Consider the following 283216-nt stretch of genomic DNA (forward strand, 5'->3'; position numbering starts at 1 on the left):
CCCTTAAAAAAACTCTAGAGATGGATTCCATCAAAGTTCTTTAGAAATCTGAGTAGCTCTTGTCAACTTCTGTACCGCTGTTATCAGCTCTGCACAAAACTCACCCAGAGAAGCCAGCCTTGCCCTTCGTTCTGTCACCTGCCCTGTGCCCTGTGTTCCTTGGGTAAGGACACCCAGCCTGAGCACATCCTCTCAGGAAGTTTCATTGCTTTTCAGTAAGTGTGAACATTGGTGGTCTTCAACCCCGTGTCTCAGGACAGCAAAAACAAATGAATGAGATTGACAGAAGTAAGAGGATTTATGGATCTATTATTAATATATATATATATACACTACTGGTCAAATAATCAGAAAATCAGGAAAGTAGCAAGTGCACAGGCTTATTTTGGTCTTAGCCCCGAAAGACTCTTTTCTATAGGGGAGGCTGCCATATTAACAAGCATGTGATATCTTGTGATCCAATTTGCTGAGAGTTTGACCAAGAAGAAATCACTACGTCCATGTGGTATTTCTTCATAGTGTGAGTGTTTTGCCTGCAAATAGCTCAGTAGGTCTTGGCTGAGCCGCAGTTTTACATGAAATATTTAACAGCTCTTTCAGTAAAGCTCAGCTCCCCTTACTAGTACTATTAACATTACAAAGGGCAGCGATGCTGCTCACTGCTCTGGAGTGATGGATGAAAGGAAAGGTTTCGCTTTTAACACTGGATACAGTTTGCAAGGATCACTAACCCTGAACTGAATGTCATTTCTTACTTACTAAGGTCAGTGGCAGTTTGAATTAGTGGGAAGGTTTTAATCAAACGAGAACTGGCTAAAACCTCTTTTGCTTAAGAGGCTCCTTTTCCTTGCTGCTTGTTCTACGCTGCCCAGAGGCAACAGCAATCAGCATCAATCCCCCCCCCCCCCTTTTTTTTTTTTTAATTGATTTTAAATTTCCACGTTCATTTCTGGAAGAACCCTTTCTAGAAACGCATTGCTCACTGTGTGCATTTCCCCTGCGGTGGGTTGCAAATCTGTTCCTACTGCATCAGCGGAAAGCAGCAGTTCAGAACAAGAAACTTTAAAGATGAGCTGGCTGCAAGAGAAGGTGGGAATGTGTGTGCTTTACAGCTGTGCCTGGGCAGTGGTGAGTCCAGGATCCAGAGTGCCATGCCATCAGTTCAGGAATATTTCCAGGCGTGATAGTTGTGCTCCTTCTCCATTGGGACTGCAGTGCAATCTTCAATTAGAAGACATGTGATCTGACAGCCTGCAGCGGAACCATCCGTTTTCACAGGAGAAGCTTTTCTAGGATACCAAAGCTTTCACATCCTCCTCATTTCTAAAAGCTGTCTTCTAAACCAACCAACCAACCAACAAAGTATAGGATGGCAGTAACATCACAGCCTCTGCGAGGTAAAAGGGCATGCAAGAAAATATTTTGGGCAGTGTTTCCACATGCCTGCTTCATTCTGTCTCTCGTGATCTATGCTTTTCTTGGGGCTCTCATGTTTTCCCACATTGAAGGTAACCGAAAGGTCAATTTAAGTGAAGAATACAGACATTTCCTGCAGAATCTGTGGTACATCTCCCGAAATTTATCAGGTATGTACCAGAATAGCAAAAATGAATTAATTGTACGTGGGGTTACTCATTCCTCTGCTTTTTGAAGACATTATTCAAAACAATAATAGCTGAGCCTGCAAATGGGATTCTCTCTGTGCTTAGCTAATGACTGCTATTGCTTGCTGATCTTCCTTAACTCTGGCTCTTACTGTAGGCTGCCTCAGTCCTTGTGCTCCTACTTGTAAGTAGTTAAGACTTTTCAGTGTTCTCCCTTTTTGCCCTAGTTCCCTGAGCTCCAGAGGCAAGTAAGATCTCCTTCTGCCTGATGGGGACTGGATTCCCTGTCTCAGAATGTCTCTCCCCACTCTCTTGTCCCAGACCTGAGCATCCCTTGATGGGATGCTGGGATGCAGCACTGCTCCCCAGACCCACTTGTGCTGAGGGAAGGGTAGAAGGGAGGAGAAGAGCTAGAAATATTTCTGGATCAGTGATGGGATTATACACGTTTGGGCTTTGGCTCAGTGCATCTCCTGTTGTTACTGTAACAGATAACATGACAGAAAATGAGGAGATATTTAAGGAAAAAATTCATGAACTACTCCACACAGCTGAACGAGACTGGTTCGTCAATCCGAAAGATATATGGACTTTCTTTGGGTCTCTCTTTTTCTGCTGCACAGTATTCACCACTGTGGGTAAGTCTGGAGGTAAAGTAACTGCCCAGAATCAAATGCCTCACTGCTCTCTCTGAAGTATTTCTTCCACAGGGAATTAAAGGGGAAAAAAAAAGACCTCCAAATCCCCTTTAATTTTCCCCGAGCGTTGATGTGGGACTGGAAGGGGTGCTGCAAGCACAGGTTGCAGAGATGTCACTGAGTTACAATGACAAGTCAGAATTTAGGCAAAAGCGATGCTCCATGCTAACTGCAGCACTGCATGCATGCTGTAAGCTGTGCTCATGGATGATGCATGCACAAAACTATTATAGTACAGTGACAGAAAGCTCAGTCTTTCAGTTAAGCCTTATTTCTTCTACTCCCATGTGTTATGCTGGGTAATGTTTCCATACTGAAAGAGGTACTTCATTATGTGGATATTGTTTTTAAATTGCTTCCCAGTATTTATGTCCAAAATTGCTTTGTAAACCTACAGCTCTGTAATTGAATGTGCTGTCGTTTTTGCTCAGCTTCTCTGGGCTAACAGCAGGCGGTGGTGTTTAAATCATGTCTCTAAACCTTCCCTTCTGAATTCACATTTCAAAGCAGAACTCAAATGAAACTGAAACAGCTGCTCTGGTTGGGCTGTTCCTGCATTGCTAAATACACCCCTCAGGATCGTCCCCAAAGTTACTTCTATCCTCTTGCTAATGCTTCTCAGCTGCTGGCAAGTACAGACAATATCTAAATACCCTGCCAGGATTAAGGCAGGGTGAGAAGCGGTCCTGTAGTGTTGTATCAAATTGCAGAGACACTTCTCTACTACGCTGGGATATACTCAAGATCCCAGCACAAGTATTACAAATCTTCACGCAGAAGAAAAACTGATTATCCTACAGGAGTGACATGAGAGTTCCTGTGTTTCCAAGAGCATGTAGGGCCTGCTGTCTCAGTGAACCTTGATCTCTGACAGCTGTGGTGGCTGTCTTCAGACTCAGCTGGCTCCTGCAGAGTGCACTTCTCTCAGTGCTACACACTGAAGGGCTTCTGTCTTGGATAGATAGCGCCACATTTCTCATTCCACAGGCACAGTTGAGTGGCTTGATAGCTCAGAAACATGCTGGAGATACAGACTTGAATCCTCCCCCCTGTGAATATTAGAATAAACACAACAGCAAGGAACACTTGGAAGAGTACCCTTTATCAGAGAGCTTTGACTTCAGCTAACAAGTGGAAGGTCATGTTGTTGAAAACATCTTCCTTAGGAATACTTACCCATCTTCTTCGGCATGGGATTGTAGAAATGTTCTCATATAGTCTGACCAGCAACCCATATATTTGCAAACAACAGCATTTTGGGGCTTTATTGCATCAGGCTTTAATACAACATCCCCAGGTTTTGATCAACAGTAGAAGTCTCAGTACAGGTATTCAGCAAACAAATCATGGTATTCATTCTCTCCCTTTTTCCTTTCCTCCCCTTTCCCCCCCGCTTTTTTTTCTTTTCAAGGTTATGGCAATACCTATCCTGTGACAAGGGCTGGAAAATACCTCTGCATGTTATATGCTTTATTTGGCATTCCTCTGATGTTCTTGGTCCTGACAGATATGGGAGACATCCTTGCAACTGTTTTGTCCAAGTCTTACAATGAATTCAGAAAGCTACAGTCAAAAATTCTAACCTCTAAATTCTGTTCTGCATTCACGTGTATCAGAGAAGATGGGTCTAAAGTGGATGTGAACGAACCCTTGAGTATTGTGGAAATGCTGAGAAGTCAATCAGCTGTTAGAAAGAAGCCAGCCCCATATCGCAACGCCCAAATTTTTGAGATGCTAATTGCCAGAGAAAATAAATACAAAAATCTATCAAGAAGTAAAAGCATAGAGAGATGGAGCTCATGTCCTGAACTAGACAGGGGAAAGACAATGACCAGAGTAATCGAGAATTTTGACAAAATAGGCAAAGAGTTAGAAAAACTGGATGTGCCCATCGTGTTAATGGTGCTGGTTATCTTTGTGTACATCTCCTGCGCAGCCGCTATTCTTCCAAACTGGGAAACCAGGCTGGATTTTCAGGAAGCCTTTTATTTCTGCTTTATCACCCTGACCACGATTGGATTTGGAGATACGCAACTGGAACACCCCAAGTTTTTCCTGTTTTTTTCCCTCTATATTATTATTGGCATGGAAATTGTCTTCATTGCTTTTAAGCTGGGCCAGGACCGCTTAATTGGCTTGTATAAAAAGGTGATTTCGTTCTGTGGGGAAAAAAAGGTGCCATCAAAGAAGATATATCCAAAGTAAGAGTAGTCATTTCTCCCTCACTTTTATGTTTTGCCCTCTGCAAGGAGATGAAACTGTTCCCATTCAGTCCCACTCCCTGCCCTGGGCTTGCAAGAGGCATGTTTTCTATTTTCCTGTGAGAACCTGCTGCAAACTGGTTGCATTACACAGGAGACACCTGGTGTAGGCACTGCCAGGGCGCAGTTTCCAACAAAGCTCCTATCTCCTAACTAACAAATGAAGACAATGCATGGCAAAAGGCAGAAAGCTCTCCCTGCCAGCACTTCCCAGCTTCTTTTGCAAAGGTCTGACTTTCAACATGCTCCTTATCCTCTCTGGGATATTTTTTAATGCTTACCAAGCAGGCCCCAGATCACTGCCTTGTCCTGGCACCTGCCTGCAGCCAGGGACAGTGGGGTCATGGCTCTTGGTGATGAACTGTGAGCTCATGCTGCTGTAACACGGTTCTTCATCAGGAAGAGTTGGGTAGAAGCATGAACCCAGCTGCTCTTTTGTCAAAACTGTGCATAGCATTAACATCGAGTTTACCTGCCATCCAGAGGAATTTTAAAATTAAGAAAACTAAATGTTCACCTCTTTCTTTGTTCCTGGTCCATAAATTAGTCAAAATGCTGCTCATCTGTGCAGGGCTGAAATCATTCCTTCCCCATCATCACTTACCATATCTGTGCTCAGCCTGGAGTCAAGATTCATGATGCTCAGCTATAACAGAGTTTGTGACAAGTTCTGCTCTTGAGAAGCCATCTGGGCAAGACATACAGCAGAGCTCTAGGTGGGATGAAGCTCCATCTTTGCTGTTAAAGAAACACGACAGCCTGGGTACACTGCTCCCAGAAGTTCACTCCTCTGGTTCAGGTTTTATTCTGCACAGAGTGCTTGCCTTCTCTGGGTTCTTTTATCCATACATAGGAAGAAAAGTCTACACATTGCTCTGTGGTTTTGTGAATCCTGTACTGAAGCACAGTATTGTGGGAATAATGTTGTTTTATCAAGATTGTCTTATATTATTTTTAATGTCAATCAAACTATCAATAATTTTTTTCAGTCAAAAAGTACACATGCTCTATAAAATGAATCACCGTCTTTAACTGCCTGTTAGCATGTAAATGTTATGCATGCACACTGGATGTGGATGGCATAATTAGGTACTAAAGCGTGCTTGATTTTAACAGGGTGAGCATTATTTTCCATAACAGGTTTGCTTTTTGAAGATGAGATGTTCAGAGAAGGTAAATGACAAACTCTGCTACAGTCGCTGTGAATAATAACTTACATACAGTCCTTGTTAGTAATACTTTGCTGTGATTAAACACTGATGATATGCTTACATGTAATGGGTGATGGTATAAAGAAACATGCTTTATAAGGACAACAATAAAGAGTCTAGCAGTTAGAAGAAGCTCTGGTTAACTGTTTCATGTTTGCTGTGACTTTGGTGGCACACACACAAAGTCCTTCCATTCAAACTACTCTCATGTCATCTCTTTTCATGTCTTTGGATTAAAATCAGTGTAGGACTTTGGACCTGCACCAAATTTCTCAGAAATCAATGAAAAGATTCATGTGATTTAACGGGCTTTGGATCAGAGGATAGCACCCCCTGATGCCCAGGGACTTTCCTTCTGATATTCCAAACACTGCCAGCAACAGCAAGAGCTGGTCTTTGTGTCAGGGGACTGGTTTCTTCCACATCAGTGAGATTTCTTGCATACAAAACAATTCATTCATAACCTGCTCTCTACAGATTTCTCATTGGTGTGCTACCTTCATACCTACGCATTTACTTTAAAGGAAGTTTGTTCGGACTTGCAAAAAGGCTCGTACACAATACCATTCTACTTATGGCCAAGGGGTGGCAGTAAACAGCTTTACTTCACACAAAGCGTGTCGGATGTTGGGGATAAGAGAATATTTTACAGAAGTAGAAAGAACAAATCACATCAGTGTGGCCCTCTACAAGCATTCTCACGGTGCAGTTTGCTCTGGAATACAACGTGCAGTTCTGGTACTTCACCTCCCAAAGGATATAGGAAAAGCAGAAAAAGTTTAGAAGCCAGGGGAAAGGATGGACAAAGCTGTGGAACATCTCCCACATGAGAGACACAGAGTAGCCCTCTAGTCTGGAAAGAGGTGAGAGAACATAGATGAGGTGTGCAATGTTGCACGGGCACGGAGGAAGGAAATAGGCAGACAGAATATTGGGCTTCTTGTGCTTTTTCTCACCTGGTTTCATAGCCTGGAATGCACTGAAATCAATCGTATAGTTCACAAAATAATCAGTAGATCTGATTTCTGAAGAGATACTCAGTTTTACATTTGTGTGCAAGGTAGACAAATCAGTTCCCAAGATTTTCTGAAAAAGCACTCTGTCTCTGCAGAGCATGTCACAAGAAAAACATAATTTAGGCAAAACAAGACCACCAACTTGCAGCAAAAGTAACATGGTCACCTGTATTGCGTCCAGGACATAAAGAAGGATGGATAGCTGGGCACACACCCAAAAGTAAGGGATTAAAAGGTTTTTTGTCCTCTTACAGGTGCACAGAAGTGTTGCTCCCACACAAATAGGAATATCTGGTCCTAATTTTCTTTGTGTCAGAGTTGGAGCACAGTTTCCCAGAAGACAGAGGAGAATGCAGCAGCTCTGTGCTGACGTTGATAGCAGCAGTTCAGTCTGCTTAGCAGGCTTTGAATGTAGCTCAGTAAATAAAGCATCAGAGTTAACAAAAATGAAACAAAAGTAGTGAGCAGCAGATCATTTAGTGAGCCTCAGGCATGAATGTTTATGAATTGATTGCTCTTGTCATAGTCTAAATCCTGACAGAATTCACCATCTCTTCCCTGAGACATTTTTTATTTGACCAAATTGACATGGAAATAAGCTTTGTTTGCATCAAAGCAATACAAAATACTGCTTTTCATAATAACTTTTTCCATCATGTGCTTCATGAGATGGTGGATTAACAGCAAAGGACTTCATGGAAGAACTTTTCTATCAAGACAGACGTGACTGATGGGAAAAGAGTTGCTTGATGTGTAACCCACAAAGGATATGAGTTATTACAGACCCAGCTGGAGAGCTTCACAGATCAAATGCACTTGGAGCTGAAGGATGCTGGATCAATCACTCCTGATTGGGCCAAGATGGCAGCTGTCACGAGCACTTAGGACAGGAAAGGAGGGTATTCCTGGTGTGGGAACTGCACAGGGAGGGATGGAGGAATGAGGGGAAGAAGCATAAGATAATATTTGGGCAGAAGGTTAGAGGGAGGAACTGACTGCAAAGATAGAAAGAACCACTTTTTGTACAGACTGGGTGAAGAGTGGCTTGAGAGATACTGAAAATATGGGGAGGGCTGGTGCCTCTGGCATGGGAAAGTTTGTGCAGCCAGAACATGGTCAGAGAGCCTTTAGGAGATCAGCAAGGGGGTCAGGGTGCTGGGCTGCAATACAACCTCATCACCTACAGACATGGGAAGGGCAGACAAAGCCTCTTGGGACAGGAAAAAGTGGCAGGAGGAAGATGTAAGGGCTGCATTGAAAAGACATTAGCAAAGCCACACAAAATATTCTTTTTTTTTTTTTTTTTTTTCTCCCCTGCTTCTTCATTTAAAGAACAGCAACCCATGCAGAAGCATCTCTCACACAAACAATACACTAAGGACTCAGGAAATTCTTTATGGGATGTAGGACTTGTCATCTGCGTGCCAGTAGTTCAGATGTAGTCCAGATTTTAGTGGGCTAAATGTTAATAACATCTGATAGCACTTTGATGGCCTATATGCCTTTTCAACTCATTCCAGGTGGAGATGCACCCACATCACAAAAACACTCCCGTATAATGAACACTAATAGCATGTGTGATGGCAGCCTCAGCAGAGGCAAAGGCTGAGACTGCAGCTGAGAGGAGTCCCTGCAGCCCTCTTTGCTTCCAGGTTCCCAGCATACCTTACGATCCTAATTTACAGACCCCAGGGTGCTTCAAAGGTAGTGTGTGTGGCTGTTGCATGCAATGTGAATGTGTGGCAAATACAGAACGATGGCTCTCACTCCTTTCTGGCTTGGACAAATTGAACAATTACAAAATATATAGATTTATAAAAAGCACCTCCCCAGGCTGTACTCAGCTGTTCTGACAGGATATATTTTTGAATTCTAAGAGTAACTTAAAACATTTAGTTAGGTTGCCCTTTCCTTGCTTCTTTACCTGCCCTCTACATGTATGCTAGGAAAAATATTCCTTGAGCCATCCAAATTGGTACTACATGACATGCAGAGCAAAGGAGATTTGTTCAAGTACATCAGCACATATGGTGACAGAAATACTAGGAATTTGCTCCATCACTCATAGCTGGTAATAGCTGCTGGAAGACAACAGCTCTCTCATGCATCAGGCCAATATTTTTGGGATAGGGGCCCAAGGTCTAAATGCAAAGCTTCATGGCCAGCGAGGTCCATGAGTGCATGGTGTGCACGTGCCAATAGCTGGCTGTCCACACATGGTACTCATTAGAGAGTTTTAGGAAATGCCTGGACAAACGTTAGTTGGCATGTACACTCAGCTTTGCATGTGAACCTCAGCTTTTTTTTTTGTGGCTGTATTTTTTTTATGCTTTTAGTTGAAAACCTAGTCTGTCAGAAGACAAAAATCTTGTTCTTTTGAGTTTTGTTCAACCTTCTTTCAAGCTGATGAAGCTCCCAGTGCCTGGGTGCAGCCCTTCTGTAACTGAACTTGTGCATAAAGCTTCACGTCTGTGAGTTTTCAGGATGTATCAAGTCTAAAGGAAATGTTGGCATTGGACTAGATGACCTTCGTGGCCTTTTCCAACATTAATGATTCCAGAAATCTATGATTCTTTGAAGGGAAATGGGCAAGAAGGGAAGAAGAAATTAAGCAAGAAGGAAAGAGTGGAGAGATTTGACAGTGAGAAATGAATTGCTGCGTTAAGCATCTACTGATGAGAAATCAGGGTAACGATGTTGTCTAACAACACTGACTCATTGCATTATCTGCTTCCACAAGGTCGTGTGGGAACGGGAAAACAAAGAGAGAAGTTACCACAAATCAGCTTATAAAATTGCCATTGCACTTGATGCTCTGCTGAAAGAGAGTTATTTGATCCACTGTGTGATGGACCACCATCATGCTCTCTGATCAGTGCCTGGGAGGGGAAATGCACTCATTTGCTGAAAAGTTTGAGGAACAGTGCAAGATTTCAGGAGCTCTGGGTATAGAGCAACCACACGCCACAATTTTCCTACTTCACACTTCTCTTGTGGCAAGAATTTTCTCATGGCAGGTTGCTACTGCTAAATGAATGCAGGAATTTGGGGCATTCAGTACATTATCAAGTGTAAGCCCTCTGCTCACCAGCTTGATGCTACTCTTGTTTCTAGGCTGTCTCTCTCATTTGACAGCCTGAAATCACAGCACAGCACAGGCTTCTCTGATACTTCACAGAAAGCTTCCCAAGTAGACACACCAGGAAAAAGCACAGATTCATTCTGCTTCCTGGGCAAGAGAGCTGCCTGACGCCTGGATGAGGACTACTGCTGACATTTCACTAAAGCTTGAAAAGAATAGATCTTCTTCTGGTAAAATATTCTAGCATTTCAACAAAACATTTTCAAAGCAAATCTGAACGGGTAGGATGAATTTTGGTTCAATTTCTCGATGCTGATGGACAAAAGAGGACTTTAAAAAAAAAAAAAGGCTTTAGCCATTTTATCTATAACATCTCACTGAGATGAGTCATTTGTCTGAGTAAGAACAGGAGGACCTAAAAAATGAAGGTCTCTGTGATCCCCCTGCGCTGTGGCAGGAGCTCCAGCTTCTCCCACAGAGATGACGACATGCTGTGGTACTCTGCCAACAGAGCAGGACCGGCTTTCTCCAGCTTCTATAACATTTTGTTCCATCTTTCCCAGGAGAAGTTGGTATGCTCTACTTCCATCAAAGCAAAGCATGACACTCTTGCTAAAAGATGTTTCCCAAAGATTATAAATAGTCTTAAGAAAGCTTTGTAGTTCCTGGAAGAATTTAAAATGCAAATGAAGGCTCATGAACTTTCCTCAGAGTTTAAGAGCAGGATATGCTGTGCTGCACTAAGAAGTTTGATTTACTGTCTGGGTCTGTAAATGAGCGTGTGCTTGCACTAACATTTGACCGCCAACAGCACTGCTTTGCAATCTGCTGTGCAACAGAGGTTGTTGCTGTGCCAAAGGGTTTTTACAGCAATTTGCTTGGCCAATGAAACAAATAAACTTTGTGCTTAAAAAGATTAAGAATTGGTATGTAGGCATGTTTTTACTTTATAGAAAAGCCACTTCTAAATGCTACCTAAGCAGCAGAGGGCTGAGTTCTGATCTTCTGGAAATCCACTGCAAAGCTCACAGTGCCTTCAGTGAAAGATCTGGAAACAAGGAACAAATAGAGTATGTGCTGCCATTAATCCCATTTGATCCCAGCTCTGCAAGAGCTGCTTCATGCCTGAACTGCCATCTCATGGGAAGTGTTTCCTATACATCAGCTGGCAGAACTCCTGGGAGTCCTTGCTTGCTCTTCTTGCTCATCAAGGGATGGTACTTTTCTTCACTATTACCACAGTCAGGACAGGATCAAGGACTACTAAGACAGGCAAGCCTCTTGAACGAAACCCAAGTTTTTCTTGGTCAAAATTAGAAAAACATTAAGATGTGTTTTGTGACTCCATCAAGCACTGTTGTGGTTAGTAATTATTTTTTTCCATAACCATATTTTGTCATTGTTTTTTTGGCAGAGCTCCCATCTCAGTTCCGTCAGTGTCTCAGCCTGCCCACAGAGCTTTGGGTAAAACCTGAGACTTGTGACTGTGTCTCTGGAACATTGTCATGGGGTAGATGTTCTCTTTGTCCCTGAAAAAGCATGGGGATCCCCTCCATTGGCCTCATCTTCCACAGACAGAGAATAGGGTAACTGAAGCACAAATATTAACAATTCTTTCAACACAGCAGTTAAGGAAGTCATTTAACTCAATCCACAGACAATTTAAAATTAGATTTTAGGGATGATGTTCAAATAAACGCTTTGTCCAACCCTTGAATGTAATCCTAGCACTGTAAAATACCTAATTCTAACAGTATTGACTGAAACATAAAACCAAATTAGAAACCACACTCAGTCTTCCTACAACTTGGAAAAAGGTGTTATGTAAAAAAAACCTCCATATTCCTTTAAAAATCTTCAGTCTCCCACTTCAGATAGGACTTGAAGTGGCTGACTTCAGTAAAAGCTTCTTTGATCCAAAAATGTCACTTACTTTTTGGTCTTAACAGCATCATCAAGGAGCTGCACCACCTCTCAGAATAGCTTGATTGCTAATAAGGTGGACAAAAAGTGTAGGATCTGCTTCTGATTTCACTTTCAGCAGTTTAAATCAGAAGCAGCTCTTTCAAAGTCAGCAGAATCATTAAGTTACAAACCCAGCATGAGATTAGAGTCAGACTCCTTGAATTCTGTTAATAATTATTATTGCTGGTGTTTATTATTTTTATTGTGGCAGTTCCTTGGAGCATCTTAGATAAGGACCTCAAGTAACCATCCATTATCCAAGGTTTCCAGCCACAAGCCTGCTGCAGCATGCATCTCTCATTGTAACAAAAGCAGACCTTATCACTTCCTGCCTGTGCTGGCTAAGCAAGAAAGAAAAAACCCTTATGGCTAGTTTACAAATATGTGTCACTGGGTTATTGAGTAGATCTGTGGAGCAGCTGCGGTGTATTTTAAAGAGAAAGAAACTCAGTGAAATAGGACCCCCGAATGCAGAAGTCTCATGCAATGCAATTTCATGCAAGTACAGCATGTGCACTGCTGGCTGTCCTGTGCTAGCTGGGTGACATCATCCCACCAGCTGCAGTCCAGCACCCAACCTGAACCACTGATCAGTGTTTGACTGATGTGTTAGTATCTGTAAATACCTATTGTCAGCTCTGTGCAAGCCCATTAGGTCACTCATCTGAATATGGGGAAAGCATCACTGTCAGCCTTCAACTGCTAGTTTGGCATTCAGCAATGATCCAGATAGCTCTCATTCAAGTACTTGCAGCTGGCTGGAAAGCTAGGAGAGCAGGGTAATCAAGTAGATCAAGAGTTGGACAAGCACAGAGCAAATAAAATGTATTTTCTCTCCAGCATGGAGAAAGAGAAACATGATACACTTGCAAAATCGCAAATCATCAAGGACCAGAAAGCATTTATGTAGAAAAAGAGCATTTGTAGAAGTGGTCATTGTCACATTATACATTATCAAGTTCAAGAGACTTATAGCATTAGAATCTGCATCCTGAGTCCATGAGCATGGCCTGTACACAGCTGGGGGCTGCCCTGCAAACCAAGCTAGGACAGGTGTAGAGAGGAGCAACCAGACTTGAATGCTGGTCCTGTAGCAAGAGGAGATAGAGGCAGACTGAGAGATCTCCAGGGGAAAAAAACAGCTCAATTCAGAACCTTCCTATTTTGCTCTGATACATTTTTCAAATTGGGCAGGAACGGGTATAATTGGGAGATATCTTCATAAGTCTGTTATTTAAGATATCTTTCAGTTATTTGTCTGCATGCTGTCCTCATGGATGCTTGAACTCCCATCTTTTCCACAGGAAGGAAACCATGGAGTGGAAGCATGAGATAATCTTGCACAGGGCTTGGACATAAACGCAGTCCATTTCCCAAGGCAGCTGACAAGCATGCACATGAAAGAACTCCACATGAATATCTGCTTCTGAGGCTGATGCCTTCAATTACAGAAAGGATCGCTGCCTTGCAGGAATCACTTCCAGGCCTTGTCCAGGTACAACCATGAAATGCTTTGTGCTGATCTAACTGAGCAACTGTTGTCTGTGCCAAGCTCAGAGCAAGCTTCAAAGGACAGCATAAACCAAACTGATCTTTGCTTCAGTTCCTTGAGAGGCCTTCTGCATGGCTGTGATACAACACAAACAACCTTCTGCCTAAAGGTTGTCCTTTAAAGAAATTCAGCCCTATTACCATGTTGTGTGCTTAGCTTGTAAAATAAATGGTGTCAAGTATTGGAAACTAACCAACCTGAGTCCTCACTGACCAACACTGAGCCATTTCTCCTGCACCAGCTTTTTTTTTTTTGGTGCTGGTACCAGAAGCCAAGAATGGAGGCCAAGCAGTGGGGGGTCTTGGCACACTGAATAACTCAATACTTCCTGAACACTTCACACCCTCTAATGGGTTTCAGACTGATCCCCATGTAAGAGAGCAGTGTTGCTCACATGGCACATGTGAGCTCCCAGACATGGGATGACCAACATCACAAAGCTCTTGTTGTCTCCAAATGAAAAATATAGACCTTAAATGTGACTCTATTCCTGAATAATGCACCTCTTGCCATTTTAGAACCAAAGTCTTAGGAAATGCCTCACTGCATTTCAAAGACAATACTGTCATTCACACCAAGGAAGTATTGACTCCGTACAGCCCATGGCATCAGGGCCTTTAATTGCCCTCTTCTCTGTAATTGTGTGTGCAAAATGGAGATTCCCAGCTGCTGACACTCCTTCCAGCTTCCCTAGCACCCACTGCCACATCAATGTAGAAATTCAGTGACTGACAGCAGGACTAGATGGCCTTACAGATCTTTCTTAACCATAATGAGTCTATGATTCTAAACACCCAGCAATAATAGTCTATGAGACAGAACTAATGCTCTGTATATTATGGTGAGTCAAGACACATGGTGGCTGCCAGCAATGGGTTCTCAACCTTTCAGAGATATGTCACCTTAAAGACTGTACTTCTGCTTAGCAAGCATATGTAATACAAAGTGGGAAAGAGAAGTTTAAGATTAGTGTGCATACATACATATAACATATACATGTGCTGCGTGCATTTCCTATCTTCACTTGCACTTACCTGTAGCTGCAGCTTATTTGTAACCCAGCAGGGCGTTGTGCCGTGCGGTGATGTCTGTGTGAGCAGAGCCACTAGATGGTGCTCGCAGACCTGGCTCCTTTATAGAGCTGTTACAGGAAACCCAAAGCAGGGTTTCCATCGACACCCACAGTGACAGCCGTTTTACATCGCCTCTGGATCCGGCCCGTTGTTTGTCTGCTTTGAGAACAGCGGAGAGAAATTCGTGCAAAGACAGAAGCATCATTCTCTGCTCAGGCATAAGGGCATTCATAAGGGAGTGAAGACCTGAAGGGGAAGCAAGTGAGAGATGGTTAGAAGCATGAAAAAAACTTTTAAAGTTTGCATAGAAGAGTTTATCTTTTCTTTTTGTTCATGAAGGGATTTCAATGACAGTTTACTGTGATGCTTTACATTTACATACATAGAGCATTCCTATTCAATAAAATCTCATTTTACCATTTCTTTTAGAAATATCTATGTTGCATCAACACATCTCTGATTTCCCTAACTACCTTTTCAAAGGCCATAAGATCAGGTAAACCAAGACACAGAAGATGAGTACAGAAGTGCTGCAGCCAGGCTCACCTGATCTCACACAAGGAAGCAGCCCTGCTGCTCCCACTGGGGTCTGAGGAGCCCAGCCTGTTACAAGGAAGGGACTCTGCCTAATGGCAAGAGAACATAACTTAGAATTGTTCTCTTTCTGCTCTAGTTTTGGGTTTTGCTTCCCTTTGGTTGAACGACCTGAAGCAAGTTACAACTCTCCTTGGCTTCATTTGCCTTCATCCATTGAAGTGTTTTAATACCTTTGAGGACTGTGGCAAAGCCTAATACTCCATTCAGTGCAAGACAGAAGATTTAATTAGGACTGAGGGAGGGACTAGCTTTTAATAGTAATTTATTCTTAGAACAGAACTCGTTAGGTCTTTCTAGTATTGGAATATTAGCATTGTAACACAGCAGCAGAGACAGCAAAGCAGCAAGTTGCAACAAGCAAGCAGGCAGGCACAGAAACAAAAGAAACATCTTACCTTCAGAAGGCCTCAGGCATATAGCCACCTCCAGAGATAGAGCCTTACCCTCAATGCCAACCCTTAAATGAGGTCTGGGAAGGGGTGGATCCTGGCTCTATCCCTTCCAGTCACTCAGCTTCATTGCATTCACCTGAGCTTCCCTGGGTTGGCTCTGCCTACCCACCAGGTGCTCAATCAGTTTCAAGCTGTGACTCAACGCTACATTTTATTATTTCCACTATATTATTTCCACTATGCCCATACGACATCTCAGAAAAACTTATTTTGAAGCTTTTCTGTCCCAAAGTACAAAAACAAACAAAAAATAACCCCAAAACCCTGGACAAATCAAAAAGTTGTTAAAAAAGCAAACCAAAACACTGCTTATCACACTAAATTAAAAGAATGGTCAAACCATAGCATACCACAGTTTGTGCTAGTGCTGGAAAAGAGCAGCACGCTTTAAGTCCCACTGGTAGGTGTATTCCATGTGCTGGTGATGGAAGATAGGCAGCCACTTCAGCAATTCAGTGGTGTTGTCATATCAGGGTTAGAAACTGAGTAAGAAGGAAGACACAAACCATGTAGTGCTTGATTTTCTCTGAACAGCAGAGTTACCAACAGGAAGAACCTGCAGGAGATCGCTCTGCTTTGCTTTCTGGAAATATCTGAGGAACAAAGTAGCAGCCAGAGCAAGTTCAACACAGCTGAACCGTACTCCAAATGCAGAGGGTTCCTCTGCAGGCAGATGAGTTCCATGACCCATTTCTCCCCATCCCAGCACAAGATGCTGGGGGCAGGGTGCTGGTACAAGGATGCTTCTAACCATCACGTAGCAGTCTGTGGTGAGGTCTGCTATCTCCATCCAGATTTTACACGGAGTTTACACCTAGATTTGATCCTTGAGATAGCCACCTCATTACACACAACATCTTTTGTCTCTCTTGGAGACCACAGCCTTTGCTGGAAGCCTCCACACACCACTTTTCTGTAAGGGTTATCTCTGAGGAAAGCTCAGCCATTTCCCTCCTACTGCAAGCAGTGATTTTGCTGTTCTGCAGCCGGTCAATATTTGAATTGGCAAGAAGGTGGATGTTTCAAAGGACAGATAATCTTTTGTTTGTTCTCTTCTAACCTCGCTCAGACTCAGCCCAGACTTCTGCTTAAATGTCGCCAGTTTCTCTTATTACTCCTATTTTTAGTGGAATTTAAACTGCATTGGTAGAGGCTGTGGGGCCTGGATCTTTCCAGCTTGTGGCAGCATGGCTGATTGTAACTGCAAGAGGCAGCTGGGATGCAAATAGATGAAATGTCAGCTCCTGCACTGCAGCCCCATCGCTGACCAGCAATAACCTTACCCCCTCTAAATGGTGCTTGGCCGCTGAACTTTCCCTGCCCTGAATGCAGAAAGAGACACATGGGGAAATACAACAGCTGCTGGCAATAGCAAAGGGTATATTGTGGGTGACTCCATGGAAATTAGGGAGGGGGGAAGAAAACATTAACCAGCAGCGACAGTCTCCTGAGCATCATTCCCAGAGCACAGCATGCAACCTTTCTGTGAGGAGTGGGAGGAAAGGGGCACGGATCGATGCTGATGGCCTCTCAGCATCTCAGTGCCACACATCTGAAGGGGTTTCTCTGTTTGCTTGCCGAAGGGGGACAAGGCAGGTGCAGAGGCAGAGCAAACACCACGGTCGTGCTGCCTCAGCTGCAGCAGGGTGAGCTGGGCTGGGCTGTGCATGCTGGCAGCCCCCAGCCAAAGGGACTAGGATTGCAGGTGACTGCGTGTATAGAGAAAATGAGCACATCCAAATGTTGTATGTGTTGGCTGCCAATCAGTATCGCTTCTTGCATTAGAAACAAATGACTGGAAATCACTACTAAAATGCTGCAGAATTATGACAGATGAGGCAAGCGATGACTTCTTTGAAATATTCCTTGAATTTTTGTCAATTCGTTTATTTTGGACAAACTCAAAGTTTCATAAATTTTAGAAAGAGGAATTTTCATTCGCTAATGATGCTATTTGAATACCTACCATCAACTACCTACTATCAAAGAGCTGTGCTTTAAACAGTGTCATATCTCCATGTGCAATCCCTGGCAGGGCTCACATGACGCAGAAAGGAAACGTTTAAAAGATTATTCTTTCTGTTTATTGATCTCCTTTACGTGCTTCAGACCTGGTTCTCCTTCTGCATCTATGAGTTCTGTATACAGACCTGGCAAACAGAAACAGAAGCATGTTATCTGTGTAATTAAATAGAATTAAATCACACAGAGGGGAGGGAGTTTGCAGTGTCGTCAGCCATTGACGCCGAATGATTTATTGTTTCATAAACAAATTCAAATTAATTATGGTATGGGATACATACACAGCAGGTGTGTTCTTCTTGCACAATATCCACCAGCAACTGCAGAACGTTGCTTTTGCTTCCATAAACACTTTGAGTACAGCACTGCTAAATGTCTAATAGAGGTGCTGTTTGGACTCAGCAAATCAGAGGCGCTCTATAGTGAGCCAAACAGCTCAGCTCAGTGCTGTGCAATAGAGAGGTGCTGCTAAAGGTGATGATAAACCCCAAGGGATGTGTTGATATCAATATGGAGGTAGTTTGTAGAAACTCCAGTCAAGGACCAAAAGGTTTTATGCCATGCACTGTACAAATAAATAATATAAAGGTAATGCCTGCTCCAAGTAATGAATGGTCTACATCAAACACAAGAGAGGCAGGGAGAAATGCGTGAAGGGGCACAAGGGAAAAACAACACCACTGAATGATCAAGAGGCAGCAGTTGCCACATGCCAACTTTCCAACTCTTCACCCTCCTGGACTGAGGAGGGACAGATATTTTTCCTTAAGGATCTTTTGGAGAATGCATTTGGCATCAAGAATAACATGAGCGAAAGCACAAGATATTTATTAAAAACAGAACAAAGTCTGAGCTTTGTTCACAGAATGGTAGCATTGCAGACAGGCTCTGAACTTTTTTGCAGCAGTGGGGTTTGCTTTGGTATTCATGTACACAGTCACAGCACTTTCCAGCAGGTGCAGCAGATGCAATTAGTTGTTACAGATATTCATCCTGCCTTTAACTTTGAAGATGTTTGGGGTTATCTGAAATACAAAGAAGTGGCATGATGCTTTGACTTAACTATGCTTACAAATTAATCCTTTTATCCTTGATTTTCCCTTTATTCCTTTGCTGCATCTCTTTTATTTATTCTTGTGAAGGGAGTCTATGGAGACAGAGGCAATGGACACAGTCTATTGACAGTTCCTTTCATGTAGATGCAGACTCTAGCAGAGCAAAATTATGGGTCTTTTTTTTTTTGCAAAATACATTGAGTGGAATTTGAAGTACCTCATAATTTTGGCAGATAGAAAGCACACGGGCATCAGAACATATAACCTTTAACTAAAGGTGAAACTACAGATGTATTCAAACTACATCTGGATTCAGAATGAGACTGCAAACAGTCCAGAATTCAGTTTATTATAACAAGGTTATTTACAAATACCTTGATGCGAGTTTCAAATTTCCAGAACTCCTGAAACTTACAGGAGCTCCATTCTCAGACCTGTGCCCTGGGTCTCCTCCCTGTGAAAGCATGTGTGATTGGCTCCAATAGCCTATCTTTTCAAAATCAATATTTAATTTCAGAAGTTTATCAGTTAAAGACATAAAAGGTTGAACAGTTAAGCCCTGTTAATATTTTTGTAGCATTGGCACTTGGTGTTTTGTATCAGAAGCATCTTTTACAGTGACTGTTCACAGCATACTATTTCAAGCATCCTTCATTTCCCCTAAAATGATTTTTAATGAGACTAACAGGAACAGTTATTGGGAAAAACATCATTACACAGAAACCAATTAGCACCTTCACCAGTTCTTCACCTACCTAACAGTAGGCAATCTAAATGGTTAGCCATAATCACAGCTACAGACACAATTTGCAGCTTTCAGGGAATGGGTTTAACCTGGATACCTCACATTGAAAAAGGCACAGAAAGAGAAGGAAGGCAGGAATCATTTTTTCTCCAAGCCAGAGACTTAAATAATGAGCTGGAATGATAGAGAAGATATTCATCTTCAGTACAAGTCAGTGTGCAGCTCTGTCCACAAAATGGATGAAATGGGATTCATGCTTTAAATCTGCATACAGCTCTTGGGAGAAGCATCTGTAGCGCCTGGATTTTATCCCACTAAATGCAGTTATTTCTGAAAATGTAAAGTCCATTTTCTCTTATTGTAAGAATTTTCTTTGATGGAAAGCAAAAACATGCAGCCTGTTATCCAGCAAGTGCTTATCCATAAGCCTATTCTCATCCATAACATTGATCTTATGATAGGACCTCCAAGAAGATGAAAATTAAGCAAGTACATGCAGGCTATAATGCTCAGGGAAGGACCTGCAGGTTGAAGGGAAGAGGTTATAGGAGAAGTGCTCTCTCTTAATTTAACTGAATGAAGCAAACAAACCTTTGCAAAATGAAAATAGGAAATCAGATAATGAATAACTATAAAGGCTCATTAGAACTTAGACGTGCTCCCCTCAAATATAATTATGGTTAATATGATTTCATCAAATGTCACTGAAGAGCTGGAAACTCATAATGATGAAACACTTTTCTCCCCTGCTGCCCTTCAGTGAGAACGTCTATTCAGGCTTTATAAATATTGACAATGACTGACTCTTCCTGCAGGGAAAACGTGGCTTGCAGATGTGGATTCCCAGTCTAATGTCCACATTGGCCTGCTGCACCTGGCCACAGGATCCTCAAGGCAAATAGGGGCCACTTGGCCCCACCTCCAGTGGGTACTTCAATGGATGGGACCTCCTGTGATGTCACTGACATATCCATGACAAAGTGCTGAAGAAATGGTACACTTGATCAGGATGCTAAACATTTGCCAAATGAGAGTAACTGCCTAAATTCCCTCCCCAGAAATGTTAAACTTGTCAGTGATTAACTGACCTGTGTTATAGCCAACCTACAGTTGCTGTGAGCTGGCATGGAAGGCTGAGGAACTGTGGTGATTTATGTCCACTGAAGAGCTGTCCCCAAGTATTTCATATGTGCTTGACTTTGTTCACACAGAAAAACTGGAGAGGGAATTATATTCAAAATTTCATTGGGGTAAGAGCTTTATAAAGCCAGCCAGTACTGTATGACAAAGAAGTCATTCCATGTTGAAGAACCCCGATTTTATACAGCTTCTCCCTTTCCTTTTCAGAAAGGTGGAAATAATGTACAATAAATGTTTAATACCTGAGGAGTTGTGCCCTCGCTGCCTACGTGGGAGCACTCTGCTGTCACAGGATTCTCTGCACAGGGAGGGATGAGCTGCAGGGCTTTAAATGCAGCGTTCAACAAATCACGGTTTTCTGTTTCAAGGCTTCTGTTGTTTTCTCCATCACGTTGTATTCTGCCATGTTAAAGAAAAAAATCTCTAGTAGCTGAACTAAGCCCTCCTAAAGCTATCAGGGACAGCTCTGGGCTCAGTGGAGTTTTACAGTTCTTGGCTTCTCAGTTCACATAAATGAAAACTTTTGAGTTTCAGTCCTGGTGCAGCACCTGAGGCCTTTCAAGGATGCCCCTGCTTGGATGAAAAGCTACAAGTGCCAGTCACAGATATCTCTGGCACTTGCAGGAAAGCAACCACAAACTCCCCAGAGAGGAAACCTGGCTCTACCCTTTGCCCAGAAAGGGGCCTTGCTCCATTCTTCCTTCACTTGTGATAAAACTCATAGCATTTATTTGCTGGTGCCACCTGCTTCACACCAACACAGCCCCATTTCCTACGTGCCAGACACAACCACTCACAACTTCTTGCCATTATAGCAGTTAATTACTTGTTTGTTAACCATCTGACGTTATACCAAGCTCAATCCTCTGTTATGTTAGTATTAATATTTAAATACAGTGGCAAAAAGAAAGGCATATAAGGAAGTACAAGTGCAAAAACATCCTGATGCCTTTTCCCCTCTTTTGGATTACAGAGCACAGAGCAGTGAAAGTGTTCCTTATACCATCTTCTCCAGGGAGGTGTTGGTCTACAGGATGGCCATGGAGATCTTCTGGTCCTTGTACCTAGCTCATATCTGTCAGGACTCCTGTGGCCCTGAGAATCACATAGCACAGAATTACTTGAGTTGGAAAGGACATTTAAAGGCCATCTGGTCCAACTCCCCTACACTGAACAAGGACACCCACAGCTCAATCAGGTACTCAGAGTCCCATCCAGCCTGACTCTGAATGTCTCCAAAGATGGAGGCATCCACCACCTTTTAGGGCAATCTGTGTCAGTGCTTTAGTTTCTTATAGTAAAAAACTTTTTTGTTATATCCAATCTCAGTCTTCTATTTTAGTTTGAAAGCATCTAAACAAAGTTATCATTTACAGCAGATCTAAAACCCTTAGAAAGATTTTGTCCCTAGAAAATGAATGCTATTAATATTTTATGTGTAACAAGCTCATCAGTTGTTAGAGCTTTCTTCATTTATATTTGCTTCCTCTTTTACCAAATGCACTTAACATCTTGTCATCAAGTTCCCATGGAGAATAGCAATAAAGGCAGAGATTGATCAAATATACTGTGACACAAATGTGCTGTTGTAATGCATGCATTATAGGAGACTTTTTGTCTGATTGTTAAACAGAGTTGAAACTAAAACTACAGAACATACTATATACAGATGTAATGTACCCACACATACCTATATATATTTCCGTATTAATGGAACATTCCACATTGTACATGCATTATATAGTGATGAATTTCTAATAATCCACTCCAGCAACTAGAAAGTTGCCTGAGGCCCACTCACCAGTACAGTCACATAATTAGCTTCCTTATGACTCTTCTATTGCCAGGAATCAACAGGACCCTTAGAAGTCATGGTGGTGAAACCAATTTAATTCCCACCATGCCAAGAGAAGAAAACTCAGCCTTTGCTTGCTTCTGTCTGCTGCCGGGCCCCTGCTCACCGTGCACAAATTCACATCCCATTAAGCCTGCACAAGACTTAAAAGAGCTCCAAACGACAGAAAAATAAGAAGTAGCACAGCCAATTTTGATGATTCTGAACATGGGACCAGTACCTTTCATTTTCAGTTATGTCAGCACAGGCCAGAGATCTTGCATGTGAACAAAGCCCACTATTCTAATGGAAATACATTCACAAGAACCACCTTTCTTTTCAATTGTACAGATCTATAAATCAAGATAAAATAAGGAGCAAAGAAGCTCTTATGCTAACAGGAATGCAATTCCAAATTCAAACACAAGGAATCAGTTTTGGGCACTGACCAGAAAAGAATCATTTGCTCAGTGTTTTTTGGGTCATTCATCAGATAGTGCAGCACAGTGCAGCATGATCTAAGTTTGACAGTGATGTTCTCTTGGAGCACAGAGTTAGTTGGCCTCTCTGAAATTCCTGCCCAATCCCTTATGGATTTCTATGTGAAAAAGATCAGAAAGATGGTACAGGAATTCCTGTTAACTCTATTTCTCTCATTGATTATTTTCCAGTGTATGATTAGTGTCAGTGTAGAATAAGAGCTGCAGCCTTGAATAGTACTCATAGGCTGTTACATCTTTAAATACATGCACTATGCTGATCATTGATTGACCTGCTTTGACCTGCTGTAGGGATCCTGCTTTGGCAGGGGGGTTGGACTCGATGATCTCTGGAGGTCCCTTCCAGCCCCTACAATTCTGTGATTCTGTGATTGATACTGTTGCTGTTATTAAGAAAAGCAGTAAAGAGTTTGTCCTGATTTGTTTTGCTACTGCTAACATAAAGAAAAAGATGAGAAAGAACATCAGTGCCAGGTTTGTGCTGCAAGCTCTACTGAGAGTATGAACACTAGCGGTGGGTAATACTGTGGATTCTGATGGATCTTCAGGGAAACCAACAGCTCCACTTACACAGACAGTAATGGTCATATACCAGAGTCCTATTTTTCCACAGTTTCCTTCAATTGCCACTGCCTTCTTTCCCCTTTTCACCTCTGCTCATTTCCCCTGCACCAAAGGCTGTCTGTGGTAACCGCTGTGGGGAGATGCTCTGCAACCTGTGAGCTCCATCTCAGGCTCAAGCGTACGCCCACATTATAAACACAGCCTCTCACAATGATTTTCCTAACAGGCTGACAATGTTTCCACTTTGACCAAGCACAGCCAGCCAGGAGCAGCAAAAACTGCAGGATGTGAAATCTTTCTGTATCAATCTCTCTGTAAGTAGTAAGGATATCATGGAGCTGAGCTCTCCTCCAAATCTCTGAACTGCTCCCCAGGATTACTCCAGCTACCTCTGCTCAAACCGGCCCCTGCTGGATTATTTCTAAGCATTAAAGAGATTTTCTTCAAACAAACACATTTAGGATTTTCTAATAGCAATTTAAACCTAATCTGAGAATGTCTGGAAGTGGAAAATGACTTCTACATGCTGAGGGTAGTGTTCCATTACCAGTAATTTATTGTCTTTAAGAGCATCCCTGGAACATTTATTGACACAACAAAACACAGACATTTCTGGTTTATTGTAAAATCTCATTGCACTCGGCCATTTGTGACTAAGCACAGCAGTGCAGTTTATACTCCTGGGCAGGGCTTCCTATTTTGCTAAGTGTGCTTAGACTTATATGAAGATTTTATATTTCAAGAGTAAAAACAAATCTCTTGTTGAAAACGAACATAAAAATGTAAACGCTATTGGTGGAACAAAATTGAGTGAGATTTTTAAGAAAGAAAGAATTTAACTGAAGAGATTTACTACAGCATTTCCATTAGTATATGCAGGTATTTAAGAAATAACTACATGTTGATCAAGTAAAGTATTTCAGTTATTATACATACCAAGTCATCTAAGAGTCATTAAGAATTACAATTCAACAGGCTCATCTAAGACATAAACTTAGTTTATTTCCTTCACTCCAAAACAGAAATCCTGGAAAAAAAGTAGTTGTTATTAGGATTCAAAAGAGAAAGCAATTTTTTAAATACTTCAGTATTTATTATAATTCATAGCATGTGTTGAGATCCAGTCCTGCAAACTCATGTCTGGAAGTCAAAGAGATTGTTTGTGTAAGGGCTATCAAAACATCAGAGGAAATTTTCCCTGAGTTTCGTCCACTAGTAGCAATGAGGGAGTAAGTGCATGTATGGCTGTAAGCTATTTCAGGTGCCCTACAGCAGCCAGCTTTTTGTTCCAGGCATCCAAGGAGCTCCTGAGAAAGTCATACGCAGCTGGGAGTTACTGCTTGTGCGCCCTGCGTTTCACTGCTGCAGTCAAAGTGATCAGTGCTGTTTCTTAGATGCCAGGAGCTGCTTTAGCCTGGGGAGTTTGGGTTCTGCTGGGAGAATGGTTTTTCTGCCCAGTTATCTGTTCCTGCCCACTGAAAAAAAATTGCAGTTTGCTTTTCAGCTGCTGCTCAGCTCTCTGCATCTATTAATCCTGATTTTCTTTGGTCCGTGAAGCCAGCAGAAGATTTCACTCTCTTTTAGTTTTCTACTTAGTTTTTCATATATTAGCACAGTGCTTTTGGAATCACAGAATCACAGAACAGCAACAACACATAAGATGTAAAAGAGATGATAATCTCTTAGTAGCACCTGCAAAATACAGCTCTGAATCCTCACAATTATGATCCTTTAGCATGTAGATTTTGCATTACAAATAAAGCCCTAGGTACAATACTCAGAACAAGCTCAGAACCAAATTTTTGCAAGAATTCAGAGATGTCCAGTGGTAGCTTTTAACTTCTGATATAGGATTCTTCAGAGAAAGTTTATTTCTTGGCACCCCTATCTGACCAGTCACTCCTCCAGTCCCACTGTAGAATCATAGAATCATTTAGGTTGGAAAAAGGCCCTTAGATCAAACCCACTATCAAGATAACACTACCAAGTCCACCACTAGACCATGTTCCCACCAAGAACTGCACCATCTTTCAAAAGGAAAGTCTTCTGAAAGCTCCTGCTGTCAGAGTTGCAGCTCCTGTTCTTTTTCTATTGCTCATTAGAAATCTTTCCTTGTTTGGTTTATGGCCAATTAGTTTAAACACAAGACTACAAGCTGGTTCAGTGACATCCTTCACGGAAGAATTTCAGTTATGATGTGTCACCTCAAAAGGCTGTGCAAAGCTACTGTGGACTAGGTGTGCAGTGTTGCACAGCCTATACAGAGTGACAGCTACGCAGTGGTTTGTGGCTTGCCCAAAGTTGTGTGCAGGGAGCAAAGGGCTGTGGAAAGGGCCTTTTCCACATCTCACCTCTCAATCAGGTTGTTTAATGTGAGACCTCATCCTTCAGCAAAACCACAGTGGCTCCCTCCAGACCAGGCAGTTAACATTTTTTACCGACTGCAGTTATAGGTAACACGTTACATGCAGGCCTGAAGAGATTTTATTTATGCTGGTAATATAAATAAGGCCACACAAAAGCTTTTCACCTCCCAGCTAATCTAGTATCTTTGTTCCTGCATTACGGTTTGTTTTCTCTCGAGCTGAGAATGTTTCTTTGTGCTCTTATCCCATAAATATTTCATTAGAACCCATGAGGTTGTTGCATCAGCAGAGTGCATTCAGCCCAGGTGTTGTTAAAATTATAATCTGTGGGAAGCAATCACAGTACTTGTCATCTTGCAGATCATGCCTGCTCTGGGCAGTTTGCTTGTTTTTCATTAAGAATTTTCCACAGGGTTTTATCCAAGGTAATATATTTAGATGTAGGCCTGGCAGTTGGTTCAATGCCACCAGCACCCACTCACTGCATTGGAACAGGGAAGCCAGGACAAGCAGCTAGATGGATGTTTTTCTGAGCTAGGACCCATGGTACAGCTCAAATACAGCAATGCACTGTGCTTTATAATGCGTGTCCGACAACTGGACTGAGATGCCACCAAGAGAAAGAAGTTGTCCTTCACAGGTTTCATGAGTTTTTCTCTCTTTCCGTTTGTTTGCATGTATTTGCTTGAGCGAAATAGAGATTTTTTACATCCATGCAAAGTCTGGAGTCATTTCCTTACTCAGTTTCAAAATGTGTGCAGAGTGAGAAGAGCCTTCCCTGGCCATCAGGTACTTCCTTTTATTGTAGGCAAACACTTCATGTAACTCCCTTCTATAATTCCTGACTTATATCTTGAACATATGAGGATACCTGGGCTGAGTTCAAGCACTCAGGGCTATTCTCTACGACTGCATTCAAGACCTAGCAAAAATATTTCCCTGTCTAGCAGTCCTGCCTTATGTTTCCACCTCTTCTGCATTTTCACTTCTCTGGAAATTGTGCTTCAATGCTTCTCTGGCTTTGAGACTGCTGCTGTCTCTTAGCAGTTACATTTTCTTTTTCCTGCCAGCACCAGTGGTGGTGGCAATGATATCATCCTTCAGAGCTGGCCCATTTCATGTTCAATTTTGCACAGGAAATTCATAAGCTAGACCCTAATGTTCATTGACTCAGCCTTGGCCACTTTTGCAAAACGAAAGAGTGTTAGCAGAGGAAGTATGATACGTCAGCAGAAGGAAGAAAGTAGAATTCACTTTTTGATGCAGAGCTCAGTTATGCTGTTGGAGAGGCCTTAAAAATCATGTGAAAGCTGGATAATCTTTTAACCAGTAGATAAATGTTAAAGGTGAAGAGTTATTTAGATCAAATTGACCTTAAAGCTTCCTGCACACTCAAGTCACGGCACAAGCTAAACATGCAGGCAAGTGTTTGCTCTGAAACCAAGCTACCAAAGCAAGACCTATTGCCTCCTTCCCCACAACTCTTCCTTGCCCTTGTATGCCCCGATGCACACCTGTGGTGCAGTTATCTAAGTAGCTGATGCTTAAACATGCACATACACACATGCAAGTGCATGCACACTAGCACAAACTGATGCCTATATACACACACATTATTGCTAACCAGATCTCTTAATACATGGCATTCATAGCCCGTGCTAGAGGGACTGTTTTTCACAAAGCCACCTAACAAGCGGCAGTTTCAAAAGATGTGCAAATGTTAGCAATAAACACAATTTACATGAAATAACTGAATTCCTATAACCTCCAGGGATGGGAAAGATTTTTTGTCAGATGCCTTTTAGTTTCAGACAGATTTCAGAAGAAAATAATTAGGTTTGTAAAGCCGAGGCCAGCATGCCTTCCATTGATCAGGGAGCTGGCAGGGGGCTGCCCTGGGGGCTATGCAGACACAATATCAGCTTGGAAGGAACAGGGAAAACAAGGTGCTACTTAGCATCATTATTTTCCAGCTTTTATTGAACTTGTCAGATGCTCTTTTCTTGTCAGACCAATAAAATATGTCAGAGTGAGATGCTACCATCCCCAACCCGTGGCCAGCAATGTCGGTGTGATCAGACACAGTTAAAACACTAAAAATAGTTTCCATTGCAGCTTTGCAGCATGACAGCTCTCCTGAAAAGGATCACATTAAGCCCTCAGCGTAACACAGCCCTTGCTAGTGCTTCTTTAAGGCCAGATTTTCCAGGAACTCTGCAAGGAGACCTGGGGCATGCCAGGACGTGGCACCAGAGGCTGCTCCTGCAAGGCAGTGGCCATGGGGACAGGAGCAGTTGGCACAGTGAGGCCTGGTGAAGCCAAGCAATGCTGGCCTTCATTCCGCCATGACTTGGGCTGCTGTTCCAAACACGGAGCCAAACATTCTGGTTCAAAATACTATAATTTTGAAAGAGTGATGTTGTGCCATAGATTACAATTTCCTCATTCTGAAACTCACTAAAAGTTTCTACAAATGGAGTGCACCTCTTGCCATCATTCCCATGTGCGTGGGGAGGTGGCAGCCCCACTTTCATGTCATGCAGTTGATGTCACTGCTTCTACGTGAAGGGAAGTAAATGATGTGTTGCTTCTTTCTGGAGCAGGTACCCCAAACTGCACAGTATTTCTTCTTCCCCTGCATCTTATCTGTCTACCCTGAGCCATTCTGACTTTTTGGGTGAGCCCATTACAGTCTTAAATCTGGGTTGTTCAGATAAATCCAGGCAGGCTGTGGCTTAGCAATATGAATTAATAAATGTGACCTTTGTAAAAGCAAAATTTCTACTTTCTTTTTCTCTCTCTCCTCCAAACACTACATGCCACTTCATTTATGCCAATGAGCATAAATGTTTATTGATACACACACACACATTCACACTCACACTTCCATGTAGGCTGCATGGAGGCAGACTAAAATACAATGTATATCTCCGATGCCTGGAGAAAATGAGGCACATTATTCAGTGGATCTAACTACCAAACAGCTTTACTACATAGTAATTAGTAGTATGACTCTTGGGCACACAGAAAAAAATCATAAAAGTGTTACAAAGGTTGAAAAAGCTGACTAAGTACATTACTTGTTATTAGTAAAACATAAGCTGCCAGGTATGCCTTCCAACTTAAATAGTAAGAATTATTTATAGCTGGAATTTCCCCCCTAGCAATAACTGTAAATGATTAATTCACACAGAAAGCTGAGATAATTATGAATTATTGCAAATTAAGCTGCAAGTTGTAGGAATGAATGTAAATCTTAAAAAAAGAGACAGCTTTAAAAGGCATTATTTTTCCCAAAGGAGCCAGCAAGGCAGTGCATTTCTCAGCCTGGCTGGTGAGTACTGTCACCTTATATTTTTACTTGTTTTTACTTTTTTTTAACAGTGGACATTGAAGAAAACTGCAGGCAAGCCAGCAAAGTGGCCCTTTTTGCTGGAACTCCTAGCAATGTTGTGCCACGATGGCATCCAGCTGTTCACACATGGCATCTTGCTGCAGAGAACCTTTCTAGCTGGGGTCAGAATTAGGCCTGCTAAATTGTAGTGTTCTTCAACCTCACATCCAGACTGGTGGTCATTTAAGGTATCACTGCCTGTGTGGTTCTGGCTCTTCTATCTGTCTGTGTATCTCATTTGCCTGTGCAGCATGGAGGTGATTCAGAAGAGTTTTCCAGTCAGTTGGCCAAAGTGTAATTGTCAGGACCACGATAAAGTATTGTTTTTGGTCACCAACTCTGTGTTACTTGGTGCCTTTAGCCTATTCCCTAACAAGTTTGGGGTGCCTCGCTCAGAGGGAAGCATAACTATGAGCTCATGCTGGCCACCAACCTGTTCAGAAAGATCTCAGAAGGAGCCTTTCCACTCATGGCTGCAAGGAATTGCAGGAGCACAACCCCCATGGGGCTGTAATTTTGAGGTCATGGTTTGGAACTGCCTGCTGGAACCAATGCTTGAGGCAAGTAAGACCCTCATGTCAAGGCAGTAGCTTGGCATGCTCATTCCTTTCTGTGAATATTTTTGTCTGGATGAAGGAGGCAGTGGCAAAAAGATGTGAGACATTTTGGAATTGAAATCCCTTCAAACAGTGGTGAAAATCACATCCTTTAAAATCTGCGATTCCCATGATCATAAATGAAATTTGGGCTGCTAAGTTTTCAAAATTTGGATTCCTAAATATCTATCTATGATTTTGGGAGTTATTTCTGAGCTTAATAAGCACACGTATACTTCCAGGAATAGGCAAGGCAAAGAAAAGGCAGATACTCTACAAGAAAAAAAAAAAAGGAGTTGAATGCCTATTTTCAAAGCATGAAATTTTGCTCAACTGTTCTGTTGAAACCTCAATTAACAGCTGGAAAAAAAAAAAAAAAGAAGTGGTTTTCTTTCTCTCTTTTTGACAAATCTCATTTAACAATTATATGATAGACAAAAGTTCCACAGGGAAACCTAGTCATAAACAGGTTCCCAAATGTAATGGCCAATTTGGCTGTGCTCCTGCTCCTTTCCTGCTCGTTCTTTGGTAGATGCAAAGATCCCTGGCTAAAGCTGAATTAATAATGGTGAAGAAATGTTTATTGACAGAATACTCTTCACATCTGCACAGCAGCAAACCTTGGGTCTTCCTGACCCGCTCCTTTTCTAGAAGTAATCAAGATTTAATTGGCTAGATTAATAAAGCAATAATGTCTGTGCACCAGTGGGCATCTTCACATGCAAATAGATGTACTCATATGCTCTCTGCTTCTCCACGCTAATAGTGCAGGCTTGCTTTTGCACACATGTTTTGGAATTAGCTGTCTAGAAATCAATTGGCTGAGGGTAAGAGGAGCTAGGATGAGAGCAGAGGGAAGAGGTTTGAAGTGGAGCAAAGCAGAGTGGCCAGATGCTGCCAGCTGAATATCAGCATGATGGAGACAGAAAGAGAGAATTACCGTTATATAGGCAACACTGCTCAGTATAAATGTATGTCGTTAATTAATAAATTAATTCTAAAACTGTGTGTTTACTGTATGAAACGAGCACTGCTGTAGAAGCAGCAGCATATGTCTGAGCATCACTTCGCAGGACATCTCTGATACTTATGAAGACCTGACACAATTCAAAGGCACACCATTTAACTTCTTGACTTGTATATGAATGTATAGAAATATATGCAGGCCACATAATGAAACTGAATATTTGCATAGCATTGTTGTTATCAGCTTAGTGCCTATGGTTGGCTCTGGGGCTGCATTAAGAAGCTTCTTTCAGTTTCAATGGTTTTACCAAAAGTGAAGCATGGGGAAGGTAGGGCAAAGAGCAGCTCATACAAGCAAGGCTGGTTCAAAGAACACAACGTACTGTGGCATGAATGACAACCTGAAATAAGGACGTGATTCTATGTCCAAACAGGTCTCTTCATGGAATGGTTTGGGTTGGAAGAGACCTTTAAGACCATCTAGTTCCAACCCCCTGCTATAGGCAGGGACACCTCCCTCTAGACCAGGCTGCTCACAGCCCCATCCAGCCTGGCCTTGAGTGCTTCCAGCGAGGGGGAACCTCTCTAGGCAAACTGTTCCAGCATCTCACCACACTCACAGTAAAGAACTTTTTCCTAATATCCAGTCTAAATGTACCCTCTTCCAGTTTAAAGTCATTTCCCCTCATCCTGTTGCTACTTGCCCTTCAGGTACTGGAAGGACACTATAAAATCCCCCCAGAGCCTTCTATTCTCCAGGCTGAAGAGCTCCATATCTCCCAGCCTGTCCTCGTAGGGGAGGTGCTTCTTTATCAGCTCAATTGCTGATCTGTTGTACAGCCAGTTTGTTTTCTAATAGAGATTATAAAGAAATGAGCAATAACTACAAATAGCACCGCAGGTTGGGCGTGAAACCCATGCGCTCCAGCTGGGAGAATGACTGAAACACCAAAAGCTTCAAATCCCCTACGTGGGTGCCAGCAGCACCATCCCGACCTGGACACCCTTTTAGGTTCAGCCTGGAACGCTGCCTTTGCTCCCTACGTACCTGTTGGGGCTCACCTTCCAAGGCACTCAGAGCTTGCGCTGAGGCCGGGGAGGGGCCGGCAGTTCGTCCTCCTCCTCCTTCTCCTTCCCCCTCCTCCTCCTCCTCTGCCCCGACAGCATCCTCCTCCTCCTCCTCCTCCTCCTCCTCCTGCCGCTCTCCGCTCCCGGCAGCGTTCGGGACTCTCGGGGCGGGCAGTGGCTCTGCCCGCAGCCCCCCGCACCCGCCGTGCCCCGCAGCATGGCGTGGGGCGAGCTCAGCCTGCGCTGGCTGCGGGAGGGCCGGCAGTCCAGAAAGCTCATCCTCCTCATCGTCTTCATCGCCCTGCTGCTGGACAACATGCTGCTCACCGTGGTCGGTAGGTGGACGGTGGCGGTGCGGGGTTTGTTTGTTTGCTTTTTTTTTTCTTTTCCTTTTCTCCTCTCTCTGGTGCCAGAAATAATCTCCGGTGACAGATGTGCTCCCCGAGTGATGATTTAACGCTCTCGATCCACACAGTGATTTTTAAAATACACGGCCGGTGTTCCAGGTGCTGCAAACACTGCCATACACTTTATTTCTCTGTTAGTTGCAGGGTGAGGAGTTGCATACAAAGATCTTTTTATATATATTCTTTTTTTTTTTTTCTTTTTTTTTTTTTCCCTACCAAAATCCACTACTTCTTCATAGAATGATGGCCGTATTTTTAGCTCAGCATCTTTTTTTTTCCTCCTGTGGTCATGCAACTGAAACAACAGGCGAGATAACACTGGGCTTACTGCTTCCTTGTGATAGCTCTCCTTTCCCCAGCACTGCTCATGAAATGATAGGTTAACACGAAAGCTATCGGAGTGGGTTCTACAAAAAGCACTTCTAGGAGATGTCGGAACGAAACAATCCGAGTTCTGATGAAAGCTGAAGATGCAACTGTTACTGGCTTCGAGTAACACAGCGCCCAGATTCAGGAACCTGCTCAGATAAAGTGCTTGAACACTTTCCATTGGTAGCTGTATAAGCTCTCAGATTCACAGGTCTGTATTTATGTAGACTTTCAAAAGGGTTGGGAGAAGCTCCCGGGGTTGTGGCTTGCAGCACAGCGGGCTGCAGGCAGTGCCCAGCCCACCCCCAGCTGCAGTGCCACTCCTGCACCCTGCTCCTCGGTGTGAGGCTGATGCCACCATGCAGACTTTAACCAAAACTTCACATCTGCTTTTAGCAAGTCCGTTCTGGATGTTCTTTCTGCATGAACATTCTTTGTTATGAAGTTTTTAGGCATTTCATTATGCATTCATTAATATATGTGTGCAAGAAGCCCCTACAGTTATTTCAGTGAATGCAATTCGAACACAGCTACGATCCTAAAGCACATCAAGCAGGTCCCTTCTGGGTGATCTTTTCAATGTTATGTTTAACGTGAAACGTGTAAGCATCAATGCTTTGGTACTGACTGCTTAACGCAAAAGTGTTATGATGATGGTTTCCCTTCTTGTGACCATTACTTACAATTTTTGAGGCTTATTTTACTCAGGCATTTAATTATTTTTTAGTATTTTGATTTAACAATAGTTGCAATGCTTTTCTCATCTTTTGTGCTTCCACAGTAATAAAGGGATTTAAACACTCATGCAACAAGGAGTCTGTTCAGAGACGGGTTTTGGTACTTCTCATATTTTTCTTTCTGAAAGATGTCTGTCTAGAATAATTCATAATTACAAAACCTGGCAAAAAATAAACACTAATGTGAAAGAGCTTTATGCTTTACATTGCAATTAGGAGTGTAATTTCTCCCATGAGCAATGCTCTGTTTTAGTTCAGTTTCACCCTTTTGAAATCCTTACTGCTGTTTCCTGTAGGAAAGCTTTGTGTTTCCTAATCAAGAAGAAAATTTGGTGATTCCATTTTACGCATAACCTGATAGTAAGATGCCAATATATTCTATTTGTTTTTCCAGTGCCAATAATTCCCAGTTACCTTTACAGCATCAAACATGAGAAAAATGCAACAGAAATCCAGACTCCTAAGCCTAACGTCATTGCAACGACAGCGGACAGTTTTCAGAGCATCTTCTCCTACTATGACCACTCGATGGTGCTTACTGGAAATGAGTCTGATAAGGCAGCACCCGGAGAGCTGCAGCACACTCAGACAGCACCGATGATGGTAAATGCGACCGCTGCGCCTCCGGACTGCCCGAAGGAAGATAAGGACCTGCTGAATGAGAACGTTCAAGTCGGGTTATTGTTTGCTTCCAAAGCCACAGTGCAGCTGATCACCAACCCCTTCATAGGGCCGCTGACAAACAGGTGAGGCAAACAGTGCTCATGTGATTCAGCATCCATCACTGTTTAAGGTCTGGGCGAGGGTTTCAAAGTAGTTTTAAGTCGGTTGTGGCCCTGACTTACTGCTCTTCTCACTTTATCTAGAGGAATATTTTAGCTAAATGCATCCGATAATTGCACCTCCTAACAGCCTGCATCATTTCAAAAATAAATCGGGAAGCACATGGGCCCTTTGACAGTGTTATGCACTTTTCTTTTTCTCCAGCTCCTGAGTCCTCAGGTTTTTATAGAAACTTTTGCAGAAGAGGTGTTGAAATTTCTTCAGTGCAGTTACACAGGGCCACAAGATCCTACAGCTCCTAGTTGGAAGAATTCAGCCCTATGTACAGATGATACTTCTATTACTCCTATACATAGCAGTTGGGATATTGGAACCACGGGCAGGGTTCAGGTCCACCCCTGCCTCCCACAGACCCACTGTACTGTGGGTGTTGTGGTTCCAATTCACCTGAGCTAAAAAGCAAAGCAAAGCAGTGCAAAAGTGCAAAGCAGTGGAGCCATCATCCCTGCAGGTTTCCAAGTACAGGGCAAATGTGGCTCTGAGGGATATTAGTGAGCATGGAGGTTATGGGTTGGTGGTTGGACTCAATGATCTTAGTGGTCTTTTCCAACATTAATGATTCTATGAAGCTCTCATTGACCTCCATGTCTGCCAAGCCCCGCCAAGGCCATGCTCCTCTCTGAGCTCAGTGGATCAGGATGACACCAGTGCAGGATCCAGTCCAACCTTCAGACTGTCATCTCTGAATCCCTGCATATAGATGGTAGCTTGAACAAAATGTTTGGACAGTGTGTTACTGTCCATACTGTTTAGACAGTATGTTGGGCTAGTTCAGCCTGGAGAAAAGAAGGCTGCAGGGTGACCTCATTGCAGCCTTTCAGTACCTAAAGGGAGCCTACAAACAGCAGGGGAATCAACTCCTTGAAAGGATAGATAACTGCAGGACAAGGGGAAATGGTTTTAAGTTGAGAGAGGGAAGATTTAGGTTGGATGTCAGGGGGAAGTTCTTTCCTCTGAGAGTGGTGAGGTGCTGGAACAGCTGCCCAGAGAGGCTGTGGATGCCCCGTCCCTGGAGGTGTTCAAGGCCAGGTTGGATGGGGCCCTGGGCAGCCTGGTCTGGTATTAAATGGAAAGGTTGGAGGCCTGCATGTGGCAGGGGGGTTGGAGATTCATGATCCTTGAGGTCCCTTCCAACCTGGGCCGTTCTGTGGTTCTGTGAAATGAAATTAAAAAAAAATATATATTTTTTTCTAAATCTAAAACAATAATTATACAGTAAGTTACAGAATATCTATCTGAGCAGGATCAGTGTTGTAAGCACCAATATCAGTGGCTTTAAAATAACCCACAACAACAGAAAATAATCCAAGCATTGAATACATCTACATGGAGATTAAAAAGTATTTGTAATATCATTTAAATGTCTTATGTTAATAATTTATTTTATTTTATTGTTAGCATTCTGTATGATTGATTTCCGTGAAGAAGCTACAGTTCTTCTAGACAGAGATGTTAATCTCTGTAGGGAATAAGCTCCAAATTATGTTTAGTTAGGTCACTAATTTTCCCATTTCTCTTCTTTAAGCTATTCCCATAATGAAGATATTTTCCTATCAGAAAACAATACGCAGGAGAAAATGTTCCACTTCCTCAATTGAAAACACTTTTAAGTTGTTGTAGTTTTACACTTATCATTGGTGACCATAACCAAACCAACATTCTTTAAGGTGAAATATTTCAGGTTTTTGAAATCAAACTCCTTTTTTGGATTTGGCATGTTACATATATTGTGTGATGGCTGAACTGAGTATTTAATGCCATCTTGAGAGAAACATCCAACTGAGTGATGAGCAGAGGTTTGACTCAGAATGTTCGGAATTCCACAGCTGTATTAAATCTGTGGGACAGATATAGACACAAAAGTTTTATATTAGATAGATACCTTCATTTCTATTTGTTTTCTCCAAACCTCCTTCTATATTCCCTCCAAAACAATTTGCCATTACAATATAACTTCTATGCAAACACAGCTGCAATGTAAGGAGCAGATCTAGATTTCCTATATTGCTTTGTGAGGACATGACAGCTCTTCCACAATCAAAGCAGTATGAAATCAAATCATATTTTCATAATAGTTCTATAGGTATCTAGGTTTTACCAAGTGCCTGCGTTATGGCCCTATTTGTATTTATTTTCTCTGGATTTTGCTGTTTGTACCGTATTGTCTACAAACTGCCAAACTTGGGAAAATGAAGGAACACACCCCACATGGCTGGTGGCTCTTTCATTAGTGCAGTCACATCATGCTGTAGATAGGATCTCTGCAAAAGGGAACAACCACCCTGATGCCCCTGTGCTGGGGCCAGAGGCTGGAATCTCCCACAGATCTTAGAGCTGGCAGTGAGGTAGATGTTCTTGGGTGTCCTCCTTCATCCAACATGTTCACATGTTGACACTGGTGGCACCACTGTCAGTGCTGCCCTGGTGAAAGCACTGATGCTGGCAGCCCTACAGCCAGGATGTAACCATCCCGTAGGTTTGTGCATGGGGATGAAAATTCCCTCCCAGTGGCAGGATCTGCAGGCTCAGTGCCCAGAAAGTGGGAAAAGGAGAAGTAAGGAGAGCACTCAGCCACACGTGGCAGTGTCCTCATGGCAAACTGCCCCTAAATTAGATTTAAGGATTATTGGTTTTCTTTCGTGTGTAGTTCGGGTCTTGGTAGCAGCGTCTGCCTTTATTCTGAGAAACATTTAGTGAAAAATATCAGTTTATGTATTTATCAATTAAGTGTTGGAGCCATTGGCAAAAAAAACCAAAAACAAAAACAACAAAACATTTCCTAAGAACAGTGTTTTTGTTCGTTTGAAAGGAAGTCTGAAAACTACTATCAATGCAACAGAAGATATGAGTTATCAATATAAAGACTCTACCACTGATAAGCTGTTAAATGATCACTGTTATGGCAAAATTTAAGCAAACTAGAACAGCTTAAGGAGGATGGGTTTCTTTGTTTAAAAACTACTGTGCACAGCCTGTTAAGGTGTAAGCTTCAATTAAGAACTAAACCATACTCATAGCTTTTATTTTTCATTTAAATATAATTCTTTAGGAATGGTTGAGAGTTTTAAACAAGCATAGAATTATTGGCTTTAAATATGTACTGGCTTTGAGTGCTTGAGTTTGTATAAGGATGCAACAGGGTGTTCCATCGTTTTGTAAAACAACTAGAACTCAAGATTTTAGACAGTAACTTTGGAAATTAATTTAAGTCTAGAAGCAAGCTAAAAACGTTTCTTATTTAAAGCTGATCTCTTTTGAAGGAACATGAGACACATCACACACCTGTCTTCATGAACTGGTTTGCAACTCAAGATGCACCACCGGCTTCCCTTCGCTCACAGCCCTGGTGGAAGTCCTAGCAAACAGAACACCAGAGCAATGGCTTTGCCACAGCATATGAACAACACACCTCCCATAGCAGCACTGAGATTTTTTTTTGCTCAGGTGCACGTTTGGCTTTTGCTTGTAGTGTAACAGATGAGAAACCATACAGACAGCACAGCACTTGCTACAGAGCACTCTGTGCGCAGGACATGCAGTCAAGGGGAGTTTGAAGGCTTTTCCTAATCCTTCCAAAGAAGAAATTGGGCACCAGCTTCTTATGTCTGATTCACTCCATTATTTTTTCCAAAGCACTGCTCCTTGCTGTGAATTAGTCTGAGAGCCCAGTTGTGCTGGCACCACCACTCACTAGTGTCAATGAGAGCGAGCATCAGCTGCCATGCAGCTCTCTCCCCTCATCTTCCAGCCTGAAAAAATACATAGTTTGAACTTTATGCTTATCCATACATGGCTTCAAATTTCATCAACAAATGAACAGGTGTTTGCATGATAGTTTTTACAGCCAGCCTGACTATAGATGTGAGCTTTGCATGTATGAGAGCATGGTGTGAACCACGAGATATTTATGATGCATAAAAAGAGAGAGGCAGAGAAACAAAAAAACATTTAGAACTCCTTATTTACAGCTCAGTTCCTATGTAAGCTTTCCTTTGGGTTTTCAGTAGGTGACTGAAATGCCTGAGCACCCATCCCAGCCGGCCAGAGCCCCGCTGCCTGCCCAACTTAGAGCATTGGGATGGAGATCTTGAGGAAAATACTGTTCTTACTACAGATCCTCCCCAGCCTGCACAGGGGTGAAGTCAATGGCCAGAATGCTGGCCCTTGGTACCCATATCACTAAGCAGTCACAATATTAAAGTCAGTAGACTTGCAGTCCTTAATGGATAGGCAATTAGGCTCTAATGTTCCACAGCTGCTAACCTGGTCAGTGTAACCTTTATTTGCCTGCAGTACAAAAACTGTCAAGTGGTTTTCTCATTGTGGTGTAACCTTGTTAATGAACATAATCCACTTCCAAACAATTCTGCTGTCTGGGGCCAAGGTGGCACCAAGGCGAGTAGTTTAGGTACTCTTTGTCACCAGCAGCCTTTCCTCTCCCTGCTGTAATTGGTGGCTCTGTTTTTTCAGGAGTCAGAGACGCCTATGGGGAGAGCAACTGCAGGTGGCCTCCCTGAAATGTGCTCAACCTGGGGCTAATGCAGATTCTCATGCAGTGTTTTGTTAGGAGCACCTATGAAAATGGACTTATTAAGGCATGACAGCAAGGAAAAAGGAGACAAGGCAAATCTTGTTGGAGTGGAGCCGTGCCATGGCAAAAGCAGAATGGGCCAGGGGACACAATCCTTAAAACACCTGGCTGATGGGGTAATGCCAGTCTGTTCTCTCTGTTGGACAGACCAGGGACTGCAGCTGAGATTTGTGGTCACACACTAATTAACACTATGCTATGTTAGGAGGAGGCAGGACTCGCTAAGATTATGCAGGAAAGGCAATCTGCATATCTCTCTGTCAGCTGCAAGTGGGTAAGAACCTGAACAAGAATAAGAATGACTTCTGGAGGCTCAACAACCTTGAGCAGCGCAGCACATCACCTCCAGACTGGGGGGGAAAGGGGGAGTTCTAGACAGTTCTGACCTTTTCAGAGGATTATGATTTTTTGCTTGATTCAGCACATTCTGCTGACATTTATACCTTCACAGCTTGTATGGTGGGCCACAGGTAATACAGATTTTGGCTAAAAGAACTAGCTATGCCCACACAGTCTGGTTCTGAGATGATTCTCCGCCCGAAAGGAAAGTTATGTGTTAGACCTAAACACGTGCAATAAAGCATCACGGTCTGCTGGGTTGCAAGAGCAAGTTCTGCTCTAGTTCTGTCTCCATGATCCTCTGCTGTGTATTGCTTCACACCTAGTGACTACATCCAAGATAAAGGAGGAATAAAATCCACAGCTGCAAAAACTAAGATCAAAGTTCCAACAGGCTTTTACTAAGCATTCAAAGTGACATCCAAAATGCTTGTTTTCTTACAACTATCAATAGGTAAGACTCTTTCCAAATGTAGGAAGCCAATTGAAAGAGGTGGAATTTGTTTCAACTGGATGGAGACTGGTCCTTCAGTTAAGGTTACAAGACTATGATAGCCCTTCCATTTATTTAGCTCATTAATGCTTATGGAAGATCTCATGGCTAATGTCTCTTAATCTGCTGATAGAAAATGGATATGGCAATCACTTCAGATGGCGTTTGTCTTCAAGCAAATAACTGATTTCAATTTCATGTAATTGTAGGAGTTCTGAATTGCAGTCTCACACTCCTTGTGGCAAGTCAAATTGTTTGATTTCTTTACAGTACTCAGACTTCTTGTCCACAGTGTCCAACCTACAAACCTCTGAGTTGGCTTTGACACACAAAACACCCCTCTGTGATGGAAGAAGGAATAGGGACATTCAATTTTTGCATTCATCATACCCAGAGAAAGATGCTATCATTCACCAACAGCAGTAACTGTACCTGCAGGATTTTTTATTCTATATTTATATCAGTGCTTTCTTTAAGTTAAAGATTAAAAAATCAAAGTAACTGTGGGGAAACTCTCTTTGTCCTGTTCTGTGTCAGCCCATACAGCCCTTACTTGTATAACAGTTATATCAACAAACTAACAGAAGCTCAGAATGATTATGCTCCTATTGCAGAGCTATTATTATCACTAGAAATGAAGAGGGCTGCTGTAGGCTCTTCCATAATTTCCATAACATAACCAGTACTGCCCATGTAAAGTCCAGTATCATCACGTTACTGGAAAGCTACATTCCAATGAGAGAAGGACTTCTTTCAGGGATTTCAGATAAAAATCCTGCTTTAGCAAATGAGAAAGCATTTGTAACGTGGAGCAATTTGATCATATGGTCCACCGTAAATAGTTCAAAAGCTGCAGAGAAACCACAAGTTGGGTTTTTGCATCCTTCACGTGTGTACGATTGCCTGAATTGCCAACGTCCTCATCTGGGAAAATCTAACTGCAACTATTAGTGAGACAGTTCCAAAGATGTGAACTTTTTTTTTTTTTTTTCTCTAGAATAGGCTACCAGATTCCCTTGTTTGCTGGCTTCTGCATCATGTTTGTGTCAACAATCAGTAAGTATCCACTTCCTATTTGGTGTAGTTCAGGTGTAACTTTTAAACAAGTGATCTACAACAGCTATCCCTAGGAATTCCTGTTGTTGATGTAGAGGAACTGGGTCTAAGAAAAAGTGTAAGAGTGGCTGCTATAGAGATTTGACAAGCATGCTTTTATGGACCTCTCAAAGGAATTCACTGCCTTCCATGCCCCTTCAGCTGGTCCTTTTCTTGGCTCAACCTACCTCTCAGCTTCCCATGGTCTGAGCAGTGCTCACACACTCTTAAACTGATAGAGTTTTCAGTCATGAGGGCTATTTTTCAGGATCCCTGACAACTATGAATCACAGGGCCTTATCAGAAAGAGAATGTGAGGCCCAAGAATAGAATATAAAAGTCAACAGTATCATAGCATTGCTTGGCATCACCATAGGATGTGCAAACAGGAGCATAGCTTACAAGTCAGCTGAGATAACGTGTCCACTGCAAATGGCACTGATAAGGCCTCAGCTGCTGGTTTACGTTCACTTTTGGGGTGGTATTTCAAGATGTGATCCAGAGGGAAAGAGTACAAAGGATCCTTGGAAGCCTGTGAGGAATTATTAAAAACTGAGCTTGTTTCAGAAGACAGATTGAAGATGTATCAGAGTGCATCGCAAAGAAAGGGATGGGAATTAAGTTTCCCACATCCACAACATGTTAAAAAAAAAAAAAAAAAAAAAGAAACAATATAAAGGAAAAAATTCATTAAATATTAGGACAGTATTTCTGACAGCAAGGAGAGCAAAGTGATGGAAAAAGATTACCTGATGGTAGATTCTGACAGCTCTGGATTTTTGGATCATCAGACAGATTCTGGTTGGGGATAAGAGTAGTAATTCCAATTTCTGGCCAGATGCATTGCACAGCACCAAGTGTGGAACACCACTGCAAAAATCTCACAGTTTGTCTGCTCATTGGAAGAAACACTGCTTTAAGCCTGGGGGGCTTCTCTTAGCTCTTGCTTTCCCTAAGTGCACAGAGGTTTAGGTTGGGCAGGCTTAAATAAAGGCTGGAAAGAAAGGTCTTATTACCTCTGTGTGCAGCTGAATCAGAGCAGGGTGCAATCAGATCCCCAGTAATTAGTTAAAACGACTTGGGTGCTCGTATTCTGTGTTACCAGAAGGCTCAGACACCTGAGAACAATTCAACACTGACACCTCCAAATGCAATAAGAGATAATAATGTAATTAGCATTGAAAGTGACACAAGGCACAGTAAACACCTGACTAAATGGCACGAAGTTTTCTATTACGGTTTAAAGAAATCTAACTTTTTAACCTAGTTAGAGTTAACCTAATTTTCAAAATTTGCCTCTGTCTTTTCTGTAGTGTTTGCCTTCTCAGGAAGCTACACATTGCTGTTCATTGCAAGGTCCCTTCAAGGGGTGGGTTCTTCTTGTTCTTCAGTGGCAGGTAAGAGAGCGTACAGGGGAATAAAATAGAGCTCACAGATCCCAGAGGTTTCAGTAGAAGTCATTTCTTAATTGTGGTGCATTTTATTTCTTTTTCTGTGGTTTCAATAATCACACAGACTTACTCAAATTATATCTATTTCACTTCAAAAGACATTCTGCCCCTTTCCTACGCAGTAGCTCAAAACCCAATGTCTTCTCAGACTCGTTGGTGTTTGGGCTGCAGTAAGGCAGAGTGCTAGGTGAGGTATGCTCTCTGGGGTTTCTGCATGTGTGCCTTCAATATTTTAAATTCATTTTCAGCCCTTTCAAAGGTCACCAGGAACTTATGTTGCTACGGATCACCGTGGGGATTGTTCCTCTGCCTGCATCTGAAATTCCTGTTACAAAGCGTTGTTGCCAATGTCTTCTAATTCAGCCCACAGGTCGCCTGTGCTAGATGTCCAATGTCAGATCTATTTACTTTTTTAAAATGAAGAGGTGAAATGGAGGATGGGTTTTCATTCCAAACTATTCAATCATTTCTAGAATGAAATCTAAAGGAAATTTTTTTTGTTTTGTTCATGAATACAAATTTAGCTTGAGAAGGGAGGTAAACAGAGCTTCCTCAGGAAGAATTCCCCTGAAAACTCCTCTTGAAAGCTTGTTTAACTTTCAAGGCCATACCACGTTGTGAGTTGGTTTCTCCTCTCTGGTTTTAAATCCAAAGGGACGCAGAGGTTCCTCACTGGTTTTTTCTAATCCTTTGTTCATTCCCTGTGCTATTCGCTGGGCTGCAGCACTGTGTGCAGTATCCACCCTGTATCTCTGCAGATTTATTCCTATCGAAGCATAAACCTTCATCAGCTTTGTATTGCATCCTACTCTTTTCCAGAATAGTTCTCTGAATCTGCACAAATTTGTTGTCAATTCTGATAGCACTCTCTAACTTGCTTCCCAGCATCTCATGTGAGCAATTTAAGTCAGCCACAGGTTCCAGTAAGCACATTCATTCAGGACCTCTGCTCATGGTGCACACGATGGCTGGTATTTACTCAGTGATCACTCATGCAATGCTCTGTTACCTCTTTCTGGCTCACTGTGTAGCTGTGGACCTTATTTGCTTAGTCAATTAGAGTCTTGATTTGAAAAGTAATAAAAGAAGTAATTAAAAAAAAGTAATAATTTCTATAAGAACCCTCCTTTAGCATTCACCTCTGAGTGACATTCACACTCTGAGCTTCACAAAAACAAATGAATTAGGCTTCACGTTTCCTTCTGTGAAACGAAGGCTCATCATTAGATGAGCAGAAGAGAGGACAGTGAAGATAAAGGTCAAAAGCACCCTTTAATTTTGGATGCTCTTGAAACACTCATGATCCTTTATGCTGAGAGCACAGCTTGCAATGACCTGGGTACAGCTGTCAGTGGGCACCAGACCTCATGCCAGGTACCAGATTTGTGTGCTGATAAAAAACTGAACACTTGTAGCAGCTTGGTTGTGTCTGGTTGAAAAGCATCATCTAAACGCTCTGGAGCAAAGGGAAGGACGAAGAATCCAGCAAATCAGGGCATCACTAATTTATTTGATTGATACGGTGTAATAGAACATGATATGGGGAGCATCTACGTATGCCAAACTCTCTTCTGCTTCAAGGCAAACTCCATGAGGAGGGGACATAGACACTCATATAAGTGTGTGTGTACATGGATATATATATGTATGTATATTTGTGTATAGAGTTACCTAATGTTTCCTTTGACTAATGTTCAGTAGGGCTAGAAAATGATGACAATAAATTGTAAGACACAGCCGCCTAATTTACACTTTGTTTTGTTTATGATTTAGGGATGGGTATGCTTGCCAGTGTATACACAGACGATGAAGAGAGAGGCAACGCGATGGGAATTGCACTGGGAGGCCTTGCTATGGGAGTATTAGGTCAGTGTCAGGCTCTGCCACCAAGGGAAGCCATAGAGTTCCCACCTGTGATCTACTGAAACATGGGAAGGTCTCATCAAGTGCCATGTTATCATGCCATCTCCAGATTAGATTCACGATTCATGGCAAGAACTGTTTCTTACACAGAAGCGTATCTTAGGCAGATAAAAGTCAGACAGTAATTTCCGTGATGCTGAAGTTTTGTTTAAATGGAAGAATATTTTGGGGTGTGAAGAATACGGTTTCCATAATCACATAATGAGATCTGTGGGTTTTTCAAATGGAGCCTTTTGGCCCCGGCGTGCCAGCAGCCCAAATGCTTGCAGATGACACTTGTTCAGGATCAGAAACGTGGCCTCACCCCAGACTCCTTCCTTCCCCCCGCAGTGGGCCCACCCTTTGGGAGCATCATGTATGAGTTTGTGGGGAAGAGCTCTCCGTTCCTCGTGCTGGCAGCTCTGGCTCTGTTTGATGGAGGTCAGTACCCACAGAGTCCATACGACCCCGTATGTCTGTAGCACACTGCATTAGCTGCTAACCCTCCTCTTCGAGCAGTGTTACAGTATTGGTTTCTTTCCACAGCTGTTCAATTATTTGTTCTGCAGCCGTCCAGAGCACAGGCAGAAGTAAGTATTGTAGTAAAATGCTGTTAGCCACAGCTGACATTTTGTCTTTCCTAATGCCAAGTTTTCATTTGTTTCACAGAGTCAGAAGGGGACACCATTACTGACACTTATGAAGGACCCGTATATCATCATTGCAGCAGGTACCAGGTCTCTTTATTTATACATACATGTATTTAAACCAACTGCAGGCATTATTCCCGGAATGCTGGAAAGCCTCAAGCTAGCTTGGTTTAGCAGCAATGTCATTTCCTGTTTCTTTTTATGTGAAGCTCAAAGAACAAAATTTTTTGTTTTTAAACTATTATTTTTTAAAAAGAATATTACATTGAGAAATGACACAATTTACTGCATCTCTAATGGACTATTGGTCAACCACAAGTGAAAGATGGCTTTATCTTAGGGCTGCTGCAAAAGGGCCAACAGTTAAAGTGTTTTTCATGCTCTCAATTCAGGGACACTAACTTTGTGGTATAAATTCAGATCTAATCTCCTGGGTGTGTGTCACACACTCGATCCATAATGGTTTGCATTTCTGAAGCACAAGTGCTTCCTGACTGATTCATGTATCTGAAGCACTCCATTCACTTTAGCTGAGCCATGTTGAGCCCAAGCAAGCCTGTCTGGGGAAGCTTCAGTCAGGGTGCATGGTCTCTATTGGATTTACCCTCAGTTTGCAGACTGCCAGCTCAGGCTCCCACCTTTCTCTTGAAGCATGTGCTAAAGACCAAAGTACCTTTGTCACCACACACATAACTCCCTTGACAAGCTCTGGTGATGTTTCCTGTCCTAATGAGAAATAGCTGTATTACGTGCATGTGTACTTCTAATTACTTTGTGAAGTTTGCTGAGAGTGGGATAGGACCTTTTGTACTTATCTGCCTCTGTCGAAATGGTGTAGGCTCCTCTGGATGCAATTTGTTTGGCTTGAAATGTTTTTCCAGCATTGAGCTTGAGCTTGGCTGGGTTTGGCCAAATCAGGGCAGCCCCTGGGTGCTTGGCTGGGGTTCCTTGCAGACATGGAGCCTTGCAACAGAGTGGAAAGGTTCCCATTGTATGCAACCCTTTGTCTGCAGGGTAAAGGTGAGCCAAGCAGCTACTGCCTGCCCCAGGAAGGGAGTGAGAGACAGGCCTGCATGTTCAATGCAGCAATCACAGATACACAGCCTAATGTGGTCTGACAGGTTCGAGCAAAGAATGACATCCGTGCTCATTTTGTTTTGAACTGCGCAATGAGGAGCCTGTTCCGAGAGGAATAGTACTTCTCTGACCTCAAGACAACTTAAACTTCTTTTATTTTTGCTTCAAAAAGCGACATTTGTAGGAGTCTTTGGGATTATAAATGTTAGAAAGAAAAATGGGAACACGCATCTGAGGCTGTCAGTTCTAGCAGTGACTTTTAAACTCCTCTGAAAAGTCATTTTGTGAAGGATGAGCAGTGGGGACATGTCCCACGTACATGAGTTAGGTTCTTCTGAGGAAGAATGAAAGGAAACCCAAAGCACTACAGCTGCAGAGCTGAAAGAAAATTGTTACTTGGGCAGAGGAGCCGCAGGCTGGATTCAGTCAGCACTTCTGTCCTTTGCACCTGAGTGACCAAATGTCCTGAGATTCAAAAAGATCTGAAAGTACTTGAAATTCACATGGCTAGGCAAGCTGAGCCTAGCCGTGCCCAGGCATTGTGGCTGCTGGCAGTGGGGTCTGTACACAAAGCACCCCTTTGTAGGGGACAGGTATTTCTCTGGCTGCTCGATGGTATTTTTAGGACCAAGACCTCCATATCTCCTCTTCCTCATCCTGTGATGGAGGTACAGGTCATGGACCGTATCTCTTACACAACAGCGCTCCAATTCCGCCTCAGGAGACTGGAGATGAAGACCAGAAGATGGGAATTTTAGTTCATCATTTGCAGAACATTCAGACCTCATGAACTTTCTAAATGTCACCAGGCTCGCTGCAGACTTTGCTGCTCTCCCTTCACAGTATGAATATAGCTTAACCTTTATTGTAGAATTTCTGGGAGAACTGAAATATATAACAAGGTAGTGTGCAGTGATTTTACGTTCTGTTCTTTTTAACATTGATCAACATTTGGTGCATGACAAACAGGACTGCAAGAAGCACAGTGTTTGTTTTTTTGTTAAGAGCTCTTGTTCTCTGCACAGCTTTTTATTCAGAATCAAAATAACTAATTTTTCACCTTTGTTTTTTCTCCTCTCCTTTTCCTAAAGGATCGATCTGCTTTGCAAACATGGCTATTGCAATGCTTGAACCAGCACTACCCATCTGGATGATGGAGACCATGTGTTCCAAAAAGTGGCAACTCGGTAAAGTACAGCATGTCATTTTTGTGCAGTTATTTATCTGATGGAAGTCTCCATGCTGATTCAGTCATGCTGCTGCTCTTATATGCAGTGGTGCTGCTACTGTGAGCAGCAGAGCAGCCCCACAGGGCCATGCTGGAGATTTATTGCTAGAGTACGGTGCTACTGATGCAACAGAAGTGAGACTCACAAATCTCTTATTTGAACTGAGATTCCTAGAGGAAAAATATCCAATTTAAGAATAATTTTCACCCCTTAGTGAGATAAGTAATTGAGTCCCTTATGCTTTGTCTGATTTGTCAGCATTAATTGAAGTTTTTAAGCCTCTTAAACTATATCTCAAACTGCATGGGTTTAAGCAAATGATGATCTTAGGCAGTTTTGAGATCCAGTGGTTTGAAGCATGATTTCAAGAAGGTGCAAAGGTCCTGATTTCAGTCAATTAATGTTACTGTGCATAAATCGAACTCAGAAAATCGCAGCTATGCTTCAGTGTACCACAGCTTACCACTGCATGTGTACATCCCAACCTGCAGCATTTTCCCCCAGTTTTCAAGTTCTGCTCTTATATGACCAGGCTGCACCTGTACAAAAGGCTGCACCAGGCTGCAGCAAAGCAGATGCAGTTGCACAGGTGAAAAGGTTTCCTCAGCATCACCATTGTTAACCCATAAGGATTTCAATCGCAGGATATTGCTGTGCTAAAAATTACCTCCTGATTTTTCTTATGAATATCAGAGAGATAGGAAGGAAGATGGATAGGCAGGAAATGAGAAAGCCTGTGTTGCCTTGGTGAGGGACAAGGAGTACACGCGCTCAGAAGAAATTGTTTGACTGCGTACCACAATGTCATGGCTTTGTAAATCAGAACTACCTTCCAAGGCTTCCTCCCCATTGCCCAGTGTCTGGGCTCTGCCCACAGCCTCATGGAGAGTGAGGAAGAGGAGGAAGCCTCGAGCACTGGAACCAGCCTTTAAACCAGCGGTGTTTCCATAGGGCTGTTAGTTATTTGTATTAAAAACCTACTAAATCTTAAAAAAAAAAAAAAAATCTTGTTTTTAATGCTTTATCTTTAGGTGCTCAGTTTGAGCTGATGCCTGACCAGGGGCCCAATGGCAGCCTGTACTTCAGGGCACTGAGGTGCTTGCAGGGAGCAAGGCCTGACCTCCATCCTTACACCCGGCCGTAAACCCAGAAATATCCATCGGGGAAAATGAGCTTCCTTGAACTATCTACAGTTACAAACACTTTTTTTGCAGGTGTCACGCTGCTCCTGCATTTCATAGATGATGTCCTGAGATTGCTGCAGCAAACCGGATATTTGATTCTGTGGGCTGCACACAAAGACTTTGTCAGATGTGTTTGCTTCGGAACTGCGCTGTCTGGCATTTATTAATTTCTCCTAACACCTCGCTGGAATCATTGCTGATAAAGCATCTCATTCATATTTTTCAGGCGTTGCATTTCTTCCAGCCAGTATCTCTTATCTTATCGGGACTAATCTTTTTGGGATACTTGCGCACAAAATGGGAAGGTATGCTTACCTTAAAAAATATTAATAATCTTCCAATGTGTTCGTGCTCCGTTTCAAATGTTTGCAGGGCAGTTTGTTGATGTTGGAAGTTATTAGAAGTTGTACTACAGTAGCAAAACCATTTTTGGAACACATTCCACCTTCAGTTGTGTAGGTTTGCACATCAGATGTGGCTCTCAACCAGCCCAAATCATCTCGAGTGCCTTATAACCACTGATCTCTGAGCGATGTTTCTTCCTTTTCAGGTGGCTCTGTGCTTTACTAGGAATGCTCATTGTGGGAATAAGCATCTTGTGTGTAAGTAGACCATTTGAACAATCCAAATCTCCCTGTGTTCATCTTGGAAATTGTGCTTTACTGTGACATTTCACTGAAGTTTCTGCCTTCCAGATACTTCACTGAATAAGTGAATGTTAGTTATAACTGAATGTTAGTGCAGCTAACAGGTTGCAGATCTGAGTGCTTTCAAATCTTACTGTTTCAGTTACATTGAAGGATGACTTTTAAAGGAGGAAAGATCTTTTTTTTTTTTGAATGCCACTCAACATTTTACTCCTGTTTGTAATGGCGAGTGTCAGTGGTGTAATGGCTCTTATCTGAAGTCCCACACAAGCCCCAAATTCCAGCTTGCACATCTGTGCAAAGTATGTGCAAACTGCTCTGAGAATTTCTCTTAGAAAAACAAAACAAATTTCATTAGCACATGCAGCATGACCTGATCAGCTGTCTGAAACATCATTTACAGGTACCATTTGCTAAGAACATCTATGGGCTCATAGCACCCAATTTCGGAGTTGGATTTGCCATTGGTGAGAAAAAATTACACTACCTTGTTCAGTCTGTGGTTTATGTACAAATCAGGATAGTTTTCCTGATCTCTGTTCCTCTCCCTCGCAACCAGGAATGGTGGACTCCTCCATGATGCCCATCATGGGTTACCTTGTGGATCTGCGCCATGTGTCGGTCTATGGCAGTGTCTACGCCATAGCTGATGTTGCCTTTTGCATGGGCTTTGCAATAGGTAAGTCTTGCATTTTCCTGCTTATAATGTTCTTCACCACAAAGAGAAACACGCTGAGATGTCGGATGTGAAGGCTCCTTGGAGCACCTCTCATTTCATTGGTTCAAGTGGGGAATGCAACTGTACATTTTTTTTTCAATCGCTTTGAAAAGTAGAGGATTTTTGCATGTAAAATTACTATTTGAAGTGAATGCTGCAAGTTTTATGGTATTCAGAAAAAGGGTTTAATTTTAAAAGGTCCCTCTGCTGGTGGTGCCATCGCAAAGGCAATTGGATTTCCATGGCTCATGACGATTATAGGGATTGTGGATATTCTCTTTGCTCCTCTGTGCTTTTTCCTTCGAAGTCCACCTGCCAAAGAAGAGAAAATGGTAAGCATAACACCTTTTTTTAATGGTTTTTTTTTTTTTTTCCAGTGAAATGAATTAAAACTTATTTCTATATCTTTGCTTGTAACTCCCCAGAACAGGACCAGCACAGTCTATCTCATCCTCATGCATCATTTCTGAAACAACCCTGCTACGTTATAGCTCTAAGATGCACAAAGAAACGCTTAGTTACGTGCTCCCTGCAGTAGATTTGTTGTTCCTATTACATTAGGATGCACATATTTGCACTGCAGAATCCCAGAGATTCCAGCTAATAATGCATTTATTACTTGTTATTTCTACCTGATAAAACAGCATTATTTGTAAAAATTGAGATAGTTCACTTTGCAGTTGGTTTGTACCTACAGCCCCCTCCAAGGCTGAAATCTGTTCTAAAGCATTCATGCTTCACGTCTCTTCTTGAGCTCCATACTTCTTGTCCTTTTGTTCTCACCAACTGCAGCTGCTTCTGGATGAAAAGCAAGCACATGAGCAGGAGGCTCAAGGGAGACAGGTGGGCTCATTCACCCAGCTTGTGGTGGTCCAATATGAGTGCTAAGTTACTGCAATGGGAAAGCAGCTAGATGTATTTAACACAGGAGCTGAAATACTGGCTCCGCTAAGAACTGTGCTGGTGCTGTCAAGATCCCTCCTCATACATCTAAAGACACATAAACTGAATTACTGTAATAAAAATCAATTTAGTTTCTGCTGTTGTGGAAGAGAGTGAATCACAGCCACGACTGAGCGCTACGCAGGAGCACTAACATTCACCTCTTTTCTTTCAGGCTATACTCATGGATCACAACTGCCCTGTTAAAACAAAAATGTATACTCAGAACAACATCCAGTCCTATCCCATAGGTGATGAAGAAGAGTATGAAAGTGATGAGTAACGTTAAAAGCCATATAATACATTTTGGTGTACAAAATGCAGTGTGAAACATCTCATCCAGAAGTATGTTTTAGTTGTACTGTAGAGTTAATAGTGGAATGGTCAGAAACCAAAGGTATATTATTCATCTCCCATGGATATAAAGTCAACTGCTAACTGCCTTATAAAGAGGGAAAAAAAAAAAAGCTTTTATAGAGAATTTGTATAGTGTTTTCCTCTGTGTATTTAATTTCATTGAATATTACACAGTATATTTTTGATTAAATGTGTAGTATAAATCTGTATAAACATGTGAATTGACACTGCTTCACAAAGCCATCACGTTACTTCATGTTCTGTTTAGACTCGTAAGAGTGAACTCAGCTCTTGCCAATAACTTCTCTAACTTACTCAGCAGATTCTGGAGCTAAGAGTTTAGACGTGGCAAGGAGTTGTGTTTGTTGAAGGTGCAACTTCTTCCCTGCTTTCCAAAGTGAGCTCCACCTGCCTGCCTGTGGAACACTGGGAGAAAGAAAATATGTCAAATGTATCAGGGTATCTCTATGTAGTCAGTACAATGTAATGAAGTTTTAACCAGCTAAGCAGCTGTGCACAACGCAGCCCCCAAACACACACACAGCACTGGGTAAACAAGCATGTCTGAATGTATGCAGTTCCTTTCCCTTAAGAAGGAATAAGAACTGCATGGAGGTCCTGTTTTACATTCCATCTTTTGGATTTTATTTTTCACATCTCAACTGCAGTCTAGCTTTACTGTGAGTGGCTAAGGAAAGCTGCAGGATCTCAGTATTTAGTCTCAGCACGTACTGGGTGTAAGCTGGCAACTTGAGCAGTTCAAACAAAAATATTTTATGTAAATATGTATGCAAATACATATATTTAACTTTCAGAAAGGAAGTAAAACCATTAACTTTGCTGAAGATAACAAAGATTTAGGTATACAGTCTAATAGAGGAACAGCATTGGGGTAGATGGTCTCTGTCTGTGAAGAGAAAAAATTCAGCTTTGAAAGAAAGCATTTAACGTAACACACAACGTCCTTATCGACTGTGGTGTCTTTTTATTTGTATAATTAAAATATGGATGTGCCTTCTTTTCCTGTACTTGCAGATGTTTTATGTACTGCAGCATAGATACCATGTTTACATATAGTTTTGTAAAGTACATATATATATAAATGGTCAGAAAACATGAAAAATAGTGGAACAATTTTCAACTCATGCTTTGTCAATTATTATGGAGTCAGACCACGTTAAAATAAAGATATCTAAAATAAGTTCATGCTCTTTTGTAATAAAGGACCAAATTACTCCCTTACCCTTCAGCAGTCGCCCCATGCATTGTGATCTCTTGTAAAGTACAAAAACAACAACAATGAATGAATTTAAGCACTGGGAAAGCACTTCTCATTTCTAGCCCATTTATGACTCCAGGGCATAAATACACAGCTTGTTTAAACAATATCTTCTACAACCAACCACCCCATCACCTGACTGCTGATCTGAGGCTTGACTCCTGCGAAATGGGTAAGGACCAAACGTGCATTGCCAGGATGTGCCCTCATACACCGTGCCACAAGAGTGTTGAAGGAAGAGAGAATGAATATTCTGAGAGAACAGCGGGAGAGGCTGAACAGTGTGAAAGGATAAGCAATACGTGCTGTCGTTGATTTGAAAATCCACTTACCAGTTTTATAGGGGTGCATTTTCTATTGCGTTCTTGTGAATACGTAACAGATGGAGAATCTTCCTTCAAAGCTGAGAGGTCCTGGAGACAGACAGCAACAGAGTACAGAGCGTGGTTCTGCAGCACACTGAGTATTTCACTGCCGCCAAGAGACAACTGTGCCTATTGATGGCTAATTTACATTTGGTTCACGTTTTCGTTTCACAGGGCATTTGGATGATCACAGTTTTGCCCTGGGAAGCGTGCTCTGCATTTGTCACCAAACAGCAGGCAGCTCACGGTCATCCTGCATGTTGGATTTTCTGGGGATTGGAGGAGTAAGTGGATGTTATCAGCCAGTAACCAAGTACTCTCTCCTTGCTGAGAGCTGCTTCAGTCACAGAAACACAGAGAAGACGACATTCTGTGCTGCAAAAATTTGGGCTTCTCCCACATTTAGTATATTTTTTCCTCCCCTGAGGTTGTAAACTTCCATGACTGATTTCAAATATGGGGAATTAGAATGAAAACCAGAACGATTAGACAGAAATGTGTAAGTAAGCAGTAAGGACTTCTTTAGTTATACACTGCGTTTTGTAAAGGACAGGACAAAACAGAATTTTTCTTAGTCCTTCCCCCCTCCCAATCCAACTCCATTGGAAGCAACTATCAGCGATAACTGACTAGCAAAAACAAAAGCAAATTAACACCACACTCTGCATTTTACAATATCTTGTAGCTACACAACGGAATCACCATTTTGAACCTGCCTACTGTTAAACTGCACTGAAGAAAAATAAATGCATATCCAAATACAAAGAATGCATAAAAGCCCGATTCAGCACTCAGTAATTTTATTTAATGCAAAATGTGTTTCTCCCAAAGGTACTTTCAAGTAGTGAAGAAGATGAACTACTGCAACTACAAACATTAAAAAAAATACTAAGACAATGCAAAGAAGAAGATAATTTAGCAAAACTATTTTATTAAAGCTTGTTCTCATGATAAAATAATAGCCAACAAAATCATATTAGGCAGTTTCTGCAAATGTGTGTAGCTGCCACCTATGGGATATCATTAACTCAAGATATTCTTGTTTTCTGTGGTATTCTTTATTTTCAGCTATTTACAATCAAGCACAAAGCAAGGATTACATCAGGAATGTAGTATTACGCTTTTTCCCCCTCAAGATTTAGCATTTATTTTAATTAATGCCAGATAGGAATTTATGTTTTCCTCCTTATCACTAAAATACAACTATTTTGCCCTTTTCCCATTCAGTATGTTTAAAAATATTGCACTACGTTTAATTTCTCTGTTACAATCATCATCAGCGACAACTATACAAGGAAAACCATATCCAGCTTTTCTTACCCACTGTATTTCACAGCTGAACGTGAAACCTCGAATGCATTTTTGAAATCAGTATTTGCATTGTTTTCGCAGCTCCTTCATGTGTACCAGGGTTTAAGTGAAGCACTTGGATATATTTGAAAACCTCTATAGTAGTCCATACGAGCAAACACTGATGGAGATTTAATACAGATCACCACCAATGGTAAGCCTCTGAGAAAATGGAGTGGGAAAGTCTTAGTACGCATCTCAAGCAAGTATAGGTTAAACAACTTTTAGTCAATAAAGGAAGCTAATTTTGTGCGATTATCTGCTGAAGCTTAATTTCTGAAGTGTAACACATGCCTACTGTAGCATGGATAGTGTTTTCCATACATCAACTAAATAATTACCAACCGCCCAGAACTCACAAAGAAAGTGCAAGTAGTTGCATGAGTGGAAGTTAACTGTTTTGTTTAGGAGTACAAGTATGCTTTTCCATCTCAAAAATCACTGCTTCTTCATTTTGCCCATCACAAAATAAAACTGAGAAGAAAATTGATTGGAGAGCTACATTGTACACTGCCTGGAAATTTAAGTTATTTCTTTTACCACCTTAGAATCAACTCCACTCCCACAAAGGCATTTTCTACTACAGTGATAATGACACTGGTACCTAACGCAGTACCTAAAATAAAGATGATATTTTATATGGCATTTCTATACACAGAAGATGAAGCTGAAGTCATGTTTACAGGAAATAAATAAGAACAATGGCCTCAGCCAGGTGATGCTAAGATCCACAATTCACACATAGCACAAGAACAGATAGTTCTTTTCAAAAGCTGCTGGCCAGAATTCTTCTTCTCTACTGGACTCACTTATTTTGCCTTAACTAAAACATGGTATATACACTGTATGACGTTGTCCTGAAAAAGGTGATCCTTCTGCTCAGACTGCCTCTTTTGTCTGAGAAGCTGAATGCAATTTACCACTATACGACTGCTCAAAAACATTGAAAGACAAGGTTCAGGTATTTTGTCATCACTGCTTATTCTGTACCTTCGGCTTTCTGAAACTATAAATATTAAAATAGCAACATATTAAAACTTTTGAAATTAAAACTGTCATTACACTTTTATAGACTGCAATGAAACCTCCAGCTCTTGCAAAACACAATTTTCTTTTATCAGCTTTTCAGATATACACCAACACTTGAAGACAACTTTGTTTCAGAAGGAGCCAGAATCTTCATCTCAAAAATAGTCCCAGTTTGATTATTGGGAGATAGTGGTACATCCTTTTAATATTATGAAATCAGGATATGATGTCCTGAAATTGCAGGGAGGCATTTTCTTGCATAGCATTGCTATGAATGATATTAAGAACTATGACAAGTTCTTGTATTGAACGAAAGTATGGAAAACAAGTGATCTAATACTCAATCACTCTAACAAGTATTAATAACAGACCAAAAAAAAGATGCTTTGTTTGTTTTCATGATATGTTTGGCAAGAAATACACAATTGCCTAGCAGACAAAGTAACTGCAATCAAAATTTTAAAGCCTGGTCCCTCAGTGATTTCTGCGTAGTCATCCGCTTAGGCATGCAACAAGCTTTTCTTTTAATCATAAAACAGAAAAATGGAAACTAAATATTTCAAAAAAATCCTGATAGTTTCTTGTTGAAATCATTATATCAAAAAAAAAAAAAAAAAAAAAAAAAAAAAAAGGGTGGGGGGAAGGGGGTCCAGGAGTGGTGGGGGGCACCACACATTAATATGAAATGGTAAGGTTACAAAATTAGAAAAAATGAAAATAAGTTATTAAAAATAAATTTCCAATATAAACCCCAAAATGCAGTTTTAACCAGCTGGTTTAATAGAACGATGGTGCTGCAGCTGGAGAAGAACCATTATCAGCTGTACTCTTACATAGGCAAATAACTGTGGAGAAGCAGGTGTGTTCTACCAGCGTTTTCATTCGTTCTGTATGTTTGTAATTAAGTGCAAAGCATTTGTTTAAGTCAGGTCCTTCAAAGGCTAAACGTGAATATCAGTCTACTGACTGAGGTGGATCAACTGATTCATCTGATATGACGTTGAATGTCGGAGCCTCTGTCAGACCAATATCTTCATTATCCACTTCTTCTGCTATACTGGCTTCCTCTGAATCTTTAGTCACTCTTTTAGACTGCCGGTCTGAGGACATGCTCTCCAAGGACTCTATATCCTCAATGCCTGCTCTGTAGTGGATCATCAGCAGTGTAAGGGCTTGCAGTCTTTCACCTGATTTAGCCAGCGCAGCAGAAATTAATGCTTTTTTCCTTGCCTCGGTTGCCTCTTTTTCTTCTTTAACAAGTGAATTGTTATTTTCCAGCTCCTGGTCTATTTCGTTCTGCAACTTATCCAACATAAACTCTAATTTCTGAAAACGTTCCTCTGTGGGTAGACTTCTGTAGAGATCACGCCCAATTTCCTTAACTGCAATGAAGACACTGTCATCTAGACCACCCTCCTTTCTGACCAGTTTTATCCCACTACCCGATGCACGTTTTGAAGGACTACTCGGACCACTAATTTCAGTATCACTACTTTCATTATCAGAAGTGTTTGGCGTGTGCTTTGGTGAAGGCTCTACAATCTCTGTTCCCTGCTCAGAAAGGCGAGCTTTGGGGACTTGACGGAGGTTTAACAAACGAGTACTTGTATTGATGATATGCCTGGTCAAACCTGCAGTCCTGTTAACAGATTTAGACTCTGAATCGACACGAATGGATGCAGCTTGGGAAGTTTCCTGTCCTTCTGCTCTACAACCTCCTGCAGTTCGATCATGTCGCTTTTCAGCTCCTACACAGAAGGGCGTTTCAGCTAGACATTTTTCTTGACATTTTTTATGGCAAACATAAGCACAGAGCATACACTGTGAAGCTGCTTTAGTCCATACCTTTTTTTTGCAGTAATCACACCAAGTTGGATTCTGAAACTGAGTATCTTGAAAGTTATGCTTGTTCTCAGTAAGAACAATTTGTCCCATGTAAGGATCCTCTTTCTGAAGTACATTAACTTCTTCTTCCAGATGGCATTCCTTTTCTTTCTCCAACAGAAAATTTGAATCATCTGCTTCACCTTCTTTAAAATATTTAAAGTGTAAAGCTATATCACCATAACAGAACTTTTCATTAAATCCCTTATGGGTTGTCAAATTCCTCAACGCCGTTCTAGTGACTGCTGCTTTAGGTGTAGGAGCACTCAATTTAAATGTTCTAACATATTCCATCGATGATGTAGCTATACAGTCTAAAGCAATTTCTTCAAGTTTTATGCTTGCATATCCTAGGCAGATAAAACCACCTGCTTTGAAAGGGTCTCTGCACCACAGTGCAACGTTAAGGTACTTATGAGATCCTTCTACTTCAAACAGACAGGAGGATGTTCTTGTCTTTGGCCACCGACCTTGTCGGACTCGATATGGAATTTCTGGTGATTCCCAAGTTCGATGATCATCTCCACCATCTTTGTGACCACGTGCATTTTCTGAAATTCCATCTTTTAATGCATCTTGTTTTGGTATTGCTGCTACTTTCGATAATGTTGGGTCTTCTGTTTGATCATTATTCTTTACTACTTTCTCTGTACATTTATCTCCATTACCTGAAGACGGAGGTGGCCTCTCTGTTTTTTCAGAAGATACACCTCCGGCTTCCAACTGATTTTGAGTTTCATTAGTAGGCAAAGTAGGCCTGATTTGTGGTCTAGGTGGAACAGGAGGCTTAGCACCAGAACCTTGTGACTGCTTACCTGATACCAGTGATGCATCTGAACTCTCAGAGGCTTTGGGTGTTGCCAGTTTGGCTCCATCTTTCTGTTGCATTTTAGATGTTGTCTGATAATTTCCTAAATGCAGTTTTCGATTCAGAATTGGAGATATGGTTCCAAGTGGTTTAGCAGCAAGTATTACTACTGAACGTTTGGGACTTGGAGTTGTTGGCATATCTTCTTTTTGATCAGGTGATTCACATGCTAAGTCCTCGAATTCTGAATCAAAATCTCTGCTGTCAACATCAGCTGATACATTAACTTGGTCATCTTCTTGCTGTGTCAAGAAAGCAGCATCTTCCAATTGTCCAAATCCATCCTGTAGTGCTGAACCATGTTGATTATATCCAACAGGCCTTTCATAAAAAACTAAGACTTTGTCCCCAGCCTGTCTAATAAGCTTCAACACTTGGACAGTTGATGTGATTTTAACACCTATAAAAAAGATAAAAATGTTAAATTTGATGATAAGATAATAAAGGGGAAAAAAAAACAAAAGTATCTACACACATTTTTAGAGCTTTAACAGTGAGCAATAGAATAATCACTAAGAGGAAGTCAAGCAATTATGACAAAAGAGCTAAACTGAAATGTAACAGCTGGATCCCTTTAATTTTATCCATACAAATATATCATTTCAGGAGTTGGAAATTATACTAACATGCACAGTTCAGTTTTGTGTTATTGTTTTGTTTGGTTTTTTTTAAACACTTTTTGGGTAGTTAAAATATATTTACATTGAAATGTTTATTTACCTTTATGTTGGCTTCTACCCAGCAAATAGTAAATAAATATGCAAGGGAAATGAACGAGTGAATAACCTTAAGTGGCAATAAATATATAAGTGTTTGTATTTATTATGTGATTAGGCACGTGTAATTGTTGAGAACAGCAGTCTAATTGAACTCTAAATGGAAATGCCCTTCCTGCTTGCAAGACAACGCTTATTTTGAAAGCTGACATATTACTCACTGCCAATGGCTAGGAGTCTGTCACCCCTCTGTAGATCAGCAGCTGCTGCAGGTGAGTTTGGTGTAACTGTTTCAATAACAACATGCCCTGCATCATCTTCCTTGGACTGCACAAGGCGGAGCGTGAGGCCAACGCTTTGCAGATTCCCTTTCACTAGCTCTGCCTAGAGAGAAGAAAATTAAAAGTTAAGAGTATGGTGATTGAACAGACTGTAAGGACTCATAGTTACTAATGAGCTTGCTGCACTGAAATTATACAGCTGATGTTATGATAGGAATCACTTTGTATACACTATGTTTATGCTATAAAACCCATTACTCTCGGTATCTCTCCAGCAGTCTGCAAGAAGTATCTGGAGTGAGAAAGATTTATGGTCCAGGTCTGTTACTAAAACTTATATAAAACAAGCCTAAGACAAAATAAAACACTTATTAGTCTAAGAAGTTTTGTGAAAGACCAACAACAATTTCCTCATGTTTATCTTCCTTGACATGGTAAACACAAGATAAATTTCAATTGCAATCTCAAATAATTCTAAAAATAACGTCTGAGGCACAAGCTCTGTAGTAGAGTTCCACCTTGACCATTCACACACAGACTTCCAAGTTAAGAGATCCTTATTGAAAAATACATCAAGGTTGTGACTAATTGTTTACGTGCATCCATAGCTGAGATTTTTGTCAATCTTGTTCTTAAAACAGACAGCTCTTAAAGAATTAAGTACTTTTTTTTTTCCCCCCTAAAGGCTATATCTTTCAGACAGCTGCCTACTATCAGTCTGCTGAAGTATATTCTGTTTATTTGAAAAGAACTTGCAGACTGCGACTCAGCTCCACGGAGATAAATTTGTTTTTTATTTTTACTATTGTTAATATTATTATTCCCAAGCTCAGAGACAGATCTGTTTGTAGAAGGTTTCTTACATAGACTTTCTATTTGGTTTCAATTTACTGAGTGTAGGTAGACTTCTCCACCCTTCCGCATTTACTTGTTACAAGCATAGACACTTGAATAGCAATGTCTGGAAGTCGATCCTCCTCTTCTGAGGATGTGTCCACTTGCTTAGCTTTGTACAGTGGCATTTCACAGATGAAATGAATTACCTACATTTGGTACATGACTCTCCTTAGCTGTACAGCTCTCACTCCTTGGCTATAATCCTGAAAAACACCTTTTGTTGTTTACTTCTTTACAAAGGTAAAATTGCTACCCGATTAACAGTAGGCACAAAATCAACACTGAGTTTAAAGCAAACCTGCATTAACTTTAAGTTCTGTCACTTAATTTCTGCATTTCCCACTTGCACAAGAGATGCTCTCTCAAACTTCATTAACCTACTGAGAGTGCCAGTAACTACGCATGAATAACAAGATCCAGTATAAGCTTAATTGCATTTCCAAGACTCAAGGTTCTTCTATAACACAAAAAGTCCCTTACAGAAGCAAATGGTATTTTTTGGCTTTTTTTTTTTTTCCAGGTCATTCCCATTTATGTCATCCCAACTGATATGCAATTTACTAACTCAAACTCTGCTACAAAGCATAGAAGAGTTAAGAATTACAAACATTTGTGGAAGAGAAACTTTTAAAATTAAAAAATGCTAGTTTTCAGTTACAATTAATGCAAGCACTAGTTTAGTATTTTGACTGTCAAGAACACAAATTACACAAATTTGCCCCAGTAGCAAACACCTGCAACAAAAATCCCTTCACCAGTCAATCTCTCTATGCAATATACCTCTGCATGTTACCACCAGATGAGGAGGCAATCACTTCTGGGATTTGCCACAGACTCTGAAGTACTTAACTCTTACTTTTACTTTGAAAGTCCTACTTTAAGTTTAGATTGGACAAGAACTTCCAGATCTTCATGTTTGAATAGATAATGAAGCTATGATCATGAAGATAAGAAAAGGAACTTCCATCTCAGTAAGAACATAGACCAAAAAGCAAACCTACGCACATTTTTTTGCTCTACTTTTCATTAGCTCAGGAATTACAGAGCCATTACTGAGAGAATTTCAAGAAATAAATTGATCTCTAAACAGACTGGTGGAGAAAAAAAAAAAAAAAACAGGAGAATTCTGCTCTTAACATTAAATTATTCATGTAATGCAGTTAAGCTCCTTTATGGATATATCTTCTGGTGTATCTTGATATATTGGATATATTTTGATGATATATAGTGTCTTCCTAAGTCTTACAAAGGCTTGGATTTTCACTTCCAGAACTGGAGTTAGTAAATAAGACATGACAATTTTAAGTCATAAGAATCCCAATTAATGTTCTGTCACTACAAAAACACTGCTCTAAGCTTGCTTGACAGCCATCATATTTCTGTAGGAGCTACCTCATTAAAAATCTACCTTCCTTTACATTTCCTCATCCTTCCAAAGAGCAGCACAGAGAAGCAATGGCCTTTCAAAAGGCTCATTCTTCAGAAAGTAGTAAGCTCTCTTCAATAAAGAACATCATAAGGTTAAAAAAGAAAAAAAAAAGTGTTGCAACACCCAGCACTTGAAAAAGGCAGTGAGGACCTTTAATCACTGCTGGTACGTGCAAATCATGGCAGATTGCATGACCAACAGAATTTGGGAGAAAAGAGCATTCTTAGATGGCAAAAGGGAAAAAAAGTTACCAAAACCTCCTTCTTATAGTGTTATCAATATAGATCCTTATCCTGTTAAGCTCCCTTTGAATTCAAGGACCTCTTTCAGCAGCTCTCAACAGTGGTCTGACATAGCAATGCAAATACTCTGCTTTAAGAGAGGACAAATCTCAGAGGTGATTTCCAGCATTTCATTCTTTCCTCTTCCCGCAGGGCCAGACCACATAAAAGCAACTAAGGACAGCTGGGACCCAAAGACACTTAGGTATCTCAGCACATTTGGCTTCCATGCAGGGACACTGACTGCTTGTTAGAACGTGCACGAATCACTTGTGGTGAGGAGATGTGCAATAACTGAACGGTATCCGAGGGGAAAGCTGCTTTTGGAAGGAGAAGGCCTTTGAACATAGCAAGCAAAGTTCATCCTGTTCATCCCAATGTTTTATTAACTTTGGCACAGTCACAGAGTCACAGAGTAAACCAGTTTAATGTATCAATCCAAACCAGATGAACAGTTTTCTTGATTTTTTTTTTTTTCCCTTCTGAGAATTCCCAGTTTCACCAAATGCCAACACCCCTCACACCTCCAGCTAGCTGCAAGCTTTTCGGAACACGAGAAAAGAAAACCAGCAGCATCTTTGTGCACCCAACATGGCCGTGTTACACCTCAAATAAAACACGAGAAGCATGAAAAATGCAAGATCTACAGGAAACTGGAACATCAGAAGCTATAAGTCAGGTAAATGACAGAGCAGGTATTAGAGAATTGCAGATAATCAAAGGACAATTATTACAAAGGAAACTTGCTCCAAGGGAGAAAAATTAACAGCAGTGTTTCAGAGAAACAAGTTTTAAACAATTAGCTGCATCATATGGAATGAGATTTACTTTAATAGATGCTAGTTCCTGCAAACTTTCCATTGCAGTTGCTTCAACAAGGTGCAAGATCAAATAGATAAAATGACATGCTTGTTAGTGAAAGACAGACAATTTATATTGGAAGTGTTAGAACTGAATTATGTCATACAATTTGGGTATGTATTTTTAATTAAAAGTAAGCATTCCCCAGGCCCTTTACAGTAGCATTAGATGCTGTGGAACATGAATGGAACACAGTTCAGAGCTGAAGAGTAAGTAATTTCCTCAGTGTTTTACTATTCAAGTACAAAAAATGAGAAGACGACAAGATTACCACTCACTTTAAAATTAATAAAACTGTTTGATGCACAGCTGTGGATGCCTGACTTTTAGAGAACAAAATATATAAGCACTGATTTCATGCTAAAGGCTTCAGTTCATTTACAGGCATAAGTGCATACAAAGAGCCAGTGTGGGGCATAACTCCCCCAATACTTTGTTCTGTAGTGGAAGTACAGTCTGGAAATGTGCAGAGAATTTTGTTGCGTCTCCTAGCTTCACCCTACCCTAGTCTCCTCATTTTGAAAGCCTAAAAGATGTTTGTGAAAATCATCTTTAAACACATTGATATTGAACTTCACAGCAAGGGAATAAGAATACAGAAATTTATAGCTGAATGTCTGGATGACTGTTCAAATAGGATGCAGATTTAATCTCCAAATGCCTCCTAAAAACGCTGGTTTGACAGTGTTTGCAAATGCAAAGGGATGATGAACACGCCTCTCATGGGCATCTGCCTGCATACTACAGATACAAGTGTGATGCCATCTCATCTACTGTTTGCTTATAAAACTTTACCTATGTACTTTTTAGATACAGGGGTAAGAATATCATCAACAATACATCATAGTGATGAGACCACAGTAAGTTAGCATTAGATAAAACACTTTCATTTTGAGTTTCTAAGATGACATAATGTACGTCAAAAAATACGGACAATAAATTTTGAACACCAAGAAGTGCTTCCTCACACTGTACAAGAAATCTTATCTTACTGATTTACATCAACTAGAGATTAATACTTCTACAAATATTTTTTGCTCATTGTCATGCTGCATGATGTCATTGACACATCACTTTCTATGCTGTATTGCAGATAAAAGCTTAACTTTTTCCAACTCATAAGAGTTACTATAAAGGATCTTGCGTATTCTTGCAAGGATGCTCTGATGTGTTCAGGGGAAAAAGTAGAGTTAAAATGTCTACAATGTGCCTATGAAGTATTACAGAGATCCCTTCACATTGTGAGGCAAGGAAGGAATATTTCATGTCAGAACAATAACATTAAAGAACAAAACTGGGAAGCAGTTGCTTCTATTCAGGAGACTCATATTTATACTATTAAAAACAGTTTCTGGTATATAATCTGTCAAAAATTGTTGCTTTTTCAACCCTATAATGACAGATTTCAGTAATATGACCTACATGGGGAATTGATTGCTAGCTTAATTATATGGGTTAGATCAGACAGTGAAAGGAAGCAGGGATCACCAAACTCAGAAACATTCCTCACAAACACCAGAAGTGTTCTGAAGAAAAAAAAAAAAAAAAAAAAAGAAAAAAAAAAAAGCAATGTTCTGAATGTTCAGAGAAGATTTCAATCTAAGCACGAACTGTCTGATGTGGATATTGACCAAGGAATCCATGATGACAGACTCTAATTTCCCAGGCATAGAGACAACTCTCAGCAACAGAAGAGAAGAAAGTTTGCTGAGCATCTGAGAGTTAGCCTTGTTTTATGAATGCTTAAATAGCTCAGTAATCAATACAGTATGTATTGATCATCAAGAATTACAACCTAGGTTCACTGCTATCACGTCTTACGTACCTATAAATGTATTAATATACACAGCTGCATGGAAATTAAAAAAAAGATTTCTTTAGAAACTTAGGCTGGAACTGCCAAGTGGTCCTCTGGGTAGTAATCCATTCTAACATACAGCAAAACAAATACAAAATGCAGTACAACTGAGCAACACACAGGAGCTGCACAGCCATTTCAAACTGTTCACCTGCTTGTCTGCTTTTCTAAGCTGTGACCAGTTCCAGCAGTCAGCTCGTCCTATGCACGACCTGCACTCCACTTCTTCATTTCTTCTCCCCTCCTCTCAGAGCAGTTTATATATTTGAAGGCAAACAGCTTTGCCTTCAAAAGAATCAGTGCCTCTGCTGGTATCTGGAAATGCCCAGGGAACAAAAAGTTCTTCCCATCTCCTGTGACTATGCCATAGAATGAATACACTGGTCGTAACTGTGCTAGCCTGTACTCTGATACTGATGCAGCTGCACAGGAGGAATTAGCCCACTCTAGAGACTGTATTTCGATTTAGTACAGAGTAACTTGTCACTGGTCTGAATTATTCAGGTATATCGATATCACAGTCCTGTACTGTGCATGGTCAGCAGCATGGTCCTTCTTTCAATTGCTTTGACAGTGTGAATCTAAGATTTTACTGTTTTCCTCTTTCTCTTCTTGACCATTTCCAATATCCTTAAGTATAACACAGAACTTTATCCACGCTGCTAAGAATAATATCAGCCATAGAAAACAGGTATCAGTTGCCTGTCAGAATTAATAACTAATTGATTAATGGACATTTCTGACTGAACAAACCTCAGGAAATACAAAGAGGTCGGAAGTAATGACGGAAAATTCTGCAAAGTGAAAATGTTCAGGCAAACTGAAAGCACTGCCTGAAAAATAAGAGTTTCAGATCAAGTCATTTATATTGGAAGCAATTTTCATGGGACAATTGCCTATGAACAGATGCGATTTTTAAATAAAGTATGTGCCACAGTAAAAACAAAACAAAACAAAACAAAAACATTATCAGTAAAGGAATCTGCACAGCAAATGTGTCACAAAGAGAGATGGGGATTACCAGCAGTGGAATCACTGCACAACAGTAGCCAATTTTGTTTTCTGTGGAGCATTGGAAACAACTGAAAGAGTTCTCATGGTGATAGAGACAGTGAAAAAGAGCCTTTGCTGGTAATTCTTCTGGCTCTGTGAATCACAGTCCATGCACATGGATAGATACACAATTACATCAAACTAAGGCTGCAATGCAGTCCGCATTTTTCTTTAGGGAAGAAGATACATTTATTCATTTATTTATTTATTTTTACTAGTCCTGTGATGTAGAAAGCCAGTGGGCATCACTATTTTTTGTTCTGCATCACCTCTTTTAAATTGTGACTGTTATGCATGTGTCTAACTCCACCATCACACGCTATTTGTCTGGAATCACAGTGACAATTCACAACAGTAACGTTAAACAGCTGCATGCCTACCCAATGAGCACCAAAAACATTTGTCACCAGCAAGGAACAGAACAAGCTAGGTACTGCACAAAGCAAAAAGCTACATGCTATTTTCCACCAGCTCTCCATCCATTTCACCATGCATTGCAAGCACTCTTTTCCTGAAACAACACTAACCTGCATTTGCTGATGGCACAAGGAAGCAGGCTACATGACATGCAAACTGTGAGCTGTTCAGCAATTATGTATTGCTGAGGCGTTCTCACTAAACAGTAATTACACGAGCTGAATGGAAGAGTTAAAGACAAACAAGGAGTTGGAAAACATGCATTTAACTTGGAAGTGTCAGAGGCAGGTACAATGCTGACCTTCAGTTTTATGCGCAGAGCTTTTTTGGAGAGCAATTTTGTACAAACACTGACGTAGCTCTTCTCTAAGTGCTCTGACATCCTTTCGCTCGTTATTAAACCCAACTGGGGTGTCTTCCTTTGGCCCACAAAAAAAATAGATAAGATTGATTTCTGCAAATCTTGCACCACCATCCATGCCTTTGATAGAAAAAAGGCTTCCTCTGGTGTTACTTCAGGATGACTCAGTTACATGAGTATTCTGTAAAAGTTTTGGGCAGGCTAACAACAAACACTGAAATAAGCTTACTGAAAGTGCTTGTTAAAGAACAAGATGATTACTAGCACTGCATGCAAGACAGAATCAATAGAGTTTGCCTTCCTTATGGCTTCCTTTGTGTAAATTGATTTAAATTGTTGCACTGCAAATTACAGATATGTGAGATTAATGAGAACATAGCAGTGTTTGGTGCTTTGAGTACATGTACAGAAGGGAAAGGTCCGGGGTTTTGTTCATCACTCCAGAGGTGGAAGAGAAAAACAAAAGAACACATTCAAGTAAATATATCAGAAGGAAGTCCCTAGAGCAGCTAGTAATTACTTTTGCTTATATTAGAGCTAACTAGTCCTTATCAAACAATTCAATTAATCTTCATGTAATAAAGACAAATTATTAGAACATGGGGTAGAATTTTTCATAATGGAATCAATAGGCACCATGCAGAGCTTTCTGCCTCACACAAAGACACTGCTTGCCTGTTGCAGCTAGCAGCATCAATCTGATTACTGATGTGGATACTGCCATCAAAATTAAAAATATGAAAAAGTTATTACCCACTGTCTGTACAGTCATCACAGATGGCAGTTTCCATGGAAATTAATTCTACAACACTGCTTTCTAACACGTACAAATCTTAACTCTTAGTTCTCACTGAAAGGCCCAAAAGTTACATTTTAAAAGGCTTAAAAATTACATTTCTGAAGGAAAAACATAGAGAATGAATGAGCACATTATTTATAGGTTTATTTTACTCTGGAGCAGAGAGTTTTCTTTTCAATAACAGTAATTTCAGAAAGTCACATCTGGAGTACAGCTCACTTTCATAAGACAGCAGAAGCTTCATAAATACTTCTCACCTGGGAGTCTTCACCAAAACCCACAGGTTCATGGCAGGAGCAGAATTGCTGACAAAACTGCTCTGAGGAAGAGCTGGGTGATGCAGGGCAGCAGCAGCTTGCTCAGCTAGCCCAGGGACAGGCCAGGGCTCTGCCATCCCTGCCACCAGGCTCCAGCACTGCGTGCCTTCAGCTGTAAAGGCGTTCTGACACCAGGCTTCATGGCAAAAGGGAGGAAGTCAAGTCAAGCAGTATTATTTGACTTACTAAAAGTCTGATATTTAAACAGTTACTGACCCAAGAGAGTAAAAAGATGTAAAAACTCAGTCTTACCAGCAGACTTGCATTTTCTGGTAACACAAGTTACACCCTTATAGCAGTAACATAGCCTAAGCAACAGTGACCTGACACGCATCTGCAATCAACGCACTTGGACAATTTAAAGTAATAGATGACTTGAGGTAATCACAGCTGGTGATTTCTACACCCTGTACTCACATCACCTACTTGACAACTGCTACACTTCCCATCAGTATTAACAAATGCCTAAATGGCCATTACAGCGAAATGCAAACCAACACCCCATATGACCTGATCATTTTTCAGGCTCCCACATTCTCGCAGAAGTGGCTGAAGCCAAAGGAACTAAAGGAGACACAATAACGTGATTTATCATTATAACAACTCTTCAGAGGTTAAACAGAGGGTCCACCTGGATCAAAACTGAGTTCTGGTTACACATGTTGTCCCCAGCCCACTGTTACCTGGTAAAACCAGATCAACTTACCGCAGAAATTCTACAGTGCCAACCCTGGAAAAGCTGGAAACCCTGGAAAAATCTGTATCCAGCCTGTGCTGAAGAATTACTGCAAGAAGAACAAGCTTTTGTACATCATAATCTTCCTCTAAGTAGAACAGAATCCAAATCACACTTAATGCAAACTTAATTAAGTTCCAGACAAAACACTGCAGTATAAACATAACTAAATAAACAGTAAAGATTTCCAGGACCATACATCTATTTCTGGTTATTTTGTTGAACACATCATGTCAAATCAATTTGTTTATGGTTATAGGGCACAAGTTGCTGGCAGGCAGCAAAATAGGAGCTCAGTGTCACATCTAATTAGTGGCACCAAGACAACAGCACACCTACATGCCACATTTTCATACTGTTACCATTCATCACTTAGGAAAATTGCCACAGCTATAAACTGAAAAGGTCTTCACACCAAGTCAAATACAGACAATTCTCTGTGAAAAAGAAATCAATACTTAGCTATATTTGTTTTGCACTTGAAACATTTCCAGAATTTTCCTCCTCCCAAACACACAAAAATCACTTCCCAGTCTATCAAAAGAATGATTCAGAAACTGAACACGAGCTGCATGCAGAATCAACACGCTAGCAAACTACGGAGCTGAACTTCTACGAGCGCTTCGAAGATCCAAAGGTCTGAAAGTTTTCATGTTATATTTTTCTCTCCATGGAAACAATGGGATCATACACTTGGAAGGATTTGTTCCCTATAGATAGATAGCACATTGGCAAGAAAATAGAACTAGGATAACTATTTCAGACAATTACAAGCCCAATTACAATGGATGTCCACTGAAACAATCCCAAACAAAAAGAAATACTAATTAAAAGAAATAATAATTAAAGCACTTTGTCACAATTCTTGCAGAATTCTCTACCTGAACTTACCCAGCCTCTGAAGGTAGCAAAGCATGAAGGTGGCATCACAACAAATACAGAAAGACAAACAAAAAAAAGCCACACACATTTGAGATACCGTAGTGCCACTGAAGCATGCAAAAGTGCCAAATAGCCTGGTTTAAAAACTTTTCATTTTACTTTAGTACTCACCACTTCCCATCCTTTGGTTTTATGCACTCTTATTTTTAAATTAACAACAGATCTTACTGATAGCTAGTGAAATATATAAGAAAAATACCCAGCAGATTTCATAACACATGATCATCCTATTTCAATTTCCCATCCTATTTCAATTTCCCATTCTATTTCAATTTCCCCTTCTCTCCTGTGACACCAGAAAGAAGGCTTGTTTGGGATTGCCATGAATTAGCTCAACAGAAGAATTTACAACTCATTCCCCGTTCAATTTAAAAAATGAACAAAGATTTATCCAATACTACAGGGTGCTTGAGAAAGACACGTGTCTTCAAAAATGTATATTTAACAAGGGGCAGAGAAGACTGTAAAACACACATGCATTACAAGATATACTTAGGGACAGCTTTTTTCTTACATATTAAGGTGGTAATTGTTTATTTACTTGGATAGAATCTGCATGAAAACACAATTTTTAAAATTTTTTTTAGTTATGTATCAATATTTCAGATTTATTCACTTCAGTGAGCTTTATCAAATGAATAAGGCACTGAAATCACATCGAAGAAATTGATGAAAGCATCCTGTACAAAAAATAATTTGTGTATTCAGTATGAGTCTATCGTGCTATACTTCCATGACCATCACTGAAGGTCTGCTGGCTGACAAAGACAAGCTAGCAGTGCTGCCTGCACGTGGAACAGAGCGAACGCGGGGCCCTCGGCAGCCAAAGGCTGCAACCCTACCAAATGCTGCACTGTGATTTAAGAGCTCTCTGAAAACTCCCCCGAGAAAGATTCACTTTCATAACCAGTGCACCCAGTACTAAAGATTCCAAGTCTGTTTCTTATTTAAATTGGTACTGGAAAAGTACTATTTTAAAAGTTAGTTGTCAATAAAGTGGAGTGTGCACTGAAAACAGAGCTAGCAAAGTACGTAAAAGTTTAGTTTAAGCACAAGTTAAAAATACATACATATACATATATATTTAATAATGAAGCCATAAACAAGTGCATTTTCTGACCATAAGAACAAGCTAAGTTAAAAATCTTGATAATAAAAATAGGATCTGAATACCTACAGATTACAGAAATTAGAGCCTCATAGAAGAACAAACGCGCAGTGTGATGAAGGATGAAATTGCTTATGGTAATAAAGTCAATAAAGTAAAAGAGGTGAAATATAGTAAAAGCATTAGGATGCAAAACTACAAACTTACTAAGTTGCTCTCAATTCTTAATAGTCACTTCACTCTTTGGTGTATTTGGTGAGAGCAAGAGATGCGTTAACTCAAGAAAACGTTCAATCTCTACAACATTCTTGAAAGCTGAAGTACAGTGTAGTCAGGAAATTATTTTTAGTCATACACTGGGGGTGGGGAAGGGTAAAACCACCACATCTACAGAGTGGAGGAAAAGAAAAACAGAGAGAGAAAATAATTAGCCTGTACTAGAGAACTGCTGCCTGCATGTCCACATGTGAGGTACCGTGGCAAATTCCCATAGCTTCACTGCTGCAGACCTCTGGTTATTAAAACTATTTACACAAACTACTTGAAAAGCCACACTTGCATTTTTAAATAGCTATTTGTGCACAATGTTATACTTCAGTAATGACTGTCATGCAAATATTACTATCTAGTCTGACAGAGAAAGGTATAAAGAACTCTCTTTTTTTTGTGAGACATACAATTTGGGAAGATAAAATTGGCAGTATGGTGCTTTTTTTCTTCTTTAATTTTAAACTTAGAAGTCTGCTAGCCTTCAGTGTCAGAAAATCCTAATGAATAAACATGTGTTTCCATCACGCACAGCTTGCCCTTCTTCCTGAACTCTAGAAGTTTGAAAAAAGCCTTTCACTTTACATACTTGAATACCATTGGAAGAGGAGTCCCAGAAGATAATTTATACTGATTTATACTGAAAGAATTCTACACTGCTAAGTCACAAAATACCAACATGGACTTAATTTCAGTACTTTCAGGAGAAGCTTTTTTTTTTTTTTTTTCCATTTTGAAAGAAGAGCATACTTCTGAGTTGAACTGGAATCAGTATTTTGTGTATGTTGGGTTGGTGGTTTGGCAATATCAACAGATCTCTTTGGTCCACTTCATTATTTTTTGAACTCACAAAAGAGAGCGTATTTGGTCTTATTCCAGTGCATCTACAGGTTTGCAGTCCCAGCTGGCCAAACAAAATCCAAAATGAAACTAATCTTTGTAAAAAGCAAATTGTGTGATCCTAGTTGGAAACACGTTCTTTACTTTATGGTAAGTGTGGTTTACTTTCATTCCATTTATTAGACCTAAGAGAATACTGTTTTAGTGACCTTTTACAAATTTGTTTCCTCCTAGCAGCTTTATGTTCAGGAATTAATTACAAGCCCTGGTTATCTCAATCACATGTAGCCAAGATTGTGGTTCCAAATACACTTCTACAGATCAGTTGGCAAGGATCTCACCATCTTCGCTCACAACAGCAGCAATATTCATTCCTTGTTATCACAAACATATTTTCAGAAAATGTTATTTGTGATTCTTCTTCAACAGCTAAAACTTCAAAACTATTGTGGAAGTAGAAACATTTATCAAAGCAGGCAAAAGTAAAATTGTTAAAAAATATTCTTTGTTCAGATATTGTCTGCAAGGAATGAAAATCCATCATAGATGTTCCCATGCTTTGTCCAAACATCCCCTGTAGCCAGACTGCGGAAATGAAATAAACAAGAACATCATACATTTATTATTTCCTCTGCTTTGCTAAGAGTATTTAGGCTAGAACTGCCTCCTGCCTGGACTATCTGTAATACAAGGAAATATTACCCTGAGTCTGTCAGTACAGAAATACTCCTAGACTGGTCTCAAGTAAAAAGAGTGGTTTAGTCTAAAGTAGTCTAAATGAATTCAGTAGCCCTGCTGTGATCTGGAAGGATCAGATTAGCTCTCAAGGTCTCTTCCACTCCACATTACCCTGGCTCTAGTCTAATAACCAGACACACTGTTCAGCTAGAGTTCAGTCTTGTTTGGAACTATATATTTATATATTAATAGATTATTAATATTAATATATTAAACAGCAGAAATACTGACTACAGCAGAAAAATTGGCTCAATTTCAGGTAGTTATATATATAATTGCTATAGTCAGTATATCTGCTGTTTAATGTTCTTGATAGTATAATTACAAGTATCTTCGAGTTTCTACTACCTATAGATAATATGTACATTAACTAGGTACATTAAAAGATTCCACACTAGCCAAATATTTACAGCTGCTGTATTCCCATGACCTTACTACTGCAATGACTGTGGTGGTGATTTTATCCTTGTTAAATGTCCTTTGGTCTGTTCATGCAGCTATTTATCATCACACCTGGTCTCCTGCACCACATTAATGGGTATTATTTGCTCTCCCTTAATACTGCACCCGCTTTCTTTTAATAATTAACAGATATTACATCCCTAAGTACTGCTCAGAGAACTCCCCAGTGCCTTGAGTATTTTCCTTACTGGAAAATTTCAAAGAAACTCTAAGGGTTTTCCTGAGCCATTTATTTTTGCTGACTGACAAGACTGCTCAGCCAACAGAGGTCTTACAACTGCCCTCTAAAGCTCCCCCCCTCCCCCCCAAGTTGAACATACAATGTAGTAGTATATTACTCCCAACACATTCTACCCTATTACTCTAGCACAGAATTTTCCTCGGGTCAAAACTGTCTGAACTCTTGCTTTTTCACACCCTACATTAAAGTCACTCTTAAAACAAACTGCCAGCAATCAACAAAAACTCTTAACTCTCCCTTACTCTTCTGTATTTTTAAGCAGAACAGCAAAGCTAAGGAAACTCAAGCACTGGGCTTCACCCCGTCATAGTAATGCAACAGGTCGAAGACCTCCAAAGCAAACATAACTGCTCTGTTTCAGACATCACATGAAACAAGGTCACCTAGATAGAACACATTCACCTGCATGTCATCACTACCTGCTCCTTTTCCATTTTGTGGGATTTGAGTTATAAGTTTAAGATCTATTCCCCCTTGCCCACAGTCCTTTTTTCCCACCCCTCAACTACTTACCGTACACAGCTGGAGCTCTTCAAGTTTTTTCTCCCACGCTGATTTGCAAACTGCTTTCTTTCTACAATCTTTACTGTAAAGAACTTTAGCTTCAACCTCACTGCATGATCTAAATCCACGGACAAGCAACTTAAGTTACTGCCTCCCAACAGGACCAAGTTTTACCCATGCCTCCAATGCACTTCCATTATTTACTATGCTATTCACAAAAAAGAAGGGAAAAAAAATGGATAACCTTTAACAAGTAAACCTCAGCAAGATGACAACAATATGAATCTATGGTTTTTCAGCTCATTCAAGAGACAAAAGAGATAGCAGCAGCAAACTGCCAGCATGGAATTTGCAATTTAAGAGTTATTTAAAGCACATGTCTGCATTTGCTTTTTATCTCAGATCAGGTGTGTGCTTAGAGGCTGAGCTTCCCATGGCCTCTGCTCCCCGAACTGTGATTTGCATCACAGAGGGCTCCTCCAACCCAACCTGCACTGCAGCCAAACTTAAACTCCACCACGCTCTGCTGCTTGTGGTCAGCTTCATTTATGGTCTATAAACAGGTCTCAAATTCAAACTTCTGAGTAAAAGAACGTTATACACCATCTGTTAACATCCCCTGTCACAGGGTTCATCTCGTATCCCCTAACAACAGGTTACATAGCTCAAATTAATGTTGACTCCACATTTTCACAGAAGCACCAAGTGACTGAACATTAATTTATAATTTTACTATGTTACTTCTTATGCAGGTAACTTATTCTATTATTGAACTCTTACTGCATATGTGCATTTTTGTTTCTACTTATCCACAAATTTCCATCAGCTTTGAGACCAACGGAAATCATCAGTTTTAAGGGGAGGCTGAGAAGATTACAATGCTTGGCTGTATTAGGAAGTTGTGAACACTGTATTCCTAAGCTTACTTAGGATGTAATTCATAGTTATGTAAGTATTTTGAGTTTACAAGCTGCTGTACATCCTGTTCTTGCTTTACTCCCACAGATGTATGATTTAACTACCTGAGAACCTAGAACCAAATTTCTGCAATTGCTCTGCTAACCATACATCATTTTTGCATTTCTTGACTCTCTCCTACAAGATTAGAGCTGTAAGTTCAAATGAGTTCCAGATAAGTTCCAGGCCAATGTCTCATGAGTCAAGTTATTGTAACAAACTACATTTTTAAACATTGGGTCAATTTGCTATCCAAAAAAATCATCATGTAAATTTAACTGCAGAACAACTGATACTTTTGATTTTATATATACATAAATGCACATATATGCATGCACACACATACACACTCCAACATTAAAAGTATGTGTGTACATAAAATATGCATATATATATAATTATATTCGGATAAAAAAAATAACTAAAAACAATTAAAAATTCAAGCTTTCTGGATGTCCAGCCTCAGATTTCTAGAGGCTTTTTTGGGGGTTGTTTTCTTCCTTCAGCTAAAGAAAATATATAGTTTCAATTAACATCAAATGGATCTGAGAGCGTGCAGATGTTATATTTGTTAAAAGCTAAGCAGCTAAAAATGGAAACAGATGACGTGAGTAAAGGTCTGAAGATACTGACTTTTGCTTAAGATATCTGTAAAGACATCATAGTTCAAAGAGTCTATTTATCTTACCTAAAATTTAATGGAGCCAGCCTTTTAATAGCCTGCATTAAGAGAAATGCTCCATTTTTCAAAACGATGACTCACTTCTGATTACTTCCGATGCATAGGTGTCCTTTGCAGAGTATCAGGCTGCTCTCCCTAACCTTTGTACACTGGAATGACCTTTTAGTCGTTTTATTTGCGTGAGGGGAAGCAGCAATTGCATTTTTGATCCTCCAGGCTTTTGTAGGGCAACTGCTATGCTGCCCACCCATATTACTTTCTCATTTCTGTCTGCCATAGTTATAGAGCCCGTGTTATATACCACATCTGCATTACAAAATGCCTGCTCAGGCTTTTTTTCCACCATTACCAAAAGTATTTTAAAAATAGTAATCCCTAAGTAAAAGGGAGAACAACCACTTGTGTACTATTAATCAGAGCACGCACTTTTGCCCTCAAAACCAGATTTCTCCCCTGTTATTCTTAGGGTAATATGGTTAGGTTGCAGTTGGACTTGATGATCTTTAAGGTCTTTTCCAACCTGAGCAATTCTAAGAATCATAGAATCAATGACAGAAAACAACCACAGTATTGTAACTAATGAGAACAATAACAGTAACGTGTACTCCAAACACCATCCTCATTCAATGTGTGACCTCCAGATGCTGAGCAACACCCTGAAAGACTGTAAAAGACTTAACACCAAGAGACAAGCATCCGATTTCTGCTTTGGCTTGTGATTAGAGGGAAAAAAGAACAACAAAAAAAAGAATAGTTAATTTGAGACAATGTTCAGAGAAATAATTACAGCATTCCAGAAAGGTGAGACACAACCCATGTAACAACACAGCACCTCGAGTCCAAGAATTTGAACTACTTAACTCATTTGACTTCATAAAGATAGCAACATGACATAAGACTGTACTCAGAATAAGGAATTCCTCCCACAAAATTAAAGGCTTTCTTTGCAGTCATTCAGTAGTTCATAGCCCTGTATTTTGACACTTCAACCACAATTTCAGACCACTACACATCAACTGTCTGTGGGGTATGAACATTCATTTTCCTTCTGTGGAAGGACATCAAGTACCTATATTAAAGAATAGCAGGTTCTTCAGTGAAATCTTTAATTCTGAAATTATTGTACTATATATAATTAATTAAATGCCAATTAATTAAATAAGGATATTTTCCAAAACCTTCATTCAAGTTTCTTCCTGGCATTTAGCCTGATTATACTCATTTAATCGAATGTAATTTTTGTATTTACACCAAACTACAACAGCAGTGAGAATCAGACCTAAGTACTGAGATTTTCTCTACTAACGAGTACTTTAAGGACATGTTAACGTGGTCTACATATAAAACAGTCAAGAAGATTTGAGTACCATCTCTCAAACTGATTAGAACAGAAGGGTAGCTGCTGAAATCCAGGACAGGAACACAGATGTACAGGGCCATTACTAGGTAAGAAATCTGAATTACAGAGAACCAGAGAAGAAGTTGATGCTCATCACTACTGAAAATCATTACAAACAGCTGTGCTTATGCACATCACCCTTCTAAGTGTACAACGCTTAGGCCAAAGTAGATGAGCAAAAGAAGTACAGCCTCAATCACATACCCACCAACCAGACTCTAGCCTATGTCTAACACTTCAATTGCTGCTGATGGATAGTCAGATCCCTACTGTAAGTTAGAGACTCTCCAAATTAAAGACTCAGTTCTATGAATCATTTCCATGAAACAATTGCTTCAGAGAACAACTTCATACAAATTGTCACATTTTAAACTGATAAAGTTTCAATATTATGTCTCTCAGCTTATGTCTTGGATATGAAACACTTGGTCACTCTGTCAGCTGGTAAAAGAAACTCCATATAATAATTCCATTTAAAGTCAATAAAGTCTTTCATTTCCCCCCCCATGTGTTTCAGAGCCAAATAACTGAGTCTGAATATACCAAAGTGAGAAAGAACACTCTGGGATGAATGTGATGCCAGTAAAAGGTCTGACTTTCAAAACAACAAAAGATTTTTGAAAATGGACGTCAGACTTCTAGAGTTTGGAAGCCACCTATCTAACATGATAGTCACCACACCACGAAGCCAAACACCTACTTTTGGGCATTATGACCCTCAGGAAGAGGAACTTGCATGGATGATTCACTCGTAAAAGAGCATTTCAAAGGCAGGAAAGCCCTAAGCCTTCCACCCCCAACCTTCCCCCTCTACTGCAGCCACATGCAGCAACCACCAGCACAGCTGCTGGCTCCCTGGCTGCACAACTTCACAACAGGACATAACAACATATTTTAGAAAGTCATTCCCAAAATGTACTAAATTGCCCAGAAACCATTTTGTTTACTCTGGTCAATGAAACACTGTTATCTCTCTTACAATAGGCCACACTGTTTACACAAACAAAGTTAGCTCTCATGCATCAGCCAGCCATCTATTTATTTAGCAAGATTGGCTATCATTGTAAATCAACTTCTTTGCAAACAAGAAACGCAGCTGCTGCAAAACCTACTTAGAACTCTTTCCCACATCCAATGTTTTGAGCAGGTGAGAAGAATAAAGAAGTAAATCAGCACAGGGCATCAGTGATGCACTACAGCATGGTGCCTGGCTTGTATTTTGCAAGCATTCTTAATGAAAAGAGATCATGCTGTACTTCCTTCGTAATTGTTTATTTTAAATGTGAAGTTGCATAATAAGACAAGCTTACAGTTTCTACTCTAACTAGGAACTATCTAAAGGATATAGAATATATGAAAGTAAAAATGAAAGAATACGTACCAGAGATTGGTAATTGCGTGAGTAACCTCTAAGGAGAAAGTGAAAATGAACATTAAATGCTAAAATGAATAATGCTTATCAGGTCAGTAATAAGTGTTGAAAGAACAGAAGAACTAATCCCTGATGAAACTCAAAAGTTTTATGTACATTCTGTAACAGTGTGGAAGGAGGCAGCACTTCATTTTACTTTGTAATCCTTTTTCCTAATATTTTAAATGTGAAAGCCAGAAGGTCAGACTCATAGCAGGCTATCAGAACCCACCGCAGAACAACAAGTGCTCTGAGGAAAGCTCACAATTTCAAGCCCAGCTGTGGGGACAAAGAATGTGCATATATGCTGTTATAGACCTGGATGCAGTTGATGCTTTTTACACTGCCTCCTGCAGTAAGCTGTGGAGCACTCTGCTTTTCAATCAGGATATGCATGCCCAAGAACATGGTGTGTATCTCCTGAATTATTTTTATTTTCATACAAGCAGGCAGTATTAGGTCACACTGTGACTGTGGCAGTAGCACTTTGTTCTGGACCACCTGAATACACATGAACCAAAAAAGTAATTTTGTTTGCTTTTGTTTGAATCATAGAATCGCTCAGGTTGGAAAAGACTTTGAAGATCATCAAGTTCAATCATGACCTAACCATACTACTCTACCTCTAACAACCCTCCACTAAATCACATCCCTGAGCACCACATCCAAACGGTTTTTAAACACATCCAGGGACGGTGACTCAACCACCTCCCTGGGCAGCCTATTGCAGAGCTTAACAACCCTTTCTGTAAAGAAGTGTTTCCTGATATCCAACCTAAACTTACCCTGGCACAATTTAAGGCCATTTCCCCTCATCCTGTCACCTGTCACCAGTGAGATGAGACCAACCCCGCTCTCACTGTAAGCACCTCTCAGGTACTGGAAGAGAGCAATAAGGTCTCCCTTCAGGCTCCTTTTCCCCAGACTAAACAGCCCCAGTTTTTCAGTCTCTCCTCAGAGGGCATATTCTCCAAGCCCTTCACAAGCCTTGTTGCTCCAGCACCTCAATGTCCCTTCTGTACTGAGGTGCCCAAAACTGAACACAGTACTCGAGGTGGGGCCTTGCCAGTGCTGAGTACAGGGGCAGGATGACTTCCCTAGTCCTGTTCACCACACCATTCCTGATCCAAGCCAGGATGTCGCTGGCCTTCTTGGCCACCTGGGCACACTGCTGGCTCATATTCAGCCGACTGTCCATCAGTACACTAAGGCCCCTTTCCATCAGGCTGCTTTCCAGCCAGTCTGCCCCAAGCCTGTAGGGCTGTCTGAGATTGTTGTGACCAAAATGCAGACCCGACACTTGGCCCTCACTACAGAAGGTCTCATTAAATCACAGAGAAGCAGAAATGCTGTGAGGCCTCCAGTCCAAAAAGCTTAAATGTTTCAGGTGAACCAGAAAAAAATCCTGATGGCCTTCAAGTTTATTTGAAAGACGGATTACAGAACGTTATGTAAGGCACAAATCTCAGAACTATTCCCCACTGAATTTACTAATATTATCAAATTTTACAAGATCATGAATTTTCATAAAAAGTGACATTTTGAAAAAGCTTCCCTTGCTTTAATCCTCCTTCTTTCTTTTGGTAGGATTAAATGCTGAAATGGCAGACTGTTAAACAAGCAGACCGAAATGCCAACTGTGAGGCATTTAATTCTGTGTATTTACAAATTAACGTTTCACAGTTGCTTCAAAATTTGACATTATTGTTGAGTATCCTCAGGCAACTCATTTCAGAAGGTGCTGAATTTGATTTACATTATTACTTGTTTTACATTTATGTGTCACTACTGGAATACCTTTAGTTTCCCATAAGCCTTGATAAAGCAAGTTTAGTTTTATGAAAGACCGAGAAATATCCATTTTGTTTTTATTAAAATGTACCAATCAGCCCACCTAAAGCAATTTCACAAGTTACCACTGTATTCACGTGTAGAAGCCCATAGCTGCCAGAATCACCTCCCACAAACAGCAAAGACTGTGGTCTCTGTGTGTATGTAGACACACACAAACTCAGAATGTACTGAGCAGATGGCACTGCCCTTACCCTCCGTTACTTCGGTGCTGACCTCTGAAAGTACACAGAAAAAAGTGGGATTTGAAAAAATGTTATTAAAAAAAAAAAAAGCAGGTAAAACCCCAATCAAAGTACCCTCCTACCCACACTTGCTGCCTTTCAGATGACAGAAGTGTGGACGTTCCTGCAGTGCAACCTGAAGCAGCCTAATACTTTGAAATCAGAATTTAAGACGTGTTCCCTCGTAGCTGTCTTAAATTATCCAGCTTCCTTATTTCACAATCAACAGCAATTATTGTATGCTTCTGAATTTCTATTACAAAAACAAAGCAAAAAAACCCACAACCCAACAACCCATAGAACAGATACATTTCGTCTTGCAGTTCAGACCCTTCCCTCTATTACTCTACACTGTCACAAACAATAAAAACCTTCCCCCCCCAGTCTGTAAGTGCTGGCTAGTAGTTAGATACACACATAAGTACAGTTTTAGCTGTGGAACACCTGTCTAGTAATCCAGTGCTGCTAATGCTGTCTAATGACTATATCCTATCCATAAATAATTTTCCCACAGCAATGCAGTGATTAATGTTAATTCCAGCAGCAACAGTACTAATTAAGGTATTTAGGAATATTTACATGTCACATGGGAATGTGCCAAATCATTTCTCTGAAGTTTTATTGGTATTTCAGACTGATTTGGTAAATAGCTCAGAAGCAAGAAACATCTTTGAATTACAACAGATACTTCTGTAATCATCCAGATACCTTCACTAACACAGCACTTTTTTTTCAGAAGCAATTTTGACATCTGCTAATATTCCATAAATAATGGATCAGACTAAAGTCTCACCAACTTTATTATGAAGCATTAAACCTGTCTAATCTTTTATCACTACTACTAATATAACAAAAGGAATGGAAATGCCAATAAGTGCAGAAAGTTAAGAGAATTTTCCTCAGGAACTTTGTAGAATGCTACCTGCCTCATTGGATATATTCTCATGCCTATATGATACTACAAGAAAACAAACATTTAAACCAGAATCTACTGAACTATTTTTCACTTCAACTTAATCTATCATTTCTTCTCCGTAATTTCTGATATTCATTTTAACAACTTCATCTCAATTAATTATTGCAGACATGGTCATTTAAAAGGATTTAATGTAAGAGAGACTTCACACAGTTGCAATTTCTCAGAAAAGTCAGTTCCAAACCTAAGCATGTTTGCAACAGTTCTAATTCTATTGAAGGAATTGGCAATTCTCTTGCTATCCAGGAAGGTCTCCTAATATTTTTTAACTTAACTTGCATATTTGAACTGATTTTCTAAGGAAAAGAGACCCCCATGATTGTATTAAACATGATAAATAGAAGTTGCATAGCAAACTGGCTTTGTCCAGTGCTAGCTTTTAGTTTCAGTATTCAACCATAATCAAGATCTTTAGAACCAGGATCCTAAAGTTAGTTTACCTCTTCAGTGGCATAAAATTCCAGGTGATTGAGCACAGTGAGTTCCCCACACTGACAGTGCAGCTACAGATCCAGCAGCTCACCAAGGAGCCACTGCTTTCAGCAGGCAGTGATGAGACAGCAGAGGACACAGCTACTCAAACTTCCTTACATCTCAAGTCATAGTTCTTCAGGATGGAAAACTCAGAAACCTGCCATTTCATTTCAGGTGCTCAAACAGAACGTGAGCCCAAGTACTTTTCTGCAGTTTTAAACGTGTCTTTCTACCTACCACCAGTTTAGTTCTACTGCCATCTGCTGTCACAAACACACCAATGCCACATTGCCTGCTAACAAGAGGGCAAAAACACGTTTTGAAATTGCTCTGGCACAGATGCTAACATGCAGCAAATGAGCTCAGGGAGCTAACACAGCTAATTCACAGCCAAACAGCCCTCACAGTGCCAGGAGCTAGTATAAATGGAGATAACTCTAGGAACTACCACTGTTCTCTGTGATGTTTGGCTGCCAAACCAGGCTCTTAAATCTTCAAAACTTAAAACCTCAGCAGTTTCTCTGCCCGCGTGCCAATTACTGGCTTCCTCCCTGCTTGTGCCTTCCCTGCCCACCTCCTGCATGCTGTGATCAGAAAGGTGCTTGTGACAAATGCTCAAGGTGGCTAAAGGAGCTAGAGTGAACCTCTGGGCAACCACTACTATTTTTCAGTTGACTGAAAATATAGCAGCTAAGGCAATGGGAAGCAACTGTCTTTCTGATGCTCAGTCACATACACTTTTAGGGATAACAGTATAAGTAAGCTGAGAACAAGTTTCACAGCTGTTGTCACAGAGTTTTAAAAGCAACACAAAATGGAATTTGATCACAGAGATTGAAGAGATATTCCAGATTCTGGCTGCTCCAGCAAGAAAACAGTCTGAACTTCAGAACTGCAGTCAAATATAATGCACAGAGCTTAAGAGAGCTGAACTCGGACAGTAGAAGGCAAAATGCATAACACTCATTTTCATTCCAGTGATTTCTTTTTATGAAGCCAGTTGTTAAGATGAAGTCTTTGTAAAGCTTCTGTTGTTTTCAGTAGGCACAATACTTACTCTGCTCAGTCTAAGTTCAATTTGATAACTACCACAATATCACTGATGTGAAATGTTCAGGCTCTCATATATTGCACCTCTTGTTTTGAAGAAGAGAGGCAACGTTATTCCTCCCACATATGCAAAAGAAATGTATTTTGTGGGTTGTGTGCTGCTAAATTCATGTTATCGAGCATGATAGTAAAAGATTAACTCACAATACCACTAATACTACTATGTTCTATATTTGCACAGTTTTAAAAGTATTTTTCTTTAGCACACATGGTAGGGTTCATATACTCTAGAAAAAGTTAGAAATACATAGCAATTCGCTCCACATTTTGTCAAAATGTAGGCAAAAGCAGGAAATTGGTGATGAATTACCCTTTGAGCACGTCTTCAGTATTCATGTCAGAAAGGAACACACTACTGCTCAGTGAAAGACAGGTGAACCTCTAAACATCGCCTCACCCAAAGGCAACAGGTCTACAAATGCACATTTTAAACTGTTTGCTCTAATGCAGATAACAGTTGAAAACGTGCCTGAAACCTGATTTGTATAAATTAATTATCAAGCACAATTGTGATAACTGAGCATGATGCTATCCATACACGTCAAATTGACAGTCAAAAAACTATGGATTAAAAAGAAAACGTTATGTTTTCAGTGTTTTCTTCCTGCCAAATCACCCATTTGACTGCCCAGAAGGCACACTGCCTAAACAACGTAAGACCATAAGACACACTGCAACATACAAAGATTATATCCATTTTACCGTTTTAATAGAACTCCTTGATTTTTCTTCCCAAACACTACTGCTCAGCTCCATTGTGCAATGAACATTTGTTTCCTTTTCATAGGATCCAAATATAAATAACCTGAAACAGAAAAGCCTGTAGTAAGAATTGTAACACTATTACATAGCTCAGATATCATGCTAAAGTCACTGTTCTTCCCTTATCCATCCCCTGTGCACTGTTTTCAGCGTGCACAAACACAAGCCCACAGAAGCAATTCACAAAAGGCAAGGCACTGCCACCCTCTAGTGGAAGAATTCTATATGTGCCATAAATCATTTCAAAATTCTAGCTAGGACTTCTGTTTGTTTTATTAAACGTTCAGTTGGAAGACGAGTACTTTCCTAGACAGTAACAACTTATAAATAAAGATAGCAACTTGAGTCCTAAACTTACAGCATACAACAGCTTTTCTTGGTTTGGAAGAGCATTACTGTAGTATTAAAGTCGCTGCTTATTTGTGCCTATTTTGCTGAATTAGGATCCTCTCCTATCTGCAATTCTTTTGATACACTCATAACAAGCAGAAGAGGTTCTTTATGCATCATATGCTATTCCAAAGGGCTACCAAGCCTTTCAGTTGGATACCAGTACTACAAAATGGGGAAAGAAACAAACAATGGCTTTTAGGATTCGTAAGTGCACTTAACTTATACACAGTTTTATCACACAGTAGCTGGAATTGGATAAATATTTTGGAATAAAAACCTCAAACAAATTATATTCTTTCAAGAGAGCTGTTTTTCTGTATAGTTTGACAGTTTCTAAGCATTCAGGCAAAGTATCTTATTTGTGATTGAGATATTTTTATCTGTTTCATACAACTCTTTAGATGATGGAGATGAAAACTGTTAGAAAACCACACCAGTTCTCTGTTTGTGCTCTTAAATAATGTTTCCAGGTTAAGTAGTCATGATCAAAAAGTGCATAGACTTCCAGATGTGGAAATGTGTTAATATTTTTATATTAAATAATTGAAATAAATAATTGAAATAAATAATTGAAATAATTGAAAATAATATAATTGAAAGCAAACGTAACCAACAACTAGAATTGGTGAAATTAAACTAGTCCCAAGGTAAAGCATCTCTCTGTCTACAGTAGCTCTCTAACCTGTGTTGCCGCAAAGGGAATTAAGTATTCTTTTTGTACGTCTCTCTACAAAGTATTTGTTTAACTGCTTGCATGTGAATAAGTGAATGTGTGGGCAAAATAGTTGAGGATCCTAGGTGTTGCTCAACTTTCACACTTGCACTGGGCTTGTACCCACACACTTGGTGTACAAAGCATCAGGTGTTTGTGGCTCAGTGTAAGTGTGAGCTCAGTGTGGCTCAGTCCCTGCATCCTTAATGCCAACCTCGGATGTGAAGTTGCACACTTGCCCATTCTTTATTGAAACACCGCAGATGAAAAGAGCAGATGTCAGCCTTATTTCTGGATTGGCCCTCAGCACTTGTTTATCTAAACACCACTGGATCAATTACAGTAAAAAGAAATTTTTTCTCAGACCAAACTGATTAGGTATTATGTCTCAACAGGACTAAGTTTGTTCAAGGTTACTTAAACTGACCAAATCCCATCTTTTTTGCTTATTTTTAAGCCATCCCCTGCAACCCTCTGTGCCTGCTCTGCTCTGTTTTTAGCAGCTGCTTTTAAGTAACGCACTTTTTCTTCTGTGCCTACACCACAGCGAGTCTCTCATTGCTACCAGCCACTCAAGTTTTTCCACAGTTGGTCACTGGCTGCATGCATTTCATCTTCTGGTCTCCAAACTTCAGAGGAGACAGGCAGAGGACAGAGGTGACATTAGGCTGCCAACACCCCACTTGAAGAAACGTGTCACATGCAAGCAAAAATACTTCATTTCTAATGAGCAGTACTGTCCACGGATGGACGTGGAGTTTGGAATCCAATTTCCATATTCAGGAAGACAAAGGGGAAATTTTAATTTCTGTGACAGTAAGGAAATTTTTGTTTGAATAACATCTCTACTAGCATGCAAACAGAGGTACTGTGTTCTTTAATGCAACGACAGAAAAAGATAAACGCTGTGCCACAGCACACCCAAAACTACAGCATATTGAACTGAGATCTATACCTCACAGACTAAGATTTGTAAATCTGTCTGAAAGGGCTTAAGAAAGATATTCTGATACAAATTTTGTAGCTTTCTTTATTTATAATGAATCAATAAGGAAATGTGATTAAATTGCCACTTAATATAAATGTTAATTTTAATAGCTCACATTATGGCATAGTTTTGTTAGAGTTGATGGATTTTTAGACTTCCTCCACAGATTATCTTAAAAAAAAAAAAAAAAAAAAAAAAAAAACTTATATGGGACATGTTGCTTTGTCCTTCCCTTTCCCTAAAATACTGTAATCGTTGGTCTGATTTGTTTCCTCTTTCATAGAATGACCTTTACTGTCAGAATGTAAAAGGTTTTTACCTGCTGATAATGTCTTTGCAATGAATGAGTTCTGAGAGTTAATGGGAATGAATGTACTGCAACCATGAAAACACGTTTTCAGCAGATTGGGCAAAGACTGTATTTTTTATTTATGCCAATGGAGGCCATTCTTCCCTTAATTTTGCATTAAGATGCAGAAAAAAAAAAACCATTAAAATGACAACTGCACTTTTCTAATTTCAAGTATTTGGTTCTGTGAAGAAAAAATAAAATTAAGCAAGCCATGTCTAATACAGGAAGTGTGCAAATTGTGCCATCGCAATAGTGTCACCACTGTTGTTCAAGATTTAACTGCTAAACATGAGAACAGAAACTGACCGCTGCTCCTCCATGCAATGATTGACATAAAGCTCCTGTCATTCATCTCTGTCACAGTTACAATATGGAGAAAGAATGTAAAAGCCTTCTGAGGCATTGAGCAAAAGAATGGAAAAAATAATACAGAAGTTACAGAGATCTTCTACTGGAAGTGAGAAGACTGTCAAGACCAAAAACTGTCAGGTAACAGTTGGTTAAACTGTTCCAAACAGAACAGTTTCGAAGTTCTCATTAGCAAACAATGACTGGGCTTCTATGAGCTCATTCATATAGAATCTATAGTATAGGCTCCTTGGGGCACTCTGCCTGTGATAGAAGGTGCTCTTGAAGATTCAGTGACCTCAAAGCACCTTTACCTGAAGAACTGAGGTCAGGGAAAAGCAAACACCGGTCAGTAGCAAGACACAATGCTCACTTTAAGTCTCTCATGGCAAAAATCCCCAAAAATGTGCAAAGGTCCCAATGGCAGATGGGGGAATAAACCCTCTGTGTGCTTGCATACAGTGCTGCTTGGCAAAAGAACTCTTCCCAACAGTCCAAGACAACTTTCACACACAGTGATTATGAAAAAGGGAAATTCTGACTGTTACTTCTATGCGCATTTTGTATTTCTTCCTTCCAAAATCTTTCACATGCCTTTCAGCTCACAAATATCTTCAGCTACAAAGTAAGGAAAAGATATGCTTCCAGAGGCATTCTACAGACCACAGCTGTAGAAGTTTAATTGCAAAAAAGGATGGGCACTTGGAAGATCTGAGGAATTACTGCAGGACCAAAAGACAGACATCTAGATTGAGATGTGTCTGCTCAAGCGTGCGTCTAGAAATTCCAAGCAGCATAAAAGAGTCAGATTAAATCAGACCTGAAGCTTAAAAGGCCTGACAAGCCAGCAACTGCATCCTCTCTCTGCCATCTGATAAGCATCTGTGACAGCTGAAAATACTGAAAGGTCAGATGATGATGTCAAACTGAGCAATCTGGCTTCTAGAAGGTAACGGAAAGAAAGAAAACATTGCTGATATGCTGGCAATGTTACACAGCATTTCATATTCAGGAAAGACAAAGTACTTAACAGTGACTTTCCAAAGTCAAAACAACTGCACAGAGCTCAAAAGTAGTTATTTTGGGTCCTATTAGAATAAAAACGAGCACACTACTGGACTGAAATTAGAGACTGTCTGTGAAGAGATTGAGTTTCCTTACTCGGTGTGGGTGAAGAGGAGGTTCTTAACAGCCAAGGAATGTATCAAATCATTTGGAATTACTGGCTTGCTCATAGAGAACATATCACAAAGCTTGGAATTCAGGTAAGCAGAAATTCTTTCCAAAAAAAGTGTTAAAGATTCACTGCTGTGCCCCACACAGTCCTTCAAAGTATAACACTTTCTAGAAATAAGCTTGTTTTGAATGGTAAGTAGCACTGATAAAAGACATTATTACAGCAAATACAGTTCCAACATAGTTACACAAGGCTACAGGAAAAAAAGGCATGCTAAATGGAACTCACATAGTAATATAACTAATGAAGAGTTAAAAATAACATCAGCATAAACCAGTGTTTAGTTCATAAGGAGCAGAATGGCACAAGGATAGATCAAAGCCTAAGCACTACTAAGATAAGATCTAACACAAACCAGGAACTAAGAGGTCTGACAAAAACAAACAAAACAAGAAGCCTGCACACTTGGTCCAGTTTTAAAGAGAACAGTTTTCTCTTTAGTAAAGAAAGAAAATAGATTTTGTTCGTTTCCATTATTTTGTTCAAGACAAAGGCAGTAAGTTATGCGTCATGAAAGTTATTTGGATCAAAGTAAAACCAAATGAAACAATTATTCCCATGTACTTAGAGCATAATACAATAGGATAATTACAACATTTATACTGTCCAGAAAGAGATTCATAATTCGGTGTGCCAAACTAGAAGAAAACAGGAGCCTCTAACTAGACTAAATTCATAAGAAACAGAAATCCATTTGTATGCACACAATGTAGAAGCGCCTCAAACGTGCAGCAACTTCCATTTATTCATTTTTTTATTTTCAAAATATATTTCTAAACTGGAGTTCAATCATTACACCAAAGATGCCACTTCTTGAATCACACAGCTATAATTCCTATGATTCAGAAGCATACATATTTGCTTAATAAAGATAAGCAAAAGCCCACAATAGATACCTTGTACATTCAATTAATGTGACTTTTAGTCGACCTTCTGTCAGTGGCAAATCCTGTATGCAGAGGTCTCGATCTTCATACTCATCAGGTGACGACACTTGAAATGGGAAGAAAGGCTTGTACCTGAAAAATGCAGAAGAGAATTCAAATTACATAAACCAGATCAACACACATCTTATGAAGCGGTAACAGGATCGAAGAGAATCTCTAATACTCCACAAGAGAAAAACTGCTGTTCCTGCATATTTATTGCTCAAAAGAAATAAAAAATTAATAAAAAGTTCTGAATGCACAAAACCAGGGAACATGTAAACAACCTTCACTGCAACGTGTAATCTGAGTTACATTTACTAGCACTGACAATTCTGAGAACAAGGCAAATCCCACAGAAAACGGTCAGGACTGCAAGTGTTACCATACAAGAGCGCTTTTTGCACAAAATGCCTTAGCAGGTCTTTATTTTAAGTTCATCAATAGCAAAAACCATCACTGCTTTCAAATGTGGAAAAAATACTGAGATACTAAGCCCTCAATGGTTTCAGTATTGATGTGATAAGTGAAGAATCCTAAAGCAGCAGCACAGTTTAGTTACGCAGATCAGCGCTTCTTTTATTCTGTGAAAAGCATGTAACTTCTTTTCTTCCCATCTCCTGGAACTACAAGGAAAACACAGGAAACGTCTGTTTTCTTTTTTCCTTGAGCCTTATTTCCCTCATCACTGCACGGCGACTCTCACGAAAAGCAGTACATGTTCAAAACGCTCAGGGTTTTACAAGCTCACCACACAGCTTGCCCTATCTGAGCAGCGTATGCCGATTTCTGAGCACAGCCTTCCCCTCTCACTTGACCCTGCTCCAGCGTGGGACACGGTCAGCATCCAAGGGCAGGCAGCAAGGGCCTGTCCTTGGAAACATAAAATATTATGGAATCTGCAGCAGTATTTACATGAAGCATTTGAGAAAGCACTTCTAGGGAATTTCTTCTTTCCATTTTGATTTAGTGCTATTTCCTACCACTTTCCAGTGCTTGGTTTTCCATTCTATCACTGACACAGCCTTCCAGTATTTCTGCACAGCTGACTTGCAAATAGCAGTGTAGGAACATCGCTGCCTGCAGGATGTATCTGCCATTTCATAAGAAAGAAGTCTTTCACAAACACTGTTTGCTTAACCATCAGAAGCATCTGCTTGTCACATTCAGAGATCACAATATGTTCAGGAAACAGTCACACGGATCTGAAGTGGAGTCTCAGAAATTCAAATAAATCATGAAGTGCCCTTTGACTGTCGACACTCTTCAGGAGGGAGCCCAGCACTGGTTCAAGACACTTCAGTTCTGTACCAGCACCAGCCTCGGAGAGAGCTTGAGAGAGACATTTCTTTTGTTCTCCTCGTGAATAAGTCCATCCTAACGCTGCCGTTTGTTTTTATAAATCCAATTCAATTTCTAGCTTTAATTTCATTCCAAGTTTCTCTCTCATTAGCTTCTCCAAAAAGAAGGCAGCTTTGAAGTTGGACAATTCAAAACACTCTGATTTTAAAACTTTACACAATTATTTTGTGTGAAAAAATATGAAGCACTAAGATCACAGTGGCCATAGTTTAGATTTGAGTACCATAACCTACCAGCCCCAAATACTCCGTATGTGTGTTCGATTTGGTTTGATATGCTACTTATAACCTTACCTTGAAGTTCTAGAATTATTAAACAAATAGTAATAACTACAAAAAAGGGAAAAATACCACCGCCATTCCCACCCTACAAACTGGGAGAAGCATTGCTGCTGTGCCACCTCAGACACAAGTTGAACCCCAGCACAACCCTGCCAAGGAACTCTTGCTCCTGGTACGAGCAGCAGCATCCTCTCCCTTTTAAGAATGATTTTTCCCCTTGGAAACAGATCCTGGTCAGATTTTTTTCAGAAAAGAAGGATCTGTTGGACAACTGTGCTGCAAAAATAATGCCATGTTCTGAGTGAGTCATTACTTGTACATTTCCGATTTTTCAGCACAATAAGAACTTAATTTCCACAAGCACAGGCAAGAGTGCAAGGAATAAAAAAACAACAACAAAATCCACCTTCTCCATTAGTCCAGCAGCTATCTATGAACTGCTCCAAGAGGTCTTCCAAAAATAGCCTAATAGCTTTCCTTGGGAACTCCAGACCAGTGACCAGCACCAGGTCCTCAGCAAGCTGCAGGGGGGAGGGAGGAAAAACAGAGGGTCCAGTATATTCCAATCACTTTCCTTATCTTCTGGTATCGATAAGACCTTCCCCTTACACATATCAGACTGCGGGATACTGAAGGGGGAAAAAAAAGTCTGTAACTAAATAAATTTAGTCACAATATTGAGAAAATAGCAAGAATGCCATAAGCAAAATAATCCAATCAAACATTCGGTCAAGATGTAGTCTCTAAAGTAGTAGCTTCAGAACACAGTGTTAAATACAACATACACTGTTGTATAATCTTTTGCAACAACACAGGATGAGGAAATAATTCCCAGAACAAGTCTTTCTTTCACTAGAAGAAGATAATATTAACTAAAATTTTGATTTCTGTTTTATATATATACACACATATTTTAAATTAATGCACTAGTGAATTAAAAAGAGCACAAAATCTGAAATGTCAATGCAGTTACCTATAGTGACATGCAAAACACTTAGGAGTGTATGTTAGACTTTGGGTGTGTAGCACATAAATAAATTTCCTATAATATTGACAGAAAAAGCCCTCAATAAAATTTCTAAGTTACAGCAAGAGTTTACGTTCACATTCTTACCAATAAAATTCATTTGCAAAATCCTCAGCAAGAAACCCTAAATACATCACTTATATCCACTGGCATGTGGGCAGCATGCGACCCACACTTGTGCCCTAACAGCTATCCCACGATCTCCCAGCTTTTCCCCCATGGTAGGGAAAGCCTAAAAGTCGTGCTACCTTCTAAGGCACCATCGCCTGCAGCCACAGCACTGCTGCTCCCAGGGTCAGAGCAGCACAGAACAGGCAGCATCTCACTTCCCTGCCTAGAACAACCCCGTTGCCTGACAAAATAAATGTAAAGTTTTATGAAACAAGCATTTCCAACAGGGACAACAAAGCACACTTCTAGTATGAAAGTAAAGCTATTTTTCTGTATATTGAAGTATCAAAGCTTTTAGCTCTTAATGACAGTAACAATTCAGGGAAGCTGTTTTGGTGAGCTGCGCTCCGGAATTCAAAGCTTTTGCTCTGGAAATCCTGAATGAGAAAAAAGCATGGTGTCTACTTGGCTGTTTATCTTTAAATACTAATCCAGGATTCTCAGCTTTAATGCAAATTTGTTGGTTATGGGTTCAACTGCGGGCCTCACTCTGGAGAATGAGCCCATAGGAAATGGGTCTGCGATGGGTCCTTTGATTGCTGCAGGCTAGGGAAAAGGTTACAAGCTATGGCAACAGGCTTGGGGAATGTAGGGCTCTGCTGGCAGTGCAGCACCGAAGAAAAGTTATTGAAAGCTGCTTGCAAGAACTACAGGATGCTTCTAAACTGAGTTGCTAGCTGGATCTCCTGGGCAAACTTTCACTGCATCTACACTATACCCATTCCAAGTAGGGTCTAATGCTGCCTCTTCTTATCCAGCAAAGTCAAGAATTCACACTCACGTCCTGAATCCTTGTCCTGCAAAGCAGGATTACACCACCTTGATCCATATATCCAAAAGCTTCCTTTACAAACCCAGACCTGTACACAATACCAAACAAGTATCAGAAACAAGGTAAGTTTGGCAGGGGAAGATCCCCCTGTCTTTAAGCGGCAGCTATTAAGTCTTTGTGAACTCTGCATCTTTTCCACAGAGAGGAAGAAGAAACCAAAAACCACCACACTGTAGCTATACTAAAAGCCAAACACCTTAAGGGTACACTCCAGAATCCTGCTTGGATATGGCACATCATTTAACAATTTTTAAAAATGCCTCATATCAGATACTTCTATTGTTTTTAGTTTAACAAAATATCTCCACAAATGGATCGTCTCGTCTTGGCCAGAAGCCTAAAATTCAAATTGCACAGTATTAAGGAAATGTTAAAGAGCAGCACTGTGACTTTGTGAGAAGAGAAACATCACTGACCTGTTTAGTGAAGTTTTAGCAAATGAAAATAAGTATTTAAAAGTTGGTGAGCAGCAGAAGGGTTTCGAAAATATTGCAAGGCACAACCAAAAAAAAAAAAGGTAATTTCACATAAGGAATTAGGTCAGATGATTACACTGAAAGATAATTAAGATAAGGTTACTCAATTAATAGGCAGGATTAAAGATACACTTAAAATAGCATCATATGAGCCCTTCCATGCACAAAGCACAGCAAAAACATTTCCAGACCCTGCCTGCAGCCAACGTGTCTCCTGCACACTAAGAACTCCTCCACTTGATTCATGTTGCATTTCTGAGCCACTTCAGGGGCTCCTTTGCTCTCATCACCACCTGAGATCAAAACTGCATCTGAAAGAAACAAATCAAACTTGCTCCCTTCATCTGAACGGGTCCAGCCCCTGAATGGCTTCTTTCTGCCTTCTAGTTGCCAGTTCTGGGGAGCAGGAAAACTCACCTACATGGTAGGAACGAGACTAATCTGCTGCTTTACTTTGTAAATGCCTTATCCACATTCCCACCAATTTGTGTTCACTACTGTATGTTTTGTGCTCCTTAAGCCAGCGGTTAATGGAGGAGAGGACAAGAGGTTTTTACACTTTGATTTAGTTTGCAAAACTGATTGGATAGATTGAGCCGCTTCCCCAGAACTTACTTAAATATGGTATTTTTAGTCACGTGATGAAATCTATTAGGAACTGAGGAAAAAAACCCAAATGTAAAACAAATAACTAAATATAAGGCTACCCAGCCAAAGATAACCCAGGGCTTATGTGATTCTGTTCATTGCGTCTGTCAAGAACATCCCGAATCCCTGCATAAAAGTCCTTGTTAAGGCTCAGCAGAGACGAGCAAACATTCAGAAACTCTCAGCAGCCCATTTCCTACCTCAGGACGCAGATTTACAGCTTCGTTTCTGAAGGCAGGAGGAGGTGAGCACTTTGCCGAGAACAGAGCTTTGGTCCACAAGTGAGAAGATGTTTCTAGAACAAGTTCTGGGAAATGTTTAAACCATTCTCTGGTTTTACAAAGGATATTTAACATGTAAGCGAGCGGTCTCAAACCTCACGGGTCTCTGTTCAAGCCCACATTAATCACTTGTATTTTATGAATCCCAGCGCAGCTTCACTGCCATAAAATACGACTCAGCATCGCTAAGTTTGTGAATTTTTTAAATCGAGTTACAGATTTATGTCACAAGACATTATGTGAACGCTTAAATCTTAACCAACAAGGCAAAAAGAAAGACACTAAATCACAAAAGCCTCCGCTGGTTAAACGTGTGAGCTTCTTTACCGTAACTTCATTTTGTGCACATTCCAAGCCTTCATCGTTTTTTTTTTTTGCCACGAGATACGAAAACGATTCAAAAATCTGAAGTGGAACCATGGTTGGGAAAACAACAATTTAGTCTCCTTAATTCTACACCACTTAAAGGTTTTCATATCCAAAATATTGTGGAAAGAATATTTGCTCTTTTAATTTTTATTTTTATTTTATAATTTTGGGGATATACAAAAGGCTTATTAAGCTACAGAATGAAACACAAAGTGACTTTTAGAGGCAGGCTTTTTTTTTTTTTAATCTGATTCACAGAATTAGAAATTTCAGAGTTTATAAAATGTATGCATTTAAAAATAGACCGACACCAAATAACATTTAATCGCTGCCACTGGGGAAAAGCCCACTATTCTTACACTGTGTGCAACTCTGGCTGAAATTTATCACCAGAAAAGCTTTAAAATATTACAATCTACTCCTAAAAAGGCACGACCACATCAATGAGATTTTAAAAGCCCTTAGCAGCTTACATTTAGGCTTGCTAGCATTAAACTGCAAACTGCGTATATCATTCTTCACACTGAAGAGATTAAGCATGGAACTTGTCTTATTTGAAAACAATAATTAATAGGTGGAGGGTTTTTTCTTTTTCTTTTTGCAAAGTAGCAATTTAGGTTTTGCGAATGCAATTCTCCACCTTCCACTGAATTCATGAGGAACGAAGCCCCACAGCTGCCATGATTCCAATTCTGAGGGCTTCAGCAACCCTAAATACGCCTTTACTCAAACAGAAATCCATTCATTTGAGCTCTACCCACGCTTAAAAAACACTCAGCCCAAGAAAGTCACTACAATAAGGGTAGGTTTCTTTTCTTGGGAGTTTTAAGGAAAACTGCAAATGCCTCCTAGCACTCCACCCGCTGTGTCACAGGATATTCTGCCATAGACGTGGGAGGCTCATACGTGGAAGCTCCCAATGTAACTACAGTCACTTTCTAAGTCAAGACCTCAAAAATCAGAAGAAATCTATTTTTTTGGAAGAGTTCAGGTTGGAAGGATTTTTTCCTTCAGATACATTTCACACATTTCGACCAGTCTTCTTCCTTACAGTGGTATCAGCATCCCCAAAGTGCCTCAAATCAGACATTTAAAAGGAATACTTAAAACTGTAAGACACACTCTACAATGGCTGATTGAAAATATATATATATATATATCCACACACACATATATATAAATACAAATATATATTCAAGCAGCTCTCTTCAGAAGAAAAAACAAAAGGTAGATTTCTTTTCCAGCTTATATGACAGAAGTCATCGTAGATATGGCAAAGAAAGCCTTGCTGTTGCTCTCTGTATCGAAAAAGCCACAGGCAAAGATAAATTTCAAATCAGCCTTATCAAAATTTACATTCCTAGCCCATAAATTTGATCACGTACAGATTTCTTCACATCTCAAAAATATTTTCCCAAACTCCAAGTTCTGTAAATGTAGCCAACAACTGTTTCATTTCCCTGAGTTTTCATGTTCCTGCGGAGATTTTTTTTTTATGGCTTCGTTACATTTTGTTTCAAATTACACTTAATTAAGCCATCTGTTGGTTCAAACTATGAGAAAGAACATAATTGTCACTGTGAGACAGGACACAGACAGCCACCTAACCAGGAAGGCTGAGCGGTGGCTCTGCAATATGTGGGACACAGAAGGTGCCCAACATGCTCATCTCCACCAGAGGTGGAGAGATGCAGGTGTGCTTCAGCAGCCATTCCAACAAGCAGCTTTTAGGCATTTAAGAACAGCAACAACAACAGCAGGAAGCAATCAAATGAAAACAAAGCAAAGACACTCCAGAACTCTGCACTTTCAATCAGATAGAGACTGGTTCCACTAAGCATTGCTAGCAAAACGCCAGCATTTTCCCACTTCAAGAACATACTCTCCCAGGTCTCAAGCCTCTCTACAAACACCATTTCTGTGCAGCTCTGGTCAGAAGGAAACGATGTTGGTGTTCAAATAGAAATCCTAACTCAGAGCATGACTTGCCCACTGAAATGGAGAGTTCTGGTCCTCTGCCCTAAACACCAGCCCACGTGAAAACTACTGACACCCTCTCAGGCAGCTCTTGGAGAGGCCAGAAAATCATCTTTCACTCTGAAGGCGGCCTCCAAGAGCCAAAAACCAAAAGTGGAAAAACTCTTTGTGTTTATTTTGAATTCTAGATATCATAGCTTGCAAGGTTTAACTCTGCTCTCCATTTAGCTTTAAAAAATATATGAAGTATCAAAGTTTCTCCTCAATTTACATTGATCTAGTCACTTCTGACAGCACTGACGATGGTCCCATTTACACCCTGCATGTCTTCTGAAGTGTTGAAGCTAGCCTAGCTCCAACCAACAGTACACTTTTGCTAAGCTGAGATGACTGAGGTGCACCTTAAAAAATCTATTGCAAACAGCAGCAACCAAGGACCCATTTCAGCCACAGCCCTGGACAGTGGCAGTGGGGAGGGCACACCGTCAAGCATATTTGCCAGCTAGGGACAGTTCTGCTTGGGGAGATGTGTGACTGAGAGCAGATTAGAAATGAGCCCTTGCTGTAAGCAAAGCAGCCCAAATAATACAGCTGTCTCATCTGGATGTGCCCCGCAGCACTGCTGCTGATGACCATGTGCAGAAAAGGGGTGCAAGAATGAATTATCAGTAGGGATTCCTGCACCTTACAAACCCTGCACCACTCATGGCACATTAGCTGTGACTTGTGATTACCTCTGGAAGAAGCAGCTGCTCCAATTACCATAACCTTCTCCCAGCACGTCCATAATGAATGTGGGTATTTTCTCTAATTTGCTCTTCTTTCAAAAGAACAGAAAAATCTCAGTTTTTGTGCTATTGTTTTAAAACAATACTACTGACAAACACTGCTGTTCCCACCCCACCTCCCCTTGTAACCCACTGGGCTCTTTGCTTGGCAACCTCAGAAGTTTTGTTTTGTTTATTCTGCCATATTGCCTGAAGTACACAGAATTATTCAGGAAAACAAAACAACAACAAAACCCAACAAGCTGTTGTGAAATTTCCAGAACCAGACTGCATCATTTCCCCTGTTCAATTGCTTTGGAAGTGTTCACCACACCAGATCATTCACAGCAGTGATTCAAACAATTCCATGAAGGCTTCTATCATGTCACTGCAAGACTATGATCTTCAACATCCACTCATCCTATTTTAGCTAAGGCAAGCAGGAATGATGCTTTAGCTCATTTACTACACAACTGCAATTCATGTAAAAGCCTACTTTAGCGTTTATATTTAAAGCACAGTGTAAAAGTCTATCTGGCAGGGTAGGTTTCAAAGTTTGCAGAATCATTTATTTGTTACACCAACATCTTTGTTCCATGTGCCAAAGTATAATCTTGTACTTAGTGCCATTATAAAAGCAGACCATAATACCTGTACCCATTTCCTTCTGAACGGGCATTTTAGAGAACTATGTTGATGTTTAAAACTGATGTAGGAAAATTCACTGAGGCTTAGCATTAAGATGAGGTGAAGGAAAAGATACAAATACAGTACTGTGTTTCCCATTAGACATCCACCAATTATTTCTCACTTTCTGCCCAATATTTTAAAGTGTTTTTTAAATTTCATCTCAAATTGCCTTGGCAAGTTTTATACTTCAACAAACACAAAATTTCTTCTAAGAAAAACCTTTTCTGATTGTCCAAATATGACTTTATGCTAGTCATATCTGGCAGTTAACTACAGTCCCTGAGCACGCGTAACAGTTCGATTAACTCTATCATCTGCTGATCTCTGCAATATCCTCTTTTTTTGCAGACAGATTTTTACAATATCAGATAAGCCTTTGGAAACATGAAAACAATACTGGAGTTCTAGCACAGCAATGATTTCCATTAGACAAATAAGCTTTAATGGAGAGGGCTGAGTGCACTGCTCCTCACAGACCATCCTGCTGAACAACAGCGTAGCTACAAGCTGAACAGTGCAATCAATAAATTATAGAGGTAAGCTGTTCCCACGTAGTTCTAAGGCTAAAATAAATTACAGCAGCTGCACAATAAAGAAAAAAAGTAGCCAAGAAAAAAAGCAGCCCTCTGGAGTCCAACTCAGAGTTGAAAAGCCTCTCTCTCATCTCACACAGAGCATTTTGGAGTATGGTCTGTATTTTAGCCTAGATTTATTCGGCTATTGAAATTACTGCCATCTTTATACAGTAAAGTTAAATAACGACAAGAAACATTTCCAAAACTTGTATGGATCTTCCTTGTGTCTCTGAACTGAGATGCACACCATGCCAGCAGCAAGTTTTTAACTAGAAGCTCAGTGACTATAGCAGAAACATCCCCATTGAAGAATGCCCCAGTTGCACACTCAGTATGTCACCGTCACCCTGAGGAATGCTTGTACAAAATAATGACCCCAAGCCTCTGCCATGCAAACTGGCAGCCACACTCATTTCCAAAATGCAAACTTACCCACTGTTACAAACAAAGTAGTGATATTCATGCGGCAACAGTGCATGTTTGAGATCACCATGCAAATGGTTTTGTATTACAGCCATTGATGTATTTTAGAGATCAGGATGGCACAGCTTATCCATTAAATTAACAAATCACATACATATGTAACATTGTCCCCTTCATACACATTTTAGCAATAAAGCTTATTAATCCCAGTAGCAGTTCTAAATATAAAGTTTCCTACAATATCAAGAATAGTCAAATGTGGAAAGAGTTTTAAATCAAACAAGCATGAACATGAACTGTAAACACAGGAGCACACTGGGTGACTTGAGGCAATCTGTGCAGGAATGTAGAACAAGCAGTTTCCTTTTGAAACCCCATAGCATGAAAGGACTAGCAGCTCCAGCAGCAGCCGGAGCCCAGCCTTCCCACCGGCTGGAGCAGCACAGTTACATTGCTGCCACTGCAGCCTGTTGAACTTCCCCAGGCTCTTACCTATCTACGGAAATCTAAGAGCACAGAAACTGAAGGCAATTCAGTACAACCCAGCCCCAGTGCTTGACCATCCCTCCCTGCCTGGCTCACATCCCAACTCAGAGGTGGGTTAAATGCTTATAGTTCGGTACTGCAACTCCTGTGTGACTGATATTTGCTTTGAAATAAATTACCTTTACAGTGGTACTTTCAATCTTTGTATTTCATCTTTCATTAAGAAAAAATGTAAAATATTATGACAGTCAAATAAAGTAATTTTAACCAACAGCTGAATACAAAAGAAATGTGCTCCTTCTCGCTGGGCAGCAACATCAGCTTGATCCTCAGGACACGACCTCTGAGGGAGACCCAGTGCCCAAGTGAAGGCACAAAAGCTCAGTACTGTACACAGCTCCCTTCTGTACCTGCAGCACTTTGAAGAAGAAAACAGCACAGTTAAGGTTCCAGGCCTCAGGTTTGTTTACTATGTGTCAGCTTAACAGCAGATCTACTTCTCTATGTTCTGTACAAATAAATAATTACTTGTCCATGCACTACAAAGATAATCTTCCAAGCATGAAACTGCTGTCTACAGACAGATCTACTGATCCCAATTATCACCAATCTGTCAGCAGCAGCACAAGTCTCTGTGCTGGCGTCATTTAGAACATCACCTCTCTGGAACAATCTGAAAACCCACATCACCACAATGCTTTTCTATCATTTGGTTTTGCAGTTTAAAAAAAGGGCTCTTTTTTTATTTTTCTGCTTAGAGTGGGCAGGGGCACCGTGATATATTAACAGTACAATAATTCTTCTAACAGAATGAAAACATCATTCAAATAGGTGCAACCCTACATATCTAATTGGTGGAAGAGGTTCATAGCACACCTACAGCACAAATCCACTCTGGAAAAGAACCTCCACACGCTCTAACTTTGCAGAAGCTATAAAGTAGGTATTTCTACTACAGCTAATTTCTTAAACCAGAAATGCTCACTATGCATATTTCTGGGTAGAATAACTTCATCTTATGGATAATATAGGTATATTTAATTTTATACTTCTTCCAATACCTCTGCTGCCAAATTATGAAGTCATCTCTATTGTAAGAAACATTCCATAATCAATAGCTACTTGCATTACTTCTCAGCTTCAGTTTTGCCAAAAATAAGAAACTGCTGTGTAACCCTCAACTTGCATTCTGTAATAGTAAATTAAAATAAGTTTGTCTAATGGTTCTTGCCACTGATATTCAATAGAGCTCCAGCTTATGAACAATGCAGAAAACTATTTAGCGTAACTAATTATACTGCAAATGACCAGCCGAAAGGATCATTCACATTGGAAAAGACTTCAGGTGGTCACTTAATTAATATCAAACATAAAAATGTTGAAGTAATCCTTTGTGAGATTACTTCTGAAGAAAGAGCAACTCCACTCTGACAGCATGCATTAAATTAAAGCTAAATGCACTCTCTCAAACAACCTTATATCCACACAGAAATGTTAGAGTTCCTTTTTTACTATACAGAATAGAGATACAAAGTGTTCTTAAAATACACAGAACTCCCCCACTGCTCTGACAATACCTAAGCTGCTTAGGATCTAAATGGATGAACTTGAAAGACCTTAAACTCAGGGGAAAACAGCGGCTGCCAGAATTTTGACATCACTGATGGGGAAATACTTTGAAATTCACTTTTGGAGGGAAATTGCAAGTACTTCCTCCTTTCCCTTTATAGATACTAAACTCTTCCTGTGTATTACAGAAATGTGTATTTCAGTTGTCTAGAGCCAAAAACAAATAAACAAAAAGCCCCAAAAAAACCACACACACAAAAAATAACCAAAATGAAGAAAGAACCAGAGCTCCTGGCACAAGAAAATCAGAACCTGTACAAATCAACAGTACTATAGCTGACTCAAGAACAGGCTTCTGAATACAGTGTAATTAGTGAAACTACACACCTGGCATGAAATATCAACGTTGCCACGAATAAGCAGGTTAATGAGCAAGGGTAAGCTCATTAGAGAACTAAGAAGTGAACCTGTAACACCTCCAGAAGCACAATCAAGAAGGCAGACACTTGAAACAGTCCTTGCTATCTGCCTCTAAACACTAAGTGTGCTATGGCAATGCTAGTGACCACAGCCCAGCATTAACCACTTTAGCCTACTATTAAATGGACACAATATAGAAGTCAAAACCAGCATAAAAAAAAATGTCTGTGGTACTACTTCTGCAGAACTGTTTGAGGGCATACTATGAGAAATGACAGCTTGGGTTCAGTCTGCTCAATAAACTCTGTATGCTGGTAACTGGCATCTATCAGCATCTGTAGCAAAAGAAGCCGACATAAAAAACCCAGCGATGGGTCAAAGTGTGCTGGTGGGTACGACTCACTGGATCCAGAGAGTGCCAGTAGCAGAGATCCTGGGATGGCAGAACCCAGCTGGTGGTAAGTGGCAGATCTGCGATTATCTCCTTTCTCAAGAGTGAACCAAAGCTCACATGTATTGGAAGAAAAGGAAGAACACTTCTGTACAAGATGCTTCTCTAACAGATCACGGGTTTCAGAAAAGCAAGCTGCTCATATTTCTATAGCAAAGCGACAAAAACATTGAAGTTAGCTATAGAACAGTAATAATTCTTGCTATTTCCAAGTGAATTGCACAGACCCTTCACCAACAATGACTGAAAAAATAAAACCCACCCTACTATTCACTGAATTTTATTGGCAGCCTCGCTTCTAGGAATGCAACCAGCCCCTACCATATGAGATAGCTGCTCTGCACTGAATGGCAATAGCTTCAAAATGAGCGTTTGCCAGATATAAATACGTTTCTTCAAGAGCCAAAGCAAAGAGATTACACACTATTAGAATAAAACACAAATCACTACTTATTTGTTTAGACAAACTGCATCCCTCCTTCTTCAATTAGTAGACAATTGCTTTGATAGAGAAACTTGTACATGCTACGCTAAGTGAGTTCTGAGACACAGTGTTCTACATTGCCTCCCCCCAGAGATCCCCAGTGCATCAGGAGTGCACGAGGTCTCACTCCCATTCACACTGCAGCTGTGTGCAATGCACTCCTGGCAGTGGATGATATGGAGGAAGATGGTATTGGTAATCACTGCTTTGTTGCCTAAATATTGGTACATATCTGGGAAGGCAACAAAAGGAGACATCCGCTATGTATGCGAAGACAAAATACACATATGCTTTTTCTAGATAATATTCTACAATTAAATAACACAAGAAGGGGGATCTGTCTTACTGTAACTTATTTACAGAGCGTTAAAAAAATCAACTACTGGCAGAAGTTCTCAAGTCATTCATCAGCAACAACTCTCTAAAAGTTGCCTAATAAAGAAGGCAGCAAAAATGGCATCTTTTTAATTTTAACACCACTTATCATCTTAAAGTTAAAACTCCTTTGTGGACTCAATCTGGAGTCTATCAGGATAACAAACCCTTTTAACCAGCTGGAAAGAGAACTCCCTACACTCTAATTGCTTTTGTTTACAGGGTTGTAATTAGTGCTATTCAAAGATTTATTTACAGTTATTTGAGCAAGAGCTTTGAACTACACACAGAAGCAAGCACCAGGTTCTAAACAAGAAGCATATAGACCATACGAAAAGAATGGAGAGAGGACAAGCACATTCCCAGTATATGAGAAATTGTTAAGTTTTAAGTAAGGTAGCAGGTTATAAAGCAGTTGTGAAACTGTCCTGACTTCTTTGCACTCTTTGGTAAGGAATATTTCTAAGAATACATTAGCCATGTAAATACATCTATTAAAAATACCAAGTTCTGCATCTTTTTAATAGGGAACTAGATTTTCCAAATCAGTTCTCTATATCACATAAGCCTGAATGCTTTAATTCTCAACTATACCATCACATAAGAGTGCACTGTCACTACTTATCTGTTAGTTTCTTCTGCTGTCTAGGGACCTAGCTAAACTAACTGATACAATATGCTCCACAAAATGCTGGGTGCATGTGGACAGCCGGAAGGTTCACGGATAATGAGCCTAAAGGTCCCCATGAAGGAATGGCTCTGCAGTCCCACTAGCAAATGTCAAAGGCAGAGTTCTAAACAGTCAGAATGCCAATGACCCAGTCTTCCTTACTTAAGGTAATTTCATTAACAGGCATTAAGCTCAGTCTCCTGCCTTCCCCCCTGTTGCAAAACAGTGGGTCAGAATTTCATACTCAGAACATGAAATAAAATGTAAAGGACCAAAGCACCAAACATGGGATGGGCACCACTGAACATCTGCCACCCTGTAAAACAAGCCAACTATCCAGGGTGAGAATCAGCTGTGACAGTGCTTTCCCTTCAAGCACTCTCAAATTCCCAACTCCTGACAAGTTAAAGAGAATGTTCTAAAATAAGTTAACTCTTCTTAGTTTTATAACCATTTATGTGTCTTGTGTTGTTCTTAGTGTCAGTTAGCTCCTGTCTTCATACACTCTTCTCATTTCTGGCCCAAACACTGAGCTCTGCTTCTTCCCTTTCTCCCCTCCAGTCTCTTTAACATGCCAGTGGCTCCCATATGCCAAATGCTGCAGAACATTTGAGAAATATATTGACAATCCCCTACATCCAGACAAAAACAAAGCCCTGCTGTCCAGATGAATCTCCCAAAGGAAAAGCAAAGAAGCCTTTCTTCTGCTGCTAAGGGGAAGAGCACATCATCATTGCTTCCACAAATAGGCTAGAAATTTGTCTGGAGAGCATAAAGATTATTTCCTCTACTTGCTCCTTCTAGGTATGCTGAGAACGCTCACTGTCACTGAGGCTGTGCTCTCCCAGCCTCTCCTTTGGGCTCTTTTCAACATTTAGCAGCTTTAGTCTCTTTCCAAAATGGTAAAAGGATGGAAGCAACCTTGCTCGACAGTTTCACTGCTGCCCAGGGCCTTCCAGACAGCAATTCAGTACCCTGAAATCTCAAAGGAGCACAGCATTACTTTAAGAAACTACTTACTGCCCTTTAGAGACTTTCAAATTTTGGATATTTCACACATCCACCTTGGTGAGAACCCTTCTAAATTAGCTTGTAGAAGAACCAGCTGAAAAGGCTTTAAAAATTATGACACTGCTAATTACACTTCAAACAGACATTTTCAGTTACTCATGCCAGAGGAATCTCAGAGAAAAGGCTTATTGGAGAGGAATGTAGTAAACAAAAATCCTTCCTGAATACCTAACAAGAACGACAAATAGTGAACCAGAGAGAAAGGAAACATCATATCCTACCAGTGTTAAGATACTTGAGATAAGGGGAACATTGTATACCTTGACAGAGGCAAGGCAGTATCGATTTTTCAAATCAGAACTCAAGGTGGAATCAAAATGATGCCACCTGCCACTTGTACTACAGAAACATCCCTGAACTTTGCATTTTATGTGCTGCAGCATCTGCCTTCACAGAGAGAAAATGTTTCAGCCTCAAAAGAAAAGAAAAACAACAAACAAAAAAACCCAAGAAGTTCCCTGAAGCTTCACCACAACAGTCGCAACACATCCCCTACCCCTATCAACTTGTACATTTCACCAAAGTTATGAGGAAATAAAGTGAACCAGAAGGAGGAGGACACTGCTTATCATGTGATTCCAGAAATATTCCCTAGAGAGTGGGCTTATTCCTGTCTCACATTAAGCAACAAAACCCTCGTCTCTCTGGACGAGCATCAGCCACAGCTCTGGCCAAGGAGGCTTAGCAGCAGAAGGCGGCCACCCCCAAGCCATATGCTGTCCCACAGAGCCAACCTTCAGCCCTTCCCAAAGGTGATCACAGTCCTGTTGTCAGACACCTGACAGGATCCAAGAATTCCCAGCACCTGTTTCTAGCACTTAGTCCTATGTATTTTGAGGCTTGTCACAGTCTCACAGTGCGATGGCTTTTTCCACCTGTTGCAATTGTAAATCCAAGCTTAACTTTATAGAAAGCTTTATCAATAAGTGATGCACAAGCGCCCCAAATGCAGAAATACTGACAGAAGTCTCTCTTTACCTACTAAGAACATAACACCAACTCCAACACGCCCCTTCCCAAGTAATATTCTGGGCACAGGCCACCTCTTACCTGATTTTGTAATTGGGTAGGGTGTGCTTGCGCTTGATAACCTTCTTGAACTGATTGACAATGATGGAAGTGAGCTGAGGCATGGGCCTCCCTTCAAACTGGGACTTGACTTCGAAGACAATCAGGGGGTCATCCATGAAGGAGAAGTACCAGTGCGTGAAGGGCAGGCGGGTGAAGACCAGCTTCAGCTTGCCCATCACCCGGGACAGCTTGACAAAGAGGTAGGCCGACTTGCCAAAGACCAGGTCCGCGTCGATGGCCAGATGGAAGCCGCCGTTGTACTCCAGGTCCACCTCAAAGCCCAGCTCCTCGGGACAGCCCTCCTCGCTGCTCACCACGGGCCGGATGAGCCGGACGGCCTTGAAGACGGGCAGGACGTTGCCCAGATACACGTCCCGAAGGCTCAACCCCTCCAACACCTTCCCCGTCATCTTGGTCTGCAGCAGCTCCTCGAACTCCACTTTGATCTTTTTGGTCACCCAGTTCCTCACTAAGGCCGTGTCCCGGAGCTCCCTGAAGAGGAAGAGGAAGATGGCGTTGAGGAAATGGCACGTCTCCTCGCTGGACGTAGGCTCCGGGCCGGGCTCGGGCTGCTGGGCCGGCTTGGTGCCGGGCTCCGGGCCCGCCGAAGGAGCTGAGGCGGCGGGGGCCGAGGCCGGGGCCGGCTCCGGGGCCGCCTGTCCGCCCGCGGGCTCGGTGCCACGCAGATAGTCCTTCAGGCTGCGGCCGGCCGCGACTCGGGCGTAGACGAGGCCGTCGTCGGCTCCGGTCCCCCCGGGGGGCTGCGGGGCTTTCCTATAGAGGAGCAGCAGCTGCAGCAGCAGCGTGAGGAGACAGCCGGCCAGCGCCGAGAGCAGGATGGCGTACACTGGCAGCATCCTCACCCCCCGGCGCGCCTCCCTCCCCTCACGGCCCCGCGCTTAACGGCCCGAGGCTGCCGGCTGCCGGGCCCCCGCTCCTCGCGTGCCGCCGCCTCATCCGGGTCCACCCCGCGGCGGCCCGGCGGCAGCGGCGGCGGCGGCGGCAGGGGCGTAGGGGGCGGGGCCGGCCCGCCCTCCGCGCGATGCTATTGGCGGAGAAGGGAAGGTCCCGTAGGGAGCGTCACGGTGCCGGGCGGTATGGCGTCACTGTACGGCGTGCGCATGCGCGGGAGTGGGAGGAACGGGAATGGCAACGGGGCGCTGGGAATGGATGCGGGGCGGGCGGCTGTCGGGGGATGGGACGGGGCTGTCGGCCAGGGGCGGTGTTCGGAGACGAGCAGCTGGCTGGTGGGTTCTGAGTGAAATCCCACTGGAGAGAGCTCGAGGTGCACGGAGGTGCCGGGATTCCTTAGAAGCCCCTTTGCTGATGAGAGAAGTTGGGGGCGAATCTCGAAACGCGAAGTGTTCTCAAGCTCTGTCGGTGGTGATGAGACATGAACCTGTTTCTGTGCTCCTTAGCTCACACATTTTTACCAACAGAGCCAGTTGAAATCGCAGACAGGAGAAGAAAATGTGAAATTTAAGTGCTGGGAGGATAAAGCCTCCCTCCCCCCTTCTTGCATAATGTCTATGGGGTGGGAGGATTGAAAAGCTCTTAATGATGCAGAGCTGTGGTTTGAAACTAGAGATTCAGTGTATGAATTTTTTATAGGTCTTGTGACTGGAAGTTGAAATGCCTGGGTGTTTAACAGAGCATTTCTATAGAAATACCAGAGAGGTCATTAGTACAGAATTGGCTCTGCTCTGTTACAGGCCTTTACCATGGCTAATACAGGCATATGCAGTAAGAAAGTTTTTGAATTTGCAACTAAATGGCTTTTCAGGAAAGGAATAATATATTCAGAGAGGCAATAGCAGCTTTAGTTTGGGGTCAGGAGGAACATCAGGTTAAAAAAAAAACAACCTTTTTCAGGTGTTTCATTTGAGCTTTTTCCTCTGTTAAACAAGCAGAAGAGAAAAATTGGCACATTTTATGCACCTGATGGCAGCTTAAAATCTGAAGCACTGAGCTCAGTAATCACTTTTATCCTTTCCCAGGAACGTTTTTATCAAGAGCTGTGTAATCTTGGAGGCACGTTATGAAGCAAGAATTGGATGGGTTTCAGCATTTTCAATGACAAGGACAGAATATCAGAATTAGCAGCAAACATTATTAACACGAGTGCAAAAAGGGCATGCAAAAATGTTGTATAACATTAGGTTGGATTGAAATGATTCGAGAGAGAAAACAAAATCATGTCATGTGACGGGGAAAAAGGGTTCATCTCCGTACCATCTGGAAAGGGTCTCAAGGCATTTATGGCTTTGGCTTCAGTTTAGAAATTACTGTTTGCATTTTCTGGAGGCCTGGATAAATAGAAAGGTGCATGCAGTCATTCAGTCTCCACTCTGGTTACACAGCTGTATGGAATATACTCACCTGCTTGTTCTTTGCACAGCTGTAAATTATTAAATAGGATGCTGCACATGCATAAGTTAGACCTGATGTGCATGGTTGTTTGTTTTTATTTTTTTTAATGTGAGAATTATTTGTTAAAGGGAATATTTCACCTATATGTAGGCAAGAAAAACACTCAGAAAATCCTGGGCATATTCTTTTAATTGGTAAATCAGATTGTAGGGCAATAAACATGTGAGTGTAGAGCTTTAAATTTTCAACATTTTGCAAGAGATTACAGCAGAAATAGTGGACGAGGATTGCAAAATACATAAAAGTTGGTTTTGTAGTAGAGAACAAGAAGCATAACTTCACAGTGAATTTCTCACTGCTAGGCAAAGACTGGTGACATCCTAGAAACATTTGTGTTTTTTTCTTCTCATTCATAACTGATACAAAAATTTTTGAGTAAAGAGTTCGGAAAGATTTGTTATTTAACCCTAAACAGTGTTACCAGTTGAAAAGGCACACTTTTAATTTGACATCATGACACCAAAAGAGAAATGCCCTTGTCACAAGCTTAGAAAAGCAATTACAGGTGGTGATTTTTCAAAAACAGTGATGTGGTCTAAATAACAAATTCATTTTCACAGCAGGAAATGCTGGGTTATTTTATAATGAGTGGTTTTAGTAATTTTCTTCGTCAATATGTTGTAATTGTTGCCTGTTTTTGTAATATCTGTTGGCAAAATTTCATTCTTTCCTGGGCCTCCTATTGTTTTTGTATTTCTTGTCTTAGAGACCAAAATTAGATGATTATTCTCACAGTATTGCATGAAACAGGATTTAGAAAGTGATTAGGTAAATTCATGAGGAGAAAAAAAAATCCACTGCAGTCTGTTAACTACAAAGATAGCTGGAAGTTGCACTGATGACAGACTGCTGTGGTACATCCTTTCCTTTCAACCATCCTCAGGCTTCTACCATTGAGAGAGCACTAAAGCTGATCTGGTCCAGTTCTGAAGATCTGTAAAAAGGAAAAAAGAAAAGAAATGCAGTGATTAGGACTGCCTGCAGTTCTGGCTTTGAACTCTGCCAAGCACAGGGTCATCTACTTATCAGGTGATTCTACATTTTACTGGAGTAAACCTCATTAAAAACACTGAAGCTTTAAAGCGTGTCAAACTTCCTTTGATGCCATCTACACTGTCTTCTTTTCCCCCCAGTATTTATTCTGCCCTTAGAAGAAGCAGATTGCAATATAGAAAGAGCTCACCCCACCTCCCACTGCTCCCTACGAAGGCTTCTTTCCAACTGATCTGTCACCCATCTCTCTTCTGCATCAGTATTCATTTCCAGATTGCTCAGGTACAGTTCAGATGAGCAATATTCCTCTGCTCCCCACTTCACCAACTGCTAGTTATTTTTAAGGAGGATTTGAGGGATACCAGGGATACTTTGACTGATTGTGCCATCTTAGGTGCAACAAGTAAAGCACTTGAGATGGTTATTAATAGAACCACCCTGATCCATTCTGATCAGAATGTGTCAAAACAAATGATAATGAGGGATCAAATCCAAGATTTAGTTTGGCCCTAGCATAAAGCCAGTATTTTGACTGAAGCTCATCTTTAATTATCATCAAAAGTACTTTATACTTGTTTAATCGAGAGCTTAATGTTTTGGACGTAAAGGTGCTTTGGATACTTACTTCAAGAGGCTCATGTTAAAGCTTAGAGTATCCTGTCTCTTAATTAGGGATTCAGTTGCTATCTCGCCTGACACTGGCTTTTATTATGTCATGAAACAAGATCCTCCTCTTAGGAACTGTAGCTCTGAGATAGCTTATCCAAGATTTAAAAAGAAAAAAAAAAAGCCATTTTAAATGTAAATGTAACAAATTCAGTCTTTTTATATTACCAGTATCCAAGGCAAATGGAAGATTTCCTTTATTTTCAGCCTGCCATTGCATTTCAAGTCCAGGAACTGCTCTTTAATTCAGACACGAGATTTGTCACACGTATGCTCCTTCGTGCTGCATCTGCTTCCCTGGCTTCTGGTTTTCATGTAAATGATAGCTCTCTTAATCTTCAGAAAGTGAAAAGTTTTGGACTGTTGTTACCACATTTGTCATTTAGCGCTCTCTCACTTAACTTTCCTGTACATTTTCTGAAATAGTTTTGCCATCCTTCATAAGGCAGCCTCCCCAAGGCCCTCTTGCCTGTTCCCACATCAGCTCTCTTAGAGCTGAAGATGGTTTTAGCTACTTCCCCTAATACATTTCAAGTATAATTACATGATGATCAATATGTTTTAGATGTTCCACAACCTCAGATTTTAATTTTTTTTAATGCTTGGCTCTCTTCCTGGGTTATTCCAAATCAGGCTTTGGCTGACACAAGAAGCCTCAATAAACTGCATTAAAAACAATTTCAAATTTGTGGAAAGGCTCAATGCCTGTAGAGCTGATGCACACTTTAGAGATGAACTCGTCCATCTGAGTGTGGAGCAGGTTGGCTTTACTTTCCGTTGGCAGCAAGCAAGGGAACGGCAAACAGAAACATTAATTCACAGTCTTGTTTCTGTTCCTCCCTGGTAACAGGATTTTACAACAGGCTTCCTGTACCTGTATTGATTTTTCTGGAGTCAAAGAACAAAAAGATAGAGCATGAGGACTCACATGACCAGCCTTTAAGCAGGTAGTTTTATCACAGCGTGTTCTTGCACAAATTCAAGCAGCATAAGGACATGACCTGAAGATTTTCAATGAAACTAATAATTGCAAACCTAACTGTGTACACCCCAGCATCATATTTGTATTACTCTGCCCAGCTATGTAAGACAAATAGCTGCATTACTGAAATCTTCATAAGAACTATCAGTAATAGATTTATGCTGAGAAAGCACAATGCTGCTATTCCTGCCTTCATCCTGTTACAGTTTATTTAATAGTCTGGTTTCATACTACACTGTGCTGCTTCTGTTCAGAATTTGTTCAAAGCAAGGAAAATATGAGCCAAATTTGAATGCACCTATGAAAATTACCTCATGTTTCATACTGAAAATTGTCATTTAGAAGAGCAGAAGCACCTTGTAGTTTCACAGGCATTTTGCCACTTGGAAAGCTGTGTTATACAGCTTGTACATAAGCATAATTATACAAGGCATAAGACTTTAGGAGAATGGGCTAAATGAACTGCCTAGAGAAGGAAAAGATTAACAATAATAAAGAGAAATATTACTTTGAGATATTTTTTTTCCCCTCTACCATTCGGATTATCTGTCAAAATAGTAGATAAAAACCCTTGGCAGTGGTGTGATTTAAACCTTTGTCCTTCACATTCAGTTCCGAACTTCGGACAGAGAACAAAATTCAAATCATTCTTAATCAAAGGATAATTTTCCCATTTTAGGACAGGCTCTCTTCTCATAGCTTCAGTAATGTACTGAAGGGTGGACGATTGAGAAGGGAGAATTCAGGTCTGCAGGCTGACAGAAGGGAGGAACCTGTCTGCTGTCCTCAGTACCTCAGCAAATCAGTTATAAATTCTACCCACCAACTGCAGTTATTCCAGCAGTTTTAAAAGCACGGCTGTGAAACCACAGCTGCCTGAAGTGCTGCGTTGCACACTTCTACTTGAATTTACTTATTGAGCTGTCTGTCTAACAAATGGAAAAATTGAAGTAAATATTTTCAATATGAAATCTAAAACTTCTATGAAATAAGCCCCAAAGAAGCTTGGCTTCCTGAATCTGCAAAAAATTTCTCATCCATACAAGGTTATTTAATCCAAGTCAATATTAAAAAATTCAGAGAGATGAAAACTGTCATATAAAAGTGAAACTGAAGTTCTTTGAGGGCTGCATTTCCATCCACTGTTATTTTTACTGGAATGAGCAAAGCTTAGAATACGGTAATTTTTTTTTTTTCTTTTTTCTTTTGGCCAAGATTTTGACTTAACAGCTTTCGATCAGCAGCATTTTCTCAACAGCATTTTTATAAAGGAGTCTATGTGCATGAGCACAAGCAATGCGTTTTCTGCCTTCAATACTATGGTCTAATCAAGCCAGCTCAAAGGCAAATGCAGTCTTTCAAGCAGTCAATATATTTTTTTATTTGAATGTAATGTATTGAAACTACTAAGATTTAACAGAAAGCTGTAAATGCGTGCAGTGCCAACCACATGAATTATAGCCCTTATTTTTATGATGGGATCACTATGTTTATCACCAGCATTGCTACAACCCTACACACTTCTGCTATAGAAAAGGCAAAATGTCTTAAACAAGGGGTATCTGCAAGGGCAAGAAACAGTCAATAGCGTATTAAAACTGCACACTTACAGTTTTTTAAGAGTTGAAAACTCAAGTACACCTCCTCTCTACCATGACCTGCATGCTACTTCATACTGTCTTGTACAAGTGGGAGAACTGTCAGTTTCTACTAGACTGAGTGAGAAATGCTACCTATGTGGAATGTAATCAATGCACATCACGTACTATGTCTATAATAAAAGTCTCCGTAGCAACATTAAGAACAGTTATTTTTAAATGTTCCACCTTAGTCTCATGTTCATGGTTTTTTTTTTTAAACACAAATGTTAACTGTTTCCACTGCAGATGCTGCTGTGAGCTCATCCAGCAGAACTCCATTGTTCAGGCATGAAAAAATGATCCCTACTTTTTTTTCTTTCCCCCTCATAGATCACTGCAGGCTTTTTTCCTTTGCAGTAAGTAAATATTGTGTAACTGTTTATTGACATGCAGCTGGTCTGGAAAATTAACCTGTAAAAACTTCCTCTTCTCTCAGGAGGAGTAAGGGAATAAGAAAATACAACAAAATTAGTGAGGAATACCTGCGCCCTCAAATGGATTTTACACAATCAATGGAAAACAAATAGAACAGCAAATAGAATAGCACAGAGGCTATGCTGGCACACTCTGCTCAGGTCTGGGGAGACAAAGGAACAGGAAAGGTGGTGAGGAGGAGGAAGAAGCTGAAAGGCACCTTCCCAAGCTCCCAGCTGCCCATGAGCACTGCAGCAGAGGAGAGGCTATGAAAGCAGAGCTTGGGAAAGGAAGGAGGAACAGAAAAAACAGTTGTGTTTATCTCAGGAATCAGAAATGGCTGCTTCTGGAGGAGGAGCAGGAAGAGAGATAATATTCTTTTTCTGAGAAATGAAGCAGCTTGTTGTTGTTGTTTTTTTCCCTTGCAAGCCTGTCCTTCTGACCTGTTTCCCAAGAACTTCATCCCCCGCTGAGGCAAACGTAAAGCTGATTTAAAGCTGGCATGGGTTTCCAGAGCTCCTCATACCTGGCATTCTTCTTTGTTATCTAAAGCCAGTCCTGTCATTTCCCCTGGTTTCTCACCCCTACAGAAGGCAAAGTGATTTTCAGGGAGAAATGCAGATCTGAGACAGCTGAATCAAGCAGAAAGCAGGCTAAGCTCAGAGCTGTATTTAGTGTAGTTGCTGCATTTCTTCAAAGGAGCAGAAAGTGCTTCCTTTTCAGTGCTACCTTCTCAAGACACAGCCAGCAATGGCCAATAGGAATAATTTATACACTGCAGTACACAGGAATGACATAAGGGTAACACAAGCATATACTGCACAAGTCTTGGATTTGCTAATAGTATATAAATATGTGTATAAATAGTATATAAATAACAACAACAAAATTCTGGACTTTGTTCATAGACTTCTGAAATGCTAATCTTTCATTAGCTTAAATGCCTAAAACAGTCTCAGTTTGTACTGAGTTGGAGGAGCAGGGAGCACAACCCGGGGAGAATGAGACCGCATTCATCTTTTACACACACTGTCAATATACACACCTCTCTGCTCAATCATTGGAGGGGCTTAGACTCAAAGGACAAAGTAAGAGAAAGAGACTGCTACGAAGAAGCACGTATAAATTACGTGATAAGGAGGGAGACTGGTTTTGGCAAGAAGTCTTGTCAATAACAGGGTGTGAGCAAATGCCAGAACAAGTAAAAGTGAGCTCTACCCCATATCTCTTCAGGAAGGACCAGAGTCCTTTAACGTACACAAAGAGGTGCGTCCTGGTGCTGATTACTACTCTGTTCTGGATTGCAGTCATCTAGGATGTTCTCCTTCAGGACTGCCTCACCCTTTTCTCTTACACCTTTAGCTGGAGCGTTTTACTGGGAAAGCCTAGGAGAGCCCATCAATGGCATTTAGCTGAGCTGTCTGTATCTCTAGGAAAAGGGCAGCCATCAGCAGCTCTGTAAATGCTTAATGTAATGGGTACAGCTACTAACAGCGTGTGGGGGAGGAGAAGAGTAACTTAAGATGTAGGATCAACTGCAAGGTCTGTTCAGGATCCATGCCAGAGAGCAGCTGGAGGAAGCCTGCTTCACTGTAGGTTCATAGGCAAGTCCGTGATTTTACATAGGAGATTTGTGGGCATTAATACTTCCTCCACACCAGTTGCTCCGTATATCTGATGCTGTAACATGATCTTGCCAGTTTTCTCCTTGGTTAAAACTGCACTGTCAAGGACATTTCCAAGAATATGCTAAGTTAATTGTGAAACCCACTCAGAAGAGTGAAAATATTGCTTTTCTACAAAGCCAAATTCTTCTTACTTTCCTACAGCTACTCTCATCAGCATGACTCTTCCAATAGCAAGTGTGTTTCTAAGTATTTTTTCTTGACAAGATGCATTTACTGGCAAAAACAGTTCACCTGGCACAAGATAGTCACCTTTAAGAGCATGCACAGGTTCCAGTTTAGGTGAAGGAAGAGGTCACAGAAGCAGTGAAGAGAGTCTGTTAAAAAGCTATTGCTGCTCTGCCACACACCATTGACTTTTCCCATCTACTTTCTCTACTTTTAGTAGCAATATTGATAGTATCACTGCCTGTGACTGGCTTTTATGCGTGTGTGTGCATATGTATTTGGTGTTACTTTCTTTTTTTTTGTCACAAGCATTATCTACAGAAATAGGTTTCTTCCCACCTTGTTCACTCTTTGAGCTCAGCCTGTTAGTCTGTACCTGGGCTCCAGCTTTTGGATGGATTTGGAGCCTGCTCCATCCCTACATTTAAGTACATTGTTGTAACTGTTTGGTTATCAGACACAAAGACAAAGGACAGTCCCATAAGTAGCCACACCAGGTCTCCTGCCCTCACTCTCACCTCAGACTCAGTTAAGTTGCTTCCCATCCTCCATATTTTGCTGTTACCCAAACCCTATGAAAAGACTGAGCTTAGCTCTGTAAGACTTCAAGTCACACCTGATAAATGTACTTAGGAAAATTACAAGCTGTTTAGATAATTTGTTAATGAAGGTCATGTGGGCACATCTGGGACAGCTCGAATAAATATCCTTGACCTCTGTTCTTGCTGGGGGAGTTGAATGCAGCCCCTGTTCAGGTTCCACTGCAGGAAGCTGTGCTATGCTCTATCAAAAGGGCCACAGGCCAAGTGATGGTGCTGCGGTCTCTCACACTGCACTTTCTTTCCCTGTGGCTTAGTGACTCATGCTTCACACTTCCTTTTTATCCCACTTTGCAGCATTACGAAGAACCCTTTTGTAGCATAGGCAAGCATTTAGAAACGCTCGGTTCTGGTAAACAATAAAAAATGATTCTTGCTAGCTATTAAGATGTCAGATTCACAGCTTTTCTGAGGAATGCATATCTTCACTCAAGCACATCTCCTCTCCATAGCCCACCGCTCACACGTGGGGCCCAACTGTCAGCAACTGTACTCAGCAACACCACTGATGTACTGAATGCTTCACTAGTCCAGAATCCCTGATGAATGATGGGAATTCGCAATAGCTGATTCTTATCATCTGAAGATTTTATGCTTAATGAATTTAATGCATTTGTTTTGTTGGTTTTTTTTTTTACTTACTTTTATCTGAGAACAAGACTGACTTTTTTTTTGGCATTGCCTTGGTTCATCCTGTTTTAGCTGGCACCTGCTTGCTCATTAGCTCATCTAAGTCTTCAGCTGGTCTACTGACAGTGTGTGTGTGTGTTATTGTCTACAGTGATGAAATACAAGGAGGAAAACTTGCTAACTTGTTATTAGTAAGTGCCTTAAGATGCCAATGAGTAACACAAGAGTTTGCTGGACATGTAGATCCAAATAGACACTATTAGAACTGAGAGGACAGTCACAAGAAAATATATTTTCACGTAGGTTAAGAATGGAGGGAGAAAACTCCATCTTTTCTTATCACGTATGGACTGGACCTTCATCCCCCATACACACCTTCCAGAACAGTGGGCTCTAAAACTTAGTTCTTCTTGAGTATACTGAAAGACACAAAGCCCATATTTTATGCAAAATAACTCAGCATCAGAAAGTCAGAGCATAGAACAGTAAAGAATACTAGATCATTATGTCTTGCCAACGTTTGTCCACTCAGATTTCCTGTAATGTAACACTAAATCTAGCAACAAAGTACCGGAAAACCTAAGTGCAATTCCTTCATAGGCAATAACCTGCCATTATACCTTGTCTGAATGCTTAGTTTCAGTACTACTTATTGATGTTAACAGGAAGGCTTTATAGTTGTGTAGGCAAACTCAAGCAATTATTGCAATGAAGAGATATTTCAGCTTCTTCCCTCTTCTTGCCCCAGAGTGAGCCCCCACTGAGTCAGGACCACCACAAGAAAGCTTCACCTCATGCAAAAAACTAGACAGCATCAGATGCCTTTTTTCATCTGTAGCTAATGATGCAACTGCATCATTTGCTAGGGAGTGAAATCCACATTTCTGTACATCTTTTGAAGAGCATGACTATATTTTCTACCACTCAGTTAAGTTCCCTCACTTGTAGATAATGAACTGTTTGGGGTTTTGGTTTTTTTTTTTGGTTTTTTGGTTTTTGTTTTTGTTTTTGTTTTTGTTTTTAATGACAGAGGTTCTAAGAAGGTAATGGAAAGAAAATAAATGAAAGCCAACATCTTTTTGCAGTCAGAAGAACCTGTGAGAGGTCCAGGTAAAACCAGCATTGAATCCACTCACCCCCACTTCCCTTAGGGGACCCACTTCTACTGGTGGCACTGACATCAACACAGAGCAACTAACCTATTTCCCAGTTGTCTCAATAGTTGAGACACTACTGGATAGATGCACAGATTCTTCTAGCTTAGGTTAGTTCATAGTTATGTGCTTTACCAGCCCCTTTATATTCCTCTTATTTCTTCACTGGGATCTGGGTTGGTCCCCTTATATGGCCCTTAGCGTCAGTGCTGCATTTTCTTCTCAAGGAATACTCATACATTATTTGGAGTTCCAGTGTATAATGGAACAGAGCTTTCTGGCACAGCAACAAATAAATAAATAAAAAATAAAAATAAAATAATTTTTAAAAGAACAGTTCAGGTGCTCTTTCTTTTTCACAAACACTATTCTCTTTTTTGGTGATAGTTTTAGGAGCAATAAGCAAAAAATGAACTCAAGCCCTACTAACATAACTGTAATGCTACCAGTTGCAAGCTTAGGTTTGGCACTTGCCTTTTAAGTGCCTACATGAAACAGATAACAATGCAATTTTATTGTTCCAGCTGTACTCAACACAAGTTGACCTTGTCAAGGGAGCTGGGCAGTGCTATATTGTGCATTTATAAAAAAAATTAAGAAAGAGGTCTTGCATCTCCAACATCAGGTAGCAGTAGTGATCTTTCCTGCTTCCCACAACAATCTCAAGGCTTGGAGCATCCAAGAAGTCCACCACATTCCCAGACAGTGCAATACATCACCAGCTCACTGCCTTTTATCTCCTCAGTCAGTGGCCACTCTCTATACTTCTTCTGTAGATGTGTCACCTAAGGACCATATCCATACCAGAGATTTGAAATAACAATAATAATATAATAATCCAACCATGCCTTTCGAGTCTGATTTCTTAGTGAACTGCCAGGCCTACTCCAACCTCCAAGAAAGAAAATCTCACTATTTGCACTGTGTTCAGCCAAGTTTAATCCTATATTTCCTATAATCCTATATTTCCTATAGGATGACAGATTTACCCCTGCCAGACTTACTGTCTCACAAAAAAAATATGCTAGAGACCAGCCTTGCTCTCTTATTTCTTTCTTCCTTCCTCTCATTCAACCAGTTTCACCACCCAACCTGGCAGCGATTACATAAAACTTTCCACTTCTAACTCCTCCATTACATCCTGGTATTTTTTTCAGATGTTACTGAAAAATCTGACATATGTCAGTGGCAATCTGTGCTGGCTCATGGGATGTTTAAAACCCTGTTACAGCAGCCTACCCAGACAATGGCTCACACAGTGGTTCAGAGTATATGGAGGCAGTCACTGTTTAATAGCTTCTGTTTCCTTAGCAAGAACCAGACTTATGGATAAAGAATTCTGTTCAGCACATTAAGAGAGAGATAGTAACTTTATTACTGTAATATTGGAAGTTTTTTGGGTGTAATATTTATGATTAATTAAGAAATGATCCCATTTTTTTCCTGAAAGAACCAGAGTAATGATTTTCTGAAGATACCTATCTTAGTTAGAAATTAATATGAATGATCTACAACATGACTAAGTACTAGCAGAATAAAAATAATTATAAGCATTTGGTGCTTTAGCATTAAATGATATGAGCTTGCTGCCATCTGTGTCCTATTTGGAGCCTTAGCATCTTTTAATCCTGAAGGAGGACTAGCATTACTAAGTAAGTAAACAAGCATTACAGGAAATGGGAGAAGGGAAGAAATGAGAGCCATGCTTATAATCACAAAACAAAAAGTCACATGTTACAACTGTCATCACAGTGCCCTAAAGCCCCCACCCTGAGCAGGCTGATTGGATGGTTTATTGTCCTGCTATCTCACAAAAAGTATTAGCAGGATCTGAAGGGCTGGCTTATTTGCCTATGCTTTTTAGTTTCTATATGTGCGTTTTTAGACTCCGTACACTTTGTCGCTTCTCAAAACATCCACATTCTAAAAGCAAACAGCGAGTAATGAGCAGGGCTTTTAACCCAACACTTCCTACAGCTATGGGCTGAAGGTTTGGCTCAGTGCTCAAGCGCCTTGGTGTAACGCCCTGATTCAAGTGCTAATCAAGTACATGAGCGTCATAAAACAGGCAGGAGCATTTCAGGGTTCAAAAGCAAGGCAGTTCCTGCAGTGTAATGAGTTACTTACCGTGTGTCAGTGGAGCCAGATGCTCTTGGCCTGTCCCGTGTTTGAGGAAAAATGTGTTCATTGACATGTCAGCAAAAAAAAAAAAAAAGATTTAAGATAATGCATTTTTGCCATGTGTTTGTGAGGGTCTGGAAGTACACGTGTGGTTGAGCCCCCAGCCTCAATGAACACACAGCGGCTCTTTACCCAACAGTAACGTGATTATCTGCCTGAACCCTGGGCTGAACCGCAGCAGTCAGCTCAGCCTGGAATTCAGCAAGAGGCAGGAGGCTGTCAAGGCGTCTGTAAATTTAACTTCTTACATTGCAAGTGAGAAACACTATTCTACTGAGGATTTACAGAGTCACAGCGTCAGCACTTTGGTTAAGAAAGGCATATTGTCTCTTTAGGGAGAGCTGAGAATTTCCAGTTTCACATTTAGTAAGTAGAAAGCATTCTGTGCGTAGAAGCTGATGCGTTGTTTTCCCGGCTGCACACAGAGCTGGTAGGTATGTTTCTAACACACTAAGCAAGAGTAGCAAGCTGCTCTCCAAATATTCTGAATCCCACGAAACAGCTGATTCACGGCTCGGAGGCCCAGTGCATATTCTTGATCAGCAACCGAGTCACTCTGAAATCCTGGATCAGCAAGAAGTGAAATAGTGTGGCTCTGATCCAAGAAAGTGTGTGTGCATGTGGCTGCTCAAGGTCAGGGAGCTGTTTGGATGCTTGAGGTATGTGCTCTGCTGTATTTAGCACTTTGTGGGTTGGAACACTGAGATAACACTCAATAAGAAAAAAATCACTCATGAAGTAGGGTTGCCAAGAAGGGGTTGGGCTACAAGATCTCGTACCTCTTCTAAAACTATGAAAATAGTGCTGTTAAAGTTTTAATCAATGTCTGCATTGGGAAATTGTGTATTTCATACACATCCCCTCAAAACCAGGCAAACAACCAACCAACCAACATCAGCTGTTTCCTGACCCCTTCATACACAAACCTTGAATCTGTAAAACCTCTGTACGGTGAAAACAGCCTCTTTGTTCAGACAGCATTGTCAGAAGGTAAGAAGCCGAAGAGAAAAAAAATCATCCAAGAGTCCCAAAGACCTTTAAGAAAACTGATGGTGGTGATGGTGCTGGTGATACTGGCAAGTTGGTGATGTGTGCAGGTAATCCAAGTTCTTTCATAAGATTTTAACTCACTTCTTTGTGGAGCAAATAAGGCTCAGCCCAAATGGGGCAAGAATACTCCATTGTGGGGGCAGAGCAGAGCGAGGGCTCCAAGGAAAAGAAATTCACAATACCTCTAAGTAGCAACAAATCCAAATTGCTCTAGCACAACCAAAATTGCTACAGCTGTCTCAGATTGTGGCCACTGGATGTCACTACTGATCCATTTCAGGGTACCAGCAGATTTTTATGAGAGCAAAACAAAAACCATCTTAATTTGGAGAGAATGAAATACTACTTTAGATATTAATATTGTTCATGAGAACTTGTTAGCTCATTTTATTAAGTCAGCATAGCAAGCCTGTCACCATGTATACGAATGCAGGGCAGCATACACACACGAGTGTTTGTCTTGCATTGCCAACTTTTCACAGGGGAAGAGACCTTGGGATTGAAAGGAAGAAACTTTTTGGGCAATGACATCACATAAAGGCCAGCATGGAAACACCAAGGCCAGTATGGAGCAAGAGTATGTCCAGGATCATGGGCTGGGGGACCTCAGGTGGGAGCTAAGGACTATCTGACCATTACCCCAATCTTTCTGTACTAAAAAACAATCCAGATCTACATTCTTGGGGAAGAGATATTTATCCTACATATTATAAATTTTTAAAAGCAGTAGAAAGAAAGCTCACTAAAGATTGATTCTCTGTAGAGCACCTCTATCATGCTGGACAATTGCATAGATATGGAGGGAGAGGAAGGTCTGCTTTGGTACACTTGCAGTAAGGAGGTAACTGAGATGGAGGATGAAAAGATCTTTATCTGTGATATTTTTGCTCTGCTGGCATCCCCACAGACAAGAAGGGAGGTGATCTGATAGGAATAGAAGAAATGAGGCACCAGGGAGGGAAAAAAAAAAAAAAAAAAAAAAAAAAAAAAAGAGGGGATTATTTATCTATTTTTAAGAAAGAAAATCTTAGAGAAATCATAATATATTCAGTAGAGACTTCTAGAAATTAACAATTGGACTCATCCGAGATTTATCCCCTATGGGCAAGCAGGGGTCCCCAGGTTATTTATATGCCAGCCTCAATTTTTTGGAGTGTTTTGAACCAGTTTGGAGTGAGTGGTGTTCAGGGCAGCCCAGTTGTTTTCAGCAGCAGAGCTTTGGGTTCTTGAACTCCACTGCAGGCTCTGGAGTAGCAAAGCATGGCCTTAGAGCATCCTCACCCAGCCCAGGAGACCAGACTGGTGTGGATTACATCAGCTTGATGAACTGCTTGATATACCTGAATAAATATAGTGGTGATGAGCTCTCAGCTATCTAACAGAGCTGAGGATCTAACGGGACTGAGCAGAGGCTCTTTGCATCACCAGGCTCAGCAGCAGCCTCACAGCCCACTGAGCTCATTGGAAACCTGAGAAACTCATCTGATTTCTGCTTGGAAGTTCATTTTGATTTAATCAGTCTGGCATTTTGCCAGTGGAAAATTTTTCCACTCTGAAATTTGCAGGCCAGTTTTAGTGAAAGCTAATGGACAACACAAGGAGGTCTTCTGCACAGCTCCTTTTTGCCTTCTCTTTGCTTACATGCAGAACCATATTAATGCCATGAGGAAATGACATTACATGCAGAGATATATTGGGGTCATGCACAAGACAGGTACTTCAGTTACTCAGATGAATTTCCTCAGGAAAGAGTCGTATGGGATCTGTCCCATGTTCAGCCTGATCTACTGGTTGATAATTTTGCCCAGGGCAGTGGATTGGAGCTCAATGATCATTAAGGTCTCTTCCAACCAAAGCCATTCTATGATTCTACCATTCCATAAGGTAGAAAAGATGAAGGGAAAAAAAAAAAACCCAAAAAACAAAAAACCAAAAACCAGAAAACCCAGAACATGCAATGACCAGACCTGCACCATTTGGTCATTGTGTCTTCTCTATGCCTGAGAAAGCTACTGCACTTCTGTCCCGCTGCATGCAGTGGCTGTAGGTGTTGGAAGCTTTTTAATAGAGAAGTAAACAATGTGAGTGAATGGATGCTGGAACCACAGCCAGCAGCCCTTATGCTGTGCCAACACATCCTTCAGCTCTGCAAGTAGTCCCGTTGGTTTCAATAGGATTACTTGCAGGGTAAAGCCACTCAGCCTGAGGCAGGGAATCTGATCCCTTGTTTTCCGCTGAAGATGTAAACTCTGGGACAAAGATCATTTCGATTTCACAGAGGCTCAGCCTGGCTTTCGCTCAAGCTAGGGGAAAAGGTGACCCTTCTGTAAAGCAATATATTGCCAGAAAGCCATTTATCAGTCTAAAAAGGAGATTTAATATCAAGCTTAAAGTCATATTTCATAAGCCTCATTTCAAAAATCACACTATAGATTAGTAAAGACAAACCTTCCTAGCAGGAAAGCAAAGAGACAGAACTGGCCAGAGCTCTCCACAAGGCGTTGGCAGGACCTCCCGAACCTTAAGCATCAGCTGCACGCTCCCCTCCTCTTCTGGAAGCATTACTTTGTCCCATGGAAACTTGAGTACGTAAGATAAGATGTAAGAAACTCTCACCAGCTCTTTTTATGAGCGTTGTAAGGGATGCCAGATGATTATCTGAGGCCTTCCCAACAAACCCGCAGCTACGGGGGGAACACAGGGAGGCTGGCAAGATAGGGAAATCCTGTAGCCAAAAAACTTTTGGAGAGAGCAATTTCTCCTCCCACTTGTAGAGACCACACTTAAATATTTGTGGTATCATAAATATGCTCTTCTAGTGTGCACTAATAGGTCTCTGGAACACATCTGGTGTTGGTGGCTCCGGACTGGCTTGGAGCAAGGTAAGGAGTGTCCATGCATGTACTGAGGGTGTGGGGCTCAGTGCTGCTTGGTTGGATCTCATTCTGCTGCCTGGGGTTACAAAGTGCAGTTTTCTATCACTAACCTTGATTGCTATAGATAAAGTGTAATATATGGGGAGGATAAGCTGCTACCATAGGGATAAAACAAAACAGATTGCTAGATGCTGATAGGTTGTATGGCCACTTACACATGCACAAAATTGATAGAATATATTCTCAAAATCGATGATAAAAATGTAACTGGTAATGCTCTGCTTTCTCTCAAAATGCAGTAATTTTATTCTAACGGCATCCTATGATGAACAGCAGCATGAAGTCTTAGCTCCCTTCTTCCCCTTTTTTATTCAGTTTCTTTCTATGGAGAAGGGGACTTTGTTTCCCCATGCACTCACTCTCTCTTGTGCTGATTGTGGCTTTAGAGAAGTGCCTTCAGTCCCAAAAGCTGAGGTCCTTCCCTTGGAAGAAAAATAAAGTGAAAGGTGTGATGGGTTTTCCCTGTGCAGGTGCAGTGTAGGAAGATTTTAATGACTTCCTTCTTGTCAAAAGTGTAAGTGGATTGCTGTGCCCTGAGTGTGAGAGCAGAAGTGATTTCTTCTCAGGTGTTAGGAGGTAGGAAAGAGAATTGCAACAACCACCTACCTCATCAGCGAGGACACTGAGATGTGGGATCTGTGACCAAGCAAAAGTGAACCTGAGTCACAGGAACACTTTGTGTTTATAGGGCAGCTTTTATCAGAGAATGTTTTACCGACTCAGAGAGGCAGAGATAAAGACACAAACTGTCACCATGTCCGACTTCCCCCAGTGACATCACAGAGCCGAGGTCTGGGTTTGGCCCCACATGCTGGGCTTCCACATCTGTTCCCTCACAAAGGGAGATCGAGCTCCACTAAATAGACGGTAACTGATGCACAGAGATCATGGGGACTTTGGACAAAGTCAGAAATTGAGCATACTAATGAAAAAGGACCCAAGAGTTTTGACTTTGCATTCTAACCCTAAGAAAAACTTAATTTGGCACAAGCAGCTGCACGATCTTAGGGCTTCTGCACGAGCAGGGAGTAGTTTGCTTAATGAAATAATATCCCAGGCACACACAAAGAGCAATTACTTGCTCTCCTATAAACCCTCATGTATTCATCTAGAAAAAATGCTCATGACTCAGTCATCTGGGATGGTTCAAGCTGCTCACCCTGCAGCGGGAGGCGTAGGCATGGCAATGGTGAAGTTAAAAAGGAAGACACATGACCTCAATTACTCACAGGGAGTCAAATTATGATCTCAGATACAGCAGTATAAATCCAGAGTCATTCCCCCTGAAGTAATTGGCATGATACCGTATTTCTGTAACATACGGGAAATCAGAAATGCGGTCTACAATCTCGGTATGTCTGTGGAGCTTTATGCAGAGAGGCTGTGCTCTCCAGCAATGCGTTATTAGTTATGGAGGAGAAAAAAAGTTGGAAAACGTACAAGGTAGGAAAATACAGTGAGTTTCCCTGTAGCAAGAGCAACAATTTATTACCTAGTTTTGACAGCATACTAAATAGTGATTTTGCTTCTTTTTTTAGATCAGATTTTCCTCCACTTTTTGTAAACAGAGTAAGTAACTGCTCTACAGAAAAATTTCATGAGGGAATATCTGGTTGAAATCTTAACTTCAGTTCCTCATTTTTGCTTTGGATATCATAAATGATGGGAAAAGGAGGATGTTGGCAGAAGAAAGGTGAGGAAAATTAGGAATGTACGGATGTACAGCTGGAGGATGACTATCATCACGGGCCTAGAGTTAGAGATACTACAAGTTCTAAGGAAGGAATGATTAATGTAACAACTACAGTGAACCATCCCAGTGGGACATCTGAAATTGTATGAAAATATTTCCATCAGCACAGAACAAAGGGCTGAGGGCTCTAAGAGCAGGAGACGGGATGCAGCACCACAGGAGACCAAACAGCAATGTGTTATAAATAGAACTTGTGCTTGTCCTTTCTGAGCTTTCAATAACTGTGATATTCCCAACCTCAAGGTTTGGAACTGATAGATGAGGAGTTTACCATACATACAAACATACATAGACATACCAGTGTTATGGTATGTGTGTTTTAACATTTTCTAGTCCTTCAGAGGCAGTTCAAACACATGTTGCATTAAACTACAACTAAGTCACAACAGGGCATGGCAAAGGATGCCCAAGGGTTGCTCCCAAAAAGCAGTGTACAGGATTGCTGCAGGGCTGCCGCTCAGCAGCCTAGAACATCACATGTCTCTCCATGTACACAGCAGTGCTTTGCAGGTATATCTCACAGCTCCAGGCTTGGCCTTCAGTCAGCAACACATTGGATAAACAGTGTCAGCACACATTGGATAGTTATAGATTCTAAGCATGCAGAAGGCACACACATGCACCAGTGAAGTTACAAACCTTGTAGACTAAGGAAAGTGATACTGTATTACATGTATGAAAGCAAAGTAGGCATGTTTGAGTACACATGAAGTGTAAATATGTTTGAAATGTCATAGCATACGTGCTCTGGAGTGCAAAGCCAGGTCCAGGGGTTTCACTATGGGAAATGTCAGAGTAGGTTATTAAGAAACTGTTTGCATTGGCACTGCTGAAGCGTTGGATGCCTCTGTTTCTTCTCAGACAGAAGCACTGTGACAACTTAAAGTGTTTTTGTGACAGATCCAAGAATAGTAAGCCTTTCTCAGCACAAAGCACTGCTGAACTGACAGCTTGCAGTCAGTCAGTGTGTGAATAGGAGCTGGGTAACTGATGGATATCTGTATTTGCGCCATTAAGTCCGCTGCCATGAAGCTGCCACCTAGCAGGTTCTACAGAACAGCAAGACAGGTGAACTGACACTCCTGCAGCACCCATCCCCATCCAGCTGAGCGAGGCACTGCCATGGTATTCCCAGATCAAACAAAAGAAGAAAAACTACTTACCTTTGAAGGCTGCAGATAGGTAGAGATCTCCTGAAAGACAGCCTCACCTCCACTGCCCACCCTTAAATGAGGTCTGGGAAGGGGTGGATCCTGGCTTCACCCCTTCTGGTCACTCAGGTGCAGTGCAATGCATTGCATTGCATTGCATTGTATGCACCTGAGCTTCAGTGGGTTGACCCTGCCTCCCACTAGGTGCTCAATCACTGCTTCAAGCCATGACTTAGCATTTCTGCTACACACTTGGCCATGCAAAAAAATCAGAGATCAGGAATTTCCACAGGAGGACGTGAAATGGAAAGGAACTGCAAAATCACATGAGCTATTACTTCTTAAAAAATCCTGGATGTAGGGATGCAGGGCAGTTGAAATGCAGGTGGTGAGGGAGGAACAGCACTGATCCCTGATTCTGTTATGGAGGACCTGTTCCGTGAGACTCATGACACAGGCTGCCCAAAGGAGTGGTGGAGTCATTGTCACTGAAGGTGTTCAAGAAACATGGAGATGTGGCACTGAGAGCCGTGGTTAGTGGGCACAGTCAGGATGGGTTGGACTTGGTGATCTCAGAGATCTTTTCCAACCTGAATGATTCTATGGCTCTATGCGTCACAGTGCCTGCTGCACATGGGCATTCCTGGAGGGAAATGGGTGGTATGGGGCATGTCATAGGGTGAGCTTTGGGCTGGCTGTAGGGTTGAGAATGGAAGGCATGGTGTATGAACAGCTGCTCTGTGGGATGAACATCAGCAGAGAAAGTTTTCCTCAGGCTGAAACTCCAACGTGAAGTGACAATTGGTCCATTGGCCAACCAGCCACATCAGCACAGGTCTCCAGGGCAGACAGGAGCAGCAGGGTACATGGCACATTCATGAGATGAGGGTGACTGGAAACATCTAAAAGACCCTGAGAAGTTAAACCCTGTGAACTCTGAGAGCTCACTGACATCTGTGGGCTTACTGTTGGAAGACAGTCAAGCAGCATAAGACAGTCTTTACAAACAAATGAGATGCTGGTCTTTAAGAGCATTTAAGGAAAAGGGTTTTAGCAGTTATGTTTCATTGGGTATTTATTTCATGTGCCAGATCCAACAGGTGTAGGTAATTTGGAACAGCTGAGGACACATCAACTTGTGTAATGTTAAGGCAGTTACTCCAGAGAGGAAGGGGAAAATATTAGCATAACTATCTCCTCACACATTCTCTCTTGTCTTTGTATAACATCTGACACACTGCAGGTCCCTGCCAGCAAAATAAAACAATGATCCTAACCCCATGGGTCTGTTATTGTTGATTTATAAAATACTTACAGCTAGTTGTGTTAAATGTGCCCCTCCACTGTGAGAAACAATTACTGAGCATACAGGGGTGCAAGACTGTGCTGTTGTTATTATGTATAAAGGCATCTTCAAAATGTATTTTTTAGGCATTTCAACCACCTTACGGAAACCCATCTAGAAATAAACATAGCTGGTCTAATGTATGTAATGAATTTAGTGGGCCGTTCTTCCGCATTAAGAACAAGTCTAATAGGGTGATTGAGCAAAGCCAAATGTCTCCAGGAAATTCCTTTATAATACATGATTGAATTATTGTTTTTCTATTAGGGCAGCCAAAACATTCAGTGTCCTTGACAATACAGGATGTGTGCTGTGAGTTTTTGCCACTAAGCTAGGCATACTGTATCTGGATATGTGCCCAGCTATTTGAGTATTTCCATTTGAATGATTTATTCATTTTCCAGAGAAAGACTACAGAAGTTATACAGAACTCTGCAAATTTCTTTCAGATCATACAGAGCTAGATGCCTGGCTGCCAAATGAATGAAATCTAAGGAATCCAGAGGCATTTACAGCAAAGCTGAGATTTTCCTAATGGACGCTTATAAGTTATGCTTGTGGAACTCCTAAATCTTTTCCCCATAGAAAGTGGGCACCTAGCTCCCTTTGCAAATACTCATCTCAAGCCTGCATTCAAGTCCCTGAGTAAGTATCCTGACTTACAAAAATATTGGCCCTGCTGCTGCAACCACATATGCTATGAGAAGCTGCTGAATAGCAAATGTGAAAATTGGATTATTTATTCATGTTTGAATGTGATCCTAGGAGCCTAACTTGAAATGCCTTTTAAAACTTAGAACCAGTACTTCTACCCATTGAAGCAGCACAGAACAAAATGCTTTGCAAACATCTCAGCTCATGATGTGAAACTGTTAATGCATCGATGCAGCAGAAACAAACTGAGAAATTGTTTTTCCAAAGTGGTAGTTTAAGCTCTGTTCCTCTGCCCCCACACCTCCCACAAGTTGTTGTTGTGATACACAGGAGTAGGAAGCCAGATAATTTGCATGTTTGGGGTTGGTGGATTTTTTTTTTTTTTTTTTTGGAAGTACTTTGCATGTTTCAGACACCTACCTGCACCATCTCTCTAGGTTTGCAGCTATGAGATGTATGTATTCATTATCTCATTTTGGTTTTTGGAAGTATGGTAGTGACTTTGAGATATTCTGGAAACCAGCATGTAAATAGTGATATAGCTATGTGTGAAAGGAGATGGGGAGGAGAACTCTGGGTTTTTCAAACTGTAGCTTGGGAAAAGGAGCTGTATATTAGTGTCAAGTCCTAACATTTTCTACAAGATCTTATGGCTCATTTGCTGTACCACAACTTTCTCTCTCCTATCTTCTTCATTGGGGAGGGCAAGTATTTTTCTTCTGTGAATAAAATAAATATTTTATTTGCCCTACAGAAGTAGTCTCAGGTCAAATTAGTCATATAGTTGCAGCTGAAAACTATTTTTGGCCTAAATTTACAGCGCTGAAGAGGATATCCAGATCCTTTACCATTTAAGGCACTCAGCCAAGATGTGGGAGATGCAGGTTCAGCTCTCTCTGGGGAAAGGCATTTGAATCCAGCCTCTGGGAGGTAACTATCATCAGTGTGTTGCAGTATAGGGAACGGTAGGATGAGAGAGAAAACACAAATCATTCAAGCAACTCAAAACTTGAACAGCATTGTGTCTCCATTGAGCTGTGGGTTCTTCCTCAACTCCCGTTCTCCAGGAAATGTGGATGGGTGACTGCTGGGGAATCAGACCAGTGCATGAGAAAGGTAACATTTGTTGAGTTGTTGAGCAAAAATCACCCAACGGGGTGTTTTTGCCAGCTCTGTACATGGAAAAAATGCAGCCTCCTAGTGGTGATGTTTCACTGTGTGTGCCTCATAGCCTTGCCCCTCAGTTTTATCTGAAATCCAAAAGCTCTCCAGGTTAACTCATATTTTTGTGCAGGATCCTAAAGCCAGCTGAGCATTTATCATCCTTGAGGAATCCAGCCCGTGGAGGTTTAATTAATTTTTTTCATACACAGATAAACAGATTCAAGATGTTCTTGCTCAACCAGGGGATAAAGGGTTCTCCCACTATCTCAGTTCTCAATCAGAAAAGCGGTCAGTTCCAACGTGCCAAGATTCTCCCAAAGCCTTAATTGCCATCATCTGTGTTTACTAACGTAGGCTTACAAACATCCTGAAAAACAAGGACAATACCCTTTTCCATCATGAACTTAGAAATCCAGATAGTTGCTTGTTAGATGTGCCTGTGGCCTTGACTCCTCTGATAGAAATAGAAGATCCATACTTCAAAAGTAATGCCGGCCAGCTTCGGCCAGCTGCCCAACCTCTCAAGAACAGAAATGTTAAAAGCCACAGTTCCAGCTTGGAAAAGTACAGTGTTAGCAAATCTCCCCTGTTTGCTTAGGTTCTCAAAGTCCTATTAGGCTCACTTTTCCTCTCAAGTTGCTGCACCATGCTTTCAGACCCTGTGAAACAGGTTTCTCACTGTTAGTACCATGTGTGGGTGGATGCTAAAGAGCCTTGTCTCTAGTGAATCCTCACCTGATATAAAAATGAGCTACAACATGATTGTATTCCATCTGAGGATTGGGCTATACTCGATATTATAATGCTGGCATCACACTATTAAAAATGAATGATCGTGCCACGTAGCAGCTCTTGAGTGATCCAGCTTAGTTCCTCAGGAAACAAACTCAGCACCCAGAAAGAGCTACCACAACGCTTCTTCCTCACGGAGCATCCTGAGCACCCTGGCTCGCTTCTACCTTCCTCCATGTCAGAGGGCAAGCTGTGTTCCCAGCGAAGTCCAACCTAGCTGACAAGCCTCTAAGTGATCTCACTGATCTTAAATAAGGAAAAATGATTGGGTTTAGGATTCAAAAAAGTGAAAAAATTTCACCCTTCCACCCTTCTCTACCAAAGCCCAGGTATTTAAATTGAGTGTGATTGCAACTGGACAAAAACAAAATGATACAACCAAAACAAACTGAATAGTTTGATTACCTGGGATTTCAATCTCGTCATTGTGAATTCAGGTTAAAGAAGATGGGAAAGAAGTTACATTTCAGAAAGTTATTTATCCACATGCTTTTGCCTTGCCCTCGTCTTTGTGTCCTAAAGGCTTTGTGAAATCATTATCTAAGGATTATATACTTTTCTGACCAATTATCTTTGAATTCTTTGAGGGGCAAGTAGGTTCCTGCCTGTACAATATAGTATAGCTGGCCTACACAGTCTCACATATGCTCTAACCATTAGTACAGGAACACAGCTGTATTTCAAGCTGAAAAAATGTGCATTTAGTTTCTGATTTTCTGTTGCTCCTTTCCTTTCCACTAATTTGTGTGCACGCATATCCACTCTTCACAGATACCCAATTATATCAAAATTTCCTCCATCATGTGATATCACAGAGTTGTATACTATAGAACTCTTCTGAGAGCCTGTATCTTGTTAAAGCACTTCTCTCTACTACTTTCCCTTGATATGCTTGTGAGACACGTGCTGTCCTTTGCTCTAAGGCTTCTTTCCATTTGTTGGCTGAATAAAATGATTCCTGCTTCCAACAATGATTACTGCTACAACACAGAAGCATCCAGTTTACCAAGGATGCAAATGCAGTTCGTTTTTGAGAGCAAGAGATGGGCATTGAGTGTTATTAGAACTTGAATGACTTTAAAGACATTTAATTAGTCCTCAAAAGATGAATTTGTTTCTAAACTTCAGACAACCTGGTATTTCTTATGTGACAGGCTATTATATTTCAGACACTTCTGAAATGCATCGCTCAGTCCTCGCTGTGCTGACATTCACTGTTCTTTCTTCATCCACACTTCCATGTCAGACGTCATTGTGACAGACTGCCCCTCTGCTGCCATCACACGGCAACAAAACGTAATGAATATTGATAGGAAGGTTCAGCCTCCACTGCTGTACCTCTGATATCATGGGCCAACATAATAAAATAGGAGGCATTACTTTCAGAGCCTTCCAGAAATTTTCTTGCAAATCTGTGCAGTTTGTCAGCTTCCACTGTGCACTCAGTGCAGATGAAGCCATGCTCTTGACCAGGTGCTGGTCCTAATGACAGGGAACCAGGGGTACTGAGATGTCAGGGAACAGCTGGAAGGGGTCTTCAGCAGGAGATCCAGGAGGAACATACATTTCCAGATGTGAGGAACCTCAACATCTTTCACGCAGGATGAACTTAGATCCCAAGTTACCATACATCTGGCATGTTTTAGTGTTAAAAAGTAAACTTGGATTTGAGAATTTGGGATTTCTCTGTAGCATGTTTCCAGAGCTTTCCAGAGCTGTCGGGAGAAGGAGTTTGTTCACAGATTGCTACAGCTATTAATAAATGTCATTAGTAATATTTTTTGCTTTATTAAGCAAAATAGCATGAATTCTTTCCTCATAAATTGTAACAGGAACTCCTCCCTGTACAGTCCTCTGGCTGACAAGGATTGTAGGTCTAATTATTGGAACATGTGCTTTAAAGTGTTTTAGTGTCATGTATTCCTTCAGTTGTATTATACTGTAAGCCTGCGCCAGAAATAACACTATTAAAGCTTCCATTCAAAACAAAGATCAATCAAAGGCACAAGCAATTATTTCATTATACTTAAGAAGCTCATAACATAATGAAAGGAATGATAAAAATAAACGAAATGGGTGTTCTTGATTGAAAGATCAGGCATAATGACTTTACTCAGAGAGTAAAAAATTAACCAGAATTAAGTTTTCGCAGTTCTGAATGCATTATGGATTCTCTGTTTCTAATGATTAATTAGGGAAAGCTTTCTCCAATATTAAACTAAGAGTGAAAATAGTAACAGTTGTACCTGAGTAGAAGCAAGGGTGAAGATTGAAAGCCAGAGTTGCAGTCTTGCAGAGCAGAAGGGGTTGGATAACATTAGGTTTGCCTAAGCCCTCTCAGAGTCCTCAGCCCAGGGGCTCAAGGACAGGCCAAGATGATGGGCAGCAGCCTGAGGATGTGGATCCTTTCCAGCTCAAGACATTCAGTGATCATACAAGGTCAGATGTGAAAGGAAGAAGCAGTGTGGAAGGACATCAGAGAACTTTTGTATTACAAAAGTCTTCCCAAGAAACTGCAAAAAGAAAAATCCAGACAGATAAGAGATGGAAGCTTTTCTCTCCCCTCAGTCATCTATCCAAACCTGACTTGTGTGAACTGAAATGGGAAAGACCAGCTGAGACTTCTTTTGTTGAATACTAAATAGGCTATGGTAGCACAGCGATGGCAAAGGCTATAGAGTTCCAACAGGCATCCACAGAGCCTTGACTTCCAGAAACAAAATCCCACTTGGTGTTACTGCATCCCAACATGGTGCCATTGTTGGTTTAACCAGTTTGTTAATCCATACAACCAGTTCATGCTGCTTTAGTTGTATGAATGAGTATTAATAGGTTGTCTTGTATATAGATGAGGCAGATGAATACGTATCATGCTTTCTTCCCGACCCTTTGCACCCTTTTCTGTTGTTTCTCTCAAGGAGGCCTTGTGGTAACAGTTCTTTTCATGTGTTAAAACTGTTGTTTCTCTAACTCAAAATACTGTGTGTTTTCAAAAGCTTAGTATGGAAGATATATTTCTAAGTCATGTTTCTTTTAGCGAACACTAAATGTTGGCTGTAGACAGCAGTAGACTCAGGATTTGGTAGTTAACCAGTACAAATACTAAACCAGGCAAAGTCTGTCATCACATAAGAGACAGCTTTCAACTTTGCTAAACGTCTTTCTACTTACAAAGTTAATGGAAACCAGTCACAATGATAAAATCTGTGACTGTCTTAAATAGAAAGAATTCTTGGTTCTTTGTGGTAGAAAAAAAGACTGGAATTTAAATTCTTGGGTTTTCCCTCCTCATTTTTAATTCCTTTCATTTGATTAAAAGACTTTTAAAAATGAACAGTCCAATGAAGGGAGAAAATAGAAACGTACACTGAGTAAGATAAAAAACCAACCATTTGAAAAAGGCCCAAACCTTGCAATTATGAGAACTCCAACAGCATTAAAACATGAGGACCAGAGCAGATAGAGAAGGTAAACAGAACCTGGGGCAAAACAGCAGGATTGTTACTGGAGGATGCCTGATAAAAACATGACACGAGAAACCACCATGCAAACCACTCAAAAATAAGAGCAGCAAATGGAGATCGGAGCTGCAGATAAGAACATGCAGAAACTTTCTGAGAGAAATCAAGGAGGAAAAAAAAGTAAAGGCAATTTTTACATAAAGAGAAATCTCAGAGATCCAGATGTGCTAAAAAGCCAGCAGAAAGGAGATGAAAGAGACAAACCTGGAAGCTACGGAGTTCTGGATGAATGGCAAAGGACAGAAAACTGCAGCTCTTTCTCCTTTCCTCCAACACCTCTGCCTGAGGAATGAAGCTCTGGTTGTATGGCAGCATACAACCATATTGCAGCCTTATTGCAGGTGTTTTCTACTCTATAAAAAAACCTACATCAGAATGACACAAATCATTCCCTGGAGGTTATGTTTCTCCATGTGTGGAAGTATATATCTAGCCTCTTAGCTACTGGTTACCTGATTGCTGAACTGCACTGTTGAAGGTTGGAGAGATTATTTCTAGCATGTCTTGCTGTAGTTTTCAGTGAAGCTGAACGTCTTTCTAGTTCTATTACAAAGAATTAATACCACAGCAAATGAAGACAGAACTGCAAGCAACTACAGTTGTAATTTCTCCTGTCAGAAGAGCCTCAGGAAGGCAAATCATCATCCAAAAAGCTAAGGATACAAACCTCTAAAAACGGCATTCACTAAACACGCAACTCATTCTTGCCCTTCCTCTTCCCTACTGCAAAAACTTTGTGTTTGCAATTTTGAGCAGAAATATTAAAAAAATATTTACCTGTGGGAAAGTTTGAAACCTCACATATGAAAGTATATTGTCAAATGGCCAGGTGTAGAAGAGGTGCACAGGCACCTGTGCTGCAACAGAGCTCTTAAATGATTCCTCTTAAACATGTAAGCTAAGTAATCCCAGCTGATATGAAGCAGCGCTGATAGCTTTTCTAGTTTTTAATAGTAATGGACAGTACATCATTACTAAAAACATAATATTTTTGCACCTGGGTTCTTTTATGATAGTGTTACTCCTGTGCAAAATTAAATGTCAGCAAAAGAAGAGCGATTCTAAAATGAAATTGTAAAGAACTGTATTATTATGCTGAGGTAGTATGGTGATTTAATATGGTGAGTAGTCACACCTGAGTAATTAAAGAGTTTGTTTTTACAGGGAAGCACTAAGTTTACTAAAGCAAAAGAAAAGTATTTTGTTACAAACAGATTACCTAATTGCTTTCACTCAACTTGGTGCAAACCTTCATATGGAAACTGGGATTTGACAGGAGTGTAGCTGGGAAAAAAAAAGAGGGGAAAAAAAAAGAAAGGAAAAACAAGTAAAAAGTTAAAGCAAGGTCCCTAAATACAAAGTGCTGCAGATGACGTCCAGAGCAAAGTCCTTTCTCCACAGCTGCAATAGGAGCCCAGCTCCTGGCTCTCCTGTTCCATACAAGCTGCTGCAGGTGAGGAGCTGGGAGCAGGATTAGGAAGGCTCCACTTCACACTGCAGGTAGGCAGGGTGCTAGCAAGGCTGTTTGACACCCATCATCATTTATAGGCCTGGAGAGCTCTTTTTAAATTCTACTCAACGAATGTAAAGCAGGTGCTTAAGGAATGCAAAACAAGTCACACTTTCTCATCACATCAATGGGAACTGCTGGAAGGGGCCTAATTTCTGGACTATCTGCAGATTATAAACTTTATATCATGATATCTTAAGTGGAGTTCTGGGCTCTGCAGTGGAGGTGACATTGTCTTTCTGACCAGAATAAGTTTGAGCAGCACAAAATCTCAATGAAAGTATTCGGGAATCTCAGCCCCGTAACAGCAGAAAAGCTCAATATCTATAGACAGGTGAAGAAAAAGAGCACTCATGGCCCATGTTACCTGCCCACCCCACAGCTTCCCATACCCAAATCACTCAAATTGGCTTGCAGGCCAACAAGGACAACATTCCTGTAGAATGTTTTTCCATTTTGTCCTCAAAAAATGAGTTTCCTGTAGCTTTTGTAGCTTCCTTGTTTTCCTTCAGTGCAGCATCCTTTCAGTATTGCTTTGCAGATTTCTTGCATCACTCTATTCATTAGCTAGAAGGGTGAAAAAGAGAATTAGAAGTAAAGCAAAAATAAGGGTCTGTTCCCAAAGCCAGTGAAAACAATGGCAGTCAAAGGAACTGGCACTGACCAAACATTTTATTTTCCTCGGGAGAGTAGAAGGATCCTAGCCAAAGTTCCAGAGCATGAAGATCCTAGTAATTCATTCAACACAACAAAACAGAAATTGACATTGCATTTTGGTTCTTACTCCTTGTTAATTGCGGCACTCACCTCATACTATATTTGAGCTAAAGAGTGATCATTATTGCATTAACTGAGCACAGCGAGGTCTTTCATCTTTCTATTTCAGGCTGATTACTGTACATACAGTTTCTGACTGCTGAGGGTAACTCCTTTAAAAGATCTTTTTTTTCCCCCTAAATTTGGAAATTATAAACAGAAGAGCCTGTGATGTAAAGACACACACAGAAGGAAATGATCTGAGAGAGGAGCCTTTAATAAGCTAAATAGGTTCAGTGTAATGTACGTTCATGTCTTAATTTAGTGGATGATTTTGAAAAGAATGAGACTCTCTTTCACTGGTGCAGGCAAAGTGCAGCTAAATTCACCCCCTGCTGATGTGCTGTGGGTAAAATCATCCAGAAATCACTTAATCTGAAAGGAAAAATCCTCTTAGGTATTTTCCCAAAGACTCCTTGAATAGGCTCAGAGTAGGCAATCATACATGGGAGAAAGCAGTTTAGCTGGAGATTTTCCTACAGCACAAAACTCCTGCATTTCTTCATTTCCCCTTGCCTGCAAGCAATGGATCTGTCCCCTCCAGTTCTGACAAGTCTTTTTGGGGCTGCTTTATGATATTTTAAAGCTGTTGTTTTGTCTGGGCACCTCACATGGAACATCATACAGTCTGTGCCCCAAGTAGCATGCAGCTGGAATTCAGACTCCATAAATCAAGTCAGAGGAAATCTCAGGAGAGGGAGCTGTCACTTGGGGTCGCATCAGCAAAAAAAAGAACAGCTTTTAAGAAATGGGCATGTTTCAGCCCATTGGCAACAAAAAAAAACACTGCTCATTACAATCTGATTGAATGTCAAGAACATCTCTGTTTCCATCCCATCTGCTTCACAGCACTCATTCATCAACAGAGAGCCTCCACGTGCCAACCGACAGCATCCACAGTGAACAGGAAAAAACAGAGTGACTGCACACTGCAGCCCAATGGCTCACCCAGCACCCTGCCTGCAGCAAAGGATGGGCTGAGGCTGCAAGAGGCAACTCAGAGATGTCAAAAACTTAGGTAAAAAAACTGTATATACACACATACTGCTACAACAGTAACCCACCTCACCTCAGCAAAAGAACAGTTGCTCAAATACTTAAATACTCAAATGGGAAAACCATTCAAGTTCTGGGAAATAGTTACCTTTCCATCTTACTAGCCCTAGGATAGCTGCTGGGAGCTATCATTCATGAATGCTGTGTCATGGAGAGAATCCTCCAGATAGGGCACTTCAATATCCTTGTTCTGCTTTGAGCATATAAAAGAATTCACAAGAATTACCTTAGTATGAACTTTTATCTCCCTGGTGAGCTAACTGCTGTGAACTTGTTGCTGAATATTACTCTTACTGCATGCAATCTACTTCTTTCCTGGGAGCCTGCTACCAGCTACAGATTTCAACTTCCAATTAGCAAATTTGCAGGTTTTTTTGTTTTTGTTTTTTGTTGTTGTTGTTGTTTTTCCTCTGATGCCATCTAAAATAACTCTTGATTAAAAGGAATCACATTCTGGTATTGATTATCTATGCAGCTTGCAACTAGCATTACAACTTTGCTTTGTTTTCATTGTATGCTTGACCTCTGCATTTGAAGGCTTGCAGCACTTCGTACTTGACCTCCATGATGTTTCTGGTTTCTTACTCTGTTAAAGTGACCAACAATAGTTTGTAACACATACACAGAAGAGTCCCCCATACACAGTCCTTGCTGGATGACAGAAAGACAAAGCTCTTTGGCCTGATGTGATACTTTAACTTGCATGAGTTGACTTCATTTTTTGGCCTGGGTTGGTCAAGTGTTACACCATACTGAGAAGGACTTTGTGCCATTAGTGGCTTATTTGCTGCTGGAAAATCCACATCTGCTGACAGGAATATGAGTGCCGTGGACTGGTCAGCAAGTTGGTATTAAACTTCAGTAGTGAAGGGCAGGATATTCTTTCTCCTCTCCCATCTGTGAGTGATGTTGCTGATCCACATCCATTAATGTTTTTGCTACCATCCTCCAACAGTGTGGGAAAACAAAAGACAGACTCTTCATGTCAACAATCTGGAAAAAATCTGGAAAAAATACAAAAACAGGGTTTCATAATCAAATAAATGTTTCTGTCCTTATACAGCATAAAGCTGCAGCAAACAAAATGAAATATATTTATGATTCCCCTGCAGTAAACACACTTGCAGTCTGAAAAACACTATCAATATACACAGGGATCATCTACATGTCATTGTAACTGCACGCTGCAATTGAAAAGCAAACAGCTTTTAGAACACACTGAGAAAAACTCTAATTTTAGGCACAGAGAGCATGTGTTCACACTGCCACATGATGGATGCATAATAGTGTGCTCCAGACAACCAACCTTAAAATATCTGAGACCTTATTGTGTTATTGGTGTTTATAGTTTGTACTGTAGTCAAGCCTTAAAAGCCTAAGGCCTCAATTGTGCTGTGGATGGCATAAACAGAGCAAAAAAGACAGTTCTCATCCCATAGATACTGCAGACTGAATGAAACCTCGTCCATCACCTTCTCTCCAGCCTTATAGCTCTTCTCTGCCTTAGATCTCCAGCACATAACATCTCCCAGGTAGGAATAATGTGCCTCCAGCATGTCTGAACGGCACTGGTTTTTGAATGGTTGGTGAACAAACAAAATACACTGAGAAGATCTGTTCTTTTTTTTTTATTTTTTATTTTTGAGAGTGGACTCCAATGGTTTTTTTGGGGGTATTTACACTGGGATTGTTTTTTTGGATCCCACAGAAATATAAATCGTAATAACTCACAAATTTTATTATCTGTGCTGTTGTGTAATTCCATTGTAATTCTCTGGAATTCTATTGAAATTCTTTGCACAGATGCCTCTGTCCTTCACTGGATCTGGCCAAGAATTGAATGTGGGATGATGAGGAGCCTTAATATGATAGAGGAATGTGTCCATCAACACTATTGTGATTCTAAGCAGCCAGACTCTTTTTCAGTTCCTTTCTCAAAGGCTGTGGCAATGAATGAACCAATACTGGAGTCAAGCACAGCAGAAAATTTACTTGCTTCTGATTCTGACTAGCAAAATAACCTTTTCTCATGAATTTTTTGCTGTTATTTTAAAGAAAGTAAAGATTAGGTAAGAAACTTAGTGCTATGGATTAGTTAGGCTTCTACATTTTTATTTTCTCTGACAGAACCAGCTGAGAACTAGTTGATATCAGTGGTGTTTCTGCCTTTTTCACAACTCTCACGGCACTCTGGGGCTCTCTTAGCAAGTGATTTGACATGCCCACCATTCCCAGCCTTCCAGGAGCCTGCCCAATTCTGCTTTTTCCCATTGGTCTCCTTGCAGCTCGTCACTGAGCCTCTTGCCAGACTCGTCTGAAGAAAGCTTCTTCCAGGTGGAATCTCACAGTTTTACCGTTTCCTGCAGGCCTCAACTCCACCTTGAGTGTGAGCATCCTGACATGATATTCATGGCTGATTCTGGTCCCATGCTCTCTACAAGAACCATCCCAGACGTTACAGGAGGAGCCTGGGCTTGCAGACAGGACAAACAGCACAGGAGCCTGGTGATGCACAACTTCTGGTTCTTCATCACTCCAAATTCATGCTGAAGAAAACTGTTGAGGTCTGTGAGCCAACTCAGTGCCCATGATCTCTCATCCCAAGGGATGTTACAGCAAAAAGCCATTGGTGCCTGCACGGTGCAGATGTTCTGAGTTTGGTAATTACTCACCAAGAAGATTAAAGGTGGTCACCTCAGTTGTGTCTACTTTGTCACAACCCTGAGGGCTGTCCCCAAGTCTCAGGAGCAGAGAAATGCAGTTGGTGTCCTGCAGTTCCAGCTGACAGTTCCGAGCTTGCAGTATTGATGTTCCAAGACAGGGAGAGACTAGAGGAATATTAACTCTCCATTAGAGATGCAATCCTGGGATATCTTACCAAGAACCCTCCCCCCCAAAAAAATCTAGGCATGAGTGTCCTCTTGCTAAATCTAACCCAAAACTTACAATGGTCACCAACTGTGAGCTGGGTACACATCTGTTCCTCTGGATTAGCTGCAGCCTCCCCACACCCTATATCAGATCCCACAGCCCAGCCAGGCCCATGCCTCCAGCCCAATCTATGGGTCCAAACTCAGCTGCTAGTGCTGCTCTTATTTATGCTGGTCTTCTGCCACTGCCCACTCCTTTACTGAAGCAGGCTGCAAGTTGCTCAAACCCACAAGAGGTGGCTCTATTTCTCTACCCAGCCCCACCATGATCAATTGTTCCCACCACTTTATGATTTCTGCAGAACGTGTGCCAGTTTTATTTCCAGGAATGCAACAACACCAACGTTTCTCAATTATTCAGATAGGTTTTAGCTTGTCATCATCTTCCATTCACTTGAACTGTGCACCATCACCCTACCTCAGCTCACTGTTGTGCTGACATGGGTTGTGAGTTTGCTCTCCACTGCAGCACAAAGGAGCAGGATGCTGTTGCCCTGCCATGTGAGGCGATGCTGCAATCCTCTGCATCTGGTTTCTAAACAAACCCTCTACAACAGACCAATCTGTTAAACCTTTGAGAGCCTCATTTCCAGGTTTCAACAACATTCTCTTCAGAAGTGAGCACTTCATGGAGTTCATTTAAGGTTGTCAAAGCCACAACTCGCTGTCAGCACTATTTACCACTTCAGTGGCTCAGCTAAGGCCTCAGCTGCTGCAAGCCAGCTCAGCACTAATAGCAGAGCCCTCCTGATTTACATCAACCTCTGCCAAGCGGACAGCTGTCCTCCACTGCCTCCCAGTAGCTGTCTGTGTACACGTTTGTTGCAGACAACACAAAAGCAGCTTTTCTCCTGCCACCCCTGTCCAGGCCATGTGTTTATGCTGGAGCAGCCAACCACAGCGGATGCCCCATTTTATGCAGTCAGCTGGACCCAGCAGCCTGCTCAGTGCATGCAGTACTTAGGGCTGCCTTTCAGGATAAAATCTGGGATATTTCCTCAGTCTTGCTTCCTTTATGGGCTGTGATCCCTTACCTCTCTGTAAGCCCTCACCTCCTTTTTTGGTAAGTGGACAGAGGGAACAGAACTCTCTTGTCCCAAACATCACATCGTAATTCTCTGTGCTTTTCCCAGGCAAAGCAGCTCAGCTCTACCACAGTCAAAATACTTTTTACCTGTTTATTTTTTCTGTCATTCCTACCCCTACTCCTTTCTGACTCCTCAAAACCTGGCTCCCACAGATTCAAGCCTAAGAACTCCAAACCTTCTCAAACCCCTTCCAGTTACACGTTGACACTACTGACATCTTTGATTTCACACCCTCTATCTTGTCTCAGGCTTCTGCAACACTCAACATCATCTCCAGAGCCTATAGAAAACAAACCACCAGCTCCCCCAGCCAAAGACTCCAATGGCATCTGGTCCATCTGTTCCATGGCAAACTGGCAGCACAACAATAACTTCCAGTAAGCTGAGGAGCGGATGGTTTTAGTGAATAAAACCACTGTGCCTTCTGTCTTTTATTTCAATAGTAAATTTAATTTTATTATCTTTCCCCCAGTTTGCCACAGGATTGTGCTGAGGGCCCTCACAACTAAGTTGCAACATGGGAGGTTTAGACCCTCCCAGTTACTAGGCTGATAAAACACAGTTTGCACCCCCTGCAGAAGCCTGGCTTTCAGCAATGAGCCGGGACTGCATGCAGTGAGCCCCAGACAACCTATTTTGGGAGCTGCTCACAAGGTGCTGGCAGCAGCACAGCGGGCACTGGGAGCTTTGGGACATCAGAATGGTGGCTCTGGTGAGGTTGCAAGAGCTATTCTCTATGCCCTTGTTGGGAGCTGATAGCTTGCTGGCAATTACCATCTCTACTATATTTTCAAGATATTTTTACTTTTAAAATTTTTACTTTAAAAACCGAAATCTGAGACTTCTTATTGCATGCTTCCAGCAGCTGAAGAATTAAGAAAAGCCTTACACGTAGCACGAATGGTGAGAGCTGACAACATGATATCATAGTTTGGCAAGAATCATGGAATCATTGAGGTTGGAAAAGACCTCCAAAGTCATCTAGTCCAACCATTTACCTACCACCAATATTGCCCACTAAAACCACATGACATGGATACTATAGCAGCAAAAAATTGTTTGAGTTGGAAGGGGCACTTAAAGGTCATCTAGTCCGCATCCTGCTTAAGAGAGGTTGGTTCCTTGCAGAGCATTTGTGATTCTAGAAATTTAGTATTAATTTACAGATCTCACGTTTTTGTGCCCTTAGGAGATAATTTTTAAAGATCATATCAGGATATTGTGCTCCTGCACTGTTTGTTAATAGTTTCCTGCCTCCCTTCAAGAAAAATGAAATACTTCTTCTCTGAGCTTTTCATGCAATATTTTGCTAAGTCAAAGCAGAAAGGAAAAACTATTTACACTATTTTATTAGGCCAAATGTCAACGTGTTCTTCTGAAATCTTTACCAATCTTCCTGATATTTAATACACAAACAGACATATATATATTTATGGCTTTCATTTCTTGTGGCAGTACCCAAAATATCCAACAGGCTGATGCACAGAGCTGTATTTCTTTCATGTGTAAGAAAGGGAGAGACTAAATGTGCCAGAGAAGGTGGATAGCAGCTGGGTAGGAAGGAAAGGCATGGAATCACTTTGTTTTTGTGAGTCTTTTTAATCAGGTTTCATTAATCTCTGCTGAGCCTGACTACAGACAGCATACTTCCCTTTTGCCAGAACGTTGGTCCTGCCCACAAAAACCAGCTTTTTTTCCACATGAAGAAAATACTCCAGTTTCAAATTCACTCAGAAAACTCACCCTGTTTCCAATTTGGTTCAGCATTATTACACCGGGCAAAAGGAGCTGCACCCCTGCCTACCAGCCCATGGTGCAGGCTTGGAGCAGTTGATCCTACAGCTCTGTGCCTGCCCAGGTCAGCCTCTGGTTCCCAGGAAAACTTTTCTTATCTGCCTACTGAGTTCTTTCTATTAAAGAGAGAGATTTTTTTTTTCCCATTTCTTCTTCACTAGGGCTGTGGAAAGACTTATAAACAATACTCCCTGGTATTTGGTGGAAAGATATACAGTTCACCCACAGTTGATTTTGACCAGGACTGCTTCTGGAGGAAAAGGCAATAGCAAATAACCAGTCCTAAGTTACCCAAAAAAAGTGTGATTGTCAAAACCCAGTTAAAGAAAGAAAGACTTACTTAAAAAAGTTACTTACCCATGCCAAAGATCAGGGCCCACTGAATACTCCAAAGGATCTCCTGGTAAAGAACCTTCTCCTGTGGCAGCCAGTCTTTAAATGAGGCTTAGAGAAGGGTGGAACCTGTTTTTACCTGTGCTACTGGGGCTGGCTGTGTCCCTTCACCAGGTGCTCAGTCATTGGGTCAGGCTGTGACTTAGCAATTCTCATACAGCTTTACAGGTAGTCACAACTATACCTGCAATTACCTACCAGCAGACTTGTGCCACGTTGAGATTATGCTCAGCAAAGCTTGAGGTATGAACCATGTATCGAGTTGCTTTCTATGAGCTGGAACTCTTGTATTCCTAGTCCTACTATTTATAAGCACTGAAAAAAATCTGTATTTTACTTAAAATGTGATTACTCCAATGGCTCAGTGTATCAGCAGCCTCTGGTATTCAGTTCTGGGACCTCAGCCCATGTCAGGGATGTGTCTGTAAAATATAGACCACCATATAATTAGACTTTGAGCATCTCATAGGTTTTTTTTTTTTTTCTTACATCTCTGATGCTCTCAGAACACAGGAGTCTATCAAATTCTCCTTTCAGGTTGGATAGTAGGAAAATCTTCTTCTCCAAAAGACTGATCGAGCACTAGAAAGGACTGCCCAGGGAGGTGGTAGAGTCACTGCCCCTGGAAGTGATTTGCAGATGTGGTACTAAGGGACATGGTTTAGTGGGCAGTACTGGAGGTAGGTGGATGGTTGGACTAAATGATCTTAGAGGTCTTTTCCAACGTAAATGATTCCATGATTCTACACATGACCTATTGACTATGGGCTATTGGCATCAATGGGTCTGAAAATAAGCTCCAATTACCTACAAATGTAACTGCTTTCTCCTTTTTCTTAGTCTTTTTGCATTTGTTAACTCATCAGAGAGGAAACAGGAGGTATCTGGTATTAAGAGACTCACTCAGGGTTGCAGAGTGAATCAGTAGTGGAGCCCGAATGATGTCCTGGAAGCTCCTTCAAAATATTTATTATTTTCATCATATTCTATAATAAGAGTTACTAGGAAGAAGTTTATGAATATTAACATTCATCTGATGAATCCAAGACCAATCATTCCATGAAGTAATGCAGTTGCCTTGATAATGCTGAAGGATACCTAAACCAGTAAAACTCCTGTATGACTCTCCTCCTGCCTACTGTCTATTTAAATGACAGCTGGTGAGAGGTTCCTAGAAACTTTATCCCTATCAAAAAGCCCGGTGGTGCTCTGCACCTCCATATTAGATCTTTCCAAACTACTTGGGAATCACAGGGCAGCAGTGGGACACTGCCAACCAAGCAAAGCCCCTTGGGGCTTCCATTCCCCCATGTTCTCTACCTTCTTCCAACTGCAGCTCTGTCTTCTGCTCCAGCAGAATGGCCTGATTTTAGATACTCTCCTAAGAGTGATCCACAGGACCAACCCTCATTTGAGAAGGAAAGTTTTCAGAGTGCTAGAAGCAATATACATCACTGACTCTGCAAATAATTCCTTTGAAGTATCACAAAAATGTGTCCGAAAGGCATGATGCTCCTTTCCTGATGCTCTGCTCTCCTGAAATGGTTTCATGTAACAGAGCAACTTTCAGCAAGGAACATTTTGCCCAACTCAGATCTTTTCCATCTGCTGTGGTCTGTGCAGGGGGCTTTAATATTTCTACCTTCTTGGCTATTAGCCCACTGAGGCTGTCTGTTAGGATAAAAGAAAAAAGTGAGATTATATTCTCCCTTCCTACACACTTCTGTTTTTCCGTAATAATTCTGCTTATGGCAGATAGGTTTCTAAGGAGATGCTGTATGTTAGACATAGACAAAAAAAAATTAGCTATAGACAAAAGACTGCCTTGAAGAAGGAGAAAAGTGTTGCTTTTATGAAAATTAAAACCAAACAACCTACTTTCCTCTACTTGTTTTTGAAAAGAAAAAAATTCAGTTTTTTTGGGGAAAAAAAACAGTTTCAGATCAAATATTCTTGTTTTCTGCTAAAAAGTTTCTAGATTCGGCCAAAATAGATATATATATATATATTTAACAGATTGTCAATGAAATCTCCTGTACATGGGTAAGTAATAAAAGGATGGCACGCTGCCCAAACAGTGTGCAATCGAAGTGATATTTAGGCATACTTCAAGCCTCAGCTACCACAGAAATTGATTTATGCTCCCTTTTATCTTTTTTACTGTAGTTTATTTCTTATGTCTTCAGTCCACAGCTAAAGGATTATTGCAGATGACTCAGAGCAGGGGAAGGAAAGGTTAGGCTCACTGGGCTCTGGCTGTCTCCATCCAAGATGAGGTCTTATGGGATGCCCCAGTTTCAGATCAAACTCCAATGGCAGGGGATTGGACCTCCCTATCCCAAGGCTGGCATACTGCGATGTGGTTTTCCTTCTGTCCTCTGCATGGGTGCTGGGCTTGGATGCACATTCAGGACATAAACTTCCCCAGGACCTGGAAATGTGAGTGTGCTGTGTCTGGGTCGAGCCTCTGTCTGTTAAATACCCACTGTCATTGCCTTCTGGTAAATGGTGATCAATGCATGTTTTACAAACCACAGGGAACCATGCAGTTATCCAGCGCCTTTCACCAGCGGCTCTCAAAGTACCGCACAAACAAATAACCGAGTTTTACAGTAACTTTATATTGCAGCTTTTCTAGACAGTGGGAAACTGACATCAAAGGGGCTTCCCACCACTGTACAGCAGAACTGCACAAAATTATGGGCACAACACAGGAATCCCGATTCCAGCTCTGATTTCATCTCTCAGGCAAAATTTGTTATTTCTCCACTTCTTTCTGGCAACTGGCCCAAGGTTCCTATCACTGCTGGCCAGAGATAGGGACAATCATCCACACCAAGCATGCTTTTTATTCTCTTTAAAAGGAGCACATAAAATGAATGAACTTGAGAGAGCAGAAGAGATGCATGGGGGACAAGGGGAGCTCTTTAGAAAGTGGCTGGTCAAACACATACTGAAGTCAACAGATGTAGCAGGGCAGGGGACAAAGCAAAGCTGCTTTCACTGCTGTTTGGGTGCTGCCCTGAATTTCTGCCCTGCCACGGTGGGTTGAGATCTCAGGCTGAATAATTATCAACAACACCTATTGATTAATAGCAGCAGCAGCCCTGGTGAAAAATCTCAGGTCCCATACTCGCAATTCTAGTCACTTCCCCAACCTACTTCTAAAATTAGAAACAAACAGGCCCCTTCTAAAAGCAATAAACAGCACTTTAATTGGACTGGAGCCTATAAATCTGTCAGCAGCTACTTACTCCAACTCCATTGTGAGACCAGCGCCTTTGAAGCCCCTCCCTTGCCTTCCACCGCGGTGCACTGGGATGCAGTGTGATGGGGCTGTGAGGTGTAGGGCTGGGGGGGTTTGCTCCAGGTCAGGTGGACGTCATGATGGGGCAAGAGGAGAAGGTCAGGCTGCAGATGGCTGCTGCACACGGTCTGTGAGCGCAGCAACAGAATCATAAGGTCGTAGAATATCCCAAGTTGGAAGAGAGCCATAAGGATCACCGAGTCTAACTGCTGACCTGAGCTGATGTACTGCACTTAGAAGATGCATCTCACAGCAGGGCTGTGGGAAATGCATATTAAAATGAATTTTGCATAGATAAAACTGCATTATTTATTTATTTATTTTGTCACCAAATATTGTTTTAAAGAAAATCCCACCTGGTTTGAAATGATGTCATGTGTTATTGTCATAATGCAGCAGAACCTGGCAAATGTGTACTAATCAATCCAATTTTCACTGGAAAAATGCTGTGTAAAGGGAAAATATGTTCAACAGCTGCTATTTCATATGTTTCAGCTGTTTTGAAAGGGAAAGGAGATGGCAGCCTTGTAGCAAAGGGCATGATCTGCAACTTTAGGAGTTTCTCCAGTTTGGTGCACATTGACCTGATTCCTAACAGGGAATGTGTGATGTGCAGAGACATGTCCCACTTGAGCCAAAGAAGTGCTTCTGTGTTCAGATGGTCTTCTGGGACACACATGGCCTTCACATGTCATCCAGCAGAAGAGAAACTGCACCAGCGACAAAATGAGACAGTGGAGAGTGGGGATAGGACACATAGGCGAGCATGTTCCTTCCTGCCCCTCCTGTGAGACTAGGCTCAGGGCAAGAATTAAAACTGCCCTCTTTAAAAAAGTGCTCAGGAAGAGGGGAAAAAAAAAAAGGAGATATTTTTTGTACTACCTCAAGAACAAATAATAAAAACTTGCAGAGAGGTGTTTTGAGTAAAAAATACAAGACCACATTGCAAGAATAAGGTGAGGTGGCACACAGGCATCTTATAGGCAGAGATCCTGAAGCTGTGAGAATAATCATAGAATCATAGAATGCCTTGAGCTGGAAGGCGGATCTCAAGGCCATCTGGTCCAACTCTCTTGCAATGGACACCTGCAGTTCAATGAGGTGCTCAGAGCCTCATCCAGACTGACACTGAATGTCTCCAGGGATGGGATGTCCACCACCTGTCTGGAAAACCTGTGCCAGTGCTTCACTGCTCTTATTATAAATATATATATATATATATCCAATCTAAACCTCCTCTTTTTCAGTTTGAAACCATTTCCCTTTTCTATCACAACAGCCCCTGCTAAAGAGTCTATCCCCTTCTTTCATGTAGCCCCCCTTTACATACTGACAGGGCACTCTTAGGTCTCCTTGGAGCCTTCTCTTCTCCAGACTGAACAGCCCCAGCTCTCTCAAGTTGTCCTTGTATGGAGGTGTTCCAACCCTTGGGTCATTTCTGTAGCCCTCCTCTGGACCTATGTGTCCTTCTTGTCCTGTTTCCTCTCTGTTTGGCTCCATTAGGACTTAGGAGGTTTCTTGTCCTCGGAGGACATACTCTTCCCCCATGCAGTGTGAGCATTCACATAAACAGCAGAATGTGAGAGCAAGTAAGAACTGACTCAGCAAGAACTGCCCACTACAACCTAGCCTTCCTCAAATAAATACCAAGAAACAACATTGTGTACACATTAGAAATATACATATACATATGCACATGTACTCACTAAGTGTATGTAACGCTCTCTCTCATAAGAAAATGCTGACAGCCTTTCAGCAAGCCATCCTCAGCTGCTAGTAACAAGCACTTCCTGCTGTCTGGAGGTGTGTTCAAGCCATTCCTGTGGAAGGATTGCACTTAAAATCCTTCAGATGCCTTTGTACCTGGATAAAACATTAATACAAACTTCACACACTGAGTGTGGGGCAGGGTGGCAAATGCCACCTCTTTAACAGCTGTGGCGGTGTCACCTCTAGAAATCGGGAGCTTAAAAGTCAAAGTCTGCCTTGAATAATCTTGAGTTTCAAAAATAGATTGGGCATTCGAGGTACTGTGGAACCAGGTGTTTTAATCTGAAATAACTTGGTCTAGCTGTCACAATGTGAGATGGGACCGCTTTCCTGTGCTGCCTCCCAGAGCTGCTCCCTGGCTGAAGCCTCATTTCAGAAAGAAAAATAGTACTACATTTCAGCAGTGGACCTGTGAAAACAGCTGATCCTCTGGATCATTTAAATAACCCTGCATTTATAAACAAAAGGGTTTTTTTTCTGTTCCTATGAAAACACACTGGAACATTTCACCACAGTTTTCCTTCACTGAAATTAGCCAGGAAAGACAAAGAATGTCAAAGAGCAATTATAGAAAACATATACTGTGCTGATTAGGAATCTCCTTTCTGTAGCATTGAGACAGCAGCTTGAAGTTCATATTAAACCCTTCTCCCTCTCTAATGAGATACGCCTTATTCAACCCAGAAGGACACAATTAACTTGGGAAAATTCTTTCCCAAGTCTTTCTCAGGTGGAAAAATAGTTGGGGAAGGGAGGAAGAACTCATGTTAGAAAGTGAAGGGCTGAAGGCTCTGGTCCCCTCAGGACCTAAGAGGACCAACACCTGAGGGCTGCTCTCTCCCTGGCGATGGCAAAGTTGTCCTTGTTTTGCTTTTTTCTCATAACATTTGCTATTGTTTCAGGGGCACTGTGCCCCCCAGGACCCTCCTCAGCACGGAGCAAGGTCAGGGGGAAAAGCCCACTCCCAAAATGGGACACAGCAGGGCAGATGTGGACTGCAGGAGGCACAAGCCAGAGGCAACCCGGAGCAGCCATTGCCATTGTTCTGCGGGGCCTCGTTCACAATCTCCACACAGTTGGGCTGTGGGAGCAGCTGGGAGCAATTACAGCACATGAAAAGAAGGGCACGGGATTAGGCAAGTGATGAAAAAGCAAGGGGACCACTAGATTTATCACTGGCAGAGCAAGGCAGCCCTTCTCCAGAGCCAGCCCTATTGCATGTCCCTGTTCCTGTCTTCTGGGCAGGAGTTACAGTGCCAGGAGCTGCAGGAGAGGATCCAACTGTGAGAATTGGCCGAGGTGGTGAGGATCAGTCTCCGTTTGGGTCCCACCAAAAGGACACGGTGGAGCACATGGGCAGATTTCAATCTCGTCCTCTCTTTATATGGGCAAAAAAAAAAAAAAAAAGCAGAAGCACAAGTTTTGCATTCCTTGTGAAATTTCTTCAGCTTTTCCATATCATCAGCATTGTAAAATAGAAAAAAAAAAACCAAAAAAACAACCCAAACCCAAAAAACCTCCCTCGTATCTTTCTTTTTTGTGAGGACTGAGGAGCACTAGAAAGGTTACTCAGAAGGTAAAGCATGTGTTTGCCATCTTAGCTCCTGATATGGAAACCATATGCCTAAATACACCACCAAACATACTCAATATAACACTCTTTTTTATTAAAGGTGGTTTTATGAAAGCTATCCACCTTCCATCCATCGTTGACTCCCAAAGAGGTCACATATTCCTCATTGCAAATATCAATATGTATTTGGGGTAAATTAAACTCCAAATAGACTGTTTCTGATTATTACTGCCAAGGGAGCAAGAGGCCATCTTATTTTCCCTCACTGATAAATTAAAAGAACTGTAATGGGTGATTTCTGCAACCTGTAAAAGGGCAAAACCATCTGTAACTCATTTAGTGTCGCTTTAAAGAAAATTTATTTGATTAATTTGGGTAGAGTATAGAAAGAATATAGATTTAAAAAATAGTAATAATAAAGCCCTCTACTGCTCAAGAGGAAGAAGGGAAGAAGCAGCAGCAGAAGAAAACTTTGACCCAGAATAAACGTTTGAGGGGATTAAAGCATGCTTCATGTGTTATTAGAAATATTCGTTGTAGAGGCTGCTGCCTTGCTCTTGAGAGAGCTGATTTTTTCCCTGCCAACCAGAGACCCTACCACGGCATGGCTCCAATAGCACCCATGTCACAGAACTTCTTGTCAAACAAATTGTTGTTAAATGCAGAACCTGATGGATAAGGAGATAAAAACAACAGGGGAGAAAGGCTGGCAACTGTCCATCCTTCAAAGCAGAGTTGATGGTAGCGACCCAAACTTCACTACCTTTGTCTGGCCTGACAAGCAGGAAGTGGAGAAAAGATCAAAAGAAAGTGGAAATCAAAAGGATTAATACATTGAAATTCTTCTGTTTTGCCACAGGCTGTCACCCTAGCTCCACGCATGGCTCAGTCAGCCAGGCATGCTCCATGGAAAGCAAGGGGAGAGAAACAGCTCTAGAAGCTCAGAAGTTTTCTCCTCCTGAAATTTCATTGGCCTGCAGGTTACCCGCATTCTCTGCTCCCCCGTTGACAATTTGGAGAACGATATTAAATAGTAACGATAATAAATACTAATAGGTTAATCTCTGTAAGTCATGCCAAATTCTATGGGGCCAGGGTTTGGCAAAAGCGTTCTGCCTCAGATGTGGAATATCTAATGACATCTTTACTGTTTAGGGTGTGCACGTGGCAGGCGGAGATGTCATTTGCACTCTGACACAGGCTAAGTCACTTACAGCTATGGATCTCATCAGAGGCTTGCACTGGGCCCTGGCCAAACCTTGCTTAAATCAAAGGGCGGGTTTGCCTTATTGTCTCTGGGCTGCTTTGCACTCACCCTGGGAGGAGGCAGGAGGCAGGCAGAGCTCCAGCCCGCTCAGCCAAAAAGTCTGGGTCTGATCTGCTGAAACCGTGAAGGATCTTTTCTTTGGCTTCAGTGAGCTGTATACCTGGGCAAGCCTAGTGCTCTGTGTGGTTATTTGTTCTTGATGACCTCATATTGTCCCTTTTTCCTCTCTTCTGGGTTATCTTAAAGTCGCCCATTTTGTTTTTCAGAGGTTGGAGTTTAGGACATCTGCTCAAAAATCCATAGGGAGACATGTTATGGTGTTCAGCCCCTCTGCAATCGATGGACATGATATGCCTACACTGCTCCGAGGCTTTAGGACCGATGGAGATGGACAACTGCAAGGATCTGGATCTCCCTTACAGGCTGTGACTCATCCAACTGCATTCACTCACCAATAGCATCAGCACTGGTGCGATCCCATGGGAAGCTCTCCATCACCACAGGGCTGACACACTACCTACCACGTGCCTCATCTCCCTCTGCTGAGCTCCTCATGAGTTGGTTGGACTGCTTCCCTACAGTCACGTGGCTCACTCCCTTTTGAAGATATTGGATAAAATCACCCTTTCCAGGACAAGGAAACTTCTGGTTTTGTAGCTTGCAGCAGAAAGCACAGATGGGCCTTCACACTGTAAATAAGAAGAGAGGAAAAAGTATGAATCTTTTCAGGACATTTTGGAAACAAAGCAGTAAGAATTTCTGGAAAGCAATGATGCAGCATTTGCAATACTGGGAAAATGACAGAAACCTGGGAAATACTCATCCAGATATTTTATTGCTAAAAATTTGTTACAATATTTCTCATCAAATATGTTGATTTTCCTAGATAAACAGTAGCTGAAGTGTAGGTGTTGTGCTTAATTCACTAGCAACTGGAGCCACCTGCTGAGGATGCTCAGACCCTGCTGAGGTCAGATCTTCTCCATACATTTCTGACTTTGCTGTGATTTATGCAGAGAAAGATTCAGTGATCCCGTGGTACCCTTCAGCTCCCTTTGCCACAGAGGAACATCAGCTTCAGGCCTGAAAATGTTCAAAGCTTTCAGATGTGTTTTTCATATCACACACTGTTCAGCTTCATTTTGTTTCTCTTGTTGTCTCTTTATTCTGAGTTGGACACTTTTTGTCAAGGAACAAAATAAATTGCATTTGACATTAGGGTAAATGACCTTCATTTGGGAACTACATAATTTTGACTGTGTGTGGTATCATGTAGGCTCCTGGATGAGCAGCACAGACCTGTAAGATAATCTGGTGCAAGTTTGTGCTATGGCATCATGCAGGGAAACCTCCTGGCTTGTTTTTGCAAGTATCTCTCCAGCAGAAGATTATTGATCTCTGAATCAACACAGTGACACAGTCAGAAAATTGTCCTTCCTCTTCTTCTCTCCCTCTTCATTTCTGTTGCTTTATTCTGTTTTCTCCTAAGAGAGCTTTTAGTCAAATATCCCACATGCACACTCATCACTTGCATGGCTTTAAGCACAATACATGGGCAAGTCTGGGCGCTGCAATTAATATCCCTTGCTGTCTCTCTGTAGATTATCCCCTGTTACTGCAATTCACAACTTCAGACGTTTGTGTACATGCTTTCCTTGTGAAAATGCAATATCATTACTAATTAAACAGGCTTTTAATAAGTTGGCTGATAGCTCCCCACAGAATCTAGGAATTATCCTCACCTGGGAGCAAGATGCTGGTTGAGGCTGAAGTGAAGCTTGGATATAGGCGGGGAAAGGAAAAGACATCAAAGAACTCGTCACCACCAAAACCTCATCCTCCACAAATTCTAGGTGTGGAAATGTTTCTTAGCCATGGGGATCCTCCCTCCATGGATTTCCAAATAGCTATAATCATCAGAATTCTCTCATTTACCTCCCCCTGGACTGATTAGCTCATCCTTCTCATTTGAACTTATTTGCTATGAGCAATACATTTGTGGCCTCCACACTTTATTACCTTGATCCCCAAAATGCTTGATTAGTTTCAGATGGTGATAATTTAACAATGCAGGCTTGGGGACAGTGTTTTCCTGGTGGTCTGCTTTCACCATCAAACTAGGTCCAAAAGCTCCTCAGGGTTTGTTTCACATATCCAGCTCTCTTGGAGGCCACGGGTCAGTGCAGAATTTTCTGGATAGCTGACCGGTGCTTGGAATTCATGCTGGCTTTGGGAATTTAGTGTTCAGCAGTCTCTGCTTATTTTTCCCACAACTAAGAAGACTTCTTAGCAGAAGGCATGGAATGAACAAAGAAATCACAAACCAAATCGGGCCCTCTTTTGAGGAGACTTACGTCGAAATACAGATACGAAAACCACTAATCCTTCTGGCCATAACTTTTAGGATGTTGACAGAGGATATATTCTGTGATATAGTATGGATATGCAGCTGAGATAAGGCAATGATTTAACTCTGAAGCAGACGAGACGTTTCAAGAGCTATAGAGGGAGTGCACTTCTCCCTGAGTGTATGACTCCTGAGTACTGTTAACACACCTTGAATCTTTATATTTGCTCCTTTTTTTTTTCTTCCTACATTTTTTTGTCCGTACTTGTTAATAATATGCCTGGAAACTTATTAAGCTTACAAATCAAGACTCAGGGTTAAAGGCAACCTTGTCTAAATATCTTAACATTTATAAAAAGATTATCATTAAATATTTTGCAGAGAAATTCTGAACCGGTGTTGAATCAGGAAAAAAAAAAAGAAAAAAGAAAAAAGAAAGCCAGAAAAAATGGCTAATGTGTCTACTTTTTAATTAAATGTAAATATAATTTGCAAGGCTTATGGGTTTTAAACAGAGAAAATTTACTCTGCATAATTTCCTTTCTGGTTAACCTTATAGACAGAAGTGTAAGGAGGGTTATTCAGAAGGATTTTGTAGCTATTAAGCCGGTTACGTCCTCTGGATCCTTTGCAGCAGATGACTTCAATGCATTCAAGATTTAACCTGAGGTTCCTAATTTACAATGACAACGTAGAGATTTTAAGCATTAAAATGAGCATTGTTAAATGCCCTGGTTTACAAGTTGTTTGGGATGTCAGCAGATTTTTCATCTTTATTACTGCAGACAGATAGCAAGGCTCTTATCTGCACATACCTCATCAGAACGGCTCAAACACACAAAAGTGAATTCTTGGTTATTTTAATGTGACAAGTAAATACAAACCAGTTACAAATACAAAGGCAGGATAAATATGCCTGACAATACAGCAACGGCTAAATTACTGCCAGCTTAGTATTAAAAGTTCTGCAGTGGTTTCTGGTTCAAAGAGTCCCATAAAAATCAGAGTTAATTTAAAACTTAGCCATCCATGGGAATATTTCTCATTCACACAATACAGGCTTCTCTTGTACAGGTCTGTTTATATATTTCAGCTATGGAACAGTATTCTGTTTCAGTTTAGTCAAGTATCCTTATTTAGTCCAGAAAAGTAATTAAGCACATGCTTAGCTGTATGCTTTATTTAGGCATATGCCCATAGCTTGTCATTTCACCTGTTGCAACATTTGGAGCCAGTTAATTCATTATTTGAATCACACACACACGAGAAAAAAAAAAAGAAAAAGCAACAATAACAAACAAACAAACCACAGGTATTTATTCCTAACAAGACTGTGATGCCTGGTTATGATAGACTCAATATTACCAAATAAAAAATTACTGATTTTCATGGGGATCATGAACCAGCCAACACAGAGATTCCACTGAGCATCAGATAGATTTACAAGTCCTGACCCACCTATGCAAATACATGGAAATTTCTCCCCTGATGTCATCAGGAACATCACTGGGCAAGAGGAAGGAAGGCATGCACACTGCCAGCATTCTGGTTGTCCCTAACCCTTCAGAAGTACTGAACAAGATCAACTGCAAAGGATAATCATGTTCATCTGCAGGGCTGCAGTGGCCCAGTGAACATGGGGAGCCCCAGCACCGCAGAGATATAGGCTCTACTAAATGCTGCTTCTCCACTGATGGAAGAGATTCTGTGCCCAGCACTGTCAGAAACAGAAAATGCTTTCAACAGATTGAGAGGGCAAAATAGCTGTTCCCAGTCCTTCTTCAGTCACACAGTCACAGAACCATTTGGTTTGAGATGGATCTCTGAAGATCTCTACACTGAGCTCCTGCTCAAAGCAGGGTCAGCACTGAATTCAGACTGGGTTGCTCATGGCTTTGCATCTGAGCCCAGAGAACCTCCAAGGACGAGGACTTTGCAGCCTTTCTGTATTACAGAACTGTTGCCTGTTGTTGCTATCTGCTGCCCCAGCTTTTCCCAAAACTCAGCTGCTGCTCACACACAGCTTCTCACTTACCCTGCAGAGCCAGAGCCCCGCAGAAGCCAAATAGTTCCCAAATAGGAATTGCTGGCCCTTCCCCTTCCCACACTGGAGAGACCTTTCCTGGCGCTCCATCATACGGTTAACACATGCTGTCTCTGCCCTGCCAGCAAGCTGTGATCCAGAGCCCTGCTCCTGGCTCCTTCCCATTGCGGGGAAGGGGCTGGAGCATGGCCAGACCCCCGGCCCACCTGCTGGGCTTCCTGCCCCCACCACAGCTTGGGACAGGGCAGGGGGTACAGTCCCGAGCCTGGCCCCGGCACAGAGCAGGGTGCAACACAGGTGTGTATCCAGAGTAGCGTTCCTTCCTATGGTGCACACTTCACTGCAGCCTCTGTGCCCAGAAACAGGACGAAGCTGGCACTGGATGAGTCAGAGATGGAGGAAGGAAAGTCTGGCAGGGTGGAATGCTTGTGGCCTTCTCACCAAACGTCTCATACTGCTCCTTCCCCTAACCTAAGGAAACGAGGCTCCAGCCAGTGGTTTTGGATGCTTTTCCCAAAACCGGTTTGTTCCACAATGGGGTGTTTCGTCCCGTGGGGATCTGTGCCCTACGGGCTGCGTGCCCCAGCCTGGATGGGCATTCATGGATAGAGGGGACTGAGAGGGCACCTTGCTCCAGGCTCCTTCCCCTATGGAGGAAAGGGAGACCTCCAGCTTGGGTTGCCTTGTGAAATAAAGCTCCCTCCGATTGCTGCTCCCAGGATGGCAGATGGGAGGAGGAAGAGGAGGGTGAGGGAGATGAGGCCAACTTTGATCTGGGTGTGAGAGAATCACGGCTGGGCAGGGCTGATGGAACCGTGCTGAGATGGGAGGCGAGGGGAGTGGGGGTGGTGGGAGAGAAGGAGCCCCTGCAGCTGCTGGGAAGAGAGGGGAAGGTAAAAGGGACTGTGATACCGCCAGGCCCACGGGAGGCTCAATGGGTTGTCTCATTATTATGGTGAACAGAGAGAACTCATGAGCTGGGAAAGATAGGAAGCTTTTATTTATATATTTTTTTTTAAAGAGCACAGCCTCTAGGAGGGTTTTTGCAGCTCGAATGCTTTTATTTTGTGCCAATTACTTATACAGGGTCTGCATTATTCCCATAATCAGTCTACATGAAAGTCAAACATGAAAGATTCCTAACAATGAGCTAATTGGAATGCCATTACCCTTTAGATTTAATAAGGTATTTGTAATAATAAACTTGCCTCAGTCTATAGAGTTGTCTTATTCCCGTTCAGATCTTGCAGGAGTGTAAGAGTTGACATTTGTCATTCATTCCACAGGACGCTGGATATAACCTTCAAAACATTTTAGTCTCGCAGCACTTGGTAAAGTGCTGGGGAAGGAAACAAAATCTATAGCCTGCTATTGTTCTGGCCACGCACAGCTCAAAGTTAACAGGAATTGTGTTAAAACTCGGCGGCAGATTATATCCCACATATCTTTCTTTATTTGCAGTCCAAACATCTTGCGGTTTAGAATGACTCACTCAGTGTCCTCTTATGTAGCTGCACTCATTATTTGCATTGAGGTCTAGCTGAGGAACGCCGGGCTGGTTCCAGCGCTGCGAGGTACTGCAGGCACGCAGCACATGGGGGCTGTGCCTTGCACAGCTTAAGATCTAAGCAATTAAGTCAACCTGAATTCTATCTCAAAGCCAAAACATCCCATCTATGGAGGTAAAAACTAATTAGAGCTCCCTGCAGATATATTTTTGAGAACAGTTCAAAAAAAAAAAAAAAAAAAGATCATGCTTTACCTTTACAGGCAAGCTTTTTCACCAAAAGCATATGTGGGCTTAAGGACCTGGCCAGGGAAGTTTTGTTTGACTATAGCTCATAGCAAGGCGTAATCTTTGTGGGTATTTCTTTTGTTATAAAGTATTAGAGCTTATTTTGAGCAGTTTGGGAAATTCCTCTAGAAACAGACTGAAAAAATACAGAGGTCAAGCAGGTGTGTATGTACGTGTAAGAATCAGAAAGATAATATCAGCCAAAAAACCAACAAAGATACAAAACAACACAGAGGATACAGAGAACAGGATGCCGTGGGCGTAATTTAAATCAATATATTGCTTCTCCCTTTCTCTTTTCTCTCAAAAAGTCCACCAGAGTCATTTCTCCTAATGAAATCCAACAGGTGACCAAAGGGGCAAAGCAATGCTTAATTCCTTTTTTAACAAATAAATGAATTTCCTAGTGGCATATCTCTGCATGCAGCCGCATTACCTATCTGATAAACTGTGCTGCCATCAGCAGTGGATGAATTATGTCCTGCTGACACGCTGTGGTCCCAGCAGCTAGTCCTGAATGATCTGACTCAACAGAAAACTTTGCACAATAGCTCAAATAAATGTCAAATCGTTGGAAACTGGCAAAGATCATGGAAATTTGGAATGTTCCTTTTTGAGGACAGTATTTTAATACAGTCTGACACTGGGGAATCAGCTGAACGTTCGTAACATCCAGGAAATTCTGGGCACGGTTGGTAAAATGGCCAATGCTCCTATAAACCTACTTTTTCTCTCTGCAGTACTATACGTGCTGCACTCCAAATTGTTTTTCAGAAACTTAGGCCAACAATCAATGGCCTTAAGTTAACCATATGCCTGAGCATTGTGTTGGATTGCCTGAGAAGGGCAAGAAAGCATAAAAATCAATAGCTTCTCTGGATGTTTTCACAGAAGGCAGTTGGGCTGAGAGCTGAAATGAGAGCCTAAAAATCAGGCTTCTTCCTCTTGATGATCTGGTTAACCTAATTCTCTTTTTCTGATTCTCTTTGCACATTAGAAAAACAAACGACGCTTGTTACTCAGATCACAGCAGTGCTGTGAGGCTTAATATTTCGAGAAATGCTTTGGGATCCTTGTATGAAAAGTGCTATAAATATATACATTCTTAGTAGTATTTAATTTACTTCCTTTACAATTCCTTTGAGCCAGCACATGTTGCCAAAAATGCAATATTCTCTGAGATGTCTTTTATTCTTCTATCTGTCTGGAGCGCAGGACACATCCCAGCCTTATAAAGCATCCGATATTGATGTATCTGCACGGAGTGTATATATATAGCTAATACGATCAGACACTACTTTTTTTCCGCAGGAACCCAGACTTGCTCAGTGTACAAGATGGACGTGCTTAGCAAATGAGGCAGCTGTTCAGTTTTTATTTTTATGCTCATTGTTTGCCGTGCGGCCACATGTCTCATAGAGTGCATACCATCTAACCTTTGTAGTGAATCAGACAGGGCTCCACCATAACTCACTCGCTTGGACTCTCCAACTCCGCCTCACTCCCTGTTCAACATACATATGTGATCACGTAATCAGGGACCGGATCATAAGAAAGCTTTAACTTTGTCAGTTCCAAACTTCATTTTCCAGCATTAGGTTTTCTTTACACTGGTGTTTTTACCGAGAGTATGTAGGGATGCGAAAGCTTTCTGCTAACAACTAAATGATCCCTTGAAGAATCACGTCACACAACTGTTTGTTAAGCAGCAACTTATTGTCCTGTAGGCACAAGGACACCTGTACCTGTGTGCCAGCCAGAATCTTTCCCTGTGACTGAAAGAACCCAAGTACCTCCAGGGCCGCTCCTGTTTTTCTCCTCTGCGTTGTGTCATGGAGCACATACCAAATGTGCTTTCATTAAGTTTCCTAATAAAGTCTGCAGCAGATCTGCCCGTGCAATATGAGAACTACTTTGCAGTGTTTGATAATAACAAGATAAGTCTATTCTCACTTGTGCTTCTCCCTCTTTTGGGAACTTGGAGGGTGGAGGTGGGGAACATAAATCTGCACAATTTTATATCCACCGATTTTTGAAGCAATCACTCATTTAGAAATTTTCAGCCATTTTTTATACCCTGAAAAATCAGGTTTTGTTCCTTGTTTCTACCACCTGATCTACTATAGATACCTTTAATTAAGGAAGTTATACTGCCTCGCACCTAAGCAGTTGCATCTGTCCTGTAGTCTCTGAAGAAAACAATCCCAATAGCCTTTAGTAGACAACCAAGCAATCTGGGACTAGATTAGAAGAACAAAGAAACTGCAGCGCTGGGTGTAGAGCTCTCTACCCTTTGTATCTTCAAAGCTAAACACGTACAAGGAGGTGCAAGCAAGCAGCAGTTTACGCACAAGCGGAACAAAAGGCCAACGGCTTAATCCTGCAAAGATTTATGCACACTTATCTTTACACTCGTGATTAAGCCCAATAATTTTGGTAGCACCCTGGCTCCAGGAGCCCTCTGAGCATGCAATATTAGACTCTGGAATTAGCATGCAATATGTTGAATTGCTGCAGAGAACTAACTAAAGGGGTGAGAAAAGCGTGCTGCAGAGGCTCGATGGCAGCAAACAGCAGGCTGAGCAAATACTGCAGGCACTTCTAGGCAGAGAAGATAGCTTGTCGTCCTCTAGAAGTGATGGTACAGTGAGATGTAATGAGCATTTGCACACGTATTTCAAGGTAATGTTTTTAAATCTCAGAGTCAAAAGTGTAAACCATGTAGATGGCATGGAAACGGATGCTGGAGAAGCTAGGGCAGTTTTCAAGCAGTGCTTACTCAGAGCATGCCTGGAGAAGGGCATCTGCGTGACTTGGCTGGGCAAGGACAGCCTGGTGGGCTGGAGACCCCCAGAGCCAGACAGTGATTTGCACAGCCTTTTGGCCCCATTCCCAACAGAAATGCACATTTCCATCCACACCCCACATGGCTCCCCGCTGGTTTGTACACATTGTGCATTGAACAGGGCACAGATCTCAAGGCTGTGGGTCCTTGACCACAGTCCCTGTCATTAGAGTCCCTGATTGTCTCTGTTCTTACCGCAGGAGGCACGATGGGGCCCATGTTCTAACTTGGGCCTCTAGGATCTCTTCTAATATGAATAGTAATGGCTATAATTATTAATCATTACTGTGATTATATGATTATAATTAATAATCATAATCATGAATCATTATAATTACTATACTAAATGACAAGCCCCGCTTCCTCCAGCGAACTTCAGAAGTACGAGGAATGAGCTGTTGTGCGTTTTTAGTGAATCTCAAGCACCTCTGCACTTACAAGACCAAGGGTCTCTGTTTGTTTTAAGGACTTCCATATTGTATTTCATTCAGAAACCTACAGCTGCCTTGAATTGTGACCGGAGAAGTGCTGCTACCATATGCAAGGTCCTTTGCTTAAAATCCAGCAGTCATGAGCAAACGGAGATTGGCAAGGGGAAGGAATGTGCATATGGATATTACTTGTGCTATAGAGAGCAGATATGCCTAATATTGCATTTTTTCATCTTAGATTTACAACTGAAAGTAATTCAGTTCATTGAAGAGCATTTTCAGAAAGCCCAAATAAAACAGCAAATGTGGAGGCTACAGGCACGTGAAAGAGGAATCTTGCTGTGCCCAGCCAAACTGCTGAAAGAACTGCTGTTCTTCCTGGGCACAGGGGAACATTTTATCTCTTGGTAATAAACACACCCCAAGCCCAAATGGCTCATAGATACTGACTGTGAGGTCGGTACTTTGCACCAAACACCTGAAATCTGTTGAGCAGCACTTGGGTACTTTGTGGCTTGTGGCAGAGGGTGTGAACAAGTGCCCTGCAGGATCCTGCTGACATTACCCCATACATTGCTCTGGTTACTGCACTACTTTGAGTCACCCAGCTCCCTCCCTGGCATGAAGAAATCGATCTTGCAGAAAGTAAAATCCACGCAGAGGGTTTCATTGTTTAGAATTACCAATTCCTTGCTACCATCAGCTGCATGCTCAGCAGGAGACCGTACATAAGCATAATGACAGAGTAGAGAAATCCAATTGGTTTTTTAAGGCAAAATGTTTAGTAAGGGTTAGTTGATACGACTTTAAAATGTTGTTATCTATTATCATAGCTGGTAGCGCGTGTCTGAGATTATGTGCTTTGTGGCTATTGTACAGCTGTATAATAAGAGCCACCACTGTCATTTTGATGTTACTGAGAACAATATAGTGTTTGGGAAAATGTTTGCCTTGCCTTCATACTTACAGTGTATTTTGAAAGGGAAGAGATAGGACAAGCCCCGTCTACGCTCCTGTATCAGAAATGAGCCTGCACAAAGTTCTCTGAACTCTGTTAGATGAACAGAAAGTGAGAGCATCTGTGCAGCAGCTCCTCTGCAGTACGGCGTGGAGAGAAACAAGCACTGATAGCTACGAACATTAAAGAGCGATCGTTTGGGCCACTTGTCATCAAAAGGGTCTACCTCAGATGTGCGCTGCTGTAGGATCGATACATGGGTCTAGAGTGAGGTACACAGGAAGATGGAGGATTGATTTTATTTACAGCATGTTTGCCATGCCGTTAACTGACAGGTTGGGCTTTGCAGAGAGAGAACATGCAGGGCATCACTACTAGAGCTTGTACCAGTCGTTACCTCTTGGTTTATAGCTCTTTGCAGAGAAGATAAAAACTTGTAAGTGTAGAAATAGTGACTAAAAGACAAGCAACTATTATAGCTTAATTATAATATCTACACTCAGGCCTGAACTTGGTGCAGAATTTAGCTGTTATTCACCATATTCCTGCTTGCAGTGGTTTCTAGGCTCTAGGTATTTTATGAGAGTAATGAAAAGACGAAGGCATAAATCCCAAAGGTAATTTAGTGCCTAATTCTATCAGCTGCAGTCAGAGTGAGATAACTTTAGGAGTCTCCACTGAGGCATTGGTGCTCCTCCAGAGGGAGGTGCTGAGGCACTCCCGGCAGTGGGACTGATGCCCAGCATTGTCAGGCAGGATCAGGTGATGGCTTCCTATAGCACATGTTCAGAGGTGGTGGGAGCACTGAGATGGGCCCTACGGCGGTCAGAGCTCCTCCAGACAAATACGTGCAAGTATGGATGATTTAATTACCAGACTGTTTAGGAGAATTTCTAATCTCTCTTCAGAGCCACTCACACTGACATCTCTGATGTGTGATATCATTTAGATTGAAAAGGGAATCCATTTAAAGCCTAAACACTGCAATTACTTTTTTAGATGCCTGGGAGCAGCTCAGAGTTCAAGCACATGATGATCCTCAATCCTGCTAAATTAAAGGCAATAGACCGGTGCGGGGAGAGAAAAATGTTCAAGCACACTGTGTTTCAAAGGATGTGGTTTGCAAACTGACGAGCATAATTTTCAAACTAGAAGTGTAACCTAATAGGGCCAAGGTTTCCAAACTGAGGTGTACATCGTGCCAGAGACACGCGAGCAAAACCCAGAGCAGCTCAGCTGCTTCCCAGCCAGATGCTGCACAACCAGCACAATGCTGCAGGGATGTCAAGGAGGGGCTGGGGCCAGGAGACTGCCTGAATTGTGCCCCCACATCACATCACAGCAAGCTGCTGGCTAGGTGTGCTGTTCACAAAGTGGCTCCCTCCCTGTAAACAGCCTTTTGTGATAATGTCACAAGGAGAGTTTTGCTAATTCTTCCCTCTTGGTGTACCAGCAGTCAGAAGGCGTGCACACACACCTTTGCCATCATATTTTGCCAAGCCACGACCACAAGCCATCCCAACAACTTCTGGCAGTTGTGACACAGAACGTATGGTTCGTGTGGCAAAATGTGCTGGCACATCCCCTGTAGGCTCCATCACTTCTGCAAAGCATTCCATGCCAGCTAGCAGCGGCTGTGCTGTGGCTGCTCGCATCACACCGGTAGCACTGTCTCATCCTTTCTTTTCACTTCTCCATCTCCACCTGTTCTTTTCCTTTTTTTGTTTTATTTTTTCCGTCTTCTACCTCTCTGTCTCTCTCCTGTATCCTTGCAGTGACTGGAAGGGCACTGGGGCAGGGATCATCCCTTTGCCCTGTGTGTCTCTCCCTCCCCGCAGAGCTCTCCTGGCACAACACTGCACAACAGGAATGCACAACCAGGCGGCTGGCGCCCAAGGATCCCTGGCAAGCTGAATGTTGAACAGCCTGGAGAGTGAGCATGTGTGTAAAAACACAGCTTGAAGGGGTGGGATGGGGTGTGGGGGCTTTTAATGAACTTTTTGAGGGTAATGCAGTGCTGCTCTACCTAACTGAAGGTATTTGCATGAGCTGATTATTTATTGCATTCTGGTTGTCTGGGTGTGTTGCCTGTTTTTGTTTGGTAGTTGCTAATGTTTCTGATCTCAACTGCAGAACATATTTATGGTTCAGGCAAGCTGCCCAAGAGACAGCCCTAAGGAAATAGCTTGCCCCGAAACAATGGCGTTCTGCATCTTGTCCGGAACATGTCTGACAGCACGGAGTGTGCTTGGGGCTGGTGGTGGGGCTCATCCTGGAGATGTGGTCACAGCCTGACACGGCTGCAAAGGACAGCTGTCTGCACCTGGGGGGGTGGGTTCTGCTTTGCCTCTTCCATCCATCCTAGTATGGCACGAGACTTCGTGTGGCTATGACAGGTTGGGGTTAAGGTGAAGGAGAAAGCTCTGACTGGAGCTGCTGTTCCTTACCCATTGCCTGAGATTAAGAATAACAGATCAGAGTCAGTGTTTCTTGAAAAAGCTGAATCAAGAAGAATCAACCTAGCTTGACCGACCCACTCTGAGGCCTCAGTTTTATTCCTTCGTTTTCATCACAGACCCAGGTCCTTTCATATTTGGAAAGGAAATTTGATGCTCATCTCCCTCCTCTAAGCTCACATGGCCATTTTTGATTATTTTTTAACAATTTAATTGCTCTAAAAAAGTAAAGATTTTTTTTTTGTAAGGAATATGAATAAATATGATGTTCAGAGTGATGTGGTAACAGAATGTTACGGTGTAACTTCCAAACCCCCCACACAAGGCTTCTTCACTGTCACTGCAGTTTCTGCCCCTACAGTTTGCCATTCTCAACGGTTCTGCCTTGGTACCAAATGGTTTGCAGAACTGCATGGTGGTACACCTGTGGAAGATTGTAGAAAAACAAGATGTGGAATCTAATTTGAGAGCTAAATGTGATAGCGAAATAATAGGAGACATTTTGCCACCAACTTCAACCACAGCAGAAGGCTCATGATGAGCACACAGGAGTAAGCAATGTCCTTTGGTCCTCAGCTCCACCATTGCCCACTGTAGTTTTGTCCCTTTCTCTTCTCATTTTATTCAAGATACATCAAGGACTCGATGATCCTTATTGGGTCTCTTCCAACTTGAGTTATTCTGAGATGTAGTCACTGTCTTTGTCCTCCTCTTTAGACCCTTGGGCCGGAGGTTGTCATCTGGCTCTATACATAAAGCAGCCTACCACTGATGTGTCCTGACCCTGGGTGAGGTCTGCAGAGCGTTATTGCAGGGCAAATAAATAACATATAACCTAGAACTTCTCCAAAAGATGGCAGAGCAGGAGAGCTCTGTTGGCCTGCACGAACGCTGCAAGTGGTGCAGTGCTGGGATCTGCCGACATCCCTCTGGGTGCTGGGAGTGCCCACAGCTTGAAATGAATAATCCTCTTATGGCTTTCTTGGATACTCTGGGATGTGCAATGCAAGCAAGAAAAGCCAAGCTCTTCATCCTCCAGGGTTCTCCTGGCCAGCCCCAATGCTCAGAGCTGAGTGAGCCACGAGCAGACATTGCCCATCCACGGAACCCAGAGCTCTGTGCAGCATGGCTGGGAGCTGAGAGCCAGGGGACCTGAGCTACAGCACTCAGTTCTTAGCGCTCCGTCAGTGCGGATTTGGTTGTTTCTGGCTGTGCATCCCTCTGGCACACCCTGCCCACTGCTTCCAGCCCCATTCCTCCACGTGTGCCAGCCCTGTCCCAAGCTGCACAGCTTGCAGCTCGCGGGAAGTCTCCCATTTACCAAAATTGTAATATTTGAGCCATTACGAACATTTTTCGCAATTAAAGCTGCCACACAGTTTAGTCAAAGACATGATTGTGCTGTTTGCTGCTGTCTCCTATTAGGAATTTTGTTGCCTAAAACTTTCCGTGCTGTCCAGCAGAGCGCAATGGGCTGTTGACGGCTATGTGCTATTTTTTTCAGCGGCACTGGGAGAGAAATGGGTTTGTTAGAATATTTTCACACTGAATTGCAAATGATCCCATGCAGCTATTCTTTTCTTCTCTGCAAATATTTTCCATCTCTGGTCTCCAAACAGTTAAATGAAAGACAGCCAGTAACATGGAGAGCTCTTTAATCCTAGGATAGGCAATTGCAAACAGAATAGAGGACATCAACTTCCCTTTATTTCCCATTTAGGACCTCGAGGTGAAAAAGCCAATATTCCTCCGTGTGATGCATCTAGCTGAGCAGATGCTGAGTCGCACATGTTCATTTTAGTCCACTCTGCCAGAGTATGGAGAGCAGAAGTACTGACACTCCAGAGCAAGGCTCTCGGCCCCTCCAAACTCACAAACTTGGGTTTCAGCCCCCAGAGCCCCTGTGCCCGTCCCACTAGTGCCCTTGCCCCACAGGAACAGCCTGAAGCTTGGGGGGCTGAGGCCAGGGAAAAAGCAAGGATAAGGAGGGAGAAGGGGCCGGAGAATGGTGGGAGCTAGCAGAAGGGCAGCACAATTTTGTAAAATGGCCACCTCAGATGAGGAGAAAGAGTATGGGGGAAAGCCTCCGTGTGGAAGTGGTTACAGATGAGAACGGCCCGACAAGAAAGTTTTGGCGGTGCAGGGGGTAGAGCTGAAGGTGCTGCAGAGAGGGGCTCTGCAGAGGAGCGATGGGATCTCCTGGGATCCCGGCCCGGGCACGTATACCTCAGCCCCACAAAGCTCCGAGATGCGGGCGCCCACGAAGCCCCACCACGTCCCCGCGACACGGACGTGGCCTGAGAAACCTCGTGGGGCAGCAGGAAAATCTCTGCGGGGCTGGCGGCTTCACGCAGCACCAGCGCTTCCTTCATTACTGTCCATGTTCTCGTTCCGTCTTTCCACGGCTTCGTCAGAAAGAACCTCTCGTCTCCCTCCTGCCCTTAGCAGCGAGTTTGCAGCGGTCCCCGAGCCGCAGGGCTCAGCGCTGGGGTCCCTGCCCGCTGCGCGCCCGTTGCGCGCCCGCGCAGCGAGCGGATTGTCGGCCCGCTGTGCCCGACGGCGATGGGACCGGGCATGAAGTGCGGCGGGGACAGCTCAAGAGCCGTCTGCCGCAGAAAGACAGCCGGGGGCCGGCTCAATGGGCTATTTTCCATCCGTTGTGTAAAGAATGATGAGTTGATGGCTCTAAAATTCAATTGAATACCTGCCCGGACCTAAGTCTAAATATTATTTCTAAAAAGAACAATATGTAATTAAAAACTAATATTTAACAACTTAAACGCCTATCCTCTAGGAAATAACAGCCTTTCTTCGCAAAACCTCCGAGATTGACTTCGCTTCCTCCTGTAAAATGAGGCCAGCTTGAACTCTCCAAAGAATCAGTGAGATCAAGTATTTCAGCGCTCAATTTACAGCTCCGGGGGATGTGGGACCCTTTCCCAGCTATCTGGGAAGGCTCGGAAATAACCCCGGCGAGGAGGAGGGGGGAGAAGGAAGGGGAATGAATTCCCGAGCACCGCGTTAACACCTGTAGTGTGTCCGTAACTCAGCGTCGCTGCGGCCATCGCCGGGAGCGGGTGACCGAGTAGGGGAAAGGCGCAAGCAAACAAATAAATAAATGAACGCATCGGGTTCTCTCGTTTGCAATGAGCAACCCTGATTTGGGGCGATGCCGCCGTGATACGGACGAGGAACGACGCCAGCATCTCCAGAGCATCGTCGCCTGTTGATGCGCGTTCCGTGAGCTGGAAGGAGCGAACTAACTGTTGTCTCAAACTAAAAATCAAATCCAATCATACCGAGTCCCCCTCGGGGGCCACAAATTTCGCGTCTCTCTGCGATGTCACAGCCTCTTCCCAAACCCTCCTGGCTCCTCTAGCTTCTCTCCTTCCATCCCCGCTTCTGCAAGGACCGGGGCGGCCCGGCCGTGCGGAGTTCGGAGGCGCTGCAGGGAGAAAGGCCGAGAGGGAGACCCGGACGCATCGACCCACCGCCGCCTGCCCCGACCCTCCCTCTTCTCCCCAATCTCGTGGAGCTGCGGGCAGCGCTGCCCGGTGCTCGGCTCCGGGGAACGGCAAGGCACGTTGGAGGCAGAGTCGCTCCGCTGCGGCACCGCTGGTGTGCGGAGCTCCTCGCAGTCTCTCGCCGCTCCTTTCCTGCCCCTTTGTCTGCGGGGAGCGATCCCCCGCGGAGCCCGGCCCGAGGCTCCCGGAGCGCGGCCAGCCCCAGCCCAGAGCTCCGCCGCCTTCCTGACCTGCGGGCAAACAAGGGCTCTCATTACCATATGATCTCTCTCTCTCTCTTTCTCTTTCTTTCTTTCTTTCTTTTTTTTTTCTTTCCGTTTTTCCCATTTTCTTTTCTTTTTCCTTTTTCCTTTTTTTCTTTTTCTTTTCTTTTTTGCCCTTTCCTTTCATTTATTTTCTTTTTCCTCAGCGGTCTGTAGAAAGTGAAAAAACAATCAGGTAGACACTTTCTGGAGTGAGCCGCTATACACTCTGTCGTTTGCCCATATGGAGAAAATTACCCCTCGACTTCAGACTTTCGTTGAATCCCGGCGTCAAACAACTCAGAGCCCGCAGCACTCGGGAGAAGGGTCACTTTCGATTCCCGAGCGCTGCTCCTCCCGCCCAATGCAGCCGCCGCAGCCCCGAAGGCTCCGAGCCACGGGCTCGGGAAGCCCCGCTGCGGTGATGCAGTGGCCGGGGGGGGTGGAGTGTGGGGGGTGTTTGAGGCTCGCAACCCGGTGCCCTGGGACCTCAACCCCGTGTCTACAAATATCGCCCTGTGTCTATGGCCGGCTGTTTGCTGAGCGCTCTGCCCAAGTAGAGCAGCCGGGGTCCCCTTGCAGCACAGCGCTGCGCTTCTGCTGCGGCTCCCGACAGAGGCCCGACCTTTCCCTTTGTTCCTGCGACGAAAAGAGGCGGCCCGGCCCGAGCGAGCTACAGTCCCCCGCAGGGAACGCTCAGGGCAGAGCCAGCACCTCTGGCCCGAGGATCCCCAACTTCAGCGCTGCGCCGAGGGGAAGTTTTCAGAAACTCCTAAACACGCTTTCCCTTTATTTTTTCCCCCTCCTTCCAGGAAATCATAAAAAGTATACAGACTATAAAAGAAGCTTTAATTCAGAACAAGCCCAGGGGTGAATGCAGTTGGTGGATGGAAGCATCCAACGCGATGTAAAATGCGCAGAAATCTGAAGGAAGCACACACGCAATGTAAGGAAAACTCCCCATGTGTGCTTCGCGCATATATCATGCAGGTAGAAAATGTCATCCCGGGGCTCGGGTGCCTGAAAAATCCACGGAAAGCGCTGTTTTTGCTGTAGGAGCTGTGTTTTTTTACACGCCGTGTGGCTTCCACAGTGCACATCCGTGCGTGTTTGGGCGCTGGGAAGCGCGCAACAACGGGGAGAGATCTGGCCGGGCTCTGTGCGACTAAGCGGACATTATGCGTCCATCCCGAGATGCCACTGCCAGCAATTACGTGCGTGGAGTCCTCGAGAAAAATGCAAGATTAAAAATGAAATACGTTCTGATGAGTATAAGTGAATGACACTTTAATGTGCTAACACTGAGTCGCTATACTTTAGGAGCTTGGAGAAATATTTGAGTTATTTCGCTGTTCTTCCCTGCAGCCTCCTTCTGCCCCATGTGAGGATGGAAGCCTCGGGGGAACGTAGAGGTCAGTTTTGGTCGGGCGGTGAATCCCCCAAAATGCCATCTGCGCTTCGCAAGCCCTAACTTCGCCAAACGATGGGTGAAGCGAACGCAAAAACGAAGCGCTCACTGCGAAAAGGAGAAGCGTCAGAGCTCCCTTTTCTCCGGACTCGATCCAACACTAGGGTCCGCAGCTGTCCGGTGGGCTGCAGAAGCCACCCGACAACTCTGGGGCTTCCCGGGGTTCCCTCAGTAGGGCCGGGAGGAGATCCCGCGGCTGCGCGGCAGTTCAGCGCATGGCACCGCGGTGCGCAAAAGTCCTCCTCCGTCCCGCAGAAAGCGACGCCGACCCTCACCGATACCCGGCAAAAGCCGTCGTGAAATGGAACGCGAACGTCCTCGGGATCGGGAGCGTCGGAAGCGCGTTACACAGGGGTCACGAAGAAAACGAAAGCTCTGTGTGAGAAACCAAAAGCGCTCCGGTAGTAACAGAAATGAAATGACTTAGTGCTGAAATGACTTAGTTGAAAATATCAGTGTAAATTTCTGGGTTTTTTTTGTTTGTTTGTTTGTTTGTTTGTTTTCTATAGAAAGAAAGCTTTCCAATGATTATTTTTGTTTGTTTGATTTTCCTTTTTTCCCCCTCTCGTTTCAACAGCAGTAAACTCACTCCGGGGGAAAGTTGAGGGAAGTTTACAGCTACGGCCACTCCTCGGGTAGGAGCTCAGCCGGCTTCAGGGGCCCAAACGCTGCTGTCAGAAGGGATTCCATTTGGGAACCGGCACGAAAAGGCACTTTCCTGCCCAAATCCCCACTCCGGAGCCACACCGTTCACTGTGGGGCAGCCCTGTTGGGAAACGCGAGTTGGAGACAGGGTTTGGAGGGGGCAGCGAGGAGAGAAAGGTGGGCGCGGAGCTGCCCATGTACCATTCAGGTGCAGAGAAGGGCTGCAAGGTGAATTTCGGTTTGGGATTCACCAAAAGGAATAAGCATCAGGTGCAACACTTCTCCTTGCAAGCCGCTCACACACACCCAAAATAAACGTTCCATGGGATGCCCCCAGTTCCGGCACAGGAATGATGCAGCCGTCGGGTGAGGGAAAAAAAGAAGTAAAAAAAATAGCGAGCGATTTTCAAAACGCTGCCGACCTCATGCCGCGATTTTGAATGAAGTTTTAAAAGAAATGCGCAGGGGGTGATTAGGTCTTTCGAAGGCGAAAGGTTTCTTGCCTCGCTGTGTCCGGCAGCGACCTTCCGCGGGGAGCGGAGACAGCCCGGGGAGCGCAAATCTGCGCAAATCTGCGCGCTCCGGGTCGTCGTCGCTCCCCGCGGGAGGTCGCTGCCGGCGGCAGAGGGCGCTGCCGCCCCGCAGATGCTCCGGGACCGGGTAACCCAGGTAGGGCCGACCGGGAGCGGGTTCCCCCGAGGGGGAGACCTGGAAGCGAGTAGCGCGCAGCACCCGAGAGCTGCTCCCGAGTGATACCGCGGTGTGGTTGGGTCACGCCCGCTCCGTTCCTTTCTTTGCTGTCCCCTTCTAGGCAGGGCTGCTTGCAGGGTTGGGGATGGCAGAGAGACCCGCTCGGGGAAAATCCACCTGCTTGGCCGAGCCCACCGGGCATCCCCATAGTCCATAGCCCTGTTCCTTTGTACTGAGTTGAGAGGCCCAGAATCCTTCTAAATCGCTCTGCCCCGCATTTAGGATGCCCGAAACAGAATAGAACGGTGCATTTCAGGCGCCAACTCCCGCAGCCCCCCTCCAGCACGACTTCTCCTTCCCTTTGGGGACACAGATCCCCGGGACAGGAGGGAGCCGAGACAGCCGAATGCAACCTGGAACAGAAAGTTACGTGAGGGCTGAAACTTCCCTCCCTGCCGCCCCTCAGCTGCCACAGCTCAGCCATAAACAACCTCCTTACCCCGAGGTCTCCCGCATCCGAGGCCTTCCTCGTATTTTCTTCTTGGCTCGGCTTCTCAAAGATGACTATTTCTTTGGAAATCCGAAGCCAGTGCCTCTGAGGCCAGCCATGTAATTTGACTGCGAATGTAGCGCACCCCTCCCTCCGAGAAAGGCTGCCTCCAAGAGTGCGTTTGGAGCAGATCGGGGACTGCTGGGAAGGAGCCCCTGCCAGATTTCCTCCTCGCAGCCGCCAAGAGGACAGGAGAGAGCGGCCCGCAAATCTGCATGAGGAAAGTTCACGGGAGGAACTGCGGGGTTCGCTCAGGGCCCGGCCAGGCTGTGTGGGGCAGCCCCTAAAAAGCCACGGTGACAGCGGGAGAGACGTGGGGAGAGGAGAAAATACTGGGAACTCCCATCGCGAATCGTGCTGGGTTTTGTTCCTACTGCCCGTGGCCCGTTTTCCCTTTGACAAACCAGCAGAACCGCTGCTCCCCGTGTGCATGTACACAGTCGTAGACACGTAGGTGCCTGTGGATGTGTAGGAGCGGTGAGCGGGGCCTGGCAGCTCCCTGCAACCGCAGCACTGTGGGACAGCATCAAGACGGGAACTCGGCCCCGCTGATCTTCCCGGCAGTGAAAGGGGAGAAATGCAGTGCGCGGTGTGGACGGGACTTCCCAGTGTGTGCGTGTGTGTGTGTGGTAGCGGGGCCGTTTGTCACACGGATACAGCCGGCGGTCCCCACTGCTAAAAGGCTTGCTGCAATTTTCAAGGCAGACCTGTAGTTGTCTCGGGATGTCTGGTGAAAAAATAAGTAAACAAATAAATAAAAGTGGAGAAAAAAAAAAAGGGGGGGGGGGGGGAGGGGGGTGAAGGGAGAAAAAAAAAAGAAAAAAGGAAAAGGAGGAAAAGGAGGAAGAAAAAAAAAAAGAGGGGAAAAGGGGGTGAAAAAGGAAAAAAGGAGGTGAACTTTCCCAGTTCAGATTCATTCTGCTGTCGCAGGGAATGAAAATACGCAGATGCAGAACGCGGCTCTATGCAGAACTTTTGTTCTTTGCAGTGCTCAGAACCGGAACGCAGCCGGACCCGCACACCAAACCCCGCCGTATTCGGGGCAATTTCTGACCTCCGTAACGCCACAGCTCTGCGTGAACAGCATTAAGGGAACGGGGCTCCAAGATAAAGGGACGGGAGGACCTAAGAAGTGTCATAACGAGGAGCAGAAAGCACACCGAAGCCCCGCGCCTGTGCCTGCGCTTTCCCAAGCGTGCGGGACCTGCACCGCTCCGAGAGAAGAACCGCACGTGTGCGCGGATCTCTGCGCGTACGGCCGCGCAAGGGCAGATCCCTGTGTAGGGAACTCCTACACTGGGTGAACCCATCCCGAAACTAAAGGCGAACGGTCACTGCCATCCCCGCGAGCCCGGTGCCACTTTGTCACGTCTCTTTAGCGCAGCTCCGAAGTGCTCCTCCGAGCTCTGTGGGCTCAGCGCTCGGCTCCCTCCGCTGTAAGGAGCGGGGAAGATCCCAGCTCCGCTCAGGTCTGAGCGCGTTGGGATGCAGCGGAGTAACGGATTCTTTGTGTACGAAGCGGGGAGGAAATAGAAAACAAAGTGTAGGAATGAGGGGAAGGAGCCGGGGCTGGGTGCAGCTCCCCCCTCCCTCGTTCCCGCAGCACCATTCGTTTACATCCGCAATTCTGCATCTTTCAGATAAATTACGCTTCAGCGTAATAGATTTAAAGCACGCCAGATTTTTTATCATTAATTGTCAATGTGCAAAATACCTGCTGGTACTTCACTTTAGAAGAATGTAATTGGCAAAAATGGGAGGCTGATGAATAGATAATAGATCCTTAACTACCAATAAACAGTAAGCACCAGCCAAGAGTATTAGGATGTGATCATAATTATTCCGCGGCCCCAGCCAATGGGAGGAGGAGAACTCAGCCCTAAAATCAGCCCCGGACCCAAAGGTAATCGCGAAAATCCGGACAGGGCTGGAGCCGGGGATCGCTCCCCCGTCCCGCCCGGAGCGCCCCGGCCCCGCGGGATGCGGCCGCTCTTCGCTTTGTCTGCGGCCCCGCGCGGTGCGGGCGCTGCGCGGCAGCGGAAGGACACGTAGAGAAGTTGGGAAGTAAAGCTCGGCCCGATCCGGAGCGAAGCGAGAGAGGGGCACCGCGCCGGGACCGCGGGGCTCCGCGTTACACCCAGGTAACCCCGATGGGCCGCGAACCCCGGCGATACGGCGGGGAAAGGGATTCGGGCTGCGTGTCCCACCCCACCCCGAGCTCCACACAGCAGAGATGCAGAGCTCACTCTGCCCACCCCGTTCCCCCGTTCCGTCCCGTCCCCTACCTCTGTCGGCGGCTGCCGGCGCTGCGCGGGGGCGGCCCGGGGCGCGGCTGCGCGGATGTGCGCGCTCCCCCCTCCCGGCGCACTCCGATCCGCGGCTCCATCCCTCCCGATGGCGCTGCCCGGCGCTTCGCCTCCCCTCTGACGCACTTTAAAGAGTCTCCCCCTTCAACCTCCAGGCGAGTAATAGCGACCAATCATCAAGCCATTTACCAGGCTTCAGAGGAAGCTGTTTATGTGATCCCAGCACTAATTAGGCTCATGAACTAACAAATCGTTTGCACAACTCGTGAAGGGGCCGATCACATCCATGGATTGTCTTTGGACTTAGGGAGGGAGGGGGGTGGAGGGGGGGGGGGGGGGGCGACCGCCTTTTCCTCGCAGGAGGGAAACTTCTCCCAGCAACTTTCCGCGTGTGTGTGTGTGTGCGCGCGGCGCGCGTGTCTCCCTTTTGGGTACCGCCGGCTGCCGCTGCCTCCTTCCCTCCGGCCCCCGTCTATTTATGTGTGTATCTATCCCTCCTCAAGTCACTCCCCGCTGCAAACTTCCCCGGATCGCCTCCTCCCGCGCACCGCAGAGCCACGCACAGATTTGCCGGGGGACGCCCGCCGCCGCCGCACCATGTTTCAGCCCGCGCCCAAGCGCTGTTTCACCATCGAGTCGCTGGTGGCCAAAGACAGCCCCTTGCCCGCGTCTCGCTCCGAGGATCCCATCCGCCCGGCGGCTCTCAGCTATGCCAATTCCAGCCCGATGAACCCTTTTCTCAACGGCTTCCACTCCACCGGCAGGGGGGTCTACTCCAACCCGGACTTGGTCTTTGCGGAGGCCGTCTCCCACCCGCCGAACCCGGCCGTGCCCGTGCACCCCGTGCCCCCTCCCCACGCCCTGGCCGCCCATCCGCTGCCAGCCTCGCACTCCACGCACCCGCTCTTCGCTTCGCAGCAAAGGGATCCCTCCACCTTCTACCCGTGGCTAATACATCGCTACCGGTATCTGGGCCACAGGTTCCAAGGTACGTGAAACTTTGCCTCGTTCCCCTACGCTTGGGGAGGGCGGTGGGCGGTGGGGCTGCGCTGGGCTCCGTCTTTGCTTCTCTCCCCGCCCGGTTCTGGCCTCGCGGATCAGTCCGAAAGAGGGGTCCCGGCTCCGTTCTTTCCGGTTCTGCTCCTGCTTCGGTTCGTTTTCCCTACGAAAAGGGCGGCACGGCCGGGTTTGACTTCGGCAAGGTTTGTTTATCCCCGAAAGAAGCGAGGGTTAAACCCAGGACGGATGTTTTAATGCAAACGTACGGGGGAAGAGAGGCAGAGGAGAGGGCTGGAGGGGTGAGGGTCCCCGCCGTAGCCCGGCCCTGGCCCAAAGAGAGAAGGGAAACTCAAAGGCCGGCGCAGGGGCGCCCCGAGGAGATGGGGCTGCGGAGAGCCGCGCAGCGGGAGGAGACCGGAGCTACCCGATGGAGAACAACCTCAGCGGGGAAAGAACCAAATCTATGGCGCAAGATGAATAACCCCCCCCCTCTCCCCCCCCTGCTTTAACCCTTTGCTAATGGCAAAGTCTTCTGCCAGGGGTGAGCCGGTTTCTCCCGCAGTGGGTCCGGTTCTGCTTTTAAGTTTCGTAAAACAAATCTAAAAAAAAGAAAAAAAAAAAAAATCAGCCTCCTCCGTTCGTTGGACCCCATCTAGATCCATATTTTTATATTTTTCCTATTATATTTTTCCTCGATATTTTCCCTTATTATTCCCTAACGAAATCCACCCACCTGCGGGTCCCCTTTCCCGGCTGCCCCGAACGCGGCACCGGGGGGAGCGGAGCGGCTCCGCGCGGGCGGAGAACGGCCATCGCCTCCCGCAACGAAATGAGGGGTTTCTCTCACCGGATTGTTTGTCGCAATCATCCCGCGATTGGTACAGAGCTGCGGATGAAAGGCGGAAACGCGCCGGTGTTGAGCCCCAGCCTGCTCCCAGCACACCCTCCTCCCGCAACGATTCCTAATGCGTTTACGGAGAGGGACTCTCGGTGCCTTCCTCGCCTCGTAGGGAACGATCCGAGCTGCGGCGGGGACTGAACCGGGGGAATGTGGGGAGGGGGGTGAGAAATCCGCAAGCCGAACTCCGGCCCAGCAGCAGGCCGACCCCGCCGCTTGTTTCTCGAAGTTTCTGTCCCTGTCGGACCGGGCACCGGGGGCTACCGGGAACCCACCGGGAGGCAGCGAGGGGGAGCGGGGCGGGCGGCGGGGAGGCCCAATGCCGGCCCCGGGAGCGGCGGAGCGGAGCGGGGCGGTGAGGATCGGCCGTGGCCGCACGGAACCTCTGTGCCGGAGGAAGGAAAGAAATCCGTATAGAAACACGGAGCGATGTGAGGGGAGAAGGGCGCTGCGGGACGGGGCCTCTCACTCCACAGCTCGGCTCTGGCCGATCCTTCTCCTTTATTATTATTATTGTTATGATTATTATTATTAGTGCTCTCCGGGTTGTGTATACCATTCTATTTTCTCCCATTTCTCTCCTTCCCCTAAGTACTCTTTCCATACACTTATCGAAATTATATTTTTTAAAGTCTCTTTCTGAAAACCAAAATAAAACAGAAGGAGAGAGAAAGGGCAGGGAGAGCTTTGAGGCAGTAATGGTGGAAAGAATAATTCTCGCGCTAAGAACTCCTCTCAGGTTCTCCCTGCTAACCTCTGTCCCACTGCCCAGGGAACGAGACCAGTCCGGAGAGCTTCCTTCTGCACAACGCCCTGGCCAGGAAACCCAAACGGATCCGTACAGCTTTCTCCCCGTCCCAATTACTGAGACTGGAACATGCCTTTGAGAAGAACCATTATGTGGTGGGAGCGGAGAGAAAGCAGCTGGCACACAGCCTCAGCCTCACGGAAACTCAGGTAAGGGGGGGGAGGAGATGGCTGCGGTCGGGATGGAGGGAAGGCACCGTGGGGCACCTCGGAACGGCCCTCGGTCCAGACCCGGATGGGTTCCCCGTGTTCGTGCCCTGCCGAGCGGCTCCGAGAGGGGGGAGGCGAGGCGTTTCTCTGCCTCAGTGTTATAAACCCTCTCCTGGTTTGGTTTGATTTAGTTTGGTTTGTTTCTGCGCGGTTGGCGTGACCCGCACGAATATTCGCGTGCAAGGGGCAAAGCCCAGGAAACAAATAGCGGAGAGGAAGAAAAAAATAAAAAACAACCCCAAGTTTGGATACGAGGGCAGAAAGGCAGCGCGTGTGTGTGTGTGTGTGTGTGTGGAGGTGGGGTGGTTCACTCATTCCCAACCCTGCGTCCGTCACAGCGGCGAAAAGACGGACCGGATCGGGAGGGCACGAAACTTCAAAATAAAGGCAGAGAAATTATTAATGGCGAGGAATCCCCTTTTCTCCCTCCTCCCCCCGTTGCTGGCTGAGGTCCAGAACCACATCGTAGCCCGTTCCGCTCCCCGGCGCGGTGTTCCTGGTCCGGCCGCGGTGTTCGGAGCGCACGGAGACGCGGCTCCGCGGAGCTCCGCATCCCGACGGTGCGACTCCGTGCGGGGTTCCGCCCTCCGGCACGGCGCCCGACCGTAAAGGTGATGGTGCTGGTGGTGTTGCTGTGGTGTCGGGCTTTTGTTTTGCGCCTTTCCGACGGTGTCGTAGGGAGAGTGTTCCAGATGGGGATTGTCTTTGCCATACAGTATGTGGCACTGTACTTTAAAAAAAAAACCGACAAAACAAACCATACAGCCGCAGCCTAGTTCAAAGTTCCCAGTAAACAGAGCGTTCTCTGGGCGGATTAAGTTGTAACACTTTTTTTTTTTTTTTCCTTTCTTTCTTTTTCTTTTTCTTTCTTTCTTTCTTTTTTTTTTCTTTTTTTTTCTTTTTTTTTTTTTTCTTTCTTTCTTTCTTTCTTTTCTTTTTCTTTTTTTTTTTTTTTTAACTCCTTTTCGTGGGGGAAGCAATAAAGAGGTTGGAGCTTTTGTTTTAAAATGTCTCCCTAACAAAACAATAAAAAGGGATCGCCACTTTTATGAGGTTCTCCGAACAAGGGACCGGTCACGGGCTTATTTCCAGTGGAAAGCTGTATTTAAGGTGGTCTTTGTGCTGCTTGATTCCGAAGCTGGTCGGGGTCTTTTGTCCGGATGTCAAACCCCCAGTCCCCTACAAATGAGCTCCCTTTTGGGAGATCAGCGTGCAGAAATGAACCGTCCTCCCCTTCAATTAGCAAACTAAAAGCAAATTAAACTCACCCCTTGTTCCCCGCTCAGCTTTTTGATGGGGGACTTTTGGAGAATATGAAAATGCAGTAGAGATGTGTGTCCGGCCAGGCAGCGCTCTGTTCTGAAGAGGCAGCGAAGCGGGTTAAACCAGCTTATTAAAATGCTCCCGTTCCCTTTCCCCCCTCGCTGGGGCCTTTATCAGGCACTTTCAGACAGAACCAGAGTTTAAACTGCTTTAAAAAAAAAAAAAAAAAAAAAAAAAAAATTGTTTACCTTTGGCCGCTACGAGGAGTGTGGCCAGCCCTAGAGATAGCTCCAGATCAATACTATCTGTAATTAAAGCGCCGGAGTCAGCTGCCGGATGGTTAAGTCAGATTTATTCGGCGCTGAACAAATCCGGAGGGGTATTTATGGCCGCACTTCCAGCTCTGTCCCTAATGCGATCTCTCTTGGACGGCACATCCCGAGGAGACGCTCGGGGCAGCGCCGGACGTTTTTAATTTAGGCACTTTTTGATTGGTTTGTTTCTTTCGTTTTAATCGCTTTTCCAAAAGGAAAAGATCTCTCGTTCGCAATCCCGTTAGGGCCGAGGCTCTCGTTTTCTCCGTGCGCATCGGTCCCGGTGCGGCCGTGCCGAACCGTTCCGAGCTGTACCGTGCCGTGCAGTGCCATACGGAGCCGAACCGTGCCGAGCCGAAGCAGCCCCGGGATCACCTCCCAAATGCTCCGGGACACTTCGGCGGGTGCGGTCCCGAGAGCAGCCCGGATGGCTGAAACCAGCAATGCGCGGGTCCTGCGCGGGTCCTGGGTGTGCGCTCAAATTCCGCGCAACTGCACCGGGTGTTCCCACTGCGTCCCGGCTCTGTGCTGCGCGCCCACGGCCGTCTTGCGCGGCTGATCGGGCACAAGCGGAGAGGTACACGTGTCGGCACGGCTCTCTATAGGCGTCCCTATAGACGTCTCTGTAAGTGTCCTATGGGTTTCCCGGTCAGTGTCGATATGGATGTCCCCGTGGAGGTCCCTGTAGGTGTCCCTATGCGTGTCCCTATAGATATCCCTGTAGATGTCGGTGTGAACGACCCTATGGGCGTCCCTGTAGGTGTCAATCTAGATGTCCCTATAAATGTCCCAATAGATGTCCCAGTATGTGTCGGTATGGATGACCCTATAAGCGTCCCCATAGATGTCCCCTACGGGTGTCCCTATAAATGTCCCTACGGGTTCTCCCTGTAGCGGTGTCCCTATGATCGCCCCATGGATGTCCCTGTGAGTGTCCCTATGGATATTCCTACAGATGCCCTTCTGGATGTCCCTGTCGATGCCTCTACGGATGTCCCCGTAGGTGTCCCTGTAGGCTCGGGGTCGGCCGCAGGCCCCGCAGGTGCCCGTCCCTTCTGCAGTACCCGTGCAGGACTATGTACTGACGCCCCGTGTCTTACCCCCGCAGGTAAAAGTATGGTTTCAGAACAGAAGGACGAAGTTCAAGCGGCAAAAGTTGGAAGAGGAAGGTTCGGACTCACAACAGAAGAAAAAAGGGACTCATCACATTAACCGGTGGAGAATCGCCACCAAACAAGCCAGTCCAGAAGAAATCGACGTCACGTCGGACGATTAAAAAACTGGCACTTTGAGACATTTCAAGCCAGCCAACGCATCGAAAGAAAGTGTTAAAGGCTCCCGCACCCCGGCGTGGAGGTGCGGGGAAGGGACACGGAGAGCTTCATCCAAACGCGATTCCCGTCTGGAGGGCGGCGGCGAGCGGCGGGGGCAGAGCGCGAGGTGCGGAGCGCGGCGCTGCCGGCACGGCCCTGGCACGGGGATCTGCCGGGCAGAGCCCAGCGCCGGGACGAGGGACTGACTGACTGACTGACTGACTGACAGGTATTCCGTTTCTCGCAGTCCACTTTTAAAAAACATAATGTCAAAAAAAAAAAAAAAAAAAAAAAAAAAAAGTTTTTTTTTCCAAAAAAAAAAAAAAAAAAAGAAAAAAAAGAAAAATCTTAAAAAAAAAATCTTAAAAAGATAGTAAAAAAAAAAAAAAAAAAAAAAAAGCAAAGAAATCTTACCACCTTACGGGACGTTTTGCACTTCACAGGGTTTTTTTGTTTTTGTTTTTGTTTTTGTTTTTCCGTCTTAAAAAGTAACATTTCCGTAAGCAGCCAAAACCCACACCTGTTTCAGAAACTTGAATTGCATGTGTAAAGCCGTCTGGGCAGAAAAAGAAAAACAAAACAAAGCAAACAAAAAAACAAAACAAAAAAAAAAAAGAAAAAAGAAAAAAAAAAAAAAAGGAAAAAAAAATTACCCCGGTTCCTAAAGACATAAATGAATGGTAATTTTTTTTTCCCCTCTAAGACAGGTTTTGTGTGCTTTTTAATTTTATTTTACGAGAAATGTGCAGTCTGTAAACATTTTATGATAACTTCTGGCGTCAAAGTGTTCGTGAAGGTGAATGGAGTAGCGGTACCCGGGCGTAGTGTTCCCCGATGGACGGACGGGGGAGGCGGGGGGAGGGCGGGGGGGGGGGGGGGCCGAGAATGGTCGGAAATTTGCTGCCAAAAAAAAAAAAAAAAGAAAAAAATCAAATGATCCCCCTCCCTCCCCCCCCTCCCAACTCTGTCCCCACTGCGAAACCGAATGCTGATTATATTTTAACGCAAATAACGCGCAAACCCGGCGACCAGGTTTGGCGGTGGGGAGAATCCGGAGATAAAGGACTGAAAATCGCGTACTGAGGGTTTTTTTTTGTTTTGTTTGGTTTGGTTTTGTTTTTATTTTTTTTCTCCTAATGGCCATTTTCATTGGGGCAATTTTCAAGCACTGACCTTATAATATTCCGAGATCATAGAGCTACTAAAAAAAAAAAAAAAAAAAAAAAAAAGTGACAAATGTTTCCTTCATGTCTTCTATACCAGAATGTAAATATTTTTGTGTTTTGTGTTTAATTTGTTAGAATTCTAACACGCTATATACTTCCAAGAAGTATGTCATTGTCAATATTTTGTCAATAAAGATTTATCAATATGCCCTAACACTTCAAGCCATCTATTTCCCCCCCCCCTACTCCCTCCTCACACCTTTCGCTTTTCCCCCTGCGCTCAGATCCGCGCTCCGGTGCCCGCGCAGCGCATTCCTGCGCCCGTGCGCGCATTTCCTTCACGAACCCAATCGTTTGGAAACAGCCACCTCCAAACGAGCCGCACAGCGCTGCTGGCTGTAAATAAATACCTCGAGAAAAAAAAAAAAAAAAAAAAAAAAAAAAAAAGGACATAAAACCAAATCCGGCCCCTTCCCCGGGCGCAACCCGATGGGAGGCTTGCGCGGGTCGCTGCGCGCTCGGCAGAATGCAAAGCTTCCTTGGCAGAACTACGGATTTGAGCGTGCGGCCGTGATTTTTATATTATTATTTTTAATGCTTTCCCTCTCGCCCACCTCCCTTCACCTCCGTCTCCTCCCACCCCCTTCCTTTTTTTTTCTCCTTTTTTTTTTTTTTTTTTTTTTTTTTTTTGCGCGATCCCGGGCGCTGGGCAAAACTCTGCTGTAAAAACAACCCTGAAACTTTAAAAGAAAAAAAAAAAAAAAAAGTTGCTCGGGGTCCTTGAGGAAACGAGCCGGTTTTCTGGGGGTACACAGTTGTTTTTTCATGCTTCATTTGCTCCTTAGCCTGATAGACTGCATTAATCAGTTTTATTTCCATTGATAGAGAAACCTCGTCTGCTCTGTTCGAGCTACAAAGAATCCTGCGAGCTTTTGTGAAAGTGCAAATCAGTTTAGGCAATTATCATACCAGGAATATGAAGGGGAAAGAGGAGGCATTGCCCAGTGGTCTCCTTTAATCTCTTAATCCGTGGATCCAGGGGGGCTGGTTGGACATAATTTAGGACAATCTGACTACCCTTTACACTGTGATAAGGCGAAGTTACAATGCATCGCGAAAATACGAGCTTTGTTCAACGCCCTGCCTTGAAAAAGTTGAGATTAGGCATTCCGCGCACGTGGTGGCGGCTCCGCCGGGTGCAGTGTAAATTATTATTATTATTTATATATATATATACATATAAATATCTGATTCGATTTTATTTTGGCGGCCTTATGGGATGCCGGTGACTTTGCGGTTCGGCGGAGGCCCAGGCGTGTCGCAATGCGGTCCCTCTGTCCCGAGCCGCCCTCCTGGCCCCGCAGTGCCACCCCCGAGGCGGAGCCCTGCGCGCACCGCTGCGCGCCTCCACCTGAACTCCTCGCGCTCTCCCCAAACCCACGCGGACGTTCTGCGGCCGAACAGCGGGCTGGGGCCTTTCGGAAGATTGTTTCCCATCTTGATAAAAGGCTTATTTCTGCGGGAGCCCTATATTTTTTCCCCCGCCCCCCCTTTCCCCCACACCCGCCTCCCCCCCCCCCCCCCCCCCTTTTTTTTTTTTTTTTTTTTTTTTAAACCGTGAGGAAAGAGAGGGGGGAAAAAAATTAAGCGTCCTATGTAGCGTAACAGCAATAAAATCTTCAGAGAATGCCATTAGCTTTGAAAAAAAACCCTAAAAGCTTTATTACAAACCGAGCTTTGAAAATAGGGGGGATTAGGAGTCTGAAAGGGTCCCACAATGGTTAGAAGAAAAGGTTTCATGCTAATGAGGTTAATGCCCTTTGTATCTCAGGACTCCACAACTTCATTACTCCCTATCTCCGGCTGCACCAAGCGGCTCAGAACACTGCAATCCACTCCAGCTCTCCCCTGCCTTGCCTAGAGAAGGATTTGATAGCAGCTCTGTTCAAACTAGATAATTATATCTTTTCAAGTCGGAATTAAGATAAAGAAAGTGAAGCAAAGGCGGCTAGCCTTGATCCACTGCAAACAAATTTGGCGCACTTTCGAGTCTCTCTCCCCCTGCCTCAATAGGCAGGACAGGCAGCTTATTAGACCCTCATTTGCTTTATTAATTCATCTATTTAAAGTGGCAGGATTAAAGAGAGGGAGAGAGAGGGAGAGCCTAATGTGGGACAGTGGATGCCAGGCAACGTGGAAATATAAATATTGGCGAGATGCTATCCGAGCGGGCGGTTAAAAATACATTTTCTATTAAATAACTGGGAGGGGTGGGGGAGGGAAGGTAGATTTCGGGTAGCGAATTACAGACCGCGGCGGATTTTTGCTGCTCGTTCGAATGAGATATCGGTGCCTGCCCGCAGGCGGTGCCTCGACGGCCGCAGTCCTCGGGATCTACAGCGGGGGACGCGGGGGTTTTCGACCCGCACCTTCCGCAGCGCTGCGGAGTGAGGGAGCGCGGAGCGGCGCCGAGGATTTCCCCTCGATCTCCCCTCTCCCTTATGGCTGGAGGCTACGCTGCCACTCGCCTCGCCTCCTGTCCACCCGGCCGTGCCCCAAATGTGGCACCGCAACACACGGGGCTCCCACCGCTCCCCCCCAACCTCCCCGGGTCCTCTTCCCTCAGCGCTGCCATCGTACTGCCGCAATAGCACCGAACCTGAGCTCGGCGCTGCCCGGCTTTGCTCCGCACGCAGCATCTGTCCGCCCCGCTTTGGCCTTTTAACCCTTTCCCTTCGAACACAGCCGGCGGCTCTCGGCCTTTCCCGGCCGTGGGCTGATAGGGTCGCGCCCCCCAATGTTCCTGTCCCCGTTTGGAGTCTCTAGTTTATTGTGTTGCTGAACGGCGTTTATTTTTCCCTCTCCCCTCTGGTGGATCTCGCCGTTACTTCGGAAATTAGCAGTTACCCATAATTAGCGAGTCCGGCCCGTAGGAAATAGGCACAGCCGGGGCAGCTCCGAGCGGACCTCTCCCTATAGCTCTCCCGCTCCCCCATCCACAGCCGCCGCTGTACCCCCGCACAGGGCCCCGCTGCTCGGTGCGACGGGAGTTTGGAGAACCTCCTGACCCCGAGCCGCAGCCCTTCTCTTGCTGGGACAGCATTAACCGGGAGGACCACGGTGGAAATCCGAAGGGCCGTCCGTCCCCTCCCCTCTCCCTCTTTTAATCACCCTTTGCAATTAGCGCCTGTTGCGGGATCCCCGCACCCAGCCCTTCCCCAGCGGTTCGGTGGGGGCTGCGTTTCGGCTCCCCTCCGCTCCCGGTAGCGCCGAACCGCCCCCGTCCTTCTGTCTGTCTGTCTGTCTGTTCGTCCGTCCGTCCCCCCGGGGGGCAGCAGCGGCCGTGCGGGGTTCGGGCGCTGCGGGAGCGTCTTTATAGAGGCGCTGGGCACGGAGCGGCCCGGCCTGACGTCAGGAGAACCCGATCCGGCCCGCTCCGCTCCTGCGTCTGAAACTGATCCTTGAAATGAGAGAACAGACTCTACACAATTCCCATGGCCTTGACATAAGGTACAGCGATAAATATACACCACTAATGAGCAATTACCATATAATCACCTTCCAATTAGCTCGCATAATGATGAATTAAACATTCTAGCCTGCTGGATTAGGTTTCTTACTTTGTATATTATTTACGATGGCTAGCTTCTGCTGAGCACCAAATATCGAATGAGATAGGGAATTTCAGTTGGGCTAATTACGCATTCAGTTCACGCCCGGAGTTTTTGTCACCCGCTAAGGAAAGTGCGTTGGAAGGTGGTGTCCATCCCTTTCTGTCCCTCCTTTTTGATGTCCTAAAACAAAACCCTCTCTTTTTCACCGATGCTCGGCTCGGTGCCCTCCCCGTCAATCCCTTTCTTCTCCCCAGGGCCGCACCGACGGATGATGGACCGAGGCTGTCCCCGGGACGCCGAAATAATGAGGGGTGGCCCCGGTGTAGATGGTCGGGACGCAGAAGGGCTCTCGGGGAAGCGGTCTGCACTGTTACATCATTTTAGGAGGTGGGAGGGGACCCCAACCGCAGGTAGAAAGACTCTGGTCCCACTGATGTGGGAATCCCTCCGCGATGCTCCACGCGCTATACAATATCTGTGCTATTCTGGGGCGGGGGCTCCCAAACCAATGGGTCAGCGGGGAGAGGATGGGTTCTGCTCCTAGGGAGCGGCTTTGGGCACGGGTGTGGTTCTGCAACGGGGGGAGAGGAGCAAAAGCGGCCCCAAAGGTGGAGGGGGAGGATGGAGGGCTGACGGCAGAGGTCTGGAGCTCGGAGTGCTTTGGGAAGGGGACGGGGGGCTACAAGGAGGAACCCGGCTCATTCTGTGCTGTTAAGCCGGACCCTTGGTGTTGTCTTCATGGATGCGTGAACCAATCCTCATTTACAGCCCTGCCACGCACCGGGAGCTGCCTTCCGCACACCTCCAACGGCACCTGAGGGAAATCCCCCCGGGACCCCACGGGAGTGTGTGTGCGTGTGTGTGGGGGGGGGTGAGGGGGGGGACGGAGGGGGGGTGGAAGGACACGGCTATCAGCCCCACTCGAGGTGCCTTTGTAAGAGAGGGGTATCAGCAGTGTCTCAGCCAACCCCGGACAGCCCTCGTGCAGCCCCAGCGCTCGGATTCACCTATTATTGTTAATATTATTATCAGGAAGATATAAATTGTCCTGTTTAAAAAAAAAAAAAAAAAAAAAAAAAAGCCACACAAAACAACCAAACCACACAGGAAGAATCCAAAACAATTTCAGCCCCCGAGTGAGCGCTGACTGAGTACTGGGGACGCGGCCCCAAACACAGCGTGTAGATAAGATGTAACTCTGCTGTCACATCCCGAGCGCCGGGAAGCGGCCGTTCCGATCCTCCCCGAGGTGAGGAGTGACCGAATTCCCGTTGTTTTTTTTTTTTTGTGGGTTCGATTCATCGCTGTGCCAGTAACGAAACGACCTGGTGATGGTTGTGCTGTGCTCGCATAGTGCGTCTCTCCGCATAGGGCCGGGCGGCGGGTGTAGGCACGGTTGTTTTATCTTTCGATAAAACAGGGAAGAAAGTGCATTCCTGTGGGTTACGAGAGCGAGAGATTCCCAGATAACTCTCCCGTGGTCTCATTTGTAACCCACCCGATCACTGTTATTTTATTTGGCAACGTGTGCTCGGGATAAGATGTGCTGCGATGAGATGTGATGGGGTGGGAGGTGATGGGATACTGGGACACGGATGTGATGCTCAGAGCCTTTGGCGAGGCGCTCCCTCCTGTGTCAGCCCCTGCTCCCGGTGACAGCCTGCCCGGAGCTGCCACGCCGCACTTCTCAGGGTTACAAAAAAAGAGGACGAAAGAGGAAGACGGAGTTTGGAAAGGCTGTTCAGACAAAATGTGAAAGGGTCTTTTCATAAGAAAAACGTTATGGCGTTTTACTTCTCGAGGAGTGAGAAATAATGTCAGATCTGGGCTGCAGCACTGACTGAGATCCATAAGGAAGAGCGAGAAATAGAAATGAGGACAGTAAGAGAGCAGAAGAACGGAGAAAAGAGACAGAAGAAATGTGTGAAAAAGGGGTAGAGAGAAACAGAAGAAAGAAAGGAAGGGAAAGAAAGAAATAGAAGAAAGAGAAGAATGAAACAGAAAAAAAAAAAAGAGAGAAAGAAAGAAAAAAATAAAAAGAAAGAAGAAGAGAGAAACAGAGGCAATGAAAGGAAATGCCACGTGCGAAAGGAAAGCAGAAGGTTGCAGTGTGGAAATTAATGAAGATGTCACACAGCCGTTGTCACACGAGCATGGGGAAGGGTCGCGAGTTCAACACGGGCCGACTGGGAAATTCACGCCGATTTGCCTTTGGGAAAGCCAAGGGCTTTCGGAAATCCCCTTTCTTTCCACTACTGTGGCAATGTCCCCAAAGGTTGGGTTCGTTTTTTTTTTTTCCTCCCGTAAATACAAGCGGCTCCGAGGACCCCGCTCGGGTATCCCCGTCTGCCGGAGCCCCACCGCAGCCGCAGGAACGGCTCAGCCCCGCGTGTCCCCCCGTTGCGCAGAGCCGGAACGGAGCTGGGGACATCGCCGCCGGAACGTGGAGAAAAGGCTCTTAGGGGTGGTTTCTTTTCTCCCAGGGAACCGGGCAGACCTGGAGTCGAGGGGACACAGACCCCGCAACTCTCCGCAGCCCCGCCGGGTTCCGCATCCGCGGGACGGGACGAGAAGGATACGGGGCCGCTCATTTTCGGGTACGGGGATAACTTCAGGCTGCTCCTCCCCGCGACTCGGTTGGAAAAGGAGCACGAGGCGACGCCGACACCAGTTTAATTAATCAAGGCTCTTGTACCTTCGGGGGGATTGCATCAGTTAGCATGAAATATTCATACGGGAGCTCTCCCGAGCCGCTCCGTTTAATCATCCCTGCCGCAAACGCAGGGCTCCGGCTCTCTACGCGTGTGCCATTGATTTCTGTGACCTCATCTGCACACCTCCGGGGGGCGGGACCCATTCTGACAACCCCCCCCCCGAAGGGCACCGGTGTCCGTCCCGTCCCGTGTCCCCTCTCAGCCCGCGGCCGCTGAGTTTTGCGCTCAGACAGTTCAATTGCAGCAATTCTATATTCCTCTAAAAAAAAAAAAAAAAAAAATAATAATAATAAAAGGAGGAGTGGAGGGGCGTAAAGCAAAACACCCAGGAGGAAAAGAATTTGCCGTCGATTAATTTAAACAGGTTCGAATGGACGGGCTGTCAGTTCTGTAAGTAAATGACGCCGTGTTGATTCAGATGTTTCTCGCCGTGATCGCTGCCGGACCCGCAGCCCTCGGGAACCCGCACGGGGAGAGGATTTCGGGCTCCGAAGCGATGAGCCCGGCTCCCACCTCTCCATCAATCACGGCTTTATTGGGTGTCACTCGGCGGGGTGCGGGGAGAGCAGCGCACGTTAAGTGGTGCCATTAGGCTGCAGCGCAACAAGCGGAGAGGAGGTAATTGGCAGCAATTGGCGGCCCCAGTCCGCTGACCTGTTAATCTGCTGCCACCAACGCTCAGCCAGCAAAGGAGGGGAAAAAAAAGAGCGGGGGAGAAAAGTCTCACCGGCAGCAAAACGCGGTGTTTGGGTGGGAGGCCCCGTCCCACATCCCGGTGTCTGGGAGGTGTGCGAAGGGAACTCGCACGGGAGGAGGCCGATCTCTCCAAAACAATTCCCTCCCAAGGTTACATTGCGTCTGGGAGAGGAGATGGGCCCTGCTGTGGCTGAAAGGAAAACGCTGTCAGGGATTTTTAACAGGTGGCTCTGAGCCTGCCGTGCTGTGAGGAGCTCAGGATAGGAGCCATGACGGCCCCCAGACCGACCTCATTCTACAGAAAGTGGAATTCAGGTGGGATCCATCACCATCACCACCATGGTGTATTTCTTTTTCCGTTTCTTTTAATGTCAGAAGACGTGCAGCATTCTCAAATTTACTTCTTTTTATTGCAGTTTTACATCTTTAACTGTGAAGTTTTGGTTAACAGAGAGCAGCTGTGGATTTCCCATCCCTGGAGGTGCACAAGGTCAGGTTGCATAGGGCCCTGGGCAGCTGATCTTCTGGGTGGCAACCAGCTCACAGCAGTGGGTTGGGACTACACAATCTTTAAGGTCCCTTTTAACCTAACTACTCTGTGATAATCATTGGGAAAACTCCCTAGAAAATGACCTTGGGATCATATTACAAACATATGGCCCCAATCAGTGGCCCTCACTGGGCAGAGACAGACCCCATATCTGGGTCCCACACACAAGGACCTGGGGTATTTTGTTATTATTCATAAATCCTTCACACTGGTAAGTTTCAGACTTTTCTTATTGCTGATGAGCTGCTCTCTCCCACACGTGCACACAGTCGATCTACTCAGAACACGCTTGGATTCAAGTCCAAATCAATGAATAAATTACACAGATGGGTTTCGTTGCTTCTATATTTGCTACATATAACAAATCAGCAAAAATGTTCAGCTCGTTAGCTGGGACAATGCAATAGCAGAGGGGTCAAATACGAGCATGAAAGAAGTGCTCATTTTTTTTCATGTGCTGTGACTGATGGTTGGCAGAGCAGCCGTGGTTTATACCAGGCATCTCCCTTAATATAACGTACTTGTGAGAAAGCCCAAAGTGTTAATACATGACAGAATTAAAAATAACTCTCTTAGGCTAAATTACATGTTGTGGAAAGTTCCAGCTATGTTCATCTCATGACATTATTTTAAAGCAGAAGAACCATTTTTTTTTTATATGAAATATAACTGCATCCCAGTAGCAGCTTAACCATTGCGATGGGTGTATGCAGCATGTTTGGGTTATATACTAGGGACTGACAAATCTACACACTGTAAAATGATGGTTTTATCATAGAATCATAGCATGGCTTGGGTTGGAAGGGACCTCAAAGTCATCTAGCTCTAACCCCTAGATCTAGTTCCATGTGCAGATCAGTGGCAGAGTTGTGATGGAGTTGTGCACATACGCATGGCACTTGTTTGGCACATTTACTTAGCTTTTAGGGTGTCACAAATACCCCCCTTTTTTTTTTCTCTCCTCCATCAAGTTATTAATCTAATATAAGGATGGAGCCATTGAGCCAAACCCTCCCAGTTCAGCCCCTGGGATGACTATGGTGTTTGTGTCCAGATCACTTCACTCCTCGCACTGCCAACTGATATACACTCTGATCCATACATGGCCCAGAAAATCTCCTGAGCACCACAGAGACCTTTAACCATGATGTATCTCTTGGACCATTTCCATTTAAGGATTCACTGCTGATGTGTGCTGCACCCCAGTGAGCACTGGTGGGGCTCTGTGCTCTGCACATGGCAATCCCCAATGCCTGAAAAGGCAGAGACATGCTCGGCCATGTGCCCTCCATCTTATCTATTTATTTTCTTTTATTCTATTTTTTTTTTTTTAATTTTAGTCTGTTTGGCATCTATTTGAGATGCAGGTGGCATTTTGGCAGACTGCACTTAAAATGACTTCCAAGTGGGATAGCTCTGTGTAATGGAAATAGGGAGGGTCCTCCAACCTGGGGTATTGCAGGAGAGCTGAACCCTGTCTCTGCCCATTCCCTCTGAGAGGGAAACAAGCTGAGCATCTTCTACATTGTACCTCTAGGACACACTTCTCATCCATCAAGAAGGGTAGCAGGGCAGGTGGATGTCTGCCCACAGGTTCTCCACAAGGACAAACACTGTTCCTCTGTACATCACCCGGTGCAGGGAAGTCCTGGTCCATTCCTAAAGCTGCCAGGGACTCCTGCAGTACAACCAGCAAGAACACAATACATCTGCTGCCGAGCTTGCAAACCTTTCATGTTATTTATGTACTAATCTGAACAGCGTGGGCCAGATTTTCATCTTAGTTATGCTGGAGTAAATGAGATATGGGTTTGGCCTCAGATCCAGAAGATCTATAGTCAATCAGTGCTCCTAATGTGCTCATCATGGAAATATCTTGGCATGGTGCGGCTGGCCCACTTCAGTGTGACTAGAATAGCAAAGCATTATATTAAGCAAACAGAACAGTTTGATTTATAGATTTGTGGTAAGAATAGTTCAGTTTTCCAGGGTGTTCAATTTAATTAACATTCTCCAGGGAAAAAACTGCTATTGTTTTCCTAACCACATGCCTTCCAATACAAAATAAACTCTTGCTGGTGTGTATGTGCTGCTTAATTATCCTAAATGGTTCCTTTTGAAAGTTGTCTATTGACCTGCTTCTACACTTCACAAGTGGAGCGTATCCCATTCACTCGAGAGTGTGTATCTACCTGCACTCAGCGGGAAAGATACCAGATGAATTTTAACTCTGCAAAAACACGAGCACAACCTGCTGCATGCTGCACTGCCAAGCGCTGTGTGCAGATAGGGCAGAGAGGGGAGTGTGCACAGCCAATAAATGGCAGCAACAGGACCAAGGAATCATAGAATTGTTTGAATTGGATCTGAGTCTGGTCCAGCTCCTTGCCGTGAACAGGGACATTTACAGCTCAGTCAGTTGCTCAGAGCCCTGTCCAGCCTGACCTTGGGTTTTTGCAGGGATGGAGCATCCACCACCTCTCTGTACAACCTGTGCCAGTGCCTCACTACCTTTATTGTAAAAAACTTCATCCTTATCACCAGTTTAAATCTCTTCTCTTTTAGTTTGAAACCTTTTCCCCTTGCACTATCACAGCAGACTCTGCTAAAGAATCTGTCCCATTCCTTCTTATAACCCCTTCTAGACACTGACAGGCTGCTCCCAGGTCTGCTCAGAGCCTTCTCTTCTCCAGGCTGCACAGCTCCAGCTCTCTCAGTCTGTCCTTGCAGAGAAGTGCTGCATCCCTTGGGTCATTTTTGTGGCCATCCTCTGGATGCACTACAACAGGTCCAGATAGAATACCTGCAGCCCTAAGTACTCAAGAGCTCCCCCATGGTTTGGTTGTGCTGGTGCTTAGATTAAGGTGCAGCACAGGCTGGTCCCAAGCAGCCTCTTGTACGAATGCTGTGCTAAGCCTGGTGCCATCCTTTGGGATGTGCCTGCCTGCCACCGCTGGGATCTTGCTGCTCCTGAAGATGGAGAGCAAGAAGGTGCTGGGGCTCCACATATCCTGGAGCTTAAGTGGGAACAGCATGGGGCACAGTGAGTGCAGTGGTGTGGGACGATGGGAGGGCGAGCTGTTGTGTCGTTGAGTCAGAAGTGAGAGCTGGCTGTAGCCGGCTCCGACTGAACACAATAAACAATCCCACTTGCAACATGCTGTACTATTTAAGGGCTCGGAGATGCCACTGGGAGCTTTGCCTGGATAGCAAGCAGAGAGCAGGTCCTTATTTTCTCTCATGTCTCTCAGACGTAGCACAGCCCCACATGTGTGATGGGGCTGGGTAGTGTGGGGAAGAAGAGGGCGAGAAGGACAGCCCCACGGCACATCATTGCTGCTGTCTCGCCTTTAATTTTTACTTTCCAACAGCAGCATCTCAGATTTTTTCCCATCTTGGGTAAAAAATAAATCCATGTTCTAGGAAAAGATTAGATATTTTCCTCTCTGCTTTGCAATGCAAAGCAATTTATTGCAAGGTCCCAGAAGTTGTGTTGCTCCCTCCTGCAGCACTGTAGACTCAAGCATAAAGCAACAGGTTAAAATATATTTGTGTGTTCCTTCGTAAGATGCTAACTAACATGTTAAACTGGTCAAAACAGCTGGCAGATTTCTCCCTAACATGACTATGTGTAGTTTTTGTAAATGTGGAGGCAGCTTTCCTGAGAAGCATATTTTAGAGACATCTAAATTATATTACGAGTCAAGGCCCAATTTGGTAACAAGCTGTGAGACATCAAGGATATTTTAATGAAGAATTCACGCTGGAAAAATATATGTCACAAGACATATGAATAGATGCCTCCATGATTACTAACCCTTTGCTCCCCGTGTGCTGATTTATGGTTAAATGCAATGCACGAGGATTCAGATGAGGTCCGTGCCTCCAAATGGCCACTTGGGTCTCTTCTCCAGAAGGCAGCACTCAGAAACAAAGCGGCATCAGCAGAGATGCCTGAGGTTTGATTTGAATTTTGCTCCAGTTGACTGATACTATTTATACCCCAGGCTAATCAGAACCAGGGCTGTTTCATCACACTAAATGTCAGGAAAAATATATCATGTGCATCAAGGGAGAAATCTTGGCCCCACTGAAGTCAATGGCAAAACTCCCATTGATTTCAGTGGGGCCAGGATTTCACCCTGAATAAAAACTCATGTTTTAGGCACAGTTTAAATGGTGATGGGTTTATCTCTGAAATTATTAAAGAATTGCTTTGGGGAAAGTAATATTGTTGAAATGCAATTATGTATTTTTGTAGCCTCTACGGAGCTGTTGATGCCTTCACAAGCAGTTCAAAGGAGCTTGAGCAAGCCCACTTCAAGGCTAAATATGTATGAAGTGTGGTTGGGCAGCTATTAGAAGACATAAATGAGTGCAATTCAATGTCTTCAGACAAAATTTCACTGAAAAGCTCTTGGGTTTGCATCTGGATGATCCAAATGTGAATATTTTTTCCTTCTGAGTGACGTGGGATCTCACCAGGGCTCCAGTGCAGCGGATGTAACATATTGGAGTTGATGAGCCTGTTGGACATGAGCTTGCAGCTCTCTGTCCTGCTCCCACACTAATTGAACACAGCCCCAGGCCTGCGATGCCTACCAGGCTCCGGCAGCACTGAGCAGACCCAAAGATCTCGGTAGGGAGGTGGGCAGCTTATTGCTGCTGGCTTTGGACATCCTCAGAAAGGTCTGGGGAAGCCCTCCATTCCACAGCCTTCTCTATTTTTTTAGTTGAGGCTTTCTCATCTTCCTAGTCAGCACTGCAGACGAGCAAAGTGTTAAAACTCATGAGCTTCCATACTTGGAGAAGCCATGTTTTGCTGTGACAGTTCGCAAGCAGAAAAGCAGGCTGGTTTTCTCTGGATATTTAGCTCACGTTGTGTATTCCTCCAGCTATGTTCCTAATACTTTGAAAAGTATCAAGTGATCAAGAACCTAGCTTTGCATTTCAGTCAAAAGAATGTCTAGTAATTAAAGAAAACAAGAAAACTGTATACAAACAGTACTCGGTGATTGGAAAGCACCATTTTCACCTTCAAAGCTCTTTGCTGTAGTGAATGGATCACACTTTTAACCAAAACCATAAATCTTATATCCGAAATATTCCCTTGTTTTGAACAGAGATAATCAGGCTGATTAATTTTTTCACGATTTTCCCTGGAAACCACACTGTGGCATTGCTTCAGCACTGACTGCCCACTTTGCACAAACACCGCTCGTTCCTGAAATACTTAGGTTTCCTGGGAATTTACAGTGGGTCTCTTCCAAGTACTCAGTAAGTCTGATCTTGTTTAAATTACGTGAATGGACAAAATTATAGCCTTTGATGCTACGCTGTGAAAACATTTAATCTATTTTGTTTTTAGCTTTCCTTTGACTGGTACAAGAAACAAAGCATGGGAAAGTAGGCACGTCATGATTTATGGGTGAGTGGCCAGTCACATTTGGAGCTAATCTGTTTTCCAAACATTTATACTTCCTAAGAAACATTTTCTCCAAAAGGATAGCTCCTGGAAGTGGCTGCAGGACTGGTCAGAGAGGGGGAAAACATGACATTTGATGTAGTCATCCTGATTAAGGTCCTGTCCAATTAGGTTTAATGAGACAGAGCGAGGGAACCATCCTAAAATACACCGAGGAGAGGAAAATATTAAGAAACAAAGAGGCTTCTGGTCCCAAAGCAGCAGAGAAAAGAATTTCAAACCATCCTGATGAATGAGCGTGACCACAGCTTGATGGAGGGACAAAAATGGGACAACTTTGTCTCTGAGAGCTCATGTTGAGATTGAAAAAGCAAACAAAAAAGTAAATCCTTTCACTTCTAGACCGCTAATTTGGCTCCACCAATAAATTAGTCACAATCATCTGATAGTTATTGAGCATGTCCTCTCTGGAACAAACTGGTGGTCTCAGCACTGGCTTTAGGGGACATCTGGCAGTATTCTAACAGTGTTCTAACAAAACAGGATTTCTGCTTGCCATTATTGCTGGCCATCTCCATAGGAAGGCCAAAGGACTCTTTGAGCAAGAAATTAATAGCCATAAAAACAAAAAGCACAACAATAGTTATTATTATTGTTAATTCACAAGAGGAAATTATACAACTGTATGAGGATGGCAGCAATCACACAGCCAAGGGGGATTTCTGTAAAGCAGGGCTGAGATGTGAGATGTCTGGGGCTGGATTGGGAAAGCATCTGTGACCACCACTATCTTGGCCAACAGAGCAAGGGCCAGACCAGGGTTTGTAGCCCTGTAGAAACACAAGCACCAGCTGAAGGAGCCCAGAGTCCCACTTTTGTAGCCAGCAAACACCATGTAGCCACATCTCATCTCCTCTGCATTGACCCAGGCAGCTGATAGCAAGCCCAACCACAAATTCCTTTTGCCTTTGTTTTCCTGTCTTCTCTAGAGAAAAGAGAAAAACTTTCAGAGTCCGTAAGTCCTAACTCCCTTATGATCACTTCACTGATGTATAAAGAGAGAATTTTCACCAAATCCATGATAAGGATTGGAACATAATGCTTCATCATTCCTATGTTGGCCCTAAGGTGATAATTTAAATGAATTTTGCATTCTGTGCTGATTTATGGTGGCTAAATTAATGTAATAAAACTTCCCAGACCCTTTTCATGTGTATTATTGATAAAAACACTCACTAAAAGAAATGTGAAAATCTATCTTTGTGAGCTCTAATACTCGGTGCTGGCATCTGTTTTTCATTTAACAGGATGACTGAAATGAATGTAACTACAAAAAAAAAAAAAAAAAAAAAGAAAAAAAGAAAAAAAGAAAAAAAACTCAAACAACCAAATGTGTACATATCATTGTGCAAAAATGGTCATTTCATCACTCACTGATGATCAGCTCTGATTTATTTGGGCAGACTCTTAGCGTCTGCCTTTCATTCTCACCCAGAACTTGAGTTCAGCAGGAGTTTTTCTTGGGCAAGGTCTTCAGGCTCTGACCCAGACGTATCCATCTGCAACAACAACAACTGGAAAGGGCCATACACACTGTAATAGCAGAGTGAGTCAGAAATACGGCGGAAGGGTTCAAGTTTCCATTCCGTCACGGTCTCCTGTGCTTCGACATTTAGAAATTTTTATGCACAGTGCTAGAAGTGTCCCATGGAGAGGTGGGAAAACTCAGCATTGCTGAGTCAAACCCACCCGAATGCCCCATGATGGCATCTGAACATGTCCTTGGAAGAATATCTTGGTGACTTTGTTCGCATGAATAATGGAACAACTACAGTGGTGCAGCCAGAACAAATGTCATGCCAAATCCATCAGGCAGGCAGCAGCATCAACACCACTGTGCTAAATCAGGGCTAGGACACTTGGACCAGTGAGAAGGACACCTGATTGGGCTGTACCTCTCAGCCATCCCCCTGCTTTCCAGCAGTTTTTCCTAATGGCATTTCTTTCAGATTCCTGCCTCTTCCAATTCTTCTCAATGTGCAACATCACAGCTGTATGGCTGTGAAACAGTGTGGAAAGGGAAAAATCCTCAGGAATTCTGGATCTGCAACCTTCAATCAGCCTCGGGGGAGCTGTCCAGGCTCAGAAGACATCCATCAAGTTCTTACTCCAAACAAATCCTCTGTCATCTGCCTTATCCCGTACCCTCTGAAGCCAGTGGGAGTCCTACCGGATAATTCAATAGAAATTGGCCCAGGACTCACCTAAAACACACCTGTTCCTTACTACATAATGTGATAAGCTGCGAAGGTTTGTTTTTTAATTGGACACTTAATACCAGCTTTGGCAGATGATTAAACTGTGATTTACTTCCAAGGGAGATAAGAAGTAAATTTCAAAGGAGTTCTGGATAGGTGGTTTAACAGCACAGTGATTACACAGGGACATTTTGGAAGAACGGGGCAAGGTAAAGAAGAGCCAGGCATGGGAGTTATTTATGCTCCTACACTCAGAAGACTACATGTGATTAGAAAAAGACAACAAATTAGAGCAACGTTTAAGTAGTTAGAAAGTAAGAGATTCTGATTGGACATCAAAATTGGCTAACAAATGTTTAACCAGGAGCCAATGAGGAATATGTTTCCTCTCCAGCTGAAGTGGAAGTGGCCAGCACTATCAGAATGTCGATGTATACAAATCAAACAGTAAAGCTTAGCTGTCTCATGGGTAAAATAAAGAGGCATGAAGTAGGGACTTGTCAGTCATCAAAGCCCTTATTAATAGCAACTGCAGCTTAAGGAGCGTGGCTTCTTGTTGCAAGGAAGTTACAGCACTCCAATGAGAAAGCAAACATTTCATTTCATGCAAAGCAAGCATTACATGACAGAATGAAGAAAAAAGAAAGGTTGGTGGAAAACAGATTAAACTGGAAGACTGCACATGGGATACTAATAAAGCCTTTTTTTTTTTTTCATTCTGCATGACAAAAATATAATATTATCAAGCACAGTATTAAAATAGTCTGACTCAATAGATGGGCTTCATCTGCCACATTCACCTGGTTTCTCTGCAAATACTTGATATTTTGCAAGGGCTAATTTCAACTTTTGTTCAGCTGGTTGAGATTACTGTAGGCTTCCTTGTGAAGATGTCAGCTGTAGTTCTCTATGCAGAAGGCATTGTAAGTAATGAAGATAAATCAATGACAGGGCCCAGAATAGTCTATCCTCTGTACCCAGATATGGACTACTGGGACTGTTTTGAGCATAGAACAAAGTGCCTGAATGTTGCTACTGTTTTAGGCTAGGCTATCTCTACTGACGCTTTCTTCTCCTCTACTTCACTTGTGAATATGAATACTGTTCTAGGTCCATTGTAAATGAGATGTAGAACAGAAGTAACAGAACAGAAAGAGCAGAAGCAACAGGTATTTCCCTATGAAGATATGGTTGTTTGGGGATGAAACTGCAAAATGGTAGAGAGGCGTGATGTGAAATAGAATATGATCTGATGGCAAAGTAAAAGCAGCCTCAGACATCACTAAAGAGGTTTTGCACTTACCTACTGGTATCACTAATGTAATCATTTTCGTCAGAATACATTTTTTAGCTTTTTTCCCTGAGAATACTGAAAAGAACAACATTCTGCCTGGTGTGTGTAACTAGGTCAAAACCTGCAGTAATTACAGAATAATGGCTCGGAAAGGCAATATTTCAGGACAAGGTGTTTCAAGGCAACAACTTCAGTAGTAAGAATGACAATGGTATTTATTGCAGGAAATCCCTTGCAAGAAAAATATCTGCCTATTACAGATGGCAATAAAGTAAAAATTTCGCCTCAGGCGTATTTCTTCCTAAGGCAGATCAGTAAATATCTGAGTTGCAGAAACATTAAAATGCCTGTAACTAGTAAGAATTTACAGTTCTACAAAAACGTTGTCAACAATATGTAGAAGTGCTTTAGAGATAAGTAGGTATTTACCCAAGATTTATGGATTATGGTATTTTGTGACATCGTAAAATGTGGAGAATCTGAGCACACGATTATTTAACTGGTCAGCCAAAGGCTCTCCTCAGACTATTAGGTGGTGCCATACATCACCACTGGGGTTATTTCCTTGAAAGGTCCTGGAAAAGGTGTTGTATATCACAAACAGCCCGTGACCTCAGAAGCCAGACTGCAAGCACCTTTTCCTCCATTAGCAGTCAAAGTTAATACCCTTTATGTGTGTGTTTTCTTTTCCTGAAAGAAATTAATTAGCTTTGAGATCCTTTATTCCAGATTGAAGCCATGACCTCTGCATTATGATGCTGTTGGTAATCGACTTAATTTTGAGTCTGATGATTCATCATGCACTCATTATATGTGATTTTCTTCTGCGTTCGTATAATTCATTAAAAGAAAGTGGAGTTATATACACCTACTTAAAATGGATTGAAGGAGAAATCAGTCACAACAATTTACTGCTTTCATACAGCATGCTTCTAGTGTTTGCTGACTCTGATGAAGTCAGGATTCTCCCCCCACATTTCATAGCTATTTAGCATATAGGGCCTTTGGTTTTGTGGAGCTTGTGTTAGCTGCTTTTAGGTGTGTTGCCCCAAAGGCATGTTCAACTCTGTGCTCCCAGACCAGAATAGATTGATTAAGTACAGGAAGGTAATTAAGACCTGTAGTTCTGGAGGTGATCTATCCATTCATAAATTCCTTCTTGTTTCCTGTTCCCTCCTTTCCCTTTTACCTTCCCAAAGGAGAAATGGCACTCCATGGCCCAGGTCTGTATGTTACTGTGCAGAACTCAAGTGCAAAACTGGACACTGATCTCCTGGAGGAACCACAGAAAGGACAAAACAAAAGTTGTCCTGGGAGCCAGAGCCCTACCCTGGTGGTATGGGGTCAGGGATCCAAAGGGAATTTGAGAAGCTACTGGAGAAGCCAGTCTGTGTGGAGGTGTCAGTGTGGTGTCTCTTCTTTTCATGGAAAGGGACATCAGGAGCTAAAGGAAAGACCTTACTGCTGGAAAACGTCTGAAAAATGAAACAGCAGAGAAACCAATCGACACAGGGGATTTGCAGCAGCCAATGAGAATGGAGGGATTTGCATATCCAGAGAGAAGCTGCTGGGAAAGAGCTGCAAAGGGATTATGCAAATCCCTGATTGGGTGAAGGTGGCTGATTGCCAGAGTAGGAGATGCACACGCTGCACCGTACCTGGGTAATTATGCAAATTGCACACCCCCAGCCTCAGAGCAGGGCAATTGGCTAGATGAGGGAAATTGCAGTTCCGCATCAGTAAGTGTCCGGCGCTCAGCAATCACACCTCTCTGCAGGATGCAGTCAGCACAGCAGCAGCCTCTGACAGCTCCACCCCATCCATCGGATGCTTGGACGCCCTATCGAGCAAGTGGGTGTTTGGAATGCCATTTGCATTTACAGAGACTGGCATCAGAGGGATAAGAAAATGGAAGCTCAAATGAGAACTTCTCCACGTTGCCTGCAGTTGTGTGATCCCGGTGCAAATCTATTCTTGATCAAAGAAAGAATGCAGTTGCCAAGTAGATGAGCTTCCTTAACTGACATGGGAGAGATCTGTAGAGACTGGAGATACAATTGAAACATCTGATTTTTAGTACTTACTTATAATAATATTTATTCTGAGATTTTTAGAAAAAGCAATGACACTTAGATTAATGACAAGAAGACAACATTGTCCAGACGTAATTACAACCTAAATGTAATATTCAGAAGTTTCCTTTTATTCTTTTTGTGTCCCCTTTTTATTCCACTGTGCACAAATATATGCCTACGTGTCTTCAGTCCAGCATCAATTCTCAAATCCAACATAGCAATATCTCAAACTAATTTAATTTCGCCCTGAACAGTTTTTAACATTTTCAGGAACTTTTTGCAAAAGGAAACTTCATCCCCACGGACACCAAACTCTGAAATGCTTCTGTAATTTTCACTCAGAATGCTGAAATGGCAGGATTCAGAAATCTTGGGAAGTGCACTAATGATGTTGTACAATTGACTGTAAGATGACATTATCACTCCACGGTTTCCATAGCTGATGGACAGGTGGGTATCAGACATCAAGGTGATGGGCACAGTTTGAAAACAAGAATATAATTGAGGAAGAGCTGGACAGGTTGGAAGAAAAGGAGAGGACTGTCCAACTCCTAATATGGCACATCATAAGATCTCAGTGAGCTCATTGGCAATGAATTCAAATATAGATTCATAGAATCATAGGTATAGATTCATAGGTTGGAAAAGACAACTGAGATCAATTAGTCCAACCATCAACCCACCCCCACTATGCCCACTAAACCATGTCACTCAAATATGCAGTGAGAGCTGTACAGTCACCAGGCCAGTTCTCTGGGAGGTCAGTACCACTACCAATTTCCCAGCAGAGCCCATGCTAATGAAGAAAAGATAAAGATGCCTCCATGAGATTTTCCCCACTGAATTATTCCCTTATTTCACCTAATTATTCCTGTGGGAGGGCAGAATCAGCTTCTGTATGTAACAGGTTACTGGGGATATTGCCAAATGCTCTTAGTCCTGGAGGACCAATTAATTTTAATGGAGGCTCCCCTGAAAATAGGGGAACAAGACCAAGTATTATTGCAATGAGAGTCAGTATGCAATTGCTTCTGTGAAAAGAGATATATTAATGTGCAAGGCAGAAGGGCCAACCTAAACTGGTCTGCAGAAAGGCCAGGGTGCACAAGCAGATCTACAGGAAGCCCAGATTTGCTATTCCCTCTGCCCATAAAGCAAGCTTGTTCTGCCATTCTTATTTTTAAAATCAGATGTCCCTGGACAAAAGATGGGAGCAGCTCTGGTATGTCTTTGACACTGATCTTTGAAACACAAATATACACATGGGCAGTTATACCTTGAAACCACAGGATGCAGACAGATACAGAACAGTGATCTGTGGTGAGCAGAGGCTTACAGGAGTGGTTTGTTAATTAATGTTCACTTCTGTCTTTCTCTTTCTTTTAATAAGCAAGGACATGTTTGCAGAACGTCAAGTTCTGATAAGTGATAGCTCCTTGAATACTTAAAGCCCACTTTCATGGAGCTGTAGGACAAATATGACTTAAATAATGTGTATCTGCCATGGCAGCTGTTCCATAAAGCAAAGAGATTCAAAGAGAAAAAGATGTGAGTTGCACTTCCTTGGTGAATTCACTCTCAGCATGTTACTTCGAATGCTACATATATGCAGAAACACACTTCATCTATTTATTTCCCCATGCCTAGTACATTTCTGCTGCAGGATGTGATGTGCTTGCCTAGGGAACCTTGTGCAGTGGTGCTTAGATGACCTTACTGACACTGGGAATTTGGTCCTGCCAACATTGCTACCCATTTTGTACCATCAAAAGTGTTCCAGGAGAAAACTAAACCAAAACAAAAATTCTTGTTCAAATCTATTTTAACTGTACCTCTATTCTTAAATAACTATTATTTTTTAAAATGTGATCTGTGGTTTTAAGTACTTCTGGACTCTACCAACTAAGATAGATCTAAAATTGGTCAAGAAGGCCAAAAAGATGGGGACATTCTAGGAAACCTTCTTGACTTTTCCTCTGTCCTGGCAGAGCAGATGATGTCTGGGAGGGCCAGCTAGCTGGAACGTGAGAACTTGATAATGTACATGATATTACACCTTCTGCAGTGATTCTGGCTGTGATACAGCTTCACACTAATTCTTCCCCACCTGTTGGAATGTGCAGCAGGAAAGACACCGAGGATGGTGAGAGCAGTAGGACTGCTGCAGAGTTGCTGCAGGGTTTTGGGGGCCTGCCATGGAGCCAGGCTGGCCTTGCTGCCCTGAGGTCTTTTTCTTAAAAGGTGTGATTCTGTAGTGCTCAGAAAGGCTGATTTATGGCAGTGGGAAGGGCATCTCCTTCTCCTTGCTGTATGGGCAGTAAGTATTTTTTTAAGGATGTTTCAGTCTAAATAATACAACCTTGTCATCATGAAATACTAACAAGCTTGAGGCAAAGAGCCAGGTGTTACACTTGTTGCAGAACTAGTTTTTTTTGGCTGGCTTTAAGCGGAACAAAAGTTTTTTTTTTTGTCCTTCTTTTTCACAGTGTTGGTCTATATCTGCTTGCCTGCAGAACCGTGTGGGCAGCAGCTATCAACAGAGCACTGATTCCTGTTATTTTGCACAGAGCAATGCAGAGGATGTCAGCCCACTGTGAGAGAGGTGGAGCAGAATGTGATGCATCGCAAGCCCTCCTCATGGTCACAGTATCTTCCATCCCACTTGTGGTGGTGGTGAATGGAAGTTGTGAGCAGTCAGCACTGCTTCAATGCCAGTGACATTACTTATAGAATGGAGCATCACAGATCAGATCTGCCTCAGCTCCTCATGGGCAGGTGACACACTCACATCAACCACTGTGACAACTGATGTTAATTGGTACCCATGTTGCAGTTTCAAAAGGAAGGCTAAAGATTTAATGGGCAAGGAGAGTGGATGATTCCCATATGTCCCAAGGTGGTCCCTGCAGAGTGAGGTTGGGGCACATGGGCAGTGCTGGGAGCTTTAACCTTGACATCTGGGCTCCACTGGAGTTGCTGAGGCTCCATTTAAATGGAGCAAAGACCAAAGGGAGAAATGAAAACCAGGGGATTTGAAAAAGAAAAGCATGTTGTTTCTCAAGGATACCTTAGAACTGAAGCAAATATTTTTTCCTGGATGAATGTGCAGCAAAATGGGTGAATCCTTCACATATGTAAATCAGTGGATGCCTTGACTTCATGTAGTTCTTGTACTTGCCAGTTCAAGTAAATGCACAACTTAGCACCAGATGCTGCCATTTTTCAAGAGATGCATGATTTTACAGGCTACTTACTGATGTAAATCAGATTTTAATATCACCTTAAATGGACAAGTAGGAAATAGCTGCATCATTTTTAGATGGAACCAGCTAAAAACCCAAGTAACAAAACATTCCATGGAAGACAAGTTTAGCTCTGAAATTCTGGCTCCATTTTCTTTGAATTTATTATGATTTATCCTAAGTCTGAATAACACACATTTTTTTGGCGGGCTGCAGGATTTTAGAAATAATAAAAAGAATGCTTTGGAAATGTGGCATCTCTTCACAGCTATAACTCAGCAGTGCAGGAGGCAACATTTCCCAGCGCTAACTGCTCTTGTCTCAGCTATCTATCTTCATGTCCAAAACAGTTTATTTTCAGATCAAGTATGAAAGCAAGGCATCACACAATTTGCTGGCTATAAAATATGCAAAGTATTGCACTACTGGGGCTCATTAGCAGAAACATAGATGCTTTTTAGTAATCCATAAGGTGATACTTGTTAATGAATGCTGCAAATTATTCTAACTACCTACAGATTAATAATAGATATGTCTGTTGCAACAAACAAGTCTCAATTCTCTGGAGAAAACTGAAGAAAGTGGATAATAATTAAAATAAGAGCACAACAGTTATATTTGCAGTTGTGATGCCATCAACTAAGTGGTGGTTATAGTTTGTTTTATGTCTTCTATAAACATTTTGTGGAGTAAGCTCCTAGGTGAATAACACTGCAAACAGCTTGGGCTATGGATAGGAAGGGAGAGTGATCTTAACTTTGACTCATGGGTTAAATGCTGCCTAATTTCTGGCAAGTTAAATATCATAGGACTTGAAAACTTTCAGCAGTGATCTCTGCGGATAACCATCCATCCATTTGAAATGGACTTGAATATGAGCATATGAGTCACATCTCTGTGTTCTGGACACTTAGCAACGTCTCTTGCAGTTTTAATTGTAGTGAAGTTTCTAACTTACTGCAGCATGTCGAACTCAGACAAAGAAATATAAAGGAAGTAGAGTGTTTTGAGCTGCAATATATTGATTACTGTACTCATGACAATAACTGAACAAGGAACAAATATCTGAGTGGTAAATCGGTCTGAATATCTCTAAAGACCTTAAAAAATACTACTAAACTTAATTTACTTAGGAGATGCTGGATGGGAGCTGTCAAAACATGATCCAAACAAGTGATTGAACACCTGGTGCAGGGACACAGCCAGACCTGGGAACACAGGTGGAAGCAATATACCTGTGCAACCAGGCTCCACCCCTCCCTAACCTCATAAAGGGCTGGCCACTGCAAAAGAATGTTCTTTACTTGGAGATCACATCCTTTGGAGTGTTTGATGAGCCCTGATCCTCAAAAAGAGGTAAGTAATTCCTTTTTTTTAATATCAGGATGCAATTGTTGTCTTTTGCAGGTGATGCTAAAGTGGTTTGAGGAAGTTGTTTCTGCTATTGCCTGTTTCTGCAGGTGCACTGTACTGTTAGCTAACCTTTGCTGTTGACTGAGCTTTGGAGGGTGTTTTCTGGTGCGCTGTTCTTGCTTGCATAGCTGTCAGATGTCACTGGGCAGATGCCCATGCCAGTTTTGACTAGGGCTGTGCATCTGTAGAAGGATATATGTGGAGCTCATGAGAGTTACTGAGTCTTGTGCTGGTTGAAATGTATGACTGCGTGGCCCCAAAACAGGCAGATCCACAGTGTTAATTCCAGTAGAGCTCAGCAATCAAATGGAGCTATGTAATCAAACTGTCTTCTCCAGGGAGTAGTGGATATAAGGTCACGTTTACTGCTTTTGGATTCTTTAAGGTGTGCCATCTCTGACCTAGGCTTACTCTGAAACTCGTTGAAGCCATGGGAAATATTCCAGTTGACTTCTTCAAGCTTTGGACTATTTTTCCCTTGATAATTCTCAAGCCTGCAGATGGCATGCAATTCTGCAAATATAGATGGTGATTTCTGGAGGGCAGGAGGTTCTTTGCAAAGAACCTCCCACTTCTGCTTTGTTGTCAGATAAAAGAAAGTGAATGTTACAGAGCTCTGGAGATATCTTCTGCTGATACACCTGCACCTCAACAGTGATTGAAAACTTTGTCCACAGGAATCCATCATGCTACAGTGGCCTCAAATAATGGATGAAATTATTCAGTGGCAATGATTCACAACTGGCATTGCATGTGGAATAAGTAACAGAGCAGTTTAATTTGGGTGTATAATCACACTTCAGTCCCTGCATGATAACCCTCCAAATAGATAAGTTCTCTATTATTTTCTGCTTATATTTAAAATAATTCCCAGATGGTCTTGATTAAAAAAGTGCCAAAACACATACTTTCATGATCATTTCATAAGTTATAGTGTGTCAGGAACCTCAATGAGCATGATCACTTATGTGAGTTTGGAAGTTAACTCAGTAATTGTTACAACACAGCAGTGCACCATGCACTGATTCAAAATACATATCTTCTGTTATCAGGATGGATTTTTTTCAGTGTTGTATCAGATTTCTGGAAGGGAGCAGTGATGTTTGAGGACCTGAAAACTCTTTCAGGTAGTCTGCCCCACTGGATACAGGGGGACAACCTGAGACCCATCTTACTCAACATCTTTACTTCTTTTTTCTCCATCTGTCAAATTAGATGATGGTATATAGATGTCTCTTGTAGAACCTTGAAGTCTCTAAGTGGCAGGACATGCTGTGCACATAGATATCTCATGGTTTGCCATGGACACCTGGATAGAAAATTATTGCCAAACCCTTTGACTCTGATGTTAAGTAACTGATGAAGTGAATAGATGTATTAACTATTCCTCAGCACTAGTTAAAAATACAACCTACTTTTATTAATTCTCATATAAATCTAATTTCTAAAGGAGACTTTGCTATCCTGACATGGGTCTGGGGAACTTCACATTATAGAACAATGTAATCAAATTCCAAGTCAAAATCTAATGTGAACATTTACTGGAAGTTCAAAAGCATTCAAACTATAAGAATTCAGTGCTTAAAACTGTAGGGAGCTTACTGCTCACAGATCATTGGAAGTATAAAAAAGGACACTTCTTTACTTAAAGGTATGAGTACGTGTTATTTCTAAGTAGGATTAATATCTGGACTTCCAATTACACAATGGAAAATCCCTTTCCGTTAGTAAGATTTAATTAAGTACCTTGATTTCTACAGATGGAAGCTTCGTTTGACACTTGTGGTCAACTTTGAATAAGTGCTAATAGAAACTGAGTAAATTCTGCAAACTGCATAACGTTGAGTGCTGCTCACTCAGACTTCTCAGAGAGTTCCTTTAGAGCATCTGGAACAAGCGCACTGAAGTCCATGTTGCACTGCTGGAAACCAGAGAAAGAACTGAGATTTGCCTCAGCATACATTAGTTGGTGCACAGTGTTGAAGTGAGGTATTGGTGGATACTATGAAAATATGCATGATAATGAAAATATTTTTAAAAGCTGGGTACACACAGATGACTTGGAAAGGAGCTGAGCTATGAAAATTTTTCCTCCTATGCAGTTTTTAAGCCATTTATCTTGCTTTATGGCAAGAAACCTACCAGAGGACACAAACGCATTCCTACTAGCACAGGAGCCAGTGGGGGAGGTGGGAAAGATCATCTTGCATATCTACCTTCAAATTATAGCTTATTACCCTAGATTTGAAAACGCCAATACTTCTTCTGTAACTCTGTTTTAAAGATGAAGACTTCTAAATAAACAAAGGTACATATTTTGATGCATTTATTTTGTGAAACAATCCGGATGATATAATGTAGATACGTTGGCACCTTAACCTAGTGAGAGGATTATCTTATTAGACAAATATGTGTAAAAGTAGGTATTTACAGAGCATTAACTTTATGGATCTAGTAAAGGATGACACATACCTATGAGATAGATGGCTTCTAATATTTTAATATTATGCATCGAGAGGGAAAGACATATCTAAAGAAGCATTCAATAAGGCCTAGAACTTTGCTTACACATTAAATTTTTTTTTTCAATCTGCTACCTGAGCAAATAATTGCTATATCCCAAAAATGATTACTACAGATGTATATGGTATGTATTTTATAAACACAAATTTGATTTATTCTCTTTGTGCTTAAGCAGAGGGTGAAGTTCCTCTCCCCTAGTTTCAGCTGCTTGAAATACAGGCGTTTTCACCTGAGTTACTTGCTTGGATGGCGTCTGGACTTTTATGTGATTCTTGTAGTCAATAATGAAGAATATAAGGTGCAATTCATCTGACCCATTTCTTCCTTTGATTAGGATGAATTCCCTCTCTACTACATATTTTTCCACTCTGTGAAGTCAAATTGAAAAGTCCACCTGAATCTAGAATTCTACTTTTGACTGCCTTCCTTGTATTCACTCTTGTCATGTTTGCAAGGTGTGCACTCTTGTTCATATGATCGCTACTTTACTTGAACTCCTAAGGACTTTAATATGAAAAACTGTTCAACTGATTTAGCCTAACGCAAGATCTTCCTAATAATTCAAGTTTCCTACTGCTTAGTTTGCATTTCCATATGCTGCTTTCATCCTTTTTCATCCCTCCCCCACCACATACATCTGGTATATTCTGCACCCATCCTGCTCTGTATTGTAGCAGCACCTCTTCCCTCCCAGATGGCTCTTCATTATGTACACAGCTTTAATGAACTATTTCCTAAGGTAGCTTGGAGGAAGATTTCCCATGAGAATATGCAAAAAAGTAGGAGATGAGTTCTTTCAGAAACTGGTTACTCACAAACATAACTGGATTTGATTAATACTTCATACTATTATATTTACTGTGTGGATTGTTAAAAGTTATTTCTGCAGTAATTGGAAAGTTTTGGTGATGGTTCAAAGTGATGCAGAGAGGAAAATGCAAATAAATGCTCTTACGAAACGAGTACAATTTGTGCTATCTACTGAACAAAACATGGTTGGTGAAGAAAGCAGTCAAGAAGTAATGGACTTAAACTAAAAGAAAGTATATTTAGATTAGACATCATGAAGAAATTCCTTACTCAGAGGGTGGCGGCATGGACTGCCTGGAGAAGCTGTGGGTGCCCCATCCTTGGAGGTGCTCAAGGCCGGGTTGGGTGGGATCCTGGGCAGCTGAGTTGGTAGCTGGTGTCCCTGCCCATAGTAGGAGTGCTGGAATTGGATGCTTTTTAAGGTATCTTCCAACCCAAGGAATTCTGTGACATGTTATTTAAAATAAATAACTTTGTGAAATGCACCTTTTTCTTGCTTTTTGACTGCCTCTTGTTGGACTTTTAAAAACCATTTTTTTCCTTTAAAAAAGGTTTTGTGGTGCTTTCTGTTATTTGGTGAAAAGATTTCACTGAAATGATCTGATAATCAATGTCTGAGCATGTGATTAGTTGTGATTATCTACCTATATCACACAGCATGATTTTTAATCCCTGAATAGATTTCCCTCTTGGAATCTGTGAGGACCAAGAGAGAGATCATTGTTAAACAGGAAATGAATCAGAAGAAGCAGAAACACTTTAGAGATGGTGCACCTGCCAAAGCTGAGGCTACAAGTGGCCTTTTTTACTTAAGGACTATTTCTAGCAATACTGAGCTCTGCAGATTAATTTCATTTTGTTTCCTGTGACCTTTACACAAAATAACAGTACGCGTGGTTGTGGTGTACGAGCGTAGGAAAAGGTAGAAAACATTGTGCTTTGTGTTCAGTGAGATCTTCCTTCTTTGCTTTTTGAGTCCTGGTGCATGGAGATGGAAGGAAGCATGGAATGTAGTTCTCTGGCATTTTCTGTTCGGGATTTCAACATGATGAAGTTGTCTAATCAGTACAAATCCAAAGAAAAGGCACAGTCTGAAATGCCACTGTTGTCTGCAGCACTCCTGAACGTGTTCTAATCAAAATCAGGTCATGGGAAGATAAAACAGATTTGCTCTGAAATGAATGATGAAACCCCCACTCTTTCTCAGCAATAGACTATCTTGGTGAAACAGGAGTGAACACACAAACAAAATGTGTGCCTATAGTGAACTAAATAGAACTCAGTTGTTTCAAGTGGTCATTATAGCTTTTCTTTGCATACTAGCCTTCATTTTTATCACACCTGCATTTAGGGCTTTGGGCAGGTATTGACAAAAATTGGAATATATTGCACCTCTGCTGCCTAATTACAGTGGTGACAGCAGAAGACAAAGGATACACATGAGATCTGAGCTAGGTGTTAAATCATAATCACATGTGTTTGCTCCATGCCTCATTCCTATATATGGTATAAAAAATACCCCACTAATTAAGGTTACTTTGTTAGACTGATAGGTAATTACTGGAGCGAAACTTGTAACCTCCTGGCCCCTAGAAGGAAAGGTTGAAAATAATGGGGTAGTCCTCCTATAAATCTACGAAATATGGCAAAGGAATACCAAATAACTTAACACATAGGAGTTTTAAGTTTCTATACACTCTCTTTAATGTTTCTTAAAGAGCTCTGCTTAGATTCATATTTCTTTCAGCTTACAGGACATTCTGAATTTAATCTCCCTCTAGCCACCAGCCTACAATGATTTCAGCTGTGGGTCACCAAAGTTAAAGCTGATAACTGTTCCATTGCAGCCTTCCAGCTTTAGAGGTCAATGAAAAGTTTCTCAGGAGGCATCATTCAAAAATAATATCTACTTTTACATGAGAGATTTAAGTTAGAGTTTGATTTCCTCCCTCCTTTGACTTGGAGACTTTCCTTTTGATTAAAACGAAGAGGAGAGCTAAATGCTGAAAATCCACTGGGGAATACATCTCTCTTAAAGAGCCACTGCCACTGTTGAGCTAATGTCTCTAATATGAACCAGGATTTTGTTGGTCCAACAAGGAATAAACACTGCAGACAACTGCTTGGAAAAACTGGTGACATTAAGGGGCCTATTAACACACCATCAAATTAACAATAAATTTCTAATTCCCCTGAGTGTCATATGTGTTTTTCTTATAATATTGGCTGATTCTCTCCTGCATTAATGAGGTGGACTGCTGCCAAAAATATGCAAATGGAAATCCAGTGGACCTGCCTTTGTAAATTCAGATATCTAGGAATTCGCACTTAAATGAGAGTTGAAAAACCCCCAACCTGAACCAAACAGTTGCTTGGTAGCACATCCTGTACTGTTAGATTGCTTGTGCTAGTGCTGGAAAACATCAATATGTAAATACCTTGACCTCTACTCTCCTGAAGTCTGTATTATCTGAGTTTTTGCAGTGGAAGTGTCAGGTCCACTTCAGACTCTCTCCTAAATTTAAATATAGGTCTGCAGTCAAATTCACAGAGCTTTCGCTAGGAAACAGCAAGTCTTGTAGTTCCCAGATAATGTAGACAAACAATTCACATTCCCTTGGCTCTTCCTCCCTTTCTGAATCTGAAAACCTCAGAAATAATCAAAAAGCAGAAAAGAAACACACGTATCTCCACACATGGAAAAAAGAGCATATTTAATACAGTAACAGATTGTATTTCTCCTTAGGAACAAAACAAAGCAACCATAATGCTACACAAAGCACAGGCGAATGTTGCACAAACCTGCTCAGTGGCCCCTACTAAATATGGGGTTAGGCATTATGACATGGGGTATTGGAAACAACCCCACTCCTGACTCTTTGCAGCCCATTTCCCATATGTTCCTTATTTCTGGTTACCTTCTAGCTGCCAGATGTTCTTTCCCGCTACCACCATTCTGGACCTGCAGATTCTTTTTCTGGGCAGGAATAATAGCACACAGATTTCAGGAATATTTGCCTTTATTTGATGCTATTCTTGTCCCACCCTTTCCGTGGCTCCAACCTCTCTGAAAATTACATGGGAGATGATCTTCATTTGGAAGTGGCTGTACTGGCCTTATATCCATAGATTTGAAGGCCAGCAGGGACCAATATTCCTATTTACCTTGGATTTCTCCATAGGACTGTTGTAACTTTTAGCCAGTGATGCTGGTGTGGAGTTCAACAGGCAAGAACATGTCTCCTAGCCCCACACTCCTGACTGCGTGCAAGCCAGTGGGCAAAATGGTTCAAGGGGCACAGCTCTTTTCCACTGGAATGGGATATTGTATTAGATGTGAGCAGAGAGGGCCCCTGCCTGGCATACTCCCTATGATACCACCTTGCCAAAATGGTACTGATCCCCAGGTTATTTTGTTACTCCCATCAGCTGCCTTGGTATTCTTAACATGAGAGAGAAGAGAGGGAGAAAACTTCAAATAATCATAAATTCTCAGTTTCTCCAGCTAGAAAAGAGGCTCCACTTTCATTTACTTTCTGCTGCTCTTATACAATAGGATCCAAGTCATGTGCAGTTTTAATGAAAGGTTAATTTAAATCTTATGAAAATCATGCAGTGCTTCCCTGAAGTGTACATGCTAAATTGCCATTCAGGAATTTATACCTTTCAGCAGGACAAAAACATTATTTTCATTCCTACTCGAGACAAGTGATTTGAGGTATAAACCCAAAACAAGGAATATAAAATAAGAAAAAGATGGAAGAAGCAATGTTACATGTTTATCCTCTCTAGGTACTCAGGATGCAGCTAAATGCATAGTAGGGTCCACAAAAGCATATGAGAAATAATCTGTAAGTTTAGGAAAGAAAACATTTTAAAAACTGTTTAATGTAAATGGTGATTCTCCTTTAAAAATATTGCTAGCCTTGTTGAAGAGTGCTTGCTGTGTTATGCAATTTTGAAGCTTCCAAAACACAACCAGAGGAGAACTTCTAGCAAGTCTTGAATCATTTCATGTTTTAAGTAAATGGATAGATGGGGCCCTGCTGGCTCTGGGGCATTTCTTTACACTGATTTTTTTTTTTGTATAGAATGCAAAATGCATGACAAAAGCAAAAAATATTGCTTAAAGAAGGAAAATCTAGAATGTAACACAGCTAGTTTGAATGAGAGCTGGTTTAAGTTGGTCAATCATCAGTTGCACAATTATAGACTGTAAAATCAAATTAATTTATTGCATAATACCATATTTCAGCAGTTTTGCACTGTGGATGCATTTACTGAAAGTGTATTCTGTATTTAAAAACACTGAGAAAAACTTTTAAGTTTGTTGCACTCCTGGCTATAAGCCAGATCTGAACTTCTCTTACATAAACTCACCAGAAATCCTCAAAACAGCAAAATGCAACTGCTGGATGAGAATCTCACAGGAGTGAAGTTCTATAGGGGGGAAAAAAACGCAACAAAACGTAGACTGTGTGTTTCCTGGATGACAAATCTGGTCGTTACTGTTCTCTCTTCTTTGATTGGCATTCTAAAATCCATTATGTCAGTTCTAAGGGTGTTTAGTCATCTTCCTTTTGTGAATGGAAAGCTTTTATTTCACTTGTTGATTCCACTAAGCTTCACAGTCATTGATCTCCCTGCCTGCCTCTTCTATAACTGCTGAGTACTTGCAAGCAGTTACCCAGAGCTCTTCAGCCCTTTCAGTGTGTTCTGCCATGAACCTTAAGTTGTGACAGTTGGAATGATTTTCTTTCAAACTTTTTTTTTTTTTAGATGACAGTCACTATGTTCTGAAGGCATTTATCCTGAAAAGGCTTTTATTTCTTGACTCATTTCCTTGTATCTTGCCCACTGAATACCCCATAAGGAGTGTAATGGTGAGTGTGCATGGAGGTGGTGAAACCCTTCATTATAGCTTGTGGATGATGATTAAGCTGTTCAAACCACCAGAAGATAAAGCTGGCTCTCTCTCCATTCCTTCATTTCATTGTCATCAGGTTGGAGGATTTGGGGAGCTGGGGGCAGAAGGGAATGTTCTATCTTTGAAGGACTTCCCTCTCTTCTTCTATGTATCTGCTAACCTGGCCATATTGCTCATGTTTTGCTTCCATGTTGGCCTATAATGGCATGAAAAGAACAAGTTATAAAATGGCACTTGTTTACAACCTGGAGATACAAACAATATGTGCTAGTAGAGAACACAAACTTCCTGTAGAGGTCAAGTCTGTTCCCACCGACACAGTGCTACTAGTCACAAGTGCTTTGGCATTATAGAGCAGCACCAGCACAAATGGGAAAGTGATGATACAGAGCAGCAGAGTGACTTAGTGGATAAATGAGTTAGAATTTTTCTTTTTTTTAATTTTATTTTATTTTTTTAACTAGCTCACATACTTATTAGCTACCTCCACACTTTGCAGTTTCTAAGTATGTTCAGAATGCCACAAGGTTCCTGGAGTAATAGCAACTTCAAGACTTTCCCAAGCTTCTACTTTTCCCCCAAGGGATCATGGAAAATAGCACTACAAAAAGTGCAAACCATGACATTTGTAAATGTCATGGTTAGCACACAATAGCCACATTCCATGCCATTCATGGCTCTCCAGGTCTGCTCAGTAATGGAGTGGAGCACAACTGAACTCAAAGATTTAAGATATCTCAAAGAATAAAAAAGATCATTCCAGAGGTGGTCATTTTGCACATTCATTTAGGTTTAGAGTCACTTTCATGTGGCTGGCCCTTTGCAAAAAGCTACACTGAAATAGACTATACTATAATTATATATCATCAATTTATAGGCATTAAGTATATAAATATGCCAGATTAACAAATAAGATTAAGTTAAGAACTAAATAATGAACATAAAGGTGATCACTTCCTGAATTAGCACAGTGGTATCAGGGTCTGGCATTGCGCCTTTGTTTAATACTGTAAATTAAGCAGGAAAAGTAATTTAATTTTGTGTACACTTGTAAAAAACAACAACAACAACAACAAAACACAACAACAAAACAAAACCAAAAAAAAAGTAGGTTTCATCATGCTCATTTTATGGAATATTACTCCACTTACTGTTTTGATTTATTTTTCATTATTATTTTTTTTTTTTGCTATGAGAGTTTGTTATCCAGTTTTCTGCTTATGAGCAATTATCTTCTGAATGTGAAAAATACATACCGTGCAGCCTCACATCCATATCTCTGGCTCTATGGACATCACTTTTGTATGCTGCACATGACGTGGTTGTAACAAAGACATTTGAGCCTCTAGAATCTGAAGCATGAGGTTATTGTAGGTCTGTGCCTATAGGTAACAATTACTTCACTCATTAATAAATCTCCCTCATCTCTCATAAAATAACTTCCGAAGGATCTACTGGGAAAGGGTTGGGAAGTGTGTTTTATGATCGTTAATGTCAAACTACTTTAAAAATACTATGTCTGGTTGCTTTACACCCCCACCCCCCTCCCAGAAACACATTGTTTGCACAAGACCAGCAGGATGCAATGACTGGGAATGGACAGAAATCAGCCCTGTGGGCCCTCCTGGTGCACTGCAGGGCCGAATCCCACTTTATTCTTTGGCATCAGCAAGTCATAACTAAAGAAAGGAGCATAGCAAGGCTAGAAATGAATAATTTATGTAGGGCATTCAACAGGATATGAAAAATAAAAGATCAAAATGTAAAAGCTCACGGCAATTTGGTGTGTGTGAGTAGTCAGGAAATTTACAAATGATTGTTTTAGCTAAAAACAATCATTAAGATCATTTATTAATAGCAGCTCAGTGTATTCAGGCTGGCAGTTAGTGCAGCATTGTAAGGGGCAGGTCTTCCCTGGAGTGTGTGTGGATTGTCTCACTTCTGGTGGGATCAATTGTACTACAGAGTTAAGTACTATTTTTGTAAATAATTGGTGAATTTATTTAATGATCTTTGGATTGCTAGAGACGGTGCCACAGAATGAAAAAGCCCTGTGGGCAGATCTAGATTTATTAACCAAATGATGTGGCTGCTTTGTGCAGTATTCACTTTTTTTATTAAGTACAGAAATGTAGATCGCTATACAATGACTACGTTAAAAGCATTGCAAGCCTATGTTCAAGGCCTGCAAAACCGCAGCCTGTCCCATAGATTCCATGGGTACCAAAGCTTACCATGGGCTGGTGGAGGCTTACTGGTCTTTCTTCTGAGAAAAAGCAAGCAGATGTTCTCAAACTGCTCACCTGGTGTTCCTTACACAATCCACAGTGCAGGGCAAGGTCTACTTGTCCTTCTAATATAGGGAGAGGAAAAATACTGGGCATGCGGTGTGGGATGCCCAGCCTTTCAATGGGACTTGGCTATGAAAACCCCTGAAGAAATTTATATGTCAGGGAGGAATGTGAGGGGAATTTCAAGTTGAAGCATGTACCTGCCTGCTCCTGAGGACAAGAAGGGATTTCTTGCCCCAAAGCGTTTGCAGCAAATGTCAAAGTTATCTACCTCAGGTTCTGTGCTTAGTTGGTATATCAAAAGGTCTGTCACTGTATTATGTTGTCACTTGGAGGTGCCACTTGGGTTTTTTTCATAGGAAAACAGACTTCATTTTAGACACTTCAGTCAATCTCCCTGCTTTAGGTTTTCCCCTTCAGGCTACAGAATCCCAGTTTCAGTACCAATTATTCCCATTACAGGAATCCCTCTGGTTCTACACAGACTGCTCTGCTTGGGGGTGTGCTAAAGCCGAACTGAAAACAGTCCCAAAGCCAAAGAACTTGCATTTAATTTAAGGCAGGATACAGCAAGTGTGTATATGAGACAATAACTGAGGTGAGGGGACTGGAAAGGAAACCAGTGGGAGAAACACATGGTCACACTGATTAGCTCTACAAAGCGTAGTGTTTTAGAGACAGCTGCAATTTTTTATTGTTTTATTAAGTTATTTTTCTCCTCTTTTCCTTCCAACAAATAAAACTTAAGATCGTGATTTAGAGCTCAGGCTGTCAAGTGCTCAGACTCCTTGAGACACTGTTAATCCTTCATTTCAGATAACATAGGTCACTTTGTCTTTCACAGGTTGAAGCATTGGCTTTGTTAGCTGCACCCCCAAAAAAATCAGTGTTATGACCCAAAAGCTACCAAGTGTAGCATGACTACAATTTTCATATATGTATATGCAAAGTGAGAGACTTAGCTCTCTTTATAGGTTTTCATCAGATTTGAGAGATTAGGTTATCCATTAAGTTATCCATTTACAAACCTGATTAAGGTTGTTGTGGAAAATCTTTAAGGTGTGGCTTGCTGACTGCATAAGTTGTTTACCAATGGGTTCTCTGAAAGTTTCATCTAAGGAAGTCAGGTGGCTGAGGCTGGAAAAGCTCAGAGGGCTTTAGCACAGTCTGATAATCTGTAGGCAGGGTTCAGCCAAACAAGATATATATTATTCATAACTCCTTAAAATATTATTTTCCCAGGGAGGTTTGGGGCCATGGAAATAGTCTGGAAGGATAGAAGTCCTTAAAACAGTAAAGCAAGGAACACTGGTGTAAACCATCCCTTTGTGGCCCTACAGTAAAGATCTTCAGTTCTCCTGCTGGCATAGGAGCCAAAATTTCTACAGACATGCATGGTATGGGACCATGGTGTTTTTCTGCTCAAGTGACATCACATATATATACTCAGTGGTAATTTAAGTCATCCAGAAATGGATCTTTGGCCAATGTAAATTGGCATGGAGCTAGAATAGTTGAGACCATCTGCAGAAGTTTATTCATTGGTTTCATGGGTATTGGGATGGGCAGTACCACAGAAAAACTCTCCTCAATTAGAAAATTAAAGAAGATGAAGGCATGTGTTTGCAATACCCCTGTTGCAGGGTAAATGACATGTTAGTATTTCATTTTGTTGAGATATCCTGTGACCAACAAGATATGTTAGTGGGCGCAATGGAAAAGTGAAGTGAGCTGTAGGACGACATGGTCCCATGGAACGTATTGAGAGGACTGACTGTAGGAAACTAGAAGACAAAAGCATATTTAATGTTGTCACCCAATATAATTTAGAGTAGCAAATACTCAAATGAAATATACGAGAGTATGAACAGTGCAGGTATTAATATATCAGCTCTTCCCACAGGTTGGCAAGCTGCCTAAATCCACTGCTACCTGAAATTATGCCAACCTGCACAGCACATCTGAATTTAAAACTAATCTCTTATTTACAATCAAAGCATCTACAAAGCTGGTGCTTGTAATGGGTTTTATTATACTGCATTAAAGATTGTTGTTGAAATTTGCATATCCAATGGCCAATTAGTCTATTTATTTATTAGAATTCGGTCGTGCTATTTCTAGTGAATGAAATGGAGCGCACAAGAACATAAGTAGGATTATTAGCTACATTCCTCTTTCCTCTTTTATGGGCTTCATTATTTTTGCACAAATGCCAGGATTTTTTTTTTTTCTGTGAAAAATTAAGTTCACATGAAGACTTGCCCACTCTCCAAAGCTGTGATGACATTCAGTGTGATTGCAAGTTACACCACATTAAAGAGACGTTTCTCTGAGAGCAGTGGTTAAAACCCAGACGCCTACATTTATTTACATTTGCAATGCTTGTGCCATGTGTACAGTGATACTATGAACTGCTAACTTTTGGAATGAAAATAACTTGTGTCTGTGTTAAATGTCACAGGAAATTGTAGCGCTGATTAATAAGTAAAGAATACATAATCAGGAAAAAAAAAAAGCTGCTCCTTGTAAAACTGCTGCGTGTGTTTAAATTCTCACTCTTTTTTTTTTTTTTCAAAAGTCAGATTAAAATAAATAGATGGATCACGTAATGAGATTTGCTCTCCCCTTTAACATGAGTGTTTGAGTTTCGGTATAACATTGTTTTTTGACGATTCTTTTTTTAAAATAAAATATTTTAACAATTATTTTAGACAGCATATTTCCATCATTACCTGGTTTATTAAAGTTTTGTACATGGAGAAGAAATTCTGTGCTTTGTTTTGCCACAACATTGCAGTTAATATAAACTAAATGACAATCCGAGTGACCTGAGAGTAGAGGCTTTTAATTAAACTTTTGGAAAGTACTTCTTCATGTTTCCATTGGTTTGAATGAATATAGGAGCCTGAAAATAACAAAACTTGGGGTGAGAAAGGAAAAGATGAGAACAGCAAGATCCTACCCCAGAATGGACAATACTCAAAGTTCAGGACTTTATTTCATCTGCCTCTTTCTCTTCCTGATCAGGCACGTTCTTCTCTTGTATTTTGCACACTAAGGCATTGCATTCAAACAAAAGTAAAATGGAATATTATGTACAGGTGAGGGTCAGCAGAACTTTTTCTCAGATATATGCACTAAGGTCAGTGTCTTCTCCACAGTCTGGATCAAACAGTGTTTTCATGGAAGCTTTGTGAGCCTTGGTGGTGAGCTTGAAGCCCCCTCAGTGAAGCCCTCAGAACAGGTGGATCTATTCCAGCAGAAGGACAACATTAAAAAAAAAAAGCCTTCTTGAACCTTTGGTTCATGCCATTTGCTAAGGGATGTGGAATCCTGAGAAATGCTATTTACGCAAACTGATTTGTAATGCACTCGTAATGAACAATTTTAACTAGATATCCAGCCTGATAAAACACAGCAGAAACTGATACACGGCTGCGTACTTACTGTTTGAGATAGCTGAGGTTTCTTTTTGGCAGATAGAAAGTGAAGGCTTGATGGGATTGATGGCAGTTTTAAACAGAGATCTCTTTTACCATCTATTTTGTAATGACAGAATATTTTCGCTAACACCAAACTGAAAAGCAGCTTCACAAAAGTCTACAGCTGTGAATGGCACCGAGAGCATAATGAACTCTCTGCAAGACAGGGTTCTCTTTCTTTCTCTCTTACTGTAATCAGGTAAGAGGGTCTTGCCTGAATTCAAGCATCAGGTCGCCCTTGCTGGGTAATTCAAGCAGTTTGTTGTTTCTCTGTGGCAGCTGGGCTGAAACCAGAGCAGTGCTGCAGTCTCTTATCTAATCACTCCCTTTGCTCACTTCAAGGAAGTATTACAGAAAATGACATTTGAACACTGAGAAGTGCTCCTCTGCTTCTCTTCACATATCGCCGCGAGCCAAAAAGTGATGAAGGGCACCTCTTATTTGGTCAAAACTGTATTTTTTTTTTTTTATGAGATCTCAATTTTAGTCTGTGTGTTCAAAGCCATTAGTCTCTTTACTTGCAAATGTGAGCTGAAATTGTTCAACGACCAGAGAGAAAAGAATCCAGCACAGCCATGCTTAGATTTCAGGAGGATGTGCCAGTTCAAATGGATCCTCATGAAAGAGATTTTTGGAGTTCAAAGCACTGCGCAAGTATTTTGCTTTTGACAACCATCACTGACATGTTTGCCAATCATTTCGTTACATGTATCTGAAAATAGACATGACTCTACTGGTAAAGCTCTGATAACATCATCCGGGATGTTTTTTGTGTTGGCTCTCGGAGCTTCCAAGAGACTGCAGTGGTGTTCCCAGTGGTCATTACAATCTGGTTTGGATAAGTGTTCTATCCAGTCAGAAAAGTTCTTGTCACAGATACATGCATCTGCATAAACCTTGATGTGTTTTTCTGCACTCTGTTCAATCTTCTGGTGGTCCCATGTGCACTGACATCTGTTCTGATCTCTGCCACGAGGTAAGCAGTGTCAGAGCAAAACACCTCCCAAAAGCTCGCCTTAAAGCTCTTATCACAAATTCAAGCAAGCTAGTGGCAGGACACTTGTCTCTGTGAAGGGAAGGGCTCATTTTAAACGTCTTGATCTATTTCCTGAATGCAGGGAGAATGGCCTTATCTGACAGAGGTATTAAATCAAACCTCTTGTCTGCCTTCCCATTCCATTTTGCTGACAGTTTGCTTTTCCCTGCAGGTACAAACAAGTCTTCTGTGACAAAGTTTTCTGGCTTCAGCAATCAGGTATATCAAATAAGACGACACTTCAAAGGTTACAGCATTCACCTAAGTGGCCAAATAGATACTTTCCCCTTTCACTGTCAGTTCACTCAATTATTGTTCTTTTCTCATTGAAATGAAGTGCTCTGATTCAAACTGAAGATGATCATCAGATTATGGGAAGACACTGTAACATGAGACACAAAAACATGAACAACTTAATCTGAATTAATTTCACTTGAATTTGGGCTGTGTGTGCTGTCACATTTCCAGGTCTGCTTGGAGTTTGCTTTTAGCTTCCTTCTGGGAGAATGACTCATACAGACATCTCTTGCCTATCTGTATTCAGTGTGCACTGGCAATTTTGCACTATTGAATGATGCTAAAGAATGTTTTTGCCTTGCAATTGTTTGAGCTCCAGCTTCACACTTTCTGTCTAGAGTTACAGACCTACTGTCATGCCTGAAACAGCAGCCAGGCTGAAGGAGGAAACGTGACTGCTGGCAAACTGGCAAAACTCTTGTAAAACATCATTATGCAGTGGCTAGTACAGTGTAAGTGGATATTGAATATCCTGCTTTTCCCCATGCCACATTTGTGCCAGTCAGAAAATAGTGTGAATGGTTAGAATGAATAGCATTTGAGCTTTCTAGGGACCCAGATGCTCCATATGCATGGAAACAAGAAGACAGCAACAGAAGCAGGAAGCTGCTAATGCACCCGCATCTGGGCTTGCTTTGCTTGGCTTTCCACCCAGCTGGGAATTTGATGCAGCTTTTGGAAATATTTGGAAGCTTTCAGGCAGAAACTTCAGAGTAGCTTTGGAGTTTGTGAATGCAATAGGGCTTCTGTACTTTTGGAGTCTTTTGAGATCTCCTGTACAGAGCTGTCACATAAAGGGAAGAATAGTTAGGGTTAGGGTTAGGTCAGCTATCATTTTCTCGTCTCTCAGCAGGAGTCCATTCAGTTCTTGAGGACCTCAGGTGAAAAGCCATGGAGAACAAGCTGTGGAAACTCTTATTACTCATGTGGAATCCCCATGGCTACAGAGAGCTTCCTTTGAATCTATTCTGAGGCTTTCCTATTTCATAGGGTATTGTGAAACATAGGAGAGCAGAAGAGGGTACTGATGCTGCCCCACCAGAACCTCTCTTGCTTCCATCTCTAGACAAGGCTCCTTGCCTTCCTGGAAGTTCCTGGCAACTCACCCATTTGCAAGGAGCTGGGGGAGACCTACAGTGGGCATTGGTTCTGGATGTGTTTTTCTTTCTCAGCATCAGAACTTTGCCTTTTTTTTTTTTTCTTTTTTAATTAGGGCAGCATTAGTTGAGAAAGAAGCTAAGGTTTTGTATTTTTAAGAAGGTTGGAGAGACTGGTTTAGTGAGGAGAAAGCTCTTCTACAGAGCAAAGTGGTTCTTTTGGGTTTGGATTGAAAAGCAGTGGGTTTAATCTGAGAGAAGTTTTGGTATCTCAGTGTTGTGTCAGAACTGCAGGAGAGTGAGAAGAGGATCAGGATCTGAGGGAGATCAGCAGAAAATGAGATTACCTGTGGGATTCTCCTTTTTTTTGGGTATCTCTAACTTAGACTCCAGGTCCAGAACACGTAGAGTCATGCACATCCAACAGCTTTTCATTTTCTGTACTGCTGCCAGAAATATGGTCCTATCCTGAATTACTTCTTTTTCAACAAGAACCTTGTTCTCATCCTTACAATTGACAACTTCCCTGTATTTAAGTCCATCTGTCAAGGAACACTTGCATTCATATCACATGCCAGTGTATCCAATTTGGACAAGAATATTGGCCCAAAGGTGGGAAAGGTTTAATTTTGCCAGAAAGGACCTAACTTTAGTTCTAGTTAGCAAGATCCCAGAAGAGATTTTTAAGTGGCAGCTATTTACTAGTCAGTAATTTCATAAAATTCAAAAGAACTGTATTAAAACCAGATAATTTTCCAGTTCAGGGTAGGTCCTTCAGATGAAGCTGTCAGTTTGAGTGTAGACAGACGCCAGTTGAAAACTAAAGGAAACAGACGTGATTCTCCAGCTCTTCCATACCTCCTTTTGGGCAATTATGCACATTCCTTGTGGAAGATATTGCAGAAAAGAGGGGAGAAATGCTTTTTTTTTTTTTCTTTTTTTTTTCCTCCAGTGTCATTAAAAAAAAATACTATGATTGCCATCTTATATAAGGCAAAAGTACATACAGTACTTGGAGTATTTTGATCAAAATATTTAGACTGTGAATTTTGAAGTCAATATTGAAGTATGTTTAGAGCATGTAATATTTTCTCACCCTGCACACAGATATCATTGATGTACAGCTAGAAATATGAGGAGATTAAGTATTCATGAGCATATTTTAATTCTCTTTCTTTCTCTTCCTTCTGTGTGATTATTGCTCTTTATGTGAGAGAGCAACTGGAAAGATTCTGCGATTATTAAAGGGATGACATTAGACTGTGTGTCTCAACTCAACGTATTTTAGATGGCTTTTAAGTTTTTAAAGTTACGAGCAATGATTTTATGAGAAGAACATCTGCTTCCTCAAGTGGAGTTAAAAACTCCTGGAGCTTAGTTATAGCACAGAATATCCCATCTGAAATATTACACACAGAGTAACTGTTCTTTGGAAGCAGATGTCTAAGCTTCAAATTTTAGGACACTCATTTTTAACCTCTGTAATTCTGATCAATAAGTCTGGACTGGAATAGTTGAAATTTTGACCAGTTGTTTAAATTGAACAGAAATTTTAGTACTGGACCCTGATTTATTTCTGTTTGTCATGACTGGATGATAATCTGTATCATATAGCGAAACAGACTGCATTCTTAGAGATGCTTCCTTTTGATTTGGAAATATACGTTCAGTCTAGTGCCACCTCTGCCAAAATATGTATGAAATATTTTTGAAGAAGTTATAACTTTTAGAATTCTTATTAAAGCTGTGATTACGAGTGCAAACTGAATAAGAATCATGTAATGTTAGACTCCACAGAAACTCAGAGGAGCAGGCAGTTCTGCTCCAAAGAATTTATATATAAATGTAGTTCAACTTAGAGTCAAGAAAACTAAATTCTCTGTATTAGTTATGAAATTTTGTTCCCCAAGTTTCTGTATTTTGCAGAATTTTGCTGGCTCACCACCAGACTGCATGTATACAGCTGCTGCTTTATTCCATTCTGAAGCAATTTATTTATCACTTTTTCCTGATATGAAGTGAGATATAATAGTCCATAAATCTTCAAGTTTTGCAGCTCTTTATGAAGAGCAGCCATCATATATTGACTTTCTAGGCTTTATAAATTGTATTTTTACGGGCTTTTTGATTGGCAGGGATCTTCACTGTCGTATTCTTCTACTCATACAATTCACTTAAGTTGTGGCAGTAAAGAGTACAATTCTTGAATTAGAAAATGAAGACCACTGAGTAAATAGCTTGCTCCTGAAGAATCATATGAAGAGTCTTGCTGAAGGCCATGTTCAGACTCTGTAGTTCTCCCTTCTATTTTTTTTGTTCTATTTCTTTTTATTAAGACAAGTTTTGGGAGCCATTTTGTATCTTTGAAGTTATATAAACTTGCAAGGATTTCATTTGTTCAGGGTATTTGTTAGTCATCCTCAACAGAAAACAAACAGAAATCAAAGATCTCAAAGGAAAATAAGTATTTACTGCTGGCTGGTTAAAATGGTCCTATTGGAATATTTTACAGTATCTGCATCTATACTAAGACTTTACTGAGAAAATGGTGAGGTGCTGGTACAGGCTGCCCAGAGAGGTTGTGGATGCCCCATACCTGAAGGCACTTAAATCCAGGTTGGATGTGGCTCTGGGCAGTCTGATCTAATACTTGATCTAGTGGTTGGCAACCCTGCCTGTGGCAGAGGAGTTGGAACTCGGTGATCCTTGGCATCCCTTTCAACTCCAGCCATTCTGTGAAAATATGATTCTCTAGCTCTTTCTTATTTAAGTTGTGATGGATGATGCTTCCTAGAAAATTTAGTTATTCTGTAACCATTGCTAATATACACTGGTCACTCAAAAAGTTATGACTCCTGTTAATTTCCATGGAAACTACAGCAGATGCAAAGAGCACAATAACACTACTTCACAGGAAACAATGTTTTTTAACATTCACCACTTATCTCCATAAATGTTCAGCAGTCATTAATGAATATCAGTAGGTGCTGCATTTTGGAGGAACTCAATGGCACACCTTTGCTCTAATATACATTTCCATGTCAGACACCGTTTTATCAGACTGCCCCTCTGCTGCCATCTGTCACATGGCAACAAAATGTAATACAATATTGGTGGGAAAGTTCAGTCTCTACTGCCATACCATCAACATCTTCATCTGACATCATGGGCCAATATAATAAAATAAGAGACATTACTTTTGGAACAGCCCTTGTATATTTTCTTTTATAAAATCAGTGTTTTTTATAAGACTTTCTAGGGAAGTATGCAGTGTAAGAGAAGAGTTTGTATGAATATGGAATCTGCTTCATGCAAAGTCAAATATGTACATATACAAATATTTTGCCTACTTTCATTTATTTATGTTTTCTAAGTGGCCTTTCAAATGTTGTCATTTTATTGTGATAGCTTCTATTGTGACTTCAAGCCTGATCATACAAAAACCAGTTCTGTCTTTGGCATCCTTCGAATCTCATCTTGCATCATTTGCTACTAACTACTCAAAATGATGAGTTTATTTTAGCTAAGCACTTCTACTAAGGTTTGTTTCTTACTGTTATTTAAGATAAAATCCAACTATCAGCCTTTTCTCTACACATATGGAGACAAACTCATTTGGAAAACAGCATTTACAAAATCCATAAGTTTTCTCTGCTAATCATAGGGAAGTATATCATTCAGTTGGCACACAACATTCCCTGGGCTATCGGATTGGCTTCAGGTTTTACAATTCACTTTGTGTACATTAATGTGTGTAATTCCTTATTTTGTTCTTTTTTTGGTTGTTAATGACATGCACGTGTCATGATTTCCATTACCTATGATGCATAATCAAGTGGTTTCTGTAGCAAGATTTTTTCAGCCCTATCACAGTTTGCAGTTTTTTTGCAGTCTGTAACTTCTTTTTACTCTCTGGTTTGAATCTTGAGAGCTGCCCCAAAAGTAATTCCTCCTGTTTTTTTATGAGGGATGCAGGTTCTTGTTCATTGCTGGTGAAAATGCATAACTAATGTGGTGACTGAAAACAGTGTTTTGTAGCTAAGACTTTGCTCTGTGGAATAGTGTTATTGTGCTCTTTCTATCTGTTATCTTCCAAGAAAATAAACAGGAGGCATTACTTTTGGAGGGAGCTGTATCTACCTATCTTATCTGTCTATCTACTTGTATAATTTATCTCTGGAAATCAGCATCCCTTCTCAATTTTCAGTGGCCAGCCTACTCTCTGAGATATCACTTACCCTGACCTCCTCTTGACAGGCTTGGGCACTGCAAGTAATGCAATGCTTGTGGGACTGCAGCTCCTCATGGCAGCCATAGCTGAGCTCAGGACCATGCATCGTTTTGGACCTGTTTAACTGGCAGAATGCTATGAAAGGAACATAACATTTTGACCAGTCAGGTTTACAGGAGAAATTCCATGAGATTGTTAAGATCTACAGATCTTGGTAAAATATGGCTTTAAGGTACTCCTTTTTTTAAGTGTTTCGATGTATATTAGTTATATTGTATTAATGCAGACTAATAAGATAAGCACACACACAACAAACACAGATCCTGGTAATTGCTGATCATTGGTTACCAATTATTTCATTTTTATACCTTCAGAGCTGGAGCAGTGAAACCACAAATGAAAGATTTCATGATTCTGATCCATAACTTTTCCACAGGGATTCTTGATGAACCCATTGCAGTAAATTTTAGACTACAGCGTATGCTCCAGTGCCACGTCTGTTGGTGTGTTGATCTACAGCACCTAAAGAATTTGGAAGAAGAAAGGCTCTCTTGGGCCTATGAGCCCAAATTATAAAATAATTTTTCTGCAGATGTAAAAGCCAGATTAAATCATGGCAGCTGGCTTGTAAATGTATTAAATGGACAGAGGCATATTGAATGTCCTTCAAGACGAATTTCTTGTCATCTTTTCTTGTGAAAAGAGGTTTATCCCATCCCTTCAAAATCTGTAGGGTATCCTATTTTTTTAGTCTGAAAAATATATTTGGTTTTCTTTGAAGATGAATAAAACTGAGATGCTATTATATTCAGTTCCTACTTTGCAGCATCCAGAAATTCCTTTGCTATTAATATGCCAGAGAAAAAGATTTCTTTGATTTTTTTCAGTTTAGAAGATCAAAAGCTGTCAGAAATTGTTTCAAAAGAAAAATAAATCTTTGAGAAGTTGGATTTGAAATAATGAGTCTCCAGTATGTTGCATATACTGCACTTAGAACTGTTTAATGGGAGGTGCTGCTATAATTGTGGCGTTTGTCTCAGCACAAGTGTTGCTCACCTGGAAGATATTTCAACATTAGATTTTTTTCAATTTTATTTTCTGAATGTTGTTATAAAATTGGATATTAGCCATATTCTTTTTTTTTTTTTTTTATATCCTCTTGCAAATACCTAATCTGGCAAAAGAAAAAAATGTAGATACCTTTAGTCTATAGGAGGAAAAATCTTAAACCATTTAGGAGCAGATCATGGAGCAGCACTTTGTTGCTGCTTTCTCTGGTATGGGTGGTGTGTGGTTTGGGGACGGCAGGCTTTGTGCACGCTGCCCATTGGATAGGATTGCAGCAGCTTTGTTGTACACATGAAGTCCCAGCTCCGAGCATTGTGTAGTCTGCAAAACTTGGAAGCCTCAGTCTGTGCAAATAATGTCAAGAAACAAAAGTTTGGTTTGCATTCACATCATCAAAACATACAGCCTGCCTTGGTTTGTATCAGTGACATAAAGACACACGGTGTGAACATACCTGCCCTGTAATGGCTGAGAGAGCAAGTAGTCAGAAGAGGAAGAAGACAATTAAATATTGATAAACAATAGAGCCATTTGGAAATAGCCTCGGACACACACAGCCCTGCCTGCAGTGGAAGATTAAGATGTCATTGCAGCTTTCAACTTTTTCCATCAGTAAAGCTCTAAATCAATTCCCAACCTATAACCTGCTGCCATTGTTCTACATTCGATACAGCTTATTGGGAACAACATACACTGATTTGTCACTGAAAGCTATCTAATGATTGCTGGCAAATAAATAAGTCGAACCCTTTTTTTTTTTTGGAAGGGGAGTGAATATACTTTTACTCCCAAATTAAAATATTTAGTGCTTTATAAAGCAGTTGCTATTTAAACTGCCAATAATGTTTAACATGAATTTACTCACCACTGCCTATCCTCATACTGTATAATTTATAACACTAAGCCCTTTCAATACTCCAAAATGCCAGATAAACTTTTCTCATTTGCTCTTAATTTGGTCACGCAGGATAATACCAACATCTGAAGGCTCTTTAAACTGCTTTTTAAAATGCATTCCTGAAAGCACCACCAATGCCACCTCTGCTCCTTGTCATCTTCCATAATTATTTCCAATCCAAAGCAGTCCTTAATGCGCTTATTAATCTGGCATTCTCCTCAGTGTGAAGCACATTCAGCTCTATTAATTTTTAAAAACCCTTTTTTATGGGGGACTGCAGATGCTTGGCTATTACTGAAAAGCTATTAGAAGTTAACACCTTTCTCTCCCCAGGGACTGGCATCATCCTATGCTTCCAAATGCCACCCTATTTTACATTATCAGCTGCTAAGACTAAGTATTAGAGACTTTTTTTTAAACTTCTGAACTGTTAATGCTATTATTAGCTAATGGCAGAGTTCTGTGCGGTGTACAGATACATATACTCCCTCAATGTCTCCAGCACATGGGGTTTTATTTATCTGCCTTTGAACAATGAGGCTTCTCATTCCTGCTACCCATTAGAAGCAAACTCACAGGTAAACAACCACTAATCTTGTTCCCAGGGGCTGAGGTTATTTTTGTCTTTTCTTGGCTTTGGTAGTGTAATCAGGCTAATATTTAGAAGGAAAAAAAAAAAGGCAAAAGAAACAGATCGCCTATCTAACTCCCAGCCACCTTGCTTTGTGGGGATCCCTTCCCCTTTTAGAGATAAGCAGTGTCTGTGTCTTGATGAAGCAAACCTACCTTGAAGAACTCTTTCCTAAAACACCATATCTCTGATTGCTGTGCAAACTGACCAGAGCCAAGTGTCCAGTAAAGGCCCTCATACCCTCCTGCTGTTTTTAAAAGCAAACCACTAAGACAAATTGGAGATGTGCATGTATTTGCATCTGTATTCTATGATCACAGCGTTTGCAAGAAGTTCTCCCCCTTGCTGCTGAATTGTTGCTCAGAATCTCAGCTTTTGACTGAAAAACACACAGGGAACAGAAACCAGCCCAGATGTGGCTTTTCTACCCATTTTGAGCTGTGATGAATAAAGACAACTAACTGATACACTGGGGGCAGAAAATGCTTACTTTATGCATGCTAAACTGAACGCAGTATCAAATGAAATAGAGCAAAGACTATCACACTATTTTATCAGTAAATATTCCATATTTAATTTAGTAAAAACCTCCATTAAAAATTCTCCATAGCTGTGGCACAGTGCATCCAGAAAACTGCAGAGTGTTTGATGTCAACATAAAATTGAGGTCTAATCTGCTACGAGATTCACTCATGTTGTGTTCTGAGCCAGATCACCTGGATATTCATACAGCGATTAATGCTGTTTCCTGTCTCAAATTCAGGGCATTGTAAGGGTTGGTGAGGAGGAATGGTCTTTCTGAAATTCTGCTAAGTGTAGTGAGGAGATTTTCTTGCTGAGGCAAACAGAGCTTGAGGTGTTATTTGTTAACGTTTTTGCTCATTAGTTCCTGAATGGCTCAGGGCACCAGCTCATAGATGCTGTAGACAAAGAGAATTCCTTCCTGGAAAATTCTGTAATCTCTCTTTATACAAATATGCCCAATATGCAGATGATAGATCAGGTGAAGATGGTGGTTAATATCAGATCTGAATATGAAGCAGGCCAGCAGTAATTCAGCACCTTGTGAAAAAGTTCTGTGGCCCATGAGAAATGAGAGTTCACTGTATTGAATCACAGAATCATTAAGGTTGGACAAGGCCTCTAAGGTCACCTAGACCAATCCAACCCATCTCCACCATGCCCACTAACCATGGCCTTCAGAGACAAGTCTCCACGTTCCTGAACACCTCCAAGGACAGTGACTAATTCACCTCCCTGGGCAGGCTGTGCCACTGCATCATTCTCCCCGAGAAGAAATTGTTCTTAATACCTAATCTGAATCTCCCCTGGCATGCCTTGAGGCTATCACCTCTCATCCTATCACTGTTATCTGGGAGGTGAGGCCAACAACCACATTGTTACAACCTCCTTTCAGGGAGTTGTGAGCAATGTCTCCCCTGAGCCTCCTTTTCTCCATCCATATTATATGGAAAGAACTTCCAATGGAGCATTAACACCACCTTTATCAGCAACTTGAGAAATGCAAAGGTTTTTTTGCATTGAACAAGGAAACCCATAACTGCTGGCAAGGGTTGCTTTGTAAAGATGTCTGAGAGTGGGGGGCTTCCCTGGAACAGCAGGAGGGCACAGCTGGACATGATGAGAAAGCAGCTCAGAAGCACCTTTCCCCTCTGTTGCACTGTATCAGAGTGCAGAATGGAGTTTCAAGCCTCCGGAGCACTCATTTGGTCACTGATGCGGAGACCAAAATTAACTTCAAATGATAGACTTGTTCTGATACAAATAATAACATCCTTATTCAAATTGCTGCCAAGAAGTCCAAATGTTTCCTACCCCATCATTTACTATGAGAAGTGTCTGGACTTTTGATTGCTTTCACTTTTTCCTTTGTTATTTTATAAAGCATTCACGCAAAATCCAAGTTGCCAGCTTCTGTCCTTCCAGATTTCTGGCAACATGTCGCTGTGTTCAAGTAACAATGCTGGAAAATTAAGTGGAAACAATGACACCAGAGAAAATTGTGACTGAATTATGCTTTAAAACACACAGTGACAGAGCTGGGACGCTCTGACCTGGGCTGGCATCAGCCTGAAGAAAAGCCAGGAGTGGTGGCTGCTTTAACTGATAACATGCTGGTAATTTTTTTGTTAACCTCATAGAAATAGACATGTCACAGGGCATCTGAAGCCTCTCTGAAGATGTTCAAGAAATGTGAAATATTATTTCCTTTTTTTTTTTTTTTTTTTTTTTTTAAATAACAACAACAACAATCTACTACTGATTTAAAGTCTTTCAGAAGAAAAAGGTTATTAACTTTATGAGCCTCAGCTCCACCTGAAGTCTGTGTGTTGTCTTCCACTGAACAAACTTATTAATGTCTCAAAGACTAGAGAGTTTTCTGGAAGATTAGGAAGAAATGTAATTAGTTGTTCTTAAATGCACATTATGAGCTCAATAAACCTGAACGTCCATCCCACAGCTGCCTTATTGGTGTATAACCAGGAAACTGGTTTCTGGGTATTTTGTTGAACAGAGTTAACTCCTTGAAATTAGGAACTGTGTATAAAAGGTGCAATCTGACAATGCAGTAACACAGCTGGTGTTCTACCACAATTCCTAATGATCCATTGCAAGAACCAAACCCTGGTCCAGCATAACACTCTGCCACAAGAGCATCCAAAAGGATGCCCAGAGGTCCCATAGCTGCAACCAAACAGTATGTAATTCTTTGCAAATACAACACCATGCAAGATCTTTCTTTAAGTTAGTTCTTGTAAGCCTGCTGTTCAAGTTGTCGTGCTTCCAAGGGACTGTGCCAGCACACTGGTATTTGCAAGGTGCAGGAACACATCTCTGGGATCCCCTGAAATCCTCCGCACTCCACTGCAAATCTGCCTGGAGAACTGCATGTGGAGATGATCCTGCTCTGTCTTCCCAAGGGAACAGTAGCAGCGTTCAAGTTTTGACTTGCAAAAACTCATTAACTGGAACAAATTTGGGGTGTCTGTGCTGATTAAATTATTTGCCCAGTCCTATTGAGTGCTGCATAAATGCAGTCATTCAAATGTTGGATCGTTCTGCTGCTAGTAAAGACACTTCTTCCTCTCTGAAGGTGTAATTCTTTTGCACAAGATTGAGAAAGCAGATATTGACAGAAGAATAGATAATAGATAATTGATGTCAAAGGCTGAATAAGGAAGTTGTCGATCAGCCAGTGTATAAGTTATCTCTCTATGTAAAGTAATATAAAGTAACGATGATTTATTTCTTGAAAAACTTGCTAGATTGAAAAAATTCTTTGGTATTGCCAGTGAATGCAGATTGATTTTTCTAAAGAACTCTACCCAGACCTATTCCTCTTCCAAAAGAATACTGCTGGTTCTAATTATATGCATTTTACAAAATTGCATTTCTAAAAACTTATACCGTTGGAACACCAAACATCACATTTTTGAAACTCCCAGAAATAGAAATCTTTTCAGTTGTCTAATTTGATGCAGCAAAGAGATAAGAAAAGATGTGATTTGTCTTTACAATATCCTTCAGTTGCATGGTATCACACAACCTGTAACAGCTTCACCTATTAAACCTCAAGGAAATATGATAAAATGATTTGTAAAAATAGCAGTAAGTCTCTAAGTTATCCTTCTCTGAGGGAAAGATTAGCATTGGAAGGGCAAAAGATTAGTGCTGGAGGGAGGCTGAACTATTTTAAAGGCATTTCCTTAATATCAGAAGATCCTTTTGTTTAGAAGTGCTTCTTCCCCGTTTTATTTAGACACCTCTTCGACCTGAAATCTGCTTTGAGTCCAGCAAATAATCCCTCTCCAAAGAGTCCCTGTGGAAATCCATTGCACACAAAGCAGTGAGGGTATAGGTTACACTTCACAGGGATCCATTGACTTAGAAATAAAAGCTCAATATATTCCTCAACTTCGGTTCTGGATGTTTTCCAGAGTCATAAAAATGGCATCCCATCATCTGTGCCTTTACTGTGCCTTTTCTAATGTTTTTCCTGTTATCCTTATGAAAAAGACCTTTGTGGGATGGTGACATCTTTCTATCTTGAACTCCATGAGATTTGTTCCTGACTAAAACACCTTTCTTGTGTTACCAGATTCTGATTCTGTTTTCACAGACTGTATTTACAACTCCTAATATTGTTCAGTTTATGGTACCCTTGAATTTCATATATACATCCAAAGGTGCTTGAAAGAAAGCACAGCATCTAAAATAGCTTGTGCTGCTGCCCTAAAATATTAATCGCTGGTGTAACTCCATAAGAGTTACATCAGGCATGAGTTTAACCGTACTTTTGGTTTTAAATCAAAAGAAATTGATTTCTTTAGCAAACACACCCTAAACCACAGGATCAAAGGCAGCTGAACCACCATAAAACCTCTTATTTCTTTTCCCCCCTCCACCTTTCCCTAGAGCTATAGGGCAGCCTGTAAACTGGCTTTTTAAGCACACCAGTTTCTGAGCAGCTGATTCTGCTAACAGCAGCCCTCAGCTGTTGGCAGTGATGTCACCTGTTAACGCTTTGCACTCCTGTAGCTACAGGCTGGGCTGCCTTACCTCTGCCTTTCTGTGCACCGTGGAGCTGCTGGTAGGGCTCTATGGAAGGTAACAGACTTGTAGAAATATATTTGTGTCTCAGCATATGTATAGGAGAAAGATTGAGCTAAAATTATGTTAACTGCTGATTCTGAAGAGAAAAAAAAGCTGGGACTGGGAGCTTTTATTGTAGATAGAAGAGCATTCATGGGTAAACAATGAATGGAAGGCTACTTGGTATCCCATTGTATTATCAAGAGATTTCATAAAGCATTGTGTGAATATTGCAGAAGTATCATAGAATAATAGAATCAGAATAGCTTCAGTTTGAAAGGACCACAATGCTCATCTAGTTTCAACCCCCCTGCTACATGCAGGGTCGCCAACCACCAGACCAGGCTGCCCAGAGCCAAATCCAGCCTGGCCTTGAATGCCTCCAGGGATGTAACAGTAATGTGACTTTGATAAGTTAGTTGATTATGAAGAAAAACTACTGAAACGTGCAGTATTTAATGTTTCATAGTATTGCATAAGTATTGCCCAAAGTTTTTAGGGAACTTTGCTTTAAAGTTTCTCTGTATAGTCTTATGATACAACATAAGTGTCTGTGAATGAGAAACATATTTTCCAACCTCGATGATTCTGTGACCTGCACTTGCTGAAGTTCTGTGGTAAAATGATGTGAAATGGCGTTTCTCAGAGCTGAGACATAAGGCAGTGATATGTTCCTCACTACCTGTCCTGCAACTGATGTGCTCAGAAAATTCTGCTCCAGCTGCGTGACAAATGCATCTGGATGATGCCTGCTGTCCACAGATTTAAATGAAGTGTAAGTTTTTAGTCAACATTACTGGAAAGAAGAGATACAAGGAGCCCATCCTCATGGAGATGCGCTGGCCTGAGTATAATGAGCATAATGTAAGCTTTGGTGTTTCTGTGCCTATTTTATGATTTTGATTGTGAGGACTGTGGATAATTCAGAACAGCAGCAATTACCTCCAACACGAGATGACTGAGTCAGCTCTCAGTAAATATGTAGTTATGTTTTATTCAGTGATGTTTTCACTGTGTTATCATATTCAAATTTAGGGACGCATTCTAGCACTGCTGTACTTGAAGACATCACGTACGTTGATGCGCTTGATATTCCCCTTTATGGCTGAGGTAACCCTTCCACAGACTCTGCTTCCTCCTCAAACCCCAGCTCTCAAATTCCATATGTGAACACATCTTCCCTACCCTAAGAGCACTTCATTTGTAAGTGACAGGAATTCAGATTCCCTAGACATTCAAGATTTGCATTATATAGGGAGATGGGAATCTAAAGACTTAACAAATGCTTATGGTCTCAATTTTAAGAATATGTCTTACAGAAGATTGATTGAGTATTTTCCAACAAAGCTCTTCTTGACAGAAAGCTGGATTTGGTTGACTGATTCTCTTTACCTTCTTCAGTCCCTCTGCCCCTAGCAATATCTGTTTCTCATGGAATTTTGCCTTGTTGAAAACCTGAACATCCTTTCACACTCTGGATCTGAGATCTGTTTAAAAATGATGTGCTGTCAGTTATAATTTTAGCTGGAGGCTTTGCATTATCATTTACTCTTTGGCTTTGTGTTTCCAGGTAGTTTAATTATGCTCTGTACTGAGGGATGCACTGAAGAGGAAACTGCCTCACAGTCCTCATTTCTTGCTTTTGCCTTCATCCCTTCCTCTATCCAACTTTTATTCCCCTCTCCTTTTCTTTCCCAGTCTTCTTGTTTTTCTCCTTTCTCATACAATTCAATGGCAGTCTCCCTCTCGTCCTGCCTCCTGGCAGCGGGGAGACCATCAAGAACAAAGCCGATTTCTTGGTTTGCTGGCAACTCCAAAACAAACAAGCAAAAATTATTGTTTAAAATCTGTGTAAATAAAGGGATATTCTTAGTTTTTGTTGCTGAAATTCTGAGGGATTGAAAAAACAAACTCTTTATGGGTAAAAGTATTTCCCTTGGCCAGATGGAACACAATTATTCTGGACATACAGGAGATTTTTTGTATTTAATTTCAACACTCACTTTTCAATAAAAGTGAAGGAAAATTGGAAATGAAAAATGGTTTCAAATAGAGAAACATCTGGCCTGCCCTTTTGGAAGATGTTATAGTAAATTTGACTTTTTCAAGTACGGTACGTTTTTTAATAAGACGACCATTTTAGGTACCTCTATCCTTGTTTCTTTACCTTGAGGAATAAAACAGTGACTTTTTTTCCTGGCTCTTAAGGGTGTAGAGGGGACAAGTAGATATTTTTGTGCTCTGTTCCAGTGTATGGTGCTGTTGTAGGCATGGAAGGGCAGGTGGGAAAAGAATGGAATCAGGCAGGAGATACTTCTGCAGCCACAGGAACTCAGTGCACAGAGGTTGTCAATATAGAGACAGCAGCTCTCATTTGGAGGTCTGGCTTTGCCCCATGAGTTTGCTCAGGTTCCAGGTCACTGTGTTGAAAAAATAACCATAAAAATGCACCTGCAGAGAGTGCATGTCAATAATGTGATGGAAAGTTTTATTTTGCAAGAGGCTAATTCAGCCCAAGTCTCTTGAACCTTTTAAGGCTCCTGGAATGTCTCTGCTTTCTCTGAAGATTGAGTAATTAGGAAAGTAATTAGGTAACAGCTATTAGAGGTCAGAAGGAGATGACTACCCCATCTAATTAACACAGAGGTTACTGTGATGTGTTTGTTGGGTACGTGATTCTATTTGGATTCAAATCTCAGATGATGTCAGTTCCATACATTCCTTACATGAAAGAATGAAGGAATCAGATGGCAGGAGTTTTTTTACAGGTAGGTGTAAGTTACAGCAGATGGATCAGAATTTTAGATAGTTTAGAGTTCTACATCACTGAAACCAGCATATGAACTGCTTTTGACATTTGGAATTTAACATACGTTCCTAACTCCTTTAAATCTTTGTGGTACTTCAGTTTGGGGCTAACTTTCTGGTTCCCTGAAGTCACTGGTAACCTTGATCAAACTCTCCTCAATGTGAGCTGATTTTCAGGGTTCAACAGCAAAGCCAGTATCTCATGATTACAATGAAACTGAATTTAAAGTTACTATAAAAGGCTATTTAAAGAGGGCAATGGAAAGGAAAGCATCGTGGTCGGCAGTCAGATTTGCCTTACAATATTGACTTCCAGGCTAGACCAGGACTACCCTATTTCTAGTATGATAAAAGCAGAGTTTTTCCAGAGGCTTTTGAGAAATAGAGATTGACCATTCATGTTTTCACATGTAGTAATTTAGTTATCTAGCAATTTGGTTGCTATTTTCTGAAGGAATTTCTAGTGCTCCTTTTGAAGCTTGACACTTTTGTATCAACTGTCAATTTGCATTTGGGATTTCCCTAAGTTAATACCAACATTTAGAGTTAACCTAAAACATGCAATTGTAACCCTTTAAAAGAAGCGTTCCTATTTAAAAGTATGTCTGTATTGTAATCTCACCAGGATGAAATAAAAGATGTTAAGCTATCCCAGGGTGGATTTCATAATTGCATCTCTTTATATCAGGCTAGTGATTTTCATTAACTTAATAAAAAGATTTTTTAGCACTTGAATACTTTCCAGAAACTGTTTAAAGGATTATCAAAAGCAGCTCAATTATGGCCAAACCGATAGAAAGATTCAATATAAACATCAAATGAACCTGATCACATACTGCTAGAAATCAAATTGCTGGAGGAGAAGTGCCACAAATATGTTAGTCACTATAGCGACGCCCGAATTCCACATGATGATACGCACATGTTCCATTGTGAAGAAATTTGGCTATGAATGTTTCTGCACGGTCATGCTTAAAGCATCTTGAGTTACACATTGATACATAGGTATGCTAAGAAGAGGAATTTCTTGAAGGAATACCTATAATAGACAGTTTCATAAAATGCATCCAACACCTTTCTGGGGAAGCTGTGCCAGTGCTTCACTGCCCTTATTGTAACAAAAACACCTTTCCCACCATGCTTGAGTTTTTTCTTCAGGAAAGGAGGGAGAAGGCACCTTGTACTTCCTTGGGATAGTCTATTTCTTCATACAGAAATGTAAAATTGGATCCGAATAATCCAATTCATGTATACGGGTGGAGTCGCTCAGTCCACCATCACATTAACATGGAGTGCTCACAGGGCTGTGAGGATTATGCTGGAGTGCTGCCTTTCCAGCCATATGCATGCACTCCTGCAGAGGAAATTTGCAGACCCTCTCTCTACTGGCCTCCAAGGAGGCTTCTTTCTGTTGAGTACATTTCTGAATTAGACACGCAGAACTTCCAAGCATGCCTCTTCCTTCATTTTGTGGTTCTTATGCACATTGCCTCAAACCAAACCCCTCAAATATGAGTTGTACAGTATTAGGGAAATTTAACAACATCATTTTATAACAACCACATGTATAATTATGGCAGAGGCCATTGCATTAACTGTTTTATGTCATTTAGAGTGAGTCTCATGAAGATTTACAGAATTCTGTGTTACACCAGGAGCAGAGGGATTGTGATAAGTGCTGGTAGAGACATAGAGTATGAAATATTATTGAGTATATGTCTATATGAAAGGATGTACATTGACTATTAATAATTTTAAGTACTTTGAGTACTGTAGTGCCAACATTCTGTTGTCTACGTGGTATAATTTCCCTTCAATAAAAGCAATACAAACTTTCATTTCTCTTCTAGCACGTTTCCCCTCATATTTCAGATGCTATATCCCTATCCTTCCACTGGCAAACCTAGAATTAAGCAAATAAGAAATTTGCTCCTCAAATTCACAACCTGTCAATGCAGTACCATTTCTAGCCTGAGATAGCCAGTGATTCATGGTGATCACACTCAACACTCACCAATCTTGTCTCATCAGATACAAAAATTTGTGTCTTGTTTGTCTTGGAGCAAAGTTACTGTCTCACAAGTTGCAGATTTCCTCTACAGCCTCCATAATCTTTAATTTGGTTCTGGCTTAGCCTCAATTCTCTTGATTTCTTTCATGATTATGTCTACATTATAATAGTGTGAGGTAATCCCGTAGTCCTTCTCAAACTATTTATCCCCTCAACACCTCTAGAGCATTGCATGCTCTGAAGTGTACTGTTGCCCCAGTTTTGCAAATGGGAAACGAAGGTTGTTTTCAAGCTTCCTATCAAGGTAGCTAAAGTAAACGTTGAGGCTACTTTACACTCAGTGTAGAGAGAACCAGAAATTGGCAGTGGTGGTGACTGGGTAGTCTAAAGCACTTGTAGCTCACCTCAGCCAAGTTAAATTCCTAAGGCTGATGCAGGTTGAATACGGGTAACAGAGATGGCACTCTGCAGAACCCCAAACACTCTACATGGCAGAAAGCAAGGCCAAAATATGTCTTTCTCTCCTCTTGCCCACAGTCAGGCCTGAGGGAAGAACAGGCCTGTGCAAGGGGAGCTTTCTCACAGAGGTCATCATGTGTACTTCTGGGGCTGCATTCTCTGCCTAATATTCATTGTACCATAATTTTACAGGCACTTTCCTGGGTGCTCTCCTTGAATAGCATATACTGTTCAGATTGTTCAAGTCTTTTCTAGTTGACTCAGAACTATTCAAGATTACTTGAGGACTATTATCCTGAATAGAAGAAAGAGTTCAAGGAAAATAGGAGGGGTTTAAATCAATCAGCACAAATATGTGATGTAGGTGCATAATGAAATACTGTGGGTATCCTTGAGTGAGAACAGATCACTGACAGCATCATTAAGGGCAGAAGGATCAGAAAAATCAAATCCCAAGCTGTGCAGAGGGTTTCCTTGGATTTAGATGTGCAGTCTCACCCCGGTTCTCAAGGTGCTGTGGGGTAGACCCTTGTCTTTAATTAGCAGTGTGTCATTTCCTAGGCCCAGGTCATGATAAAGACTCAGATATCAACTTCAGAAATGAAACTGTTGAAATCTGTAGAGGTGCTGCACTGTCCTGTGCACATATGCCTGCACATTGCCAGCACTTTCTATATAAATGATTCCCAGATTTCCAATTGCATTTTGTTTATAGACACGTTTTTGCTTATTGCAAATTGCATATGGTTTTACCTCTAACCTTGGGTCTGATCCCTTCACGAAGAATTTGGCCAGGGAAAAGAGTAGATGATCCACCATTTGTTAGCAGTTCATTATATATGTGTGTGTATGCGAATAGATATAGATATATATCTCTGGGACTGACACAGGGAGGTGGTGAGCTCTCTTAATATTTTGTGAAGTCAACAGGAGTTGAGGGCTCTCAGCACTTCCCAAAGGTGGTCAGAAAATATCTGTTTTGGGCAACCTCTTGCTCAATTTCTTGCTATCTTAAGTAGAAAAAAAATTACAAGCTTCTTAAAGCCTTCCTTAAATGCTGGCACCTTGAGATTGTAACTATTTATGTTTCACCACTTTTTCACATTGAAAATATGTCGCATGATTTTTGTTGGAGTTCTAAGGATCAGATTGATGAAGTAGAGTTCAGAGCCAGACGTACAGTGCAAGAGACAAAGGTTTAGTAATGAGTTCAAAATTTACAAAACACAGAAGCAAATATGGCTTTAATACATGATGTGACCCTTTATAAGGCTTGAAATTACTCTTCAAAAATCATTCTGGCTTGACTTCAGAGCCGAGTGGATTGTGGGATACCACAGATTGACTTTGAGTAGTGGGTTGGTATTGCAGGAATTTTTTAATTTCCTGTAACTCACAACAATTTTCTTCCAGTTAGACCTTATCCTGCTGCAGAGTATTTACTGAACAATTTAGTACAGTGTATAAGCCAGATCAGAGGCACATGCATGCACTCATACACATACAAACACACACCGAGTGGGGAAAACTAAGGCATTAATAGCAACATTCAAAATGATTGAAAGAGAAAGGTTTTGTGTGTTGATGTTTACATTTTTATGTGTGTAATATACTTGATATCTAGCTAGTGATGTCAGGTGAAACTTTGGCTGAGACACACTTTTTCTATTTTTTAAGCAAATAAAAATGGTTTGTTGCATTAATGAAGTGAAAATAATTTGTCAAACACTGGTCATTGTTATTTGTAATTAGTTCTTCAAGCACGTTTAAAAAAAATCTGCTAAGACACCTAATTTACATGATTTTTATTTTTTTTTTTAAAATAAGCTCCTGAAGTTGACAAAGCTACTTCTGTATTTATTAAAAGTAAAACAGCACCAAAAGGATCCCAGATCAAGTGGAGAAATATTTCATGTCACAGGGCTCCATGTGCTCATTTCATTTCAATTGTCTCGGCGGTATTGCAGGGCAATTATTAGAACATGCTAGAATGTAAAAAATACAACCCAGAAGTCTGTTATGATATAATTCAACAGAAAGCCCAACAACATGAATGACAGCAATGTGTGAGGGTAACTGGAGCTACAGATACAGATTTATTTCTGGGCTGATTTTAAAAAGCTTATAGGAGTCTATGGGCTGATGCAGCATGTATGCATGTATTGTTAAAAGCACCAAAATAATAGTGCACATTTACCAATTAAGTTAATAGCATTGTTTACAAGTCATTTAGGTACTCACATAGAGGCACAACACATATGAATGTGAATTTACAACATGCTTCATTCCTTATCTAAAATCTACTAATATCCAAGGAAAGGCCTTGTGCTAATGGTAATTGGGTTTGTACTGGGCCTTGAAGAAATGGGAAACATCTGTATGTTGCGGTTAAAATATGATCATATCATCATAACACTGGAAGGAGAGTGACTGAGTGAGAAGGAAGAAAAATTACATATTTCTGAAGCTTTTAGAATTAGTGAGAGTACCGGCATTACCTGTCTGCACAGTGAAAAATCAAAAGGTAAAAGAAGAAAAGTCAAAGATTCCCTTCAGCAAAATAATTGAATGTTTCTTTATTTGCTGGATACCAAGTAGGAAGAGATCGTAACCTCTAGCATTTTGGAAAGCAGGATGTATGATGGGATTTATTAGTAGATACAAAATAAATAACGCTTATTAAATTTCAAGGTAACTTTATTTTCTCCTACCTACCGATGGAAAATTCTCTTTTGAAATAACACTCATTAGAAATTGTAGGTTATACTGGCAAAACAGAGTTGAATCCTTCAAAAATAGCCCCTAGTAAAAGTCATAGAAAGATCTGAAGCAAAGCCTATGACCAAAAAAAAAAAAAGAAACTTAATATGCGGGCAAACTTTTTAATATGTGAGCCAGACACAGAAATATTGGTGCTCTTTGAAATGAGCAAGAATTTGATGAAACACTAAAGGGTTTCCTATATTTTATTTTATTGGACAGCAACAAGTAACTCAATGAAAGAATATCCTGTGATAGCAGAATGCTTCTCAGTGTCAGCTCAGTGCTTTAACAAGCGAATTTCCCCTCAGTGCAGAAAAGCTCCGGAGTGACATGAGTTGTGTGCAAATTGCACCCTCAGTTCTTCACCTAAACCCCAGCTGGAGTTCTTCTATTGACTTAGTGAGGCTTTGGATCAGGCTCCAAAATAATGAGGGGACAAATCCATTGAAGTCTTTATTTATGTCTAGATTGTTTTCTCTCATCAAAGATCCCCCTGAGGCTCTTCCTTCTGCATTCTCCTGTGGAGAGTTTGCACCTCCCCATAAATCAGACTACATCTCAGCTTTTGGGAATCTCATGGATGAAACCAGGATTTGGCTCTTTCCTGATCCCATGTGCTCCCTTGCAGCTGCTCAGATTCTTCTTCACCCTTGGAGATGCTCAATTAATGTGGATTCTTGGCTATTGGAAACACTATCAGTATGTCTAGGGGGAATCAGGGAATTCAGCATAAATGTCTCTAGTCCCTTGTAGGACCAGCCAAAAGGAGTAAGACGTCCAAAGGGCTGTTTCTGCCTCCTTTTGGGCATTTGCCAAATCCAATAACAGTGAAATTTTGGACCAACTTTGACTCCTCTATAAACTTGGATGAAGAGGTATCTTCAAGACTCCCACAACAAGTCCTGTTTTACATGTTTCATTGCCTGGCTATAGGAATCCCAATATCTGTTGCATGCAGGCTGGTTTATGGTTTTTAGCTGTGTATGAAGTAGGTATGTCTCCTATGCTATGCTCTGCTATCCTATGCTGTGCTCTGTGCTATGTCTGTTCCCAGCTTCAAGGTCACTGTCCAGTGGGTTCCAGATCTAGGCTTTGGTTTTAACCTCACAGTATCTTAACAGATTAATCCACAGGCACATAGATCACACCTAGGAATAATTTTGACTAAAGTATCTTTTTTTTTTTTTTTTCTGGAACAGCGCTTTCTCAGTCACAGGGATCAAATTTATCTTGCAAAGTGATTAAAAAAAAGATGAGGCCTGTCCAAATTTTAAACTTGTTTTCGTCTGTGAGAAAATGTTTTCTTTGTAAATGATTATCGCAATCTTTGAATCTCTCTTTAATTCTTCTTGAAAGACAGAGTTTGCCTGCCTTTCTCCATATTGAAAAGTACAAAAGATGTTGCTATTAAACCAGACGGGAAAGATCTGTGACAACATAGCTGTGTGTAATACATGTCCTGGGAATTTCTCAGAACCAACTTCTTCTTGGTCCTGCCTGGCTTCATTCTAAGGGAGCTGCTCTTCCCCAGGTGAGTTTACTGTGGGCAGTCTCATATCAACCTGTTCCTAAAATCCTGCACATATTAACATGGGACTTGTGAGACATTACCTATGTGCTACACAGGTTTTAGAAATGATATCTGGCAAAATCTTGTGTGCTGCCATTTCAGCCATCTTCACACAAGCAACTCAGCACATCCAAAGACAAATGAGAAGAAGGGAAAGGACTGTCAAACAGAGAAAGACCAGAGAGCCAAGCTGCAAAAAGGGGGGCTGCTCTTGTGCACAAGGCCCCGTGTAAGCAGCCGGGCAATCTGGATTCAATTCCCAGCCTTTCCACAAATCGTCTGCTAAAGTAGGAATAACGCATTTTTTTTCCTGATGCTCTTTGTATTGTATTTGAGAGCACATGTGATGTTCCCCTCTATTCCCTAGCACTGGAAATGCTGGAGCATTATCAGCCATGCTAACAGGCCAATTTGACAGGTCACTGTGGGATGAATATACTGCTCCTGACGACAAGTGCACCAGTTCACTTATTACAAGTTCGGAGCTCTTTGAGGGTGCACTCAGCAGAGCATTTGGTTACAATCATTTCCTTTGAGTTCTTTAATCAATATCTCCTGTCTCCTCATCTTGCATGGCCAGGACAGGGGAATGAAAAGATGTAGAAATAGATGACCTAAAGGGATGACAATTCTTACTTAGCGAGCTGTATATTTAGTTCTGGGGAGCCCCCAAAAGAGGGGAGGAAAGCTTCACATCGCTCTGTGCTGTGAGTTCGATACTCGAGGCAAACGCTTTCAGCCAGTGGCAGGTTCACAGCCAGGCAACAATGGAGCAGGGCTGCTTCACATTGCTGACATACCAGCGGTGCCAATTTATGAATTCTTCTGTAAATCTCTGGAGATACAAACCATCTGTAAAGCATAAAAGACAACAACATGTATGCATTTGGTTACACATAAGAGGGGTGAATACGTTTTGTTTAGACAATTCCCATGGATTCCAGTCACGGGAATCATTGACAGGACGTCTTGTTTATGAGCTTTAAACAACGACAGCAAGGCAGAAATTCCAGATAGTGGTACAAAAACATAGATTAATAAGTGACTGCCTTACACGTTGTTTTTGTGACTGTGCCTTTATAGGGACGAGCTGCGTGCATTGAAATATGCTAGTGGCTGAGTAGAAATAAAAGAGCTTATCTGCTCATTTAATTTTATCTCCTAAATCAAAAGCATTTATTATAGGAGCATCATTAAGTCATGATGATATGGTTTTTTTCATTTTGAAACCCCTTTATCAAAAGGGGGATAAACAACAATGTATGTGAGAGACTTAGGGCATTTTCCAGGTCTTTTATCTACCTTTGACCTTGGCAGTCATGTGTGCAAAATATATCTCAGGATTAAGCCTGAGAAAATTAGGATTTGTTATTTTTAGTGATACTTAGCATCCTTTCCCACTGCACAGGTACTATTTTTCTGTACTTTTCAAGGTTTTAAGGACATAACCTATCTTCTAGCCCTCAGAATGACTTCTCTGTAGGGAAAGAAGGACCTCAGCTTTCTGGCCCCAGTTATTTGCTATTCTTTTTTCATCTCTATTAGGTATTTTTGTGTCCCTATATCAACAACTGCAGTGATACAGCAGCTCTGTGAGTTCTACTAGGCTTTGTTGCCATACAGGTTAAGACACTCGAAATTAGGCATTTTTTTCAGAAACTCTGCCTTAAGTACATATATATGAGCACCGTGATTACACCCTGCACATTACAGAGGCTTTCTGCAAAAGAGCAAGAAAAGATCTATTATTCATCCTGCTCATAGCTCAAGAAGATAGGGAGTAAATTCAGGGGTCAGACAGTGAATAATCACACACAAACCTTGAAGACTCTATACAGATCCAGCTTTTAGGATAAGTAGGGTAAGTGCTCATTGAGCTACAATGCTGTGAGGCTTGCAGTTCTGTGGATTTCTGATCGTAGAATCATGGAATGGCTTAGGCTGGAAGGGATCTTAAAGATGACCCAGTCCCAACCCCTGCCATGGGCTGGGTGTCCCCCTCGTGATCAGCTGTCCAGGGCCCAACCAACCTGGCCTTGAGCACCTCCAGGGATGGGGCATCCACAGCATCTCTAGGAAGCCTATGCCAGCGCCTCACCTCCCACTGAGTAAAGATTTCTCCCTAACATCTAACCTAAATCTTCCCTCTTTTAGTTTTGATTCTTTTGACTTTGGCCTCAGTTGCTCTGTAGTCAGACCTCGTGACATAGCCAAGTACAACTGAAAACAGCTATGTGAAGACAAACTGTGAAGGTGAAGATATCCTCAGGCGTAGAGTCACGCCATGAGAAAAGCAACAGAACCAAGTCCTTGCTGTCAGGAACAACCCGAAAATCCAAGGCCCTTAATGTGAATTTGAGATCAGCTTTCCATGGCTTTGCTCTGGAAGGCTATAAAAAGGACAAAACGCTCCAGGCTATGTCAGAGTGCAGATGTTAATGAAAACAAAAATCAGAAGTTGAAGCATAACCAATTTAATGCCTGTCCTAACTTGTACAGGAGATATCCCCTTGCACGCTGTGCGGAGAGCTGTGACCTCGTTTCCCCTGGCATGCCGGCTGGACGTGTTATTTTCTCGTGCCATTGCAGAGTAACCGGAAGCTTTTGTTTCCCAGTGATAACTTGCACAGATGCAAGTTATTTCCCAGTAATGCAGGCACTAACATGTGTTGCTACTGCAGTTTGAATTGTCCATTAATTTAACACTAAATCCCTTATCCCTGTAAAATGAAAACACCATACTCTACATGCACAGAGAAGAGCATATAATTCTGCTTTTCAGATGTTAGAGCCTCCAGTGGACGATTGTTCACCAATTTCAATTTACACAGCTGGCTGTCTCATCCTGAAAAGATGCCTTAGGACTGAGAAAGCATGGAAAGTAAATTACCATCTCATTCCAAACAACATCATTTCCCTCTCCCCCAGGCTAAAATTGAGGTATGTTAATACAACAATGTTAGGAAGTCAGCCTTGCTTCTGTTGGCACAACATTTGACCTGTCTAAAGGGGCCAAAATTTTCTCAATCTGTAGCAATAAAGTCCTGTAAATAGCAGATACTTGTTTGTCTTACCCAAACATGGTTCTGAGGAAGAGACTGAAGTACACAAACTTGTGAAAGATTTCACTGCCTTTGGAGTGAAAACTGAAACAAACATATCTTGTGAGGTGAAAGCGTGCAAACAAAACAATGAAGTTGTTGCTGCTTTATGTAAAAGAAATAAATAATTAAACATGTTAGGAATCCTGTTCTCAAGTACTGGCTGTTTTTTCTTGTCTGTGTAACACAGCAGTGGGAAATACTGAAAGCAAAAGAGCCCAAATCTCTTTCCAACATTTTCAACTGCTACAAGGGAATAATGTGACTCAGCACCTTCATTATCGCTAAGGACACTTGAGCATGCTGAGTTTATACATTTGATAATGAATGGTTTGTGAGTTTGATTACTGGGTTAAATTACAGTTCGCAATAATTATCCCAATTAATGCACACTCCACTACTGCGCTGAAAATAATAACAAAACACACAGCCAAAATGTTAACTGTGCATTGTGTATGACACGGAGATGGTAGAAACCGTCCAGTCCTAAGCTATTATTTTTCATCCTTACTTCACATATTTCTGTTTGATTGTTTTAGCATTTGTGAATTGTTTTCCAGAGCCATGGCACAATAGCAAGGAGTCTGGAATTGATATAGTCTCAAGAAATATTCAAAAATAATACAATTTTCTCTCAAAGTTTGAGGCTTAGAGAACTTTAGAATCCATTTAGAATGATGTTTCTCTGAATGATCAGATTTTCCTTCTGGAAAGGGTCAGAAATCAAATGAACAATACCAAAGAGGATACTGTTCCAAGGTGTGTTGGGAGCTAGCACCAATGTGCTGTGGGAAGTTAAATGTTACTGAGGGGCTAACTGCCCTCTGTCTTTGGAAATTTCCCCCTAAATGCCTATCTCAAGACATAACAGCAGCTATACCGCTGTAGCTTAACAGGTCTCAATCCTCAAGCAGTCTTTACCAGATTTATAAAGGCTTTTGTGTTTTTTTTTTGGGGGAGGAGTGTAAAAAAAGATGAGCTGACATCTTCAAGCAGAAGTGCAGTTCAATCAGTATCCTCAGGTGTAGGAATTAGCATCAATCTAGTTCCAAAAGCACACTGCCTGGCTGGCTAGATGGTACTGAGGAACACTATTTGTGTTCAGCCTGGGCAGCTTGGGATGTTGCCATGGGGCAGTGCTGGGGTGTGTGACCCAAAATTGGTTTGAGGGCTGAGCTCAGCTCAAGACACTTCCAGAGCCCACGTGCTTCCAGTGTTGGCAGGCCCTGGAAAAATGGTCTTGGTTTTGATTTTGAACTTTGGTGTCTTTGTGGTACTTAGCTCATGTAGTGAACGCTTAAGTTGTGTAGCTGCTGCTCATAACTCTTGCAGTACACGTGGGCGAATGCCTCTCTCATTCAGCTATGAACATCCTCTTCCTTTCGCAGACTCCCATGAAAGCGTGAAAAGTGCAGTTATTCATGCACAATAAAGCGTGATCGTTATCGTGATTTGTTTCTGCAAATGTTGTTAAAACAAGGCAATATCTGAAGCTCCACAAAAGATGCGCCTTTCTCATGCAAAGCGTAACATTTGAATGCTGTGTCAGAACTGGGAAACCAGAATACTCCTAACACTGTAATGCTTCTGCACACTCCTCCAGTATAAGACACACATTTATGAGCCAAGGAGAATGCTCCGACAAACTCGGCTAATGTGGTTTACCACCATCCTTTTTGCAAATCAGGCATTCATCTCAAGACTGTTACTAACTAAAAAATGTTGCACTGATATTGCTTTTTGCTAATGTTTAAGCCACCTCATGCCTACAGAATTTATTTATCCTCAGTCATCTGCAAAATCTTGGCCATGTTTGTGTTACTATGTAAATAAAATTATGACAAGCCTACCACCGTAGCCAAAATCTGAGGCTTAAACCAAAGAATCAGTTATCAGCAGGCAGAGCAGCTCACATTTAAAGACTAGACTCTCGAGTTATCTGGCAGTTTCTAGAACCTCTCTCTCTCTCGTTCTCAGCCTTCAAAGACATTCTATGAGCAGAATTTACAGAGCACAAGAAAATGAAATGATGAACAAAGAAGGTCCTATGCCAGCAGTGGTGCAAAGTTCAAAAGGAGATTATACAAATCCAACATATGACTACTCTAGAGACCATATTACAAATCTTTCTGCTTAAATGATCTTTTGTTTTCCAAAATCAGATTTTAATAGTCCTTCTCATAGTAACTGAACATTTTGTATGATCCAGAAAGTGAGGAATGCATTGGAAAATATTCTGTGTGAAACTATGAAATAGATGTATGTATTTAGGACAAAATCTGCACTAGGCATAGGATGCTGATGTGCACATCTCCCAGTTAGGACACAGGCTATTTCTTGATTGTGTGATACTTGCTTGTGTAGTACTGACTCCCACAGTATCATTAAAATAAGCAGAGATCAACCTGGATAAAGTAATCCATTTCTTCCCTCATAATAATAATTATAGGAAACATGAAAACAAATGTGGAAGATAATACTATAGAAGTTTACATGGATCTTAAAGTGATTATGCAAGCTGTGCTGGGATATGATGATCGTCTTTACATGTTGATGTCTGATGTACCATTAACTACCAACCTTGCAGCTCACAAATTATTACATCCAGCATTCTCTGGTTCTCCCAGTTCTACAGTCCTCTGGCCCAGAACATTGTTGCCAACACTAGTGTTTGGTGGAAGCAGTACACACAGAGGTGGTTTCAAATCATATCTCAGAGCTGGGTCAGTCTTGCTGTAAGTGTCTAGGCAGTGGTCCTCTAGGAAGTCACTTCTCTGTCTCTCAGGTCAGCTGCATATCACCAGCTGCACAGGGATGTAGTGGGTCGGTGTGTGAGGATGAGGTGCTCTGGTATAGTGAAAAAAACCTTGAGGAGTAAACCTTGGACAGTGTAGTTGCATGCAAAGGAAGGAACCCTACCTTAGAATGAATGGTGAAGACAAGGGAAAAATTAAAGATACCTTCCATTTACCTTGGAAAGGAAAATGATGGTGATCAAGACAGAGCTCTAATTCACTCAGGAAAGCATTTGTCGCTGCTGAAACAGTGATAAGTTGCATTTAAAGGTTGTAGTGTGTGTCTGGATTTTATTTGAAGTATGGCAGCTTGGTTTGTCTGGGGTTTTTTCCGTTGCATAGTTTGTAATGTTTCAGTAGAAATTGTGATGGTCCTCAGCTATCCAAAATGACAGAGTACCTGTAGCCACACACGAGTTGTTTCTAAGTAGGGTAATATATGCTGAAAACCAACAGCTACTCTTTTATGAGGAAACAAAGCTCTGTACTGAAATGAAGAACCCTGCCAAAGGCTGTGTAGCCTGACTCCTTTCATCCATAGGATTTGGCCCTATGTTACTTTACTGAGAGTTGTGTGAGTGGGCATGTGCAGATTGGAGTATAAATCTCAAGTTTATCTCCATCTCCACCTGAACATTGTTCCCTTGCATACAGTCAGCCTGATCACAAGGTCTGGAGTTAAATTAATGGCTAATTAGTCAGAGATCTGCACTCTTTTTGTGTTTACACACTGAGTCTGCCAGTATCTAGAAAGGAGGCCACCAACTATACAATTTTAATGATTGCTTGAATAGTGGATATCTGATGATCTGGGCTTCGTCTGCTGTAAATTAAGTACAGACTTCTTAAAAACATGAAAATGAGATATGATATCAAAAGCATAAAAAAAGATCAAAGTGTAGTAAGCGACCTTTATCACTCTGTCAGAGGTGATCACCTAATTGATTAATTTTCTTCACCTGATAGAGGTAGTAACTAGGGACATATCTCCGTTTCTTTTCCTTGAGTATGTTAAGAAGTAATTATTTAAGAGAAGTATGTAAGCTTCTCATCATGTAAGTACACTGTGGCTCTGTTGTGTCACACGACAATTATAAAATGAGATTTAACCAAGATTCCTGAGTGCAAATGGGCTGCACATAACCATTACCATTGTCTAGAAACATTTTTCCCTTAACCCCACACTTTCAGTTTGATACTGAATGTGCTCTGCAAGCTAAGGCAATTATGGGATAATTTCTTAATTTTTTTCCTCATCTAATTGAATCTATTTAATCAGATATTTATCCATGACAAACATTGGTGTCTTTGCAGTATATACATACTGTATATATTTTGTTTAAATTTCTCTGGTTAGGAGCTCAGAATCATTCATGTTTAGCGTCAGACCAGCAGGAATTCTGCTGAGTTGCTAGAGCTCTGCTGAACCCGCTGAGAAACCTGCCAGTCCTACTCAGTGGAATATCTCCAGCAGTATGTGCTGAGCTGCATGCATAGACAAAGGCTGGAACCATAAGGGCATAGGCAACAGCTGCCATGATAGTCAATTGGTGGACTCCAAGATTGGTGGACTCCAACAAAGAAACTGAGTGCTGCTGCCTTCTAAGAAGCAAATCAGGGAGGAAAACAGACGTACTGAAATAGGGAAAGGTAATTATTCTTAATTGTATTCACCAGATGACAACCATCCCAATTCCATTCCATGCATCAGTTAAGGTGAGAATGCCTGTCAGAGAATTGCCTGCTTAGCCTCTATTTTCAAAAGTCAGGATGAGCCCATTTCAGACACGCACGAACACGTCTGTTCAAGATTACCCTCAGATGGGCAAACATCAATATTCATGTGTCAGTGGCCAGAGACAAGAGTGGGCTGGGGGACATGCCAGGAGCTCCAAGGGGAAGTCTTGGGCAGAGACTGCACCCTCAGGGTCAGCAAGGACCGGCTTAGACACCGCACAGTCTGGTCCTGACAGAGCCCACAAAAGGAATGCCTGTTCCTCCAGCTCCAGGCACAGAATCTTCCTACAGCCATACCCTCTCTTATGCAAACAGACACACCACACAGCTCAGAACGAGTGCCAGTGAGCCTTTGAAGGAGGAGGTAGCGTTGACAAGATTGATTTTCTTCCCCAAAGAACTGCTGTTTCCCTATAAATTAAGTTTCTTATTTCTGCCCTGACTGAGTTTCAAGAAAAGCCTATATGATGCTCAAATTCAAGCCCTCACTGTCTGATTTATTTTTAAAGTATGAACCAGCTAACGCTAGGATGTTTTTCAAACTGAAGGCCTGTTCTTCATTCTCTCTACTGCTTCTATTATGCAGTAGACTTGTGTGATCAATGGTATGTATGTAGAGCTATAGTGTGTGAGATAATTCAATTTGTTCTACTGTGTCTGACCAGGTAAAGGGCAAAGGTTTAATGCAGTCTCATGACATTTGATTCAATAAAAGGTGCTTACAACAAGAGTAGGGTTGGTCTCTTCTCACTGGTGACAGGTGACAGGACGAGGGGACAGGACGAGGCCTCAAGTTGTGCCAGGGTAAGTTTAGGATGAATATCAGGAAAAACTTCTTTACAGAAAGGGTTGTGAAGCACTGGGATAGGCTTCCCAGGAAGGTGGTTGAGTCACCATTCCTGGATGTGTTTAAAAACCGTTTGGATGTGGTGCCCAGGGACATCATTTAGTGGAGGGTTGTTGAGGTAGGGTAGTATGGTTAGACTGTGGTTGGACTCGATGATCTTTAAGGTCTTTTCCAACCTGAGCAATTCCACAATTCTATGATTCTACAATAAGGTCAGTCACAACTCCAAACAAATTCAGATCAGTATAACTTAAGTGCTTAGAAGGTGATCAGCCTAGCATTTCAGTATGTATTTTAGGCCAACTTGTCCTTTGCTTTCAGTGAACAGAGTAGAACAAGCTCCTTACATTGCTTTTCCAGGTGAAGTGGGATGTACTTTTGTCGTTGATGTCATAAGACATCAGCAGCAATCACTGACTCAGCACCCATTACTTGGATACTGGGATGTACCCTTCAAGCTCAGTCTTGTTCTACATGTGAAAGAGGGACAGTAGGGTTGTAATCATGTACTCAGAAGTTTATTTCAGCCCTTTGTACATCCTTCTTGTGGCACAGCCTCTGATTACATTGTCACATGCTATTCTGCCCCATAAACCTTTGGCCTCATTCATGGCACCGATGCCTCTTGCTCTTCTAACTAGTCACTAAATACTCTATTTTCCTTATTCAATATGGGTCCCTAAATTACTGTATCCTCAGAAAAGTGATTGATAAGTGTCCTTAGAGGGCAGTTTGTGGCTTCAGTGCTCTGGTGAGTAATTGCTGAACAAACATTTTCGAGTTTATTTGCAGAGTATATCTGTGAGAGGAGAGAGTGTTTCACAAATGGAAACGGAAGCACTGGGAAGGTGACAGCAAAATGTCCATTAATTTAGTTTACTGGTCCATAAGGTCTGAATATTAGGAAGACATCAAAATTATGTGTTCGGTGCCCAAAGCTCAGCTCCTTTTTATGCGAGCTCCAGGAGTGCTTAGCAGCTGTGCAGGTTGGGTTTGGCCCAACACTGGGTACCCAGAAAATGGGGAGTCACAATTAGTGACCACCTTTGACAGCATCTATCTGATTGATATGCAGCAGGGCTGCAATTGAGACAAGGGTAGCAAGCCATTTTCTTATATTAAGGATTGCTATGCTGTCTAAAGAGGAGGTCCAAAGCCCAAACTGCAATATCAGGGTGTGCTCATATGTGTAATGTTACAGGGATAAATACTGACAAGCCATTATCACTGCACAATGAATGAAATTTAATAAAGTCAAATCAACCCATCCATATATCCTTGCAGATTTCAGAATTTCATACACTAATTTCCATGTTCCTCTTTGACACTGAATTTTTAGGAGGAGAATTAATTCAGAGAAATGGCTCTTAATATAAATTTTAATCATAGCTTTTTCAATAAGTGTGTAATTTTTAAAAGAAATAAAATGTGATGCAATCTACATTTTTGATTAAACAAGGAAAATGCTTATAGGCTTCATCCTGATAGAGTCTTGATTCCTTAAGCAACACATTATGAGATGTTAATTAAATGACAGTAACGTGTAACACAGCTCCCGCTTTTAATTTATTCAGGCTTCATATTTTTCCACACTGAAGGGATATTCTCACCTTAAAGCAGCCCTGTGAGTGGCAGAACTGATGAAACCTGGTTCCCTCTAAGATTTGTGGCTGGGGGCTGCAACGTGCTGAGCACCAGTGGGGAGTGCCCACTCGCTGCACTGCCCTTGACATGGGGTGGATTTGGGGTTTACAGAGAGGATGCTTTGGCTCAGGTGCTTGGGCAGTTGTGTTGGTTAGGGATTCTGGATGCCCAGGTTTGGTGTCCTTTGCTAAGGAGATGAACTCCCCGATAGACTCAGGCTGGTGAGACTCTGTTCTTGCAGATCTTATTCATACTCCTGTTGGATATTGTGACAAGTCATCACACACAGATCAGGTGATACATTCAAGGCAGGGAAATGCAGTTTCAGTGCTACACTGAACAGAAATCTAAACAGAAGCTGAAATGAAATATTTGGTTGTTCTCTGGCCATTTGAAAGAGATGTTCTTTTCTTGGAAGCAGTGCCACGTATTAGGTTGGTTGCTAATCTAAATTTAAATGTCCTTAATTATGCTAATTTTTTTTTCCTGGCAGATAATTAAAAAGAAGATTTTTAATGAGTTAGATGTCTTAAGATCCTAGAGAGAAGGATATAAAGAAAGAGGCTAGTGGAAAAGCAAAATAAAACAAAACTCAGACCTAAGATGCATTCAAATCCACATTCCCCTGCCATTCAGCAAGCAGCTTAATTTCCTTGTATTTCTTGACTATGTTCATTTATTGTCATTCAGCTGTACTTGTGACTATGAGCTATTTGGGCCAGAGACCATCTTTTTGTTCTGTGCTTAGGACAAGGGAGTCCTAGGGTAGAGCCTGCATATCTGTACACTAAAAAAGGCAGACTGTTGGATGAGGCTTGCTCCTGCCAACAAAATCCTGACCCAGTTTGGGAGTGATCTCTGTATTTTTATCCTTCCTAACCACTGCCGTTTTTAAAATATGTGGTCTCTGACCTATTTTCACACTGATTTCTGTGCTAGTGAGGCTTTTACCCTTTAAGTTATTGGATACTTGTTTATGAAAATACAACACAAATTTTGCTAACAAACAAGATTCAGTATTTTTGTTGTCAACAGATGGCTTTATGTTAGAAACTAAGGTGCATGTAGCAGAAACATTAACTTCATTTTAAGTCTAGTGTACCTTTCTACAGTTTTCTTGCAGCTGGGACTGAACTGGAGACACTGAAGCCAAGGAAAAATGTATATAGAGCCTGAGGAATAGCAAATAGACATAAGAAAGTGGATTTTTAGATGGTTTTTATCCATAGTTTGTGCAAAATGTTGAATCACAGGTGCAAGTAGAGAAAATTTACAGCAGGGTTTGGGCCTTAGTTTTGTTTTATCAGTTCTGAAGATAACGCACAGAAACCTCCAGTAAGACCATCTCAGCCACTGGGCTGAGCCAACCCCACACCCCGAGCCCAGTGGGAGCACTCCAAGAGGAGGACACTCAGAGCTGTCTGAGCCCAGTTCTCCGCTCAGAGATAATCCTAGAAAAGCTGCTCCCTCAACAGGTGCTGGCTGAGTCATTAAGGGGTCAACGACTGTGTGATTATGGAAAATAAACCCTCACTGATCCCAAGGTGAACTTCAATCAAAAGGCTGGCTGGTGGAAGGGACATCCCTATTGTGGCTGCTCTCCGGGCTCCATCCTGCATCCCTGTTAACCAAGCATGCTGCAAGGCGCTAATCCCTAATCCAACACAACTATACGGCCCTCTCTTGACTCCCCAGCTCGGTACTGAAGAGCAGGGAGAGTTGAAGGAAAGGTAAATCTGCAAGAGATAATGATTATTTTTTTTTTTTCCCAGAAGTAATTCTTGATCACTGAATTGCTGCGTGTAAATAAATGCATTGTTTGTTCAACCAATTGCTGAGAAGCAGACTGTGTATACGTACATACGGAAAAATTTGCGTGTACACACACATATATATATTTTCTTCCATGTAAGTTGCTCAAAGGTATGCTTAGAATCAAGTTTTCAGTGGGTTAGGCTAGCCAGAAATTGAAAGGATCACTAAATAAATAAAAAACCGTCTTTGTTCCGTTGTGTCTCCAGCAGGGATACGACTGTTCATTATGAATAGAGGCTGAAGGCTTCGCTGCTCAGTAGTTTATAAATACTAATGAGTGACATATTGAGAAAAATTGTACCTACAAAAGCAAAGTCTTCTGCCATGCAAATCAGGCCCCAATTCCCCACAGATAAGGATCTTTTTGATGGAACACATGCAAAATCTACAGCTCTTAATTCTTTCATTAGTATTCCAGGCAGACGATTGCCAAATAACAGGGAAAACTGTCTGAATTGCTGTGTCTGAAACCTAATATTGATTTGTTTAATAGTGTCAGGAAGTCAAAATTCACAAATCTCCTGTCGATTGTTTATGAGGCAGTTAGCACAGAATTGGATGCCCCTGCTTAATTAATAACTCATTACTGAAATTTGATTATATGCTTGAATGGTTTAAATGGGCTCTAATTCAGTATCTGCAAAGCAGTGTTGCAACAAAGTAAAATGGATCTAAAAGCTTGTTTTTTAACACTATTGCTGTCTGTATTTCATGATCTCCGTTGGTGAAGAATATGTTGACTTAGTTGCTAGGGCAGACCTCTTAGTACATTAATAATTGACACAAAAGCGCGTTGTTCTAATGATGTTATGAACTGAATCCCTGCTAAATCAGAAGAGTGCGTTAGGAGAAATGACAGTAATTTGAAAAGGGAGGCTTTAAATGTAATTTTTGTAGCATACATTTCGTTTATCAAGGAGAACAAAGACAGTTCCAGCATGGGCTGTTTTCACAGAAGCATCTTAGGCACTAAGATTTGTATGTCCAGGGAGCATGACATCCACAGATGCTTTTGAAACTCCTATCCACCATATTCCCTGTTGTTCCTGGTACATTTTCATCTCCAGTACTGCTCAGATACAGGGTAATAAGAATATTTGTGTTTTTTTGGCAATACTAGGAAACCCTAGGTCTCGTTAACTATTAAAAGAACAATTATTTTGTTGGAGGATTGAAAGCGTATGTGTGTTCATTTGCTATTAATTGCATGTTAAAAAGAAAATCAGCACACAGGTATGCTGCAAGGAACATTCAAGTGTGTCCTCAGTTTAGCTGAATGGTAATCTTGGGGATTTGGTCAAGAAGAAGCTCTAACTACCAGCTAGGCAGTGCTCTGCATGTGGCATCTTTCTCCTCACTCCCAGTGTTACCCTCAGTGCATGTAATGGTCACCAACCTTAAGACCTTAAGTGCTCAAGGTCTTACATTCATTATTCACAGATGACGCACCGTGGGGGTTATTGGGTCTGCAGGGGATTTCCCTGCTTGCAAGAAGAATTCTAAAGGATTCCAATGAGTTTCTGCTGAAGACGGCGCTCGCTTCCCACAGGATGGGCACACAGAGTTTTAGGACAACACATGTATATCATGAATAATGATTAGCAAATAGTTGAATGTGCAGAGTTCACAGGCAAACCTCTGTTGGAATATTATGTGCCCAGACTGTTTTACGAAGTCCAAGGAGTTACTATAGCCAAAACCACAAAAAATTAATAATTAATAAGATTCCAACTGATACGTTCAACCACCTTTAACAGGAGAAATTAGTGAAATCAGTAAAATGGTCTGGGAAAAGCTGTTCTCATGAGAATTGCATGTGTGGTTTGCTTTAATGGAAAGGTTTGAGTAATTGGAGCAGTTTTAGAGCAACCTAGAAGTGGAACACTAAGCTGGTCCAAATGGGGCCAAGAGCCAACAACATGACCCATAGCATTAATAAAGAACATAATTTCTCTCAAGTCTATAAAGCTGAGGATTTTCAGCTGAGACCCTCAGAGTGACTTAATCCTTTAATCAATAAATTATATTCCCTTAAATACCCCAAGGAACTGGATATTGGGCAGCGGATCCACATGTTGTGTTAATACCTGCTCAGGATGTGCAATTCTTCTATAAGTAAACCTTCAACAGACTTGCAAATCGTTGCAGTTGGACTGAGGATCTCCTAGACCCATAAGCAGGCCAGGCTGATGAGCAAACACCAATGTCTTGGAATATATATATATAAAAGAAAATACAAGATAAGTGGCAATTCTAATATGAATAGACAAAACTGAAGTATCTAAGTAGAATGTCACTGAATATAACTGAATCTTTGCTTTGAGGGAGAAAAGAAACACAACAGCCATTGGCTGCAAGCTTGACTGGAAGAGCACTGTCTTATGCAGACTATTTCTCAGTGAGGTGCCAGCCCAGGTACTGCATGGGCTGTGCTGTTTGTGGCCAACCTAACAGGCATAAGTGCATTTACACTTTGTACCAAAACCTCATGTGTTCAGCTCTGAACATGCATATTGCATCATGTTCTTTATCACAGAATTGCAAAATATTTGCTAAGCTCTTTTTCTGCCACTGCCTTTCCTGCATGTCTTGTGTGGATGGAGAAAGGGGTTTCTGATTCTGGAGCTGGAAATATGTATCAGTCCCTTCGGAGTTCTCAAAATCCCTGAGCAAAATAAGCAAAAATCCTGAGGTTCTTCCATGTGGTCCTTTCTGCCTTGGAAATGGGAAACGCTGCATGGTTAACCTCACACTTCATGCCTTTCCAAGGCAGGGTTAGTGATGGCCCATGTAGATTCTTTGTATTTGAGCTTCTGATAGCTTGAACATCGTTATAATTACTTAGCATGTAGATTGCTTAAGCAGTTTCAGATAAAGATTATTTTAAATTTTCATTCCTCCATAGCTGAGCATATTATCAGTACTAAACTATGAAGCAGTTATTAATAATAACTAACAATAGGTAATGCTGTCAGGAGTTCATTTCCCAAGCAAAAAGCATTGCTCTGCATTTTCGTGCATGCAGTCAATAACAATGTTGCAGTTCACAGGTTTGCCAAGTTTTCACAGTGATGGGTAACTTTTACAATTAATTTCAGTTAAATAATTAAGCCTAGGCATCCGAGAACGTCTTTGAGCCATCATTAAAGACAAAAAGTACCTTTTAAGCAATGATTTAACTTGTGTTAAACAACCATCGTAGGAAGAACGTGGTTTTCTTTCTTCTCTGGGCTGATTTGTCAAAGTACTATTAAGAATTTTCAGTTGTAAAAAAAAAAAAATAAATATATGGAGGGAACCTTTATTTTTTTCCTCTAATTTATTACGCTTGATTACGCAGCTGGAATGGGAAGGTAGCTGCTGTTTGTAGTTAAATAACTCCTCACAATTTCTTTAAGAAATGATCTTCAAAGCTTTAATGGGTCAGTGGCTCAAGTACAAAGGAAAGATTGATTTTCATACTCCCACTCTTTGTTCCCAAAGTTTAAAACAGACATGTTCTGGTAAATTAGTTTGTCTATGTTATTAATGGAAGAACTTATTAAAGTCCCATAAATACATGGTGGTATCTTACTTAAAACACAGAATGCATTTGCTTTGAAAAAAATAAGCGTCTAAAAGTAAACAGGGGTGTAATATTTTTATTTGATTTCAGAAATGCCTCAAAAGGCAGAAAAGCTGGAGAACTGGGGGTTTGCAAAATATATTAGGTATGCATCATGATGAATGGTACAAAGAGAGTAGGCTCGAGTCGCTAGAAAATGTTATTTGCGTTTAATGAAAAGCATTCCCACACTGGGTAAGTGGCAATGCTGTGGGGAGAACGGCTGCTTTAAGCAAGAAATATTGTCTGGGTGAAATACTTCTTTTATGCAGGGCTCATGTGCACGTTCCTTGGCTGAGCCAAGGGAAGGTTCTCTGCTGGTGCAGGAGTGATCCTGAGGTCAGGCACGCTTCAGTGTTGGCGGAAAAGGGTTGCTGGGAGAAAGATTACTCAGCTCTGTGCAGGGAGCAGTGCTGCTGCTACGTGAGGGGGAGAGGGGCTCTTGGGCTGATGTGAACTGCCAGAGCCTCTTCTGAAGGTCTGTCCCAGGGCCGTGTCTTCTCCTGCATGAGCAAAGACACTTCTGATAGATTCTCATGGCCTCTGAGGTCACTTGTTTTCCCCTGGCGATCTGCCTGTCTGTAGAAGGATGTCTTGCCACACTTAATTACCTTCTCTTTCTCTCATCCCAACACGAGTATACAGAACAACCCCCTTACCTCAGCCGTTCACACGGAAGGACAGGCCCTCAGAAACACTCCTGGCTGACCCCACCAGGAGCTGGAAGGGTTGGTGTGACAGGTGGGAGTTGGTTACCAGGGATGCTCCCAGTGTTAAAACCACCCTCTGGATCTGAGCTTGGTCTGGGAGAGCAGAGAGCAGTCAGACCCCAGGGGCAAGAACCACCCTATGCTGATACAGTGGGAGCACACCGTAGGAGAGGGGTCAAGGTGACGTTTTCCTGTCCTAGTGTTAACTCTTGAGTTAATTTGGAATCTGAACAAAATCCTAGAGACTTTCATGGGAGAGGATACAGAATCTAAATTATAGTCTGGCCTAATTCAAAATCAGAGATTTTAACATCATTGTGTCTGAGAATTCCAAAGTCCAATCTTTGTCTGGTTTAACTTCTACTTGGCATGAATGATACCAAGTTACACTTTTATGATAAAGGGAAAGGAAAAGCAACATGGAAAAATTAGTCAGCTGCAAATACCACAAAAAAGTTTCTAAATTGATAGGAGCCACCTGCATAAATGGTACTGAAATAATATGTGCAAGTCCAGCATTGAATTGTAAAATATGTGCAACTGAAAACAGGAGAGTAAGAAACAGAAATTTCCCAGCATTGTTATCAAGCAATCTTTAACCATATAATTAATTGTAATAACTCATAAACGGAGATTGGAGCTCATCTCATTGCCCATGATCATGTATCAGCAAGCAAACTCTGCTTCGGACCATGGATTGGGGAGGACTATTTTACTTTCCAGAGAAACAATGACAAGATCCTTCATGACATTCCTTTTAGCAGGACACTACACCAAAGTGAGGCTGTTGCAATTGCTAATAAGGACAATCTGACACCTCCTTCACGCCCCAGTGCATACTCAGAGTGGCTCAGGTACGACTTCTGTTTTGTTCTGCTCCCAGGACAGTGCTGCTGCAGCACATCCACAAGCGCAGAGCTGGGATTGGGCATGCAGGAGGCCAGTCAGCAGCCAGCTCTTCCAGCAGCTCCAGCTTCTAAGGGCTCAACCAGCTGCACAGAACAGGAAAGCACTGCCATGCCATCCCCTGATCACGCAGGGGAGAGCCAGGGCAGTATTTGTGCAGCCACCAGAGATCTCTATGTTTTGTTTTACCCTCCATTTGAAGTATCTGCTTTGGCTCTGCTCATCTGCAGAGCAGGTAGGGTGTGAGCAGCTCTGGAGTGCAGGTCCTGGTACCAGGGCTCTCTGAGGGAAACCCGGACAGGGTGGGACCAGGTTTCCCACATCTTCTGCACCTGAACACCCAGCAACAAAACACAGGCCTATCATCAACCCTGACCTTCACAGAATTGCATTTGCTGTGTAGGGAGAACACTGTCTGAAGAAGCTGTGGGTAGGTGTAAAAGGAGAGGAAAATCCATCTGGAGCATTTTCGCCTTTTTACCAACAGAGGGATTTGAGAGCCTTTCTCCATCTGCAGTCTCTGGCAATGGTGTGTTTGTAGGAAACGAAGGATATGTGTGTACAGTAAAAACGGCCCTGTGGATGCTGTGCTGTGCTCAGCCAACGGTTTGACATGCGGCACATTTTTCAGCAGAGGCTCTCTGCAACGCAGGCTGAGAAATCCTTCCAAGGCACCGGAGAGATGGATCTGCCGCTGGGATGGAACAATCATCTGCTTAACAGCTCAGAGCTGCACGCACACCAATTTGGGTCAGGAAGTCAGAAATAACATCGCACCAGATTGAATTTAAATTGTACAGGGCTTATAAGCAAGCAGCATATTATTATGATGCCTGGGTTAATATTTTTCCTCTTTTGGAGAGCACCGGGGGATCATTAATGTACATAAGTGGTTAGGCAGGCATTGGTTTTATATCTCATCTGTAAGGAAAAGCTTCCCAAATGGCATTGGCTTTTCACTGCGGGCTCTGCAGAGAGATAAGAGCGTGTGTCGGGAATCCACCAGCAGGGTGAGGTTCCCCTGGGTGAGCACATTGCCAAGGCTCTCCCACCCCGCGCTTCTCATCCACTCCATCCTCTTGCTCACCTCGATCAGTTCATTTTTCCCAGTGTCTGCTTATTGTCTCACAAGCATTTACCAGAGGCAGTAATCACTAGACCTGCCGTGCCGGAGCGATGGCTTTATTAGCACCAGGAGTGCACAGCTCCATGCATTGGCGAGTGCTGTGTGCGTGGCTCCAGAGAGGTTCCAGCCAAGATGGGCTGAGATGGGCTGAACATCCTATTGAGGCTTTGGCAAAGATTAAAGAGGGGTATCTCCCTTTTGTCTATGAAACCTGAATGGCTGCTGAGCTTTCGGCAGCCTGCAAACTGCAGTGAAAAAAATCGCAGCAACTTTTAAATTAGCGATTCATCATTCAAACAATGGATTAAAAATAGATAAATAAAAATAAATAAATAATTGCTGCTCTCTCCGCTCCCTTCTCCCCCTCCATCCAGCTGAACCGTACATGGATATCGGATCCCCTTTTGTTGGCAGAAATTCTAGTAATCTCCAAAGGACGTGCTTTCTCTGCCGTCTCAGGCGACCTCACTGAAGAGAATTCCAAAGATTTCTGGAAAAGCTTTTTAGTGTGGGCAGCAGAGCTCCCCCCTCCCGCCGCTTCCCCCGCTATCGTTATAATTTACAAGATTCCTATGACCGTGTAACTGCTTTGTGATTACATGGAAAATACCTCGCAAATACGCAGTAATCACAAGTTCATGCAGATTGCTTAGTAAATACATTTGAAGTTGGAAAATAGTTCAAAGATTAATTACCCCGTAACTTGCAGCATTTAAATGATTTTCCCCCAAATGTACAGATAGATTTGTACCGACTTCAAGGCTGGTGGAGAAGGGGTTATGATGGTTCTGATCTGAGAGCAAAAAATGAAATTTGACAGGCATGGATTATTTAAAGCATGCAGATGTGAGCCATATAACCATTACACTTTGATGCAAATCATAGAGGAAAGCACAGGAGGGATGGCCTGTACAGAGAAGTAGTGGACAAAGTTAGGATTTCCTGCCATCGACTCAAAATTTAAACAAATAATCATTTAATGGCGGTGCAGCATTACATTCCTCTTTGCATGCATTAATGTCAGCATCTGGGACCAACATTTTGACAATTCTATTAAAATGCTTCACCATTCCCTATCTAACACCTGTTAGCTCTAATTTTCTTTCCTGAGACGTACATCAGTAGACAGTGTAGATTCCAAATCATTTATCACTTTTAAAGTGCTTCCATATGAGCTTTTTAGGGGGCTTATCTTGGCCTTTGGAAAACCTTTTCTGAATGTATTAAAATTCAGTACTTAGAGGGGGAAAAAGTGTAGACATCAATGTTTCATAGCATTCATGTCTGGTAATTATTAGCCTAAATTATGGCTCGCACATGACTTGACAAAGTGGACCGTGCATTTAAAAAAGCTGCTCAATAGACATGCACTGCTCAATATGTTCCACGTTATTGAGATGTCAGTCAGTAATCATAAAGCAAACACCCCTCACTGAAAGGACCCTGCTAAGAGGGCTATGAGGCCTGGGGGACTACCTAAAAATGTCAGAAATGCTACAGTCTAAATGAATGACATCAGCAAGAGAACATGTGTTTAAAAACACGTGCAAATTAGCTCATGCAATAAAATGCAAATCCAGGGACACGGCGGTCCCGAGGAGCCCTACCTGGGAAGGAAAGAAAACGAACTGAAATGTGCTGGAAAATATGAGAAATGGGAAATACTGATGCGCTGGGGTTTTTGTAGCCATGTAGTGTGGAAAGAGCAAGGAATGTGTTATGTTCTTTATCTACGTGCACATAATAGCTTTGCTTATCATTACGTGCGTTACATCTTGCTGTTATCATGCAAACAAGGTGCGCTGCGAATTAATGTGCTGTTTGTAATCTCTCACCTTTAACAATGCTGACCACACGTTCACCAGCTCACATAGAGAAGAGCGCTATGTGCGGTATTTTAGAAGCATTTGCCTTTGCAATGAAATACTCTTACACCAGAGATAAGACCTAACCTCCTCCCACTGAGTGATGTGGGCACTTTGCTGATGGTTTGGGTGGGCGAAGCGTTGGGTCTATGGTGCATTCCCTGCACCAACTGCCCTGCTGCACTGCAATATGGAGGAAAACAAAACCACGAAGCCTGCGCCGTCTGAATTTTTTTAATACAAATCTCACTTTTATTGCCTGAATCTGAAATTTGTGCACAAGTCAAATGCTGAGAACTTTGGGTGCCACCTGTGCCGGCTGAAAAACGTGGCATCGTCTCTTTAGAGGAATGCATACATCCAAACAAACAGCACAATGCAAATCCCACGGAGCAGCTGGCAAGCACAGTATCGATGTACAAATCTGTGGACAGTTTAAAAATGTCCGTCAGCACGCAGATACACACCTTTGCTTTCACACGTCTCCTGTTTACTAAATAACATTTCAGCACAGTTTTCATCTCATAAAGAAAGTGTTTGAAACTTGGAATAAGTGCACTTAATTAAAGGAAGGCTGTGAAAGTGTGCACTAATCTGATATGACTAATAGCAAAGTGCATGAAATTGCTAATTAGAATTTCATTAAAGGTGCTGCTTTATCAGACTGCGAATATCACAACCTTTAAAATTCTTTCAGGAAAGCTTAATTCCTTTTCAAACAGAAATATTCTTTAAAGACATTTGATTTGTTCTGAAGGAATTTGTAGCTTAGGCTGAAACATAAAATGTTGCCAATATTCCACTGGAGTAATATAGGAATAAAAATATGTATCAGGTACTTTCTTTCATCAGTCAGATGAATAATTTTTTTTTTTGAAAATATTATTGTTCAAATAATGCAATCAGCTAAGAGAAATAAAGTTTTATCTCTAGATTATTTCAAACATGATTTGTTTTTATGCTTGTACTGCAAAATTTGATACCTTTTTCCTTTAAAAGAGGAAGGAAATAAAAAGCTTACTTCAAAAGTAACGCATGAATAATAAAAAATACAGCCATGAAAGTCTTTTCACAGAAAGACGTAAGATTTTGCATGTCCAGAAAAAGGAAATTAATTGTCTACCTAGATTTAAAATAAATAATCCAAAATTGATGTTCTTTGTATAGCATCTTATAGTATTTTAAATAGATTTTAAATAGCCACACAACTGTATTTTTAAGGTAAAGCTGGAGGAAAATCCAAACCTTGCACAAATGCCTGTAGATTTACATGCAGCTAAGATATTAATTCATTTTACCTCTTTTTTTACCCCCTCGCTGCTAAGTCTTGATGCTGACTTATAGAATTCTTTTTGTCCCTTGCCTTTCTCTGTCTGCCACCCGCTTTATCATCATCTTTGAGTTCTATTTGTAGCCTACCCTTGGCTGGCCCCCACCCCATCCCTTCCTGCCCCACACAATCCCATCCCATCCCATCCCATCCCATCCCATCCCATCCCATCCCATCCCATCCCATCCCATCCCATCCCATCCCGTCCCGTCCCGTCCCGTCCTGTCCCGTCCCGTCCCGTCCTGTCCCGTCCCGTCCCGTCCCATCCTGTCCCATTGCAGCCCACACCACCCCTTTCTGTCCCATCCCATCTCTCCCCTCAGTGCATGAGGTTGCAGCAGACGCACAGAGCCGCGCTGGATCCTGGCTTGGGAAGGGGCTGCTCTGGCTGAGTCTGGGGAAATCCTGGGAAATGCCACCCCCAGGGCTGCCCAAGCACCCTCAGCCAGGGCAGCCCCAAGCCAGCAGAGTGCTTCTGATCATGGCCATGGTGAATTTGCGCTCGCAGATCGCACTGGTGACAAAATTCTCATTTCCTCGGGTGTCAAATCCTGCCACGCTCCGCGCTGCAATTTGTCATCAGGATAGCAGTCAGCAATTTTGCTTGCATAAGCAGAGCAGGGATGGGACTTCGGTACCTTTGCTCCTTTTGAATATCAGTGTAACAATTTAAGTTTACCAACAAGAGTAACTAATATCAGGTTTTCGGTGAAACTAAAGACTGTTGAAGCGGCTGATATTTGTGGGTGGTAAAAAAAAACATCCACCCAAGCTCCACATTTGTGGATTGCAATTGTTATAAATACTAGAAAAAAAAAAAAAAAAAAGTACTTTTGCTGGAATTAAGTATTCAGAGCACATTTTTAGAAACTCAAATTAAAAACTAATCAATGCAAATTTACATGACAAAAAGATTCTTGGAAATGGATAAAGTGTGAACAGAAGAATCTTTACTTAGGAGATAGTATATTATTACTTTGAGCATTTTTAAAAATCACATGTCAATTACACACTGGTGTGATTTCAGCTGTTGTAATAGGTATTTTCATGCCAGTAGGTATTTTATCAGTTGGACAAAGCAGCACATAAAAGTCATTTCAGCTTTCTTCATAAATATGCCAACTTTCTTTATGTACATTTGCTTTCTACAATAAATACATTGATAAAAAATCAGTCTAGACTTAACTAAATGAAAATTATGCTTATTAAATCTAATGTCTGGTGTCAAAAGTGAGGTGTCAATCTTACCTATCTTACTTCTAAGCAAGGCAAACAAAGCTGCTAATTATAATATTTAAGTTTAAATATAGAATTATTGTTCAAATATAGAAAACAATGGTGCGGTTGTTCTTTCTACAGCTATATGATTAAGACTACTTACATCTCATTTTATGCAAAATAAATGACACATGATTGTGATTTAATTCCCGCTAAGTAAATGTCTGCAGGGATTTATGACAAGAAAAGCAATAACAATCCATACCTTGTTACTTGTCAATAACTGCATTCAGATCAGTGGGGAGCAGTTAAAAATAAATAATTGTTCAGAAAAGCCATGCATATGAGAAAGGAGCAGCGTGCAATAATTTACGTCACGTTAATCTAAGGCTGCTGGTTGCAGTCCTCTGACTGGTATAAATTAATGTACTATCCTGCCCTATTTTGTTCTCCCTTATACTACACCACTGCTGTGTCTGGGAACACGATTAACGCCCTCCATCAATATTACGAGCTGCGTTTAATAAACTGTTTGCTGACTAAAGATAAGACGCTGACATTTACAATGTCGTTCTTCAGAAATGAAGAGACAGACACATTTTGGTGCAGAGAACACCAAGGGTGCACAGTGGCCTTTGTCCAACCCTTGTCTGCAGCATGAGATTCCCTTGGGACCTCAGCTGTTTTCTTCTGTAGAAAAGGAGTTGCAGGGGAGACCTTTCTGCTCTCCATAGCTCCCTGAAAAGAGGATGGAGTAAGGTGGGGGTTGGCCTCTGCTTTCAGCTATAGAACAAGAGGTGATGACCTCAGGTTGAGCCAGGGGAGGTTCAGGCTGGACATGAGGAGCAATTTGTTCTCACAAAGAGTGGTAATGCAGGGGTAATGCAGTGGCACAGGCTGCTCAGGGAGGTGCTGGAGTCAACATCCCTGGAGGTGTTTAAGTTTTGTGGAGATGTGGCACTGAGGGACTTGGTCAGTGGGCATGGTGGGGATGGACTGATGGTTGGACTGGATGATCTTAGTGATCTTTTCCAACTTTAATTATTCTATGATTCTATGATTTACAGAGATTGACACAACCTCCTTTGCTCAGCTCCCAGGAATACCTGCACATGCTTGTACTCGGGTACTGATATTTGTAGCTCTGTGCAAATCGACTCAGCATAGTATTGCTGAATGTGGAAATGGATCAATTTGAAGTCTCATGTAATTTTGAGATATTTATTGCATGACGGTGTCAAAACAGCAACCGTCACAAGGACCAAGAACGCAGAACTTGGTTGAGCATCATCATTTAAAATAAATGCATGGCATTTAGTGGGAGCCACTAGATTTCATTCCTATGTTTCACTAAAGGGCCAGCCAGAAGAGATCAGAGATTTCTTGTTCTTCCCTGCAGCAGCAGAAGCGTTAAATTAAGTAATTTTGTTTATAGTGAGCCAGCATTTTTACCTCTATTGTCAGAATCAGAAGCCAGTAGCATGGAATGGGAAAAGCAATGAGAAAGAAGAAATCAGCAGGAGCAAATGTTTTTGAGTTTTGAGTTTTGTGAGGCCTGATGGCTTATTCTCTATTCCTTTGAAAATCTTGCTTTTTTTTTTAAATCTTCTTTTTCATCCCCCCTCTGCACCTTGTCTTAGATTTGCTCCTTTGTCTCTAGTACTTCTGTTTCTTGCATTCTTGCTTTCATTTTCCTTCCATATCATCTTATTTGTCTTCTACCACCTTTGTTTAAATCTGTCTCAACCGCTGATGGTTTCCTTTTGTCCAAATCAATCTGTTTTGCTTTTTCTTCTTCCTTAGACCTTGCTGTACAAGCATCCTTCCTCATATAAACGTCCGTGTGAATGCCCACTAAACCCCATAAAAATATTGATACTGCTCTAGCTGGCTGAGCAAATCAATTCCTTTATTTTCTTTGGACATCTCAAAACATCTTTGGTGAGTTGTGAGTAAAATAGTCTTTTTGATAGAAAACATAAGATAAAATGACTTCTTTTCCACAACTTTTGCTGCACAGAACTTGAAACTCCAACTCTGAACACAAATTGCCAGAATCTGGGATGTTTTATCCTAACCTTTATAGCTAATCCCAAAAGCCCAACTAATCAATTGAAGATCATAAAATATTAGACTTAATACTGCAAAGTGCAGCTTTATCATTCACATAACAAGCTCATAATTCAAATAGCAGACATATCCTGCTTCTGAGGGATGGGAGGTTGTTTAGACCAGGCAGAGAATGTCAAAGCATGCCACATCTCCTGAAACTACTGCATTTCAGGAACCCTATTAAGTTAATTGCTGGTTTCTAACAGCAGAGAGCATGCTGGGAGCGGGGTGATCTTTCATAGCCTTTTGGGCATCAGCCATTTTGCTCCTACTTGTATACACCAGGCACAGCATGAAGAATTAGATCAAGTTGTGAGGCAAGAAACGGTGTTGGCACCACCTTTGCCTTGGTGAATCATTTGTGAATCAAAATGAAGGTTCTAGTGCCAATTTTTTTCCTGATTTTATAAAAAGTCTACTCTGAACATAGTGTCTCCTATTTTATAAGGGTTGCTCTGAAATTAATGCCTCCTATTTTATTATGTTGGCTCACGTCAGAAGCAGATGTGATATGGCAGTAGAGGTTGAACCTTCCCACCAATATCCTGTTCTGTGTGGTTGCTGTGTGACAGATGGCAGCAGAGGGGCAGTCTGACAAAAATGACTCTGACATGGAAGTGTGTATGAAGAAGGAGTTTGCCAATGAATACCTCCATGCAGAAAAAATGGCAGCCACTGACATTCATTGGTGCTTATTGAAGGGTGGGTGGTGCATTTCAGCAGTGGTGACATTGAGCCATCTCCAGTGATGCAGATTTTTATGAGCGTGGCATGCAGGCTCTTGTTCAGTACTGGTGAACATGCAGAGCTAATGGTGGTGACTGTGTTGAAAGATACTGTTTTTCAGCTGAGATCAAATTGTGTTACTGTGCTATTTATATCTGCTGCAGTTACCATGAAAATAAACAGGAGGCACTACTTTCAGAGAGACCCACATATAGTGCAAAATAAAGGGAAGAGAAATTATTTTGCTTGAAAAACCCATAAATACTTCTACTATCATTGAAACTGTAATTTTTAAAGATGGAGTTCACTTGTCAAATGCAGAGAAGACAGAATTAGCAGTTGCATTTAACTGCATGGTAGAACCCAGTTGCTTCTCAAAAATCAGCTACTGCAAAACGAAAAATAGAATGACTGAAGAATCACTCCACCACAGACATGGAGAAACATCTCTTTTGTCTCTTTTGGACTCATCACAGATTCACAGCTTAGTGTGCTGTCCGTGTAGCACTGTATTTCATGCCTTATCCCCTCATTAGCCACCACAACAGCCAGTATTATTGCACAAATGCTACAAACACAGTTCCCAAGCTTGACTGATGTTCTTTGGAGTCAAAACTACATATCTGAGATGTACGAAAGTTTCTAAATTGCATTTGATGTGTCCCAAATTGATTTGTTTCATTTAACTTAAAAAGTCATTTTAGGTGTGAGCCAATTGACCAAAAAAAAAAAAAAAAAAAAAAAAAAAAAGACAACTCTTCTTTTGTGTGAATATGTACGTATATATATATCTGTATATCTGTCTATGTACACACCTCTGGATGAACATGTGTTCTATATTGCTTGGAAAGATGCTAAGTGTGGAAACTGTGAAAGATTAACTAATTTTTGCAGTTCACTGAAGGCAGTACTGTGGTGAAGATAGAACCATTGTCTTCTACTACTTTTCATAGATTTGAAATGAGAGTTTCACATCATGGCTTAAGACAACACCTTACCTCTGCCAGTATACCAAAACATACTATTTCTCTAATGTATGCAGCCTGACTGAAACCATGAGGCTAGAAATGGGAATATAGAAGTGTTACTTATGCTGGTATCATGGGGAATTGAATAAATGCAAAGGTACAGGCATCCCAACAAGCTATCTCCCAAGTCCCTTGGCACACCAATCTAACATATATTTTTCTAATTGAAACCTTTTCACATGGAGATTGTAGTTAAAAGGTACTATAATAACTCTCTATTTGAAAATATCTCTTTTTAAACCCAGAATTCCTCAAGTACTTTCATATTCCTGAGTGGGTACTTGAGAACTGAGCAGCAGATGTAAAATCTATACTGAAGAGCCTCTCTCAGGCATTGGACTTACATGAAATGGGTAAAATGTATAATAAGCCCTCTTTAATAGTCAAGTGTTGATGTCTGTGGCTTCCAGCCCGCTGCCGTTTACAAAGAAGGAAGCCAGGTACAATAGTGCATGTTCCATTCTGCAGTTTCTTTATCCGCTATGCGTAACCTAAAAAATCAGTCTAGGTCCATGTGTTAGTTGCAACCATGTTTGGTATTGCATGAAGACATCAACTGTGTGTAGTTTGCAAAGGAAAGACGAGTACCATTCATCTCATTGATTGTCCGTTTTCCAGGACTGCCGACATTAACATTATGCAGCATTGCAGAAGGATGAGACACGTTGCTGGGTCTTGTGCTGATGAACGATCTCTGATAATGCTGAGAGCTAATTATAAAATCAGGAACTGGAGAGGTGCAGAAATCACAAATCTTTTCATCAGCTTCATGGTCCACTAGAAAGGGGAGAGCTCTGAAATGATGGCTATAAGAAATCTTGGGCTGTGGAATCTGAAATATTAGGTACCCAGCAGAGGTTTCGTACAGTAGTTTCCACTAATCTCAAAAACATCTGTTCATTTTTCAGAGTAAATCTGTACAGAGTTTACATTTCAAGGAGAGTCAGATTCTCCAATTTCCTTTTTGTGTGTGTTGCGTGTGTATCATTTATTGTATTCGTAATGTGTGTTTTTTATCCCTGTTTTCTTTTTCCTGGTGTTGTCTGTTCCCTTGAAATAAAGCGGGCTCATTTTCCAGTCAATTCATATTTAAATGACAATGATTCAACAAGTGGCAGCACATGATACTCCTCTCTTTTGCAAAACTGGGGGCACCCTGAGCAATGAAAAAAGCAAGAAACCAAAATCCTTCTGGAGACAGGGAAAGGATTTTCCTTGTACGCGGAGAGGCAGGATTTCCAGGACACATCAGCACGCTGATTACCCATTCAGTACATTTTGTTTCCTTTCATAGCATAAATAAGATTTATGAGAATTTAGAGCTGAGATGAAGTTTTGAAGCTTCATTTGATTTTTTGGCTTCAAAGAAGGAAGGCCTCCAGAACAGAGGCTCTGGGCTCTCACCACACAGAATTGATTTTTCTGGAGGCAGTGCTGCCATTCACTGCCTTGACTGGAGGCCCTTTTTCTAGGAATGCCTTCCCAGAAATTCAAGGGCTGGCAGTGAGCACAAGGAAATGTTCCCTCTGAAATTTCTTTCTGTTCTCCTAACCTGTGGTGTTGCTGAAACCTCTGGTGTTGTCCAGATTGCCCAAGGCACCAAGGTTTTGTTTTGAGTGAATTTTCAAAGTAGTCAGTCTGGTTGCATGATAGCCATGGAAGGATTGTCTCCCCAGTTTCAGTTTAAGCTGCAACAACAAGAAGAAATAAATGTAATCACATATTCCATTGATAACCAAAATGCCTTTTTCTCATGGTAACGCAGCAGAGAGAAAAGAAGGATCTCTTGACACATGCAATCCTTTGTGTGAGAATCCACTTAATTGTTTTATTGGCTTTTAGATTTTTCTCCATTGCTACTTTCTGCTAGGTCAGTTATCATGGGATCTAATGGCTTCCTGAGGAACTAAAGGCAATTCTGAACAGCAAGACAGAATCTCAAATTAGACTGCTCTGTGCATCTGGTGTTGAAAGCTGGCCTGTCCTGTTAAGCTTAATCACATTTGTGGCTTTATTCATCTATACAAATTACAGTAAATTTAGCTAGATCTCATCAACTTCTGAATCATCATGGCTATGTGCAACCCTATCAGTGTGGATCATGCCCTTTGGGCCTGGGGCAGACAGGGACAGCTGATTTTGGTCATCATGGCTATGTTTGGATCTGCAAGCCAAACGCGTATCTGTGCAACTACACTGAAAGTAGGCCAAGGATGACTTTGCAGTTGAAATAGCAAGTCCCTTGACTGCAAAAGGAACAAGTCTTACCAAGCACATCCTCATCTTCCCTTGGGTTCCAGCAGATGCAAACCCACATGTTCACTGCAGCTAGGCATTGACAAATGTGTAAGATGCTGTATTTGTTAGCAAGGAGATGTACAAGTTTGTATAATCTCACTCCTGACATTTCTAACCACTCTGTCTTTCTTGTTCTTCCAGCACCCTCCATGTTAAGCAATATCAAGGACAGAGCTTGTAAATATTTGCCTGCAGGAACTTTAGAGATGTAGAGACAAATGCTAGGAATGCTCAGTCTTTCGGGAAAGGCCTGAGGTCCTTCAGAACTTTAATGTTTATCTCCAGAAGCACTTTGGAAAGAGGACAAAAACATTTGGCAATATTGAATGAATCAAATGTTGCAAAGCAATCCAGAAATACGAGTGTTGCTTTACCTATTTTTAACATGAAGAGAAGGAGGGGGCACATGAGGAAAATTAGATTTTCTTTTAATCTGAACTCTGGTCCAGCCTAAAGACTACAGTGCATTTGCTGCAGTGCATTTCAGCAAAATGTATGAACTGTGTTTTGTGTAGAGGTTTATGGGTCCTCTGACTGCTCTTGGAGCTTGGAATCCTGTTCCAATATTTTGAAAAAAAAAGGGAAAATAGAAAAAAATAATCTCAAGATATTATTTTTGTTCTACTTACAGGACTATCATGTATTTTAAAGCAGATAACTAAGTCCTGAATACAAGATGTTTGTAGTAAAGGTCTTCAGTAATAAATCCTGTGAGGAGAACAGAAAATCAAAAGAACATATCCTGGTTGTGTTTTATGTCATTTCTGTGGACTGAATCTGTCTACCTAGATCATGAGCCTGAAAAGAAAAATGTAGCCATGCTCTTGAATCTCGAAAATGTCCCTGCCTGCGTGCATTCAAATATTCAGATTGGATACTATCTCGGTAATTCTAAAAAAGAAATCCTGTAAAAGAAAAGAGAGTCTTGTCTAAGGCTGAAATGTTCCTCAGGCAAGTTTGATTTTAGGAAAAATGTCAATTATAAATCATCCAGAGGAAACACGCCTACTTATGATAATCAAAGTCTAGTTATAGGTATAGAGAACTGTCAATGGAATAAATTAGTTGACAGATATCCAAATTCAAGCTTGGAGAAAATCTGACTTTTTAAAAATGTTTCTTGATTTGAAACTAAGATTTTGTGTGTGTGTGTGTGTGTGTGTGTGTGTTTTGTAGGCCGGATAAGAAGAGATCTGGATTTAGACAGGTTTTGCAAAATCAAACCTAGATTAGGAAAGTTGATGAGACCAATGTAAAACCATCCTAGTTTGTTCAAAACTTTTATCTGTTTCCCCCTTCAGCTCCAAACTTTTGTGGATGAGATAAAATAGAAACTGAATCCAAACAAGCCGGTTTTGCAAAAGCTTCTCAGCTCTTCTCTAAAAATAAGATTAAAGAAATCCTCTAGGCTGCAGGAGATGACTTTATCTTGTTACATTGCAAACCTCATTCCCTTACTTTAAATCTTCTTCTCTCTTACTAAAGATAACTAATATGGATGCTGAGAACCATTGTATTCTGTTGACATCTTTAAACATAAAGCAAGCTATCAATATCTGGCTTTCAAGTGGTCTCTGTACTTCTGTTCTGAAGTACAAAAGTTTTTAGTCATATCATTATGAGAAAGACATATTTCTACACATACTAATGGAATTTACTTCTGTGAATCTTACTGAGGAACCCGGGACACTGAGGACGTTATTGTACTCTGACTTATGCCAGTGTAACACCCCCGACTTCAGCAGAATTATGTGTGATTTACTCTGTGCTAACCTAGAGTAGATAGGGGTCCAGAGGCATCGGGATGGGAAATGAACAGGAAACAAAATTCTGTGTGTCTATTTAAGATCATTTATATTAATGAGACATGTTACTTAAAATCACAACCTATTGCAAAAGAATATTATGATGCGGTGACGTTGTGAGAGATGTACTGAACTTAGCCTGGCAGTTCTGGATGTTTGTCTGGACGTGCCCTGAATATTGTTTGTACGAATTCTTGTTTCTAAATTTGCTCTGATGCGAACAGTTCATACAGAACTGTCAGTGTGCAGGATTCATGGTGGAGAAACTATTGGGAGAGGTGGAGGAAGGAGGCAAACTCTTGTCTCTAGATTTATAACTATTTGACATCAGGTTTTGGCTGAGCGTCCCTTCCCCAGCAAGAGCCTTCTGAAAACACTGACTGACACAATAACTTAATGAGGATCAACTGACATCACCCAGCTCTTGGACTACCATCCCTGATGATGTTTTTCTTCACTTTTATTTAGCTCGGTGCAGTGAGCCCATGTCACTGTCTGACGCCCCGTGGGCCAAGTGCATTCCTGTTGTAACGAGATCTCTCACATTCAGAGAATTACTTGGGATGAATGTGGTCTCTTGTGTTTGCAGTAAGTATAATACAGACACTAAACTGTGGATTATCATTTCCTATTGGGAGATCTGTGTCTTGTGATGAGATTAAGAGGATGCAGCTGTGAATGGGACCAGTTTGGCTAAGTTGCCTTAAAAATTTAACTAGAGTAAGTTTGGGTAGTGAAAAACTGGCTATATGCTGTGTTCAAGAATAAACTCCCACATAAAATCCTTGCAAAGCATGTGCAAAGCTCCTTTGTGGTAAAACAGAGCTGTTTTGACTAGCCATATATGTTTCCTGTGTAAATCCGCCACATCCTGGTCTATAGCTCTCTGCATATCAAGTTTTCATGTGAGTCAGATTCCCAAGGCATCTTTGCAGAATAATAAAGTCATACATGACTGTGTAAGTGATACCTCTGAAAAAGCCCCTTAGTCTTCTTCTCAAAGTTATTTCCAAAGCCAGATTTACACATTCCATTTTCAAAAGCTGCTCAGATAATTGCCAAAACAAGAGCGCTCTGCTACACTCACCTCTAATTAGTAAAATCTGACTTTTGTCTTCCTGTGACAGTAGCTTTGCATCTCTGAGAAAAGGGGAGATTTATAGGATACTGATGATATTTATTTTGAGACAGCATTTTTTCATCACTGTATTATACTGCATTTTATTTCTGTTCATTTTAATTGTAATTTGTGCGTTCCTTTTATCACTACAATCCCAGAGAATGCGGAAGATACAAAATCAGTATAACACATTAGCAGCAGATAATACAGTCTAAATAAACATAATAAGCTTTCCTTTACGTCTCTAGACCAAACCTTATCTAAAAATACCCTAATGAAGCCGAACCATCCAATTACTCGTTTCTTGGAGGAACCCCTTATTAATGACATTGCAGTGAGGGAAAAACATTAATTATTGGACACAGTGGGATCTTTTACATTCTGTCTAGTCTGGACAGCACCAATTAATACAACAATAATTATCAGCTACCATGGCAGGTTCGCCGAGCAGAGCTCCTATCTGCTGATTGGGTGGGGAATGTGGGACAGCTCTCGGGGTGCACAGATTTCACATACTTTGGCCTTTTTTCTTTTTTTTCCATTGCCATGTGAAAGCCGAGTCCTGCAGCCATTAAGGCAGGTGGATTGCTGTGTTCAGGCTGTTCCAGTGAGAAGTAGAGCACAGGTACCATCACGTGAGAAATGCCATTTTCTTCTCCATTGCCCGCCCACCTGCTGTCTGACTCTCTGTCATTTGAGATTTAACATGATCGCTCTGTAGATAAGGTAAGGATGACAGCGCAGGCTTTTAGAGCTGTCTGTTTGCTCGCCCTCCTGTCCTCTCTCTCCAGCTACCTTAAAATGACAGTTTACAAATGCAGAAGCAAATGTTGACATGATTTACTGCCGGCACTATTGCTACAGTCTTGAAGGTGAAATACCTCTTCTTGATCAAATTCAACCTGAGGCAAGCACCGGGTATGGGAAACTTCATCTCTAAAGGTTAAAGTCTGCAAAAGTTGTAAGTGAGTGACTAGAGGGGAACAATGGAAAGTGTTAGACAACCTGAATAACAGGCGTTACTGCTCCACTGCCTATAATAATAATAATTCACCTTTTATCCATTGAAGATAAAAGGACACAATGTGGGAAAATTAAGCTGTATAGACATCTTGGGGATATCTCTTCTGAGATCACACACCACTTCTTTCTTGTGGTTATCATGATTTTATCAGAGGCACTTTGAAGTCTATATAGCCTTATATCTCAGTTATCTACATTTCATCCTGTATGTATTTATTGCAGATGGGCCTAAGCTGCTAAATTCAGATCCAAATCCAGATTCTGATTTTGAACTCCCCAAGGTCTGTAGCTAGCTTGAAGCGAGGGCTTTGGTTTGGAATCATCTCTATTTATGGGTAAGAGAAAGGGCTTTAATATATGCTCTCCCAGACGATGCAGCTCTATATATGTGCACACCAACGCACCATCTCGCTCATGCGTAAATCCAGGAAAAACAGAACTTGGCTATGTAATTAAAAGCTGTCTACACTGTTATTCATACTTTAAAGGGGGATGAATTTATAAATGAGCCTTAGCTTTGACATTTCTTGATTTCTGAGTGCTTTGCTGTACAGCGCTAACAAGCTTTAACCAGGCTTTAATATGTGGTGCTCAGCACAGCCCCCGCTGGCCCTTGTGCACAGGCAACATGATGGCAAACAGTACATCTGGGAAATCCTTGTGCATTGGAGTCTGTGTTCCTGTGTTACCTCTAGCCCTGGACTCCAGCAGCAAGCAGATGTTGACGCAGAGGTGAATGGTTATACAAAACAGGCTGCTACTTGATTCAAACTGGAGGGATTCCCAGGAGGAATTGGTGTCCCATTCACAGGGAGGGGACGTCAACCCAGTACACCAGAAACAAACTTTCCTTGTTCTGAAACAAGGCCGTGTAGGATAAGCAAGCCCTCTGTGTCTAAAGGGAAGCAGAAGTGCTGCTACCTTTTGCATAATACCAGTGTGCTAATTAGGGCACTGATATCCTCGCAGGGCAAGCTCAAATCTGGTGATATATACAAAACACACACGCGCTCTCTCACACACACAGAAGCAAGGCATAATCAGGCAGGCAGTGCAAGCAGAAATCAAGAGAAAAACAACTGCAGAAATAGTGTAAAAAGTGCACGCTGAGATCAGTTGGCTTTGCTTTGTCAGTGAGCTGATGGGCTGTGCAGTTGTTCCTGAACCCAAATGTTGCCATTGTTTGGCAACTCCAGTGTGCTGCATGGGGACAATTCAGGCTCAGTCTGTCATTTGGTTCTTTCCCAGACAATTACTTGATTGAATGGTAACATATTAATCATGCAATATCTTAGATTTACAGTGGAATTGGTCTATTATCAGCGGCAGTTTTTCTGTGATTTGAAGTACTTTGTACTAATATATATTTTCCCCACTGTTCTCTATCACCTGGGCTTCTTAAACGTAACGAGGTGATAGAATGCTCTGCACTAGGGATAATCCATTTCCCCAATATAACTTAATTCCTTAAAGCTCCACATCTGGAAGAGAATTCCAGAAACTCCATCTCAGCACCAGGGAGCTGGCATTTCAAGCTCCGAAATATCATTCCTTAAAAATAAAAACCCTTTGTCTGGCTAAAGACACTCCATGTCTGGAAATATTGAAGAAAAGCCATTTCCACTGCAACTGCTTATTTCTAATTATAAATATTCTGCTAAAATTAATTAAAATTAGTACAAAAAAATGATAGTGAATTGGGATAAGTGTCATTCTTTGCTGGACCCAAATAGGTATTTCTTCCACAAAAACTTCAGCTTCTAATTTAGCACTGTAAATATGATGCAACACTTTTGTATGCAATAAAGCGTAAGAAGTGACAGCATTTAAATTATCCTTAAGCCTTGTTGCATTCCATTCACAAAAGTCAGGAATGCCACAGAGAAACAGTCAGTTGATCAGGAAATCTTAAAAAACAAACTCATAGAAACATAGAATTGCAAAATCCCAGTATCACTAAGGTTGGAAAAGACCTCAAAGATCATCTAGTCCAGCTAACCACCTACCACCAATATTACCCACTGAACCATGTCCATATTCACTGGTAGCACACCCCTACAGTTCCACTGGGTATTTGCAAAGCTGTTTTTGCCATCAACCATCGCCTGTCAGATCGATGAGACTAATTCTTAAACCATGCACTTCACCAGCACTCAGGGCACTCCATGACTTGCAGAAGACAGCCACTATCCTCAGGATAGAACATGCTTCCCTGCTACCCACCAAAACATTCTAAACCAGTGTTCCATAAGCTTTTAGCCCAAACCTTGCTCTAATCCATGAGGGTCATCATAGAAGAAGGAGAGCTGGGAGGGGAGAAAGTAGAACAAGGCTGAGTGAAGGGAAGAAGCTTAGTGACCTCATTTGCTGGTCACGGGGCACTAGAGGCAGAAAAGCAGTAATAGAAGTTACCCCTCAACATATGCAGGATGTAATAACAATAAAAAGAGTGACTTGGGGACACAGTTTAGTGGCTTCATCACCACAAGATGATACAAGACTGTAAGATTTCTTAGTATGTGTTCTGCAAGCATCATTAACCTGGCATGGCAAGATGTTGAAGATAAGCCATGTTCGCATGCTTTCCTTTGGTCCACACTTAGAAATTAGATTCTTTGTCAGTCCGGAAGCGCTGTTCTGATAAGTATCCACATATTTTTAATTCTCTTCCTTTGATCTCCCAAGCAATTTCCCAAAGACCCCCCTTCAGACCTCTAGCTCCCACACAGCTGTTATTTTCACCAAAAAAAAAAAAAAGAAAGAAAGAAAGAAAGAAAGAAAGAAAGAAAGAAAGAAAGAAAGAAAGAAAGAAAGAAAGAAAGAAAGAAAGAAAGAAAGAAAGAAAGAAAGAAAGAAAGGAAGAAAGAAAGAAAAAAATGCTCCCACAAGGATTAAATCAAGAGTGTAATCTAGAAAATAAGTAACATCCTAGAGAATATTTAAAATTGAGGGGAGAAAGAAAACCTTCTCTAAAAAACTGAAAACGGTCTGATGCAAATTTTATAATGAAAAATGAGTGTTTTTTATAAAATAGTAGGCTTCTTAATTTGTAGGCTATTTATTTATGTCAGATAGCTAGCAACCTGTTGTGTGGCTCACACAGGGGCTTCATTAGGAGTCCCGAAGGAGAGATAACACAGAGTAAAAATAATTTACAGCAAAAGCAGACTCTGAGGCAGGGACAGACCTGAAGAAATCAGCTTCTTCCACATCACCACAGCTATTTCTAAGACAGAAAACAAAAGAGCTTTTATTCCCATAAAGAGAAATATTTTCATTAAAGCTGAAATGTACTGAAAAGACCATCAAATATAACATCAATTTAATTGGTGACAAAACCTAACTCCAAATTTCTTTAATTTTACTTGTCTAATTTTAGTAATGAGCCCCAGTATAAACAACAGCACCAATTAATTTGTTTTCTTTTAAGAAATATCATGCTGTACCTAAAAGACTTTTGTTCTGTCTAGTTAAACACTCATGCATTAAAATGCTAATAATTAAACTGTTACGACTGACTAATGAACTCTGCCAACTATAAATGATGGTCTTGTTAGATTCACTGCACAGCAAGGCTTCCTTTGTACTGAAAAAGTTAAAGGTTAAAGAGCTCTTGAAAACAGCGAGTAGCATCTAGAAGCAATTACATTTTTTTCCTGGAAACTAATAGTTGTAGAATAATGTTTCAATTCGCACTCTGAAAAAAAAAAGATTACTATGAGCTCCATTCATCAGAGCAAATCTTCCGCTTTCTACACCGTGGCAGGTTGTTAATTTGGCTTCTGTGCCCAGCCTACTCAGCCTATACAATGGTGTTTTGCAGAATGTTTTATTGGTCCTGCTCATGGAAACCAAAAGGGCAAAGACTCAAGCCTGACTCATGATACCTGTTGGATAGTATGGACTTACATCAGAAAAACACTATGAAATTGAATTTCAAAGGGCTTACTTGGCAGATTTCCCTGGACGTGGTGTTCATTCAGTTCATCCCTCTACATTGACTTCAGGACAACACAGTCTCTGGGAAATGAAGAAGACAGAGCTGAAACTTGAGCATTAAGCCTGGAAGAGAGCATCTCTGTTCATAGCTGTATTTCTTAACGTACAGTACTCAGCTGAGAAGATGTGGGATTCCAGCGTGATCGCTCAATGAAACTGAGTTTCAGAACCAAGACTTTCTGTAAACCTCACATCTCCAGAAATTAAACAGAATCCCTAATTATTTCTCTCTTTCAAAATTTACTTGATCTTGGATTAATCATTAGAAATGAGTTCCTCTTAATCTTAGATAAAATACGACTAGTGGTCAATGAAGCTAATGAGATATAATTGAGCATCTACAGAAGTGCGGAAGCTCAGAAAAATAAAAGATATTTTCCTGTCTAAACTTGGGCTTATTTTCATCTGCTACATCATATCTACACAGTATTATTAATTTGTCTATGCACTAAAGAGAAGCTACTTCAGGCCAGTGGTAACTACTTGCCTAACTATATCACACAAGTTCTCTAGAAGTGAAGCTCTGTGCTGAAGAAAAGCACCTAAGGATTTCCCTCGACTCTTATTCAGAGTTCAGTACATTAGAGAAGTACTAGGACAACTCGATTGCTCCAAAATCTCTTTTATTTCAGCAGAAAATGGCCTATTTCTTATCTGTCTCTTCAGTGGCTCTTATGGTGAACGTTCTGGTTGTCAGGAAAAAATTTTGGAAGAGATTTTTCAAAATCTCCCAAATATGACAAAGTATCTTCAATGTACAAAAATTCTTTCCAGTAGCTTCATAATTTCTGATGCATCCACTTTTCTATGTACAGTCGATTTTAAAATCAGTGTGAAGTTCTGAACATGCAAATACACTTACATAAAATAAAAATATACACACACATCTATATATACATAAATATACATATATATGTATACACATGAGTGTGTATACATAAATACATATATTACAGGTTGGAATTCAGGAAAGGGCCAGATTGATAGGTCATGAAAAGTGCAGCTAATTACACGGTGCCTAGTCTATAGTAAACATGCTTAGAGTTTTGCTTGGGGTGTTTATACTGTTTAAGAAATTAAGTTATACTCCCTGTGCCCATTTCACTTAGAAATAAAGTCTAGCAAAGCTATAAGAGAACATTTTGCTTTTAATGTCATCAGTGTTAATAATTACCCTGTATATATCTCCAACATCAAAACAACATGACTTTTTACTATCAATGTTTCCTTATGGCTTAGTGGAAATAATAATATTAACAATAATCATAAGGGATAACTGCATTCTTTGGTTGATGTCTAATATTAAAAATACCTGTGAATCATAGATATTACAGACTAAAAGAGATTTGCCATACCCAAAAGTGGAAGAAAGCCACTCTCTCCATTCCTTTAAGGTAATTCTAGAATATATTAAATTTACAGTGATGGGGAAGAAGTTTTGTGTAGTTTTGACACAAGAACCCTGGAAGACCAGCACTCAACTGCTTAACCCTACACAGTTAATGGCAAGAAAATATTCTCAGCTTTTCAGAAGAAATATATAGTATTGATATAAAACAGTCACACAAGATGTTTGTGAAACAGTTACCAAAAGTTTTTTACAGTAAGAGTTATGAAGCACTGGAACAGGTTGCCTAGAGGGGGGTGGATTCCCCTTTCCCTGGATACATTTAAGGCCAGGATGAACCAGACTCTGAGCAACCTGATCAGAACTGTAGATATTTCCGTTCACTGCAGGGGAATTGGAATAAATGACAATTAAATGGCCCTTCCAATGCAAACTACTCTATGATTCTATGAGCCTGTGATTTGGCTGTTCTGTTTTGGAAGAGATCCTCATGGATTTGACTCTTTACATGCAATACTAAATGTCATTAAGGACACAAACACTGATCTAGGCATGGAATCATAGAATGGCTTGGCTTGGAAGGGTCCATAAAGATCATCTAGATCCATCTCCCCTGTCATGAGTAGGATTGCCACCCACTAAATAAGGCACCAGATCAGGATGTTCCATGCCCCATCTAATATGGCCTTGAATACCTCCTGGGATGGGGTATCCACAGTCTTTCTGGGCAGCCTGTGCCAGTGCCTCTCCACATCTGAGTAACCAATTTCTCCCTAACATCTAACCTAAATCTCTCCTCTTTTAGTTAAAATCATTCACCCTTGTCCTAACACTAAAATAGTCAGTCTCCCTTCTGTTTATAAGCTCCTTTTAGGTACTGGAAGGCAGCAGTAAGGTATCCCTGGAGCCATCTCTTCTCTGCACTGAGCAAGCTTATCTTCCTCAGCATCACCCTTCTGACACTTACAGACAGCCACATTCATACCATCCTCTTAATAAATTTGTGGTAGGGAACTGGGAAACTGGCTAGGAATATATCTCTCCTGCATTATCTCTTGCTTTCATATCTGCAGCTTTTCCAACACTGTGGTCTGGGACATGCAGTACTTTTGTCAAACTACAGTAAATAAAAGGTCTTTCCTCAACTTGGTTGTAGCTGACAGGAAACACATAGAATCTACTTGGTCAGAATCTTATCATGAGATTTTCAGCACAATGTTGCAAAGGCCAGTGAAGAGAGTAATTTGGATTTGTCTTATTGTACAATAGTAAGGTTAAGAAGAGGCTCTGAAAGGCAGCTCAGCAAACAATATATTTTGAGCTCTTCCCGGATCTATGCTGCTGACAACTTAAAATGAACAGTAGTATAGTGGAGACCTTAGTGTAGATATTAAATTTAAAAAGATCCTGTAAATGTCAAAGCCATTGAATAAAGAAAAAATATGTTAGCAATGTAGAAACTCGCAGAAACACACTGGATTTGAAATTCACTTGATCAATATCGGGCTGGATATTGCTTAGGAGAGAAAATGGGTTAAAAAAAGAACAGAAAGAAAAAGAAGGTTGAGTGATTGAGAGAGGAGGTACTAAACACAAAGAACGCTTGCAGGGAAAATTGTGTCAGATGTGGCTGTCTGAGACCTAGTGTTGGCATCATGGAAAAATGTATCTAGATGCAGATAGCTACCGTATAAAATATATTTCACTCCTTTGCATTGTCCAGCTCCCATAGCTTTCTCCTGGTTTTGATTTCTAACATGAAAACAGATACATCATCTAGGATATAGTTCATAAAAACAACAACAGTAAAAGGAACCAACTTATATCTAAAAAATAAAAAGAGCGTGATAAGTACCAGGGAAAAGTTTTGTGAATTCAAGCTATCTTTTCAAACATTCAGACCACCCCTAAAATAGCAGCTATAGTTCACAGGGGCCAGAGCTACACAAATTCCAGCTCTCCCTATGTGGTAAGTCTAATACTTTCTTTTCTTATGCTTTAAGGACTTCAAATAGGGTTTGTGCATTTGACTCCTTTTATCTCTTTCATAGAGTTCTCTGCTTTTAAATCCCTAAGTATCTCTGTCCTCCCACTGCCATTCCTTAACAGATCCAGGACAGCACAAATAATGCCTCTTGGCTTTGAACACATCATGGCAAATTTCACTGACAGAGGAAAGATGTATGAGCAGTTATCTGGGATAGTTTTACACCAATCCATCTATTGTACGCTATGTTCACAATCTTGGGCTGGAATGAATTTCAGGCAAAGTGCGTCCCTCGCAGACCACTTAAAAACAGAATAGGGTCTGTCTGAGGGCCCAGTTCTATCTGATGCTAAGCACCTTACAGCAGCAGGACCTGGCTGAGAAATACTTTCCTTAAACTTCTTCAGTGCTGCACGGGGCTTTGTCTCTTGACAATGAAAAGATGACAGGAAGATGGTAGCAGTTTTGGTGTGGAAAATCCTGTACGGTTCCAGGAAAAAAAAATGACCCCATGTGCTTGAAAGGATACCGAGTCAATACACAGAAATGAAAAGGAAATTTTTAAATGGAAGGAGCATGAAAAAAGCACTCACAGCTTCTTGAATGATGACCCCACAGGTTTCTCTGTTGCTCCTGCTGTCAGGATCTACGTGCAGGTTATTTTGGAGGGCAACATGTGAAGGGACTCACCCGAATAATGCTGCAGAATTCCAAACTACATCTGCAGGACTGGAGTTGTGTAAGATATCAATGACAGAGTGTTGTATTTCTTCTTCTGTACCACGCCAGTCATGCTTCCAAGCATAGTACAAAACAAGAGTGAATAATTGCATTTCTGGCATGGAATTCCATAATTTGCATTTTCTAGGTATTTTTTTAATCAGTGCATTAAGAGGAAGGCCATCTGGCAGCTCCACAGTACTGTGCTTGCATACTTTGCCATAAATTTTAGCCTTTGGTGGGAAAAACAATGGTTACAGAAAAACAGAACCTGTGCTGTGATTGTGTTGCAATTCCAAATGCAGGAATTCTGTGTTTCAGCTAAGGCATATTTGCATCACGTTAAAGATTGAACTGTAAAACATGTGAAATGCCTGCAGTTCGAACTGAGAAACGTTTTAAAAGTAAAGCAGGTTTTTACAACCATTGTTGCACCAATGTATTTTTAAACATTCAGTTCATTAGCAGAGAAAACGCAGCTTGTGTAATAAAGGATTGGTAGAAGTAGATTTAATATATTCAAGTATTTAACTATTCTTGTTGATTATAAAAGATTAAATGCCCTTTGGTTTCAATTCTCTTGTTCAAAGCAGAAATTTTATTTTTCTCGAGTGCAGCAAATAAGTTTGAAGCAAAATGTAAATACTTAACAGACTCTGCATGTGTGCACACATGCGTGTGATGAAGGGAAGGGGCATTTTCCCCAAAGCTTCAATTTCAACTTATTTGTTATCATTGCTCATTAACTATGGGGTTGACCTAGGATGAGTCCAAAGGATTACAGAATATTTATCTATTTAACAGAAGCTTATAAAATAATAGTATTCATTAAACACCCCAGGTTGGCTTCCTGCCACACCATAATCCAAAAACATGAAAGGATGGATGAGATGAACCCATGCACAAGCACAGGTCAGGTGTGAGAGATCAGCTTGGTTTTAATAGGTAACCCGGTCCCCAGTGTAACTACATTAAAGGGAGTTTTTGAGAAACCACTGTCAACTCTCTGATTTCATGCTGATTTGTTTCTGGATGGGAGCTGCTGTTTTTCATTGGGAGGTTGAGTAGCTGGGATAATCAAATTCATGTCACCTGCAGCAAGGGTGGACTGAAAGGCATGACTAAACGGGGAGGAAAGCCAAGATAGTGTTTCACTGTCACCTGTGTCTTTAAAATACTGCTTATGCTTGCCATTGCACTTGCTGTCTATGTAGTTTCTCATGGGAACACTAACATTTTCAGGATCACAAAAGCAAAGCTAGCAAAAGTTATTCTGAGAGCAGAGCCCTGAGGAGCCATCACTGTATGTTTCAACAAGGGCCGTGCCATTCTTTCTCATGATCAGCAGCACAAATCCCAGAAATTAGAGTGTATGGTCATCCTTTGGCAGGGCATGTATGGCCAGAGAATGGCCAAAGAGTACAGCTCAGAATTATGGCTCAGATGCTGAGTGATCTGCAGGAAAATTCCCCTCCAGATATAGCAACAGATAGATTTTTTTTTTGTACTAAAAGAATATGCAAAATAAGCAAGAGTAAGCAGAAGAGAAGCAGCAAGTTCAGGATCTGAATTTCCCCAGCAGCTGTGACCTATTTGGACAGAAGCCCTGGTGCAGCCCCATCTCTGTCTATGAAGTGTTCTTTACCGGGGCTTCCTGCTGATTGCACTACTTGCAGCTGGTACATGTTAAAGAAATAGGTAACCTGTTCTCTGCTGTTTGATTGAGGAAAAAGTCTCAAATCTTAGAAATCTTCTTCAAACAGAAGTAAAGAGAACTGCAAAATTTCAACACTGAAAGTCTGTTAGAATAGAAATGTGACATATGGAAATTATCTGTGTTACATGTTAGGATCTAGCGGATGTGCTTAGGTTAACAGCACTGTCTGCTCAGGCCTTCCCTGTTCATTGGGCCAGACACAAACTGCTTTTCCGTGCTCTGCTGCAAGATACTATTGCACCAGCCTGTAATGTGAATTTCCTGTTCCGGCAGATCTGATGTTTTATTTCATATTTCATTTGAACTGGAAGCCCATGTGTCCTCACCCTGCTCCTCCAGGAGTTCAAACTGGATACAATGCTGAAGTACTGGTGGGGTTTCCAAGACAAAACAATCCTTCTCAGTGAATGACAAAAGCTGAGACCAAATTCACCATGTATTTCCAAATGAGCTTTCAAATACACTTTTCTGGATCTAGCCTATGTTGGGACTCAACCTAAAATTTGCCAACCCCGCTGACATGATTGGACAGCGCAGGACATGGGCTTACCCAGAAACAGACCTTCAGACATTCTTCACCGTAATGCTTTGGTCATTGAGCATTCCTTACTAGTTAAAGAAGTACTTCCTTTCAAAGCCCCTTTATGAGTTTCCAAAAAAAAAAAAAAAAAAAAGAAAAAAAAAAGAAAAAAAAGATCTTTTAGGCTGATACTTCTGTAACTTTTGGAAAGTTTGGTAAAAATCCATATGTTTGGTTTTGGGCATGCTTAAAGAATTGTTTCAGATGTTTTACTTGTGCTTGGGTAACTGAAAACAGTTCCAACTTGGCATGGAGTCTCCAGTGAGAAATGTGGGCTTGCATAAGTTGGAAAAAAAAAATTGGTTCAGAAAGAAAGGAGTTATAAACAAGTGGAAATTGTATGCTTCAGTTACCCATATGTATGCCAGGCAAGCATAGACGTCTGGATATTCACATGCTGAAATAAATACATCTGTATTTATTTAAATGTGTGATGTAATGTTCATGTGCAAACATCTCAGTAAATGGTAGGCATGTTAATTTTTCCCATCTCACAAAACAAATATAGACAGTACATGTGATACACATATATGTGCAGCTTAGAGGTGTCTGGCTGACCAAGGGAATGACTTGGAGCTCTTGGATGTCAGTGAAAAGACTGTTCCTGAATGTAATGGAATAT

The 283216-nt window shown here is 41.9% G+C and overlaps 5 protein-coding genes and 4 long non-coding RNA genes across 11 annotated transcripts; 4 read left to right on the plus strand and 5 right to left on the minus strand.

Moving 5' to 3' along the window:
* The first annotated feature begins 1028 nt into the window (after positions 1-1028).
* Positions 1029-4818, plus strand: KCNK18 (potassium two pore domain channel subfamily K member 18). The gene is made up of 3 exons (XM_048945384.1): positions 1029-1586; positions 2096-2242; positions 3714-4818. The coding sequence occupies exons 1-3, from the start codon at positions 1370-1372 to the stop codon at positions 4505-4507; spliced, it is 1158 nt and encodes a 385-aa protein (XP_048801341.1). The 5' UTR covers positions 1029-1369; the 3' UTR covers positions 4508-4818.
* Positions 4819-4823: 5 nt separating this feature from the next.
* On the minus strand, positions 4824-15514 carry LOC125693433 (uncharacterized). Its single transcript, XR_007377098.1, has 3 exons — positions 15455-15514; positions 14424-14708; positions 4824-5301 (listed from the first exon to the last, which is right to left on the minus strand). It is a non-coding gene; the product is annotated as an uncharacterized LOC125693433 (long non-coding RNA).
* Positions 15515-31860: 16346 nt separating this feature from the next.
* SLC18A2 (solute carrier family 18 member A2) lies at positions 31861-52362 on the plus strand. Its single transcript, XM_048945382.1, has 15 exons — positions 31861-32096; positions 33669-34020; positions 40538-40596; positions 41949-42032; positions 43860-43952; positions 44340-44429; positions 44535-44578; positions 44658-44718; positions 46807-46902; positions 48355-48433; positions 48679-48730; positions 49179-49242; positions 49335-49454; positions 49692-49825; positions 50611-52362. The coding sequence occupies exons 1-15, from the start codon at positions 31979-31981 to the stop codon at positions 50716-50718; spliced, it is 1554 nt and encodes a 517-aa protein (XP_048801339.1). The 5' UTR covers positions 31861-31978; the 3' UTR covers positions 50719-52362.
* A 3069-nt stretch (positions 52363-55431) lies between these two features.
* On the minus strand, positions 55432-104924 carry PDZD8 (PDZ domain containing 8). Its single transcript, XM_048945381.1, has 5 exons — positions 103933-104924; positions 87448-87570; positions 82462-82564; positions 58505-58667; positions 55432-57967 (listed from the first exon to the last, which is right to left on the minus strand). The coding sequence occupies exons 1-5, from the start codon at positions 104808-104810 to the stop codon at positions 55770-55772; spliced, it is 3465 nt and encodes a 1154-aa protein (XP_048801338.1). The 5' UTR covers positions 104811-104924; the 3' UTR covers positions 55432-55769.
* A 16448-nt stretch (positions 104925-121372) lies between these two features.
* Positions 121373-149811, plus strand: LOC125693485 (uncharacterized). The gene is made up of 3 exons (XR_007377120.1): positions 121373-121427; positions 126180-126375; positions 149632-149811. It is a non-coding gene; the product is annotated as an uncharacterized LOC125693485 (long non-coding RNA).
* Positions 149812-162352: 12541 nt separating this feature from the next.
* LOC125693482 (uncharacterized) lies at positions 162353-170064 on the minus strand. 2 transcript variants are annotated; one of them, XM_048945503.1, is made up of 2 exons: positions 169310-170064; positions 162353-165995 (listed from the first exon to the last, which is right to left on the minus strand). In XM_048945503.1, exons 1-2 carry the CDS (start codon positions 169790-169792, stop codon positions 165585-165587), a joined length of 894 nt encoding a protein of 297 aa, XP_048801460.1. In that variant the 5' UTR covers positions 169793-170064; the 3' UTR covers positions 162353-165584. The 2 variants fall into 2 exon arrangements, with proteins under 2 accessions (XP_048801460.1, XP_048801461.1); XM_048945504.1 differs by lacking the exon at positions 162353-165995 and adding an exon at positions 166496-167850.
* Positions 170065-171255: 1191 nt separating this feature from the next.
* On the plus strand, positions 171256-177747 carry EMX2 (empty spiracles homeobox 2). 2 transcript variants are annotated; one of them, XM_048945505.1, is made up of 4 exons: positions 171256-171501; positions 172170-172654; positions 174336-174520; positions 177266-177747. In XM_048945505.1, the coding sequence occupies exons 2-4, from the start codon at positions 172264-172266 to the stop codon at positions 177431-177433; spliced, it is 744 nt and encodes a 247-aa protein (XP_048801462.1). In that variant the 5' UTR covers positions 171256-171501; positions 172170-172263; the 3' UTR covers positions 177434-177747. The 2 variants fall into 2 exon arrangements, with proteins under 2 accessions (XP_048801462.1, XP_048801463.1); XM_048945506.1 differs by lacking the exons at positions 171256-171501; positions 174336-174520 and having other exon boundaries at positions 172008-172654; positions 177266-177369.
* LOC125693484 (uncharacterized) lies at positions 172897-173667 on the minus strand. The gene is made up of 2 exons (XR_007377119.1): positions 173399-173667; positions 172897-173264 (listed from the first exon to the last, which is right to left on the minus strand). It is a non-coding gene; the product is annotated as an uncharacterized LOC125693484 (long non-coding RNA).
* An 88031-nt stretch (positions 177748-265778) lies between the features above and the next one.
* On the minus strand, positions 265779-280335 carry LOC125693496 (uncharacterized). Its single transcript, XR_007377127.1, has 3 exons — positions 280171-280335; positions 276193-276263; positions 265779-267685 (listed from the first exon to the last, which is right to left on the minus strand). It is a non-coding gene; the product is annotated as an uncharacterized LOC125693496 (long non-coding RNA).
* Between the last annotated feature and the right edge of the window lie 2881 nt (positions 280336-283216).

This window comes from Lagopus muta, chromosome 5 (genome assembly GCF_023343835.1).
Source record: "Lagopus muta isolate bLagMut1 chromosome 5, bLagMut1 primary, whole genome shotgun sequence".
Taxonomy (NCBI): Eukaryota; Metazoa; Chordata; class Aves; order Galliformes; family Phasianidae; genus Lagopus; species Lagopus muta.

Bases quoted from the DNA above. Each gene is read 5' to 3' on its own strand.
- PDZD8 (XM_048945381.1), bottom strand. From the start codon at position 104,810: ATGCTGCCAGTGTACGCCATCCTGCTCTCGGCGCTGGCCGGCTGTCTC. The intron at 87,571-103,932 runs GTAAGAGGTGGC...TGCATTTTTCAG, and splicing joins CTACCCAATTACAAAATCAG to GTACAAGCCTTTCTTCCCAT. The intron at 58,668-82,461 runs GTAAAATGGATA...TCTTCTCTCTAG, and splicing joins CAAGGAGTTCTATTAAAACG to GCAGAGCTAGTGAAAGGGAA.
- KCNK18 (XM_048945384.1), top strand. From the start codon at position 1,370: ATGGCAGTAACATCACAGCCTCTGCGAGGTAAAAGGGCATGCAAGAAA. The intron at 1,587-2,095 runs GTATGTACCAGA...TTACTGTAACAG, and splicing joins CATCTCCCGAAATTTATCAG to ATAACATGACAGAAAATGAG. The intron at 2,243-3,713 runs GTAAGTCTGGAG...TTTCTTTTCAAG, and splicing joins CACAGTATTCACCACTGTGG to GTTATGGCAATACCTATCCT.
- LOC125693482 (XM_048945503.1), bottom strand. From the start codon at position 169,792: ATGCACACGGGGAGCAGCGGTTCTGCTGGTTTGTCAAAGGGAAAACGG. The intron at 165,996-169,309 runs GTAAGGAGGTTG...GTTTGCCCGCAG, and splicing joins CGGATGCGGGAGACCTCGGG to GTCAGGAAGGCGGCGGAGCT.
- SLC18A2 (XM_048945382.1), top strand. From the start codon at position 31,979: ATGGCGTGGGGCGAGCTCAGCCTGCGCTGGCTGCGGGAGGGCCGGCAG. The intron at 48,434-48,678 runs GTATGCTTACCT...CTTCCTTTTCAG, and splicing joins CTTGCGCACAAAATGGGAAG to GTGGCTCTGTGCTTTACTAG. The intron at 49,826-50,610 runs GTAAGCATAACA...CTTTTCTTTCAG, and splicing joins CTGCCAAAGAAGAGAAAATG to GCTATACTCATGGATCACAA.
- EMX2 (XM_048945505.1), top strand. From the start codon at position 172,264: ATGTTTCAGCCCGCGCCCAAGCGCTGTTTCACCATCGAGTCGCTGGTG. The intron at 172,655-174,335 runs GTACGTGAAACT...CCCACTGCCCAG, and splicing joins TCTGGGCCACAGGTTCCAAG to GGAACGAGACCAGTCCGGAG. The intron at 174,521-177,265 runs GTAAGGGGGGGG...TTACCCCCGCAG, and splicing joins TCAGCCTCACGGAAACTCAG to GTAAAAGTATGGTTTCAGAA.